Here is a 288,358-nt window from a genome sequence, read left to right as displayed (position 1 = left end):
GGATGTGTACCTGGCGTTACCAAGGCCACAGCAACGCAGCAGTCCAGATCTCTGGGCTCCGGCGGCGCATGCGCACTACTGGAGATGCAACATGAGCATGTAAAGGGGGAATTCTATATTTTCGTGCACAATATTTATGAAAAAAAGAGAGAGGGCCTTATTCAGCTATCGTTAAATGGCGGCTTAGTAGTTCTAGAGGCTTAGTTTAGTTGTAGTTTAAGAACCTTATGTTCTGATAGTTCCATAATTTCACACATATGTTTCTCTTTATGTGAAATGATTGGCATATGTATGCTCTGTCTTTTTCATCACCTGTAAATGTATCCATGCAGACCAATGACACGGACAAATATGTATGTTGTATTTTATTTTGTGATTGGAAAATAAACGAATTAAAAAAATAAAAAAAAAGAGAGGGCCGGAACATTATATGTGTATAAGCGAGAATACATCTACTTATCATTATCATGTGTAAACAAGAATGAAGAACGTGTCGTGTGACCGCACAGGATAATTCTTAATGTTGTCAAAGCAACAAAAAAAGCGGTTATTCTGATCATATGGGTCTGGCTGTGAATGCACAGTCCAGCTTATCTTTCTCATGTGCTATAGAAGAAGGAAGGACGTGAATGTGATTAAGCGCACAAGACAGTTTATGGTGTTAAAACAATGACAACGCGGTCATTCAGATCACAGGGATCTGGCTGCTTGTACGCTGGCACATGAAAATGCACTATAAGCAGGGAAAGGGTGGGGTGGGGGGGCAAAAATTATTATGTGCACTATACAAATAAAGAAAAGGCCGGATAATTACATATATATGAAAGGGAATTGTATAACCTTAATATTAATGGAAAGAAGTGCAAAAAAGAAGAAAGAAGGGGAAGGGGGCGTATCACGTGATCAAAGTAATAAAAACTCAGCCACTCAGATCACAAGACTCTGGCTGGGCGTGCGCATTAATAAGGATGCAGTATAAACAAAGAGTATGGCTCTATAAGTGAGTGCACAATATAATTGAAGTGAAAAAAGCTGAAATATTTTGCAAATACATAAAAAGAAAAAACTTTATAAACGGCTCAGTATTTGCGTGTTGAGACTACATATAAGTGATAAATAAAAGAAAACGGGGACATAAATGTATATAAAATATATATATATATATATATATATATATATATATATATATATATATATATAATATATATATGTATATATATATAATGTTTTCATCTACAACATGGGGTAGATAGTGTCCAAAAAAGAGGGGAAATGTGAAAAAATAATATATCACAATATAATTCAATCAGAACAATAACCGCATAACAATAAAGGGAAATTATTATGCAAAAATATATACTACTTTACTCAAAAGTGACAATTATAGTATAAAATTAAAATGCTAAATGTTGTCAATAGATACTTAAATGTCCAATTCCAAAGTTCAAGAAGAAAAGAGCCAATTTCTTTTTATCCGGATCAACACTTGACAGTATCCATGTAACCACATCCAGGCCAAAAAGTTCACGGTAATGTCCAAATTAAGCATATGTTGTCCATTCAGTCATTTCAGCACCAATGAAACACCAATGGATATGAATCCATGTAAAGAGACATCTTGACCGGCAATGGAGTCAGCAGCACAGAATTATTTACAGGGTAGGTATTATATGATAACCTATGGTAGTGCAGCGCCCCCACTGCCGCAGGGCCGAGGGGTACCCGGTACTGGGCCTCTGTGTCTTTGCTCTGGGGTTGTCACGGTGGCTAGGCCCCGGTCCGTGACCCTGCCGAGGGGCGCACAGTGAATCCTAGATGTAGATGGTGGTAGTGGTGCGATGTAGTGCCGGTCGCAATAAATAACGAGGACACCAGGTTGCAGTCTCTTCACCTCTTTACTGAAGGTCTCTGGGTCCTCAGTCCGGAATACAGTTCACCAGGCTGCGCAAGTCCGGCCGGTCCGATGGCACCTCCAGAGTTCTCCTTGCAGGTGGAAATCTGTGCCTACCTGCTAGCGCTATGTGTTGTGGTCCTTCCCTGCTGTGCTTACGGAAAGTCCCCACAACTGTTGTGTCCGTTTCTTAAGTTCCCTCACAACTCGATTAGATGATGTTCTGCTAATCCTCCGTCCCTCCCTGATGTTACGGTTAGGACGGCACCCGTATGACGGGTAGGCTCGGAGCTCTTCCGGGACCCTAGAGTCGCCCCTCTCCACAAGTTGCCCCCCAAGACTGCATAGGTGATTTAGATGAGACAGCCCGCCTGAGACTGACTGTCCTGCCGTTGGTTTGAAGTATTGCTTGGAGCTAGATATATAAATACTTCCTCGGCGTTCCGGCCACCGGTTATGCGCCTCAGTAGGATGTTGCCTCGGTCTTACAGCACGACTCCTACTGGTATTTCTCCTCTTGCTTTGATCTCGTTTCTCACTCAGCACAATATATCTCGCTTCTAATCCTTTCTTAGGGCACCGCCGCTATGCTGAGCAGGCACGGTCCCGTGACGTTCTTCCTTGTAGCCAGGCCTCTGTCAGGGTCCCAAACCTGACAGGGACCCTACCGAATCTTTCCCCCACAACACCCTCTGCCACAAGGTGTTGCCTGGTTCCAACCCAGTCAGCTTTCTCTCTAACTTCCTGCCTGACCCCCAGTTTTACCAGTATGTGAGGAGTGGCCTAATGAATAGTACCCTTAGCTCCTCCTGGAGGCCCGGCTGTGAAATGTATTGGTGTATGTGATACCTGGTCAGATGAACTCCTTCAGTGCCATCAGACGTACCATAGCTCCCCTTAGTGGCGGAGCCACAGTACTGCAACGAGCAGGACTCTGGGGCGCTTCACTAGCAAATAAAGATAATTAATACCTATATTTCCCAGATACAATATCCACTGAATATAAAAGATAAAATATTAATAATATTAAAAATATATATATTATAGTTAAAACCAATATAATAATTAAAAAACACATATAAATTACTCAATAAAATTTGCAAAATTTCAACTAAGGATGTGGCTCGTGAGCGAACAATATCTACAACATCGGAGATAACCAATGGTGATATTTCATGTACCTCCTCTTCCGTCTCAACGTCTGTCTCAATTAACTCTACTCCCAAACGAAAGCGGGAACCTCGCTATATGCCAGTAAAATGGAACTTCAGATATTCTCCTCAGAACTATAGAAACAACAGTAAGGTAATTAATCTAAGTTCCCATTGTTTCTCACAAACAGAAATTGATGTATTGAATAGAGGTCTGACGTTCTGCCCTATAGCTAACTTTGACAAGTTTACTGCTGTCAAGAATTTACATTTGTTTCTGAGAAAGCTGATCTTTAAACAGCATTTTCATAATGAGGATTTAACCAGACACTTCCCTACACAGACGGAACAGGAGGCACTGAATACCTTGGAGGAATTGGCGCGAGAACACCATGAATCTGAAGAAGGTAAGATTCCAAGTTCAATGCAGGTACGCTCACGTAAATTTCCACCATTATCTACTTGTCCCAACCTTGAGGTTTTTGTGCAAACTGTAAGCAAGGAGTTTGATAAAATCCCCTTGTATCCTAATATGGAGAATTTAAATTATAAAGAAAGGAAAAGTTTGATAAAGCTACAGGGGATGAGTGATATTTTAATTAGTTAGTGTAATGAGGGGCAGTGATAATTTTCTTTTTACTGACTTATACCGGAAACCTACATCAGTAAATTCATTTTTGCACGCTACATCCTCACACCCTAAAGCCATGATAAGGTCTATACCTATTGGCCAATTTTTATGCCTCAGGAGGATATGCTCGAATGAAGAGGACTTTGAAAAACAGTCAGTGGACCTCAAAGAGAGATTTCTTGAGCAGGGATATAGCCGCCGATCAATTAAAAAGGCCTTTAATAGGGTTAAACATACTACTCGACATCAAGCTCTATATTCAACGAAAAAAACATCAACAATACAGCCAATGAGGTATATTACCCAATTTCACGGTCAGTCTGAACTAATGCGCCAAATTCTGACCAAGTCGTGGCCGATTCTTCAGAGTGACCCAATATTGGCAAAGTATATCGGTGAACGTCCTAATATTACATTCAGGAGGTCACGTAACCTGGGTGACTCTCTAGTGAAAAGTCATTATGTAGGTGATCCTAGACCCTCTGCCTCCTTTCTAACCAAAATTAAACCTACATTGGGGTGCAGACCCTGCGGAAAATGCATGGCCTGCCCAAATATTATGAGATCCCAAATTTTTAATAATGCAAAGGGTACTGTTACGTATAAAATCAAATATTCCATTACGTCTACATCTAGAGCGGTAATTTACTATGCTCAGTGTCCCTGTTCCTATATATATATATATATATACTAGATGGCAGCCCGATTCTAAAGAATCGGGAGTCTAGAATCCATATATACTTTATTTATTCAAATGTAAGAATAATACAATTAATAAATAATAGTAAGAAAGAACAAAAAATGGCTGCACTCACCAGCTCTTGACAATTCTTGACAGTACGGCACATTTCTGATTGGTCGCTCGCGGCAGGCGGCAACCAATCAGAAAAGTGCCGCGCACCACGAAGGCATATATCTTTGTCCACCCTGAGCGGGTGTAGGACGCTGGTGACGTCACTTATCTCCGGACATTATCTCCGGACAAAGCCACGGAAGTTGGCACAAATTGCCGGAAGTAGTATTCTAGGCAATTATATATTAGATTTTAATGTTATCAGTGTTTACCTTTGAACGTTTATATTGTATTGTCCTGTCACCAGCCATGTGTACGATTATCGGCCGAAAGCCTCTCTGGAACCAATAATCACCCCATGTAAAGGTATCTTTATAAGTTAAAGATTCAGAATACTATGACTTTTATCATATCCTGAACAGTCAAGTTTTTTATGAACCGTTAAGGTTTTCTGGTTGAAGTAAAAAAAAATCTGAGTGTTTACAGTTTGAAACCATAAAATGTTGAAAAATTATGTCATTCTTGAGTATATCACTCAATGGTGCTCATAAACGTGTCAAATTTGATCTATAATATACTTTAATATACGTTACTTTAATCTTTAATATACTTAAGAACAGGGCCCCAGACATCACACAGGGGGTCTGAAACACTGCACAGTGGTCCAAAATATCGCTGTGCTCTGCCTGGGGCCCCATATGCTGCCTGGGGCCCCATATGCTGCCTGGGGCCCCTGTGCTCTGCCTGGGGCCCCATATGCTGCCTGGGGCCCCTGTGCTCTGCCTGGGGCCCCATGTTCTGCCTGGGGCCCCTGTGCTCTGCCTGGGGCCACTGTGCTCTGCCTGGGGCCCATATGCTGCCTGGGGCCCCTGTGCTCTGCCTGGGGCCCCATATGCTGCCTGGGGCCCCTGTGCTCTGCCTGGGGCCCCATAGGCTGCCTGGGGCCCCTGTGCTCTACCTGGGACCACTGTGCTCTGCCTGGGGCCCCATATGCTGCCTGGGGCCCCTGTGCTCTGCCTTGGGCCCCTGTGCTCTGCCTGGGGCCCCATGTTCTGCCTGGGGCCACTGTGCTCTGCCTGGGGCCCCATAGGCTGCCTGGGGCCCCTGTGCTCTGCCTGGGACCACTGTGCTCTGCCTGGGGCCCCATATGCTGCCTGGGGCCCCTGTGCTCTGCCTGGGGCCCCATATGCTGCCTGGGGCCCCTGTGCTCTGCCTGGGGCCCCATATGCTGCCTGGGGCCCCTGTGCTCTGCCTGGGGCCCCTGTGCTCTGCCTGGGGCCCCATGTTCTACCTGGGGCCCCTGTGCTCTGCCTGGGGCCACTGTGCTCTGCCTGGGGCCCCATGTTCTGCCTGGGGCCACTGTGCTCTGCCTGGGGCCCCATAAGCTGCCTGGGGCCCCTGTGCTCTGCCTGGGACCACTGTGCTCTGCCTGGGGCCCCATATGCTGCCTGGGGCCCCTGTGCTCTGCCTGGGGCCCCATATGCTGCCTGGGGCCCCTGTGCTCTGCCTGGGGCCCCTGTGCTCTGCCTGGGGCCCCTGTGCTCTGCCTGGGGCCACTGTGCTCTGCCTGGGGCCCCATATGCTGCCTGGGGCCCCTGTGCTCTGCCTGGGGCCCCATATGCTGCCTGGGGCCCCTGTGCTCTGCCTGGGGCCCCTGTGCTCTGCCTGGGGCCCCTGTGCTCTGCCTGGGCCCCCATATGCTGCCTGGGGCCCCTGTGCTCTGCCTGGGGCCCCTGTGCTCTGCCTGGGGCCCCATGTGCTGCCTGGGGCCCCTGTGCTCTGCCTGGGGCCACTGTGCTCTGCCTGGGGCCCCATAGGCTGCCTGGGGCCCCTGTGCTCTGCCTGGGACCACTGTGCTCTGCCTGGGGCCCCATATGCTGCCTGGGGCCCCATATGCTGCCTGGGGCCCCTGTGCTCTGCCTGGGTGTAGGACACTGGTGACGTCACTTATCTCCGGACATTAGCTCCGGACATTAGCTCCGGACATTAGCTCCGGACAAAGCCACGGAAGTTGGCACAAATTGCAGGAAGTAGTATTCTAGGCAATTATATATTAGATGGGCATTTCCTGAAGGAAATACATGGTGCTTGAACAGCGCTACCAGCTTTACAGCAGCACTTTTCACACACGGGACTGGGGGGCGCGCTTACTTTTGCACCCGGGGCCGAGGGCGCGCTTACTTTTGCACCCGGGGGCGCACTTACTTTTGCACCCGGGGGCGCACTTACTTTTGCACCCGGGGGCGCACTTACTTTTGCACCCGGGGGCGCACTTACTTTTGCACCCGGGGGCGCACTTACTTTTGCACCCGGGGGCGCACTTACTTTTGGGGCCGCACTTACTTTTGGTGGGCGGGGCTCCTCGGCCTCCGATTTGGTTGGTGGGGCCCCTCATCCTCCGATTTGGTGGGTGGGGACCCTCGGCCTCCGATTTGGTGGGCGGGGACCCTCGACCTCCGATTTGGTGGGCGGGGACCCTCGGCCTCCGCTTTGGTGGGCGGGGCCCCTCGGCCTCCGATTTGGTGGGCGGGGTCCCTCTGCCTCCGATTTGGTGGGCGAGGACCCTCGGCCTCCGCTTTGGTTGGCAGGGCCCCACGGCCTCCGATTTGGTGGGCGGGGTCCCTCTGCCTCCGATTTGGTGGGCGGGGCCCCTCGGCCTCCGATTTGGTTGGTGGGGACCCTCGGCCTCCGATTTGGTGGGCGGGGACCCTCGGCCTCCGATTTGGTGGGCGGGGACCCTCGGCCTCCGATTTGGTGTGTGCTCTGCCTGGGGCCACTGTGCTCTGCCTGGGGCCCCATATGCTGCCTGGGGCCCCTGTGCTCTGCCTGGGGCCCCATATGCTGCCTGGAGCCCCTGTGCTCTGCCTGGGGCCCCTGTGCTCTGCCTGGGGCACCATGTTCTGCCTGGGGTCCCTGTGCTCTGCCTGGGGCCACTGTGCTCTGCCTGGGTGTAGGACACTGGTGACGTCACTTATCTCCGGACATTAGCTCCGGACATTAGCTCCGGACAAAGCCACGGAAGTTGGCACAAATTGCAGGAAGTAGTATTCTAGGCAATTAGATATATATATATATATATATATATATATATATATATATATATATATATATATATATACTAGATGGCAGCCCGATTCTAAAGAATCGGGAGTCTAGAATCCATATATACTTTATTTATTCAAATGTAAGAATAATACAATTAATAAATAATAGTAAGAAAGAACAAAAAATGGCTGCACTCACCAGCTCTTGACAATTCTTGACAGTACGGCACATTTCTGATTGGTCGCTCGCGGCAGGCGGCAACCAATCAGAAAAGTGCCGCGCACCACGAAGGCATATATCTTTGTCCACCCTGAGCGGGTGTAGGACGCTGGTGACGTCACTTATCTCCGGACATTATCTCCGGACAAAGCCACGGAAGTTGGCACAAATTGCCGGAAGTAGTATTCTAGGCAATTATATATTAGATTTTAATGTTATCAGTGTTTACCTTTGAACGTTTATATTGTATTGTCCTGTCACCAGCCATGTGTACGATTATCGGCCGAAAGCCTCTCTGGAACCAATAATCACCCCATGTAAAGGTATCTTTATAAGTTAAAGATTCAGAATACTATGACTTTTATCATATCCTGAACAGTCAAGTTTTTTATGAACCGTTAAGGTTTTCTGGTTGAAGTAAAAAAAAATCTGAGTGTTTACAGTTTGAAACCATAAAATGTTGAAAAATTATGTCATTCTTGAGTATATCACTCAATGGTGCTCATAAACGTGTCAAATTTGATCTATAATATACTTTAATATACGTTACTTTAATCTTTAATATACTTAAGAACAGGGCCCCAGACATCACACAGGGGGTCTGAAACACCGCACAGTGGTCCAAAATATCGCTGTGCTCTGCCTGGGGCCCCATATGCTGCCTGGGGCCCCTGTGCTCTGCCTGGGGCCCCTGTGCTCTGCCTGGGGCCCCATGTTCTGCCTGGGGCCCCTGTGCTCTGCCTGGGGCCACTGTGCTCTGCCTGGGGCCCCATATGCTGCCTGGGGTCCCTGTGCTTTGCCTGGGGCCCCATATGCTGCCTGGGGCCCCTGTGCTCTGCCTGGGGCCCCTGTGCTCTACCTGGGACCACTGTGCTCTGCCTGGGGCCCCATATGCTGCCTGGGGCCCCTGTGCTCTGCCTGGGGCCCCTGTGCTCTGCCTGGGGCCCCATGTTCTGCCTGGGGCCACTGTGCTCTGCCTGGGGCCCCATAGGATGCCTGGGGCCCTTGTGCTCTGCCTGGGACCACTGTGCTCTGCCTGGGGCCCCATATGCTGCCTGGGGCCCCTGTGCTCTGCCTGGGGCCACTGTGCTCTGCCTGGGGCCCCATATGCTGCCTGGGGCCCCTGTGCTCTGCCTGGGGCCCCATATGCTGCCTGGGGCCCCTGTGCTCTGCCTGGGGCCCCTGTGCTCTGCCTGGGGCCCCATGTTCTGCCTGGGGCCCCTGTGCTCTGCCTGGGGCCACTGTGCTCTGCCTGGGGCCCCATGTTCTGCCTGGGGCCACTGTGCTCTGCCTGGGGCCCCATAAGCTGCCTGGGGCCCCTGTGCTCTGCCTGGGACCACTGTGCTCTGCCTGGGGCCCCATATGCTGCCTGGGGCCCCTGTGCTCTGCCTGGGGCCACTGTGCTCTGCCTTGGGCCCCATATGCTGCCTGGGGCCACTGTGCTCTGCCTGGGGCCCCATATGCTGCCTGGGGCCCCTGTGCTCTGCCTGGGGCCCCTGTGCTCTGCCTGGGGCCACTGTGCTCTGCCTTGGGCCCCATAGGCTGCCTGGGGCCCCTGTGCTCTGCCTGGGACCACTGTGCTCTGCCTGGGGCCCCATATGCTGCCTGGGGCCCCTGTGCTCTGCCTGGGGCCACTGTGCTCTGCCTGGGGCCCCATATGCTGCCTGGGGCCCCTGTGCTCTACCTGGGTGTAAGACACTGGTGACGTCACTTATCTCCGGACATTAGCTCCGGACAAAGCCACGGAAGTTGGCACAAATTGCAGGAAGTAGTATTCTAGGCAATTATATAATATATATATATATATATATATATATATATATATATATATATATATATATATATATATATATATATATATATATATATATATATATATATATATATATCTCAACCCGTCAATTAAAAGTTCGTACACGGGAACACGTTCTGGGGATCCAGGCAGCTAGGGACATTGAGGATGTCAATTTGTTGAAAACAATACCGAAGCACTTCAAAATATATCATAACTGTGATGCTTCCCTCCTAATGGTATTTGGTATTGATAAAATTGAACTTAATGAAAGGGGTGGAAAAACTAGTACACCCTTGGCCAAACTAGAAACCAAATGGATTTGGTTACTTGATACAGTTGCCCCTAAAGGCTTGAACGAGAATTTGAGTTTTGCTCAGTTTCTGTGATATCTGTAAGGCTAACTCCAGTTTTATATGCTTCTCTTTTGTACGTAATTATTTGAGTAATTTATATATGTGTTTTTTAATTATTATATTGGTTTTAACTATAATATATATATTTTTAATATTAATATTTTATCTTTTATATTCAGTGGATATTGCATCTGGGAAATATAGGTATTAATTATTTTATTTTTTACCATAGGTTATCATATAATACCTACCTTGTAAATAATTCTATGCTGCTGACTCCATTGCCGGTCCAGATGTCTCTTTACATGGATTCATATCCATTGGTGTTTCATTGGTGCTGAAATGACTGAATGGACAACATATGCTTAATTTGGACATTCCCGTGAACTTTTTGGCCTGGATGTGGTTACATGGATACTGTCAAGTGTTGATCCGGATAAAAAGAAATCGGCTCTTTTCTTCTTGAACTTTGCCTATAATGGAATTGGACATTTAAGTATCTATTGACAACATTTAGCATTTTAATTTTATACTATAATTGTCACTTTTGAGTAAAGTAGTATATATTTTTGCATAATAATTTCCCTATATATTTGCAAAATATTTCGGCTTTTTTCACTTCAATTATATTGTGCACTCACTTATAGAGCTATACTCTTTGTTTATACTGCATCCTTATTAATGCGCACGCCCAGCCAGAGTCTTGTGATCTGAGTGGCTGAGTTTTTATTACTTTGATCTCGTGATACGCCCCCTTCCCCTCCTTTCTTCTTTTTTGCACTTCTTTCCATTAATATTAAGGTTATACAATTCCCTTTCATATATATGTAATTATCCGGCCTTTTTCTTTATTTGTATAGTGCACATAATAATTTTTGCCCCCCCCCGCTTTCCCTGCTTATATTGCACTAGCTATTGAACCTGTTCTACGTCCGGGTGGCGAGCATTTATATTGGTATATGGTCTCCATCCTGGTATGTGCTGCTCCCATCCTGCTGCTCCATCCTGCACCCCCATCCTGTCATGTGCTCCTATACTGCGCCCCCATCTTGTCATGTGCTCCCATCCTGCACCCCCATCCTGTCATGTGTGCGCCCCCATTCTGTCATGTGCTGCTCCCATCCTGCACCCCCATCCTGTCATGTGCTGCTCCATCCTGCGTCCCCATCTTGTCATGTGCTCCCATCCTGCACCCCCATCCTGTCATGTGTGCGCCCCCATTCTGTCATGTGCTGTTCCCATCTTGCGCCCCCATGCTGAGTGCGGGCGGCTGTGCTGAGTGCGGGCGGCTGTGCTGAGTGCGGGCGGCTGTGCTGAGTGCGGGCGGCTGTGCTGAGTGCGGGCGGCTGTGCGTGGCTGTGCTGAGTGCGGGCGGCTGTGCGTGGCTATGCTGAGTGCGGGCGGCTGTGCGTGGCTGTGCTGAGTGCGGGCGGCTGTACTTACTGCCTGAGTACGGCACTGGCTATAATGGATACAGCACCCCTGCAGCCAGCACAGCGAGGTCTGACTCCGCCCACTCGCGTCACTGGTCACATGCTGGTGGTGACATCATCGAAGGTCCCTCTGCTGGGCTCTATAGCTACCCTGACTGGAGCTGCAGAGCACGGAGCCCCCAATGGCCGGTATATTAGGGGGATACGCGGGTGTGTGGAGCCCCCATGGCCGCTAAATTATGGGGGATATGCGGATGTGTGGAGCCCCCATGGTCGGTATATTGGGGGGATAAGTAAGTTCGGCTGCGTCACTCTGGTCCAGACTGCGCAGGCGCGGTGCATCCCGCTTGCGCAGTCTATAAAGGCTTCGGACAGAGTGACGCTCCCACCGTTATATTATAGATTTTCATGTGTAGCGTACAAGTAGCCAGATCCCTGTGATCTGAATGACCGCGTTGTCATTGTTTTACCAACACCATGAATTGTCTTGTGCGCTTAATCACATTCACGTCCTTCCTTCTTCTATAGCACATGAGAAAGATAAGCTGGACTGTGCATTCACAGCCAGACCCATATGATCAGAATAACCGCTTTTTTTGTTGCTTTGACAACATTAAGAATTATCCTGTGCGGTCACACGACACGTTCTTCATTCTTGTTTACACATGATAATGATAAGTAGATGTATTCTCGCTTATACACCTATAATGTTCCGGCCCTCTCTCTTTTTTTCATAAATATTGTGCACGAAAATATAGAATTCCCCCTTTACATGCTCATGTTGCATCTCCAGTAGTGCGCATGCGCCACCGGAGCCCTGAGATCTGGACTGTTGCGTTCCTGTGGCCTTGGTAACGCCAGGTACACATCCTGTGCGTCCGGTCACGTGACGCGGCAGTTTCCTGATTTCTGGGGGATCCAGGCTACGCATGCGCCGCACACACTGCAGCTGCAGGACATCGGCGCCATACATAATTAGTGCAATATATAAATCCTCTGGATACAGACCACACACTTACACCCCCTGACGAAGGAACAGTGCGTCCGAAACGCGCGTCGGGGTGCACCATACCGAACTGGCGGTCCATATAATAAATTCCCGTATAATTAAAAGTAAGTGACTTCATATATTATTCATCTATAAACACCTTAGTGATATACTGGTTTGTACTTAATGCACTTGTAATTTTTGCACTAAATGCACTTTATTTGCTATATATATATTTTGCTATATATAATTTTTTTGCTCTTTCTTTTATATGCACATTGTTGCACCTTTTTATAAAAAGAGTTTTTTTCGTTTTCTTGTTGTATCCCTAAACACGGTGTTGTCAAACCACACTGGGTGTTTTTAAGTCCTTACGGGTGTGTACATAGTTAGGTCCATATATATTTGGACAGAGACAACATTTTTCTCATTTTGGTTATAGACATTACCACAATTTAATTTTAAACAAAACAATTCAGATGCACTTGAAGTTCAGACTTTTAGCTTTCATTTGAGGGTATCCATATTAAAATTGGATGAAGAGTTTAGGAGTTTCAGCTCCTTAACCTGTGCCACCCTGTTTTTTAAAGGGACCAAAAGTAATTGGACAATTGACTCCAAGGCTATTTCATGGACAGGTGTGGGCAATCCCTTCATTATGTCATTCTCAACTAAGCAGATAAAAGGTCTGGAGTTGATTTGAGGTGTGGTGCTTGCATTTGGAAGGTTTTCCTATGAAGTAAACATGCGGTCAAAAGTGCTCTCCATGAAGGTGAAACAAGCCATTCTTAAGCTGTGAAAACAGAGAAAAAACCCATCCGAGAAATTGCTACAATATTAGGAGTGGCAAAATGTACAGTTTAGTACATCCTGAGAAGGAAAGAAAGCACTGGTGAACTCATCAATGCAAAAAGACCTGGGCGCCCACGGAAGACAACAGTGGTGGGTGATCGCAGAATAATCTCCATGGTGAAGAGAAACCCCTTCACAACAGCCAACCAAGTGACCAACACTCTCCCGGAGGTCGGCGTATCAATATCCAAATCTATCATAAAGAGAAGACTGCATGAAAGTAAATACAGAGGGTTCACTGCACGGTGCAAGCCACTCATAAGCATCAAGAATAAAAAGGCTAGACTGGACTTTGCTAAAAAACATCTAAAAAAGCCAGCACAGTTCAGGAAGAACATTCTTTGGACAGATGAAACCAAGATCAACCTCTACCAGAATGATGGAAAGAGAAAAGTATGGAGAAGGCTTGGTACAGCTCATGATCCAAAGCATACCACATCATCTGTAAAACACGGCGGAGGCAGTGTGATGGCTTGGGCATGCATGGCTGCCAGTGGCACTGGGTCACTAGTGTTTATTGATGATGTGACACAGGACAGAAGCAGCCAAATGAATTCTGAGGTATTCAGAGCCATACTGTGTGCTCAGATCCAGCCAAATGCAGCAAAACTGATTGGTCGTCGTTTCATACTACAGATGGACAATGACCCAAAACATGAAGCCAAAGCAACCCAGGAGTCTATTAAAGCAAAGAAGTGGAATATTCTTGAATGGCCAAGTCAGTCACCTGATCTCAACCCAATTGAGCATGCATTTCACTTGGTAAAGACTAAACTTCAGACAGAAAGGCCCACAAACAAACAGCAACTGAAAACCACCGCAGTGAAGGCCTGGCAGAGCATCAAAAAGGAGGAAACAGCGTCTGGTGATGTCCATGAGTTCAAGACTTCAGGCAGTCATTGCCAACAAAGGGTTTTCAACCAAGTACTAGAAATGAACATTTTATTTAAAATTATTAAATCTGTCCAATTACTTTTGGTCCCTTTAAAAACAGGGTGGCACATGTTAAGGAGCTGAAACTCCTAAACCCTTCATCCAATTTCAATGTGGATACCCTCAAATGAAAGCTGAAAGTCTGAACTTCAACTGCATCTGAATTGTTTTGTTTAAAATTCATTGTGGTAATGTCTATAACCAAAAGGAGAAAAATGTTGTCTCTGTCCAAATATATATGGACCTAACTGTATATAAAATATATATGATGGCAGCCAAGTAGGTATGGGCACTAGTATATTAAATATATTATATTGAATACATGTATATTGAATTATTCTTGGTTTTTAATTTTGGAAATTTTATAATTTGTATTAATACCATTTAATAAATATTGAATTATTCATATCCTCTGTTGTGATTGGTTTTTTGCCTTACTGTGTTATGAGCACGATTTCTTTTAACCCTTTGTAGTGTTATACTACACTATTGACACATTTGGTGACTCCGGGTATCTTGATTTTACCGTATATGGTTGATATTTTATATATTGTTTTTAGCTATGACCTATATGTTACCTCGGTATAACTATGTGTGTTTAATTAATGACTTCCTTACTGCAGAGGCCAAACCTCCTCTGGCATTAACATCAGAATATCTAGGGAAGGCGAAAAATGGTAATCAGCTCACCTTCCAAGGAGGACAATTATGTGTGAAAACCACTTGTACTCACATAGGAACAATGGAGGACATTGTTTGGTCAGGATGTGGTGCAGGTCAGAAATGGAAGAAGGGTCCATGAGGACTAGGTTCCAGAACCAATGGGAAAAATGCTACAACATAAGACAGTTATAACCCAGGGGCGCCGCTACCATGTGGCAAGTTGAGCCCTTTGCCTCAGGCGGCACTGCCGTCTCTGAAGTGAGGGGGCGGCAGATTCTGCCGCTGTAGTAACTGAATTTGCGTTGGAGACGCAGGTTCAGTTAGTACTCTATTATACAGGGCTCAAGGCCGGCGTCCGCACCCAGGCAAGTGCCGGGGACATAGCGAGAAGGATCACCAAAAAGAGCCGGATCTGTGTGTGACTGGCCGGGTTCTGCTCCTCCTGCTACATTAGCTCAGCTGCGACATTACTGAAACACGTGACTGATCACATGCTCGTGACATCATGAAAGGTCCTCTACCTCCCGGATGTAGTCTTGTCCAGTATGGTAAGTATGTGCTCCGGCCACTGCTGCTCTGTGCAGCTCCGCTGCTGAGGTACGGCGGCCGCATTGTTCTGTGCTCCTCCGCGCACACTATCGGGCGGCTGCAGTTACTGGCGGAGAGCTGGGTATGTCAGGGACCAGGTGCAGTTTGTGCCTGTTCACAGTTCTGTCTGTGCTGCGGATTCCCTGCAGATTTTACAAGTTCACATGTCCAGACCTTGCTGTGGATTCCGCACACGTCTGCAGCAATCTATAGTACTATACAGGTAGCGGGAGTTTCACCATCCCATTCACACACTGCAGAAAAATGCAGGATGTGAAACCTGCCACGGACTTCACCATAGCCTGAGTAGGGTGAACTCATCAATAACCTGCGGATTCACTCACAAAGCCGCAGCAGATATTTCCTGCAATGTGTGAACATGGCCCAGAGTTAAAGAATAAATATAAGCTGAGCTATATGCTACGTGGCTGTGCTATATGCTACGTGGGCTGTTATATGCTACCCGACTGCTATATGCTATGTGGGTTGTTATATACTACGTGGGCTGTGTTATATGCTACGTGGGCTGTGCAGTATACTACATGGCTGTGCTATATGCTACGTAAGCTGTGTTATATACTATGTGAGCTCTGTTATATGCTACGTGGCTGTGCTATATTTCTGTGCTGTATCTGTGCATCATAAATCGTGGTATGTGTTAAAGGGGGGCCCACGGGGGGGCGCCATTTTGCAGCTCGCCTCAGGCAGCAGAGAGGCTAGGTTCACCCCTGTATAACCCCCTGAGGAAACCCATGCAAAACTTGCGTTGAGGTTGTGGAAACGTTAACCAAATACAGAGAAAATGGGGAAAGCAGGATGAGTTTATTTAAATTTACAATGTGCCTTATGATCTTTAGATTGTTTTAGAGTATGTGCCCATGGTCAGTAATTGTCAGCGCTTTGAACGCAGCACATGTCCGCTCCGTTCAAAACGCTGCCGGCTTTTGAATGCAGGTGATTCCGCATGTGTTCCTTGAATCATGCGGAATCACCGCATCCAATAAATTGAATGGGTGACATTTATCTTGCCAGATACTAGTGTCTCAAGATAAATAGACATGCTGCGGTCTGCGGCGCATATCCGTCTCTGCTGCAGGTGATCCACAGGCGTCTCAGCATGCATAGTGGACATGGGATTTCTTGAAATCCCATCCACTATGCTGTAACATCTGGATGCTGCGGATGTACGCAGTATCCAACCTGCAGCGTTTACTGACCGTGGGAACGTACCTTTATTTTTGCCCACTGTTTGCTTGATCTGAGGTATTTTTTGTATTGATTGTTACCACCATCAGTATATGTATTTTATGTCCACCCTTGCTGACTCTCCCCTCACGTTATGTGTGGACCCTGTTTCGCTCTTGCTATTCCGGAGTCTTCATCTCTGATTTTATCATTAGAACTTGTTCATGACTATTTTTTTAATATTTAATAATGTATACAATTTTTTTTATTGGTGGATCTCTCGACTCCATAGCCCCTTTTGTAGGATACCGTGTATTACAGGAGTTTTGTCCTCCCTTTTATTTTGGAAGGGAATTTTTTTTTGTCTATATCCCTACTATTTTCAATTTGGTTAATTCCTTTTGCTCACATATTAATTTTAACATTAACACAGAAAACTGTTAAAAGACGGCTATTCTGCAGCTTCTGCTGACGTCACGTTGACAGAACAGAGGCTTCTCTTCTGCTCTGCTCTGTTAACAGGACCTGACTGCCGATTTCGTGCTGATTGACAGCGAGCTCCAGCAGCTATGCAACAGTATGAGGTCGGCAGTCACATCCTATTGATAGAGCAGACTGGAAGAGGATGTGGAGCGGTTGAATCGCCGTCAGGAGCGGGCAGTGACCGCTCTGAGCCGGATCCAGATAAAACATGCAAGTAATTGCTTAACTAGTTAGCAACTACCTGCCTGTTACATTTTTTGGCTCATAGTAAAAAAATTATTCAGTCTTGGATAAAACTAGATCAGTATATGGACACAAAGACTGAAAATGACTGTCTGAACGAGGCTATAGATTTCTGCTGAACAAGTGTTTGTCAAAGCCCCCAATACACTTTGGATAGTTGTCAGCCTAACGATGGTTTGTCTGGCAGCTATCGTGCTGGACTCTCTCATATATAAGGCTATGTGCACACTTTGCGGATTCCACTGCGGAATTTTCCGCAGCGGAATTCCAAAATCCGGAGTGAAAACCCGTTGCGGTTTTTACTGCGGATTTATCGCGTTTTTTACTGCGGTTTCTTCTGCGGATTTTCATCTGCAGTTTCCTATTGGAGCAGGTGAAAATCCGCAGAAAAGAAGTGACATGCTGCGGAATGTAATCCGCTGCGTTTCCGCGCGGTTTTTTCCGCAGCATGTGCACAGCGTTTTTTGTTTCCCATAGGTTTACATTGTCCTGTAAACTCATGGGAAACTGCTGCGGATCCGCAGCGGTCAAATCTGCTGCGGATCCGCAGCAAAATCCGCAAAGTGTGCACATGGCCTAAGGCCATGTTCACACATAGCGGTTTTTACCGCGGATCCGCGGCGATTTTGATGCTGCGGGTTCGCAGCAGTTTCCATAGCGTTTCCATTTACATGTAAACCCTATGGAAACCGCAAACCGCTGTGCACATGCTGCGGGAAAAACCACGCAGAAACGCAGCGGTTTACAACCCGCAGCATGTCACTTCTTTGTGCAGAATCGCAGCGATTCTGCACAGATAGAAATGCATTGAACCGCTTACTTCCCGCATGGGGCTGTGCCCACGTTGCGGGAAGTAAGCGGTTAATGTGCGGGTGGTACTCGGGGTGGAGGAGAGGAGACTCTCCTCCAGGCCCTGGGAACCATATTTGGGGTAAAAAAAAGAATAAAAATAAAAAATCATGTTATACTCACCTCTCAGCGCTGCCCGCGGCCGTCCGGTCAGAGTTGCTGTGCGAACAGGACCTGCGGTGACGTCGCGGTCACATGAGCGTGACGTCACGAAGGGTCCTTCTCGGCACAGCATCTTTGGAACCGGAGCGCCGGGTGCAGCGCCGAGGAGATCCGGACATCAGAGGGTGAGTATAACCAAATTTTATTATTTTTAATATTACTATTGATGCTGCATATTGCTGCATATGCAGCATCAATAGTATAAGAGTAATCCCGCAGCGGAAACCGCGGAACAAACCGCGATAAATCTGCAGGGATAACCGCAGCGGTTTTGCCCTGCAGATTTATCAATTCCGCTGCGGGAGAACCCGCAGAGGGACGCCGCAAAGTGTGAACATGGCCTAAAGGTACCTTCACACGAAACGACATTATAACGATATCGCTAGCAATCCGTGACGTTGCAGCGTCCTCGCTAGCGATATCGTTTCGTTTGACACGCAGCAGCGATCAGGATCCTGCTGTGATGTCGCTGGTCGCTGAATAAAGTCCAGAACTTTATTTGGTCGTCCGATCGCTGTGTATCGTTGTGTTTGAAAGCAAAAGCAACGATACCAGCGATATTTTACACTGGTAACCAGGGTAAACATCGGGTTACTAAGCGCAGGGCCGCGCTTAGTTACCCGATGTTTACCCTGGTTACTAGCGTAAAATGTAAAAAAAACAAACAGCACATACTCACATTGCGTCCCCTGCAGTCTGCTTCCTCCTCTGACTCAGCGCCGCAAAGTGAAAGTGAAAGCAGCACAGCGGTGACGTCACCGCTCTGCTCTCACTGTACGGCGCTCAGTCAGTCAGGAAGTGGACGCAGGGGGACGTGAATGTAAGTATGTGCTGTTTGTTTTTTTTAGATTTTACGCTGGTAACCAGGGTAAACATCGGGTTACTAAGCGCGGCCCTGCGCTTAGTTACCCGATGTTTACCCTGGTTACCAGGGGACCTCGGCATAGTTGATCGCTGGAGAGCGGTCTGTGTGACAGCTCTCCAGCGACCAAACAGCGACGCTGCAGCGATCGACATCGTTGTCGCTATCGCTGCAGCGTCGCTTCGTGTGAAGGTACCTTAAGAGTGCTCACCCTTCTGTGTTCTCTGAGAAAGCCAAAGCTAGACATCTCTGCTGCTGCTTATCTTTTAGAGAACAAAAGGATCAGCAATCCAAGCCTGGATATGCGGGATGCTTATCTGCCACAACAGTTATCAGTCAGGGCAGACGTGCATCTAGGAACCACCAACATTACAGAACAACTGCAGTTTCAGGTCAGCCCCATATGTATTTGTATTGCATGAACCTACAACTTCCAGTATGTCCTTAAAGGGAACCTGTCACCCCCAAAATCGAGGGTGAGCTAAGCCCACCAGCATCAGGGGCTTATCTACGGCATTCTGTAATGCTGTTGATAAGCCCGCGATGTATCCTAAAGGCCCCGTCACACATAGCGATTTACCAACGATCACGACCAGCGATACGACCTGGCCGTGATCGTTGGTAAGTCGCTGTGTGGTCGCTGGGGAGCTGTCACACAGACCGCTCTCTCCAGCGACCAACGATCAGGGGAACGACTTCGGCATCGTTGAAACTGTCTTCAACGATGCCGAAGTCCCCCTGCAGCACCCGGGTAACCAGGGTAAACATCAGGTTACTAAGCGCAGGGCCGCGCTTAGTAACCCGATGTTTACCCTGGTTACCAAAAAAAACAAACAGTACATACTCACCATCTGATGTCCGTCAGGTCCCTTGCCGTCTGCTTCCTGCTCTGACTGAGTGCCGCCGTACAGTGAGAGCAGAGCGCAGCGGTGACGTCACTGCTGCGCTCTGCTCTCACTGTACGGCGGCACTCAGTCAGAGCAGGAAGCGGACGGCAAGGGACCTGACGGACATCAGATGGTGAGTATGTACTGTTTTTTTTTTTTACATTTACGCTGGTAACCAGGGTAAACATCGGGTTACTAAGCGCGGCCCTGCGCTTAGTAACCCGATGTTTACCCTGGTTACCAGTGAAGACATCGCTGGATCGGTGTCAACGACCAAAAAAAGGTCCAGGCCATTCCGACACGACCAGCGATCTCGCAGCAGGGGCCTGGTCGCTGGTACGTGTCACACATAGCGAGATCGCTACTGAGGTCGCTGTTGCGTCACAAAACTTGTGACTCAGCAGCGATCTTGCTAGCGATCTCGCTATGTGTGACGGGGCCTTTAAAGATGAGAAAAACAGGTTAGATTATACTCACCCAGGGGCGGTCCCGGTCCGGTCCGGGGCCTCCCATCTTCATAGGATGATGTCCTCTTCTGGTCTTCACGCTGCGGCTCCTGCGCAGGCGTACTTTGTCTGCCCTGTTGAGGGCAGAGCAAAGTACTGCAGTGCGCAGGCGCTGGGCCTCTCTGACCTTTCCCTGGCGCCTGCATACTGCAGTACTTTGCTCTGCCCTCAACAGGGCAGACAAAGTATGCCTGCGCAGGAGCCGCAGCGTGAAGACCAGAAGAGGACGTCATCCTATGAAGATGGGAGGCGCTGGACCGGACCGCGACGCCCACCGGATCGGAGCGCCCGCCCAGGTGAGTATAATATAACCTCTTTTTCTCATCTTTTAGGATACATCGGGGGCTTATCTAGAGCATTCCAGAATGCTGTAGATAAGCCCCTGATGCCAGTGGGCTTAGCTCACCCCCAATTTTGGGCGTGACAGGTTCCCTTTAACAATAGTAAGGACATGCTGGGAGTTGATGTTACCAGCTATCATTAGAATGTGGACCATACAGGAACCACCGCACTGATGAGACTCAGGCAGTATCAGAAACATACATTTACATCCACGTACCTTATGGATTACATTTGTTCTGATTGTAGTTCTTTCTTTCATCTCCGTCTTGTCTAGATGCTATAACTTTGCACACCCACAGCTCATCTGTATGCAGACTTTCCTCTCCAGTCTTCGGCAACGCATCTCAACACGGTGCCCTTTAAAATAAGTGTCATTATAATACTTATGAATAAACAAATCTGCTCTACAGTGTGACCATGAAAAAATTGGCTTATCTCCTTTCCCCTCTGAATACTGTCCCTTCATTGCTGTGGCTTCTCAATGTACTCCCATCCTACCCTCGCTCTATACTGCCCTCCCTAAACTGTCCAGTCTCTATACTTTTCATCCCCATACTGTCCCCTCACACATTCTTTTTTTTTTTTCTGTCACCCATGACCCCATCAAGAGAGGGATTCTGCCATTTGAGGACAGGAAACCTTCAAGATAACAAGGTGGTGCAAATTTCCGCATCAGTGGTTTCCTATTCTCGGACGGGGGAGCCATATTGGATGGCAGCAGAAGCAGAAAGAAAGCTAAAACAGGCAGGTAATTGCTGGGCTGTCCGGATACCAGCAGGTCACAGTCTCTGCTGCTGCAGTCCCGGGAGGCTAGAAGCACAATATAGGGCCCAATGTGGTCTCATCTGTCAGACAGAGCATGTGTCTGCAGCGCTATCACCACATGGGGTCCGGCAGCCGGGCGTCCAGGATGCGCAGTCACAGGGCGCAAACAGGACGTCGCGCCCATGACGCTCGCCAGGACCTTTTCATCCGGAGTTTGGTCCATGGGCAGTACCGGAAGCTGCAAGAGCGCTACGGCCGGCAGATCCCCTTGATACTAGGTATTTAAGGGAGTACCGCCGGTCAGGCAGAGGCGCATGTTACATCATGGAACCACAGCAGTCCTCTCTTCAGCAAAAGGGAAAAGAAAAAAGTTCCAGCACCAAGCGTTTCTTCATAAAATCTTCAGTACTTTATTCTCATGTCAAGAAAAAAACATCATGAGGGAACGCAGACCCTAAACACCTGACGCGTTTCGAACAAAGTTCTTAGTCATAGGCACAGGGTCAGACTGGCCCACCGGAGAACCGGTGGCTGAGGCTAACACTGCCCGCTGTCACGCCGCCGCCACCTGCTTCTCCCTGCTATACTTACCTGTCCTCGGCGTCCCGGCACGGCTCTGCTGCTGCGGCGTCCTTCCTCCTGCGCTCGCTCCCGGCGTCAGCTGATTGTCGGGTGCGCGCGCACGCCGGCTTTCGTTCTGCGCGTGCGCACCTTTAGCCTCTTACTTACGCTGCCTGCCCTATCCACTCTATGGTCTTGGAGGATCCTCTCCACCTGGAAGTAAGCTCAAGCGCTACTATTTCTTCCTGTCTGCTCCTTGCCTCTGTGCCTGATGATCACTTGTGCTTCGCAAGTGCTCCTGGTCACACGTATTCTCTGTGCATCTTTTTGTGCTCTGATCTTGTGCTTTGTTATTGTTTCCCCAGTTCCTGCGTCAGTCCTTGGCGTCGGTTCCTGAAGTTCCTGACTCTTCGCTGTCCCTGTGTTTCCAGCTCTCCTTGTGTCTCTATTGGTACCGTGTTCCTTCTAGTTTCCGTCTCCCTACGGTCCTCCTGAGTCCTTTCCTCTCCCTCCGGGTCCAGGCTCTCTTCTCCAGCCCTTTGCTCCCATTTAACGTTTCTCTCTTGCTCCTTGGTCCTCCAGCTTCCGTGGCGATAGTCCCTCACGCTCCTGCCCCTAACACTCCCTGTATAGGGGGTGGTCCACCTGGTCAGCTCGTCCGTGAGGGGATCGTCGTCACGGTCTCAGAGGGTCCACCTATTTACCAGAGATTCCTCACAGTATCAGGCCATGGACCCCGCTAGTGTTTCAGCCACTCAGAAGGAATTACTCTTCTTGCGTGAAAATCAGACCAGGATCATGTCTTTCCTTAAGAGCATGGAGTCTTGTCTAACGGCCTTACAGTCTTCTGATCCTGGTAACGCCACTCAGCTGTCTGCTATTCAGAAGGAGCTTGGTCAACAACGGGATACTCAGTCCCATATTTTGAATTTTATGACCCCTGTGGATGATCGGCTTCGCTCTCTCCAAAATATCGCCTCTGTTCCTGTCCAGGCCTCCGCTCCCGAACCGTCGCCCCGTTTAGCCAGGCCTCCTCGGTAGTATGGAGGGGAACCTAAACTATGCCGCGGATTTCTTAATCAGTGCCAACTGCATTATGAATTATCTCCGCTACTCTACCCCACCGACCGAGCTAAAATAGCTTTTATTGTTTCTCATTTGGAGAGTGAGGCGCTGGCATGGGTTAATCCCCTCTGGGAATCCTTGATACCTTTCGTAAAGTCTTTGACGAACCTGGTCGCCTGGTCTCTACTACTGAGTCTCTTTTCAACCTTCTTCAGGGTACTTTTTCCGTAGCTCAGTACGCCATCTGTTTTTTAACTTTGTCCTCAGACGTAGGTTGGAACAACGAGGCTTTGGTTGGTGCATTCTGGCGTGGTTTGTCCTCTCTGATTAAGGATGAGTTGGCAGGACGAGATACTCCCACCTCCCTGGATGATCTAATCTCTTTGGCTATACGCATTGATTTGCGCTTTCAGGAGCGCTCTCGCGAGCTTGTCAGAGAGAAGAAACCCCTCCGTCTGTCTACCCCCTCTCGAGGGTCTTCTCTTCCTCTAGTCACTTCGGCTGCTTCCACTTCCTCTCCTGAACCCATGCAGGTAGATCGCCTCAAGCCTGCCGAGCAACGCCGCAAGGAGAGACTCGCACAGGGTCTTTGTTTTTATTGCGGCAGTGCCTCTCACCTAATACGTTCCTGCCCTCTGAAGCCTGGAAATGCCTCCACCTAGGACAGGTTTAGAGAGGTCTCCCTAGGCAGCTTTGATTCCTCTCCCCCCTGATTCTGTCCGTTATTTTACATTTGGGTCCCCGTCGTTTTTCTCTTGACGCCTATGTTGATTCAGGTGCTGCTGGTAACTTTGTAAATAGACTTGGGATACATGTAAGACCTCTGGAGACTCCTAGACATTTAGCTTCTGTTGATGGTCAGCTTTTGTGGGAGACCGTCAACTTGGTCACGGAGGAGGCTGAACTTCAGATTGGAGCCCTACACCGTGAGAAATTGTTTTTTTTTGGTTTTACCGTCTGTCTCATTCTTTTCTTTTAGGGCTTCCCTGGTTAAGAACTCAGGAGCCCACTCTGGATTGGCGTTCGGGGGATATTTTACATTGGGGACAGTCTTGTCAGAATAGATGCCTACTCTCTGTCATGCCAACTGGCTCCTCTCGAGCCTCTCCGGGATCTGTGAATATTCCTTCTGCCTATCACTCTTTTTCGGATGTGTTTAACAAGAAGGAGGCGGAGATCCTACCACCGCATCACCCTTATTACTGTCCAATTGATCTGGTTGCTGGTTCTACTCCTCCTAGAGGCTGTATTTATCCTCTGTCGCCTGCTGAGACTCAAGCCATGTCCGAATACGTCCAAGAAAATCTGGCTAGAGGCTTCATTCGGAAGTCTTCTTCACCTGCTGGAGCTGGCTTTTTCTTCGTAAAGAAGAAAGATGATTCCTTTCGGCCATGCATAGACTACCGGGGCCTCAATGCCATCACGATTAAGAACAAGTACCCACTTCCTCCTATTCCCGAACTTTTTGATCGTCTGCGAGGAGCACGAATATTCACCAAGTTGGACCTTCGAGGGGCCTATAATTTGGTCTGTATCCGTTCTGGTGACGAGTGGAAGACTGCGTTTAACACCAGGGATGGTCATTATGAATATCTGGTCATGCCCTTCGGGTTATGCAACGCACCCGCAGTCTTCCAGGAACTGGTGAACGACGTTTTTCGGGATCTTCTTTACACCTGTGTGGTAGCGTACTTGGACGATATTCTCGTGTTTTCTCCAGATCTGCCTTCCCATAGGAGAGATGTTTGGCAAGTGCTTCAGCGTTTGAGAGAGAACCAGCTTTACGCAAAATTGGAGAAGTGCGTTTTTGAACAATTATCTCTACCTTTTTTGGGTTTCATTATTTCTTATGCAGGTCTGTGCATGGATCCAGGAAAGGTTTTTGCGGTTCTCAACTGGCCACGTCCGATTGGTGTTAAAGCAATTCAGTGATTTCTTGGATTCGCCAACTATTATCGGCAAGTTTATCCCTCACTTTTCCTCTGTCGGCTCCCATCTCCTCCATGATTCGTAAGGGTGCCAACCCTCACCATTGGACTTCTGAGGCCGAGGAGGCCTTTCACTCTCTCAAGCAAGCCTTTGCATCCGCGCCAATACTTCAACGTCCTGTAGCCAGTAAACCTTTCGTCCTTGAGGTCGATGCCTCTGCTGTCAGTGCTGGAGCTGTGTTCTCCCAAAGGTCTTCTTATGGTCGTCTTTTGCCCTGTGGTTTTTTTTCCAAGACCTTCTCTTCTTCTGAAAATAATTATTCCATCGGAGATAAAGAACTATTGGCTATCAGATTGGCACTGTGAGGAATCTCTGGTAAATAAGTGGACCCTCTGAGACCGTGACGACTATCCCCTCACGGAGAGCTGACCAGGTGGACCACCAACCAAAACAGGGAATGTTAGGGGCAGGAGCGTGAGGGACTATCGCCACGGAAGCTGGAGGACCAAGGAGGAAGAGAGAAACGGAAAACGGGAGCAAAGGGCTGGAGAGGAGAGCCTGGACCCGGAGGGAGAGGAAAGGACTCAGAAGGACCGCAGGGAGACGGAAACTAGAAGGAACACGGTACCAATAGAGACACAAGGAGAGCTGGAAACATAGGGACAGCAAAGAGTCAGGAACTTCAGGAACAGACGCCAAGGACTGATGCAGGACCTGCGGAAACAATATCAAAGCACAAGATCAGAGCACAAAAAGATGCACAGAGAATACGTGCGACCAGGAGCACTTGCAAAGCACACGTGATCATCAGGCACAGAGGCAAGGAGCAGACAGGGAGAAATAGTAGCTCTTGAGCTTACTGCCGGGTGGAGAGGATCCTCCAAGACCATAGAGTGGACAGGGCAGGCAGCGTAAGTAAGAGGCTAAAGGTGCGCACGCGCAGAACGAAAGCCGGCGTGCGCGCGCACTCGACGATCAGCTGACGCCGGGAGCGAGCGCTGGAGGAAGGACGACGCAGCAGCAGAGCCGCGCCAGGACGCCGAGGACAGGTAAGTATAGCAGGGAGAAGCGGGTGGCGGCGGCGGTGTGACACCCGCCGCTGCTGCTGAATGGGGGGCCCCGGAGGTGGGCCCCTAAAGGGCGGCGATCCTTGATTGCGATCCCTGCAGCTTGGGACCAGAGCGGAGCTGCAGGGATCCACGCCGTCCTCCTTCCTGCCCAACACTTCCTGGAACATAGCTCCCAACCGTCCCTCATTGTGCGGGACTGTCCCGGTTTTCAGCCTTTGCCCCGCACTCCCGCACGGGACGCTGATCCCGTGGACAGCAGGACCGACACGCCCCCTTGTGTAGTTAAGCCATGCCCCGGGCCCTTACCCTTCTGTATGGCTGCCTGCTTTCTGCGCACAGGACCTGTGATGAGGTCACAGGAGGGGAGGAGTCGGGGGTCACATGCTCGGCAGATTGGGACCTCCGTGGATTGCATGACTCGGCTGTGCTGGTTGCTGCCACCTTGCCACATGGTCCTGCAGGAGGTAAGTAATGCCTTGTATGGGGTCAGGAGGTGTACAGTGTGGACGTAGCAGAGCCGCGTGTGTACGAGGTGTATGGAGCGGAGCCGCGTGTGTACGAGGTGTATGGATCGGAGCCGCGTGTGTGCGAGGTGTATGGAGCGGAGCCGCGTGTGTGCGAGGTGTATGGAGCGGAGCCGCGTGTGTGCGAGGTGTATGGAGCGGAGCCGCATGTGTGCGAGGTGTATGGAGCGGAGCCGCGTGTGTGCGAGGTGTATGGAGCGGAGCCGCGTGTGTGCGAGGTGTATGGAGCGGAGCCGCGTGTGTGCGAGGTGTATGGAGCGGAGCCGCGTGTGTGCGAGGTGTATGGAGCGGAGCCGCGTGTGTGCGAGGTGTATGGAGCGGAGCCGCGTGTGTGCGAGGTGTATGGAGCGGAGCCGCGTGTGTGCGAGGTGTATGGAGCGGAGCCGCGTGTGTGCAAAGTGTACGGAGCGCAGCCACATGTGTAGGAGTAGCTATGTGTGGCCATTATATGGTACGAAGTATCATCATGCGGCCAATATACAGTATGGAGCATCATGTGCGGTCATTATACGGTATGGAGCATCATGTGCGGTCTGTTATGACCTGGTGGTTAGGAGCACCTGGAATGACCTGATGGTTAAACTAGATGACAGGACAAGCTCTGGGGAGTGGGATCTCTGCTGACCGCAAACTTTAATCCTATCGCACACACTAGAAATAGCCGTGGAGCGTACCTAACTCTCCCTAGACGCCTCTTCACAGCCTAAGAGCTAACTACCCCTAAAGATAGAAAACAAAGCCTTACCTTGCCTCAGAGAAATTCCCCAAAGGAAAAGGCAGCCCCCCACAAATATTGACTGTGAGTTAAGAGGAAAGTCACAAACACAGGAATGAAACAGGTTTCAGCAAAGGAGGCCAGACTTACTAAATAGACTGAGGATAGGAAAGGGATCTATGCGGTCAGCACAAAAACTACAAAAAGCCACGCAGAGTGTGCAAAAAGACCCCCGCACCGACTCACGGTGCGGAGGTGCCACTCTGCACCCCAGAGCTTCCAGCTAGCAAGGAAATACCATATTAGCAAGCTGGACTAGAACTTAGCAAGTACTAATAAATATATTCAGTACAAAATGAACAACAAATGAACTAGCAGGGACTTAGCTTCTGCTGAAGTAGACAGGTCATCAGAAAGATCCGAGAGAGATCTGAACCAGTACCGATACATTGACAGCTGGCATGAAGTAACGATCTGAGTGGAGTTAAATAGAGAAACCAGCCTAGCCGCAAACGAGAGCAGCTGAGGAAGCAGCCTCAGAACCAGCAGTTCCACTCACAGCCACCACAGGGAGTCCACGGACAGAACTCGTCGAAGTACCATTCATGGCCACAGGAGGGAGTTCGAGAACGGAATTCACAACAGTACCCCCCCTTGAGGAGGGGTCACCGAACCCTCACCAGAGCACCCAGGCCGATCAGGACGAGCCAAATGAAAGGCACGAACCAAATCGGCAGCATGGACATCGGAGGCAACAACCCAGGAATTATCCTCCTGACCATAGCCCTTCCATTTGACCCGAAACACGAGAATCTAAAATCTTCTCCACCACATACTCCAACTCCCCCTCGACCAACACCAGAGCAGGAGGGTCAACGGAGGGAACCATAGGCGCCACATATCTCTGCAACAACGACCTATGGAACACATTATGAATGGCAAAAGAAGCTGGAAGGGCCAAACGAAACGACACAGGATTGAGAATTTCAGAAATCTTATAAGGACCAACGAGGTTTAAACTTAGGAGAAGAAACCTTCATAGGGACATAACGAGACGACAACCAAACCAAATCCCCAACACGAAGTCGGGGACCAACACGGCGACGGCGGTTGGCGAAACGTTGAGCCTTCTCCTGGGACAATGTCAAATTGTCCACTACATGAGTCCAAATTTGCTGCAACCTGTCCACCACAGAATCCACACCAGGACAGTCCGAAGGCTCAACCTGCCCCGAAGAAAAACGAGGATGAAAACCAGAATTACAAAAAAAAGGCGAAGCCAAAGTAGCCGAACTGGCCCGATTATTAAGGGCGAACTCAGCCAATGGCAAGAAGGTCACCCAATCATCCTGATCAGCAGAAACAAAGCATCTCAGATAGGTCTCCAAAGTCTGATTAGTTTGTTTGGTTTGGCCATTTGTCTGAGGATGGAAAGCCGAAGAAAAAGACAAATCAATGCCCATCTTAGCACAAAAGGACCGCCAAAACCTTGAAACAAACTGGGAACCTCTGTCCGACACGATGTTCTCCGGAATGCCATGCAAACGAACCACTTGCTGGAAAAATAATGGAACCAAATCAGAGGAGGAGGGCAATTTAGGCAAGGGTACCAAATGGACCATCTTAGAGAAGCGATCACAAACCACCCAGATGACCGACATCCTTTGAGAGACAGGGAGATCTGAAATAAAATCCATGGAAACATGCGTCCAAGGCCTTTTCGGGACTGGCAAAGGCAAAAGTAACCCACTGGCACGAGAACAGCAGGGCTTGGCCCGAGCACAAGTCCCACAGGACTGCACAAAAGAACGCACATCCCGTGACAAGGAAGGCCACCAAAAGGACCTAGCCACCAAATCTCTGGTACCAAAAATCCCAGTATGACCAGCCAACACCAAACAATGAACCTCAGAGATAACTCTACTAGTCCATCTATCAGGGACAAACAGTTTCTCCGCTGGACAACGGTCAGGTCTATCAGCCTGAAACTCCTGCAGCGCCTGCCGCAAATCAGGTGAGATGGCAGACAAAATTACCCCCTCTTTGAGAATACCAGCCGGCTCAGGAACTCCCGAAGAATCAGGCACAAAACTCCTTGAAAGGGCATCGGCCTTCACATTCTTAGAACCCGGAAGGTATGAAACCACAAAATTGAAATGGGAGAAAAACAGCGACCATTGAGCCTGTCTAGGATTCAACCGCTTGGCAGACTCGAGATAAGTCAGATTCTTGTGATCCGTTAAGACCACCACGCGATGCTTGGCTCCCTCAAGCCAATGTCGCCACTCCTCGAATGCCCACTTCATAGCTAGCAGCTCCCGATTGCCAACATCATAATTACGCTCAGCAGGCGAAAACTTTCTAGAAAAGAAAGCACATGGCTTCATCACAGAGCCATCAGAACTCCTTTGAGACAAAACAGCCCCTGCTCCAATCTCAGAAGCATCAACCTCGACCTGAAAAGGGAGCGAAACATCTGGCTGACACAACACAGGGGCCGAAGAAAAACGACGTTTCAACTCCCGAAAAGCCTCAACGGCCGCAGAGGACCAATTCACCACATCAGCACCTTTCTTGGTCAAATCAGTCAACGGTTTAACAACACTAGAAAAATTAGCGATGAAGCGACGGTAAAAATTAGCAAAGCCCAGGAATTTCTGAAGGCTTTTCACAGATGTAGGCTGAGTCCAATCAAAAATGGCCTGAACCTTAACAGGATCCATCTCGATAGTAGAAGGGGAAAAAATGAAGCCCAAAAAGGAAACCTTCTGAACTCCGAAGAGACATTTAGACCCCTTCACAAACAAAGAATTAGCACGAAGGACCTGGAACACCATTCTGACCTGCTTCACATGATACTCCCAATCATCCGAAAAGACCAAAATATCATCCAAATATACAATCATGAATCTATCCAAATACTTTCGGAAGATGTCATGCATAAAGGACTGAAACACAGATGGAGCATTAGAAAGCCCGAATGGCATCACCCGGTACTCAAAATGGCCCTCGGGCGTATTAAATGCTGTTTTCCATTCATCGCCCTGTTTAATACGCACAAGATTATACGCCCCTCGAAGATCTATCTTGGTGAACCAACTAGCCCCCTTAATCCGAGCAAACAAATCAGACAGTAGAGGTAAAGGGTACTGAAATTTGACCGTGATTTTATTAAGAAGGCGGTAATCTATACAAGGTCTCAGAGAACCATCCTTCTTGGCCACAAAAAAGAACCCTGCACCCAACGGTGACGACGACGGGCGAATATGCCCTTTCTCCAAGGACTCCTTTATATAACTCCACATAGCGGCGTGTTCCGGCACAGATAAATTGAAAAGTCGTCCCTTAGGAAATTTACTACCAGGGATCAAATTAATAGCACAATCGCAATCCCTATGAGGAGGTAGGGCACTGGATTTGGGCTCATCAAATACATCTCGGTAATCCGACAAAAACTCAGGGACTTCAGAAGGAGTAGAGGAAGAAATTGACAACAACGGAACATCACCATGTACCCCTTGACAACCCCAACTGGACACAGACATCGATTTCCAATCCAATACTGGATTATGGACCTGTAGCCATGGCAAACCCAACACGACCACATCATGCAAATTATGCAACACCAAAAAGCGAATATCTTCCTGATGTGCAGGAGCCATGCACATGGTCAACTGAGTCCAATACTGAGGTTCATTCTTGGCCAAAGGCGTAGCATCAATTCCCCTTAATGGAATAGGATACTGCAAGGACTCCAAGAAAAAACCACAGCGCCTGGCAAACTCCAAGTCCATCAAATTCAGGGCAGCGCCTGAATCCACAAATGCCATAACAGAGTAGGACGACAAAGAGCAAATCAGAGTAAGGGACAAAAGAAATTTAGGCTGTACAGTACCAATGGTGACAGACCTAGCGAACCGCTTAGTGCGCTTAGGACAATCAGAGATAGCATGAGTGGAGTCACCACAGTAAAAACACAGCCCATTCTGACGTCTGTGTTCTTGCCGTTCAGCTCTGGTCAAAGTCCTATCACATTGCATAGGCTCAGGCCTCTGCTCAGAGGATACCGCCAAATGGTGCACAACTTTGCGCTCACGCAAGCGCCGATCGATCTGAATGGCCAAGGACATTGACTCATTCAGACCAGCAGGCGTGGGGAACCCCACCATAACATCCTTAAGGGCTTCAGAAAGACCCTTTCTGAAAATTGCTGCAAGGGCGCACTCATTCCATTGAGTAAGCACAGACCACTTTCTAAACTTCTGGCAATATACCTCCGCTTCATCCTGACCCTGACACAAACCCAGCAAGACTTTCTCTGCCCGATCCACAGAGTTAGGTTCATCATAAAGCAATCCAAGTGCCAGAAAAAACGCATCTACATTAAGCAATGCAGGATCTCCTGGCGCAAGGGAGAATGCCCAGTCTTGAGGGTCGCCACGTAACAAAGAAATAATGATTTTCACTTGCTGAATGGGGTCACCAGAGGAGCGGGGTTTCAAAGCAATAAACAGTCTACAATTATTTTTGAAATTCAGAAATTTAGATCTATCCCCAGAAAACAAATCAGGAATTGGAATTCTAGGCTCTAACATCGGATTCTGAACTACATAATCTTGAATGCTTTGTACCCTTGCAGTGAGTTGATCAACACTAGAGAACAGACCTTTAATGTCCATCTCTACACCTGAGTCCTGAACCACCCAGAGGTTAAGGGGAAAAGAAAGACAAAACACACTGCAGAGAAAAAAATATGGTCTCAGAACTTCTCTTATCCCTCTATTGAGATGCATTAACACTTTGTTGGCCAGCTGTACTGTTATGACCTGGTGGTTAGGAGCACCTGGAATGACCTGATGGTTAAACTAGACGACAGGACAAGCTCTGGGGAGTGGGATCTCTGCTGACCGCAAACTCTAATCCTATCGCACACACTAGAAATAGCCGTGGAGCGTACCTAACTCTCCCTAGACGCCTCTTCACAGCCTAAGAGCTAACTACCCCTAAAGATAGAAAACAAAGCCTTACCTTGCCTCAGAGAAATTCCCCAAAGGAAAAGGCAGCCCCCCACAAATATTGACTGTGAGTTAAGAGGAAAGTCACAAACACAGGAATGAAACAGGTTTCAGCAAAGGAGGCCAGACTTACTAAATAGACTGAGGATAGGAAAGGGATCTATGCGGTCAGCACAAAAACTACAAAAAGCCACGCAGAGTGTGCAAAAAGACCCCCGCACCGACTCACAGTGCGGAGGTGCCACTCTGCACCCCAGAGCTTCCAGCTAGCAAGGAAATACCATGTTAGCAAGCTGGACTAGAACTTAGCAAGTACTAATAAATATATTCAGTACAAAATGAACAACAAATGAACTAGCAGGGACTTAGCTTCTGCTAAAGTAGACAGGTCATCAGAAAGATCCGAGAGAGATCTGAACCAGTACCGATACATTGACAGCTGGCATGAAGTAACGATCTGAGTGGAGTTAAATAGAGAAACCAGCCTAGCCGCAAACGAGAGCAGCTGAGGAAGCAGCCTCAGAACCAGCAGTTCCACTCACAGCCACCAGAGGGAGTCCACGGACAGAACTCGCCGAAGTACCATTCATGGCCACAGGAGGGAGTTCGAGAACGGAATTCACAACAGCGGTCATTATACGGTATGGAGCATCATGTGCGGTCATTATACGGTATGGAGCATCATGTGCGGTCATTATACAGTATGGAGCATCATGTGCGGTCATTATACAGTACTGAGCATCATGTGGGGTTTGTTATGATCTGGTGGCCTAAGAGCAGCATGGGACGTATTCTGGAGAAGGTGGTACCTGTACTGACCGCAGACCCTGAACTTAACACCGCAACTAGAAGTAGCCGTGGAATGTACCTAGCACTCCCTGGACATCTCGACACAGCCGGAGGACTAATTACCCCTAGAGATAGAAAAGGGAAAACTATCTTGCCTCAGAGAAAATCCCCAAGGACAGGCAGCCCCCCACAAATATTGACTGTGAGAGGAGAGGGAAAAAACATACACAGACTGAAATGAGAATTTAGCAAAGGAGGCCACTTCTAGCTAAATAGAAAGGATAGGACAGAGTACTATGCGGTCAGTATAAAAACACTAGAAAATATCCACCACATAAAATACAAAAACTCCACAGCTAACTAAAGATATGGAGGGTATATCTGCATCTCCAGAGATACCAGCTTGGCTAAAAAAAATCCTTATACAGACCAAGCTGGAACAGACAAAACATAGAAAAGAACTGAACAATAAGACCACAAGATGTGGACAGCAAAATCAAGGCCAGAACTTATCTTTGTTGAAAAGAACTGCAAGCAGAAGAGACCAGGCAGGGATGTGAATCCTCCAGGAACAATGGACAACTGGCACTGACTAAAGGGTGAAGCAAGACTAAATAGCCCCGTCCAAATTGCAAAAAGTGAAAACACCTGATAAATGCTGTGATTCAGAGACAGCAGCGCTACCACTTACAACCACCGGAGGGAGCCCAAGAGCAGAATTCACAACAGGGGTCATTATACAGTATGGAGCATCATGTGCGGTCATTATACAGTATGCAGCATCATGTGGGGTCATTATACAGTATGGAGCATCATGTGCGGCCAATATACAGTATGGAGCATCATGTGCGGTCATTAAACAGTACTGAGCATCATGTGGGGTCATTATCATTATACAATATGGAGCATCATGTGCGGTCATTATACAGTATGGAGCATCATGTGGGGTCATTATACAGTATGGAGCATCATGTGCAGCCAATATACAGTATGGAGCATCATGTGTGGTCATCATACAGTATGAAGCATCATGTGTGGCCATTATACAGTATGGAGCACTGTGTGGCCATATTTTTTTGTTTATAATTATTGTATATGAAACAGTGTGATCAGCAGTGCTAAATGGGTGTGGTTGGGACTTGGATATGGGTGTGACTAATTATGAATGGGTGTGGTCAGAGGCGTGGCCTAAAATTTGCCGCGGCGAGGCTTTGTCCCTCTTTCCTATCTTCAAAAGTTGGGAGGTATGCTTCCTGTCTGACTCAGCGCAGCTGGATGACGTCATCATTCAGTGTGGCTGTGTCAGAGAGAAAGTTGCTGGGATTATCGCCTCCTTGTCCACACAAAATAAGTTTGTGGGAGATATCCCTACTGACTCAATATAACAACTCTATGTATTAGCCTGTGTGTTGTAGATCACAGCTGAGCATCTGCTACAATAACATCCAATACAACCTGTATGTGATACAGTTAGGTCCATATATTTGGACAGAGACAACATTTTTCTGATTTTGGTTATAGACATTAACACAATGAATTTTAAACAAAACAATTCAGATGCAGCTGAAGTTCAGACTTTCAGCTTTCATTTGAGGGTATCCACACTAAAATTGGATGAAGGGTTTAGGAGTTTCAGCTCCTTAACATGTGCCACCCTGTTTTTAAAGAGACCAAAAGTAATTGGACAATTGACTCCAAGGCTATTTCATGGACAGGTGTGGGCAATCCCTTCGTTATGTCATTCTCAATTAAGCGGATAAAAGGCCTGGAGTTGATTTGAGGTGTGGTGCTTGCATTTGGAAGGTTTTGCTGTGAAGTAAACATGCGGTCAAAAGTGCTCTCCATGCACGTGAAACAAGCCATCCTTAAGCTGCGAAAACAGAAAAAACCCATCCAAGAAATTGCTACAATATTATGAGCGGCAAAATCTACAGTTTGGTACATCCTGAGAAAGAAAGAAAGCACTGGTGAACTCATCAATGCAAAAAGACCTGGGCGCCCAGGGAAGACAACAGTGGTGGATGATCGGAGAGTAATCTCCATGGTGATGAGAAACCCCTTCACAACAGCCAACCAAGTGAACAGCACTCTCCAGGAGGTAGGCATATCAATATCCAAATCTACCATAAAGAGAAGACTGCATAAAAGTAAATACAGAGGGTTCTCTGCACGGTGCAAGCAACTCATAAGCATCAAGAATAAAAAGGCTAGACTGGACTTTGCTAAAAACATCTAAAAATGGCAGCAAAGTTCTGGAAGAACATTCTTTGGACAGATGAAACCAAGATCAACCTCTACCAGAATGATGGAAAGAGAAAAGTATGGCGAAGGCTTGGTACAGCTCATGATCCAAAGCATACCACATCATCTGTAAAACATGGCGGAGGCAATATGATGGCTTGGGCATGCATGGCTGCCAGTGGCACTGGGTCACTAGTGTTTATTGATGATGTGACACAGGACAGAAGCAGCTGAATGAATTCTGAGGAATTCAGAGACATACTGTGTGCTCAGATCCAGCCAAATGCAGCAAACCTGATTGGTCGTCGTTTCATACTACAGATGGACAATGACCCAAAACTTAAAGCCAAAGCAACCCAGGAGTTTATTAAAAGCAAAGAAGTGGAATATTCTTGAATGGCTAAGTCAGTCACCTGATCTCAACCCAATTGAGCATGCATTTCACTTGTTAAAGACTAAACTTCAGACAGAAGGGCCCACAAACAAACAGCAACTGAAAACCACCGCAGTGAAGGCCTGGCAGAGCATCAAAAAGGAGGAAACACAGAGTCTGGTGATGTCCATGAGTTCAAGACTTCAGGCAGTCATTGCCAACAAAGGGTTTTCAACCAAGTACTAAAAATGAACATTTTATTTAAAATTATTGAATCTGTCCAATTACTTTTGGTCCCTTTAAAAACAGGGTGGCACATGTTAAGGAGCTGAAACTCCTAAACCCTTCATCCAATTTTAATATGGATACCCTCAAATGAAAGCTGAAAATCTGAACTTCAACTGCATCTGAATTGTTTTGTTTAAAATTCATTGTGGTAATGTCTATAACCAAAATTTAGAAAAATGTTGTTTCTGTCCAAATATATATGGACCTAATTGTATATGTCACGGCTGAGCATCTGGTACAATGACATCCATTGTAGTCTATTTGTGCTGTGTATCACAGCTGAGCATATACTACAATAACATCTAGTACAACCTGTGTATGTTATGTGTCACAGCTGAGCATCTGTTACAATATCGTCTATTGCAGCCAATGCACACTGTGTATCACAGCTGAGCATGCGCTACAATATCACCCAATGCAGCCCATATATGCTGTGTATCACAACTGAGCATCCGCCACAATAACATCCAATGTAACCTATGTATGCTGTGTATCACAGCTATACATCTACTACAATAATATCCAGCACAATCTGTATATGATGTGCTTGTGTGTGCTATGTGTCACAGCTGAGCATCCGCTGCAATGTGTCCGCTGCTAGTCACACAAAAAAAAAAAATGTATTATAATTATATACACTCGAACTGCCAACCGCTATTAATAAAAATAGCTAATGTCGCTGTGATAATTTAGCCCTGCAGGGAATCTCGCTCCCAACTCTATTATCCAATAGGCTTCCCTACACCACAAAGTACGCCCCCAGTCCCCACCAAGGGCTGGCTTCCCGACTCGCTCTCTGCCATCAGGCTTCGCAGCCGTAATATGTTCTCCAATTCTTTTCTTAAGGGGTCTCACTGTGCACCCTATGTAGTACTTATTGCACACCACGCACGTCACCATGTAAACAACATGTTTGGTGTATGCCTTAATCAAATATTTCTTGTTGGTCATATCATTACAAAATTCATTTGTTCTCTCTATATGACTACACAGGGTGCACTTTTTTAGACCACATTTATAACACCCTTTTTGTGTCAACCATATAGGTCTCTTTTCTGCACTGACAAAAAGACTTGGGGATAAAATATTACCTAATGTTCTGGCACGCCTGAGAACACAGCGATAGCCTTTTTTCAAGATATTGGCCAAAGCCGAATCCTGATAGAGAATGGGCAAAAACTTGTGCATCAGTGCGACAATGTTATTATAGTCCACACTATAGGTGGTGGAAAATGTAGGTATATTCTGTGCATTAGCTCTGTCTATATGGTTTTCATCACCAAGTAAGGACTCCCTAGTTCTCTCCTTTACCAAAGAATCCGCCCTTTGGAGCATCCATTCCTTATACCGCCTTACTTGGTGATGAAAACCATATAGACAGAGTTAATGCACAGAATATACCTACATTTTCCACCACCTATAGTGTGGACTATAATAACATTGTCGCACTGATTATATGTTTAGGGGCTGCGTCCCCGCATAATATTTTTTTCTTGACATGAGAATAAAATACTGAAGAGTTTATGAAGAGACGCCTGGTGCTGGAACTTTTTTCTTTTCCTTTTTGCTGTTGCTATTGAGATGTATCCAGCCACTTGTTCCTGGCACCTGTGTTCATTTGGATTCCGGTGAGGCACCACTAATCCCTTTCCCTGTTCCCTGTATGATCTGATGATCTCTTCAGCATACAATGCAGCAGCAGCGCGTACGTAGAGCAGGAGCTTCAGCCTCAGTGTCTCCAGCCTCAGCACCAAAAGTGTTCCCAGGGAGGTCAGCAGCCACGTCTGGACTGAAATGGTCGCTCCAGCGGAGTACGCAGGACCAAGGACTCCAGGGATTCCAGGTCTAGATGGCAGAGCTCCTGCAGGATTGACAATTCTGCTGTTTCCAAAGGAGAGATTTTGAATGACAGTCTGCCTCCATTTCGGGTACCCCTTTATGTGGTGAGTGATCTATGAGAAAGTTCAGCTTGTTTATAAGGTACTCTCCTTCTCTCTATCTCCTTCTATATCTTGTCTTCTATGGCTAGGATGTCCCTAGAAAATGTTCTGTAAAATCTAATAATAGAACCTGCCTGTGTTATGTGGCCAGGGGTTAGCCAGGACATGGCCAAAAAAAATTGTCAGGCCTGCATAGAGGAGACAGTTTCATAGGAATCCCCAAACTCCTTCGCTAGCTTGAGATCCCTCATTAAGACGGAGGTACCGAAAACTCCCTAAGAACTCTGTCCCATTCAGGAGAAACATCCCGTAGTCATAAGAGGTCTCCCGTGTTATCAGCAGACTCGGACGAAGGGGTTTTGCAAGTCTCTTCCTCAGATTCCTCCTTGTCAGAAAGTGACTCGGGGATGGGTCATTGGTTTCCGCTAGAGGAAGTGTACAACTTAGTGAAAGAAGGGCCACAATGAGGTTGGTTGATCAAAAAAACTAAAAAGTCTGGGACTCTAGATCAAAGAAAGCGTAAAACCTTCCCCATTAATAAGTGAAAACCTCAAGAAAATCCTCTCTGCCCCTTGAGGATACAGGATTGTTGAAAGATTCCTTAGACAGGAATATTGATACCTTTCTTAAAGGTACATGGGAGTTGTCAGCGGGGCTGTAAAACCAGCCATAGTGGTGACTTGTACAGTCAGATCACTCATGGTCTGGTTAAATAAGCTAAACCAATTTAAAAACGATGCTCCCCGAGACTCCATCTTAGCCACAATCCGGTAATGAAAGGAAAGGCAACTCGTATCCTATGCCTCAGCGAACTCTGAAAGATTGGCAACCAGGTCTGCGGCATTGTCCAACTCAGTTCGCAGAGCCGTCTGATTTAAATGCTGGCCAAGGGATATACAGGCGAAGGGGAAGTTGTGCTCTCTAGCATGCGAAGGAGGTTTTTTATTTGGCACAGCCCTGGATGACATCCCAAAAAAGCCCCCTTTTCATCTTTTAAGCAGCCCTTTCAGAGGAAGAAAATTTTCCGTAAAAGGGCATTCAGAGAGCAAGAAAGGCGGGATGCAAGATCCAAAATGATTAAGGATTTTCTGTTCGGTGGTCTCTCCCAGGAAAGCAAAAGACCCCCAAATGACTCTATTTCCCAGGCGGGTGTGGGGGCTGCTGGCTCTCTCTTTTCCTTCCAGCCTAAGAAAAAAATTTCCTCCAGTGTCTGAGTCCTCAGCATAAGGTCAGGATTGAGGCTGGTGTTCTTGACACATCTGCCAGAGAGATTTGTGATAACTGCCATACGAGCATCTCCGCCAGAACCGGCATTAGAGACTGAAATCATGAATCTGTTAAAGAAGAACGTCTTACTAGAAGTTCCACTAGAGCAGTTGAGGAAAGGTTTTTATTCACCTTTTCTCACCTTTTTTTCCCTGATAGAAAAAACAAAAAGCCGGACGACTCCTACAGGGTGATAATCAACCTAAAAAATGTGGACACATTTAAAAAAATCCCCACGTTCAAAATGGAGTCGACAAAATCCGCAGTAAAACTACTCTTCCCTGGATGTTCTATGGCAGTACTCGATTAAAGGGATGCATATTACCATGTGCCAATACATTCATATTTCCAAAAATTTCTCAGGGTAGCAGTGACAATAGAGGGGGTCACAAGACACTTTCAGTACAATGCCCTACCCTTTGGCCTAGCAGTAGCACAAGAGTGTTCACAAAATTAATCAGAGGTCACGGCCTACCTCAGGGAAGAGACTAATTGTCCCCTATCTAGACTATTTCCTCATAGTGGGAGATTCATACGATCATTGTCAGTATCAGGTGGGAGACATAGGATGCCTTTTGAATCTAGACAGATCAAAATTAGACCCTCAGAGGGCACAAGTCATCTTAGGGTATGTTTCCACGGTCAGGAAAACGCTGCAGTTTGGACGCTGCGTACAGCCGCAGTGTCCAATCTGCAGCAGCCAGATGTTACAGCATAGTGGAGGGGATTTTTTGAAATCCCATCTCCACTATGCATTCAAAGATGCAGGTGGCAGCCCTGCGTATACGCACATGCGGCACGTCTTTATAGACTGCAGCATGTCTATCTTGCTAAGATAAATTACACAGTCTATGTATAGGATGTGGTGATTACGCATGTGTTCAATGAGCACATGCGGAATCACCACACGTACAAAAGCCGGCAGCGCTTTGGGCATATACAGAATGTGGAAACATACCTTAAGGACTCATCCTAAGTCTGATGTCTATGGTAATACAAAGGCCAGTGATGACCCTCAGAAGAGCGATGTCCCTGCTAGGATCTCTCACCTCCTGTATCCCGGCAATGAAATGGGCCCAGGTTCACACAAGGGAGTTACAGTGGTACATTCTAGAGAACGAGAGAGCCTTATAAGAAAATCTAGGCTACCTTGCACTGTCTCAGCAGGTGATACTCTCTTGACTGGTGGACTGGGTTGGACTCAGTCCGAGAAGGATTGCCTTGGGTTTGCAACATCACCATGGTGGTCGCCACAAAAGCCAGTCCCAGGGGGTGGGGAGCCCATCTAGATGACCATTTAGTTCAGGGGAATTGCTCACTGGAAGAAAGGAAGGGTTCCTCGAATATCTGGGAACTTCTGGCAGTGGAAAAGGCACTTAAGTGTTTACTACCATTCGTGCGAGGCCCCATTAAAGAATACTCTCGGACAACCAGGTCACTGTGGCATACATGAATCATGAAGGAGGTATTCTCTTCAAGACCCTGATGCAAACTTCAAAGCATATTTTTGCAGTTATTGTCTGCCCTACAGATCAAAGGGAAGGACAACATCAAGGCAGATTTCCTGAGCCGCAGGCAACTTCATCAAGGAGAATGGTCCCTAAAAGAGTCCGTATTCCAACAACTTGTGGCCATATGGGGTCGTATAGAGATCGATCTCTTCGCTACCATGATAAACAGGAAGGTAGAAAGGCTTTGTTCTCGGAACCCGAAGGAGAGTCCTCACATAGTGGATGCTTTTCTGATCAACTGGGGCTTCAGAATGGCGTATGCTTTTCCACAAAACTATCTGATTCCAGCAGTATTAAGAAAGATCAGAGAAGAGGGAGCAAGAGTGGTCCTCATTGCTCCCTTCTGGCCCAAGAAAACTGGGTTCTTCTGGCTCAAAATAATGTCAGTCACAGTATGTTTACCTTTAACAACCTTCCCATGTTGATTGAATTTGGTCCAGATTTTAGACACAGCTGACTGTGAACAACCAACATCTTTTGCAACATTGCGTGATGATTTACCCTCTTTTAAGACTTTGATAATCCTCTCCTTTGTTTCACTCGACATCTCTTGTGTTGGAGCCATGATTCATCTCAGTCCACTCCAATGACTCCAAGGTGTGGTCACTCCTTTTTAGATGCAGACTAACAAGCAGATCTAATTTGATGTAGGTGTTAGTTTTGGGAATGAAATTTACAGGGCGATTCCATAATTATTCCCCTCATAATTGAGTGACTCCATAATTTTTACACTATGCTTGGTTAAAAAAAGTAACCATTACCGACTACCACATTTTTTGCTCTTGATTTCTTTTAGTGTTTCTTAAAGCCAGAAAGTTGCCATTTGAAATGACTTTAATTTTGTGCCATGTCTGTGATCTGCTTTTTTCTACAAAATTAAACAACTGAATGAACATCCTCCAAGGCCGGTGATTACATAATTTTTGCCAGGGGTTGTAGAATGTAGCTGGTTTTAAGTCTTGTTTCCACCCTGCTAGGTAGTAGGTAACCAATTAACCCAAAAATATATGGCAGAACCTGGAGGAAGTTCCTGTCATTTACAGGATCTGCTCTGGGAGGGAAGGTACCTCTAAAAGCGATCCTAGAATTCCTTGATAAGGGGCGGGAATTAAGGTTTTCAATCAGTATCCTAACGGTTCAGGTATCCGCCTTTGGGGTGCTGTTCATCTACAACTTGGCAGGGAACAGTTGGGTGGCTAGGTTCATAAAAGTGTATACTAGAGCCAAACCAGTCTGTCGAGAGTCACGCCTTGGGACTTAAATCTAGTGCTGGATGCCTTGACAGGACCCCCTTTTGAGCCCCTGAATTTGGTTTCTATAAAATTGATCACCCTAAGATCCATACTACTGCTAGCTTTAACGTCAGCCCATAGGGTGAGTGATTTACAGGCTCTGTCTGCGGATCCTCACTTCACCTTAGTTTTGGAGGATATAGAAATCTTGAAGCCTGACCCATCCTTTTTACATTGTCGTATCAAAATTCCATAGATCTCAAGTAATAACATTACGATCCTTCTGTCAGGTCCATAAAAATCCTAAGGAAGAAAGGTTTCATATCTTAGATGTCAGGAGATCCATTATGCAGTATTTAGCAGCTACGGAGTCATGGATGAAGATAGGGCACTATTCATCTCCTTCTAGGGGGCCAGAAAGGGGTCAACACTTTCAAAAAGTACCTCATTGAGGTGGATAAGAGAAGCCATCGAGAGATCCTACACAGAGGCAGGTAGAGCAGTGCCAGAAAACCTAAATGCACACTCTACAAGAGCGATGGAAACGTCCAGTGCAAAAAAATCTGACATGTCCTGTAATATGCATTAATTAAATCTTGTACCTTGTCTCTTTAAGAAAGATGAGATGTAGAGAATTGTGGGTAGTTACAGAGAGGAGGGGGAGAGGTTACTTTCACTTTGTCATGCATGCAGAGACAAGCTTATGCAACGTGCTAAAGAGAAATAAAGATAATGAAGATTTACTAGTGTGGATTACTCACAAAGTGTGGACACTACAACTGGCGACGAGGATGGGATGAAAATTTTCTGCTGCAGTGAGTACTAATCCCTATTTTACTGATCCACACGGCTGCACCACTGAAAAACTTCATCATGGCTGAATACTTACACAGTTTCCCACAGTTTGATATGACTGATGTCACTAATCTCTCTCATAACTGGAGAAAATGGTTGAGCAGATTTGAGAACTTTCTAGAAGCCATAGATATAAAAGAGGAGAAAAGAAAGAAAGCATTACTTTTACATTGTGCAGGCACAGGAGTCTATGATATCTACTGCACATTACCTGCATCTGAGACAGATACATACAGCGATTGCAGCAAAGCTCTCACTGATTACTTCAATCCCAAACAAAACATCAGATATGAGAGATACAAATTCAGAATTGCTAAGCAGCTTCCCGAAGAATCCATAGACACCTATGTCACACGACTGAGGGAGCTAGCACATGGATGTGCATTCACAGATATAGATGATGAAATCCTAACTCAGGTAATCGTCACCTGCTCATCTAACAAAATAAGGCGCAATGCTCTGCAGTAAGATCTCTCTTTACATGAATTACTCAAAATAGCCCGTGCTACGGAAATAGCAGATCATCAGGCTACTACAATGGAGAATGGGGAAAAGTCACAGGTACATAATCTCGTGCATAAAAATACACAAGACAAGCAAACCCCGAAACAAAAAAAATGCTATAGATGTGGACAGGAGTTCCCTCACCGCCTGGACAGATGTCCAGCTATAGGACAGACATGCAATAAGTGTGGAAAAGGGAACCATTTGGCAGCTGTCTGCAGATCAGCACAATACAAGCCTTCTCTGCCTATGACACGGCCTGCAGATGTAAAAATGGTAAATCAGGATACAGAAGAAGCATCTGGAGCAGAAAACTACGTGTTCACCACCTCTTCCACTGGCTCTGTACAGTCCCCCTGTATCACACTCCCAATCTGCGACACCAATATCACGTTTACAATAGATACGGGAGCGTCAGTGGACATCATAGACAGCACTACCTATGAGCAATTGAAGACAAAGCCAGTTTTGCAGCAAGTACATACTAAAATCTTCCCATATGGATCTAAAATACCTCTAACTACCAGAGGGCAGTTTGATGTTGAACTGAGCTATAAAGACAATAAGCAGAAAACTACCTTTCATGCGTTACAAGGATCAGGAGGCTGTCTTCTCAGCTATCACACTGCCTTGAAGCTAGGTCTCATCCAAATTATCCATACCATAACTGATCCTGCGGACATGGATATACAAACCATGGTGAATAATTTTCCCTCCCTATTTAGTGGCTTGGGGAAACTAAAAGACTCTCAAGTACATCTTCATGTGGACGATAGTGTTCGCCCAGAGGCCCAGTCACATAGGCGCATTCCATTTCACCTGAGAAGGAAAGTAGAAAAAGAACTCCAATTCCTCATGGACGAGGACGTTATCGAAACCGTTACTGGGCTCACTCCCTGGGTCTCACCACTGGTGGTAGTTCCTAAACCAAAGGCTCCTGACCAGGTGAGATTGTGTGTTGACATGCGCCTACCCAACACTGCCATTCAGAGAGAAAGACATATCTCACCTACAATTGATGACATCATTCATGTGTTAAATGGAGCGACCGTCTTTTCAAAACTCGATCTCAATAAGGGCTATCACCAGTTAGAGCTGAGTCCAGAATCCAGATATTTGACAACATTTTCCACACATGTGGGCCTCAGAAGATATAAAAGATTGACTTTTGGGGTCTGCTCTGCAGCGGAAATTTTTCAGGATGCAATAAGGGGCGTTATTCAGAACATTCCAAATGCCTTTAATTACAGTGATGACATACTGGTGTTTGGCAAAACTCAAGCTGAACACAATCGTGCTCTATATGCCGTCTTTGAATGCCTCCTCTCTGCTGGACTCACCTTAAACAAGGAAAAATGTGAATTTGATAAAAATTCATTAGAGTTTTACAGTCATATTTTTTCAGCAAAATGGGTACAACCTGATCCCAAGAAAGTGGAATCCATTAAATCAGCCTCAATTCCACAAGATGCCAGTGAAGTACGCTCGTTTCTTGGAATGGCCAGTTATTGTGCTAGATACATTCCAAACTTCTCAACAATTAACAGTCCATTAAGGGAACTTACAAAACAGAGTTGTGTTTTTCAATGGTCTCCAGACTGTCAAAATGCATTTGAAACAATTAAAACTGAACTTTGCTCAACAACCACCATGGCCTATTTTGATCCAGCTCTCCAAACTGAGCTAATTGTGGACGCCAGTCCCGTGGGGCTGGGTGCCATCTTAGCACAATATAAAGATAACAATCAAAATCCTCAGATTATTTCTTATGCAAGTAAAAGCTTAACAAGCACGGAACGGAAATATTCACAACCTGAAAAAGAAAGCTTGGCAGTCGTCTGGGGATGTGAACATTTTCACTTATTTCTGTATGGAGCTCCCTTCACTGTTGTCACAGATCATCAAGCACTCCTTACGATCTTTGGAAATCCCAGAGCTAAAATGCCTGCCCGCATAGAACGGTGGGGTCTACGTCTACAGGACTACAACTACAAAATTGTCCACAAGCCTGGAAAATTCAGCAATCCCGCTGACTATCTGTCAAGACATCCGATGACTGATGATCTACCTGAGCATTCCGCCATTGAAGAATACATATGCTTCATTACAGCCCATGCAGTACCAAAAGCTCTTTCCATTGATCACTTTGTGAACGCCACAACAAGTGACAAGACACTACGTGCTTTAATACAAATCATCCGAAATCGAAGGTGGCATGAAATTCAAAGAGAAAAATTTCCCGATCCTGAGATTGATCTGACAGAATTAAAACTATTCTCAAGTGTACGGTATGAACTATCTGTCACTGAGGAATGCCTCATCCTTCGAGGTACCAAATTGGTTGTACCTAAGACTCTGCGCAGCTTAGTAATACAGATAGCGCATGAAGGTCATCTGGGAATTGTTGGCACAAAGAAATTACTCAGAGAAAAAGTGTGGTTCCCAAACATGGATCAATTGGTGGAAGAGAAGGTTAAACACTGTTCCACCTGCCAAGTTATCACTCCATCATCACAGCTGGAGCCTTTACAAATGTCACCTCTACCCACTGCTGTCTGGGAGGAGGTGGCAGTCGATATATATGGACCATTACCAAATGGCCAATACATTCTAGTAACAATTGACGAATATTCCAGATACCCTGTCATTTCTTTTATCTCTTCAACATCTGCTACTAGTGTGATACCAGAACTGGATAACATATTTTCAGCATATGGCATTCCAAGAGTGGTCAAAACGGACAATGGACCTCCATTCAATGGACACGTGTTCACACAATTTGCTGAATACTTGGGGTTCAGTCACAGAAAAATCACACCGTGCTGGCCGCAAGCAAATGGAATAGTCGAACGCTTCATGCGCACCATGGGGAAACGAATCAAGGCAGCTAGCCTGGAGCACACCCCACTAAAACAGTCATTGTACAAATTCATGCGCAATTACCGCAATACGCCACATTCTACTACCAATGCTGCTCCAGCGCATCTAATGTTTGGCAGAACTCTGCATATACGAATCCCTGACATAGTCAGTCGTCCTGTACCAAGTGACTCCTCTGTGCGCTTAGCAGACTCTTCCAACAAACAAACCATGAAACACTATGCAGACAGAAGGCGAAGGGCACAGCCAAATGCTATCAAAAGAGGTGACGTCGTTGTGGTGCGTCAGAGACCAACCAACAAGACTTCAGCTGCATATTGTCCCGCAAAATATAACGTTATTGACAAGAAAGGCAGCATGGTCACGGCTGAGAGGGATGGACACTCCATAACTCGAAACTCTTCACATTTCAAAATTATTCCTCAAAATAATGACAATGGACATTCTCTGGGGGAAGATTCGGTACTCAACAGTGGAGAGAATCACCAGGAGGCAACAAGTTCTTCATTAATGGACACCATCGCTGAGCCCAGACGTTATCCATCAAGAGAGAGAAGGGCTCCATCCAGACTTATTGAAGAAGCGTGACTTCTTTTCTTTAACAGGGCAAAATGGACATATGTTTTCTTGGACATTTTTCTTGTTGCATCATTAGTTCATGTTATTTTATTTTAGTTTTATTCGTTTAAAAAAAAAAAAGGGGATGTTGTAATATGCATTAATTAAATCTTGTACCTTGTCTCTTTAAGAAAGATGAGATGTAGAGAATTGTGGGTAGTTACAGAGAGGAGGGGGAGAGGTTACTTTCACTTTGTCATGCATGCAGAGACAAGCTTATGCAACGTGCTAAAGAGAAATAAAGATAATGAAGATTTACTAGTGTGGATTACTCACAAAGTGAAAGTAACCTCTCCCCCTCCTCTCTGTAACTACCCACAATTCTCTACATCTGTCCATCAAGCAGATTTGTAAGGCTGCGTCTTGTGTTCTCCTACATTTAGGCACTATAGGCTAGATCTATCTGCCTCCTCTGACCTCAAGTTTGGGAGAAGGCTTCTTGAGGCTGTGGTCCCTCCTTAAGTGGCACCTGTTCTCTGTAATTCTCTCGTTGGTGCTGTAATGGGTGACAGAAAAATATGTATATTACTTACTGATAATGTGTTTTTTTCGGATCCCATGACAGCACCCTTATATTCCCTCCCTTTATGAAGTTATTCACCTTCTTTGGGTGTGGTTTAGGTTATTCATTTGTGGTGAAAGTAAAAAAAATATATATACAGTACAGACCAAAAGTTTGGACACACCTTCTCATTTAAAGATTTTTCTGTATTTTCTTGACTATGAAAATTGTAAATTCACACTGGACTCATCAAAACTATGAATTAACATATGTGAAATTATATACTTAACAAAAAAGTGTGAAACAACTGAAAATATGTCTTATATTCTAGGTTCTTAAAAGTAGCCACCTTTTGCTTTGATGACTGCTTTGCACACTCTTGGCATTCTCTTGATGAGCTTCAAGAGGTAGTCACCGGAAATTGTTTTCACTACACAGGTGTGCCCTGTCAGGTTTAATAAGTGGGATTTCTTGCCTTATAAATGGGGTTGGGACCCTCAGTTGTGTTGTGCAGAAGTCTGGTGGATACACAGCTGATAGTCCTACTGAATAGACTGTTAGAATTTGTATTATGGCAAGAAAAAAGCAGCTAAGTAAAGAAAAATGAGTGGCCATCATTAATTTAAGAATTGAAGGTCAGTGAGTCTGAAAAATTGGGAAAACTTTGAAAGTGTCCCCAAGTGCAGTTGAAAAAAACATCATGCGCTACAAGGAAACTGGCTCACATGAAGACCGCCCCAGGAAAGGAAGACCAAGAGTCACCTCTGCTTCTGAGGATAAGTTTATCTGACCAGCCTCAGAAATTGCAGGTTAACAGCAGCTCAGATTAGAGACCAGGTCAATGCCACACAGAGTTCTAGCAGCAGACACATCCCTACAAAAACTGTTAAGAGGAGACTTTGTGCAGCAGGCCTTCATGGTAAAATAGCTGCTAGGAAACCACTGCTAAGGACAGGCAACAAGTAGAAGAGACTTGTTTGGGCTAAAGAACACAAGGAATGGACATTAGACCAGTGGAAATCTGTGCTTTGGTCTGATGTGTCCAAATTTGAGATCTTTGGTCCCAACCACCGTGTCTTTGTGCGACGCAGAAAAGGTGAACAGATAGACTCTACATGCCTGGTTCCCACCATGAAGCATGGAGGAGGAGGTGTGATGGTGTGGGGATGCTTTGCTGGTGACACTGTTGGGGATTTATTCCAAATTGAAGGCATACTGAACCAGCATGGCTTCCACAGCATCTTGCAGCGGCATGCTATTCCATCCAGTTTGCGTTTAGTTGGACCATCATTTCTTTTTCAACAGGACAATAACCTCAAACACACCTCCAAGCTGTGTAAGGGCGATTTGACCAAGAAGAGTGATGGGGTGCTACGCCAGATGACCTGGCCTCAACAGTCACCAGATGTGAACCCAATCGAGATGGTTTGGGGTGAGCTGGACCGCAGAGTGAAGGCAAAAGGGCCAACAAGTGCTAAGCATCTCTGGGACCTTCTTCAAGATTGTTGGAAGACCATTTCCAGTGACTACCTCTTGAAGCTCATCAAGAGAATGCCAATAGTGTGCAAAGCAGTCATCAAAGCAAAAGGTGGCTACTTTGAAGAACCTAGAATATATGACATATTTTCAGTTGTTTCACACTTTTTTGTTAAGTATATAATTCCACATGTGCTAATTCATAGTTTTGATGCCTTCAGTGTGAATTTACAAATTCGTAGTCATGAAAATACAGAAAAATCTTTAAATGAGAAGGTGTGTCCAAACTTTTGGTCTGTTCTGTATATAGTTATAATATATAATGTGTGTACACAAATCCTGGAGGTCCTGTTGTGCTCTGTAAACCTAATGATGTGGAGAGATGCACTGCCCTTTTTATCTTGAAGGTTTCCTGTCCTTGAAGGGCAGATCCCCTCTCTCGTTGGTGCTGTCTTGGGTTCCGAAAAAAACACGTTACCGGTAAATAATATACGTGTTTTCCCCATACTGTCCCCTCACACATTTTTCTCCCAATACTTTCCATTTACACATTGTCCCTTCACACTATTCCCCATCCATGCTGTTTAATCACTTTTCCCTTTTATAATATCTCCTCACCTCCCCCCTGATTTCCCCTCACTCTTTTCTCCCTCATACAGTCTCATCACAATTTTCTCTCTACATACTGTCTTCACTTTTATCCCCATACTATATCCTCTTACACTTCCCCCTTATATTGTCGTCTCACATAACCCCCCATACAAGTCCCCCACACTTTCTCCTCACACTTTTCCCCACAATGTTGACTTACACTTTCCTCACTCCATGCTGTCCCTTCACACAATGTTACCTCACACTTTTCCTTTATACTGTTTTCCCTTCATACTTTTCTTCTCATACTGTCCCCTCACACATTAATCTCCCCTTATACCTCTTCCCATTCAGACTTTTCCCCACCTCATACTGTTACCTCAATATTCCCGCAATATAATGTCACTTACCCCCCATACTTTCACGTCACACTCCCTCCCATATGGTCACCAACATTTTTCTCCCTCATACTGTCCCCTCGCACTATTCCCCTTATTGTAAACTCACTTTTCTTCCCCCTAGTGTCCCTTCACACTTTCCTCCATACTATCCTCTCACATATCACCCCTCATACTGTCCCCTCACACTCCCCTCTCACATTCCTCACCTGCCCTGGGAAAAAAGTTTAAACAACTTCCTAAATGAACAGGAAAGTAGATTTCACATAGAAATAAATTGGAAAAGTTTTCCAAGAGTTTTTGAGGAGCATTTTAGAGGGGATCGGCTGAAAAACTCCTAAAAAAATAAATCTGTGCTCATACAGAGATTACATTGTAGCACAGTTATAGAAAAACATGTCAGTTCTGTACTCTACTGTGTAATAATATAAAATGGACATGTACAGTACTAGCTGAGGACCCCCTCTATATTTGATATACATTTCCTCAATGGGCATATGAAGGGGCATGCTAAAATAAACAACATTGCTAATTATGCTAAAATTTTGTAGACTTACTACATATGTACAGTGAAAAAATGCCACTTTCTTTTGACAGCTGTGTGGTGCCTTTCTCACATTCGGTCATATATGTGAAGAAGTTCCCCCACTGAAGCACTAGAGGCATCTGCACTCTATAAAGCTCAATTATTTATTTTACTTCTAACAGATGTGATCAGCATCTGGATGAAAGCCACCTCCACCCCTCGCATTGATTGGGTGGTGCAGTTACTCCCTAAACATCTGAGAGATTGCAGCCTCCATAGGTCACTCGCTGGCAGTCCTGTGATAGCAGATGACAGTGTTCTACCTGCTATTAGACAATGTGCACCCCAAATGATTCAGCCATCCTGCATGCCATATTTAATCCTAATGCTCCATTCGGTGATATTTGTGAGGATGAAGACCACGACACAGCAGAAGACAAGGATCTAGGTGAGATCTTTAATATACAACACATGCACATAAGTCAAAATATTTCATTGGATGTATGTTGTAGTGCAGGGCCGGACTGGGACTAAAATTCAGCCCTGGCATTTGAAGTTACACAGGCCCACTTGTCACATGGTGACTGTATAATATCTTTGTACACTTGTAGGCAGGGCCGGTTTTAGGCAAAGTGGGGCCCTAGGCAAAGTTTAAAATGGGGCCCCAAAAGCTAACATATTCCACATCACACAGAAGCCTTTCTGTTGTATTTACGTGCGCTGAGTTCAGGCCGCTAAATGAGTTTGATCGACAATACGGAAGTTGTTCAACGCTTGTTTCCCGGCCTCTTTCCACCAGCTGAGGAATAATGATGGGACAGAACGATCACTAATAGATCACTAACAGATCACCATACAGTATCATGTTTTCAGCAGCACATCTACAGTTTACACTGGCAATGTGCTGCTGACAACAAGGCTTTTTGTTCCAGCAAAAACAATCTGAATATGCAGCATTTTACTTGTTTAGTAAAATACACCCCATAGTCCTCCATATATTATAATGTGCTCCATAGTCCTCCATATAGTATAATACACTCCCTATAGTCCTCCATATATTAAAATACACTGCTCAGTCCTCAACATAGTATAATACACTCCTCATAGTCCTCCATATAGCATAATACACTCCTCATAGTGCTCCATATAGTATAATGCACCGCCACAGTCATCCATGTAGTACAATTCACTTCCCATAGTATAATGCACCCCATAGTTCTTCATATAGTATAACGTATTCCCCATAGTCCTCGATACAGTATCATGCAGCCCACATATAGTATAATGCAGCCACCCCAGAGTATAATACACCAACCACAGAGTATAATGCAGCCACCCCAGAGTATGTAACCCCCATAGAATATAATACAGCCCACCTCCCCATAATATATAATGTAGCCCCCCATAGAATATAATGCAGCCCCCATAGTATAGAATATAATATACTCCCCATAGTATATAGCAAAGCCCGCATATTATATAGCACAAACCGCATAGTATACAGCACAGCCTGCATACTATAGCACAGCCCGTGTAGTAGATAACACAGCCCACACAGCAGTATTCAGCACAGACCACACAGTAGTATACAGCACAGACCACACAGTAGTATACAGCACAGCCCACGTAGAAGTATACAGCACAGTCCACACAGTAGTATACAGCACAGCCCACAGAGTAATATATACAGCACAGCCCACAAAGTAATATATACAGCACAGCCCACAAAGTAATATATACAGCACAGCCCACAGAGTAATATATACAGCACAGCCCACAGAGTAATATATACAGCACAGCCCACAGAGTAATATATACAGCACAGCCCACAGAGAACTATATACAGCACAGCCCACAGAGAACTATATACAGCACAGCCCACAGAGAACTATATACAGCACAGCCCACAGAGAACTATATACAGCACAGCCCACAGAGTACTATATACAGCACAGCCCACAGAGTACTATATACAGCACAGCCCACAGAGTACTATATACAGCCCACAGTAGTATACAGCACAGAGCACAGCCCACAGAACTATATACAGCCCACAGTAGTATACAGCACAGAGCACAGCCACAGAGTACTATATATAGCACAGTAGTATACAGCACAGAGCACAGCCCACAGAGAACTATATACAGCCCACAGTAGTATACAGCACAGAGCACAGCCCACAGAGAACTATATACAGCCCACAGTAGTATACAGCACAGAGCACAGCCCACAGAGAACTATATACAGCCCACAGTAGTATACAGCACAGAGCACAGCCCACAGAGAACTATATACAGCCCACAGTGGTATACAGCACAGAGCACAGCCCACAGAGAACTATATACAGCCCACAGTAGTATACAGCACAGAGCACAGCCCACAGAGAACTGTATACAGCACAGAGCACAGCCCACAGAGAACTATATACAGCCCACAGTAGTATACAGCACAGAGCACAGCCACAGAGAACTATATACAGCCCACAGTGGTATACAGCACAGAGCACAGCCCACAGAGAATTATATACAGCACAGTAATATACAGCACAGAGCACAGCCCACAGAGAACTATATACAGCCCACAGTAGTATACAGCACAGAGCACAGCCCACAGAGAACTATATACAGCCCACAGTGGTATACAGCACAGAGCACAGCCACAGAGAACTATATATAGCACAGTAGTATACAGCACAGAGCACAGCCACAGAGTACTATATACAGCCCACAGTAGTATACAGCACAGAGCACAGCCCACAGAGAACTATATACAGCCCACAGTGGTATACAGCACAGAGCACAGCCCACAGAGAATTATATACAGCCCACAGTAGTATACAGCACAGAGCACAGCCCACAGAGAACTATATACAGCCCACAGTAGTATACAGCACAGAGCACAGCCCACAGAGAACTATATACAGCACAGTAGTATACAGCACAGAGCACAGCCCACAGAGAACTATATACAGCCCACAGTAGTATACAGCACAGAGCACAGCCCACAGAGAACTATATACAGCCCACAGTGGTATACAGCACAGAGCACAGCCCACAGAACTATATACAGCCCACAGTAGTATACAGCACAGAGCACAGCCCACAGAGAACTATATACAGCCCACAGTGGTATACAGCACAGAGCACAGCCCACAGAACTATATACAGCCCACAGTAGTATACAGCACAGAGCACAGCCCACATCTCTTCTCTTCCTCCACCCCCTCCCCTCCCCTCCTCCGAGAATGGCCCCACAGTCCAGAAAAAAAAAAACCTCTCCTCACCTCTCCTCTTGCCAGCGTTGCTTCCGCCTTCCTGCTCCTGTCTCTGTCTCAGCAGCGTGCAGTCTGCCCGGGACACAGCAGGTGCGCGATGATATGACGTCATCGCGCACCCGCAGTGTCAGAGGCAGAGCGGGGAATGATGGGAGAGGAGCGTCTGTAGACGCTCTCCTCCATCATTGAATTCAACTGTACCGGCGTCTATACGCCGGTATAGTTGAATGCGACGGCGGGGGCGGGGGGAGGCGGATCGAGCGGCCCACTACTGGCACCGGCCCTTCTGGCATTTGCCAGAAGTGCCCGATTGCCAGTCCGGCCCTGTTGTAGTGCAAAGGTAAGTGTGACATCAGCGTGATCTGGGTACTGTGGAGGAATTCACTGTGGGGTATTTTGCTGGGGGGCACTTCAAGGCCTCCAAATCAACCTGGCTAGGAGGATCCAGAAATGCTTCTAGGCTGCATGGATCTCCATCACCAGCTGTGACTTGTGCCCCGGACTGCACCTTTAACCTGGGATTAAAGTTAAAGAAAACTACAACCCTTGTTTCCTCTAGTTATTCCTGGACCCTCAGTCCTTCACCCCAACGTCCACAAGTCCCTTACAAAACTGCACTGGTAGACCTGGGGCCCCGCTCCACCTGTGGGGAGCTGAACCATCCCAGCTGCATCACCATCATCCCCAGCGGTCCCTTTAAGCATCCCTGGCCGAGTACCACAGATGGCGTCACGAATAATCCCCATTTCCTATATAAACTTTATTCCTTCCCATGATCCATCCCTTTTCATTGCGCGCCCAGGGCCACCGACCGGGTCACCGCTGCCGTGATCACCCCTTTAAGAGCCGTGGAACCCGGTTCCAAGTACCACACGGCCCTAGCAGCTGTCTCAACTGCCTTTTTATATGCTGCAGGTCTAATGCAACTTGCCAAATACAAAATAGCATTAGTGTAGAAAGACCACGGCTCCCGGCTCTTCCGCAGAGTTTATCTGTGCTGGCATGTGCTGTGCACACTAATCTCACTTCTATGTGCACAGAACAGTTGATAATATGGCTGTCCAAGGCATAAAAAGTATTCCTTTACTGTTAGCACATTACCTGTTTACACAGGATGCTGCCAATAGCGCTTATGGTATTTCTAAGGCAGCTTAGTAATCAGTTCACCTGATGAACGAGCTTCTGTCATGTTTGTGAGGTCTTTGCCAACCTATTTAGATGGGTGTATAGTCAAGAATGATCGTTGCTATGAATGTTCATTCCCCAATCATGGGTCAATCTAAATGGGTCATTAAACACTCCGAGTGGGCCTCACTGTTTTGGTGGGCCCGGGGAGACCACAACCATTGTTTTTCCCAATACCTTCTCTACTGGTGTGAAGCTTCAATTTCAGTAGATATACTGCATGCCTGATAAAATCGTTAATGGTTTTCTCATCTTAGGCATTTTTAACATATCCACTTAATAGTTTTTCTCTATATCAAATTATTATATAATAACTGGGGTAAGAATACATGCCTAAGATTGCAAATCATCAAAGCAAGCTATGTGCAGAGGTCAAGGAAAGCAAGTAATGTCATGAAACCTGTCATTTAATCAGTAACCGTGACGGCTCACAGACCAGTGCACACAATGATCACGACTGTGTAACCTGATAATGTAATTATAACGGTATAATTTAATGACGTTTCAATTAAAAACCACTTTACCAGATCAAACACGTTTTGAACCGTCCTGCGGTGCACAGCCGTTTCTTGTCTGGGGCCCCATTGTCATGCTGATCCACTACCAATAGCTGCAAAAAAACGCAAAGGCATTTGACATATTGAAAATCTATACCGCAAACGGCGGACAGGTACTGATCCTCTTCCAGAATGTTCATCATCAGGATTATGGGGGCACCTTGCTCCCCCAGCACTATATTAAACCCTTAACGATCGCCGATACGCCTTTTAACGGCGGTAGTTAAGGGTACTTAAACCACAGTGAGTCGCCCACCAGGGCCGTGGGGTACTCTGTACCGGGTCCTGCGGTTCACAGGAGAATGTCTTGGTGGCTGCGACCCGGTCCGTGGCCCCGGGCACCCATGTAAAAGGGAAAGGTCTTTTAAGGGAATAAAGTTTGTGTTCGTGACACCACCTGTGGTCAAGGTGACCCACGCTGCTTTAAGGGGTCCTCTGGGGTTATGGCAGCTAGAAGGTATAACTTCCCACAGGTGAAGTGTGTCCCCAGGGCTTCCCAGTGTGCACATGGTAGAATGGTGAGAGGTGCAGTAAGGAAAGAGGACACAGGTTTGCAGTCTCTTTACCTCGTTTACTGAAGACTTCAGCAGCCACATTCCAGGGCACTGGATCACAGGACAGGTAGTGTCCGGCCAGTTTGGAGGCAAGCCCAGAGTCCCCTTATCCAGGTGGAAAATAGAAGCCTTCCTTTGCGCTGTAGTGGTGTAGTCCCTTACTGCTAGAAGCTTCACATAAGGTCCTTATAGATGTTATCTCTTTCTGTCCCCCGGATAGGATAGGACATAACCCGTATAACTGGTGACTTGAGCCTGTTTATAGGGTCTCTTAGATGACCCGGCTCTGAAAGGTGTCACCGACACCGTGCCTCCTGGGTGTTGGGTCGGACAGGGAACTTGAAGTTCAGCTGTCCTGCCGGTCTCTAATGTAAGGCGTGAAGGTTCTTACAACCTCGGTGTTTCGGCTACCAGATTTCTGCGCCTCAGAAGGAGGCAGCCTACTCGGGGCTGGTCTCCCTCTTGTATCCTCTCCTGTGCTTCCTCTCCTGCACGCTCACTGCAATCAATTCTGCTTTCTAAATGTCTCTTTCCAGGAGCTGTAGCACTGTGGCATACACAGCTCCGTAAACCCTCTGTTCTCCTCAGACTGCTGTCTGGAACTCACTACTTTCCCTACAGACTACCATTTATATATATGGGGAGTCACCTAGTAAATAGGATCAAAAGCTCCCTCTGGTGGCCTGTAGTGTGAATGTGCTGCATGTTTGTGGTACCTGCTTACAGTTATCCTTTCTTGCCTCCAAACGTAGCATCACTCTCCCCGTGAGGAAAGCGACATTACTGTGACGACCAAGACCCTGGGGCGCCACACTCCCCCCCCCCCCGTTAAATCCAGTACTCCCGGACTGGGAAAAGAAGCACAGCAATACATGTTAATGCAAGGAGACATGCCGTTTTTAAAATGCTATAAAATACGTAAAGAAGTTAATGCAAACTGGTGCTTCCCTTTATGGGAGGTAAGGAAACTTGAACGTTGCAGAACTTATTTACATTTTGGGCCCATTTTGATAAGAATAGAAAACCATATAACAACTACTAAATGCAAGTACCCTCTAAGGGTACACTATCTTTTAAGTGCTACATAAACATTTTCTTTATCTTCTAAGTGCAAAACTTTCGACTAACCCCCACGGGTTTACTGCATCTTACTCATTTTATTCAAAAGTGGATCATCATGAGTTATCTTCCTATCTATCTGTATACAATACTATCTACCTTCGATTCTCAATTTTACTTTTATTTACTATATTAACTCTGTAATATATTAACCTTCTATCTTGCAACATACAATTCTAACTGGCAAAGTGCAACGATTCAACATTCCCTTTAAGGGCGCAAACAGCATTCAAGTCTCTTAATACTGAAGTAGTGCAATTAATATTCAAGTCAATTATTAGCTCTAAAACCGTAGCAACGATGTTAGGGACCCGTCATTAACCCCCAACGTTGGCCTTGTGCGGGCTACAAGGCGTGTATCCAGCCCTGGAGTCCTGCCGTGCCAGACGGGTTTTTCTTCAGGTCTCTGGAAAACAAAACCACTTTCAAAGCAATATTAGACCCAGTCTTTTTAAAAGCTTCTTTGTAAAACCAGTAGGAAGCATCTTTAAGAAGGTGCAAACTATTTACAAGTGAAAGTTGTTTTTGAGCCATTCACTGTCCATGACTCGAGTGTCTTTAAATGGACGAACTCTGCAACAGAGGATCCCTTTTAACCTGGGACCCCTTTAAGTGGAAACCCTGGTCGGGTTCAATAAACTTTTGGTAACAGCAAAGAGTTAAATTAACTATTTACAGTAATTTTCAGATTTATTTTGTTCTATTACAACAGTTGCCAAGGTACTAGTCGGTATCGAACATGTCCTGACCCGAAAAGATTGGTATCTGAATTTACATTTGGTGCCAGATCGACGTCATGGGTTTGTTCCTCATGTACAGTCAAGTCATTAGCTGCTATCAAAGTTTGCGCAGCTTGAGTGCATACGTCAGCTAGTGCAGTTGCCACTGCAGTTGTCTCAGTGGTGATGATTATGCGCACAGTAGTACTGGTAAGGGTCTGAGGGGTTGTTGGCTGTGCTGAGGAAGTAGTGGTGGTAGTTTCTTTGGCGCTAGGTTGTACTGCTGTGGGTATGCATTTCTTAACGTTCATGGCGTACCAGCCTTTTTCACACCAGTGACGGGTGTAGGTCACATGATCCCCTCGGCACAGATCCCGGTCAGGATGTCCCTCCCGGAGATGAGATTCCACAACATGGAGGGTGACATAGACCTCCATCAGCAGTCCCGGTTCCTTAATGAAACCCCAGCCTCTTTTTGGGTGGAAGCTCTTGTTACATCGTTTGGTTTTATGGGCCTGCACTTTGCGTTGGGCCCCACTCCCGCTCTCCTCCTTCCATTTTAGCGCCAGACATTGGTTATACTCCTCCCAGGTGAGGGCTTCAATATGGGACCCTTCTGGTTGGGCCTCCCCAGGGGACCCGATTGGTTCAGCTCTCGGATTGTCCTATTGGAAAACCACCCCCTCGGGGCTCACCTCCAGCCTATGGGTGTTGGAAGTGGGCCCGTCAACGTCTCCTCGGTGGTGGTAATAGTCGCTGGAGCGAGGTCAATGACTGGGGGAAGAGCGGTCGCTGGAGCAGGATCTGTCACCGGGGCAGGGTCATTTTCATTACCTGCATCTGATGTGGTTCCATCGATACCGGTCTGTTATGACCCCAATGGCAGAGGGTCTCTGCAATAAATACCAAGTCTGCAAACACAAAAAACCAGCTCATAGGGCAGTGGTAACTGGGCTGACCGTATATCTAATCCTAGCACCACAAATAGCAGCAGCCGGGGAACGTGCCTACGTTGGTTCTAGACGTCTCGCGCCAGCCGGAGAACTAACTGACCCTAGAAGGGAAAAGATAGACCTTTCTTGCCTCCAGAGAAAAGACCCCAAAAGTTGGATACAAGCCCCCAACAAATAATAACGGTGAGGTAAGAAGAAAAGACAAACGTAAGAATGAACTAGGTATTTAGCAAAGAGAGGCCCACTGACTAATAGCAGAATATAGTAAGATGACTTATACGGTCAGCAAAAACCCTATCAAAAATATCCACGCTGGATATTCAAGAACCCCCGAACCGTCTAACGGCCCGGGGGGAGAATACCAGCCCCCTAGAGCTTCCAGCAAAATCAGGAATCACATTTAGTAAAAGCTGGACAAAAAATAAGAGCAATACAAATAACCAAAAAACAAGGAAGCAGGACTTAGCTTAATTTTGCATGAACCAGGACCAGCAGACAGGAGCAAACAGAAAGGACTGATTACAACGATGCCAGGCACCAGACTAAGAATTCAGGAAGTTCATATAGCAACACCCCTGGACTAACGACCCAGGTGGGTGCCAAACTAGGGAAAGACAATCACAGAGTCATACCACTAGTGACCACAAGAGGGAGCCAAAAAAGTCTAATTCACAACAGTACCCCCCCTTTAAGGAGGGGTCACCGAACCCTCACCAAGACCACCAGGGCGATCAGGATGAGCAGCGTGAAAGGCACGAACTAAATCGGCCGCATGCACATCAGAGGCAACCACCCAGGAATTATCCTCCTGACCATAGCCCTTCCACTTGACCAGATACTGAAGCCTATGTCTGGAGAGACGAGAATCCAAGATTTTCTCCACCACGTACTCCAACTCGCCCTCAACCAACACCGGAGCAGGAGGCTCAACAGAAGGAACCACAGGTACAACGTACCGCCGCAACAAAGACCTATGGAACACGTTGTGAATGGCAAACGACACCGGAAGATCCAAGCGAAAGGACACAGGATTAAGGATTTCCAATATCTTGTAAGGACCGATGAAGCGAGGCTTGAATTTAGGAGAGGAGACCTTCATAGGAACAAATCGAGAAGACAGCCATACCAAATCCCCAACACGAAGTCGGGGACCTACACCGCGGCGGCGGTTGGCAAAACGCTGAGCCTTCTCCTGTGACAACTTCAAGTTGTCCACCACATGATTCCAAATCTGCTGCAACCTATCCACCACAGAATCTACCCCAGGACAGTCAGAAGGCTCCACATGTCCCGAGGAAAAACAAGGATGGAAACCAGAGTTGCAGAAAAATGGCGAGACCAAAGTAGCGGAACTAGCCCGATTATTAAGGGCAAACTCAGCCAACGGCAAGAAGGTCACCCAATCATCCTGATCCGCAGAAACAAAACACCTCAAATAAGCCTCCAAAGTTTGATTAGTTCGCTCCGTTTGTCCATTAGTCTGAGGATGAAAGGCAGACGAAAACGACAAATCAATGCCCATCTTAGCACAAAAGGATCGCCAGAACCTGGAAACAAACTGGGATCCTCTGTCAGACACGATATTCTCAGGAATGCCGTGTAAACGAACCACATTCTGAAAGAACAAAGGAACCAGATCGGAAGAGGAAGGCAGCTTAGGCAAAGATACCAAATGGACCATCTTGGAAAAGCGATCACATACCACCCAGATGACAGACATGCCCTGAGACACCGGAAGATCTGAAATGAAATCCATGGAAATGTGTGTCCAAGGCCTCTTCGGGACAGGCAAGGGCAAGAGCAACCCGCTGGCACGAGAACAGCAAGGCTTAGCTCGAGCACAAGTCCCACAGGACTGCACAAATGACCGCACATCCCGCGACAAGGAAGGCCACCAAAAGGACCTAGCCACCAAATCTCTGGTGCCAAAAATTCACGGATGCCCTGCCAACACCGAGGAATGAACCTCGGAAATGACTCTGCTGGTCCACTTAACAGGAACAAACAGTCTGTCAGGTGGACAAGAGTCAGGTCTACCAGCCTGAAATCTCTGCAACACACGTCGCAAATCCGGAGAAATGGCTGACAAGATTACTCCCTCTTTAAGAATACCAACTGGTTCTGCGACTCCAGGAGAGTCAGGCACAAAGCTCCTTGAAAGAGCATCAGCCTTCACATTCTTTGAACCTGGTAAATACGAGACCACAAAGTCAAAACGGGAGAAAAACAATGACCAACGGGCCTGTCTAGGATTCAGGCGTTTAGCAGACTCGAGATACATCAGATTTTTGTGATCAGTCAAGACCACCACACGATGCTTAGCACCCTCGAGCCAATGACGCCACTCCTCAAATGCCCACTTCATGGCCAGCAACTCCCGATTGCCAACATCATAATTCCGCTCAGCAGGCGAAAACTTCCTAGAGAAAAAAGCACATGGTCTCATTACAGAGCAACCAGGGCCTCTCTGCGACAAAACGGCCCCTGCCCCAATCTCAGAAGCATCCACTTCAACCTGAAAGGGAAGTGAGACATCAGGCTGGCACAAAACAGGCGCTGAAGTAAACCGGCGCTTCAACTCTTGGAAAGCCTCCACGGCTGCAGGAGCCCAGTTAGCAACATCAGAACCTTTCTTGGTCATATCCGTCAAAGGTTTAACAACGCTAGAAAAATTAGCGATAAAACGACGGTAGAAGTTAGCAAAGCCCAAGAACTTCTGAAGACTCTTAACTGACGTGGGTTGAGTCCAATCATGAATAGCTCGGACCTTGACTGCGTCCATCTCCACCGCAGAAGGGGAGAAAATAAAACCCAAAAAGGGAACCTTCTGTACTCCAAAGAGACACTTTGAGCCCTTAACAAACAAAGCATTCTCATGCAAAACCTGAAACACCATCCTGACCTGCTCTACATGCGAGTCCCAATCATCAGAAAAAAACAGAATATCATCCAGATAAACAATCATAAATTTATCCAGATACTTCCGGAAAATATCATGCATAAAGGACTGAAACACTGAAGGAGCATTAGAGAGCCCAAAAGGCATCACCAAGTACTCAAAATGACCTTCGGGCGTATTAAATGCAGTTTTCCATTCATCTCCTTGCTTAATGCGCACAAGGTTGTACGCACCACGAAGATCTATCTTGGTGAACCACTTGGCACCTTTAATCCGGGCAAACAAGTCCGACAACAGAGGCAAAGGATACTGAAATTTAACAGTGATTTTATTCAGAAGCCGATAGTCAATACAAGGTCTCAAAGATCCGTCCTTCTTGGCCACAAAAAAGAATCCCGCACCAAGAGGGGAAGAGGATGGACGGATATGCCCCTTCTCCAGAGATTCCTTGATATACGAACGCATTGCGGTATGCTCAGGTACAGACAGATTAAATAATCTTCCCTTAGGAAATTTACTACCCGGAATCAAATCTATAGCGCAGTCACAGTCCCTATGAGGAGGAAGAGCACTGGACCTGGACTCGCTGAATACATCCTGATAATCAGACAAATACTCAGGAACTTCCGAAGGAGTAGAGGAAGCAATAGACACCGGTGGGGAATCACCATGAATTCCCTGACAACCCCAACTTGACACAGACATTGCCTTCTAATCCAAGACTGGATTATGGGTCTGTAACCATGGCAGACCCAAAACGACCAAATCATGCATTTTATGCAGAACAAGAAAACGAATCACCTCCCGATGTTCAGGAGTCATGCACATGGTTACCTGTGTCCAAAACTGCGGTTTATTTTCCGCCAATGGCGTAGCATCAATACCTCTAAGAGGGATAGGATTTACCAATGGCTCAAGAACAAAACCACAGCGCTTGGCAAACGACAGATCCATAAGACTCAGGGCAGCACCTGAATCCACAAACGCCATAACAGAGTAGGAAGACAATGAGCAAATTAAAGTCACAGACAAAATAAATTTAGGTTGCAAATTACCAATGGCGACAGGGCTAACAACCCTTGTAAGGCGTTTAGAGCATGCTGATATAACATGTGTAGAATCACCACAATAAAAACACAACCCATTCTGCCGTCTATGATTTTTCCGTTCATTTCTAGTCTGAATTCTATCACATTGCATTAAATCAGGTGTTTGTTCAGACAACACCACCAGAGGATTAGCAGTTTTGCGCTCCCGCAAACGCCGGTCAATTTGAATAGCCAGCGCCATGGAATCATTCAGACTTGTAGGAATGGAGAAACCCACCATCACATTCTTAATGGCTTCAGAAAGGCCATTTCTGAAATTTGCGGCCAGAGCACACTCATTCCACTGAGTAAGCACGGACCATTTCCGAAATTTTTGGCAATACACTTCAGCTTCATCCTGGCCCTGAGAAATAGCCAGCAAGGCTTTTTCTGCCTGAATTTCAAGATTGGGTTCCTCGTAAAGCAATCCGAGCGCCAGAAAAAACGCATCAATATTCGCCAATGCCGGATCTCCTGGCGCTAGCGAGAAAGCCCAATCCTGAGGGTCGCCCTGCAAGAAAGAGATAACAATTTTAACTTGCTGAGCTGAGTCTCCAGACGAACGGGGTCTCAGAGAAAGAAACAATTTACAATTATTCCTGAAATTCCTAAACTTAAATCGATCTCCAGAGAACAGTTCAGGAATAGGTATTTTAGGTTCAGACATAGGACTACTGGTAACAAAATCTTGTATGCCCTGCACACGAGCAGCAAGCTGATCCACACTTGTAATCAGAGTCTGGACATTCATGTCTGCAGCAAGCTTAAGCCACTCAGAGGTAAAGGGGAGGAAGAAAGAAAAAAAAAAAAAAACTCAGAATTTCCTTTCTTATTATCCCACTTCTGCAATGCATTAAACATTCAACTTGGGCCTGGCATACTGTTATGACCCCAATGGCAGAGGGTCTCTGCAATAAATACCAAGTCTGCAAACACAAAAAACCAGCTCATAGGGCAGTGGTAACTGGGCTGACCGTATATCTAATCCTAGCACCACAAATAGCAGCAGCCGGGGAACGTGCCTACGTTGGTTCTAGATGTCTCGTGCCAGCCGGAGAACTAACTGACCCTAGAAGGGAAAAGATAGACCTTTCTTGCCTCCAGAGAAAAGACCCCAAAAGTTGGATACAAGCCCTCAACAAATAATAACGGTGAGGTAAGAAGAAAAGACAAACGTAAGAATGAACTAGGTATTTAGCAAAGAGAGGCCCACTGACTAATAGCAGAATATAGTAAGATGACTTATACGGTCAGCAAAAACCCTATCAAAAATATCCACGCTGGATATTCAAGAACCCCCGAACCGTCTAACGGCCCGGGGGGAGAATACCAGCCCCCTAGAGCTTCCAGCAAAATCAGGAATAACATTTAGTACAAGCTGGACAAAAAATAAGAGCAATACAAATAACCAAAAAACAAGGAAGCAGGACTTAGCTTAATTTTGCATGAACCAGGACCAGCAGACAGGAGCAAACAGAAAGGACTGATTACAACGATGCCAGGCACCAGACTAAGAATTCAGGAAGTTCATATAGCAACACCCCTGGACTAACGACCCAGGTGGGTGCCAAACTAGGGAAAGACAATCACAGAGTCATACCACTAGTGACCACAAGAGGGAGCCAAAAAAGTCTAATTCACAACACCGGTCCGCTCCGCTGACGAGGCTGCTAGAGTCGGCTGCTGCACAGACCGCGACTCCTCCAGTGCATTCTTCCTGCACATGGCCGACTTCCATTTGTTCACTGCTGTCAGCTTGGTGTCCAGGAACTGGCGGCTCAGCGCCTCCACCTGCGGTTCCAGGAAGTCCGGATCCTCCAGCAGCAGTGAGTTCGGGTCCTCCTCCGGTGGCTCTGGATGGTCCTGGGTTGCTTCGCAATCTTTCGGGTACCGGCTGGTCGCCATCTCTTCTTTCGGATCTGCGCCCACACACGCACGCTGCTCCTCCATCTCTTGGGGGCGGGGCTCCTTCTCTTCCTTGTTCCCACCATTGCAGACCAGGAGGCGGACTTCCTTGGCTGATGGGCACGTCCTCATCGTGTAATAGCATTCGTAGGGGGCGTTCATCACTGTTCGCGCCACTCCGATAGTCTCCTCCCATGATGGCACGCCCTTCTTTTCCGGTGCTCCTCGTGGCGCTGTAATGGTGGCAGTTTTGGCGGTATTTTACGATACAGTCTCTCAGCACAAAACAATTAGGCACAGTCTTTTAGGCGCACATGAACCGATTTGCTGGGTTAGTCCATCCTGTTCGTGATGCCAAGATCAGACGCCCGCCAGGGCCGTGGGGTACTCGGTACCAGGTCCTGTGGTTCACAGGGGGGATGTCACGGTGGCTGCGACCTGGTCCATGGCCCTGGGCGCCCATGTAAAAGGGAAAGGTCTTTTAAGGGGATAAAGTTTGTGCTCGTGACACCACCTGTGGTATTCGGTCAAGGTGACCAACGCTGCTTTAAGGGGTCCTCTGGGGTGATGTTATGGCCGGTAGATGGTATAACTTCCCACAGGTGAAGTATGTCCCCAGGGCTTCCCAGTGTGTACATGGTAGAGAGGTGCAGTAAGGAACGAGGACACAGGTTTGCAGTCTCTTTACCTCGTTTACTGAAGACTTCAGCAGCCACAGTCCAAGGCACTGGATCACAGCACAGGTAGGGTCTGGCCAGTTTGGAGGCAAGTCCTTAGTCCCCTTATCCAGGTGGAAAATAGAAGCCTTCCTTTGCGCTGTAGTAAAGTAGTCCCTTACTGCTAGAAGCTTCACATAAGGTCCTCACAGATGTTATCTCTTTCTCTTTGTCCCCCGGATAGGATAGAACATAACCCGTATGACTGGTGACTTGAGCCTGATTATAGGGTCTCTTAGATGACCCGGCTCTGAAGGGTGTCTGTTATGACCCCAGTGGACAGGGTCTCAGAGGAACGTGTAAGTCTGCAAGATACAAAAATCCAGCTCATAGGGCTGTGGTAACTGGGTTGACCAAATAGCTACTCCTAACGCCAACACTAGAAGTAGCCGGGGATCATGCCTACGGTGATCGCTAGATGACTCGCGCCAGCCGGAGAATCTAACTACCCCTAGGAGAAGAAAACAAAGACCTCTCTTGCCTCCAGAGAAAGGGACCCCAAAGCAAGATACAAGCCCCCCACAAATAATAACGGTGAGGTAAGAGGAAATGACAAACACAGAAATGAACCAGGTACAGCAAAGAGAGGCCAGCTTACTAATAGCAGAATAAAGCAAGATAACTTATCTGGTCAACAAAAACCCTATAAAAATCCACGCTGGAGATTCAAGAACCCCCGAACCGTCTAACGGTCCGGGGGGAGAACACCAGCCCCCTAGAGCTTCCAGCAAAGGTCAGGATACAGATAGGAACAAGCTGGACAAAAATACCAAACAAAGCAAAAGCAAAGAAGCAGACTTAGCTTGAAAAACAGGAACCAGGATCAGAGGACAAGAGCACAACAGATTAGCTCTGATTTCAACGATGCCAGGCATTGAACTGAAGGTCCAGGGAGCTTATATAGCAACGCCCCTGAACTAACGGCCCAGGTGAGGATATAGGAAAAGACAGACGCTCCAGAGTCAAATCACTAATGACCACTAGAGGGAGCAAAAAGCAAAATCACAACAGGTGTCACTGTGCCTCCTGGGTGTTGGGTCGGACAGGGAACTTGAAGTTCAGCTGTCCTGCCGGTCTCTGATGTAAGGCGTGGAGGTCCTTACAACCTCGGTGTTCCGGCTACCGGATTTCTGCGCCTCAGAAGGAGGCAGCCTGCTCGGGGCTGGTCTCCCTCTGGTATCCTCTCCTGTGCTTCCTCTCCTGCATGCTCACTGCAATCTATTCTGCTTTCAAAATGTCTCTTTCCAGGAGCTGTAGCACTGTGGCATACACAGCTCTGTAAACCCTCTGTCCTCCTCAGACTGCTGTCTGGAACTCACTTCTTTCCCTACAGACTACCAGTTATATATATATATATATATATATATATATATATATAGGGAGTCACGCAGTAAATAGGATCAAAAGCTCCCCCTGGTGGCCTGGAGTGTGAATGTGCTGCATGTTTGTGGTACCTGGTTACAGTTATCTTTTCTTGCCTCCAAACGTAGCATCATGGATCGCCCCGTCTAGGGCAGTGGGGTACTCGGTACCAGGTCCTTCGGTTCACAGGGGGGATGTCACAGTGGCTGACCCGGTCCATGGCACTAGGGATGTCCGTGTAAAGGAGGAAAGGTCTTTAAAGGGGAAATGTTCGTGACGCCACCTGTGGTATTCGGTCAGGGTGACCGACGCTGCTTTAAGGAGTCCGCTGGGGTGATGTTATTGCAGCTAGATCGTATACCTTCCCACAGGTGAAGTGTATCCCCAGGGCTTCCCAGTGTGTAGATGGTGAATGGTGAGAGGTGCAGTGAAGAATGAGGACACAAGGTTGCAGTCTCTTTACCTTTTACTGTAGACTTCAGCATCCACAGTCCAGGGCACCAGACCACAGGGTAGGCAGAGTCCGGCCGGTTTGGAGGCAAGTCCAGAGTCCCCTTATCCAGGTAGAAATCAGTAGCCTTCCTCTAGCGCTGTGGGGTTGTAGTACCTTACTGCTAAGCGTCTCATAAGGTCCTCACAACTGTTGCAGATGATACAGATGTTATGTCTCTCTCTCTGTCCCCCAGATGGATAGGACAAACCCATATGACGGGTGGCTTGAGGTGTTTTACAGGGACTCTATCATTCCCCTGCCTCTCGTGGGTGCCACCTTGCCTCCTGGGTATAGGGCGGGCAGGTAACGTGAAATTAGCTGTCCTGCCAGTCTCTGGAGCAAGGCATAAAGGACTGTTGCTCCCTCAGTGTTCCGGCTACCGGGATCCTGCGCCTCAGAAGGAGGCAGCCTGTGTAGGGCAGAACTCCTCTGATATCCACTCCTTTGCTATGACTTCTTCTCCCTCTCTACAATACAGTTCTCCTTCAGTGTCTCTTTCCAGAAGCTGCCGCACTCAGGGCAGGCACAGCTCCGTGTCCTTCTGTCTCGACCTCTGATAGGATCCCACCCCTGTCAGGGACCAACTACCTGAGCAAAGGTCAGCCAGCAACTAACTAACTTCCTATCCAGGCAACCAGTTTTATCTAAGTGTGAAGAGTGCCCTAATAAATAGGAGCATAGCTCCCCCTGGTGGCCTGGAGTATGAAATGTGTTGCATGTTTGTGATACCTGGTAAAGAGATCTCATTCTTCATTGCCTCCAAACCTAACATCACTCTCCCCTAGAGTAAAATGACATTACTGCAACGACCAGGACCCTGGGGAGCTGCACATCGCTCTCCCCGTGAGGAAAGCGACATTACTGTGAGGACCGAGACCCTGGGGTGCCACACTAGCGCCGTTAATTAACGGCTGTGGAAGAAGTGTATAGCGTCCCCCAGAGACAGATGATTCAGGTCGGTTTTTACCGACCCCGATTTTGCGATCACCGGTATTAACCGTTTACCAGCGATCGCAAAAAAAAAGTCAGATGTGCCATTTAATTTCTCTCTCCTCTGATGTGATCGTACATCAGAGGAGAGAGAAATATGGTCCCCGATCCCCCCCCCGGTGCTTCTCAGCCCTCCTGCCCCCCCCCTTGGGCACCGCCATCTTTTCCCAGAAAAAAATGGCAGGCGCATACGTAGTGCGCCTGCTGAGATCTGCCAGCTGGTACCCGGCAGATCTCGGGGTCTCGGCTGCCGGGGGTAGCCAAGACCCCAGAGAACATAATTGGGGTAGGTTTTTACCGGCCCCGGATTTGCGATCGCCGCTACTAACCATGTAGCGGCGGACGCAAAAAAAATAAAAGTCCTATGTGCCAGTTAATTTCTCTCTCCTCCCCATACTTACCAGTGTCTCCTGGTGCTCCTCGTCCCTCCTGCTTTCTCCGGTGGGCGCCGCCATCTTGATCAGGGAAAAAATGGCAGGAGCATGTGCAGTGCGCCCATCCAGATCTGCCGGCCGGCACCCGGCAACAATAGGAAGATTTTTCCTATTGGCTTATTTTGGTCACTGTGATAAACCCTATTACAGTGATCAAAATAAAAAATAGTAAATAAACCCCGCCTTTATCACCCCCCTAGTTAGGGAAAAATAATAAAATAAAGAAATTAAATGTATTTCCATTTTCTCATAAGGTTTAGAGTTGGGCTAAAGTTAAGGTTAGGGTTGGGGCTAAAATTATGGATAGTGTTGGGGCTAAAATTAGGGTTAGAGTTAGGATTAGGGTAAGGCTTCTTTTACACTTACCGTGGTTTTGTGTCCCGCTTTTGCCATCCCAATAAATTTCTATGGGGCCACAAAAAAGGGCCGCAATAATTCCACGGAGCGCCGTATGGCCGTATTTACGGCTGTGAAAAAATATCGAGCCTGCTCCATATTTTTCACGGCTTACGGACACAGCCCCCATTATAATTCAATGGGCCCGCAAAAACAATGGTAGGTTGTTTTTGCGGTGCACTGTGGCTTCCGGTTTTGCGGACCGCTGTTTTTTTTCCAATACTTTTGCCATAGTATTGCAAACCTGAAAAATGGCGATCCGCAAGTTTTTTGTGGTCCGTTATTGCGGCAGACCTTGAAAATTGCGGCAATACAGCCCGCAAAAAAAGCCCACAATAACGGGCCGCAAAAAAACCTGGTAAGTGTAAAAGAAGCCTTAAGTTTGGGATTAGGGTTAGTTTTGGGATGGGATTAGGGTTGGGGTTAGGATTAGGGTTGGGATTAGGGTTATGGGTGTGTTGGGATTAGGGTTAGGTTTGTGGTTAGGGTTATGGTTAGGGTTGGGATTAGGCTTAGGGGTGTGTTGGGGTTAGGGTTGTGGTTAGGTTTGGAATTAGGATTAGGGTTAAGGGTGTGTTTTGAGTTATGGTTAGGGTTGGGAATAGGGTTAGGGGTTTGTTGTGGTTAGGGTTGTGATTAGGATTATGGTTAGGGTTGGGATTAGGGTTAGGGGTGTGTTGGGGTTAGGGTTGGAGTTAGAATTGGGGGTTTTCACTGTTTAGGTACATCAGGGGGTCACCAAACACGACATGGCTCCACCATTGATTCCAGCCAATTTTGCGTTGAATAACTCAAATGTTGCTTCCTCCCTTCTGAGCTCTGCCGTGCACCCAAACAGTGGTTTACCCTCACATACAGTATCGGGCTTCAGCGTACTCAGGACAAATTGGACAACTTTTGGTGTCCAGTTTCTCCTGCTACCCTTGGGAAAATAAAAAAAAAAATTGGGGGCTAAAAACTTATTTTTGTGGAAAAAAAAAGATTTTTTATTTTCACGGCTCTGCGTTATAAACTTCTGTGAAGCACTTGGGAGTTCAAAGTGCTCACCACACATCTAGATAAGCTTCTTGGGGGGGTCTAATTTCCAAAATGGGGTCACTTGTGGGGGGTTTCTACTGTGTAGGCACATCAAGGGCTCTGCAAACAGAGCATGACGCACGCTGACTATTCCATCAAAGTCTACATTTCAAAACATCACTACTTCCCTTCCGAGCTCTGCCATGCGCCCAAACAGTGCACCCCACATATGGGGTATCAACATACTCAGGACAAATTGCACAACAACTTTCATGGTCCAATTTCTCCTGTTACCCTTGTGAAAGTAAAAATTTGGGGGTGAAAAGATAATTTTTGTGGAAAAAATATGATTTTTTATTTTCACGGCTCTACGTTATAAAGCACTTGGGGGTTCATAGTGCTCACCACACATCTAGATTTTTCATGCTTTTGACAACTTTATTAATGCAGACATGAGCAAATTATATGCATTTTTAGCATGTGTGCAGCACTCAAATGCATGTAATCCTCACATGACTGCATTAGTGACGAGCGAGTATATTTGTTGCTCGGGTTTTCCAGAGCACGCTCGGGTGATCTCCGAGTATTTGTCAGTGCTCGGAGATTTAGTTTTCGTTGCCTCAGCTGCATGATTTATGGCTGCTAGACAGCTTGATTACATGTGGGGATTCCCTAGCAACCAGGCAATCCCCACATGTACTCAGGCTGGCTAGCAGCTGTAAATCATGCAGCTGAGGCAACGAAAACTAAATCTCCGAGCAGTTACAAATACTCGGCGACCACTCGAGCGTGCTCGGGAAAACCCGAGCAACAAGTACCCTCGCTCATCACTAGACTGCATCAATAAGGTTTTGTCAAAGTCAAAGGCAAAGAAATACCGAAAACAAAGCAGTTAAATTTAAAGCAATATAAACCAAGATGAGACAAAAACCGCCACATCAAAAACGCCATAAAAACACAAGTAAGGCTATGTGCACACATCAGGATTCTTTGCAGAAATGTCCTGAACAAAACCGGACTTTTTCTGCAGGAAATCCACATGTGTTTTTCTCGCATTTTTTGTGTGCGTTCTCTTGTGTGGATTTTTCGCGCTTCCCAATGCATTAAATAGCGCGAAATCCGCGAAAAAGCCACAAAATCAATGAACATGCTGCGTTTTTTACCACGATGCGTTTTTTTAGCAGAAAAAAACGCAACATGTGCACAAAAGTTGCGGATTGCATTCTATTAATAGGATGCTTAATGGATGCGTTTTGTTTGTGGTTTTATTGCGTTTTTATAGCGAAAAACCTCGAAAAATCAGGAACATGTGCACACAGCCTAAAAACGCAATGAGATTGCAAGTAATATAATGTAACTAGCAGGTGCAGAAAATCTGCAACATGAAATACTCAGCAGAAGCTCATTGTGTGTACGGAAGACTGCTCATAGACTGCTCCAACATAAAGATTCTCCTGGTAGATCGGGGGCCCAGAGATGGCTACACAGTGCACCGTCAAGGTTGCCGACAGCACGGAAATTATGGGCTGTAAAAGTTTATCACTTTTCTCTGTGATTTTTTTGCTGAGCAGTCCAGCAAAAAAAATTCAAATTGGCAACTCTGTGCACCATTAGAACTGGTCAGTCCTTGCTCTGGAGCTGTGTGCAACTTCGCTTTTGACATGGAAATTACTTGTGACCAGCACCATGCTGACAAGCATGTGTGTCGAGGTGGTTGAGGGCCACACAATATAGCATTGCAGATACATTCTGCAACCGAACCATAGACTATAACCAGAAATGAACAAACTTTTTCTATAGCCGTATACACAGGATTTCACAAATTAGGAAAAAATTGAGCTGATCTTGCCATCATCCAGGCCGGTCTATCATTTTATTTCGGGTAAGACAGTCAGTCTGAAAGGAGGTGGCAAAGAATGTGAGCACTGTTACCATGCTTTGCCATTATTGGTGCAATAGTCTAAAACACCCTGCTATTGTCCCTCTTCTCCCTATGCTTTCCCTCCTTACTGTTGCGACCATGGTTGGCCAAAGCAAACTGTTAGGCCCAATGGTGGCAATGTGGATTTGTGGACCCACTATGCCACAGAGCCATGCCTGCCCAGGAAAGGTCGTAGCTAAGCGGCTACTTGGTGTTCACTGGAGCTTCTGATGATGGAGAGAGGCTGGGCTGCAGGTTGCCGCCACCTACCACTGCTAGGCAGAGCTCGGTGCTGCAGCTGCTGACCCAACGGGTCAGGTACGCTGACATTGATTAGGGCTAGGTCTCCATTCACACTAGTAAATTCTGGCAACTATCAAGAGAACAGTTACTGAAACGGATTCGGGCTCGGTTCAGATGCGCCGGTCTAGGATACTGGATCAGGGTTTGGCAGTACACGGACTGTGCGATAATGTTTAGGCATCGGCAGTTCAAGGACAAGGGCATGAGGTTCAGGCGCAGGTTGCTCCAGGACCGGAAGACTAAGGATACAGCCACACTGGGACCTGGGGATTTTGGATATAGGATAGACTGCATCGGGGCCAGGGATACAGGTTCAGGACACTGGCCGCACTGGGACCAGGGGACCTCACATCTCACTAGTAGCACTCACTAATAATTCTACACATCGCATGTATTATATTGTGTGGAGGACCATGGGGGGTGCATTTTATTGTGTGGAAGACCATGGGGTGCATTATATTCTGTGAAGGACCATGAGGTGCATTATATTCTGTGGAGAACCATGGGGTACATTATATTCTGTGGAGGACCATGGGGGGTGAATTATATTCTGTGGAGGACCATGGGGGGTGCATTATATTCTGTGGAGGACCATGGGGGGTGCATTATGTTCTGTGGAGGACTATGGGGGGTGCATTATTTTTCTGTGGAGGACCATTGGTGAGGGTGCATTATATTCTGTGGAGGACCATTGGTGGGGGTGCATTATATTCTGTGGAGGACCATTGGTGGGGGTGCATTATATTGTATGGAGGATGGGGATCTGGTGTGGGTGCTGACAGGAGGAGGCGCTGATACTGCCCCCCCAGCTCATGGGTCCAATAGCAGTCATGTGGCCTGCTGCCATCGGCGGTATGCCACTGACAGAAACACGTCACCACTTCTGCATTTATCACCCGCTCCTGGTTTTGGCTTACAAATACTGATGTAAAATACTGACCAAATACTGCTAGTGTGACGGCAGCCTAAGGGTATGTGCACACTTTCAGGATTTTTTGCACTTTTTTTGCATTTTTTTCGCTATAAAAATGCGATAAAAATGTATAAAAAACACATACATATGCATCCTATCATTTAGAATGCATTCTGCAATTCTTGTACACATGATGCGGTTTTTTTTTCGCGAAAAAAACGCATCATAGTAAAAAAAAGCAGCATGTTCATTAATTTTGTGGATTTTTTGCACTTTTCCCGCTATTTAATGCACTGGGAAAGCTCCAGAAAAAAGTGAAAAAAAAAAAAAAACACATAAATAACGACGCATGCGGATTTCTGGCAGAAATGTCTGGTTTTTGTCAGGAAATTTCTGCAAGAAATCCTGAACATGGCCTAATGCTTAGGAGTTTAACACTATGCTGGGCTTAGACAAGGCCGACCATGGCCGTAAAACAAACAGGCAATCCCCTCATATGTTGCGGCTGTTGAATAGCAGCGAGACATGCAATGGTGGGGACTCCAACATATTTTTCGAGCACGCCGTAGTCACTTGGGTAGCACCCGAGCATGCCAGATATCACCTTATCTGAGCACGCTCGCTCATCACTAGTGATCATCCGTACACTGAAACAAGACATAGGCCTACACCTTCAGCGTCTCATCATGACAATCTCTATCTGGATTGATCTGACTCCGGCTCAGTTTCAGAAATGTCCTAGGATTTTCTGTCACTTCCAGGGAAAGCTATAGAGAACTATACATAGCCCTTGCGGTGGTCGCTGCAGGGAAATTAGGCATTAAATTCTTAGAGTTAACATGAATATGAATCCAATATTAAGACCTTAGTGAATTATTGTAATTGTTCTAGCCTTTCTGTGATCCAGGTCGTCAAACAGCAGCCATGTTTTACCTTCTAGGTGGCCGGAGAAGCCATGGGATGATCCCATGCACGGTACCGAACACCTGTAATGCTCATTAGTCACATCCTGTAGTCATACCGTAGTCTAGGATTTTGCAGTACATAGATGGATGGGAGTTTGCATACAGCGTTAGACTACGCAGGGTTGGTTTATTGTTGGTTACCATGGATATGCATTGATCTGCATCAGAGCTGTAGACACAAACTTGTAGGACATTGTTGATGAAGACTATCTGCTTCAGGTTTAATGCAAAGAAATGTAAAATGTGTTGTAATGCATGGCAAACCGTTTTAGGTCGGGTGTTAATACTGTTTGAAAAGCTCATCTTTGCACCTTCTTGCAGACCGCAGATTCCCACCTGATCTTCTGGAAGAGGCTCTTAGACTCGAGCTGAGTGGTGTGACAGCGGCAGAATGTGGAGATGTGAAGACGGCAATACTAAAGTTCGGTGAAGCCATTTCACTTCTTCCTGATTGGCCATCGGCATACAACAACCGCGCTCAGGCTCTGCGGCTTCAGGGAGATGTGACAGGTGAAAAGTTACACTCACTATTGTGCTTTTTGGGTTAAATGTAGCATATCATGGGGGATCAGGACCCCCTATGTGCAGCCAGGATCAGGCAAGTGCCAGAACTCGAGCAAACACACTGTAGGCTTTGAGACAACCACATTGGGCCACCACCATCGGACTCTCATCGGTTATTTCATTATGTCAGGTTATTCTTCAAAACAATCATCTTTAAAGTTTAAATTATCTTAAGCTTTAAAGTAAATAACTAATAGGTCGCCCCGGCAGGGCCGTGGGGTACTAGGTACTGGGTCCGGTGTTTCACAGGGGGATGTCACGGTGGTGACCAATTCCGTGGCCCTGGGCGCCCATGTAAAAGGGAAAGGTCTTTAAAGGGAATAAAGTTTATGTTCGTGACGCCACCTGTGGTATTCGGTCAGTGGGGACCGATGCTGCTTTAAGGGGTCCTTTGGGGTGATGTTATGCAGCTAGATGGTATACCTTCCCACAAGTGAAGTATATTCCCAGGGCTCCCGGTGTGAAGATGGAAGATGGTGAGAGGTGCAATGAAGAACAGGTTTGCAGTCTCTTTACCTTGTTTACTGAAGACTTCAGGCAGCCACAGTCCAGGGCACAAGATCACAGGGCAGGCAGGGTCTGGCCGGCTTAGAGGCAAGTTAGGAGTCCCCTTACCCAGGTGGAAATCAAAGCCTTCCTCTAGTGCCGTGGTGTTGTAGTCCCTTACTGCCTTGGGCTTCAAGTAAAGTCCTCACAGGTGTTCTATTGTTCTCTCTGTCCCCCATATAGGATAGGACATGACCCATATGACTGGTGACTTGAAGTGGTTTATAGGGACTCTAGCACGCCCCAGCCTCTAAGGGTGTCACCGTGCCTCCTGGGTACTAAGGCAGACCGGGAACGTGGAATTCAGCTGTCCTGCCGGTCTCTGATGTAAGTCGTGGAGGGCCTTACAATCCTTGGTGTTCCGGCTACCGGTTTCTGTGCCTCAGAAGGAGGCAGCCTGCTCGGGGCTGGTCTCCCCCTGGTATCCTCTCCTGTACTTTGCTCTCCTGCACGTTCACTGCAATGTATTCGGCTTTCTGAATGTCTCTTTCCAGGAACTGCTGCACTGCGGCTACACAGCTCCGTAAACCCTCTTCTGCCTCAGACTGATCCAGTCTGTTTCCTGGCAAGAACTGACTAACTTTCCCTACAGACTAGTGCAGCGCCCCAGAGTCCTGGTCGTTGCAGTAATGTCGCTCTTCCACCAGGGTGAGTGATATTACATCTGATGGTACTAAAGGAGTTCACCTTGCCAGGTATCACAAGTCACACACTACACTTCACACTCCAGTCCACCAGGGGGAGCCTTGCTTCTATCTATTAGGGCACTCCTCACATACGGGTAAAACTGGTGGGTTGGATAGAAAGTTAGTCAGACGCTACCTGGGTTTTGACCCAGAGGGTTCCTGTCAGGAAGACAGGGGGAAAAGGAGGAACATCTGAGCTGCAGACAGAGGGTCCCTGTCAGGGGTGGGATCCTGACAGAGGTCTAGCACCAGATAGAAAGCTACGGAGCTGCGCCTGCCCCACGTGCGGCAGCATCCTAAGAAAGGACAAGAAAGGAATTGTATTGTGGAGAGTGAGAAACGAAGTCACAGCACAAGGAGATAATACCGGGAGGAGTTCTGCCCCAAGATCGGCAGCCTCCTTCTGAGGCGCGTAGCCGGTGGCCGGAACACCGAGGGAGTAATTGACTCTACGCATTACTTCAGAGACCGGCAGGACAGTCAATTCCAAGTTGGCTGCCCGACCTTAATACCTAATGGAGCGCCCCCACTGCTGCAGGGCCGAGGGGTACCCAGTACCGGGCCTCTGAGTCTCTGTTCTGGGGTTGTCACGGTGGCTAGACCCGGTCCGTGACCCTGCTGAGGGGAGTCCAATGAAAGGTGTGGATGGTGGTGATGTTGTGGTGGTGCGGTGCAGGTCGCAGTAAATAACGAGGACACCAGGTTGCAGTCTCTTTACCTCTTTACCGAAGGCTTCAGGATCCTCAGTCCAGAATACGGTTAACTGGGCTGCGCAAGTCCGGCCGGTCCGATGGCACCTCCAGAGTTCCCTTTGCAGGTGGAAATCTGTTGTGAATTTACCTTTTGGCTCCCTCTAGTGGCTACTAGTGTTTTTACTCTGGGTATGTCTATCATCCCTTGTATGCTCACCTGGGTCGTTAGGTCAGGGGTGTTGCTATATTAGCTCCCTGGACCTTCAGTTCAATGCCTGGCAACGTTGATATCAGAGCTAATCTGTAGTGCTCTTGTCTACTGATCCTGGTTCCTGCTTGATTAAGCTAAGTCTGCTTTCTTGCTTTTTGCTATTGTTTTTGTTTTGCATTTTTGTCCAGCTTGTACATAATCTGTATCCTATCCTTGCTGGAAGCTCTAGGGAGGCTGGAGTTCTCCCCCCGGGCCGTTAGACGGTTCGGGGGTTCTTGAATCTCCAGTGTGGATTTTTGTTAGGGTTTTTGTTGACCATATAAGTTATCTTACTACATTCTGCTATTAGTGAGTGGGCCTCTCTTTGCTAAACCTAGTTCATCTCTGTGTTTGTCATTTCCTCTTACCTCACCGTTATTATTTGTGGGGGGCTTGTATCCAACTTTTGGGGTCTATTCTCTGGAGGCAAGAGAGGTCTTTGTTTTCCTCTTCTAGGGGTAGTTAGTCCTCCGGCTGGCGCGAGACATCTAGCGACCAACGTAGGCATGTTCCCCGGCTACTTCTAGTGTTGGCGTTAGGAGTAGATATATGGTCAACCCAGTTACCACTGCCCTATGAGCTGGATTTTTGTACTTCGCAGACTTGCTGATATCTCTGAGACCCTCGCCATTGGGGTCATAACAGTTTGCCAGGCCAGTATTAAATGTTAAATGCATTGCAGAAGCGGGATTATAAGAAAGAAAGTTCTGAGTTTTTTTTTTCTCTCTCTCATTTTTTTTTCTTTTCCCCTTTACCTCTGAGTGGCTTGTGATTGCTGCAGACATGAATGTCCAGACCTTGATTACAAGTGTGGACCAGCTTGCTGCTCGTGTGCAGGGCATACAAGATTATGTTACCAGAAATCCTATGTCAGAACCTAAGATACCGATTCCTGAACTGTTTTCCGGAGACCGATTTAAGTTTAGAAATTTCAGGAATAATTGTAAATTGTTTTTGTCCCTGAGACCCTGTTCCTCTGGAGACTTCGCTCAGCAAGTGAAAATTGTTATTTCTTTTTTACGGGGCGACCCTCAGGATTGGGCTTTCTCGCTGGCGCCAGGAGATCCGGCATTGGCTGATATTGATGCGTTTTTTCTGGCACTCGGTTTGCTTTATGAGGAACCCAATCTTGAGATTCAGGCAGAAAAAGCCTTGCTGGCTATGTCTCAGGGCCAGGACGAGGCTGAAGGGTATTGCCAAAAATTTTGGAAATGGTCCGTGCTGACCCAGTGGAACGAGTGTGCATTGGCTGCAAATTTTAGAAATGGTCTTTCTGAAGCCATTAAGAATGTGATGGTGGGTTTTCCCATTCCCACAGGTCTGAATGATTCTATGGCCCTGGCTATTCAAATCGACCGGCGGTTGCGGGAGCGCAAAACCGCAAATTCCCTCATGGTGTTGTTTGAACAGGCACCTGAATTAATGCAATGTGATAGAATCCTGACTAGAAATGAGCGGAAAATTCATAGACGCCAGAATGGCTTGTGTTACTACTGTGGTGATTCTACACATGTTATCTCAGCATGCTCTAAACGTCTTACTAAGGTTGTTAGTCCGGTCGTCATTGGTAATTTGCAACCTAAATTTATTCTATCTGTAACTTTGATTTGCTCACTGTCATCGTATCCTGTCATGGCGTTTGTGGACTCAGGTGCGGCCCTGAGCCTTATGGATCTGTCATTTGCCAAGCGCTGCGGATTTGTTCTTGAGCCATTGGAAAATCCTATCCCTCTTAGGGGTATTGATTCTACGCCATTGGCAAAAAATAAACCGCAGTTTTGGACACAGGTTACCATGTGCATGACTCCCGAACATCGGGAGGTAATACGTTTTCTTGTTCTGCATAAAATGCATGATTTGGTTGTTTTGGGTTTGCCATGGTTACAGACCCATAATCCAGTCTTGGACTGGAAGGCTATGTCAGTGTCAAGTTGGGGCTGCCATGGAATTCATGGAGATTCCCTGCCCTTGTCTATTGCTTCTTCTACGCCTTCGGAAGTTCCGGCGTATTTGTCTGATTATCAGGATGTCTTCAGCGAGTCTAAGTCCAGTGCACTGCCTCCTCATAGGGAATGTGACTGTGCAATAGATTTGATCCCTGGCAGTAAGTTTCCTAAGGGGAGACTGTTTAATCTGTCGGTACCTGAACATACCGCGATGCGTTCATATATCAAGGAGTCTCTTGAGAAGGGGCATATCCGTCCTTCCTCTTCCCCTCTTGGTGCGGGATTCTTTTTTGTGGCCAAAAAGGACGGATCTTTGAGGCCTTGTATTGACTATCGGCTTTTAAATAAGATCGCTGTCAAATTTCAGTGTCCTTTGCCGTTGTTGTCAGATTTGTTTGCCCGGATTAAAGGTGCCAAGTGGTTCACCAAGATGGACCTTCGTGGTGCGTACAACCTTGTGCGCATTAGGCAGGGCGATGAATGGAAAACCGCATTCAATACGCCCGAAGGTCATTTTGAGTACTTGGTGATGCCATTTGGGCTCTCTAATGCACCTTCAGTTTTTCAGTCCTTCATGCATGACATTTTCCGGAAGTATCTGGATAAATTCTTGATTGTTTATCTGGATGATATTCTGTTTTTTTCTGATGATTGGGACTCGCATGTGGAGCAGGTCAGGATGGTTTTTGAGATTTTGCGTGAAAATTCTTTGTTTGTAAAAGGCTCAAAGTGTCTCTTTGGTGTACAGAAGGTTCCCTTTTTGGGGTTCATTTTTTCCCCTTCTGCTGTGGAGATGGATCCAGTCAAGGTCCGAGCTATTCATGATTGGACTCAACCCTCGTCAGTTAAGAGTCTTCAGAAGTTCTTGGGTTTTGCTAACTTCTACCGTCGTTTTATCGCAAATTTCTCTAGCGTTGTTAAACCGCTGACGGATATGACCAAGAAAGGCTCTGATGTAGCTAACTGGGCTCCTGCTGCCGTGGAGGCTTTCCAGGAGTTGAAACGCCGGTTTACTTCGGCGCCTGTTTTGTGCCAGCCTGACGTCTCACTTCCCTTTCAGGTTGAGGTGGATGCTTCGGAGATTGGGGCAGGGGCCGTTTTGTCGCAGAGAGGCCCTGGTTGCTCTACTATGAGACCTTGTGCCTTTTTCTCTAGGAAGTTTTCGCCGGCAGAGCGAAATTATGATGTGGGCAATCGGGAGTTATTGGCCATGAAGTGGGCATTTGAGGAGTGGCGTCATTGGCTCGAGGGTGCTAAGCATCGGGTGGTGGTCTTGACTGATCACAAAAATTTGATGTATCTCGAGTCTGCTAAACGCCTGAATCCTAGACAGGCCCGCTGGTCATTGTTTTTCTCCCGTTTTGACTTTGTGGTCTCGTATTTACCAGGTTCTAAGAATGTGAAGGCCGATGCTCTGTCTAGGAGCTTTGTGCCTGATGCTCCTGGAGTCGCTGAACCTGAGGGTATTCTTAAGGAAGGAGTTATCTTGTCAGCGATTTCTCCAGATCTGCGACGTGTGTTGCAGAGATTTCAGGCTGGTAGGCCTGACTCTTGTCCACCTGACAGATTGTTTGTGCCTGCTAAATGGACCAACAGAGTCATTTCCGAGGTTCATTCCTCAGTGTTGGCAGGGCACCCGGGAATTTTTGGCACCAGAGATCTGGTGGCCAGGTCCTTTTGGTGGCCTTCCTTGTCAAGGGATGTGCGGTCATTTGTGCAGTCCTGCGGTACTTGTGCTCGAGCTAAGCCTTGCTGTTCTCGTGCCAGCGGGTTGCTCTTGCCCTTGCCTGTCCCGAAGAGACCTTGGACACACATCTCTATGGATTTCATTTCGGATCTCCCGGTGTCTAAAGGCATGTCTGTCATCTGGGTGATATGTGATCGTTTCTCCAAGATGGTCCATCTGGTTCCTTTGCCTAAGCTGCCTTCCTCTGCTGATCTGGTTCCTGTGTTCTTCCAGAACGTGGTTCGTTTGCACGGCATTCCTGAGAATATTGTGTCGGACAGAGGATCCCAGTTTGTTTCCAGGTTCTGGCGATCCTTTTGTGGTAGGATGGGCATTGATTTGTCGTTTTCGTCCGCTTTTCATCCACAGACTAACGGACAAACGGAACGAACTAATCAGACTCTGGAGGCGTATTTGAGGTGTTTTGTCTCTTCTGATCAGGATGATTGGGTGACCTTCTTGCCGTTGGCTGAATTTGCCCTTAATAATCGGGCTAGTTCTGCCACCTTGGTTTCGCCATTTTTCTGCAACTCCGGTTTCCATCCTCGTTTTTCCTCGGGACATGTGGAGCCTTCTGACTGTCCTGGAGTGGATTCTGTGGTGGATAGGTTGCAGCGGATCTGGAATCATGTGGTGGACAACTTGAAGTTGTCACAGGAGAAGGCTCAGCATTTTGCCAATTGCCGCCGCGGTGTGGGTCCCCGACTTCGTGTTGGGGATTTGGTATGGCTGTCTTCTCGATTTGTTCCTATGAAGGTCTCCTCTCCCAAATTTAAGCCTCGATTCATTGGTCCTTACAAGATATTGGAGATCCTTAATCCTGTATCCTTTCGACTGGATCTTCCGGTGTCGTTTGCCATTCACAACGTATTTCATAGGTCCTTGTTGCGGCGGTACGTTGTGCCTGTGGTTCCTTCTGCTGAGCCTCCTGCTCCGGTGTTGGTTGAGGGCGAGTTGGAGTACGTGGTGGAGAAGATCTTAGATTCTCGTCTCTCCAGGCGGAGGCTTCAGTACTTGGTCAAGTGGAAGGGCTATGGTCAGGAGGATAATTCCTGGGTGGTCGCCTCTGATGTGCATGCGGCCGATTTAGTTCGCGCCTTTCACACCGCTCATCCTGATCGCCCTGGTGGTCTTGGTGAGGGTTCGGTGACCCCTCACTAAGGGGGGGGGTACTGTTGTGAATTTACCTTTTGGCTCCCTCTAGTGGCTACTAGTGTTTTTACTCTGGGTATGTCTATCATCCCTTGTATGCTCACCTGGGTCGTTAGGTCAGGGGTGTTGCTATATTAGCTCCCTGGACCTTCAGTTCAATGCCTGGCAACGTTGATATCAGAGCTAATCTGTAGTGCTCTTGTCTACTGATCCTGGTTCCTGCTTGATTAAGCTAAGTCTGCTTTCTTGCTTTTTGCTATTGTTTTTGTTTTGCATTTTTGTCCAGCTTGTACATAATCTGTATCCTATCCTTGCTGGAAGCTCTAGGGAGGCTGGAGTTCTCCCCCCGGGCCGTTAGACGGTTCGGGGGTTCTTGAATCTCCAGTGTGGATTTTTGTTAGGGTTTTTGTTGACCATATAAGTTATCTTACTACATTCTGCTATTAGTGAGTGGGCCTCTCTTTGCTAAACCTAGTTCATCTCTGTGTTTGTCATTTCCTCTTACCTCACCGTTATTATTTGTGGGGGGCTTGTATCCAACTTTTGGGGTCTATTCTCTGGAGGCAAGAGAGGTCTTTGTTTTCCTCTTCTAGGGGTAGTTAGTCCTCCGGCTGGCGCGAGACATCTAGCGACCAACGTAGGCATGTTCCCCGGCTACTTCTAGTGTTGGCGTTAGGAGTAGATATATGGTCAACCCAGTTACCACTGCCCTATGAGCTGGATTTTTGTACTTCGCAGACTTGCTGATATCTCTGAGACCCTCGCCATTGGGGTCATAACAGAAATCTGTGCCTACCTTCTAGCGCTTGTGTGTTGTGGTCCTCCCCTGCTGTGCTTACGGGATAGTCCCCACAACTGTTGTGTCTGTTTCTGAAGTTCCCTCACAACTCGATTATGATGTTCTGCTTCGTCCCCCAGATGATATGGCTAGGACGCACCCGTATGACGGGTAGGCTCGAAGTTCTTCCGGGACCCTAGAGTCGCCCCTCTCCAAATGTTGCCCCCTATGTCTTCTTAGGTGATTTGAGTGAGACAGCCCACCTATAACTGACTGTCCTGCCGTAGGTTTGAAGTAAGGCCTGGAGCTTAATACTTCCTCGGCGTTCCGGCCACCGGCTGCGCGCCTCAGTAGGATGTTGCCTCGACTTACAGCACGACTCCTACTGGTGTTTCTCCTTGTTGCGTTGATCTCGTTTCTCACTCAGCACAACAAACCTCGCTTCTTGTGCTTTCTTGGAGTACCGCCGCAACGAAGTGCAGGCGCGGTCCCGTAACGTTCTTTCTGTTCGCTAGGCCTCTGTCAGGATCCCACCCCTGACAGGGACCCCCCTGAATCTTGCAACACCCTCTGCCACAGGATGTTGCCTGGTTCCATCCCAGTCAGCTTCTCCCTAACTTCCTATCCAACCCCCAGTTTTACCAGATTGTGAGGAGTGGCCTAATACATAGCACCCTTAGCTCCCCCTGGAGGCCAGACTGTGAAGTGTATTGGTGTCTGTGATACCTGGTCAGGTGAACTCCTTCAGTGCCATCAAACGTACCATAGCCCCCCTTAGCGGCGGAGCATCAGTACTGCAACGACCAGGACTCTGGGGCGCTGCACTCCCCCCCGGTTAAATCCAGTACTCCTGGACTGGGAAGAAAACAACAATACATGTCAGCAAAAAGACATACAATTTTGAAATGCAATAACAATAAGTAAATTTGAACAGGGCTTCCCTTTATGGGAGGTGAGGACACTTGAACGTTACAAACATGGTTAAATACTTTAGATAACATACTATAAATAACTTTTCTTACCCAACCGGGTATTCTACTAAGTGCAAATTTTTGAACAATAATTTAACATTGCCTTTTTAAGGACGTACACACTGAATCCACTAAAGACCTTCTTATAAAACACTATAAGGCTAATCAAGTTTTCTTCATTTTCCATCTTTACATCTGCAGGACCGCCTGTCTATCTGCCCCAGGGCTACTGCCCCAGGGCTACTGCCTCTCGTTCTATTGCAGGACCGCCCCTTTCCGCCCGGGCCTACAGCCTTTCTGCTACTATACACAGTATAGAACTTATCAACCTTCTCTCAGTTCAAGATCACTGAGCCATCTAAGTATGGCTCCTAAGAGGACTCACCGACTAACCCCGTACAGGTTGTAGCAGCAAAACAGCAAAAAGACAAACAGTTAACTATTTACATGTTCAAAATATTAGGCCATTTACTTGAACCACTCAGGAGGCAGCACCGGCGGAGGCAACCCCTTTGGGTATTGCCCGCCGCCTGGTACCGCGTAAGGGGATTTGTTGTCCCATCTGGGGGTCTGCGTGCCCACTGTCTTCAGTTCTGGGGCAGCAGGGGCACCGACCACCTGGGGAGACGCCTCCTTGGCCACGACGGTGGTTGAGGTGACGATGCTGCAGGTCGTGGTTTTGACAATGGTGCACGTTGGAGTGACCACGGTGGTCTTGGTGATGATCGTGGGCTGACCACAAGGGGGCACCTTCGCTACGGGGGACAGCTTCACCGGCACCTTAGTCGGGGGTGTCACGGGGTTTCGCTTCTTATGGACATTCAGGGCGAACCACCCCTTTTCCCCAAAATGCCGGGTGTAAGTGACTTCGTCCCCTGGATAGAGATCCCGGTCTGGATGGCCTTCTCTGAGATGAGACTCCACATCCCGCCAGTTGACGAAGACTTCGGCGTACAGGCCCGGCTCTTTGATAAAGCCCCAGCCTCCGCGGAGCTTGAAGGCGATGACGGTGCCCTGCCTGCGCGGGGCCTGGTGAGCGGTGGGGTCCTTGCGGGCCCGGTCCTTGACCGCCAAGTCTTTTTGGTGGTGGGCCGCCAGCCCGGCCTGGTACGCCTTTTCCTTCTCCTCCCACTGCTGTTTCAGCTGGGCCTGGTATTCCTCCCAGCTCAGGGCCTGCACCATCTCCCCTTCCTGTGTCTTCACCCCGGGGAACCCCATGAGGTTGGATCCTGGGTTCACCCAGCGGCACACTGTGCGCTTCGCATGGACCTCACACAGCAGGGTCGTTGCTGGAATCGGGGCTTTCAGGAAGTGTTCCATACCCGTTGTCTCCTCCCATGGTAACAGGCGCTGGAGTCTATGGGTCCCAGGGAGAGGGAGTGCCGCGACGTGGCCTATCAACAGACCCTCAGCCAGCGGGACAGGGTCGGCGGACTCACCAGTCTGTGCAGGCCCCTCCTCCTTGGTCAGCTCCGCTGGCGGTATGGTTGATGGGAACGTCGGCTGGAGTTCCGGCAGCGATGTAGGGTCAGGCGTTGGAAGGTCCTCCGCCAGCGCCTCCATCCGCAGCTGGAGGAGTTGTTCGATCAGGCCTTCCATTTCAATCTGCAGGAGGCCGGTCCCAATCGCGGAGAGCTGACCACTGTGCTCGTCCGGGTGGCTGGGGGAGTCCTCGGCTCCGACCCCGCATTCCTGGTCTGAGCAACTGGTCATGACGTCCTCCACGTGGGTCACTTCCTGGTCTTTTTCCCGCTCTCTCCTTCGTGGGCGGTTTCGTTTTCTCTGCCTCCGCCCACCATTGAGAATCAGGAGGCGGATCTCGGCTGCTGACGGACACGTCCTCAAGGTACAGAAATACTTAGACTGGGCGGCCATTGTCTTTCGCGCTCTTCAGCTGGTCCACGCCTACTCCACGCCCCTCTTCTCCTCCTGCGCTCTCTTTAGCGCTGTAATAGCGGCTGGTTTTGGCGGCAGATGGCAATCCACAGTCTTTGCAATAAGTCACAGTCCAAGTATAATAAATCACAGTTCCAAGGCACACATGACCTGTTTCTTCAGGCTTAAGTAGATCCTGTTCGTGACGCCAAGTTGGAGCGCCCCCACTGCCGCAGGGCCGAGGGGTACCCGGTACCGGGCCTCTGAGTCTCTGTTCTGGGGTTGTCACGGTGGCTAGACCCGGTCCGTGACCCTGCTGAGGGGCGTCCAATGAAAGGTGTGGATGGTGGTGATGTTGTGGTGGTGCGGTGCAGGTCGCAGTAAATAACGAGGACACCAGGTTGCAGTCTCTTTACCGCTTTACCGAAGGCTTCAGGATCCTCAGTCCGGAATACGGTTAACCGGGCTGCGCAAGTCCGGCCGGTCCGATGGCACCTCCAGAGTTCCCTTTGCAGGTGGAAATCTGTGCCTACCTTCTAGCGCTTGTGTGTTGTGGTCCTCCCCTGCTGTGCTTACGGGATAGTCCCCACAACTGTTGTGTCTGTTTCTGAAGTTCCCTCACAACTCTATTATGATGTTCTGCTTCGTCCCCCAGATGATATGGCTAGGACGCACCCGTATGATGGGTAGGCTCGAAGTTCTTCCGGGACCCTAGAGTCGCCCCTCTCCAAATGTTGCCCCCTATGTCTTCTTAGGTGATTTGAGTGAGACAGCCCGCCTATAACTGACTGTCCTGCCGTAGGTTTGAAGTAAGGCCTGGAGCTTAATACTTCCTCGGCGTTCCGGCCACCGGCTGCGCGCCTCAGTAGGATGTTGCCTCGACTTACAGCACGACTCCTACTGGTGTTTCTCCTTGTTGCGTTGATCTCGTTTCTCACTCAGCACAATAAACCTCGCTTCTAGTCCTTTCTTGGGGTACCGCCGCAACGAAGTGCAGGCGCGGTCCCGTAACGTTCTCTCTGTTCGCTAGGCCTCTGTCAGGATCCCACCCCTGACAGGGACCCCCCTGAATCTTCCCCTGCAACACCCACTGCCACAGGATGTTGCCTGGTTCCAACCCAGTCAGCTTCTCCCTAACTTCCTATCCAACCCCCAGTTTTACCAGATTGTGAGGAGTGGCCTAATACATAGCACCCTTAGCTCCCCCTGGAGGCCAGACTGTGAAGTGTATTGGTGTCTGTGATACCTGGTCAGGTGAACTCCTTCAGTTCCATCAAACGTACCATAGCCCTCCTTAGCGGCGGAGCATCAGTACTGCAACGACCAGGACTCTGGGGCGCTGCACTAAGAAGACACGGTGGCAAATTGTGGGGGTCGGGGCGTCTCTAGGGTCCCTACAAATAAGCCCCAGGCTATCCCAGTCATACGGGTTGTCCTATCCATACCATCTGGGGGACAGAGAGAGAGAACATCAGAAACATCCACGAAAGTTGTAAGGACTATCCCGTGGTGCTCAGCAGGGAAGTACTACAACACACAGGCGCTAGTAGGAAGGCTACTGATTTCCACCTGATTAAGGGAACTCTGGATATGCCTTCGGACCAGCTGGACTCTGCCTGCCCTGTGAACAGTACTCTGGACTGTGGATGCTGAAGTCTTCAGTAAAAGGTAAAGAGACTGCAACCTTTGTGTCCTCGTTATTCATTGCGCCTTTCATCGTCCACCATCACCACCTATACATCTGGGAGGCCCTGGGGACATACTTCACCTGTGGGAAGGTATACCATCTAGCTGCTACTCCATCACCCCAGCGGACCCCTAGCAGCGTCGGTCACCCTGACCGAATACCACAGGTGGCGTCACGAACACCAGACAAACTTTACACCTTTGATTGGACGCCCCTCAGAAGGGCCACCGACCGGGTCGCAGTATAAGTATGGTCAATTAGAGTCTATTATCATGTATTCACCGCTGACCTCTAATATAAATATAAAATACAACTTTTATTAAATACCTCTAAAATCATATAAACAATTGCCCAATTGTGAATAAACACCAACACCAGATTATAAAAATATAACACAGAGGCACCCAGGGGAGGTGCCTGTCCCTATATATTGCCTATCTCACCCTGCCTGACAGCGGAGGTTGGCACCCTATGTCCTACGCTGTGGCGCCCCCACTCGACGGCGGCTCTCCCTGGCTGCCCTATTATGCCCAATCGTGGCAGGGGAGTGAAAAAGGATGCCTAAAAGGGTGAGAAAGATGGTTATAGGGAAATATGCCGTTTGCTTTTGGGTCCTGTGATAAAGCTAGCTAATACTGGTCTAGTAACTAGACTAGCTATACTCTGTTCTCTAGAACTCTACATATATTGGTAAGCTTCTGTATATTTGTTAATGTTGATGCTTGCCGTACTGAAGAGTCTTCTTGCATTAATCTCTAACTGCTTGGTAAACAATAAACAGAGGCTAAATGGGTATCATAACAAGAACCTATTGTCTATAAGTAGACGAAAAGTAGAGTAGAAAATAGTTAGAACAATATCTTATTATTTTATTCTTATTATACCAGATATAAATGCCAATGTAGATACAACATACCCCAACCTAACTATCCAATGGTATAGGTTGTCACAACACTTGACACTTGATAATATCAGCAGTTACCAATATAATTATAATGGCATATTGAATATTGCCATACAGTACACAAGCTGGAAAACCCCTAGGCATAATATACACAGAAAAACAGCATATTAACTCCTTTCCATATAGTAGTGCAATAACCTGCAAATACTGCAACCCACAGTAGTGCAACAAACCCACACTCAACGCGTTTCCCCTCTACTGAGGTTCATCAGGAGTAGATAGATAAAACATAGCCAAAAGGCTCCACTTTGTTGCAAAACATAGATGCAAAGTAACAAGCGATACTTAGCTTAGCAGCGATATTGGTAAGGCAGGCATGATGGCCGGACTTAACGAGACAATGCTCCCCTGTTCGTGATGCGACCGGGTCGGGCCACCGTGACATCCCCAGAACCGAGAGAGAGACCCGGTACCGAGTACCCCATTGCCCTTAACGTGGGGGCGCTCCACTACCATATATATGGGGAGTCACCTAGTAAATACGATCAAAAGCTCCCCCTGATGGCCTGGAGTATGAATGTGTTGCATGATGGTGTTACCTGGTTACAGTTATCCCTTCTTGCCTTCAAGCGTAACATCACTCTCCCCGTGAGGAAAGCAATGCTACTGTGATGACCAGGACCCTGGGGCGCCACACTAAAGCAGTAAGCTTTTTTGTATGCTGGTCCATCTAAAATAAAAATAATGGCATAGTCTCATACAGTAGTGTGCAGTGGAGTCTACGGTAAGGTCCAATAATGAGAATTTGGTCGGTTAATTCCACTGCACATGTCTGTGAGCAAAAACCTGCAGCAAAATGGAAGTATCTAAGAGATTAGTGCAGATTTGAAATTTGCCCCATATCATTATCTATTGAGGTAAATATGTGTTTTATTTGTGGATATTCCCCACAGACTTCAATGAGATGAGGAAAAACGGCAGTAAAAAAAAAAATTGTTTTTATTACATTTCCCCAGTAAAAACACATATAATCCGCACATGACTTCATCAATAATGTTTTATCAAAGCTCAGCAAATAGGAAGAACATAACATATTAAAAAGAGACAAGAATGCAGCAGAAAGCGTATGTATAAAAAACAATTAAAAAAAGTAACCTAATTTAACTGAGTTTTTGATATTGCAGACTTTCTATACCACAAAATACTCATTGTGTGAACTTAGCTCAAAGCTGTATTGCATCTAAAGACTTGTCTAAATACAGTGGAGAAAAAAAGTATTTATTCAGCCACCAATTGTGTAAGTTCTCCCACTTAAAAAGATGAGAGAAGCCTGTAATTGACATCATAGGTAGACCACAACTATGAGAGTCAAAATTAGAAAACAAATCCAAAAAATCACCTTGTCTGAATTGGAAAGACTTATTTTGCAAATTATGGTGGAAAATAAGTATTTGGTCATTAACAAAAGTTCATCTCAATATTTTGTTACATATCCTTTGTTGGCAATGACAGTGGGCAAACGTTTTCTGTAAGTCTTCACAAGGTCGGCACACACTGTTGGTGGTATGTTGGCCCATTCCTCCATGCAGATCTCCTCTAGATCAGTGACGTTTTGGGCCTGTCTCTGGGCAACACAGACTTTCAATTCCCTCCAAAGGTTTTCTATGGGGTTGAGATCTGGAGACGGGATTGGCCCCTGCAGGACCTTCACCTTCATATGCTTCTTACGAAGGCACTCCTTCATTGCCCTGGCGGTGTGCTTGGGATCATTATCATGCTGAAATCGCCAAGTACCTTTTTCCTCTGATACAAATCTAATAAACTTTTGGAATTATGCATTTGAAAACCATACGAGTGCAGTGATTTTTTGAATTTGATGACGTGTGGGATTCAATATCCCGTTCACTGGCACCGTGAACTTCATTGATTGAGTGCTAGCTTTTCACTACTTTCTACAGTTATTTTCCACCATAATATGCAACACAAATCTTGCCAAGTCAGACAAGGTGATTTTCTGGATTTGTTTTCTCATTTTGACTCTCATAGTTGTGGTTTACCTATGATGTCAATTACAGGCCTCTCTCATGTTTTTAAGTGGGAGAACTTGCACAATTGGTGGCTGACTAAATATTTTTCCCCACTGTAGGTTTATCTTAAAGGCAATCTGTCATTAGGATCATTAGGATCAACCCTCCCAGTGTGATAGGTAATGGCTGCTCTCCTGATCTAGATGTCACACACTGGTAATTCCCCTTTTCATTTAAAACAAGCTCTGGAAGCGGAGTCTCAGATCTATGTGTGGTGCCCCTGAGGGTTCAGTCGCCACAGAGGTACTGCACCTCAGCCATAGGTGTGGTACCCTGCTCTCAGGTGAGGAGGGGGGCACTATCCAGAACCAAGACACTTGCATCGGATCCAACACCAGACCTCTCAGGTGCAGGTAGAGACTAGGTAGAGGGTGTGGGTGGGTGAGTAGAGTTGTCATGGAAACAGGAGGGAGGAGTCAGGAAGGTTCTGAAAAGACTGTGAGGGGGAGTAGATGGAGTGAGACATGTAGAAAGGAGCTCCCAGAGACAGGGAGCTAGAGAAAGGTGAAGCTACAGAAAGAAGAGAAAGAAGGGGTCCTAGGGGCCCAGGTAGTGAGCAATCCACCCGTGGGGCTTGTATCCACTCCGACTGTAGTTGGGTGGAGGGACCAGGTTGCAGTGGGGGAACCGGCCTCCAAAGACTAGTTGAGAACTACAATGCTCAGCTAGCAAGCTGGAGGCTGTGGTATCTGTATGTGCCACAGCCACATCCACACATATTCGCTGACAAGGCAGCCACATAGGACCAAGGGGACCAGAAAGACATCGCCCGACAAGATCCGAGGCTGCTGGCTTGGGACACTCTGTGTGAAGGCGCAGAGCAGGAGAGGAGAGAGCCAGCGCAGAGAGACGGCCAGGGAAGGAACATAACCAGTAGCGTAGCTACCGAGGGGGCAGAGGGTGCTGGCGCCCCGGGCCCGGTGCTCTGAGGGGGCCCCCCAGAGCTACACTACTACAGTTACATTCTGCGTCATCGGAAGATCAGCTGTACCGGCATTTAGCCGATACAGCTGATCGCATTGATGGGAGAAGGAGCGCTGCGCTCCTTCTCTCATCATCCCCCTGTCAGTGTCGGCATCTGACGTCGCCGACACTGACAGCGGGCGCGATGACGTCACTGCCCGGTGCCCACTGTCATGAGATCCGCGGGAGCAGCGCAGGAACCAGGGAGAAGAGAGGTGAATATTTATTTATTTTTTAATGGGTGCTGCTGTCTTATTACAGGGTCTGCCTATGGGGGGCTGCCTTATTACAGGGTCTGACTGTGGGGGCTGCCTTATTTCAGGGTCTGCCTATGGAGGTGCTGCCTTATTACAGGGTCTGACTATAGGGGTGCTGCCTCTTTACAGGGTCTGACTATGGGGGTGCTGCCTTATTACAGAGTCTGCCTATAGGGGTGCTGCCTTATTACAGGGTCTGACTTTGGGGGCTGCCTTATTACAGAGTCTGACTATGGGGGTGCTGCCTTATTGCAGGGTCTGCCACCTTATTACAGGGTCTGCCTATGGGGGTGCTGCCTTATACTACAGAGTCTGCCTATGGGGGTACTGCCTTATTACAGGGTCTGCCTATATGGGGGCTGCCTTATTACAGTGTCTGCCTATGGGGGCTGCCGTATGCTATAGAGTCTGCCTATGGGGAGTGCATTATACTATATTGAGGACTATCTGGTGCATTATACTATATGGAGGCCTACAGGGAGTGCAGTATACTATATTGTGGACTATTTGGTGCATTATGCTACTGTATATGGAGGCTATCTAGGGGGCCATCATACAGTATGGAGATTACAGTGTGGGGGTCATTATACATTGTTGGAGCCATCAAACAGTTTGGGGGCTACTAAGGGGTCAGTATACTGTGTGGGTGCTACTATACAGTGAGGGGGCATTATACTGTGTATAAGAGAGCATCATACTGTGTATAGGGGAGCTGTACAGGGGGAGACTCGGGACTTTATTAAATGTAAAGTGGGCACTTATTGTTATAGGGGAACTCGGGTTACTGTGGCTATCAAAGGGGCACACAGGGCATTATTAGTTTCTAGGGGCAAAATAGGGGAACTATTTTCTAGGGCACTTGCACCTGGCATTACTATATTGTAGAGAGTTGCTTTAGAATTTAGAGGGCACAGAGAACCACCAGCAGGTGCAGTATTAGGGTCACATACGGCAGCAGCACCTCAGTATTGGGGTATCAGGTGCAGTAATACGGACACATATGGCGCCAGCGGCTCAGTATTGGGGTATCAGGTGCTGTAATAGGGACACATACGGCAGCAGCTGCTCAGTATTGGGGTATAAGGTGCAGTAATAGGGACACATACGGCAGCAGCTGCTCAGTATTGGGGTATAAGGTGCAGTAATAGGGACACATACGGCAGCAGCGGCTCAGTATTGGGGTATCAGGTGCAGTAATAGGGACCCATACAGCAGCAGTGGCTCAGTACTTGGGGTATCAGCAGGATGAGGAGTTTGTGCAGGTTGGGAATAGATGGTGATGGGGCTGGAATGTGAGAAGTGAAATATGTCTTTGTTGTATTCTCTGCAGCCAAGTCCTGGCTGGAAGAAGTTGTCATGTTGGTCTTGGCCAGATGGAAAAGATGGGAAAAATGAACGGTTCCATCAGAAAGGATGTCAGCAGTAAGTCATGATCAGTAACTGTGCAGTGATCTGTTACATGTTCAGTAGGACTGGTATCTACCACTGTCCATATGGTGGTAATATCAATGTTGGTCGTTATATAGAGATTATCTTCAGTAACAGCGCGGTCATCTGCTGAGGCTCTCCTCCAGTATTAGGGCTCGTCACCGAGTTGTAATCAAGGTTACCTGGTTAGGGACCACTCAGAAGTTTCGCCCCACCTGAACCAAAACCCTAGCTATGCCTCTGAACATAACAATGGGGTTCTGGTGGAGTTTATGTAAGGAGGTTGCTTTCCCTGCTCCTTGCCTTGAACCACTTAGTCAGACAGCTGGGTTGTTGGGGGGAAGACTTTCTGCCCTGGACAGGGGAGACGTGGTGGCTGCTGGGAAAAGAGAGGGGAGTGGTCAGAAAAGTGCGGGAGAGAGAGCGCGCCAGAGAGGGGACAGCGTGCCAGAGAGAAAGCAGGCTGCAGCGCCGCGCTCCCCATGACAGAGTGCTCCCCGTGAGGGCACTAAGGCTGGAGTGAGAGTGGGGACTTGGAAGCCTCCATAATCTGAGAAGACTCTTCCCCTGACAGTGCAGAGACAGTGACTCAGTGCAGCCCTGGTGACCGCAGTGACAAGCAAAGATCCCTGAGTGAGATAAGTAACTGCCCAGTGTGTGTGTGACAGCGTTACTACAGAGAAGCTGCCAGGCGAGACTCCTGCATCAGTGAGGAGAGACTGTGCTATTTCCTGGTTCCAGTTTAACTTTGAGAAGAACAGGCTGCAGAGGCTTAACCCCGGACTTTCCAGGAGACACAGAAGAGACTTCAGGATCTCAAGTCCTGCTGGTGACTGTATCCACATTGGGAAAAAGGACCCTCCAGTCGGGACCTCCCTGGGCTGATAAGTTACAAGAACACTCGTTAACCCTTTTGATTCCACTTAACTGTTTACTGTTTGACTCTATTAACCCCCTGTTTACTCCCTGCGAGGAGAATTTAACCCCTGTTAATAAATCCCCTCTAACAGTTGGTCTGTCTGTTCCGTGGTGACATATGCAACCCTGCACTCTATTACACTTACATACCTCCCAACTTTAGGGGAAGGGAAAGAGGGACAAAGTCAGCGGCGCGTGTAGCGCGCCGCGGCAAATTTTAGGCCACACCCATTTCACAACTAGCCACGCCCCAACCACACCCATTTAGCACTTCTGATCACAATGTTTCGTTAACAATAATTATGAACAAAAAAATATGGCCACACACGACGCTCCATACTGTACAATGGCCATTGGCCACATTATGCTCCATACTGTATAATGGCCCCACATGATGCTGCGTACAGTATACTTGCCCCACGTGATGGTCCATACAGTATAATGGCGCCACATGATGCTTTGTACAGTATAATGGCCCCACACGATGCTGGGTATAGTATAATGGCCACACAATGCTGGGTACAGTATAATGGCCCCACACAATGCTGGGTGCAGTATAATGGCCACACATGGTTACCCCACCCCCATCATTGCCTTCTCCATCAGTACACACAAACACCTTTCACCGCGCTCCCTCGCAGCAGCCGGCAGCTTCCACTCCCACGGCGCTGAATGGTGTCATCCAGCTGCGCCGCTGACTGCTGTATCCAGCATTACAGCTCAGTCCCCATAGAATGTAATACAGCACAGCCCCATAGAATATAATGCTGCACAGCCCCCATAGAATGTAACGCAGGCAGGTGGCAGCCCCCATAGAATGTAACGCAGGCAGGTGGCAGCCCCCATAGAATGTAACGCAGGCAGGTGGCAGCCCCCATAGAATGTAAGGGGTGCTGCACCAGGTTGGTGGAGAATCCGATGGATGGGTACCAGGGGGAGAGTGGGAGCGGGGTGCGCGCACCATGGGGAGACAAAGTTTAGTTTGTCAGTCCTCCTATGCTGTCAGAGTCTCTGCTGTAACCGCAGCAGGGCAGCGCTGCATGGAGAGGGGGAGAGACACATACATTCACTTACAGTCTGGAGATCCGCTCGCTGCTCCCGCGGTCACACAGACACGGAGTGTCTCACAACTCTGCCCCCGTGCCAGAAACCAGTCCGGGTGCTGCCGCTCTGTCCTCAGAGTCCGCCCACGTCTATAGTTGAGGAGGAAGCCGGAGGCGGGCGGTGAGGCAACTCAAGGGGGCGTGGCTACAACGCAGTCCCAGGGAACGGAATGAACAGCGGGTACTAATCGGGCTCTCTCTACGTCCCGGAAGTGGGCGGGGCTTCACCGGCGGCCGCAAATTCGGGATTTTAAATGCCCGAAGCGGGACAGCGGGACCCCGGTGCCAAAGCGGGACTGTCACGCTGAAATCGGGACGGTTGGGAGGTATGGGTGAAGAACAAAAACCCAACGATTAGAAACGCCACAGCTCGTCTGCTCACACCTCTGCCCCCGATATACTATGATCCCATCCCACCACCCATTATGTGCTGACTGCAGCCTGTATACAGGGGAGCACAATGGCTGCTGGAGTCACACACATCCCCCATTCATTCATTCCCATGATGTAATATAACAAGCCAGTGGCTGCTCACAGAGGACAATAGCTGCACACACGTGTTATTTAGAGGGATACCTGTCTCCTCCGCGCAGTAATATCCGGACACAGGCAGGGATTGAGGACTGTACAGCTCTGATGCCGGGTCCCCGCTCCACAGCGGCTGAGACAAGCTCTGCCCTCACTTCTGGTCCATCTCTTCCTGCTCCTCTGTATAAAGCAGCGCTGGTGACTCACAGTGACGCTCTGTACACGAGGTACCCGCTCTATGGTAAAACAAGACGCAGTGCAGGGTTGTCTGCTTACTGCGCAGGCGCAATGCTCTGTCCCTCAGTAGTTGTGCGCAGGCGCAGTGTCCTTATTAGCTCTGTCTTGTCAGTCCCAGGGAACGGAACGAACAGCGGGTACTAATCGGGCTCTCTCTACGTCCCGGAAGTGGGCGGGGCTTCACCGGCGGCCGCAAATTCGGGATTTTAAATGCCCGAAGCGGGACAGCGGGACCCCGGTGCCAAAGCGGGACTGTCACGCTGAAATCGGGACGGTTGGGAGGTATGCACTTACACCAAATTAACTTAGAGCTGGCTGGACCACAGACTCGGAGGACACAGCACCCGGCTGGGACTGCATTTAAGAACTGTGAGTAAAATTGTGGAAACTGCACCCTGCTGTGTCATCTGAATTATTACTGTGTCACCTGCCCTGCACTACAACATCCACCATCACATTTAACACCTTAATTGCCCTGGGACTAAGCTCTACCTGTGGAGTACTGTTACAACTCTGCTGCATAGTAATCAGCCCCAGCGTTTTCTTTAAGCAGCGTCGACAATCCCTAGCCGAGTACCACAGGTGGCATCACGAACTATCCCCCATAAACTTTATTTCCCCTTTAATTTGACCTTTTATTGGACGCCCAGGGCCACAGACTGGGACACTGCTGCCATGACCCATCCCCCTTAAGAACTGTCCGCCCCGGCCCGAGTACCCCCTGGCGGGCGCTCCATTTGTCCGACCCATAGATCTTAACAACATATAACAGCACATACATATAAGAAAAATCTGGATTTCTCTAGAATAAGACATCTGATCTCAGATATCATTATATTCAACTTCCTGTGACCTACAAGTCCATATAGACAGCTTAGGAGGGTGGATGCTATTGACAGATTCCCTTTAAATGATGACAATTGTTATAATTGTTCAGTAGATATAAGCTAATCAGACAGATTTAAAAAATTGTTTACAATTATGATTATTTATGCACAGAATGTATTAGTTTTCCCTCCTGATACTTCTGCTTTTAGTAACCATTTAACTTTCCTTGGAAAAAAAATGTGAAGCTTATTTTATTAGAAATGTATGTTGTGTTGTTCAAAGGTATCAAAATGTACAGGGGCACGATCCCGTCATCTTTATACAGGGGCAGGATCCCGTCATCCTTGTACAGGGGCAGGATCCTGTCATCTTTGTACAGGGCACGATCCCGTCATCTTTGTACAGGGGCACGATCCCGTCATCTTTGTACAGGGGCACGATCCCGTCATCTTTGTACAGGGGCAGGATTCCATTATCTTTGTACAGGGTCACGATCCCGTCATCTTTGTACAGGGGCAGGATCCCGTCATCTTTGTACAGGGGCAGGATCTTGTCATCTTTGTACAGGGCACGATCCCGTCATCTTTGTACAGGGGCACGATCCCGTCATCTTTGTACAACGGCAGGATCCTGTCATCTATGTACAAGGGCAGGATCCCTTCATCCTTGTACAGGGGCAGGATCCCGTCATCTTTGTACAGGGGCAGGATCCTGTCATCTTTGTACAGGGTCACGATCCCATTTTCTTTGTACAGGGGCAGGATTTCGTTATCTTTGTACAGGGGCACGATCCCATCATCTTTGTACAGGGGCACGATCCCGTCATCTTTGTACAGGGGCACGATCCCGTCATCTTTGTACAGGGGCACGATCCTGTCATCTTTGTACAGGGGCACGATCCCGTCATCTTTGTACAGGGGCACGATCCCATTATCTTTATATAGGGGCACGAGCCCGTCACCTTTGTACAGAGGCAGGATCCCGTGATCTTTGTACAGGGGCAGGATCCCATGATCTTTGTACAGGGGCACGATCCCATTATCTTTGTATAGGGGCACGATCCTATTATCTTTGTAAAAGGGAACGATCCCGTCACCTTGGTACAGGGGCAGGATCCCGTCATCTTTGTACAGGGTCACGATCCCGTCCCCTTGGTACAGGGGCAGGATCCCGTCATCTTTGTACAGGGTCACGATCCCGTTAACTTTGTACAGGGGCACGATCCCGTTAACTTTGTACAGGGGCACGATACCGTTATCTTTATATAGGGGTGGAGCGCCCCCGTAGGGCAGTGGGGTAGTTGGTACCAGGTCCTTTGGTTCTCAAAGGGGATGTCACGGTGGCTGACCTGGTAGTGGCCCTTGGGAGGTCCGTTGTAAAAGGGGAAAGGTCTTTAAAGGGGAAATGTTCGTGACGCCACCTGTGGTATTCGGTCAGGGTGACCGACGCTGCTTAGGGGTCCGCTGGGGTGATGTTATGGCAGCTAGATGGTATACCTTCCCACAGGTGAAGTATGTGCCCAGGGCTTCCCAATGTGTAGATGGTGGATGGTGTGAGGCGCAGTGAATAACGAGGACACAAGGTTGCAGTCTCTTTTACTGTAGACTTCAGCATCCACAGTCCAGAGCACCAGATCACAGGGTAGGCAGAGTCCGGCCGGTTTGGAGGCAAATCCAGAGTCCTCTTATCCAGGTGGAAATCAGTAGCCTTCCTCTAGCGCCTGGGTGTTGTAGTACCTTACTGCTGAGCCTCTCATAAGGTCCTCACAACTGTTGTAGAGGTTCTAGATGTTATGTGTCTCTCTGTCCCCCAGATGGATAGGAACAAAACCTGGAGCAAAACATAAAGGACTGTTGCTCCCTTGGTGTTCCAGCTACTGGATCCTGCGCCTCAGAAGGAGGCAGCCTGTGTAGGGCAGAAACTCCTTCTGGTTTCCGCTCCTTTTGCTAAGACTTCTTCTCACTCTCTACAATACAGTTCTCTGTTCGTGTCTTTTTCTTAGGATGCTGCCGCACGTGGGGCAGGCGCAGCTCCATGGCCTTCTGTCTAGACCTCTGACAGGATCCCACCCCTGTCAGGGACCAACTACCTACTTCCTATCCAGACCACCAGTTTTACCTAATTGTGAAGAGTGCCCTAATAAATAGGAGCATAGCTCCCCCTGGTGGACTGGAGTATGAAATGTGTTGTGTGTTGGTGTTACCTGGTAGTGAGATCTCCTTCATTGCCTTCAAACGTAACATCACTCCCCCCTAGAGGGAAATGACATTACTGCAACGACCAGGACCCTAGGGCGCTGCAGGGGCACGATCCCATCCTCTTTGTACAGGGGCATAATCCCGTTATCTTTGTACAGGAGCAGGATCCTGTGATCTTTGTACAGGAGCAGGATCCCGTGATCTTTGTATAGGGGCACGATCCCCTCATCTTTGTATAGGGGCACGATCCCGTCCTCTTTGTATAGGGACACGATCCCGTCACCTTTGTATAGGGGCACGATCCCATCATCTTTGTACAGAAATTGAATTTGTATAATGTTTTATCAGAAGTACAAAACATAATAATTCAATCGATTGTTTTTTCCCTCTAGGAGCACTGCAAGACCTGAACCAGGCAGTAGAATTGAGTAAAGGAATGGGGATCGCAGGACGTCAAGCTCTGGTCCAAAGAGGACTAATATTACGGCTAAAAGGAAAGGACGAAGCAGCTAGAGAGGACTTCCAGAAAGCTGCACAGCTAGGAAGTGACTTTGCCAGAGAGCAGTTAGTGCTACTAAACCCATATGCTGCTCTCTGTAACCGCATGTTAATGGATATGGTGCAGAAACTGCAGGAGCCGGACATCCAGGAGTGATAACAGTCAGACTGGGTTTAAAGGGAATCTGTCACCCCCGGACATATATGACCTATTAATATGGGCATACAGGTGATAGAAATGTTACACTAGTCCTACCTGCATGACTCATATTAATGGTCTTGTTGCTGAGAAATGTTATATTCTGTCTTTATATTAATGATTTTTTCCAGGCTCCGGGGCGTGCCCTGCTGTAAGAAATCCCTGCCTCCTGTCTTCATAATAATACTACCCCCCTCCCATGCACGTCAGTTATGGCCCGGAATCCTGCGCCCTGCGCTCCCTCAAGAATACATACCTTATCCTCTCTTCTATGGAGACTGTATTCAGGGATCTTCTGCGCAGGCGCTGGCGACTTCTGCTCCAGTGACCTCCGGCATGCGTGCCAAGAAGGTGCTCTCCCCACTTCCTCCCTGCATAGTCATCCCTATGTACACATGGTTCCTAACAATGACTATGCTATGAGGAAGTGCGCGCACTCTTTGTGCACGCCGGAGGTTACAGAGAAGATCCCTGAATACAGTTCCCATAGAAGGGAGGATGAGGTATGTATTTCTGAGGGAGTGCAGGGAGCAGGATTCAGGGCCATAACTGGAGAGCATATAAATTTGAAATATATGAAATATGAATAGCATTAATGCTCTAGATAATTAGAAAAAATTGAGATACTTAGCACATTATTTGGCCAATTCGTGCATGCCCAGCAGCCAGCAACAAGGCGATCTCCAGTTTGCTGGCAACCTGCCTAATGTGAATACTTGTCTGACAGGATGCCAGCAACAGGCAAAGAGAGAGAGAGCGGCCAGATGGCTGTGGGTGCAGGAACAAACCCCTTGCACTTGTGGCTCATTTGCAAGGACAGAGGCATAGACATGTAAAACAAAGCTATGGACATAATCAAAGTTATAGGTACTTTACAATGATGACGTTATTTTGGGGTGTAAAAACCTGCTAAAAAGAAAACCATTGTTATAATATTTATTTCATAGATCAATAGTACACGTGAAAATACGCAACTTTGTAATATTATAATAATAATAATACATTTTTAACATATTCCGCAACACTTTACATTATAGTGGGGATTTGTACAGACAATAGACATTACAGCATAACAATGAACACAGATCAAAACCGATACCATGAGTGAGGGCCCTGCTCACAAGCTTACAAACTATGAGGAAAAGGGCAGACACGAGAGGTGGACGGTAACAATTGCTTTCGTTGTTTGGACCAGCCATAGTATAAGGATCGGGTGTTCATGTACAGCTGCAGGAACTAGTTAACAGCCTAATTATGTAACAGTACAGACACAGAGGGCTAATTAACTGCATAAAGCTTATGAGAAACATGATGTGAGGAACCTGATTATGGTTTAAGTCATTTTGAATGGGCCACACAGGGATAGTTAAGTTAATGCGTTGAGGCGGTAGGCCAGTCTGAACAAATGCGTTTTTAGGGCATGCTTAAAACTGTGGGGATTAATCGTATTATCCTGGGAATTGGCGCAGCACGTGAAAAGTTTTGGAGATGGGAGTGGAAGGTTCTGATTATTGAGGATGTTAACCTCAGGTCATTAGCAGAACGGAGAGCACGGGTAGGGTGGTAGGCTGAGGCCATGGAGGAGATGTAGGGTGGTGCTGAACCATGGAGTGCTTTGTGAGTGAGGGTAATAGTTGTGTACTGGATTCTGGAGTGGATGGGTAACCAGTGTAATAACTGGCACAAGGTAGAGGCATCGGTATAACGATTGGCGAGGAATATGATCCTGGCTGCAGCATTCACGACAGATTGGAGAGGGGAGAGTTTGGTAAGAGGGAGGCCGATTAGTAGAGAGTTGCAATAGTCCTGACGGGAATGAATAAGAGAAACAGTGAGAGTTTTTGCAGAGTCGAAAGTAAGAAAAGGGCGACTTCTATTAATGTTTTTGAGGTGCAGATAACACGAGCAAGCCAGTGATCAGATGTGGGGGGGTGAATGAAAGCTTGGAATCAAGTATGACCCCAAGGCAGCGGGCATGTTGCTTGGGAGTAATATATCTTATCATAGAAATCTGCTTATTTCTCTGCCAGAATTGATCAGTCATTACCAAAATTCTCAATTCTGAGGTAAAATCTTTATTCAGTGTACCAAGATATATATCTTCCCTTATTCAGTGAAGACACTTTCCCATCATGGAGATCGGAGATGGCGGCTGATACTGATAAGATTCTATTTAGAAAGGAAGGAGAGGAGGAGCTCTGTCTCTAGTTTCTCCCTCCTCCCATCTCCTCAGAATTATATCCATATCAAATGCCAATTCCTATCTCAGTAATGGGAAAGTGTCTTCACTGAATACAGATTTTACCTCAGAATTGCAAATTTTGATAACGAATGATCCTAAATGAGCTGCACGCACACAACAGTGTACCAGTTCAATAGTCTATGGGTATGTACACAACTCTGTGAGCAGGGCCGTATTTAGAGTTTCTGCTGCCCTAGGCACTTTTAGTGCTGCCTCCCTCTTTGGTAAGTATGACACTATCGGCAGTGACTTTGTAAAAAATCGCTGATGTGAAAGTAGCCTTTTGCAGCAGATCCGGCAGTTTTTCCGCATCTGCCGCGTAACGGATCACTTACGGCAACACTGAGTTCCGCCTCATTCATTCCCTATCGGATTTGTGGACATTTGCAGCACTTGCCGCCATCTGGCAAATGCAGTATCATACCTCCCAACTTTTGAAGAAGGGAACGAGGGCCACACCTATTTAGTACTGCTGATCACACTGTTTCATAAACAATAATTATAAACAAAAAAAAATGGCCACACAGTGCTCCATACTGTATAATGACCCCACATGATGCTCAATACTGTATAATGGCCACACAGTGCTCCACACTGTATAATGGCCCCACATGATGCTCAATATTGTATAATGGCCACACAGTGCACCATAATGTATAATGACCACACAGTGCTCCATACTGTATAATGACCACACAGTGCTCTATACTGTATAATGGCCACACATGATGCTCCATACTGTATAATGGCCACACATGATTCTCAATACTGTATAATTGTCACGGGAGACCTAGGCAGGAAAGAGCTAATAACCCGGGCCCCTGCGATTTCCCTCAGACTAGGGAAACCCTGACTGACCCTCTCCCAGAGTTTACACTGATGGTGTGCATGTCTGGGCCTCCACCCTCGCCCTATCTCCTGTTTCAACCCTAGGCTGAAACCACAACCCACCACCCAGTGAAGAGTCCACACTCCAATACCCACAGTTAACACAGACAAGGATAACGGAAAAATAAGCACCACGCTGCAGTCACTCAGGAATACATTATAAATGCAAAGGGCAAAACAAATACAAATATAGGAAGGAGCAAATAAGACAAAGGGAAATACACCACCAGCAACGATACTCCAACTCCTAGCTCACCACTCCAGACCGATATAACATGCACAAGACAGAAGCTATAATCGGCGACGCCCAATGTTCAGGAGAACTATTTAAAGGCAGTGGGCATGGCCCAGCTTCCAATCCGAGCACCAGGTAATTTAACCCTGGACCAGCTAGATAAAATCTAGCCGACGCCAATGAGCGCATAGTGGTCAAAAGCGGAATTACCGCTGTCTGTCGAACGACCTGGTCTGAACAGCGTCCGACATGACAGTACCCCGCCTTCTACGAGGGACCCCAGGGCCCTCACGGCTTATAGGACCCGACTTGTCCGGATGGCGGCGGTGAAAAAACCTGACCAGCTGATCCGCATGAACGTCCGAGGCTGGTACCCAGGACCTCTCCTCAGGCCCATAACCACGCTAGTGTACCAAGTACTGTAAAGTGCGGCGCACTACACGAGAGTCAACCACCTTGGAGACTTCAAATTCCAAATTACCATCCACCAAGACTGGAGGTGGCATAGGCGCCGCGTCCACGGAACCTACCACCTTCTTTAAAAGAGACCTTTGGAACACGTTGTGTATCTTATACACCGTAGGAAGCTCCAACCGGTACGCTACTGGGTTAATGACGGCGGTGACCCTAAATGGACCAATATACCGTGGACCCAATTTAAGGGATGGTATCTTGAGTCTTATGTTTTTTGTGGATAATCACACCCAGTCATCCACACTCAGGTCCGGACCTGGCACACGCCTACTGTCAGCCACACGTTTGTACCTAGCACCCACACTCAACAGGAGCTGTTTAACTCTCCTCCAGACTGATGATAATTGTGCTCCTAACGTCTTCCTCCGGAACGCCGGAAGAGCCCCTCTGACTCAAAGTACAAAATTGAGGATGTAGCCCGTAAACACAAAAAAACGGAGACTCCCCAGAAGACTCCTGGCGGTGATTATTGATGGCAAACTCAGCCAAAGGAAGGAACGTCGACCACTCCTCCTGGTTATCTGAAACAAAGCAGCATAAGTACTGTTCCAAATTTTGATTCATACGCTCTGTCTGACCATTTGACTGAGGATGAAGAATGAGACAACTTGATCCCCAGCTGTGAACAAAATGCTTTCCAAAATTTTGCCACAAACTGAGACCCCCTATCAGAAACGATGTCAGACGGAACCCCATGAAGTCTGACCACTTCCTGCACAAATACCTGAGCCAGAGTCTTAGCGTTAGGCAACGAAGGCAAAGACACAAAGTGCGACATTTTTGAGAACCGATCAACAATCACCAAGATGACCGTGTTCCCAGCTGAGGAGGGCAAGTCAGTGATAAAATCCATGGAGATTTCCGTCCATGGCTTACTAGGTACCTCGAGAGGAAGTAGAGCGCACGTGGTGCAAGCTGACACGCATGAGACCACGTCCTGTCGAATCTTGGGCCACCAAAACCGACGTGACACCAACTCCAAGGTACCCCTAACCCCTGGATGGCCAGCCAGGACGGCATCATGATGCTCCGCCAAAACCTTTAAGCGGAGATGAAGCGGTACAAACGTTTTGTTGACGGGAAGCTCAGATGGTACCTCCTCCTGGGCCTCGGCAATCTCAGCCTCAACCTCGGTAGTGAGAGCCGAAACCACAACACCCTTTTGGAGGATGGGTACTGGATCTTCCCGAGGCTCTCCCCCTGGGAAACACCTGGACAAAGCATCCACCTTAGTGTTTTTAGAACCAGGTCTGTAAGTGACCACAAAGTTGAACCACGTGAAAAACAATGCCCAGCGAGCCTGCCTGGGAGACAGACGCTTGGCAGACTCCAAATAAAGCAAATTCTTATGGTCGGTAATAACAGTAACCTGATGAACCGACCCCTCCAAGAAGTGTCGCCATTCCTCAAAGGCCAATTTGATTGCCAACAACTCTCTGTTGCCGATATCGTAGTTACGTTCGGCGGGCGACAGTTTCTTGGACAAATAAGCGCACGGACGCAAACCGCTCAAGGAGGAGCCTTGTGACAACACCGCCCCCACACCAACCTCAGACGCATCAACTTCTACAACAAAAGGTTTCGATACATCTGGTTGCACCAGAATGGGAACCGAAACAAACCTGTTTTTAAGAGATTCAAATGCGCACACAGCAGCCTCAGGCCAAACGGAGAAATTGGTACCCTTTTTAGTCATGTCAGTTAGCGGTTTAGCAATGATAGAAAAATCCTTGATAAACTTCCTATAGTAGTTAGAAAACCCAAGGAACCGCTGAAGTGCTTTTAGGTTATCAGGCCGTTCCCAATGCAACACCGCTTGCACCTTGGCGGCGTCCATTTTAAAACCAGAAGTAGACACAATATAGCCCAAGAAAGGCAACTCCTGTACGGAAAATACACATTTCTCCAATTTTGCATACAGCTTATTCTCTCTGAGGAGCTGTAACACCTGCCTGACATGATCTAAATGAGTATCACGGTCGCAAGAATATATGAGGATGTCATCTAGGTACACAATAACGAATTTCCCCAAAACATGCGAAAACACATCATTTATGAAATGTTGAAACACTGCAGGTGCGTTTGTCAACCCAAATGGCATCACCAAATTTTCAAAATGACCCTCAGGGGTATTAAAAGCCGTCTTCCACTCATCACCTTGACGGACTCTTATGAGGTTGTACGCCCCCCTGAGGTCAAGCTTGGTAAACCACTTAGCACCTGTCACCTGGTTGAACAAATCCGGTATCAATGGCATGGGGTATGGATCGCGAACCGTAATCTGGTTCAACTCCCTGAAATCCAGACACGGCCGTAGTCCACCATCTTTCTTCTTAACGAAGAAGAACCCTGCTGCCACTGGTGAGGATGAAGGCCTGATGTGCCCTTTGCTCAAACTTTCATCAATGTAATCCTTTAGCGCTTGTCTCTCCGGACCGGAGTTGTTAAACATCCTTGCTTTAGGCAACTTGGCCCCTGGTTTAAACCTGATAGAACAGTCATAGGAGCGATATGGTGGCAACTCTGAACAACCCTTCTCAGAGAACACATCCACAAAATCCAAAAGTGACTCAGGAACGCTTGGAGTCACAGCAGAAACACATGTGGCCAAGCAATTCTCCTGACAGAAATCACTCCACTGAATTATGTCCTGAGTTTTCCAGTTAATAACCGGGTTGTGTGTAGACAACCATGGGAAACCCAGAACCAATAGTGTCGGAAGACGCTTGAGCACCTTACATGTAACCTGCTCGAAATGAAGAACCCCAATGTGAAGTTTAACCTCAGCCACAAACTCAGTAATCTCCCCCTGTGGGAGAGGAGCAGAATTGATGGTGACCACGCGGATAGGATGAGGCCGTTTTTCGATCCTAAAACCAGCAGTGCGCGCAAACTCCTCATCAATGAGATTTGTGACAGAACCACTATCCACAAAAACAGTGATTGGCAGCTCTCTGCCAGCGACAACAACTTTGGCAGGGAGCATGCACTGAGAAACCATCATGGAGGATATACATAAGCTCAGATTGGACTCCTCCACACCCTCTGAGCTTAAAAGTTTTTCCGCCGTTGCATCTTTCTTTGACAGCAGAGGATAGATATTAATAAAATGACCAGTTTTACCGCAGAAAAAACAGGCTCCCTGCTTCCTGAGTACAGGGGCTCGATTCTTAACATGTGATACCCCTGCGATTTGTATAGGTTCCATGGGCTCACCTGCAGCAACCTCACGTGAACCTAAACCTTCACCCACAGGCGGCGTCTTATGATCCCCCTGGCGCAAACGGCGATCAATGCGGACAACAAGACTCATAGCGGAATCTAGAGAAGCAGGAGTCTCGTACATCAGGAGGGCTGGCGAATAGTACGTATCTTAGATTCTGCTAGAGCCATTCTGTCAGGCTCATGGTAAAAAGTGTCCAATAGAGGAAAAAAAACTCTCCACAGAGTCAAATGCAGCAGAATCAGATGGCAAAGAAAACGGCCATGCTTGGGGATCCCCGCTTAATAATGACAACACCAGGCCCACACGCTGAGCCTCATTACCGGAGGAGATCGGGCGCATACGGAAATACAGTTTGCAAGCTTCACGAAAAGAAACAAATCTACTGCGTTCCCCAGCAAATTTTTCAGGCAAAGGAAACTTAGGCTCAGCAACTTTACCTGTAATTCCGGCTTGCACATTAGACACTGCTAGTCCCTGTTGCTGCACTGCCCCCCTTAACTCAGTGACCTGCAGGGACAGCGCCTCCAACTGGCGGGTTAAGGAAATCATGGGATCCATGGAAATAATGTTGGCCTATTATAATGTCACTGGAGACCTAGGCAGGAAAGAGCTAATAACCCGGGCCCCTGCGATTTCCCTCAGACTAGGGAAACCCTGACTGACCCTCTCCCAGAGTTTACACTGATGGTGTGCATATCTAGGGCGAGGGTGGAGGCCGATCTTCTGTTTCAACCCTAGGCTGAAACCACAACCCACCACCCAGTGAAGAGTCCACACTCCAATACCCACAGTTAGCACAGACAAGGATAACGGAAAAATAAGCACCACGCCGCAGTCACTCAGGAATACACTATAAATGCAAAGGGCAAAACAAATACAAATATAGGAAGGAGCAAATAAGACAAAGGGAAATACACCACCAGCAACGATACTCCAACTACTAGCTCACCACTCCAGACCGAGATAACCACGCACAAGACAGAAGCTATAATCGGCGACGCCCAATGTTCAGGAGAACTATTTAAAGGCAGTGGGCATGGCCCAGCTTCCAATCCGAGCACCAGGTAATTTAACCCTGGACCAGCTAGATAAAATCTAGCCGACGCCAATGAGCGCATAGTGGTCTAAAGCAGAATTACCGCTGTCTGTCGAACGACCTGGTCTGAACAGCGTCCGACATGACAATAATAGCCACTCAGTGTTCTATACTGTATAATGGCAACACATGATGCTCCATACTGTATAATGGCCACACATGATGTTCAATACTGTAAAATGGCCACACAGTGCTCTATACTGTATAATGGCCACACATGATGCTCCATACTGTATGACGACCCCACATGATGCTCAATACTGTATAATGACCCCGCATGATGCTCCATACTGTATAATGGCCACACATGATGCTCTATACTGTATAATGCCCCCCCTCCCATCTTGTATACATGGCTCATCTCCCCCCTCCCATCCTGTATGCATGGCTCATCTCCCCCATCCCATCCTGTATGCATGGCTCATCTCATCCTCCCTCCCATCCTTGTATGTGTGGCTCTGCTCCCCCTCCTCCCATCCTTGTATGTGTGGCTCTGCTCCCCCTCCTCCCATCCTTGTATGCATGGCTCTGCTCCCCTCTCTCCCATCCTTGTATGCGTGGCTTTCGTTCCCCCCTCCTCCCATCCTTGTATGCGTGGCTCCGCTCCCCCACTCCCATCCTTGTATGCGTGGCTCCATTCCCCCCACCTCCTCCCAATCTTGTATGCGTGGCTCAGTTCCCCCCTCCTCCCATCCTGGTATGCGTGGCTCCGTCCCCCCTCCTCCCATCCTTGTATACGTGGCTACGTTCCCCCACCTCCTCCCATCCTAGTATGTGTGGCTCCGTTCCCCCCACCTCCTCCCATCCTTGTATGCGTGGCTCGGTTCCCCCACCTCCTCCCATCCTTGTATGTGTGGCTCGGTTCCCCCACCTCCTCCCATCCTTGTATGCGTGGCTCCGTCCCCCCTCCTCCCATCCTTGTATGCGTGGCTCTGTTCTCCCCACCTCCTCCCATCCTTGTATGCGTGGCTCCGTTCCCCCACCTCCTCCCATCCTTGTATGCGTGGCTCCGTTCTCCCACCTCCTCCCATCCTTGTATGCGTGGCTCTGTCCCCCCCTCCTCCCATCCTTGTATGCGTGGCTCCGTTTCCCCTCCACCCATCCTTGTATGCGTGGCTCCATCCCCCCTCCTCCCATCCTTGTATGCATGGCTCCATTCCCCCAACCTCCTCCCATCCTTGTATGCGTGGCTCCGTTCCCCCACCTCCTCCCATCCTTGTATGCGTGGCTCCGTCCCCCCCTCCTCCCATCCTTGTATGCGTGGCTCCGTCCCCCCCTCCTCCCATCCTTGTATGCGTGGCTCCGTTCCCCCAACCTCCTCCCATCCTTGTATGCGTGGCTCCGTTCCCCCCACCTCCTCCCATCCTTGTATGCGTGGCTCCGCCCCCCTCCTCCCATCCTTGTATGCGTGGCTCAGTTCCCCCTTCCTCCCATCCTTGTATGCATGGCTCCATCCCCCCTCCTCCCATCCTTGTATGCGTGCCTCAGTTCCCCCTTTCTCCCATCCTTGTATGCGGGGCTTCGTTCCCCCCCTCCTCCCATCCTTATATGCATGGCTTCATTCCCCCTCCTCCCATCCTTGTATGCGAGGCTCTGTTCCCCCCACCTCCTCCCATCCTTGTATGCGTGGCTCCGTTCCCCCCACCTCCTCCCATCCTTGTATGCGTGGCTCCCCGTCTTCCTTCTCCTCCCCTGTCCTCCTTCTCTTCCCCCGCCCATCATACTCACCCTCCTCACAGCGCGCTGAACAGACTCTTCCTCCTGCACCTCTATCCCGACTCCAAAGCTTCTTCCTGTGTGAGCGGTCACATGGTACCGCTCATTAAGATCATGAATATGCATCCATATTCATCACCTTAATGAGCGGTACCACGTGACCGCTGTGAGCACAGAACTTGCTGCCGGCGCTGAGACCAGGCACCGCTGGAGGAGGGTGAGTATATCATCTTCAAGGAGGTGGGGAGGTGGTGGGTGGGCGGACCCCAGCCTTAAAAAAACCCCAAACCTTGCTCAGGTGCCGCATCCTGGCGCCCTAGTGGCAAATACGGCCCTGTCTGTGAGAGTGAAGACATGGACCCTTAGACTTACTTTTGATCCTGTACACAGCTCAGTGTGCGCAGCTTACTGCTTTGAATCAGAAACACTATGCAGCATCTGTAATATACAAACCTTTTTTTGCAATGCAAGTTACACTTTGTTTGAGATAATGTGCTTCATGGCTATGTTAGTAAAGTAGTGTGCCATCTGACAAGGATTACATCTGTACATGAAAAGAACCAATACCAGTACATGAATACATCACCAGAACCAGCAGCAGTACAGGAACACATCAGCAGGACTATCATCGGTACTTGCATACATCACCAGAAGTACTATCAGTATCTGATAACAGCACCAAAACCGTCATCAGTACATACATGACCAGAACATAGCACTAGATCCACCATCAGTACATGACTACATTACCAGAACCATCATTAGTACATGAATACATCACCAGAAACCTCATGAATACATGGATACAGCACCAGAGCTACACATCAGTACATAAATACGTAATCAGAACTATCATCAGTACAGGAATACATCTACAGAACTGCCATCAGTACATGAAAAGATCTGTACATACATCACCAAGAGCACCATCAGTATATGACAACAGCAGTAGAACCTACATTAGTACAGGACCAAAACCAGTATTAGTGTCTTACGTCTTAAGCGTAATGTCAGAAAGGGTATTCAGTGCAGCTGATGGCTTTATCACACCAAATCAGACCAGGTTATTTACTGAAAGCATGGAAAACGTTGTTTCTTAATATGAATAAGTCATAGATCATTGCCGTCTTTCATTCACTTACAGCTGATAAAATGATTAGATTGGCCATAATATCTGCCTGTGAATTTTCTTTACTGTGCACCTGTAGGGTATGTGATAGTTTGTTGCCTTGTTCCCCTCCCCCCTTAAGCCACTTCCCCTTTGTCAGGTGATACTGCTACATTATTCAATGTATTATCACTGTTATCCATGTGTGGTACTGCTACATATTTAAAGTGTATTACCATGGTTACGTACAGACACTGCTATACCCTAGGTGTATTACCTCTAAGAGCCTAATGTATAATATGTTGTCATGCCATTGTTCACATGTACTGTTTTCTTAGGGAAAGTGAAGGACCCCAGGCCAGTATAATGTTAGGGGAGTAGTACCCCAAGTTGGCCACTAGATGGAGGCTCTATAATAAATAGCATAGGAGGGGCATGGTGGGAATAAGATAGAGAGAGCTTCCTGCTTTAGTTCAGTTAGGGCAGGGCGCCCGTGTAGCTCACAGGGCTGGCTAGGCCAGGGCCCATCGTGCCTCGCAATGTTCACATTAGAAGAGTGGGCCCAGCAGAATGTATCAAGGGGCTGGAGAGTTACAGCACACACAGCAGCAGCATTGACGGTGCAGGATTAGTGGGTCTGCAGTTGTCATCAGAAGGAAGAGCTAAGCAGAACGGGAACAAGGGATCCAACATGTGGCAGATCTTTGCATGGGCCGCCATTCTCAGAAGCGGGGTGAAACTGCAAGGAATGCGCCCATGGAAAGCAGAGGTACTGGACATTGAGGGACCGTATAGTATGGACCGTCCGGGAGACAGGCTTAGCAACATTGAGAAGAGGCAAGGGAAAGCGTTGCCAATTGTAATGAATGACTGTGCTCTGGATAATGCTGTGATAAGTAAAGACGTTGAAGTTAAAGTGAAGCCGGACTGTGACTCTTTAATTGTGGAACTGTCTGTGGGGACGCACTCTTGTACCGGGAGAACCCAGATGACGTTGAGGAACAGCACCGAGGTACTCAGAGCAGAAAGCATGATCTTGTGCTGGGAGGGGGCCAGGGGATGATTTCAGGGTTACTGACGGCCATGACTACGGCTCTGGCCCCAGCCTCCCTAGAACCCTACACACCCTCCTGCTACGCCAGTGCAGATGGCCTACGCTCAGATGAGCATCGTCCATTATGTCATGTATAGTACTGGTGGTGCTGGAAACTTACCCTCTTGAGGGTGCACAAACGTGAAACCGCTCCCAAAATTGGAGTAATTTTTTGCACAGCATTTTCACAAGCCATTGCATTAATCTGTGGACAGCTTGAGAAAAAGACTTTCATTTTTTAGCCATTTGAAGAATAGTAGACTTCTTGCAAATTCCAACAAGGGGAAAATGGCTTCACTCCTAGTTGAGACACCATTACTTCTTCACTTTCAATACAGAACATACAATATTTAGCAAAGAGCGATACTCATGATACTCCCCCAAGGATAATTTTTGCACCAACACATTTCAAAGCCACAAGTTCTTCTATTGGCAATACATGTGAATAAACATCATAAAGGCAGGAATCTGATCCCTCAAAACTGATATCTTTTGGTATGTTTTTACAATGCAGGTAGCCCTAACAAGTCAGAATCTGCAATGTGCTGCTAAATAGCCTGTATTATACTACTGGTTACCATCCGTTTTCCCATAGTCAGACTTGTTGAGGTCACTTAAACATTACTAGGGCTGTGTTTGCATTAAAGAGTTCAGAAGGGTTCAATACAGATAGTGGGAATTAAAATAGACTCCTTCTCCAAAAACAATCCAAATGGAGTTTTAAGGGTGGCATCTATACATTCCAATGGGATTGATAAGAATTTGACTTATACTTCCTTTATATGATATCCTGTCTGTGGGTAGTAGCTACATTATTCGCCTTTTTCTGAGTTCTCTCCAGCCTCCATACATTATAAATCTCTGTTTCTTTGTACCTTCCCTCTCTCCTGACATTTTAAACCCTTTTGATGTAATTGGTGTTTATTTTCCCTCACTGAATGTGGACTGTACTGTTATATTTTGGTTCAGTGTTATGATAATAGTGGTTGGTAGCTGTTACCACGTGGCGCTATGTTGTTATGAATTTTCCCACTAGTTCAGAAACCTGATCAAGTATAAATTTTTTAATAGTTTTATGCTGTGACTGTTATTCCCATTGTTCCCTACTGGTGTCCCTTAGGATGGTCGTTATTGTATTCCATACTTATGTGTATGATGATTTGGATGTACATACATACACAGTGGGAGCCAGGAGCAGACACTGACAGCTTGTGGCCCCTGTCCAAGAAATGTGTCTGGGCCCCCATCCTTTTTTGGCGACAAAGCTACTGATATATATCTTGTGGTAGATCGGTTCACTCGTAAGATACAGACAGGGCCAGCGTTAGCGGAAGGCAGACCAGGGAGTTGCTTAAGGTCCCCACTCCCCCAGGGGCCCCTAGGCCAGTCGCCTGCTGCCAGCGCCGACTCCCCCCCCACCAGTGCCGCCTCATTCAACTATACCAGCATCTAAGACACCGGTACAGTTCAATGCAATGATGGAGGAGAGGAGAGAGCGTCAGCTGATGCTCCCTCTCCCATCATTCCCCTCTGCCTCTGACACTGCAGGTGCGTGATGACGTCACATCATAGCGTACCTGCTGTGTGCCGGGCAGACTGCAGCTGCTGAGACCGAAGCATAGAGCAGGGAGAAGCGCAGGGCACGAGGAGATGTGAGGATTGTGTTTTTGTTTAATATATGAATGAGGGGGGGAGGGGGGCTACATTATATTCTATGGGGGGTTGTATTATATTCTATGGGGGACTGTATTATATTCTGTGGGGGGCTGTATTAGATTCTATGGGGGGCTGTATTAGATTCTATGAGGGGGCTGTATTAGATTCTATGAGGGGGCTGTATTAGATTTTATTGGGGGCTGTATTAGATTTCATGGGGGGCTGTATTAGATTCTATGGGGTGCCTACATTATATTCTATGGGGGGCTGTATTAGATTCTATGGGGGCCTACATTATATCCTATGGGGGCTGTTTTATATTCTGTGGGGGGACTGTATTATATTCTATGGGGGGCTGTATTATATTCTATGGGGCCTACAGGGGTCCACTCAGAAGTTTCTCCTTCCAAACCAAAACCCTAGCTACTCCTCTGGGTACGAATAATAGCGGCACTCCAAGAACTGGTGCACAAGCAGGTCCCCAAACCATATAGTATTATGAAGGACTTGGCACTATGATAAGTAGAAATATAAAGGTTTATTTACCTTGTGACATTTCGGTCGGAGTGAATGCAGCGTTAATCGCGTGCACATGAACAAGAGGTGGACGCCGTGACCACACAGCCACATCGATGCTGAATTCATTAAGGACCCTTGAGGCCATACCACCAGACATCGTGTCTTTTCTACTCACAATTTACCAGTGTGTACTCTGATGAAGGTCCTTGCCGACCGAAACGTCACACTGTACTACTACACTGTAAATAAAGTGTAGGCGCAAGTTGATTCGTCCAGAGTACTGGGCGGAGCCCTGGATGAATCCCCGCCGCCAATGTATGAGATACGGCAAGTGAGGGATAGGGTATGCAAATGCGTGGACTATGCGCGTGCGCAGCATGTGTGTCCGGGGATGCAGGCATACGATGATTTTCTGGCGCTTGCGTTCCACCGAGCACACATCCGGTGAGTACGAGTGGTCCGGAAACCGGATATTGCGCGACATCTGAGCCGGGAACACGTGCACAGTAGAATGCAGGGCGCATATTTAGGGGCGTGCAGCGCTAGAGGATACACGCTCAATGACAGCGTCTCACTTATGGCATGATTGTACCGGCCCCAATGTTATCCCCTGATGAGGACAATGAAAGGTGTCGAGAACAGAAGGGGACAGGATCCACCATGATTCCTAGAATGGAGGGTGTTTATGGAAAAATAACATCCAGATGGGTGAGATCCTTCTGATTTGCCATGTGTATTTATAATATTGATGCTAGGAAATCCCATATGAGCCTGTTAAGGAGGTGGGTAAAAGTAATCAGAGTGCATTGACAAAACTGGCTTGACCCGGGAACTAACATTTTGAATACTTTATGACCCTATAATATGCTGTATAGTAGCCTTAATGGATATGTGACTACATAAAGGGTATAAGGTAAAAGACATGTGGACCTGACAAGCATCAATACAAGGTCTATTATGTATAACTGAGGTTGTAGAAGCTGTGACATGTGGAATAGAGACAATAGGGGCAACATAAGAATATTGCCCATAAAAGCCTAACTATATCACACCAATTGTTACTCATGGTGAACACTGGTTGTGTTTGATGGCTGATCTCGAGCATACAAGTAGTTAATGTGTAGAATACCCCATTATGCGTATGCTTTCCACTGTTTTTAGTATTTGAGTGTCGTATGTCCTATGCACCTTGCACTTTTTTTTTGGGGGGGGGGGCGGGTTTGCTTCCTTTAATTTTTATTTTGGTAAATTTACATTAAAGGTTATATTTTAGTCCAGCTCGCTGATATAAGTAAATTACTGATTGGATTATACCACAGGCTAAAATACACTGTAAATAAACCTTTATATTTCTACTTATCTGACTGACAAGTCCTTCGTAGTACTATGTGGATGCATAGTCGACATGGGATTTCTAAAAATCCCATCCATTATGCTGTAACATCTGTCCGCTGTGGGATTGACGCTGCATATATTAGCAGCGTCAAACCAGCAATTCCTGACCATGGGCACATACCCTTAGTCCCTGTCCTGTGTCCCCCATCATTCATTATAAAAGTCCTTGATAGCATCATAATGAATTTAGGGGTGTGAGAAGACGCTATCAGGTGCTGAGCATCCTCCGCCACCTCCCAATTCATTACAAGTTCCAGACAGCGTCTTCTCCCACTTTTCAATTCATTATAAAATGTCCTATTCACCTTACCCCCTCCTCTCCCTAGTAAATTTTAAGCCCCTGATAGTGTCATAATGAGTTGTGGGATGGAGGAGGACGCGATCAGGGATGTAGCACCTTCCTCTACCACTAAATTCATTTTACATCCATATCTAACATCCTCCTACCCCTCCCCAAAAGTCCATTATATGTCCCCTTTACTCCCATCTCAATACCTCATCTTCTCATTGTCCTCTCCCCAACATCCATCATTGTCATCTCCCCCACCTCTATCACTGCCCTCTCCCCAACATCCATCATTGTCATCTCCCCACCTCCATCACTGCCCTCTCCCCCACCCCCATCAGTGTCATTTCCCCCACATCCCATCATTGTCCTCCCACCTCCATCCCTGTCCTCTCCCCCACCTCCATCCCTGTCCTCTCCCCCACCTCCATCCCTGTCCTCACCCCCACCTCCATCATTGTCCTCTCTCCCACCTCCATCATTGTCCTCTCCCCCACATCCCATCATTGTCCTCTCCCCCACATCCCATCATCGTCCTCTCCACAACCTCCATCACTGTCATCTCCCCCACCTCCATCACTGTCATCTACCCCACATCCCATCATTGTCCTCTCCCCCACCTCCATCATTGTCCTCTCTCCCACCTCCATCATTGTCCTCGCCCCCACATCCCAACATTGTCCTCTCCACCACCTCCATCACTGTCATCTCCACCACCTCCATCAATGTCATCTACCCCACCTCCATCATTGTCCTCTCCCCCACCTCCATCATTGTCCTCTCCCCCACCTCCATCATTGTCCTCTCCCTCACCTCCATCATTGTCCTCTTCCCCAACTCCATCATTGTCCTCTCCCCACCTCCATCACTGTCATCTACCCCACATCCAATCATTGTCCTCTCTACCACCTCTATCACTGTTATCTACCCCACATCCCATCATTGTCATCTCTCCCACCTCCATCATTGTTCTCCCCAGTGTATTGGTATGAAAAACAAAAACCAAAACACCACTCACCTCTCCATCCATTTCCCTGCACCATCGTTGTTGCTGTAAATGTTTTATCTGACGCAGGTGTGCGCTGCATGCTGAAGTCACTAAGCCGCGGGCCCCTGTGTCAGACAGAAAGCACTGGGCAGGAAGCAGAGGATGGATTTTTGCAGCTCTGCTGACATTTTCTCCTGCAGGCAGTGGAGCTGCAGGGATCACTCTCTGCCCGCCGCACATGGGGGCAATCTGGCCATGGTCCCCACGGAGCCTCAGGGCATGTGCACACGCTGCGGATTTTGCTGCAGATCCGCAGCGTTTTCGCCGCTTCGGATTCGCAGCTGTTTTCCATGAGTTTACAGTACCATGTAAACCTATGGAAAACAAAATCTGCAGTGCACAAGCTGTGGAAAAAAATGCGCGGAAACGCTTTGTTTATTCCGCAGCATGTTCATTCTTTGTGTAGATTCCGCAGTGGTTTACACCTGCTCCATAATAGGAATCCGAGGTGTAAAACTGCAGGTGGAATCCGCACAAAAACAGCATAAAATCCGTGGTAAATCCGCAGTAAATCCGCAGGTAAAACGCAGTGCTTTTTACCTGCAGATTTCTCAAAACAGGTGCGGAAAAATCCACAGAGGCTCCAACTACGTGTGTGGAGCGCCCCCATGGGGCCGTGGGGTACCGGGTCCTGCGGTTCTCAGGGGGATGTCACGGTGGCTGACCCGGTATGTGTCCCTGGGACGTCCGTGTAAAAAGGGAAAGGACTTTAAAGGGATAAAGTTAGTGTTCGTGACGCCACCTGTGGTATTCGGTCAGGGTGACCGACGCTGCTTTAAGGGGTCCGCTGGGGTGATGCTTTGGCAGCTAGATGGTATACCTTCCCACAGGTGAAGTATGTCCCCAGGGCTTCCCGGTGTGTAGGTGGTGAATGATGAGACATGCAGAGAAGAACGAGTACACAAGGTTGCAGTCTCTTTACCTTTACTGAAGACTCCAGCATCCACAGTCCAGGGCACCAGATCACAGGGCAGGCAGAGTCCTGCCGGTTTGGAGGCAAGTCCAGAGTCCCCTTGTCCAGGTGGAAATCAGTAGCCTTCCCTTGCTCCTGGGTGTAGGGTGGACAGGTAACTTGCAATTAGCTGTCCTGCCGGTCTCTGGAGCAAAGCATAAAGGTCCTTACTCCCTCGCTGTTCCAGCTACCGGGCTTCTGTGCCTCAGAAGGAGGCAGCCTGTGTAGGGCTGGTCCCCTTCTGGTATCCTCTTGCAGCGCCCCAGAGTCCTGGTCGTTGCAGTACTGTGGCTCCGCCGCTAAGGGGGGCTATGGTACGTCTGATGGCACTGAAGGAGTTCATCTGACCAGGTATCACATACACCAATACATTTCACAGTCGGGCCTCCAGGGGGAGCTAAGGGTGCTATTTATTAGGCCACTCCTCACCACTGTGGGTAAAACTGGGGGTCAGGCAGGAAGTTAGACAGAAAGCTGACTGGGTTGGACCAGACAACACCTGGTGGCAGAGGGTGTTGTGGGGGAAGATTCGGTAGGGTCCCTGTCAGGTTTGGGACCCTGACAGAGGCCTGGCTACAAGAAAGAACGTCACGGGACCGTGCCTGCTCAGCATAGCGGCGGTGCCCTAAGAAAGGATTAGAAGCGAGATATATTGTGCTGAGTGAGAAACGAGATCAAAGCAAGAGGAGAAATACCAGTAGGAGTCGTGCTGTAAGACCGAGGCAACATCCTACTGAGGCGCACAACCGGCGGCCGGAACGCCGAGGAAGTATTACTATATTCAGCTTCAGGCAATACTTCAAACCAACGGCAGGACAGTCAGTCAAAGGCGGGCTGTCTCACCTAAATCACCTATGCAGTCTTGGGGGGCAACTTGTGGAGAGGGGCGACTCTAGGGTCCCGGAAGAGCTCCGAGCCTACCCGTCATACGGGTGCCGTCCTAACCGTAACATCAGGGAGGGACGGAGGATTAGCAGGACATCATCTAATCGAGTTGTGAGGGAACTTAAGAAACAGACACAACAGTTGTGGGGACTTTCCGTAAGCACAGCAGGGGAGGACCACAACACATAGCGCTAGTAGGAAGGCACCGATTTCCACCTGTGAAGAGAACTCTGGAGGTGCCATTGGACCGGCCGGACTTGCGCAGCCTGGGGATTCATATTCCGGACTGAGGACCCAGAGACCTTCAGTAAAGAGGTAAAGAGACTGCAACCTGGTGTCCTCGTTATTTACTGCACCGCACTACCACCACCTTCCACTTCTATTATTTAACTGTGCGCCCCTCGGCAGGGTCACGGGCCGGGGCCTAGCCACCGTGACAACCCCAGAGCAGAGACTCAGAGGCCCGGTACCGGGTACCCCTCGGCCCTGCGGCAGTGGGGGCGCTACAAACTTGGCGTCACGAACAGGATCTACTTAAGCCTGAAAAATCAGGTCATGTGTGCCTTGGAATTGTGAGTTACTGTGCTTGGACTGTACTTTATTGCAAATACTGTGCTGCGCCATTTACCGCCAAAATCCGCCACCATTGTAGCGCTGAGGAGAGCGCAGGAGAGAAGAGGGGCGTGGAGTAGGCGTGGACAAGCTGGAGAGCGCGAACGACAATGGCCGCCCAGTCTAAATATTTCTGTGTCCTGAGGACGTGTCCGTCAACAGCCGAGGTCCGCCTCCTGATCCTGTTTGGAGGGTGGAGACCATGGAGACGGGGCCGCCCACGAAAGAGACCGCGGGAAGAGGATACCAGAGAAGAAGCGAAAATGGCGACGCCGGAAGCCCCGCGTGCGAGTACCCCAACTCAGCACGAGGTTGTAGAACCCGACACAGCCCCGGACGCGCCATCGTTGCGGGAACTGACCCTGGCGGAGCTACCGATAGGCCGACCCCCATGGCCGATGTCCGAGGAGTGTGTGGCTGCAGCCGAGGCCCGGCAGATAGCCTGCCGCCTGGAAGCCGATGCTCGTGTGATCGCTCGGCTGGGCCAACCTACGGAGGTCCGCCTGTCTCCGGTGTCCCCCGCTTCTTTTATCCTGGCCGCGGCGGAGTGTGAGCTGCAGGCACAGGGCCTGAGGATCCTGCCGGGGGCGGAGCACCTGCAGCGCCTGATGACAGCGTGGCGGAACAGGCCCCAACCGGCAGCCCAGGTCGATCTGAGGAGCGTTGAGGAGGTTCCACCGTCACACTGGGGTGTAGTAATATCCTTTAACTCCCGGAAAGGAAGGGGAGTTATCCAGGAGATCGGGAAGCCACTGCAGGTCCGTGTGGATCGGGAAGAAGTGGAGCCCTGCAGGGGAAGGTACGATTTTGATCTGGAGCCTGGCGATGCAGTGACCTACACCCGGTGGAGGAGGGAAACTGGCGAGACTGGCTGGATAGCTCGAGGTGTCCAGCGGTGCGTCGCCCTCCAGGCTGCTGCCAGGACGCCGGAGGACGAGCCTTCTGCAGAGAAGGTGCCGGAGCCCGTCCCCGCAGAACCTCAGGAGGTCCGGGTCCACCGCGTGCCTCTGGGTCGCGCCCGCCCACAAGCAAGGAGGGCATCCTGAAGAGGGATCCTGTCACTGCTGGAGCCAGGACCCCGGTCCTTGCTGCACCAACGCGACCCGTTGGCCGGGTGAGGCCTGGAAGAAGACCACCCCCTACACTACAAGATTGAGTAAGCAAAAATGCTTTAAAAATTGTAAATAGTTACTGTTCTACTGTTTTGCTGCTAAACCCGTCCAGGGTTAACTTTTAAAGGGATCCCTTTGTTGACCCGGGATCCCTATTGTTTCTGCTTTTTGGTTTGTTTTTCTACCTTTTCGTTCCATCATCAAGAACTGCCGCAATCATGAACAGTGCATGATACAAACTGCTTGTAAATAGTTTGCACCTTCTTAAAGGTGCTCCCTACTGGTTTTACTTAAAGAAGGACTCTTTGTGAAGATACCGCACCGGAGCCTTTGCTGAGTATGGACTGGTAGCTTGAGAAGATGTGCTACCTCATAAAGACTTGGTCCCCTCTTAAAGGGGATGTTCACTTGTTGCACTTAAAGAATGGTATTGCTTTAAGACTGATAGATAGCGATAATGTCTTGACAAAAAGGAAAGTGATGATGATGCTTACATGTAAAAGTTATATGTATTCAACTAGTTGATTGTAAGAAATGTTTGATAATGTTGATAGAAGAATGAGGACAGAAAAGTGAACCCGTATGGGGTTAGTCAGTGAGTCCTCTTGGGAGCTATGTAAGGATGGCTCAGTGATTTCAAACTGAAAGTAAATGTTATGTTCTATACTGTGTATAGTAGTTGAAAAGGCAGTAGGCCCGGGCTGAAAGGGGCGGTCCTGTAAAGAAAGGAGAGGCAGTAGGTCTGGAGCCGTTAGGACAGGCGGTCCTGCAGATGTAAAGTAGGAGAATGTAGCACAGTTGCTCAAGCCTTATAATGTGTATAAGAAGGTCTTTAGTGGATTTAGAGTGTACATCCTTAAAGGCAATGTTGAACTAATGTTTAAAATTTTGCACTTAGTAGAATACCCGGTTGGGTAAGAAGAGTTATTTATAGAAAAGTTATTTAAAAGTATTTAACCATGTTTGTAACGTTCAAGTGTCCTCACCTCCCATAAAGGGAAGCTCTGTTCAAGTATGCTTATTGTTATTGCACTCACAAAAATTGTATGTCTTTTTGCTGACATGTATTGTTGTTTTCTTCCCAGTCCCGGAGTACTGTATTTAACGGGGGGGGAGTGCAGCGCCCCAGAGTCCTGGTCGTTGCAGTACTGTGGCTCCGCCGCTAAGGGGGGCTATGGTACGTCTGATGGCACTGAAGGAGTTCATCTGACCAGGTATCACATACACCAATACATTTCACAGTCGGGCCTCCAGGGGGAGCTAAGGGTGCTATTTATTAGGCCACTCCTCACCACTGTGGGTAAAACTGGGGGTCAGGCAGGAAGTTAGACAGAAAGCTGACTGGGTTAGACCAGACAACACCTGGTGGCAGAGGGTGTTGTGGAGGGAGATTCGGTAGGGTCCCTGTCAGGTTTGGGACCCTGACAGAGGCCTGGCTACAAGAAGGAACGTCACGGGACCGTGCCTGCTCAGCATAGCGGCGGTGCCCTAAGAAAGGATTAGAAGCGAGATATATTGTGCTGAGTGAGAAACGAGATCAAAGCAAGAGGAGAAATACCAGTAGGAGTCGTGCTGTAAGACCAAGGCAACATCCTACTGAGGCGCACAACCGGCGGCCGGAACGCCGAGGAAGTATTACTATATTCAGCTTCAGGCAATACTTCAAACCAACGGCAGGACAGTCAGTCAAAGGCGGGCTGTCTCACCTAAATCACCTATGCAGTCTTGGGGGGCAACTTGTGGAGAGGGGCGACTCTAGGGTCCCGGAAGAGCTCCGAGCCTACCCGTCATACGGGTGCCGTCCTAACCGTAACATCAGGGAGGGACGGAGGATTAGCAGGACATCATCTAATCGAGTTGTGAGGGAACTTAAAAAACAGACACAACAGTTGTGGGGACTTTCCGTAAGCACAGCAGGGGAGGACCACAACACATAGCGCTAGTAGGAAGGCACCGATTTCCACCTGTGAAGAGAACTCTGGAGGTGCCATTGGACCGGCCGGACTTGCGCAGCCTGGGGATTCATATTCCGGACTGAGGACCCAGAGACCTTCAGTAAAGAGGTAAAGAGACTGCAACCTGGTGTCCTCGTTATTTACTGCACCGCACTACCACCACCTTCCACTTCTATTATTTAACTGTGCGCCCCTTGGCAGGGTCACAGGCCGGGGCCTAGCCACCGTGACAACCCCAGAGCAGAGACTCAGAGGCCCGGTACCGGGTACCCCTCGGCCCTGCGGAAGTGGGGGCGCTACAAACTCCTTTGCTACGACTTTTTTTATGCTCTCGGCAATCTGTTCGGCTTTCTATCCGTCTGTTTCCTAGGAGCTGCAGCACTTTAGGCTACACGGCTCCTATGCTTCCTTTCCCTCTGTCTCCCTGACAGGAACTGAACCCTTTCCCTCCAGATCAGGATGTTCTTATAGGGGAGTTCACCTTAAACAGGCTTAGTGCTCCCCCTTCTGGTCTGGAGTGTGAACATGTTGCATGCATTGTGTTACCTGGATGAAGTTATCCTTCATTGCCTCCAAACGTAGCATCACTCTCCTCGAGAGGAAAGCAATACCACTGCGACGACCAGGACCCTGGGGTGCCGCATGTGCACATACCCTTAGGCTCTGACAAACAGGCCAGGCCATAATTAGCTGCCCTGTAAGGGCCTCCCTTCACCTCCGGGCCCCAATGAAGCTGCACCAGCGGTATGTCTGCCCTTGGTGGTTTAGACAAGTGCGCGAAGCAATAGTTTACAAATAAGAGGAACTTGATTCATGTGCAAAAACAGCCGGATCCGCACATCCAAGAATCTACTATATAATTGTCTAAGGGGTACTTCCATCTTTCTGTCTGTCCTTCTGTCTGTAGAGAAATAGAGGAAAAAAGCCAGCTCATCAAGCAACCACCGCAGGTGCACGGAACTCCACGCTGATCAACGAGGTCAAATCCAAGGGGAAAAAAAAAATTAAAAATTAAAGGTTCGCATTACTGAACATTTGTATGATATAGTAATTCAACCCGTAGTGCGTCGGCAGCATCTAAACATTTTATCACGCAGCATGGCCAGAGCACCAGGTTTTCTCAGGTTTATGGTATTGAACATGTGAACAGACCCTTGCGGGGTGGTGACGTCAATCGGCGTCTCCACACTCGAGAAGCTTTTTGGATATATTATTTAAATACACGATCTCCAATGGGATTGAACAAACGTAATGAACTGATGTATTACTATTAATGTTTAATTGTGTGGTTTATCATGTTTTTAAAGTTTTGAGTTTCTTTTTGTCTTGTTGTTATTCACATTTGTTTTTGATTTAGATATTCAGGACCTTTGATATATCATCTGACATGTCATGTGATTGCTTGGAGAAATTTAATTCGTTGTTAGTTTCTATATATTGTTAATGTGCATTCACATTTGTAGCTTGGATAAAGATCCGCTTGGATCGAAACGCGTCGCTTGTTGTCCTGTGTGCCCGTGGAGAGCTTTATGGCCATCGTTTTTAAACAGGATTCAATAAAGATATAACGCCTGAATTTTACCATGGAGCTGGAACATGGTTTTTTTTTGTCCTTCTGTCTGTCTGTCTGTAACGGAAATCCCGCGTCGCTGATTGGTCTCGCCAGCTGCCTGTCCTAGCTGCCGCGACCAATCAGCGATGGGCACAGTCAGGCTGAGAATTAGTCCCTCCCTACTTCCGTCCAGTCAGTGCCAGGTGCCCACTCCATACTCCCGTCCAGTCACCGCTCACACAGGGTTAATGCCAGCGTTAATGGACCGCGTTATGCCGCGGGTAATGCACTCCGTTAACGCTGCTAATAACCCTGTGTGTCCCCAACTTTTTACTATTGATGCTGCCTATGCAGCATCAATAGTAAAAAGATCTAATGTTAAAAATAATAAAAAAAACAAAAAACCTGCTATTCTCACCTTCCGTCGTCCGACGATGCGCTCGCGCCTGCCGCCAGCTTCCATTCCCAGAGATGCATTGTGAAATTACCCAGAAGACTTAGCGGTCTCGCGAGACCGCTAAGTCATCTGGGTAATTTCGCAATGCATCCTGGGAACGAAAGATGGCGGCAGCCGCACGCGCATCGGCACAGCTTTGCTGGACCCCGGCGGATGAGTATATAACTATTTTTTATTTTAATTACACGGTGAGTGGCCGGGCCCGGGCGTAGTGATCTATGTGTACGGTGGCCCCAGCTGTGCGGAGTAGTCGTGTATCATATGAAGCTGTATAGGACTATTTACTTCTATGGCCAGTGTTAGATACTATGTGGGCTGTGCTATATATTACGTGGGCTGTGTTATATATTACTTAGCCCGTGTTATATACTATGTGGCCTGTATATACTGCGTGGCTGCTAAATACTGCGTGGGCTGTGTTATATACTACGTGGGCTGTGTTATTTACTGTGTGGCCTGTATTAACGCATCGGGTATTCTACAATATGTATGTATGTATGTATATAGCAGCCACATAGTATATAGCACAGGCCACGTAGTACTCCTATATACTACGTGGCCTGTGCTATATACTATGTGGCTGCTATATACATACATACATACATACATATTCTAGAATACCCGATGCGTTAGAATCGGGCCACCATCTAGTTAATAATAATTTTTAAGGTTATTCCACGAAAATAAAAATATCCACATGCTGATGGTAAAAAAGGCAAACCCTGACGTGTTCCTGGCGATTTTAGGGCCCAGTCATACAGTATAAAATCTTAAGGATCACACCCAGTTGTTAACAAGACTAGATTTATATACAGAGAAGAGCAGGAATCTTTCCTAATCTCAGGAAAATAAAATAATAATCACCAAAAACAGGAAAAGGAAATCTGTGACATTTACACCAGGTATAAAACGACACATTTATTAACAGGTCAACTTTAAAAAGGTTTGTTCTTACCTGTTTCTTTAAACCATAACTAGTTACTAGTTTTTTTCTTTTAACTAAAGCTGAAGAAGTCCTGTAAATTGCCCTTGATAATGTAACAAGGAAGGAAGGACATTTACATGTGAGATCCCTTTAAATTCCCATCCATGTTCTGCACATACTATCCCAATGCAATGCTGGGGAGGTGGTGCCCTCTGCTGGCCACTTGGTGACAGTGCACGGTGTCTGCTGGATGTGTGCCACTTGGAATAATACTGCAGTGGTTGGACAGGCCAGGAAGCTGCTGATACTGCAGGTGCTCCGAGGGGCTGCAGATCCCCCATGGGTGAGGACTCCAGAGAATGAGGTAGTCTGTGTAATGTCTGCAGGCTGGGACGGACACCACATAGGTGAGTGGACCTGATGTGCTCCAGGATATAAGGATAAATAATTAATACCTAATGGGATTGCTTCACATGCCCAAGGTCAAGATGGAAATTGGTGGTTTTTTATCTTTTTAAATTGTTTTTCTTTTAAAAATAGTAAGGGAATAGCGTTCAATTTGTAACCGAGTAAAGCGACTTAGCAAAACTTCTAGCCAAAAATAAGGATCACTGGCCCAGAACTCCAGTGACTGTCAGCAGGGCGAACACCTGTACTGGGGCAGGAGAGTGCAGCGCCTGCGGAGAAAGCTGAGGTACGTCTCTGTGATCCTGGCCACCAAGGACTAGACGGATCTGACATGGAGCGGGGCTTATACCGCAGCAGTGTAGTGGTAGTATTTGATTTTCTTATTAACCCTATAGTGCCGTCCTCCCCTGCTGACAGACCACGATGGATTATCATTTATGGTACTCACGCCTCTGACTGGTGACACCTGTGTAAGTCACACGTTTCTTCATAAAGTCTACTTATTGGTAGCAACAAAATCTCACAAATTCCTCCTTGGGAGCTGTACATGTGCATCAGAAGAGCTGTCTGAGCAGCAGATTGGGTAGCCTGTCCCTTCACCTCCTGCCTTCAGGAAATGGAAAGTTCCTTTTGTTTCTCCCAACCAGATGTTGCCCCCCACCCCGTCAGGGTGCACCATACGCTGACTGGTTACTGCCGGACCCCTCATCCCTGTATCCAAAGTTTCTGGTCATTTGTTCCAGGAGGCAGAGAAAGTCCCTGCAGAAAACGAGGAATTTGCCCCTAGCCTGTCAGAAGACATATTATCAAGCTTTTCATAGATTTACAGTTTCGTCTCACAAAATTAGAATATAATCAAAAAGTCAATCTAGTACTTCAATACAAAAAGTGAAACTCATATATTATACAGAGTAATTACAAACAGAGTGATCTATTTCACGTGTTTATTTCTATTAATGCTGATGATTATGGCTTAAAGCCAATGAAAACCCAAAAGTCATTATCTCAGAAAATTAGGAGCCCCGACCAAGTATTGAGTGCATTTACTGAACACACATTTCAGTAAGCCAAAATTTCTGATTTTAAAATCATTTTTCAAGCTGGTGTTATAAAGTATTCTAATTTACTGAGATAATGACTTTCAGGTTTTCATTGGCTGTAAGCCATAATCATCAACATTAACAGAAATAAACACATGAAATAGATCAATCTGGGTCTAATGACTCTATATAATATAGGAGTTTCACTTTTTGCATGGAAGAACTGAAATAAATTAACTTTTTGATGATATTCTAATTTTGTGAGATGCACCTGTATATGGACTAATTGGCTACCACTTGACTAACCCCTTCAGATTTGGGCAATTTTTAATGTTTTACGCCTCTTCTATGAAAAGCGAATGTATGAGATCTTAATGACACCACATCATATGCTAAATAATGGGGAAAATTCCCAGTGCAGTAAAATGGTGAAAAGCATGCAGTTTTAACATTGTTTTTTAGGTTTTGTTTTTACAGCATTTACTGTGCCATAATAATTACATGAAAACCTTATGCTACAGGTCAGTACAATTACAGGGAGACCAAACTTTTATATTTTAGTTTTTCTTTATGTCGTAAAAAAATGTCTACAGTTTGCAAAAAAAAAATTAGATTGTGTCCCAATTTTCTAAGACCTGTGCCATTTTTATTTTTCCATTAATGGAACTGTGTTGAAGACATTTTCAATGACCTCATATTTGGGCCCATAAAATGCTTTTGGGTGGTGCTCCCCTGTGTCATACAGCCAGCATCAGCCGCACATGCAGGGAGTTCAGCTCCTGAGATCCCTCCACAATCGCTCAGTGTGGACGGACTGACAGTCATGCCTATATTTGTGTGAAGGGGTTGAACACTACAGTTTTAAATCAGAACCATTTTTAAGGGATCTAAAGGGCACGGTTTCTTCTTCTGGAGACTGACAAGCCAGAGCTGGCATGTCAGAGTGAGGAGACTTTTATGCCATGCATGCTCCTCTGGGAAATTAAATATGCTGTTTGTCTCTTCAGAGAGGAAGAGGACTAGAACTCTAGTGCCACCTATAGGAAGTAGTAATCCTACAAGTCACTATCGACCTTTAACGAGCCTTGTCACATGACTTAGGATAAAAGCCAATCCAGAATCTCAATATGCAGACAGTGTGTTTCGGGGTACTGCTCCTCGTCAGTGCAAAGTGTGAGATCTGATTTGGCTAGGTGAGTGGCTTAACACATGCCAGACCTGGATTGTCACTCTCCACAAGGAAAAACAATACTTCTTAGATCCCAGTCTTAGCCTCTCACGCAGCCCAATCAGATCTCACACTTTGCACTGACGAGGGGTAGTACCCCGAAACACACTGCAAATAGAGATTTTGGTTTGGCTTTTATCCTAAGTCATGTAGCAAGGCTCGTTGAAGGGTCGACATTGACTTCTAGGATTGCTATTTCCTACAGGTGGAACTAGAGTTCTAGTCCTCTTCCTCTCTGAGGAGACAATTTGCATAACCATTTAAAAAAATGTTCTTCTGCCTAAATCTGCCATGAAGTACTAGTTATGGTGCTCCATTGTGTTCATGTTCACCACCAATGGACATGTTCACCCAGTAGGTCAGTCCCAACGCTCAGGTCCTCTCTGGTGCTGGAGACGCAGTGACTTTTGGCTCTTGTACAGACCAGCTAATAAAAATCAGCCTGCAATCTGCAGCTTGTTAAAAGGGCTAAATAAAAACACCAGGAGGTGCCATAAGTACTGTGAGAGCAGACTGCATGTCATTCTTACTGGGGCCTCATACTGGATTTTTTTTATGTAAACTGAGGCTCTCCTCCTTTTGCCACAGCTCCACTGATTTCAGAACAGTTTTTCTACTGTGTCCCTGTGTTCCAAAGGTTTGCCCCTCCCAGGCACCGCTCGCTTTCAGTCATCAGGACGTGCAGGGACGACTACGGCTATATAGTCACTTCCCAGCACTTTGATGGATGGCCTCTTCTACAGCATGCGTGTGCAGAACAGGCTGTCAGTCAGTGTATTGGGGAGTGACTACAGCCACGCTCACAACATGGTTACTGGTCCCTGCATCGCCCTCTGTGACTAAAGGCGAGCAGCTACAGGGAGGATAATAAGTTAATTGCTCTTGTTAGCCGCGCTTTCTCTTTTTTACCTGCAGATCAGTCCTATATCTGCAGGTAAATAGCATTTTTTCTCATGACAGGGGCCCTTTAAATCTTCTGTGTAGATTGTGTAGTGTGTGTGCTGCACTAATATATATATATATAGTGTGTTATATGAGACACAGTGTCTTTATTTATATTCATTTTCTTTTGTTTTAGGGTAGGTTCACACGGCGTTTTTTATTCTAATTTTCAGCTGCTTTTTACAGTACCAGCAAAGCCTATGAGATTTCAGAAATCTCATGCACACACATTGGTTTTTGTTGTTTGATCAGTATTTTGTGCTTTGCTGCATTTTTTGGACATAGAGCATGTCACTTCTTTCAGCGTTTTTTTCAGCATTTTTCACCCATTGACTTGAATAGGTGTTGAAAAAAACGCAGCAAAAACGCAGGTATCATTATTTGCTGCTGAAAATTCAAGGACATTAGTATGGACAAAGAGAAAAAAAAACACACCAAAAACGCACCAAATACACACCAAATACGCAACTAAAAACGCACCTAAACCTGCGTTTTTGACGCAGCTTCTTTCCTGCCAAGAAGATCAGGTTTTGCTGTGAAAAAAAAGCAGCAAAAACGCCCTGTGTGAACTTACCCTTAACTCTGCAAAATAATTTGTAATCTCTGGTAGACAGCATATGAGTCCTGCAGACCTAATGGCAGCAGCACAGTATGAGATCTTGTGGGGGGACACCATGGACCCCATCCTGTATATTAGTGAGTAACCACCTCTCCTGACCTCTGAAGATCTTTTTATATCCTTGACCAGCAGCCTGAAGACTCATTAACCATTTACATACATCCCAACCGTCCCGGATCCAGCGGGACTGTCCCAATTTTGACAGTCAGCCCCGCGATCCCGGGCGGGACATTAGTTGTCCCGCAGTGGTTGGGAGGTGTGCTGCAATATCAGGCGGTCAGCCTCATCCCTGCACCCGCAGAGCTGCCTGAGCATAGCACACCACATATTGGCTGCTTCGTGGCCACAGGACCTGTGATGAGGTCACAGGGGGGAGGAGTCAGGGGTCACATGATCGGGACCTCCGTGGATTGCAGGACTCGGCTGTGCTGGTTGCCAACTTGCCATGATGCTGGATGAGGTAAGCTGCCGTGTGTGGGGTCAGGAGGTGTTTACAGTGTGGATGTAGCGGAGCCGTGTGTGTACGAGGTGTATGGAGCGGAGCCGTGTGTGTACGAGGTGTATGGAGCGGAGCCGTGTGTGTATGAGGTGTACGGAGTGGAGCCGTGTGTGTACGAGGTGTACGGAGCGGAGCCGTGTGTGTACGAGGTCAGGTGTATGGAGCGGAGCCGTGTGTGTATGAGGTGTATGGAGTGGAGCTGAATGTGTACAAGGTGTATGGAGCCGAGCGCGTGTGTGTGGATCGCCCCCAGGCGCAGGGCAGTGGGGTACTCGGTACCGGTCTCGGTTCTGGGGATGTCACGGTGGCCCGACCCGGTCCGTGGCCCTGCTAAGGGGCGCCCAATCAAAGGGTGAAGTTTGTCAAGTGTTCATGACGCCACCTGTGGTGTTCGGTCAGGGTGACCGACGCTGCTTAGGGGTCCGCTGGGGTGATGTTATGGCAGCTAGATGGGATACCTTCCCACAGGTGAAGTATGTCCCCAGGGCTTCCCAGTAAGGTAGATGATGATGGTGTAGGTCGCAGTAAATAACGAGGACACAGGGTTGCAGTCTCTTTACCTTTTACTGTAGACTTCAGCGTCCACAATCCAGAGCACTGCTAACAGGGCTGGCTGAATCCGGCCGGTACGAGGGCACATCCAGAGTTCACTTTGCAGGTGGAAATCAGTAGCCTTCCTACTTGCGCCTGTGTGTTGTAGTACCTCCCTGCTGAGCACCACGGGATAGTCCTCACAACTGTCGTGTATGTTTCTGATATTCTCTCTCTCCGTCCCCCAGATGGTATGGATAGGACGAACCGTATGACCGGGTAGGCCTGGAGCTATTTTATAGGGACCCTAGAGATGCCCCTCTCCCACAATTTGCCTCCGTTGTCTTCATTAGGTTAAAGGTTGAGCAGCCAACTTGGAATTAACTGTCCTGCCGTAGTTTGAAGTAATGCATAGAGCCTATTACTCCCTCGGTGTTCCGGCCACCGGCTACGCGCCTCAGAAGGATGTTGCCGATCTTAAGGCAGAACTCCTCCCGGTATTATCTCCTTGTGCTGTGATCTCGTTTCTCACTTCTCCACAATATACTCCGCTTCTTGTCCTTTCTTAGGATGCTGCCGCAATGGGGTGCAGGCGCAGCTCCGTAATGTTCTCTCTTGCTAAGTCTCTGCCAGGATCCCACCCCTGACAGGGACCTCTGTCTGCAGCTCAGATGTTCCTCCTTCTCCCCCTGTCTGCCTGACAGGTCCTTCCTGGGTCTCACCCAGCAGCTTTCTCCGACTAACTTCCTATCCAACCCCCAGTATTACCCGAGTGTGAGGAGTGGCCTAATAGATAGAACCCTTTGCTCCCCCTGGTGGTTGATGTGTGAAGTGTAGTGTGTGACTGTGATACCTGGTCAGGTGAACTCTTTTAGTGCCATCAGACATACCATCACTCCCCCTGGTGGAAGAGCGACAATACTGCAACGACCAGGACTCTGGGGTGCTGCATGTGTACGAGGTGTATGGAGCGGAGCGCGTGTGTGTACGAGGTGTATGGAGCAGAGCGTGTGTGTGTACGAGGTGTATGGAGCGGAGCTGAATGTGTACGAGGTGTATGGAGCGGAGCTGAATGTGTACGGAGCAGAGCCGTGTGTGTATGAGGTGTACGGAGCAGAGCCGTGTGTGTATGAGGTGTATGGAGCGGAGCTAAATGTGTACGAGGTGTATGGAGCGGAGCGCGTGTGTATGGAGCGCAGCCCGTTGTTTAGAAGTAGCTATGTGTGGCCATTATACGGTACGAAGTATCATGTGCGGCCAATATACAGTATGGAGCATCATGTGTGGTCATTATACAGTATGGAGCATCATGTGTGGTCATTATACAGTATGGAGCATCATGTGTAGCCATTATACAGTATGGAGCATCATGTGTGGCCATTATACAGTATGGAGCATCATGTGTGGCCATTATACAGTATGGAGCATCATGTGCGGCCATTATACAGTATGGAGCATCATGTGCGGCCATTATACAGTATGGAGCATCATGTGCGGCCATTATACAGTATGGAGCATCATGTGCGGCCATTATACAGTATGGAGCATCATGTGCGGCCATTATACAGTATGGAGCATCATGTGTGGCCATTATACAGTATGGAGCATCATGTGTGGCCATTATACATTATGGAGCATCATGTGCGGCCATTATACAGTATAGAGCATCATGTGTGGCCATTATACAGTATAGAGCATCATGTGTGGCCATTATACAGTATGGAGCATCATGTGTGGCCATTATACAGTATGGAGCACTGTGTGGCCATATTTTTTGTTTATAATTATTCTTTATGAAACAGTGTGATCAGCAGTGCTAAATGGGTGTGGTTGGGATGTGGATATGGGTATGGCTAGTTATTAATGGGTGTGGTCAGAGGCGTGGCCTAAAATTTGCCGCGGCGCGCGTTGCACGCTGCAAACTTTGTCCCTCTTTCCCATCTTCAAAAGTTGGGAGGTATGCATTTATAAGGTAGAATGAAGAACAGAACAGCCTCTGCCAGGGCTTCTAAGAACAAGCTCCTAATCATCAGTCAGACCAAGGAAAGCTTGGCCTCCATACATTTATTCTGCGTGATCTGAGCACTGTTTAATAATCATGCATTAGAAAGATCTTTGCAGATGTCTTAAATAAAGTCCAGGGGAGCAGATAGTTCAGACCTCATGGCTACTTCTTGTACAGCATGAAGCTCATCTTCTGCTGGTTACAGGGCACAGGGCTGAGCCGTACATGGCGGCAGCAGGTCCTCTGGCCGGCGGTGTGCAGACCTCATGGCTACTTCTTTTACAGCATGAAGCTCATCTTCTGCTGGTTACAGGGCACAGGGCTGAGCCGGACATGGCGGCAGCAGGTTCTCTGGCAGGAGGTGTACAGACCTCATGGCTAGTTCTTGTAGAGCATGAAGCTCATCTCTGCTGGTTACAGGGCACAGGGCTGAGCCGGACATGGTGGCAGCAGGTTCTCTGGCTGGAGGAGTACAGACACCAGGCTCTGTACTTACCTCCTTGGTCTGCAGGTCTACACACTTCACCTTGTCCCTCCACTCTCCAGGACAGCCCAGTGGGCCCCAGTGTGTCACATGTAGTGAAGTAGCACTCTTATCCTCTTCAAATCATGCTGCATCCACTCTGATGTCGGCTTCTCCCTATATTGAAGGAATACGTTTCACATTATTTCCAGACACCAAATGGCCACTAAGGCTACTTTCACACTTTTTGAATCAGTCACAATCCGTCGTTTTTTGTGAATGCAGAATCCTGCAAAAAAATGTGCAGGATCCTGCATTTTCCCCTAGACTTGTATTAGCGATGGATTGTGACGGATGGCCAGCCGACGTTACATTGAACTTTTTTTGTGACGATGGTCCACCAATTATCTACGCATCCAGTGCACAACGTATGGAACGTGTGTCCATACGTCGTGATGCGTCGGTAATACAAGTCTATGTGCAAACGACGCATCCTGTGGGCAACTTTGCAGGATGCGTTTTTTGCACAGAACGACGCATTGCAACGTCTTCAAAAAGACGGAAGTGTGAAAGTAGCCTGTAAACTGTTTCCATTTTATTAGGATTATTGTTATGTATCGGGCCTTCCTTGCTCCTTCCCTTCTCTTTTCTTTTCCTCCCTTACATCAATCATAAATGCAGAGATGGTAAGAATCTCTGCCTTCTGCATAAGTAATCCACCCGTCTGACAGCTGACTTCATGCTCCTGCAGCTGCAAGGTCTCAATGTTTAAGACATAGCATGACAAGTAGTTGAAAAGGATATGGAAGCCTTCAGGGGCATTTCTTTTTTTACTTAAATGCATATATGTTCAGCTAAAAATATTTTTTGCAGTCAAGCCTATGACTGGCTACAGAATGAGTTAACTGAAAATCCACCAGTGAGTTCATACTGATGAGAGAGTTTTTAAATTGTGCTCTCCCCTCATACTCACCATAAAATAATCAGAATCTAGTGGTCCTTACTGTTTTACTTCCATACGCAGGTGTTGTTAGATGTGCCCCCATACAGTGAGGCAGCCAGAGATTGCACTACCTAACGTGCACCCCTGTATGCAGTGCTCTACATAAAGATCTCACTTATTTCCTTTTCTCATTCCCTCATAGTCTAAGGGTGCGTATGAAGCGATGGCCGGGGGACCACCACGGTGCAGGAAGACTACTGTACACAAGATGAGGTGCATCAACAAAGGGTAGATTTATTGGGAGGCAAGGAATGAAGTGGGTGAGGAAGGCTACTTTCACACTAGCGTTAACTGCAATCCACCACAATGCGTCGTTTTGCCGAAAAAACGCATCCTGCAAAAGTGCTTGCAGGATGCGTTTTTCCCCATAGACTAACATTAAGCGACGTATTGCGACGGATTGACACACGTCGAAACCGTTGTGTGACGGTTGCGCCGTGTTGTGGTGGACCGTCGGGACCAAAAAACGCTGCACAATGGGGCAGCGGATGCGCTGGAAAAATGCATCCGCTGCCCCCGTTGTGCGGCGGAGACAACGCTAGCGTCGGGAACCTCGGCTGGACGCTAGTGTGAAAGTAGCCGAAGATGCAAACAGTTGTATGCAATGGCAGGAGACACTTTACAAGAGTTATAAACTTTATCTTGTCCGTAAAATAGCACGGTGCTCCAACTATTACAGACTCAAAATATGTGTCACAAGCAAATTTAATCAATAAACAAATAACGATGCTACTCTACATATAACCTCCCTGGCCTTTACTAAGCAGGCCACACGGCTCCCGTGTACTGACTACTGAAGCCTACACTAGGCCCTAACAGGCGCACCAAACAGGAACAGACTCACAGTGATGTTGGGGACTCAGGTCCAGTCCCAGGGGGGCCCGCAGCAGTCTAATATGGTGGTGCGCACGGCTTTCTGTCAGCTCTGTGAAACGTGGTCTTCTCCTTGCTTCTGGGTCCTAGGAATGCTCCTGGAAACTGTAAGGCTACGTTCACACTAGCGTTGTGCGCCGTTGCGTCGGCGACGCAACGCACAACGCATGCAAAAACGCGTCAAAACGCACGCAAAAACGCTGCGTTTTGCGACGCATGCGTCGGTTTTTGCCGAAAATCGGACGCAAGAAAAATGCAACTTGTTGCGTTTTCTTGGTCCGACGCTTGCGGCAAAAAAGACGCATGTGTCGCACAACGCAACAAAAAAAAACGCATGCGTCCCCCATGTTAAGTATAGGGGCGCATGACGCATGCGTCGCCGCTGCGTCGCCGACACAAACCCGACGCACATTAGCTTAACGCTAATGTGAACGTAGCCATAGTCCCTTTCTCAGTATCTTCGTGGCTTCACAAACTAGCACAGAACAGCCACCTTTGCTGTACCCGGAAAAGTCTTGCAAATTTCACAAGTACACTGCGTCCCAGGCTGTGGGAACTTTCTTGTAGCAAACAGCACACCGTTCTCTCTGTAGCAGCTTCAGCTCACACACACAGTTCAGGCTCAACTCCTCCCCTTATTCTAGGGCAGTACATCTTCACAGTCTATAGCAGGGGGAAGCAGAAGATTCCATCACACCAAACAAGGTGGTGCTGTCTCTTAAAGTGGCAGCGTGTTACTGTCCATAACAGCACCACCCTCTTACACGTAAGTGACGGACAAATGTAGCATCACTGTGACTGTAAACTTTATATGGCCATGGAGGTTGCAGATGAGGTGGCCCCGGCACAATTGGTAAAAAAGGTAAACATTAGTTGTTGGGTTAAATCAGATTTAGAATTGCTGTGGTGAACTAAATGTAGAACTAAATGTAAAGAGAACCAAGGAGTTGGTGGGGAGTTATAGAAGGAAAAAGGAGGATTACTTACCGATCAATATTGCTGGCAAGGAGGTTGAGATTGTTGAGAGCTACAAATATTTGGGGGTTCACCTTGACAGTAAACTCGATTGGAGGTGTTATACAGAAAAGGTTTACAAGAAGGGAATGAGCAGACTGCACTTTCTTCGGAAGCTCAGGTCGTTCAATGTGTGCAGTAAAATGCTGGAAATGTTCTACCAGTCCGTTGTGGCAAGCGCCATTTTTTTGCTATCATATGCTGGGGCAGTAGTGTGCGAGTATCTGACGCTAGTAAGCTCAACAAACTTATCAAGAAGGCACGCGGCTGTTGGCCTCCATCTGGACTCTTTTGAGGAGGTATTGGAGAATAGGATTCAGAAGAAGTGTAGGGCTATAATGCTCAATAATACACACCCACTATACGAGCTGTTCTTGTGGCAGAAGAGCATATTCAGCAGCCGTCTAATCATACTAAGGAGAAATTCAGGAAATCGTTTGTGCTCACTGCTATGGGGATCTACTATATAATTGTCTAAGGGTCACTTCCGTCTGTCTGTCTGTCACGGATATTCATTGGTCGCGGCCTCTGTCTGTCATGGAAAGCCAAGTCGCTGATTGGCCGTGGCAAAACGCCCACGACCAATCAGCGACGGGCACAGTCCGGCGGCAACATGGCCGCTCCTTCCTCCCCGCAGTCAGTGCCCGCTCCATAATCCCCTCCAGTCAGGGCGCACACAGGGTTAATGGCAACGGTAACGGACCGCGTTATGCCGCGGTGTAATTACCACTGCTATTAACCCTGTGTGACCAACTTTTAACTATTGATGCTGCCTATGCGGCATCAATAGTTAAAAGATCTAATGTTAAAAATACTAAAAAAAATAAAAAATCGTTATATACTCACCGTCCGTCGGCCCCCGGACAGGAACAGGCCTTCCCCGCTCCTCGCGACGCTCCGGTGACCGCTCCAAGCATTGCGGTCTTGCGAGATGATGACGTAGCGAGACCGCTACGTCATCATCTCGTGAGACCGCAATGCCTCGGTAACCGCTTCGCCTGGATGCGGGGCCAACGGAAGGTGAGTATATAACTATTTTTTATTTTAATTCTTTTTTTTAACAGGGATATGATGCCCACATTGCTATATACTGCGTGGGCTGTGCAATATACTACGTGGCTGTGCTATATACTGCGTGGCTGTGCAATATAATATGTGGGCTGTGCTATATACTACGTGGCTGGGCAATATACTGCGTGGGCTGGGCTATATACTACGTTGGCTGCGCAATATACTACGTGGGCTGTGCAATATACTACGTGGGCTGTGCAATATAATACGTGGGCTGTGCAATATACTACATGGCTGTGCAGTATAATACGTGGGCTGTGCAATATATTACGTGGGCTGTGCAATATAATACGTGGGCTGTGCAATATAATACGTGGGCTGTGCAATATACTGCGTGGGCTGTGCAATATACTGCGTGGGCTGTGCAATATACTGCATGAGCTGTGCTATATACTACGTGGGCTGGGCAATATACTACGTGGGCTGGGCAATATACTACGTGGGCTGTGCAATATACTACGTGGGCTGTGCAATATACTACGTGGGCTGTGCAATATAATACGTGGGCTGTGCAATATAATACGTGGGCTGTGCTATATACTGAGTGGGCTGTGCTATATACTACGTGGGCTGTGCAATATAATACGTGGCCTGTGCAATATAATACGTGGCCTGTGCAATATAATACGTGGCCTGTGCAATATAATATGTGGGCTGCTATATACAACATGGGCTGCTATATACTACGTGGGCTGTGCAATATACTACGTGGGCTGTGCAATGTACTGCGTGGGCTGTGCTATATACTATGTGGGCTGTGCAATATAATACGCGGGCTGTGCAAAATAATACATGGGCTGTGCAATATAATACGTGGGCTGCTATATACTACGTGGGCTGTGCAATATACTACGTGGGCTGTGCAATATACTACGTGTGCTGTGCAATATACTACGTGGGCTGTGCAATATACTACGTGGGCTGTGCTATACACTACGTGGCCTGTGCTATACACTACGTGGCCTGTTTTATACACTACATGGGCTGTGTTATACACTACGTGGCCTGTGTTATACACTATGTGGCCTGTGTTATACACTACATGGGCTGTGTTATACACTACGTGGGCTGTGTTATATACTGCGTGCGTGGGCTGTTATATACTACGTGAGCTGTGTTATATGCTATGTGGGCTGTTATACACTCCGTTGGCTGTGCTATATACTACGTGGCTGTGCTATATACTCCGTGGGCTGTGTTATATACTACGTGGCTGTGCTATATACTCCGTGGGCTGTGCTATATACTGCGTGGGCTGTGCAATATACTACGTGGCTGTGCTATATACTGCGTGGCTGTGCAATATAATATGTGGGCTGTGCTATATACTACGTGGCTGGGCAATATACTGCGTGGGCTGGGCTATATACTACGTTGGCTGCGCAATATACTACGTGGGCTGTGCAATATACTACGTGGGCTGTGCAATATAATACGTGGGCTGTGCAATATACTACATGGCTGTGCAGTATAATACGTGGGCTGTGCAATATATTACGTGGGCTGTGCAATATATTACGTGGGCTGTGCAATATAATACGTGGGCTGTGCAATATACTACGTGGGCTGTGCAATATAATACGTGGGCTGTGCAATATACTGCGTGGGCTGTGCAATATACTGCATGAGCTGTGCTATATACTACGTGGGCTGTGCAATATACTACGTGGGCTGTGCAATATACTACGTGGGCTGTGCAATATACTACGTGGGCTGTGCAATATACTACGTGGGCTGTGCAATATACTACGTGGGCTGTGCAATATACTACGTGGGCTGTGCAATATAATACGTGGGCTGTGCAATATAATACGTGGGCTGTGCAATATAATACGTGGGCTGTGCAATATAATACGTGGGCTGTGCTATATACTGAGTGGGCTGTGCTATATACTACGTGGGCTGTGCAATATAATACGTGGCCTGTGCAATATAATATGTGGGCTGCTATATACAACATGGGCTGTGCAATATACTACGTGGGCTGTGCAATGTACTGCGTGGGCTGTGCTATATACTATGTGGGCTGTGCAATATAATACGCGGGCTGTGCAAAATAATACATGGGCTGTGCAATATAATACGTGGGCTGCTATATACTACGTGGGCTGTGCAATATACTACGTGTGCTGTGCAATGTACTGCTTGGGCTGTGCAATATACTACGTGGGCTGTGCAATATACTACGTGGGCTGTGCTATACACTACGTGGCCTGTGCTATACACTACGTGGCCTGTGCTATACACTACGTGGCCTGTTTTATACACTACATGGGCTGTGTTATACACTACGTGGCCTGTGTTATACACTACGTGGCCTGTGTTATACACTACATGGGCTGTGTTATACACTACGTGGGCTGTGTTATATACTGCGTGCGTGGGCTGTTATATACTACGGGAGCTGTGTTATATGCTACGTGGGCTGTTATAAACTACGTGGCTGTGTTATATGCTATGTGGGCTGTTATACACTCCGTTGGCTGTGCTATATACTACGTGGCTGTGCTATATACTCCGTGGGCTGTGTTATATACTACGTGGCTGTGCTATATACTCCGTGGGCTGTGCTATATACTCCGTGGGCTGTGCTATATACTATGTGGCTGTGCTATATACTACGTGGCTGTGCAATATACTACGTGGGCTGTGTTATACACTACGCGGGCTGTGTTATATATTGCGTGCGTGGGCTGTGCTATATACTACGTGGCTGTGTTATATGCTATGTGGGCTGTCCTATATAATACGTGGGCTGTGTTATATACTTCGTGGGCTGTGCTATATACTCCGTGGGCTGTGCTATATACTACGTGGCTGTGCTATATACTACGTGGCTGTGCTATATACTACGTGGCTGTGCTATATACTACGTGGCTGTGCAATATACTACGTGGCTGTGCAATATACTACGTGGCCTGTTATATACTACATGGCCGGCCGCGAACAATCAGCGACAGGCGCAGTCCGGCTGCGAATTGGCGCAGGATTTGAACCACGCTTCGCTAATTGGTCGCGGCTGGCCGAATCCTGTGTATTCAATATATTATTCTAAAATCTTCATAAATAAACTTCATACATATTCTAGAATACCCGATGCGTTAGAATCGGGCTACCATCTAGTGTATAATAATTTCCTAAGGCCTCTTTCACACTTCCGTTTTTAGCCATACGTCGCAATCCGTCGTTTTGGCAAAAAAACGGATCCTGCAAATGTGCCTGCAGGATCCGTTTTTTTGCCATACACTTTTATTAACGACGGACTGCGACGAATGGGCACACGTCGCATCCGTCGTGCAACGGATGCGTCGTGATTTGGCGGCCCGTCGTGACAAAAAAAGTTCAATGCAACGTTTTTTCGTCCGTCGAAACCGCCATTTCCGACCGCGCATGCGCGGCCGGGACTCCGCCCCCTCCTCCCCGGAACTCACAATGGGCAGCGGATGCGTCTGAAAACTGCATCCGCTGCCCACGTTGTGCACAATTGTGCACAATGTCCGTCAGTACGTCGGGCCGACGGAAATGTGAAAGAGGCCTTAGGGTGGTAGCCAACAATGACTGATTGCTGGTGTACTAATGTCAATTAACAGTGATTTATATACCTGAACCCCCCACATTTATTTGTTATGTAATGTTGGTATACCTGTGCAAGATTTGTGTCCAAATATTTGATGTACTGATGCTTGTATTGCTGCTGTAATACCGTAATTTCCCCCCCGGGATCAATAAAGTGTATCGTATCGTATGTCCCAAATAGCTGGGAGCATTACATACAAGTGGGAGTTGTTTTTTTAGAAAGTAATCAATGATGGTGATGTATCTGCTATCCAGGGTTCCCATACACCACCATAACCCTGTTGCTGCCTGGGGTCTCTATACAATTTGCACCCTGAGGCCGGGGTCAGACCTAACGTTTCAAAATACGGTCCGTTTTTATGGCCAAGATACGCAGAAAATTTCCCGAACAGTGATCCGTATTTAATGCGTGGATGTGATTTTTTTTCTCCAAAAATTATCCATGTGTTATCCGTATGGCATCCATATGGTGAGATTTTCTCTCCGGCTTGCAAAATGGACATAGAATGGATCCATGGGCTCAAATATTCGTGAACACATATATACAGTATATATATATATATAGCAGCCCGAGTCTAGAATCCATATATACTTTATTTATTCAAATGTAAGAATAATACAATTAATAAATAATAGTAAGAAAGAACAAAAAATGGCTGCACTCACCAGCTCTTGACAATTCTTGTTATTTAAGGTACAGTTACACAGGATCCATGAACATGCTTATGAGGGGAGTGATGAAAGACATCAGACAACAACTTTGCGTGTTGTGGCAAATGCCACAACAACGGTTCTTTGCTTAAGAACAATAATGTAAATAATATGTATCAATAACTATGTATATTGGTATGTTCTATGACATTTTAAAATATTTCATTATTATGTGGAAAAGCTCTTAGTACCCATACTGGCGCATACTTGTGTGCCCATCAGGTATTTTCACAGTAAAATTTTCACAGGTGGGGCCCCTCGTCCTCCGATTTGGTGGGCGGGGACCCTCGGCCTCCGATTTGGTGGGCGGGGACCTTCAGCCTCCAATTTGGTGGGCGGGGACCCTCGGCCTCCGATTTGGTGGGCGGGGACCCTCGGCCTCCGATTTGGTGGGCGGGGCCCCTCGGCCTCCGATGTGGTGGGCGGAGCCCCTCGGCCTCCGCTTTGGTGGGCGGGGCCGGGCCCCTCGGCCTCCGCTTTGGTGGGCGGAGCCGCTCGGCCTTCGATTTGGTGGGCGGGGCTCCTCGGCCTCCGATTTGGTTGGCGGGGCCCCTTGGCCTCCGATTTGGTGGGCGGGGCCCCTCGGCCTCCGATTTGGTGGGCGGGGCCCCTCGGCCTCCGATTTGGTGGGCGGGGACCCTCGGCCTCCGATTTGGTGGGCGGGGACCCTCGGCCTCCGATTTGGTGGTCGGGGACCCTCGGCCTCCGCTTTGGTGGGCGGAGCCCCTCGGCCTCCGATTTGGTGGGCGGGGTCCCTCTGCCTCCGATTTGGTGGGCGGGGACCCTCGGCCTCCGATTTGGTGGGCGGGGACCCTCGGCCTCCGATTTGGTAGGCGGGGCCCCTCGGCCTCCGATTTGGTGGGCGGGGACCCTCGGCCTCCGATTTGGTGGGCGGGGACCCTCGGCCTCCGATTTGGTGGGCGGGGACCCTCGGCCTCCGATTTGGTGGGCGGGGACCCTCGGCCTCCGATGTGGTGGGCGGGGCCCCTCGGCCTCCGCTTTGGTGGGCGGGGCCGGGCCCCTCAGCCTCCGCTTTGGTGGGCGGGGCCGCTCGGCCTTCGATTTGGTGGGCGGGGCTCCTCGGCTCCGATTTGGTTGGCGGGGCCCCTCGGCCTCCGATTTGGTTGGCGGGGCCCCTCGGCCTCCGATTTGGTGTGTGCTCTGCCTGGGGCCACTGTGCTCTGCCTGGGGCTCCATATGCTGCCTGGGGCCCCTGTGCTCTGCCTGGGGCCCCATATGCTGCCTGGGGCCCCTGTGCTCTGCCTGGGGCCCCTGTTCTCTGCCTGGGGCCCCATGTTCTGCCTGGGGCCCCTGTGCTCTGCCTGGGGCCACTGTGCTCTGCCTGGGGCCCCATGTTCTGCCTGGGGCCACTGTGCTCTGCCTGGGGCCCCATAAGCTGCCTGGGGCCCCTGTGCTCTGCCTGGGACCACTGTGCTCTGCCTGGGGCCCCATATGCTGCCTGGGGCCCCTGTGCTCTGCCTGGGGCCACTGTGCTCTGCCTGGGGCCCCATATGCTGCCTGGGGCCCCTGTGCTCTGCCTGGGGCCCCATATGCTGCCTGGGGCCCCTGTGCTCTGCCTGGGGCCCCATATGCTGCCTGGGGCCCCTGTGCTCTGCCTGGGGCCCCTGTGCTCTGCCTGGGGCCCCATATGCTGCCTGGGGCCCCTGTGCTCTGCCTGGGGCCCCTGTGCTCTGCCTGGGGCCCCATATGCTGCCTGGGGCCCCTGTGCTCTGCCTGGGGCCCCATAGGCTGCCTGGGGCCCCTGTGCTTTGCCTGGGACCACTGTGCTCTGCCTGGGGCCCCATATGCTGCCTGGGGCCCCTGTGCTCTGCATGGGGCCCCATATGCTGCCTGGGGCCCCTGTGCTCTGCCTGGGTGTAGGACACTGGTGACGTCACTTATCTCCGGACATTAGCTCCGGACAAAGCCACGGAAGTTGGCACAAATTGCAGGAAGTAGTATTCTAGGCAATTATATATTAGATATATATATGTATATGTCAGTGAGACACACACACACATATATATATATATATATATATATATATATATATATATATACTCGAGTATAAGCCGACCCCCCTAATTTTGCGACAAAAAACTGGGAAAACTTAATGACTCGAGTATAATCCTAGAGTGGAAAATGCAGCAGCTACCGGTAAATGTCAAAAATAAAAATAGATACCAATAAAAGTAAAATTAATTGAGACATCAGTAGGTTAAGTGTTTTTGAATATCTATATTGAATCAGGAGCCCCATATAATGCTCCATACAGTTCATTATGGCCCCATAAGATGCTCCATATACAAATATGCCCCATATAATGTTCCATGCAGTTCTTTATGGCCCCATAAGATGCCCCATATAATGCTCCATGCAGCTATGGCCCCATATAATGCTCCATGCAATTATGGCCCCATAGATGCACCATATAATGCTCCATGCAGTTATGACCCCATATAATGCTCCATGCAATTATGGCCCCATAGATGCCCCATATAATGCTCCATGCAGTTATGGCCCCATATAATGCCCCATATAATGCTCCATGCAATTATGGCCCCATAGATGCCCCATATAATGCTCCATGCAGTTATGGTCCCATATAATGCTCCATATAATGCTCCATGCAGTTATGGCCCCATAGATGCTCCATATAATGCTCCATATATTGCTCCATGCAGATATGGCCCCATAGATGGCCCATATAATGCTCCATGCAGTTATGGCCCCATAGATGCCCCATATAATGCTCCATGCAGTTATGGCCCCATAGACTCTCCATACAGCATTGTGCCACATGTAATGTAATGCTGCTGCTGCACTAAAAAAAAAAATGACATACTCGCCTCGTGTCGCTGCCTGCTGCTCCTCAGCGTCCCATCTCTCCGCACTGACTGATCAGGCAGAGGGCGACGCGCACACTAATACGTCATCGCGACCTCTGACCTGAACCGTCACTGCAAGAGGACGCGGAAGACGGAGCTTCGGTGGAACGAGAGAAGGTAAATATACTCACCTACTCCCGGCGCTTCTGACGCGGTCCCTGCATGTTCCACGGTGTACGCAGCTTCTTCCTGTAGTGAGCGGTCAAATGGCACCGCTCATTACAGTAATGAATATGCGGCTATCACGGGAGACCTAGGTAGGAAAGAGCTAATAACCCGGGCCCCTTCGATTTTCCTCAGACTAGGGAAACCCTGACTGACCCTCTCCCAGAGTTTACACTGATGGTGTGCATGTCTGGGCCTCCACCCTCGCCCTATCTCCTGTTTCAACCCTAGGCTGAAACCACCCCCCCCCCACCAGTGAAGAGACCACACTCCAATACCCACAGTTAGCACAGACAAGGATAACGGAAAAAGATGCACCACGCCGCAGTCACTCAGGAATACACTATAAATGCAAAGGGCAAAACAAATACAAATATGGGAAGGAGAAAATAAGACAAAGGGAAATACACCACCAGCAATGATACTCCAACTACTTAGCTCACCACTCCAGACCGAGATAACCACGCACAAGACAGAAGCTATAATCGGCGATGCCCAATGTTCAGGAGAACTATTTAAAGGCAGTGGGCATGGCCCAGCTTCCAATCCGAGCACCAGGTAAATTAACCCTGGACCAGCTAGATAAAATCTAGCCAACGCCAATGAGCGCATAGTGGACAAAAGCGGAATTACCGCTGTCTGTCGGACGACCTGGTCTGAACAGCGTCCGACATGACAGTACCCCGCCTTCTACGAGGGACCCCAGGGCCCTCACGGCTTATAGGACCCGGCTTGTCCGGATGGCGGCGGTGAAACAACCTGACCATCCGATCCGCATGAACGTCCGAGGCTGGTACCCAGGACCTCTCCTCAGGCCCATAACCATGCCAGTGTACCAAGTACTGTAAAGTGCGGCGCACTACACGAGAGTCAACCACCTTGGAGACTTCAAATTCCAAATTACCATCCACCAAGACTGGAGGAGGCATAGGTGTCGCGTCCACAAGACCCACAACCTTCTTTAACAACGATCTGTGGAACACGTTGTGTATTTTATACACCGTAGGAAGCTCCAACCGGTACGCTACTGGGTTAATGACAGCGGCGACCCTAAATGGACCAATAAACCGTGGACCCAATTTAAGGGATGGTATTTTGAGTCTTATGTTTTTTGTGGATAACCACACCCAGTCATCCACACTCAGGTCCGGACCTGGCACACGCCTACTGTCAGCCACACGTTTGTACCTAGCACCCACACTCAACAGGCGCTGTTTAACTCTCCTCCAGACTGATGATAATTGTGCTCCTAACTGGTCTTCCTCCGGGACGCCGGAAGAGCCCCCCTGACTCAAAGTACAAAATTGAGAATGAAGCCCGTAAACACAAAAAAATGGAGACTCCCCAGACGACTCCTGGCGGTGATTATTGATGGCAAACTCAGCCAAAGGAAGGAACTTCGACCACTCCTCCTGGTTATCCGAAACAAAGCAGCGTAAGTACTGTTCCAAATTTTGGTTCATACGCTCGGTCTGACCATTTGACTGAGGATGAAACGCCGAAGAATGAGACAACTTGATCCCCAGCCGTGAACAAAATGCTTTCCAAAATTTTGCCACAAACTGAGACCCCCTATCAGAAACGATGTCAGACGGAACCCCATGAAGTCTGACCACCTCCTGCACAAATACCTGAGCCAGAGTCTTAGTGTTAGGCAACAAAGGCAAAGACACAAAGTGCGACATTTTTGAGAACCGATCAACAATCACCAAGATGACCGTGTTCCCAGCTGAGGAGGGCAAGTCAGTGATAAAATCCATGGAGATTTCCGTCCATGGCTTACTAGGTACCTCGAGAGGAAGTAGAGTGCCAACAGGACGGGAGCGGGGCGTCTTAGTCCTAGCGCACGTGGTGCAAGCTGACACGTATGAGACCACATCCAGTCGGATCTTGGGCCACCAAAATCGACGTGACACCAACTCCAATGTACCCCTAACCCCTGGATGGCCAGCCAGGACAGCATCATGATGCTCCGCCAAAACCTTTAAGCAGAGATGAAGCCGTACAAACGTTTTGTTGATGGGAAGCTCAGATGGTACCTCCTCCTGGGCCTCGGAAATCACAGCCTCATCCTCGGTAGTGAGAGCCGAAACCACAACACCCTTTTGGAGGATGGGTACTGGATCTTCCCGAGGCTCTCCCCCTGGAAAACACCTGGACAAAGCATCCGCCTTAGTGTTTTTAGAACCAGGTCTGTAAGTGACAACAAATTTGAACCGCGTGAAAAACAATGCCCAGCGAGCCTGCCTGGGAGACAGACGCTTGGCAGACTCCAAATAAAGCAAATTCTTATGGTCGGTAATAACAGTAACCTGATGAACCGACCCCTCCAAGAAGTGTCGCCATTCCTCAAAGGCCAATTTGATTGCCAACAACTCTCTGTTGCCGATATCGTAGTTACGTTCGGCGGGCGACAGTTTCTTGGAAAAATAGGCGCATCTACGCAAACCGCTCAAGGATGAGCCTTGTGACAACACCGCCCCCACACCAACCTCAGACGCATCAACTTCTACAACAAAAGGTTTCGATACATCTGGCTGCACAAGAATGGGAGCCGAAACAAACCTGTTCTTAAGAGATTCAAATGCGCACACAGCAGCCTCAGGCCAAACGGAGAAATTGGTACCCTTTTTAGTCATGTCAGTTAGCGGTTTAGCAATGATAGAAAAATCCTTGATAAACTTCCTATAGTAGTTAGAAAACCCAAGGAACCGCTGAAGTACTTTTAGGTTATCAGGCCGTTCCCAATGCAACACCGCTTGCACCTTGGCGGCGTCCATTTTAAAACCAGAAGCAGACACAATATAGCCCAAAAAAGGCAACTCCTGTACCGAAAATACACATTTCTCCAGTTTTGCACATAGCTTATTCTCTCTGAGAAGCTGTAACACCTGCCTGACATGATCTAAATGAGTATCACGGTCGCAAGAATATATGAGGATGTCATCTAGGTACACAATAACGAATTTCCCCAAAACATGCGAGAACACATCATTTATGAAATGTTGAAACACTGCAGGTGCGTTTGTCAACCCGAATGGCATCACCAAATTTTCAAAATGACCCTCAGGGGTATTAAAAGCCGTCTTCCACTCATCACCTTGACGGACTCTTATGAGGTTGTACGCCCCCCTGAGGTCGAGCTTGGTAAACCACTTAGCACCTGCCACCTGGTTGAACAAATCCGGTATCAATTGCATAGGATATGGATCACGAACCGTAATCTGGTTTAACTCCCTGAAATCCAGACACGGCCGTAGTCCACCATCTTTCTTCTTAACGAAGAAGAACCCTGCTGCCACTGGTGAGGATGAAGGCCTGATGTGCCCTTTGCTCAAACTTTCAGCAATGTAATCCTTTAGCGCTTGTCTCTCCGGACCGGAGATGTTAAACATCCTTGCTTTAGGCAATTTGACCCCTGGTTTAAACCTGATAGTACAGTCATAGGAGCGATGTGGTGGCAACTCTGAACAACCCTTCTCAGAGAACACATCCACAAAATCCAAAAGTGACTCAGGAACGCTTGAAGTCACAGCAGAAACACATGTGGCCAAGCAATTCTCCTGACAGAAATCACTCCACTGAGTTATGTCCTGAGTTTTCCAGTCAATAACCGGGTTGTGTGTAGACAACCATGGAAAACCCAGAACCAGTTGTGCCGGAAGACTCTTGAGCACCTTACATGTTACCTGCTCGAAATGAAGAACCCCAATGTAGAGTTTAACCTCAGCCACAAACTCAGTAATCTCCCCCTGTGGGAGAGGAGCAGAATTGATGGTGACCACGCGGATAGGATGAGGCAGTTTTTCGATCCTAAAACCAGCAGTGCGCGCAAACTCCTCATCAATGAGATTTGTAGCAGAACCACTATCCACAAAAACAGTGATTGGCAGCTCTCTGCCAGCGACAGCAACCCGACAGGATATGAGACATGGTTTACATACAGTAAACCATTCATATCCCTTAAATTTTTACATATTCCTCACTACTAATGTTAGAAGTGTCTGTGTGTAAAATTTGGGAGATCTAGGTGGTCAAATAAAGGGTTAAATCACGGAAAAAAATGGCATTGGCTCCCACGCAATTTTCTCTGCCAGAGTGGGAAAGCCAGTGACTGAGGGCAGATATTAATAGCCTAGAGAGAGACCATGGTTATTGCCCCCCCCCCGGCTAAAAACATCTGCCCCCAGCCACCCCAGAAAAGGCACATCTGTAAGATGCACCTATTCTGGCACTTAGCCTCTCTCTTCCCACTCCCGAGTAGCGGTGGGATGTGGGGTAATAAGGGGTTAATAAATATTTTTCTGAATATTTTCCCACGCTAGAGTTCATATGAGTGTATGCCACCAGGGGGCGCAGCTTCTATGACGGCACCGCAAGTCAACGAAGCTGCATTCCATTCATTCCCCAGTTTTTACAGCCAGGGGCGGCTGCATTAGCGGGCTCCTGGTTGTAAATGTATTTAACCCCTTCAGATGGATTTACATCGTGGGACATGACTGTACGGCGGACATGTATGGGATATTGTTGCTTTTTTATTTTCCTTTTTTTCAGAAGACGAGGGTCGTCCGTTGGATTGAGCGTACAATAAAGATATTAAAACCTCATGTGTTTATTTATTTCATTAAAATACTTTATTCATAATGTGTGTCTGTATTTTCAACCCTTTCTTACTATTGGATTAATAATGGATAGGTGTTTTATTGACATCTCTCCATTATTATTGCTGCATTAACTCACATTCACTGCCCTTGCATAAACTCTTTACACTCCATCCATATCGGCCCCTCTGTCCTTGCCTTTCCTATGTATAGCACTCATGCTCTGTTCACATTGCTTAACAGCGCAGATCCATTTAGTCCCACCATCCAACACAAGAAACGCTCTCACAAATCACTTAACCATCTACTCACTCTTTCTATCCTCCTTCTCCTAGTCGCTGGAGACATCTCTCCCAACTCCGGCCCCCCATGTTATAGCCAGTCAAACCTCCCAACTGCTACACCCAAAAACCCCTCTAACCTTATTAATATTCCCTACATGCTTTCTGTCTCTTTCAATTGTGCCCTTTGGAATTCTCGCTCTGTGTGTAATAAACTCTCCTTCATTCATGACTTTTTCCTTTCTAAAGGCCCCGTCTCACATAGCGATTTACCAACGATCACGACCAGCGATACGACCTGGCCGTGATCGTTGGTAAGTCGTTGTGTGGTCGCTGGGGAGCTGTCACACAGACAGCTCTCTCCAGCGACCAACGATCAGGGGAACGACTTCGGCATCGTTGAAACTGTCTTCAACGATGCCGAAGTCCCCCTGCAGCACCCGGGTAACCAGGGTAAACATCAGGTTACTAAGCGCAGGGCCGCGCTTAGTAACCCGATGTTTACCCTGGTTACAAAAAAAAAACAAACAGTACATACTCGCCTTCTGATGTCCGTCAGGTCCCTTGCCGTCTGCTTCCTGCTCTGACTGAGTGCCGCCGTACAGTGAGAGCAGAGCGCAGCGGTGACGTCACTGCTGTGCTGTGCTCTCACTGTACGGCGGCACTCAGTCAGAGCAGGAAGCAGACGGCAAGGGACCTGACGGACATCAGATGGTGTGTATGTACTGTTTTTTTTTTTTTACATTTACGCTGGTAACCAGGGTAAACATCGGGTTACTAAGCGCGGCCCTGCGCTTAGTAACCCGATGTTTACCCTGGTTACCAGTGAAGACATCGCTGGATCGGTGTCACACACACCGATTCAGCGATGTCAGCGGGACCTCAACGACCAAAAAAAGGTCCAGGCCATTCCGACACGACCAGCGATCTCACAGCAGGGGCCGGGTCGCTGGTACGTGTCACACATAGCGAGATCGCTACTGAGGTCGCTGTTGCGTCACAAAACTTGTGACTCAGCAGCGATCTCGCTAGCGATCTCGCTATGTGTGACGGGGCCTTAACTCTCTTAATCTCCTGGCTGTTACTGAAACCTGGATCCAGCAGTCAGACACCACCGCTGCTGCTGCTCTTTCATATGGTGGACTACACTTTTCTCATACCCCAAGATCAGACAACAGAGCAGGTGGAGCCGTTGGTCTGCTCCTTTCACCCAAATGTACCTTCCAAGTTATCCCCCAAGTACCCTCACTTGTATTCCTTTCCTTTGAGGTCCATGCTGTCAGACTCTACGTCCCCTTCTACATGCGAGTGGCGGTGGTGTATCGTCCTCCCGGCCCCTCTCATCAGCTCCTGGATCACTTTGCCACCTGGCTTCCACACTTTCTCTCCTGTGACACCCCCACCCTTATCATGGGTGATTTCTCCCCTCTCCCCATCTGCTTCTCACCTTTTATCTCTAACCTCCTCTTTCAGCATCTCGCAGCATACTAACTCTCCAACGCATGAAGATGGAAACTCCCTTGACGTGGTCTTCTCCCGGCTTTGCTCAGTGGATGATTTCACAAACTCCCCTCTCCCGCTCTCTGACCACAACCCTCTTTCATTCTCTATCAAGAACTGCCACCCCGCTCAGGTCACCCCCACTTTCCACACTTATAGAAACATACAGGCCATTAACACCCAGAAACTTATGAAGAACTTGCAGTCCTCATTGGCCCCAATCTTCTCCATCTCATGTCCTGATTCTGCCCTGAAGCATTACAATGAAACCCTGCAAAGCGCCCTGGATGAAGCTGCACCTCCTATACATAGAACAACTCGGCACAGACGGCGACAGCCGTGGCACACGCTGTAAACACGTTTCCTGCAGCGGTGCTCCAGGTGCGCCGAACGTCTGTGGAGAAAATCTAATCTACCCGAAGATTTCATCCATTATAAGTTCATGCTAAAAGCATACAACTCTGCCCTTCACCTCTCCAAACAAACCTATTTCAACACCCTCATCACCTCATTGTCTAATAACCCTAAACGTCTCTTTGACACTTTCCAGTCCCTACTCAACCCAAGAGAGCAGGCCCCAACCACAGATCTCCGCGCTGACAATCTGGCCAATTACTTCAAAGAAAAAATTGACCACATTCGACAGGAAATCATCTCCCAATCTCTTCATACCATGCACTGTCCTCCCTCCCCCACTGCATCTAGTTCACTCTCTGACTTTGAACCAGTTACAGAAGAAGAAGTAAGCAGGCTCCTTGCATCTTCTCGCCCGACCACTTGCACCAGTGACCCCATTCCATCACATCTCCTCCAGTCCCTTTCCCCGGCTGTCACCTCTCACCTAACAAAAATATTCAACCTTTCCCTCACTTCCGGTATTTTTCCCTCCTCATTTAAGCATGCCATCATACATCCATTACTTAAAAACCCTCCCTCGACCAAAATTGTGCCGCTAATTATAGACCTGTCTCTAATCTTCCCTTCATCTCTAAACTCCTCGAACGCCTGGTCCACTCCCGTCTTACCCGCTATCTCTCAGATAACTCTCTTCTCGACCCTCTTCAATCTGGCTTCCGCTCTTTACACTCTACTGAAACTGCCCTCACTAAAGTCTCTAATGACCTACTAACAGCTAAATCTAATGGTCACTACTCCATGCTAATTCTCTTGGATCTCTCTGCAGCATTCGATACTGTGGATCATCAGCTCCTCCTTACTATGCTCCGCTCCATCGGCCTCAAGGACACCGTTCTCTCTTGGTTCTCCTCCTATCTCTCTGACCGATCCTTCACTGTATGTTTTGCTGGTTCCTCCTCCTCTCACCTTCCCCTTACTGTTGGGGTTCCTCAAGGATCAGTCCTAGGCCCCCTCCTCTTCTCTTTGTATACTGCCCCTATTAGACAAACAATCAGTAGATTTGGTTTCCAGTACCATCTCTATGCTGACGACACCCAATTATACACCTCTTCTCCTGTTATCACGCCGACCTTTTTAGAAAACACCAGTGATTGTCTTACCGCTGTCTCTAACATCATGTCCTCCCTCTATCTGAAACTGAACCTGTCAAAAACTGAACTCCTCGTGTTCTCTCCCTCTACTAACCTACCTTTGCCTGACATTGTCATCTCCGTGTGTGGTTCCACCATTACTCCAAAGCAACATGCCCGCTGCCTTGGGGTCATCCTTGATTCCGAGCTTTCATTCACCCCCCCACATCCGATCACTGGCTCGCTCTTATCTGCATTCGCCCTTTTCTTACTTTCGACTCTGCAAAAACTCTTACTGTCTCACTTATTCATTCTCGTCTGGACTATTGTAAGGCTAGGTTCACATTGCGTTAGAGCAATCCGTTTAGCGCTAGCGCAATGTATTTGTAGGGGTCACGTTTAGGGGTTGCGGTAACGTCCCCGCTCTCGCAGATCCCCGATCTGCGAGAGCGGGGAACGGACCTCGGGCGCGCCGCGGATGCTGCAAGCAGCGTCCGAGGCGCGCCACAAAAGAACGGCACATCGCTAGCGCAAGCCGAAAAAGGCACGCGCTAGCAATGCGCTGCAGGCAAAATTTACATTGCTGTCAATGGGTGCGCTAACGGACCCGTTGCACAGCGTTAATTGCGACATTTTCACCATGCAACGCTGTCTGTTAGCGATCACCCAATAACGCAATGTGAACCTAGCCTAACTCTCTACTAATCGGCCTCCCTCTTACCAAACTCTCCCCGCTCCAATCTGTCCTGAATGCTGCTGCAAGAATCATATTCCTCACCAACCGTTACACCGATGCCTCTACCTTGTGCCAGTCATTACATTGGCTACCCATCCATTCCAGAATCCAGTACAAAACTGCTACCCTCATCCACAAAGCACTCCATGGCTCAGCACCACCCTACATCTCCTCTCTGGTCTTAGTCTACCACCCTACCCGTGCCCTCTGCTCCGCTAATGACCTCAGGTTAGCATCCTCAATAATCAGAACCTCCCACTCCCGTCTCCAAGACTTTACACGTGCTGCGCCGATTCTTTGGAATGCATTACCTAGGTTAATACGATTAATCCCCACAGTTTTAAGCGTGCCCTAAAAACTCATTTGTTCAGACTGGCCTACCGCCTCAATGCATTTGCAGCGCCCCAGAGTCCTGGTCGTTGCAGTAATGTCGCTCTGCCACTAAGGGGAGTGATGTTACGTCTAATTGCACTAAAGGAGTTTCTCTGACCAGGTAACACTCACACTACACTTCACACTCCGGCCACCAGGGGGGGTGGTTCTATCTAGTAGGCCACTCCTCACACTCTGGTAAAACTGGGGGTTGGACAGGAAGACAGAGAGAAGTAACTGGGAAGAGCTAGTGAGAGGACCTGTCAGGGATGGGATCCTGGCAGACTCCTAAGAGCAGAACTAACCAGTGAACAACGGGAATACAGTAAAGAGGAATTAGGACCAGAAGGAGTCGTGCTGTTAGACCGAGGCAACATCCTTCTGAGGCGCAAACAGTCGGTGGCCGGAACGCCGAGCAAGTAAGAGACTCTAAGTACTACTGCAAACCACGGCCGGACAGCCAATTATAGGTTGGCTGTCTCACACAAATCACCTAAGCAGACAACGGAGGCAGCTGTGGGAGAGGGGCGACTCTAGGGTCCCGGAAGAACTCCAGGCTTACCCCGTCATACGGGTGCGTCCTACCATATCACCTGGGGGACGGAGAGAACGAACATCAGAGACAGGCAGAATCAGTTGTGAGGACTATCCCGGGAGCTCAGCAGGGAAGAACTACAACACCCAGCGCTAGAAGGTAGACACTGATTCCCACCTGTAAAGGGAACTCCTGATGTGCCTTTGGACCGGCCGGTCTCTGACAGCCCTGTTGACAGCACTCTGGACTGAGGACTCTAAAACCTTCAGTAAAGAGGTAAAGAGACTGCAACCTGGTGTCCTCGTTATTTACTACGACCTACACTGCACCGCAACATTACCATCACATCTATCATTGTTCGCCCCTCAGCAGGGTCACGGACCGGGTCTAGCCACCGTGACAACCCCAGAGCAGAGACTCAGAGGCCCGGTAACGGGTACCCCTCGGCCCTGCGGCAGTGGGGGCGCTACAACTTGGCATCACGAACAGGATCTACTTAAGCCTGAAGAATCAGGTCATGTGTGCCTTGGAACTGTGATTTATTGTGCTTGGACTGTAACTTATTGCAAAGACTGTGCGTCGACAATTGCCGCCAAGAGTTCCCGCCACGATTCGCCATCGCAGTGTGCGGAGGGAGGAGCCACAGCTTCGTGGGCGGAACCGGCCAAAAGAAGCGCGGAACGAGAAAGCGCGGTAACGTGCCAATCCCGGAAGAGGAACCCCGATCTCCAGCAGGTTAGTGGAGGAAGGGCCAGCCATGTCCGAGTCGGGAGGAGCGGAGGAGGAGGCCGCAACCGGGGATGCAGGGGCACCTCCGGGCCCCGCAGCGGGTGAAGCCGCGGCCCTAATACCACCCCCGGCTGCCGCAGAACCCGCTGCCCCCAGCAGTCAGTCGGACACTGCCGCTACCACAAAGGCCATAATGCCCTTCTCTATGCCGTACCTGCCCGGAGCGGCCTGGCTCCCGCGATACTCCGGGGAGTCGCATACATTCACTGACTTTAAGGAAGGGCTCTGCAGCCTGCTCGAGTTCTATCCCCTGACAGAGCCTCAGAAGGTTCATATGATAACCGGCCAACTCTTTGGGGCGGCTCTGAGAGAATTGAAGTCCTGGCCCGCCGAGGATAAGGGAACTGCACAGCAGATTTTCGCAAAGCTTAAAGCCACCTTCGATACTCGCACTGCTACAGAAATTAAACTGACTTTCTATGGATGCAAACAGAGACCGCAGGATAGCTTACGGGACTATGCCCTTAATCTCCAGGAGGCGATGCGGGCCATTAAGCAGAGTGACCCCGGCAGCATGCAGGATGAGGATAAACTCCTGAAGGAGCGGTTCATTGAGGGGCTCTTGTGCAGTCACCAGCGGGGCCAATTGCACTTCTTGGCCATGCAAAATCCAGACTTGACTTTTGCGCAATTCAAAGATAGAGCTATCCAGGCATTGCAGGAGCGACAGCCCAGCCGTGCAGCACCTCCCCGGCGCCCCGCGCTCACATACCACCAGGAGGTGGCGTTGGATGCCCCAGTCGCCGCCGAGACCGATGCCCAGAGCCTAGAGGACGACTCCCCTGCAGGACTTCGCCTCCAGATGCAGGAGCTAACCAAGAGCGTTGCTGCCCTGGCCCGGACGGTGCAGTCCCTACAGGAGGCCCCCAAGGAGAAGATCCAGTTGGCCTCCAGACCAGAGGATGTCCCTTGGATGCGACAGAGGAGGACTCCGCCGACCAGAGGCCGGAACGACGATCGCTTCCACCAGGACGGACGACCCATCTGCCGCCGCTGTCACCAGGTGGGCCACCTTGCAAGGTACTGTCCTTTAAACGAGCAACCCCTGGGGCAAAGGGCCAACCCCCAGGAGTAGGACGGTCAGGCCCGCAGCATTGGAGAACCAAGTACATTGGAGGACGACCAGTTCTCCCTGTAGTGGTTGATGGAATCCCCTTGAACGCTTTGCTGGACACCGGTTCTCAGGTGACGACTATACCTTACGTGCTTTATAGACGGTATTGGGAGGACACCGATATTACTCGTGGCCCTGACGATGATTTCACCATAATAGCCAGTAATGGTCAGCTGTTGCCACAAGTGGGGTATAAGGAGGTCACCATCAAGGTGGGGCGGGTGGAATTGAAAGCCCAAGGGATTGTGATTGTTGATATTGACCGTCGAGAATGTAATCCCATGATGACTCTTGGTACTAATGTTATAGATAATTGTCTTGCAGAAGTTATTGTTTTATTGCAGCAGGTGGCAGAAACCGCTGGCCACAGTGAGCAATGTGCCCTGCAGAAGGAAATCAGAGCTCTGATGCAGAGACAGCAGGTAGAGCTGACTGGTGGTGAGATTGGTCGTGTCACTGTGAGTGATTCAAACCCCATCGCGATACCCCCCAGGAGTGAAATGTTAATATGGTGTCGGGCAGCCATAGGCCTCAGGGGAAAGGACTACCAGGCCTTGGTAGAACCTGTATATTCAGACAATAGGCCTACTATTCTGACAGCCCGGGGGGTGGTCGACGTTCACCAGGGGAGAGTGCCCGTACGTGTCCTCAATTGTGGGGAGGAAGAGGTTCACCTCACCAAGTATGCCACGCTTGCCAAATTGTTCACTGTTAATAATAGTGTGATACAGACAACTGAACCCTTGGTCCCGTCAAACGTGGCGGAGGACAACGGTTCTGCAGAGCACTCGAAAGACTGGTGTCGGGAATTGCATGTGGGCACTGACTCTACCCCATCCCATCAAAAACAGGGGGCCTACAGGGTGGTACACGAGTACGAGCAGGTATTCAGCAAACACCCCTTAGATTTTGGGCAGGTGAAAGGGATCCAACACCATATCCCCACGGGAGATCACCGACCCATAAAAGAGAGATATCGCCCTGTACCCCCAGCTCATTACCAGTGTGCCAAGGACATGTTGCGGGAAATGAAGGAGGCTGGGGTGGTGAGAGACAGCTGTAGCCCCTGGGCAGCTCCGTTAGTCCTTGTTAAAAAGAAAGATGGTACAATGAGAATGTGTGTTGATTACAGGCAGTTGAATCGCATTACACATAAGGACGCATACCCACTGCCCAGGATAGAGGAGTCTCTGGCTGCCTTAAAATCTGCTAACTACTTCTCTACCTTAGATCTCACCAGTGGGTACTGGCAGGTTCCTGTAGCGGAGGCGGACAAAGAGAAGACAGCCTTCACGACACCAATGGGTCTCTGCGAATTCAATTACATGCCCTTCAGATTGTGCAATGCTCCCGGGATGTTCCAGAGGATGATGGAGTGCTGCCTGGGACACATGAACTTCGAAACCGTGCTGCTGTATTTGGATGATGTCATTGTCTTCTCTAAGACCTACGAAGACCATCTGAAGCACCTGGCCGAGGTGTTTGAAGCCCTGTCCAACTTTGGCTTAAAGGTGAAACCGTCCAAGTGTCATCTGCCGAAACCTAAAGTGCAGTACCTGGGCCATGTGGTGAGCGCTGAAGGAGTGGCCCCAGACCCCGACAAGGTCACGGTGATCAAGGACTGGCCAAAGCCCAGTGACCTTCACGAAGTCCGGCAGTTCCTCGGGCTGGTAGGCTATTACTGGAGGTTCATTAAGGACTTTACCAAGAAGGCCGCACCCTTGCAAAACCTGTTGGTGGGCCAACCAAAGAGGACCAAGGGGAGGAACACCCCCTTTGATTGGAACGAGGAGCTGGAGGGATCCTTCACTTGTTTGAAGTCGGCACTGACGGGAGAAGAGGTACTGGCTTACCCCGAATACGACCAACCGTTTGTGCTGTACACAGATGCCAGCAATGTGGGATTAGGAGCCGTACTGTCCCAGGTCCAGAAAGGCAAAGAAAGGGTGATCGCTTACGCCAGCAGGAAACTCCGTCCCACGGAAAGAAACCCTGATAACTACAGTTCCTTTAAGCTGGAATTCCTTGCCATCGTCTGGGCAGTGACAGAGAGGTTCAAACACTACCTGGCCTCCGCGAAATTCACCGTCTTCACGGATAACAATCCGTTAACGCATCTGGATACTGCCAAACTCAGGGCCTTGGAACAGCGGTGGATGGCCCGGCTGTCCAACTACGATTTCACCATCAAGTACCGGGCAGGACACAAGAATGCCGATGCCTTGTCCCGAATGCCCAATTTGCCAGAAACGGGAGAAGACCCGGAGGCACTTGAAGAGGTGGAGCTGCCTGCATTCCATCGCCCCAAAGCCACTCAGAACTCTCATCATGTGAAGAACAGGCACAGGAACCAACCGGATGCCACGCTGAATCCCCTGCCCCATCACGGATGGGCGGAAACTCAGGATGGTGACCCCGCGGTCCGTCGGGTGAAAGAGCTCTTGACGCAGGCAGGGTTGCATCCCGGCCCAGATGATCCACAAGAAACCCAACAGCTGTGGAAGGGGAGAAGCAAACTGTTTATCCATGATGGCAAGCTGTGCAGGAGGAGCATCGACCCACGTACTCATGAATTGGTGTGGCAGATAGTGGTGCCAAGGCGAGATGCGCCCATGGTTCTGGGAGCCTACCACGATGGAGCCGGACACTTCGGATGGAGGAAGCTAGAGAGGCTACTCCGAGGGAGGTTCTATTGGATTGGTATGAAGAGAGCCATTGAGAAGTGGTGTCGGGAGTGCGGTCCATGTAGCCTGCGCAGGAAGGACCGTGGCAGCCAACGGGCTCCCCTGCAGCCTATCATCACCAAACGGCCGCTCGAACTGGTCGCGCTGGATCATGTGAAGTTGACACCTAGCTGGTCCGGCTATATCTACACTCTTACCATCGTAGATCACTACTCCAGATTTCTGGTGGTTGTACCTGTCAAGGATCTAACGGCCAGGACTGCCGCCAAGGCCTTCCAGCAGTACTTTTGTAGGCCCCATGGCTACCCGGAGAAGGTACTGACTGATCAGGGACCAGCATTCGAAGCAGAAGTGTTCCAAGAGTTCTGCCAACTGTACGGGTGTAAGAAGATCCGAACCACGCCGTACCATCCTCAAACCAATGGGATGTGCGAAAAGATGAACCAGGTGGTGATCGACTTATTGAAGACCTTGCCCGTAGAGGATCGGAACCTGTGGCCGACAAAGTTGCCTGACTTGGTGGATATCTACAATCACATCCCAGTAAATTCCACCAACTGTACTCCAGCGTACCTAATGAGGGGAAGGCCTAGCCAGCTACCCGTTGACTTGGACATGGGGGTCCTAGTCCCCGAAAATACCTCGCCGGATGCAGATTGGGATGCAGAAAGGCAGCGAAGGTACCGCAAAGTACAGGAGTGCGTGGAAAGAAGTCTCGCCCAGGCTAGGCAAAAACAAGAAAGGGACTACAACCAGCACGCTCCTGCGATTCCCCTGTTACCTGGTGAGCAAGTACTTAAACGAAAGAGGAGACTACACAAGCTCGATGACCAATGGGAAGCAGAACCGTATACCATCCTGCCATCCGATTTCGACAACACGAAGGTCTGTCTCATCAGCAAGGACAGAGGGGAGACCTCGACAGCGGTATCCAGGGATCACCTTAAGGTCTGCCCCGATAAGTTGAGAGAGAGGGACACGGCCCCAGGAATCTCCCCGCCGGTGGAAAAGGAGAAGATGATCCATACCGTCCTTGGTGACTTTCCCCAGTCCTGGACTCAGATAAATCAGGCCATCGTGGTACCTGTTCTAACGTTTCAACTGCCGGACCCACCAGAAACAATGGTGGTACCAGATCATCCGGCCCCGCAACCTCAACAAGCCCTACCTGAGGATGCCATGCCAACCGTTGAACCGGCAAATCCTCCCTCTGCTATCGGTGAGCCTGCCGTACCTACTGTTGCCAGCAGCAGCAGCCCTGAGAGCTTCAGCCTGCCAGTGCTACCCAGTCTCACTGAAAGTGTAGCTAGAAGGCAGTACACTACACCAGGGGTAGCAAGTAGAGTGGGCCCTGTTAGGCCAGTAGCAACCCCTGTGCTGCGAAGGTCCACACGCAGCACTCAGAATCAAATTCCCCTCCGCTACAAAACTTAGAGATACTAATAAGGGCTGTTATTTAGTTGAAAATGTTTGTGTATATATCTTTTGTTACAGGTTTTAAAATGGACAATAGAGTAATGGACGGTGAATTGCTCCAAAAACTTCTAAAAGGGGACCCCTTTGTTTACCCGGGGTCCCCGCTGTTTCAACCACTGAACTGAGAGTCATAAACTGTGCATGACCTAACTTTCGCAACGTTCAAGAGTCCTCACCTCCCATAAAGGGAAGCACTGCTATGTTTAATTGTTTAAGATATTTCAAAAATTTTGTGTGTTTTCTGTTAACATGTAATGTTGTTCTTGTTTTCCCAGTCCGGGAGTACTGGATTTAACCGGGGGGGAGTGCAGCGCCCCAGAGTCCTGGTCGTTGCAGTAATGTCGCTCTGCCACTAAGGGGAGTGATGTTACGTCTGATTGCACTAAAGGTTTCTCTGACCAGGTAACACTCACACTACACTTCACACTCCGGCCTTCAGGGGGGGTGGTTCTATCTAGTAGGCCACTCCTCACACTCTGGTAAAACTGGGGGTTGGACAGGAAGACAGAGAGAAGTAACTGGGAAGAGCTAGTGAGAGGACCTGTCAGGGATGGGATCCTGGCAGACTCCTAAGAGCAGAACTAACCAGTGAACAACGGGAATACAGTAAAGAGGAATTAGGACCAGAAGGAGTCGTGCTGTTAGACCGAGGCAACATCCTTCTGAGGCGCAAACAGTCGGTGGCCGGAACGCCGAGCAAGTAAGAGACTCTAAGTACTACTGCAAACCACGGCCGGACAGCCAATTATAGGTTGGCTGTCTCACACAAATCACCTAAGCAGACAACGGAGGCAGCTGTGGGAGAGGGGCGACTCTAGGGTCCCGGAAGAACTCCAGGCTTACCCCGTCATACGGGTGCGTCCTACCATATCACCTGGGGGACGGAGAGAATGAACATCAGAGACAGGCAGAATCAGTTGTGAGGACTATCCTGGGAGCTCAGCAGGGAAGAACTACAACACCCAGCGCTAGAAGGTAGACACTGATTCCCACCTGTAAAGGGAACTCCTGATGTGCCTTTGGACCGGCCGGTCTCTGACAGCCCTGTTGACAGCACTCTGGACTGAGGACTCTAAAACCTTCAGTAAAGAGGTAAAGAGACTGCAACCTGGTGTCCTCGTTATTTACTACGACCTACACTGCACCACAACATTACCATCACATCTATCATTGTGCGCCCCTCAGCAGGGTCACGGACCGGGTCTAGCCACCGTGACAACCCAAGAGCAGAGACTCAGAGGCCCGGTACCGGGTACCCCTCGGCCCTGAGGCAGTGGGGGCGCTACACATTAACCTAACCATCCCTGTGTGGCCCATTAAAAAAAAAAAAAAAACATAATCAGGTTCCTCTCATCATGTTCTCATACACTTTATGCAGTTAATAGCACTCTATGTCTGTACTGCTACATACTTAGGCAGTTAACTGGTTCATGCAGCTTTACATGAACACCCGAGCCTTACACTATGGCTGGTCCAAATAACTAAAGCAATTGTTACCATCCACCTCTCGTGTCTCCCCTTTTCCTCATAGTTTGTAAGCTTGCGAGCAGGGCCCTCATTCCTACTGGTATCTGTTTTGAACTGTGATTTCTGTTATGCTGTAATGTTTATTGTCTGTACAAGTCCCCTCTATAATTTGTAAAGCGCTGCGGAATGTGTTGGCGCTATATAAATAAAAATTATTATTATTAACCTGGCTTAATGTCACCTTTCATTAGCAAGGTGACATTAACCCCTCATTACCCAATATCCCACCACTAATCGGGAGTGGGAAGAGAGGGGCTAAGTGCCAGAATGGGCGCATCTTACAGATGTGCCTTTTTTGGGGTGGCTGGGGGCAGATGTTTTTAGCCGGGGGGGCAATAACCATGGTCCCTCTCTAGGCTATTAATATCTGCCCTCACTCACTGGCTTTCCCACTCTGGCGGAGAAAATTGTGCGGGAGCCCACAACAGTTTTTTCCGTGATTTAACCCTTTATTTTAACACCTACAGTAGAGCTCCCAAATTTTGCACACACTACTAACATTAGTGAGGAATATTTAAAAATATAAGGGATATGAAATGGTTTACTGTATGTAAACCATGTCTCATATCCTGTCGGGTTTGGTAAGGAGATAGCAAAAGCTAATTGAATTACCGGCTTTTCTGCTATCTAGCTCTCTATTAAATAAATATATATATGTGTGTCTCACTGACATATATATATATATATATATATATATATATATATATACCTATACTATGTCTAAACATTAATTTTATCTATTCTATTTTAACCTGTCAGTGTGGTTTTACTGTACACCGCACTGAATTACCTGCTATTATATAGAACACCGTTGCGTATTTCTTGCAAGTCACACGCATGGTCCGTGTGTAATTTGTATTTTTCTCGCCCCCATAGACTTTCATTGGCGGATTTTTTGCGCAATATGCTGACAAACGCAGCATGCTGTGTAAAATACGGCCGAGAAATATACGGCTGATGGAAGCTGCCACATAGAGAAACATTGGTCCTTGTGCAATGCGTTGTTTTTGCACCTCTCCCTCGTCTGTATTTCTCTCTAGTGTGACCCCGGGCTGACTTTTGGACACATTTTACACTTTTGACATGTACAAACAAAACCTACATTATAAAATAAAAAATATTAAACTGTCATTCCAATATATTTTCTGCAAATAGACCTGCAGAACACTCAATACCTCAGTACACACAGGAGTATACATGTAATTTTATATCAAAGTATCACTTTTTTTTTGCCCCAAAAATGTATACAAAATGATATTTGTTGCAAGGCTTGACCAAACAGAAAGCTAGACACCTAAGGCTACTTTCACACTAGCGTCGGGAGCAACCCGTCGCTGTGCGTCGGGCCGCCGTTCCCGACGCTAGCGTGGTCTCCGCCGCACAACGGGGGCAGCGGATGCATTTTTCCCACGCATCCGCTGCCCCATTGTGATGTGCGGGGAGGTGGGGGCGGAGTTCCGGCCGCGCATGCGCGGTCAGAAAAAGCGGACCGTCGGGAGCAAAAAACGTTACATGTAAGGTTTTTTTCTCCCGACGGTCCGCTACCACACGCCCAAGCATCGCAAAACGGACGCGACGTTTTGCAATGCGTCGCAAATGCGTCGCTAATGTTAGTCTATGACGAAAAAACGTATCCAGCAAGAACTTTTGCTGGATGCGTATTTTCGGCAAAACGACGCATTTGCGACGTATTGCAGTTAACGCTAGTGTGAAACTAGCCTTAGGCCGGGTGCCCACGATCCAGAACTAGCAGAGCGTGTCCACTGCGTCTAAAGCGCTGCTGTCCATTGAACGCAGGTGAATCTGCATGTGATCACTGAACCGTGCGGATTTACCAGGACTAATACCTTCTATGGGTGACATTTATCTTGCCGAGACTCGCATCTCCACAAGAGAAATTGACACGCTGCCGTCTGGAGAGACGCGGCATATGTCTGTCTCCGCGGGCGTCTGTGGATGCATGGTGGGCATGGGATTTTTTGACATCCCATCCACTAAGCTGTAACATCTGGCCGCTGCGGGTTTCATGCTGCATAAAGACACAGCATCAGACCCACAGCAATTCTTGATTGTGGGCACATAGCCTTAAACCTCATAAAACAAAAGTTGAAGATGTGCAAAGTTCAGGCCTACTGCTTATGTCTATATCCACATGCACATAGATCCACAAAATCACCAGAAGAGAAGAAACCAAAAAGCTGGAAATTTAAAAAGTGATTTATAAAATGCTGTAAATACACAACTTCATGTCTGAGCACAAGGTACCTCCAGAAAGTTAAAACTGTATGAAACGCTGTTGTGCTGAAGTGCTGCTGACAGCCATGCTCAATTCATGTAACTTCATGAGCAACAAAAATATAAAGAACCCATTGAATCTTACATTTGTAATTACAATACACGTACAACCAGAGATTTGCAGACAAAAACAAAGAAAAATAATAGATTGTATAGAAAAAATATGCAAAGCACAATCCTAACAGCTACTGTGCTAGCGACTTCTACATGAGAAAGTACACAGCATATTGTAAGTAAAAAATGCAACTTAAAGGGAATCTGTCACCTACTTTTTCGCATATAAGCTTCAGCAACCGCCATCAGGGGCTTATATACAGCATTCTGTAATGCCCCCGATATAACCTGAAAGATAAAAAAAACAGGTTATATTATACTCACCCAGGGGCGGTCCCGATGCGGTCCGGTCCGATGGGCGTTGCGGTCCGGGTCTTCTATCTTCATAAGATGACGTCCTCTTCCCTGCTTCTGTCGCGGCTTCGGCGCAGGTGTACTTTATCTTCCCTGTTGAGGGCAGTGCAAAGTACTGCAGTGCGCAGGCGCCGGGAAAGGTCAGAGAGGCTCAGCGCCTGCGCACTGCAGTACTTTGCTCTGCAAATCAGTACGCCTGCGCAGGAGCAAGGAAGATGACGTCATCGCATGAAGATGGGAGGCGCCGGACCCGGACCTGCGACGCTCATTGGACTGGACCGCACCAGACCGCTCCCCCAGGTGACTATAATCTAACTTCCCTTTCAGGATACATCGGGGGCTTATCTACAGAATTACAGAATGATAAGCCCCTGATGCCGGTGGCCGCTGCGTATATACGAAAAAATAGGTGACAGATTCCCTTTAAAGGAAGCCTGTAGGATCCCCCGTGGCCTCCACTCCAGCAGCATTCAGCCATGTGTGATTAATCTCCCCCTAACCAGCCCTGTATAACATCATTCAGATAAATCAATGCTTTAAAAAACACTTTATAACCTCCGCTTTCCCTATGCTAATGAGGGCTTTGACTAGTCAATGGGGCGTTAGTTCCCCAGAGTAGACAGCCCTCTTTCCATGTTATCAGGGCCCTGTGGGTGTGATAATATAATTTGTACAAGCGGCTTCGTCGCTGCTCATGTAAATCTGTGTAGACGCAGCTCATTCCGGCAGCGTCTCTCAGCCGGGTGTACACTTCCCAGCTTCAAAGGCGCGCACTGCGGAAGTTATCTTCTAAACTTCCGGACATGCACAGTGCATCTGTGAAGCTGGGAAGCGTACACCTGGCTTCAGAAACACAGTGACGCTGCCAGAATAACTACCCTGGGGAACTAACGCCCCATTGACTAGTCAAAGCCTTCATTAGCATAGGGAAAGCAGAGGTTATAAAGGATTTTTTACAGCATTTATTTATATGAATGATGTTATACAGGGCTGGTTAGGGGGAGATTAATCACACATGGCTGAGTGCTGCTGGAGTGGAGGGCACGGGGACCTGACAGGTTCACTTTAATTAATTGTCTCAACACCCTTGTGCAGTAGTGTGCACCGCTGCCCTGCCTACCAACTCCCCTGCATCGTTCCCCTCCCTACCAACTCCCTTGCACCTCTCCCCTGCCTACCGATTCCCCTACACCAATCCCCTGCCTATCAACTCCCCTGCACCGCTCCCCTGCCTACCCACTCCCCTACACCGATCCCCTGCCTACCAACTCCCCTACCTACTGACTCCACTACGACGTTCCCCTGCCTATCGACTCCCCTGCCTACCCACTCCCCTACACCTCTTCCCTGCCTACCGACTCTCCTACACCAATCCCCTGCCTACCAACTCCGCTGCACCGCTCCCCTGCCTACCCACTCCCCTGCACCCATCCCCTGTCTACTCACTCCCCTGCACCGCTCCCCTGTCTACCCACTCCCGTGCTTACCCACTCCCCTACACCGCTCCCCTGCCTACCCACTCCCCTGCACCCATCCCCTGTCTACTCACTCCCCTGCACCGCTCCCCTGTCTACCCACTCCCCTGCTTACCCACTCCCCTACACCGATCCCCTGCCTACCGATTTCCCTGCACCGCTCCTCTGCTTACAGACTCCCCTGCCTTTATTACATTAAATAGATAGGCATTTAGTTTTGGACAACCCCTTTAATCATTATCGTTGTAGCATATTATAGGTAGAGAGGGGAACAGTGGATTTATTTTCTAATATTTAGGTATGGACAGGATCTGAAGAAGTTAGGTAACTGCTCATCTTCTCACTCCTTTTATTAAAAACCGACCCACCCCCACCCTATGTGTGACAGAGAGTATGTACGCTCTATGACTAGGAGGACGGAGTGATAAGATGCACTAGCGTTTCTGTTTCTCATTTAATATTTTTCTTTTTACAGGAATGAAGGATCCTTAATTAATCTGTTTTTGCAAAATGTTGTTAAGCATTTCTCTTTTGCTGACCCAGCAATTCTCCCTGAGAGGTACGTGGTGATGGACCAACAAACTATATAGTGCTTATGTAACACTTGAAGGTGTGTGTTGTATAAGTTTTCTAGCAAGTAAACTCTGGCAAGGTATATGTCAGGATGACATAACTGTTTTATCTGTGTGGGTCTGCCCCGTAGAATTTGTAAGCTGTACCTGGTGGTCCTGCAGTTACGCCCCATTCACCTGCTCTGCAAAACCAGGCACAGCCAAGTACTATAGGGTATATGCACACATTGCGGATTTGGCTGTAGAATTTTCTGTGCTGATTCGGCATCTCTTGGCAGTAAAAACGCAGGTCAAAATCTGCGGTTTTTTTTGCTGATTTTGTGTTTTTTTTGTTGAGGATTTACTGCAGATTCTCTGCGTTTTTATCCCTGCAGATTTCTATTATGGAATGGGTGCAGAAGAATTGACATGGTCCTTCTTTTAATCCGCTGCGTTTTCCGTGCAGAATTTTCCACACCATTAGCACAGCATTTTTTTCTCCATTGATTTACATTGTACTGTATATCACCTGTGGATCTGCAGCGTTTCTGCGTGGAAAAAAATCCTGCGGATCCGCAGTAAATCTGCAATGTGTGCACATACTCTATGTGTTTACTATGTACAATGAGTGAAATAAGTGTTGAATAAGTCACCAATTTTCTACGTAAATATATTTCTAAAGATGCTATTGACATGAAATTCTCACCAGATGTTGGTAACAAGCCATCCAATCCACAAAGGTAAAGAAATCAAACCGTAGATATCCATAAATTAAGTTACCGTATGTGTAATAATGAGAAATGACAAGGGGAAAAAGTATTGAACATGCACTGAAATTTATTTAACACTTCGTTCAAAAGTCTTTGTTAGGGATAACAGCTTCAAGACACCTCCTGTATGGAAAAACTAGTCAGAGGCATTACTCAGGTGTAATTTTTGCTCATTCTTCCACACCAGCACTCTTCAAATCCCGAAGCTTCCGTGGACTTCGCCCATGAACTCTGAGCTTTAGTTCCTTCCAGAGGTGGAATTCAGGGGATTCGCTTGTTACAATAGCAGGCAGTTCCTTGAACCAGCAAGAAGCAGCGCCCCAATCCGGTTCCCTGGCCCACAGGTTTCAACTGAATGTGCGTCCGAGTACACACATTCAGTTGAAATATATTGCGGTACGGAAAGCCACCAGCTTCCTACACTGCAATGGTGAATATCCGCCAGCCAATCAGAGGCCGGCAGCTGATGCCAGAAAGCATGTTGCTCCCGTATGACATCACTGCCATGTGCCTGCCCATCCACGCAAATATGAAGCAGGAGGAGGATGCCACTGGACCATGGCCAGTGAAAAGCTGCAATATGGGTGACGGAGACATTATGGATGTGGGGCCAGGAGGATGGACACGTGATGAATGTGGGCCACTCTGTGTATCGCACTTATTAAATAATAAAAAAATGGGGACCCACTTAACTTTCCTAACCAGTTGAGGGAAAATAGACAGGTTTGGGCTGGTGTTAATATTCTGGGAAGGGGCCAATAACCCTAAAGGTTCCCAGCCTAATAATAACAGCTCAGCTTAGCTTTTACTGGTTAGTAAAAAGGGGACCCAAAATAAAAAAGACTTGAGTTCTCCCATCATTTACTAACCAGCAAAGGTTGATCGGACAGCTGAAGGCAGATTTTAATAGGCTGGGAAGGGACATGGATATTGGCCCCCTCCCAGACTAAGAATACCAGTGTGCGGCCTCCCCAGAAATGGCGCATCCATTAGATGCGCCAATTCTGGCACTTAGCCTCTGGTCTTCCCACTTGCCCTGGTGTGTTGGCAAGTGGGGTAATCGTTTTGGGGTTGATGTCAGCTGTTTCATGCCTAATGACATCAACCCCAGGGGTTAGTAATGGAGAGGTGTCTGAGACACCCCATTACTAGCCCTGTAGTCTAAATAATAAAGACTCAGAAAAGTCCTTCAAGTAATCCTCACCTGTCCGCTGTCAATCCATAATGATGAGGTCCCACGGCAATTACCAACTCTGCAACATCAGGAATGTGACATCTCACCATGCCAGCCAGAACACACTGAGCTTAGCATGAGAACATGGCTGCAGTGACTAGCTGTGACGTAATTAAGGCTACCGCAGGTCACAGTCAGCGGTTCTCACGGTAACCTCTGTGTGAGCCGGCCTATGAACTGCAGTAACCTTACTGACATCACCGCTTGTAGTAAGGTTAAAGCAGTTCACAGGCTAAATAGCAAAATATGAAACATACTAGACCAGGGTGTACACAAAAATAAAGCAGATAAAGCGGATCCATTGCAAAAGTCATTATTGGGGCCCTCCTCTCCCCCACAAAAAAATATGTTCAGCGGAGTATGTGTGGTCACATGGAGAGGGACATGTATTGCATTTACATAAAATTTATAAATTTTGCCCCTATTGCAGTGCCTTAGTGTAATTAAGCTCTACAATACCCCTTTCGTGACTGTCCCCCATAGTGTATGATGTTGCTACAATGCCCCCAGCACAGTATGATGCCCCCACACCTTCCCCTGCACACTCAGCATGATGCTGCAACATCAGCCCTTCCTCCCCATATTACAAGGTGCCACAGCCCTGATAAAATAAAAATAGAAGTACTTTTCATAATATAAGTATTGTTCAAAATAGCAGTTGAGCGCAGTATGTGAAATCTCTGATTGTAGTATCATTGTACATTTCTTTAGAGTCTTCTTCATTGTCCACTCTCACCTCTTCTTCCCAGATACTGCCAATAGCTCGGCAGGTCATCTAGCAGTCTCAGATGCTGCTAAGCTGTGATAGGCAGCATCTGGGAGAGAGGTGTGAAAGTGCACAACCACGGAGTAGACTCTGTAGAAATGTCCAGTTGGACTGCAAGTAAAGATTTCACATACTGCATTCCAAAAGCAACAAATGTACTGTATATATCGCCACAATTGAGTGATGCAGCACATTACTGAAAAGAGCGGCAGAATCAGAGGAGCTCTGCGATTTTTACAAGGTATTTAACACAATTTTGTTTGAGCAAACGACAAGTCCTCTTTGCGCTGTACCAGAAATGAAGACTTCAGGGACTGGAGAAGCTTTTCTGTCATACAAAATGCCGGAATTTTTGATGGGGGCATGGTCACATCCAGTCCCAGCTCCACCATTCAGGCGAAGCTGATTAGAACTGGCGTCAAAATGTTAAGTCACAACATTTTTGTGCAAATCCACCCTGCACAAATATTTTGTAAATTTTCAAAGCTTTTACTCCGCTTTTGTGGGGTAAAAGCTTTGAAGTATTGACCCCAATGTCATAAATACAGGAACATGATGGAAGGAGGCCAAAGGTACCTAAACTCTTCATGAGAGGCTGATAGTAAAAATTTTGCTGCCATTATTGGGTGCTCACAGTATATCTCTTAGAGTTGGAAAAGCCCTCAGATAACCCCTACAGCATCCCAAACAACAAGCCATTTTATTTGTCAATCTGAGTTATCAATAATTCTGAAAATCCCGATCAGTACAGGAGTAGGCAGCAATGTGCTCGGAAATCCAATTCATTCCCATGTTTTTCCCAGAAACCTATTGACCAAATAAAAGTACAAGACTAAATAAAAGGAGTAATGAGGAAACTTGTTCCTGTTCATAGAACTTCTTAGAAGGCCATGGATGAGATGATATCGATGGGGAAACTAATCGTACAGTCAACAGCTAACAGGGCAGACACAATACAGAACAGGATATTATAATCCTCCCCTGGGCCCTCGGCAGGATCAATATCTACTAGCAGTAATGTTACTGTGAGGACTCACATACCAGACTGCACTCATCCCTGATCCAATTATATGATCCATTACGTGATAAATCTCTAAAATGTCATACACATCATCATCCTGCTACTACTGATCTCATCTATTGATTTACGGCCAAAGGGTAACTGGGGATGTGCTGCTGCCAGGAAAACTTTCCTACATCAGCTATGTCCATGGTGCTATAAAGTAAGTATGGATCCTGTCTATACAGACACACAACGCTCGCTGCAGCCTCCAGCATGACGCATGGTGTGCTGTATATTTAGTCTTGTGGGTTGGGGGGGAGATGTTGGATGTTTGATTGGTGTCTGGGGGTAAGAATTTTAACATGGTGTCCAATGAGAAAAATCTGACATAATGAATTGATGTCTATCGGGCTAAAGCATCAATTATATAAAAATGGGAAATGCCTTTATATTTTAGAACCCATTTATTAGCACCTCTAAAAGCAAGATTTTTTTATTTTTTGTTTTGCAAATACAGCATTGTGACTGATGGCTTATCAGTCACAATGAACAATATTTTTATATGTTCAGATACTTTTGATGATTCCTACCACCTTTGTAACAGTTTTTTTCGCATTCATTAATGCATAACTTCATAAATTAGATTAACTAAAAGAAGAAGTTAATTATTGGAAATATGGTGAAAGTATTATCCAGTAGCCACCAATAAATCTATTTTAATATAAATATAATGTATAGAATTTGAAAAGAGGGAGTCACGAGCCCCACACAGCCTCCCTATATACTGCATGAGCCCCACACAGCCTCTCTATATATACTGCATGATCCCCACACAGCCTCCCTATATACTGCACGAGCCCCACACAGCCTCCCTATATATAAATATACCTGCATGAGCCCCACACAGCCTCCCTATATATACTGCATGAGCCCCACACAGCCTCCCTATATATACAGCATGAGCCCCACACAGCCTCCCTATATACTGCATGAGCCTCACACAGCCTCCCTATATACTGCATGAGCCCCACACAGCCTCCCTATATATACAGCATGAACCCCACACAGCCACCCTATATACTGCATGAGCCTCACACAGCCTCCCTATATACACTGCATGAGCCCCACACAACCTCCCTATTTACACTGCATGAGTCCCACACAGCCTCCCTATATACACTGCATAAGCCCCACACAGCCTCCCTATATACTGCATGAGCCCCACACAGCCTCCCTATATACAGTATATACTGCATGAGCCCCACACAGCCTCCCTATATACTGCATGAGGCCCACACAGCCTCCCTATATATACAGCATGAGCCCCACACAGCCTCCCTATATACTGCATGAGCCCCACACAGCCTCCCTATATATACTGCATGAGCCCCACACAGCCACCCTATATACAGCATGAGCCCCACACAGCCTCCCTATATACACTGCATGAGCCCCACACAGCCTCCCTATATACAGCATGAGCCCCACACAGCCTCCCTATATACACTGCATGAGCCCCACACAGCCTCCCTATATATACTGCATAAGCCCCACACAGCCTCCCTATATATATACTGCATGAGCCCCACACAGCCTCCCTATATATACTGCATGAGCCCCAAACAGCCTCCCTATATATACTGCATGAGCCCCACACAGCCTCACTATATATACTGCATGAGCCCCACACAGCCTCCCTATATATACTGCATGAGCCTCACACAGCCTCCCTATATACACTGCATGAGCCCCTCACAGCCTCCTTATATACACTGCATGAGCCCCTCACAGCCTCCCTATATACACTGCATGAGCCCCACACAGCCTCCCTATATATACTGCATAAGCCCCACACAGCCTCTCTATATATATACTGCATGAGCCCCACACAGCCTCCCTATATATACTGCATGAGCCCCAAACAGCCTCCCTATATATACTGCATGAGCCCCACACAGCCTCACTATATATACTGCATGAGCCCCACACAGCCTCCCTATATATACTGCATGAGCCTCACACAGCCTCCCTATATACACTGCATGAGCCCCTCACAGCCTCCTTATATACACTGCATGAGCCCCTCACAGCCTCCCTATATAAACTGCATGAGCCCCACACAGCCTCCCTATACTGTATATACTGCATGAGCCCCACACAGCCTCCCTATATAAACTGCATGAGCCCCACACAGCCTCTCTATATATGCTGCATGAGCCCCACACTGCCTCTCTATATATACTGCATGAGCCCCACACAGCCTCCCTATATACAGCATGAGCCCCACACAGCCTCCCTATATACACTGCATGAGCCCCACACAGCCTCCCTATATATACTGCATAAGCCCCACACAGCCTCCCTATATATATATTGCATGAGCCCCACACAGCCTCCCTATATATACTGCATGAGCCCCACACAGCCTCCCTATATATATACTGCATGAGCCCCACACAGCCTCCCTATATATATACTGCATGAGCCCCACACAGCCTCCTTATATGCACTGCATGAGCCCCTCACAGCCTCCCTATATACACTGCATGAGCCCCACACAGCCTCCCTATATATACTGCATAAGCCCCACACTGCCTCCCTATATATATACTGCATGAGCCCCACACTGCCTCCCTATATACACTGCATGAGCCCCACACAGCCTCCCTATATACAGCATGAGCCCCACACAGCCTCCCTATATACACTGCATGAGCCCCACACAGCCTCCCTATATACACTGCATAAGCCCCACACAGCCTCCCTATATATACTGCATGAGCCCCACACAGCCTCCCTATATATACTGAATGAGCCCCACACAGCCTCCCTATATACAGCAAGAGCCCCACACAGCCTCCCTATATATACTGCATGAGCCCCACACAGCCTCCCTATATATATACTGCAAGAGCTCCACACAGCCTCCCTATATACACTGCATGAGCCCCACACAGCCTCCGTATATACTGCATGAGCCCCACACAGCCTCCCTATATATACAGCATGAACCCCACACAGCCTCCCTATATACACTGCATGAGCCCCACACAGCCTCCCTATATATATATATATATATATATATACACTGCATGAGCCCCACACAGCCTCCCTATATACACTGCATGAGCCCAACACAGCCTCCCTATATATACAGCATGAGCCCCACACAGCCTCCCTATATACAGCATGAGCCCCACACAGCCTCCCTATATACAGCATGAGTCTCGCCCCACATAGCCTCCCTATATACAGCATGAGCCTCACACAGCCTCCCTATTTACACTGCATGAGCCCAACACAGCCTCCCTATATATACTGCATGAGCCCCACACAGCCTCCCTGTATACTGCATGAGCCCCACACAGCCTCCCTATATACTGCATGAGCCCCACACAGCCTCCCTATATATACTGCATGAGCCATACACAGCCTCCCTATATACACTGCATGAGCCCCACATAGCCTCCCTATATACTGCATGAGCCCCACACAGCCTCCCTATATACTGCATGAGCCCTACACAGCCTCCCTATATATACTGCATGAGCCCCACATAGCCTCCCTATATACACTGCATGAGCCCCACACAGCCTCCCTATATATACTGCATGAGCCCCACACAGCCTCCCTATATATACTGCATGAGCCCCACACAGCCTCCCTATATACACTGCATGAGCCCCACACAGCCTCCCTATATATACTACTTGAGCCCCACACAGCCTCCTTATATGAGCCCCACACAGCCGCCCTATATATACTGCATGAGCCCCACACAGACTTCCCATATACACCATGAGCCCCACACAGCCTCCCTATGTACTGCATGAGCCCCTCACAGCCTCCCTATATACAGTTCATTAGCCCCACACAGCCTCCCTATATATACTGCATGAGCCCCACACAGCCTCCCTATATATACTGCATGAGCCCCACACAGCCTCCCTATATACAGCATGAGCCCCACACAGCCTCCCTATATACACTGCATGAGCCCCACACAGCCTCCCTATATATACTGCATAAGCCCCACACAGCCTCCCTATATATATACTGCATGAGCCCCACACAGCCTCCCTATATATACTGCATGAGCCCCAAACAGCCTCCCTATATATACTGCATGAGCCCCACACAGCCTCACTATGTATACTGCATGAGCCCCACACAGCCTCCCTATATATACTGCATAAGCCCCACACAGCCTCCCTATATATACTGCATGAGCCCCACACAGCCTCCCTATATATACTGCATGAGCCCCACACAGCCTCCCTATATATACTGCATGAGCCCCACACAGCCCCCCTATATATACTGCATGAGCCCCACACAGCCTCCCCATATATACTGCACTAGATTGTGGCCCTATTCTAACGCACGCATCGGGTATTCTAGAATATGCATGCCCACGTAGTATATGGACAATGATGATTCCAGAATTCGCGGCAGACTGTGCCCGTCGCTGATTGGTCGAGGCAACCTTGATGACATCATCGTCGCCATGGCAACCATTATGACATCTACGTCGATACTGTGCCCGTCGCTGATTGGTCGAGGCAACCTTTATGACATCATCGTCGCCATGGCAACCATTATGACATCTACGTCGATACTGTGCCCGTCGCTGATTGGTCGAGGCGAATTCGCGGCAGACTGTGCCCGTCGCTGATTGGTCAAGGCAACCTTTATGACACCATCGTCGCCATGCTGTGCCCTGGCGGCCTCGACCAATCAGAGACGCGGGATTTCCAGGACAGACAGACAGACAGACAGACAGACAGACGGAAAAACCCTTAGACAATTATATATATAGACTAGATGGTGGCCCGATTCTAGCGCATCGGGTATTCTAGAATATGCATGTCCACGTAGCATATTGTCCAGCCATGTAGTATATTGCCCAGTCACGTAGTATATTGCCCAGCCACGTAGTATATTGCCCAGCCAAGTAGTATATTGCCCAGTGACGTAGTATATTGCCCAGCCACGTAGTATATTGCCCAGCCACGTAGTATATTGCCCAGCCACGTAGTATGTAGTATATTGGTCAGCCACGTAGTATATTGCCCAGCGACGTAGTATATTGCCCAGCCAAGTAGTATATTGCCCAGTGACGTAGTATATTACCCAGTCATGTAGTATATTGCCCAGTCACGTAGTATATTGCCCAGCCACGTAGTATATTGCCCAGCCACGTAGTATATTGCCCAGCCACGTAGTATATTGCCCAGCCACGTAGTATGTAGTATATTGGTCAGCCATGTAGTATATTGCCCAGCCACGTAGTATATTGCCCAGTGACGTAAAATAAAAAATAAACATGTACTCACCTTCCGAAGTGCCGTTGAAGTCCTGGCGCCTGTGTACGGTGCACGCAGCAGCTTCCGGTCCCAGGGTTGGTATGAGCGCAGCACCTATGATGACGTCGCGGTCACATGACCGTGAAGTCATGGCAGGTCCTTCTCGCGCAGGCGTGCAGGACCTGTGATGACGTCGCAGTCATATGACCGTGATGTCATGGCAGGTCCTTCTCGCGCAGGCGCGCAGGACCTGTGATGACGTCGCGGTCACAAGACCGTGATGTCATGGCAGGTCCTTCTCGTGCAGGCACGCAGGACCTGTGATGACGTTGTGGTCACATGACCGTGACGTCATGGCAGGTCCTTCTCGCATAGCATCCTTGGCACCGGAACCTGCCGCTTGCACTGCCGAGGACACCGCGCCACGTCGGAGGGTGAAAATAACCTTTTTTTTAGTATTATTTGTAACAGATCTTTTCACTATTGATGCTGCATAGGCAGCATCAATAGTATAAAGTTGGTCACACAGGGTTAATAGCTGCGTTAATGGAGTGCGTTACACCGCGGTCCATTAGCGCTGGCATTAACCCTGTGTGAGCGCTGACTGGAGGGGAGTATGGAGCGGGCACTGACTGCGGGGAGGAAGGAGCGGCCATGTTGCCGCCGGACTGTGCCCATCGCTGATTGGTCGTGGCAATGGTCGTGGGCATTTTGCCACGACCAATCAGCGACTTGGATTTCCATGACAGACAGAGGCCGCGACCAATGAATATCCGTGACAGACAGACAGACAGACACACAGACGGAAGTAACCCTTAGACAATTATATAGTAGATGAGCCCCACACAGCATCCCTATATACAGCATGAGCCCCACACAGCCTCCCTATATATACTGCATGAGCCACACACAGCCTTCCTATATACTGCATGAGCCCCACACAGCCTCCCTATATATACTGCATGAGCCCCACACAGCCTCCCCATATATACTGCATGAGCCCCACACAGCCTCCCTATATACAGCATGAGTGCCACACAGCCTCCCTATATATACTGCATGAGCCACACACAGACTTCCTATATATACTGCATGAACCCCACACAGCCTCCCTATATACACTGCATGAGCCCCACACAGCCTCCCCATATACTGCATGAGCTCCACACAGCCTCCCCATATACTGCATGAGCCCCACACAGCCTCCTATATACACTGCATGAGCCCCACACAGCCTCCCCATATAATGCATGAGCCCCCACACAGCCTCCCCATATACAGCATGAGCCCCACACAGCCTCCCTATATACTGCATGAGCCCCACACAGCCTCCCTATATATACTGCATGAGCCCCACACAGCCTCCCTATATATACTGCATGAGCCACACACAGCCTCCCTATATACTGCATGAGCCCCACACAGCCTCCCTATATATACTGCATGAGCCCCACACAGCCTCCCTATATACAGCATGATCCCCACACAGCCTCCCTATATATACTGCATGAGCCCCACACAGCCTCCCTATATATACTGCATGAGCCCCACACAGCCTTCCTATATACACAGCATGAGCCCCATACAGCCTCCCTATATACACTGCATGAGCCCCACACAGCCTCCCTATATACACTGCATAAGCCCCACACAGCCTCCCTATATACTGCATGAGCCCCACACAGCCTCCCTATATATATACACTGCATGAGCCCCACACAGCCTCCCTATATACAGTATGAGCCCCACACAGCCTCCCTATATACTGCATGAGCCCCACACAGCCTCCCCATGTACTGCATGAGCTCCACACAGCCTCCCCATATACAGCATGAGCCCCACACAGCCTCCCTATATACTGCATGAGCCCCACACAGCCTCCCTATATACTGCATGAGCCCCACACAGCCTCCCTATATACTGCATGAGCCCCACACAGCCTCCCTATATACACTGCATGTCGCCCCCATAGCCTCCCCATGTGCAGCATGTCGCCTCCATATGCAGCACCATGTCACCCCCATGTCGCTCCACGTGTGCAGCACCATGTCGCCCCATGTGTGCAGCACCACATTGCCCCACGTAAGCAGCACTTTGTCGCCTCACGTGTGAGGCACCATGTCACATGCCCATATCCTCCCCATGCCCACCCGAAGAGCCCATACACATGAAAAAAAAACCACACCACATACTCACCTCGTTCCCATTCCCTGGCGCTCTGCTTCTCTCCCTGCCTCCGCTCACACGCTGATTGGTGGAGGAAGTGGCCGGACGCCCCTCCTCCATCAAAGGAGTCAGCGGCGGCTCAGCTCAGAGCCGCACATGGAGACAGTGAACGGACAGGCACCGTGCGGCCTGAGGACCTCAAATTTCAAGCCCCATGGCTGTCTCGGTCCGCGGGCCGGACTGAGACAGCCAGAGGGCTGAAAGTGGCCCCCAGGCGGCACTTTGCCCAGGCCTGATTTACAGGAATATTGAGACAACCCTTCACAAAACAGCTTACAGTATATGTAAAGCAGAAATACAACCATTTACATAAGTCCTTACATGTTGTTAATAAGAATTGTGTATTTAAGACTTGCAGGTTAAACTTGTTTCCCAAAGTACATGTTCTCCTCATAGTTCCAGACATCTAGAAACCACCGGAGACTAGATGGAGGTGGACATGACTTGGGGATGGGTGGACCGAGAACTCCTGCAGCTTTTGTTTGTATTGCGGTGTAGATTTTAAACAAGAGTGTTGTTGCTTTAAGAGGAAGTTTAGATGTTTGTGCCTGGTGTATTACTGTGAGGAGGGTGGGACTTATATAGGGGAGGCAAGTCTGGCTCTCCCTCTTTCTCTCACAGGATGGACAGGAGGAAACATTACCCGCCCTCCCGCCCTGTTTATAATCTTTGTCCTTAAACTTTTTAATTATTGCTTGTATAATGATAAATGTTTTATTGTATTTTTGAATTTGTCATTGTATATCTTGTACCATGTTCAACTGTATATTGGCTATAAAGAGTTATTATTTGCGGTAACCTTCTAAGCCCAAGGGAAGGGCAATCCTTCAGCCATGGTTCCCTGGAGGTTTCCTCCACAGGGTTTTTTTCCTCTCCTGAGCGCTGTAGGATGACTCTTTGTGAGTCGGGGGTTTGCCGAGTTTAGTCCCATTAATGCTTTTGCAGGGACTTCTAGTTTTTAAGTTTACAAAAATGATTTAATTATTAAAAAAAAAAAAAGTGTCAAATGAGACTTGGAATTTATAACCCGTCACGGCTTTGCGGTTTAGGAGTCAGGTGGAAGTTGCAGACAAGTTAAGGTGGACTCATTTTAACTAATAGAGGATGTAAAACCTCATGGTGGTGAGCAGGCTCGGCTTTGGTGGCCAGCCTCAAGGACGTTGTAATGGTAACATCAATCAGGGGCGGGCACAGTGGTTAAGCCCAGAAGTGAGGATAATAGGGTCATTGGTGCCCTGAAAGTTTACTGGCTCTGCTTCAATGGCAAGCCAGTGCGTGCCGCCCCATTATGCCTGTCTGTCCTGGTGCTGTATGTCAGACAGCTGGGGATATCGCAGTACTTGTGAATCCCAATGTACTAGCACTCCACCTGACTCCTACTGTGATTATTTAATCCTGTGATTTTAATAAAAGCTGTGGCCATTTTGACAACCAAAATAATGTGTTTTGTGTATTTATTTTAGTACCTAGGTTTACAGTAGTTATGGTGGTTTTAAGAAGGAGTGGGGTCCATCCCATATCCAAAAGTCATGGCATTGGATATTATTCATTTTACTCATTTTATACACCACCATTATTTTCCACTGCACTTTACAGATATTATCTTTATCAAAATTAGAACTCACAATCTAAATATTATTATTACTACTGCACTCCTTAATACTGAAATAGCAACATCAAGTAGGCAAAGTGGTGGAGTTAGGGCTCATACCCATCAGCATAAATAAAATAAGCCCTCTATTGTTCATGAAAAGTTGGACGAGTGGCATGCGATTTTTATGCGAGTACAATGTGATTTTTCTCATCTAGCATCTGTCTGACATCTGAAAGACATGAGTGTGCGATCCATATGCAATGTGATTTTAACATTAGCTTTTACATAGAGTAATTCTCTGTCAATTAAAGATAGTTTTCAAAGTAAATATTCTTCAAAACGTAGATAGATAGATGATAGAAATGAGTGACATATATAATTAGTACATTTCATGGGTAGCTTACTGTAAATGTATTTAACTAATCTAATATGTAAAGCTGAATGTGTGTGTGTATGTCCGGGATTGGCATCTGCACCGTCGCAGCTACATCCACAAAATTTTGCACAGTCACACGTCTGGACCCCGAGAGCGTCATAGGCTATGTTGTGATGCAAAATTTTAACCCCGTGCATTCCAATTCACCAAACAATTTTGCCCCTATCTACATAATGGGGAAAAAGTGAAAGGAAAAGTGTTGGAGGCAAATTGCCAGCCAGGAGCAGATGGCATACAGGTATATACTATATACAGGGGAGATGATATACACATATATACTATATACAGAAGGAGATAACATACAGGTACATACTATATACAGGAGAGATGACATACACGTATATACTATATACAGGAGGAGATGACATACAGTTATATATTATATACAGGAGGAGATGACATACAGGAATAAACTATATACAGGGGAGATTACATACAGGTATATACTATATACAGGGGAGATGACATACAGGTATATACAGGGGAGATGACTTACAGGTATATACTATATACAGGGGAGATGACTTACAGGTATATACTATATACAGGAGGAGATGACATACAGCTATATATTATATATACAGGAGGAGATGACATACAGGTATATACTATATACAGGGGAGATGACACAGGTATATACTATATACAGGGGAGATGACATACAGGTATATACTATATACAGGATAGATGACTTACAGGTATATACTATATACAGGAGATGGCACACAGGTATATGCTATATACAGGATAGATGACATACAGGTATATACTATATACAGGAGGTGACATACAGGCATATACTATATACAGGAGATGACATACAGGTATATACTATATACAGGAAATGACATACAGGTATATACTATATACAGGGGAGATGACGTACAAGTATATACAGGAGATGACATACAGGTATATGCTATATACAGGATAGATGACATACAGGTATATACTATATACAGGGGATATGACATACAAGTATATACTATATACAGGAGGAGAACATACAGCTATATATTATATACAGGAGGAGGTGACATACAGGTATATACTATATACAGGGGAGATGACATACAGGTATATACTATATACAGGAGATGACATACAGGTATATACTATATACAGGAGATGACATACAGGTATATACAATATACAGGGAACATGACATACAGGTATATACTATATACAGGAGGAGATGACTTACAGTTATATACTATATACAGGGGAAATGACATACAGGTATATACTATATACAGGAGGAGATGACATACAGGTATATACTATATACAGGAGCAGATATACAGGTATATACTGAGGGGAAAATAAGAAGTGTGAGGTGAAAATGAAGATGTGTGAGTGCAAAAGGAGAGGAGTGAGGGGAAAATAGTGGAGTGATTGGAAAAAGACAGGTGTGAGGTCAAAATGACAGGTGTTGGGGGAAATGAGAGAAGTGAGGGGAGAAAATGAGAGGTGTGAGGGGGAAAATGAGGTGTGAGGGGAAAAATGAGGTATGGGGGAAAATGAGAGGAGTGAGGGGAAAATGAGAGACGTGAGGGGGAAAATGAGAGATGTGAGGGGGAAAATGAGAGATGTGAGGGGGAAAATGAGAGGCGTGATGGGAAAATGAGAGAAGTGAGGTGCTATAACTAACAGTTAGTTACTATGCCTGGGCAACGCCGGGCTCTTCAGCTAGTCTAATATATAAAGCTGAATGTGTGTGTGTGTGTGTGTGTGTGTGTGTGTGTGTGTGTGTGTGTGTGTGTGTGTGTGTGTGTGTGTGTGTGTGTATGTATGTATGTATGTATGTATGTGTGTATGTATGTATGTGTGTGTGTGTATGTCCGGGATTGGCATCTGCACCGTCTCAGCTACAGCCACAAAATTTTGCACAGTCACACGTCTGGACCCTGAGAGCATCATAGGCTATGTTGTGAGGCGAAATTTTAACCCCGCGCGTTCCAATTCACCAAACAATTTTGCCCCTATCTACATAATGGGGAAAAAGTGAAAGGAAAAGTGTTGGAGGCAAATTGACAGCTGCCAGATGTGAACAAGGGGGACTTAAAGAATGAGAGCGACGGCGCCAAAGAGTATATACTGTACAGTTGCTAAGGTGGGGCCCCGACATGGGATACTCACCACACACGGGGATATGAACACACACACAAAATGCGCCACACACTATCACGTGCTTGAACACATATACCACCCTCAGCACACATTTCACCACACACACACCAACCTCCCCACATAAAAGTCGAAACACAAAAGTCACCACTCAAAACTCACCACGCACAAGATTCGCCACAAGCAAAACTAGGCTCACGCAAAACTCACCACACGTGCAAAACTCACCTCATGGAAAACTCGCCACACGCAAAACGCTATTTTGCCACACGCTATTTTTCAACACATCTTCACTAGGTCACATGTTGCTTGTTATGCTGTGAGTAGCCTGTGTGGCTTAAATGTGCTACCGTGGCCTGCAGCGTCTCTTGACTTGTCTCCCATGAAGCACATTTGGGTTATCATTGGTAGGCAATTATAAAGGGAGCTCACAACAGCGGATCTTGATGATTTCTGTGCTCAATTGCATTAAGCGTGGCAGAATATTCCTCAGATGACTCTTATTAACCCCATTGATAGTTGCCATGGAGCTGAAGTGTGGGTATGTCATACTCTATACTGAATAATTTTTTGGTGTTGTAATTTCAATTTTGAGGAGTATTATTATTACAAATATCTAAATACTGCATTTATTAATTATAGGTATTCCAATAATATTTTCATGCTTATTTCAGCTCTTGGGAAACCAGTTTTAAAAAATGGAGTTCATGGAGTGTCGTGTGAGGCCAGTGGCTCTACCTTAAGTTGGTATTTAAATGGTGTAAAGCAAGAGGTAGGGCTTGGTAGAGAGCCCCCATTTATGCTACCAGTAACCCCTGGAAGTACAAGCAGCCTGTCCCTTGCAGAGATTATTGGAGAAAACTGTAATGGTACAAAAGGCAAAGATGAAGAATTGCTGAGCATTCATTGTAAGTACTGATGGTGTACCCGAGAAGTGACCTCAGCTTGCCTTGGCAGGTAGCTGGTACAGGAATTGTTTTTTAACACTTTCATTTAAGATAAAATCTTACATGTAACACTGGAAAGATATATAGAGTGCAATGTAATGTAAAAGCATTCACCAATACAAGGGGGAATCCATCCTATATACCGAGGCTTAGAGAGTGTCTAATGGTTGGGGCTGTAGTGGACTTCATTTTCGGTCTTGGGGCTTTGACATTGATGGATTCATCATCTATTCTGTAGACTTTGTGTTATAGTTTTTTAAAACAAGCTTTAGTTAAATACTGAAATCTTATCCTTAACAATATGCTTCTTCTGAATGTAAACATTAGACTTCACAAAAGACAAGAGATGATTGATGGATAAAACCTCAATTTCAGAGACATATTTAGTATTTCAAAATAGAGATGCTCGACCTCACTGAAATGGGAATCATTTACACTGCACAAAAAAATAAAGGGAACACTTAAACAACAGAATATAACTCCAAGTAAATCAAACTTCTGTGAAATCAAACTGTCCACTTAGGAAGCAACACTGTTTGACAATCAATTTCACATGCTATTGTGCAAATGGAATAGACAACAGATGGAAATTATTGGCAATTATCTAGACACACTCAATAAAGGAGTGGTTCTGCAAGTGGTGACCACAGACCACATCTCAATACCAATGCTTTCTGGCTGATGTTTTGGTCACTTTTGAATGTTGGTTGTGCTTTCACACTCGTAGCATGAGACGGACTCTACAACCCACATAAGTGGCTCAGGTAGTGCAGCTCATCCAGCATGGCACATCAATGCGAGCTGTGGCAAGAAGGTTTGCTGTGTCTGTCCGCGTAGTGTCCAGAGGCTGGAGGCGCTACCAGGAGACAGTCCAGTACACCAGGAGACGTGGAGGGGGCCATAGGAGGGCAACAACCCAGCAGCAGGGCTGCTACCTCAGCCTTTGTGCAAGGAGGAACACTGCCAGAGCCCTGTAAAATGACCTCCAGCAGGCCACAAATGTGCATGTGTCTGCACAAACGGTTAGAAATCGACTCCATGAGGATGGTCTGAGTGCCGAACGTCCACAGATGGGGGTTGTGCTCACAGCCCAACACCATGAAGGACGCTTGGCATTTGCCACAGAACACCAGGATTGGCAAATTCACCACTGGCGCTCTGTGCTCTTCACAGATGAAAGCAGCTTCACACTGAGCACATGCGACAGACGTGTCTGGAGACGCCGTGGAGAGCGATCTGCTGCCTGCAACATCCTTCAGCATGATCAGTTTGGCAGTGGGTCAGTAATGGTGTGAGATGGCATTTCTTGTGCTCTCCAGAGGCAGCCTGACTTCCATTAGGTACCGAGATGAGATCCTCAGACCCCTTGTGAGACTATATGCTGGTGCGGATGGCCCTGGGTTCCTCCTAATGCAGGACAATGCCAGACCTCATGTGGCTGGAGTGTGTCAGCAGTTCCTGCAAGATGAAGGCATTGAAGCTATGGACTGGCCCGCCTGTTCCCCAGACCTGAATCCGATACAACACATCTGGGACATCATGTCTCGCACCATCCACCAACATCATGTTGCACCACAGACTGTCCCTCAGGAAACCATCTGCCGCCTCACCAGGAGCATGCCCAGGCGTTGTAGGGAGGTCATACAGGTACGTGGAGGCCACACACACTACTGAGCATACTTTCCTTGTCTTGAGACATTTCCACTGAAGTTGGATCAGCCTGTAACTTCATTTTCCACTTTGATTTTGAGCATCATTCCAACTCCAGACCTCCATTGGATATTAGTTGTGATTTTCGTTGATCATTTTTAGGTTTTATTGTTCTCAACACATTCCACTATGTAATGAATAAAGATTTACAACAGGAATATTTCATTCAGTGATATCTAGGATGTGGGATTTTAGTGTTTCCTTTATTTTTTTGAGCAGTGTATTAGTAAATATTTTTTAGGTTAGATAAAGAGTTATTCCAGAAGGAGACACTTAGATCCTTGCAGTGTATAAAGTTAACAGATAATGTGCGGCCCAAAAAATATCTATATAGTGCATAATTATAATCTGTGATACATTTTCTACCTCTCAGTCCCACCAGACTCTCCAGTTAGTACACCCCATGTTTCTGGATTATCCCTCCTACTTCTGCTAGTGATCCAGAATCAGCCTCCATCTGGCTTCCCCCTTCGAGATCAAGATGGACGATTCTTCACCAATTCTTCTCGCTTTCTCCTGTTGGACACTCGCAGTATAGATGGCAATGGTAGCCTGAGGGTAAAAGTTAACACCAAACAAAGTGAAGTGAGTCATACGTCTGTTGCACCAGCAGGTGAGTTATCTGAACCTGTAGCAGTACATCTATGATACTAGTATGAGTCTGAAGAATAATCCAATTCTTTCTCCAAATCACAGACCTCCTGTCCGTCAAGGTGGAGCTCCCACTGGTGCTTCTGATTGGGGCAGGGTCTGCACTGATTGCTGGGATTCTTCTGGTTAATATCCTCGTCTGTTGTCTTGTGCTGAAAAAGAAAAGAATCCGATGTGAGTGGTGAAAAGAAATCATCCTAGTTGGATAAGGAAATTTAGGGGGTGGGATGTGGGTGAGGATCCAAATGCACCTCTTACAAAATTTACTGATAATCTTTCTTTTTTAGATCATATGGGAAACCAACTAACACTAAGGTGAGAAATGAGCTGATCATGTCTAGCTACACTTTATGCCAAGCCCGTGATGTCTGCTAATTAAAGGGGTTGTCCAGCAAATTAAAATGATTTTTGAAAGGGACTTAAAGTTAAAAAAAAAAAAATAGTAGAACTGAGGCGATGCTGCGGCCCCAGGCTGGTAGGAGGTGGTGTTCAGCTGAGTTAGGACTGAGGTGATGCTGCGGTCCCAGGCTGGTAGGAGGTGGTGTTCAGCTGAGGTAGGACTGAGGTGATGTTGCGGCCCCAGGCTGGTAGGAGGTGGTGTTCAGCTGAGGTAGGACTGCGGCGATGCTGCGGCCCCAGGCTGGTAGGAGGTGGTGTTCAGCTGAGGGTGGCCTGAGGTGATGTTGCGGCCCCAGGCTGGTAGGAGGTGGTGTTCAGCTGAGGTAGGACTGAGGTGATGTTGCGGCCCCAGGCTGGTAGGAGGTGGTGTTCAGCTGAGGTAGGACTGAGGAGATGCTGCGGCCCCAGGCTGGTAGGAGGTGGTGTTCAGCTGAGGTAGGACTGAGGTGATGCTGCTGCCCCAGGCTGGTTGGAGGTGGTGTTCACCTGAGGTAGGACTGAGGTGATGCTGCGGCCCCAGGTTGGTAGGAGGTGGTGTTCAGCTGAGGTACGACTGAGGCGATGCTGTGGCCCCAGGCTGGTAGGAGGTGGTGTTCAGCTGAGGTAGGACTGCGGCGATGCTGCGGCCCCAGGCTGGTAGGAGGTGGTGTTTAACTGAGGTAGGACTGAGGCGATGCTGTGGCCCCAGGCTGGTAGGAGGTGGTGTTCAACCGAGGTAGGATTGAGGCGATGCTGCGGCCCAAGGCTGGTAGGAGGTAGTGTTCAGCTGAGGTATGACTGAGGCGATGCTGTGGCCCCAGGCTGGTAGGAGTTGGTGATCAGCTGAGGTAGGGCTGAGGCGATGCTGTGGGCCCCAGTCTGGTAGGAGGTAGTGTTCAGCTGAGGTACGACTGAGGCGATGCTGCGGGACCCAGGCTGGTAGGTGGTGGTGTTCAGCTGAGGTAGGACTCAGGCGATGCTGCAGGCCCCAGGCTGGTAGGAGGTGGTATTCAGCTGATGTAGGACTCAGGCGATGCTGCAGGTCCTAGGCTGGAGGGGGTGGTGTTCAGCTAAAGGTAGGACTGAGGCGATGCTGTGTGGGACCCATGCTGGAAGGAGGTGATGTTCGGAGGTGTGGTCGCTTCACTGACATTTTGTAAAAGCCCAGAGCACTGCACTTTCCATACTTTTCAATGTGGTGTACCCCGGGAAAATGGCCACCAGTACCCCAAATTTGGGAGAAAAAAAAAGTGAAACTTTTAATCTGGAAAATACGGTAAACCTTCAGAGTCTTATTTTGATGCACACCTGGTTCTTAGCATCATGGTCTCTACAATCTGGAAATGGTTGTAAATGCCCATCAGGCAATCACTAGTTGAGATGAGCATCCAGTGATTGGATTAGAGGAAATTTCCGGTATATCGAGATGAGACCAAGGAAGTAGACACCTGCGGGAAAAGAGTAAATAAGATCTGGGACAAGAGCTTTTATTTAAAAAAAAAAAATCTGAGCCCTTTTAAAAATATTTTGTAATTGCTGAACAAACCTTGTATAGTACTTGCATTACATATGCATGACCAGGAGATGCAGGTCTTTCATTAACAAACAGGTTTTTTACTTGAAGCCACTTCAGCAGATGAAACCACACACAAACCTTATGGTGCTTTCACACTGTGTTTTGACACTCATCTGTAGTGCCTGATGAGGCTTACGTCTGAACTTCACCATAAAACAGGATTTGGGCGTATGCGCCAACTGGGCCATAATGGTGCTAACAGAGTGAACGTGCAATCTGTCATACATTATTTTTGGGCATATATGCCTACTAGGCGGACACTCAGACGTAGTAGACAGAGTCTGGGTGTCCGCATTCAGAGGAACACAGATTTCTTTTAGTTTCCTGATCATCTCTGTGATGCTGTGATTTCATACTTTATATGCAGCCACGATATCACTTTTGTGATTAGACATTGGGTATAGTGGGATCAAAACAATTTTTAACAATAAAAAAGGGTTTACTTCTAAACTCATAAGGGTTTTCAAGTAATCAGACACCTACTCTTATTAAACTTTTGCTTAAATCTGCATTAGAGGTCTCATTCAGGATTTCTGTTGCAAATTCTGTCATTCTTGTATGCAGCTCTTTATTTCACTCATCAAAATAAAGTGTTCCATCAAGGACCCCTGCTGTCCATTATACGATTTTTTGTAGTGACTTCTGTAATAAACAGATGTAATTGGAAATTGTGTATGAAGGCTATGGGTAGTGTAGGGATTTAGCTCATTGATAGTTTGCACCGTTCACTCAAGCTCGCAGTTTCTTGTCCAAGCAGGAAAGTTTATTAACTCCATAAACTTCCAGCAGAAAGTAATAACAAAACAAAGAGTCCAATATAGCCACAAAAAAAAAAAAAACCACGAGCGGCACAATCCCTTGTCCAACAGTGTGAACGAGACTCTATTCAGGGTATGCTACCAGATGTGACTCATCCATATACCGCTGACTTATGACTTCGGGTGCTCCTTCAGGAAAAAAGACTTCTATGTACATAATCCTTGTAAGAACAGCAATAAGGGCACTCACCAGTCTTCAAAAGTCACTTCTTTATTATCAATAACTCCAGATAAAATTCATGGCCGGGGGAGAGGGAGCCGAAGCTCGTGTGAGCAGGGGAGGACGACGGCCGTTTCGCGCTGTGCCTGCACTTCTACGGGTCGATTTGTGCTCAGGACAGACAGCGGATATAGTGCACCGGCCATGACACACCCAGCCACCAAATCCCTCCCACAAACCATAAAGATACAAAATATAAAAAGCACATTAAAAACAATATAAAGCTATAACAATGGTTACAAAATTAAACTGACCAATAAATTCCAAAAACTGTTACCGGTAATTAGATTTACAGCGTCCCAGCTCGCGACGCTACGCAAAGAGTCCATATAGAAGTAACAGAGCAGTTCAGCTGCTCAATATTCAAAGCCCAACACTCGGCTGTGACGCTGTCGCTAGTCACTTCTCACGGTCAAGCCATGAGTCAGAATGGTCAAGGAGTCCAAGGTCAGAAACCAGGAAGATACGTCATAAACAGGAAGAGACAAAAAGCGTAGTCAGGTAAAGTTCTGAGGTCGGGGTACCGGGAGGATAATGGATTGGAGCAGAAGGGTTAAACAGGCGGATGGTCAGAACGAAATCCAAGGTCAGGGAACAGATAAAGCATACAGAACTCAAGGCACAGGGAGCACAAACATCACTTGTTGAATGTACATCTGCCAGTGGTCTGAGAGAAGCTTCTCAGTTAAGTAGGCATGGCAATCACCCAGGATAGTGAACACTTAGAGACAGCCGACAACTCCCAGTCACAGATTGGCTAGTCGAGTTGTCAATCAACACACTGACAGCTCAACACGCCCCTGAACCAGATTGGAGGGCCATGCTGTCAATCAAAGTACTGACAGTTTTAGCACGCCCCTGTACCGCATTGGACGGCCGAGCTGTCAGAAACTGCATCCCAGACACCCTGAGGGGTGGAATCGTGACATCGGCCTCTTGCAGAGTTTAAACAACTTACACAGGTCCTCCACCTTGTATACATAGACCCAAATACAAGAGGTGTTTGCACCTGTTCTCCCAGACAAGGAATGAACACATCAGCTGCCCTTTCAAAATAGACCCATATCTTGTCTCTTTTAACTCTCTCAGCAGCTCCTATCCAGGATTCTGCCATCTGCTTCTTTACATCCCCTCCCCCTCTGCCCAAAACAAGGGACTTGGCATCTTCACACAACCAATTGTGAACTCCATCCCGCCAATACTTGACCAAGTGATAGGACATACCTTGTGGGGCTTTCTTTTCATTGGTTGGTAAACATTACAGTGGCCTTCTCCAACCTTTTCCAACACTTAATAGGGTCCTTGCCACTTGGTGATTAATTTGTTCCCCATGGAGGGCACCGATACCCACACCCGATCCACAGATTTAAATTGTTTCACCGTAGTCCACAGACTATACCCCCATGATCATGCCTTGAGGAAACGCTCTTTTGCATGGCCTGTTAATTTGGTCCCTTGGCATAACCGATCATTATGCTTAGTCAAACTTGCAACCCAAATACTGGTTCAACAACATTTAGCACCCTTACTTTTTCCAAAATATTTTTTTAATCAAAGTTCCTCAGTTGGGCGGTTTTAAAGTTTCCCCTGGGCAGCTCCAACTCAGGGATATTGTCTTCAGGAAATGCTTCCTCCTCCTTGTCGACAGCCATTATTGACAACGGAAGCTCGTCAGCAATGGCATATGACGAGGTTTCTTCAATTGTGACTCAGCTGAGCTACCATTTCATGGCCAAGTAATATAAGCTTTTTTTTTTTTTTTCTAATTTCTTATAATTACCTAGTCCAGGCTCCCGTCCACCATCTTCTCTTCTATGAAGTGCAGCATTGGGTGCTTGACAGTACAATGATGTCACTGCATCGTGCCATCCATGTTCCCTGCTTGCACCTTCTCCAACAAGAATTGGAGTTCCCAGCAGAGCAGGAGGCTCATTATTACAGCTCTTCTCCTCCTGTCCTGGCGCTGATATAAATTGTATTTGTGGTTTTCTAAGGGATTCAGGTCTGTACAAAGTGCAGGCCACTCCATTTGAGGTACCCCAGTCATCAGCAGCTGCTCCCTAATGATGCGACCTCGATGAGTTTGAGTATTGTCATCCATGAAGATGAGATTAGGCCTGTGTTGTTTGTGTGGAGGCACAAAGACTGGATTACTGATGTGTCATGAATCCCCAATGGCGAGGGATAGCACAGGACAAGCGAAGTATAACAAATATCGGACGAGCTCTAGGGTGATGGAACCTGGGCTGACCGCTGCCCTACGCCTGACAAACGCAACTAGAGATAGCCAGGGAGCGTGCCTACGTTGGTTCTAGACGCCACGCACCAGCCTAAGAGCTAACTAGTACTGCAGAGAAAACAAAGACCTCACTTGCCTCCAGAGGAATTAACCCCAAAGGTATAGTTGCCCCCCACATGTATTGACGGTGAAATGAGAGGAAGGCACACACATAGAGATGATATATATAGCTTTAGCAAATAGAGGCCCGCTGAAAACTAGAAAGCAGAATGATACAAAAGGGGACTGAGCGGTCAGCAAAAAACCCTAATCAAAAATACCATCCTGAGATTACAAGAACCCATGTGCCAACTCATGGCACATGGGGAGAACCTCAGTCCACTAGAGCAACCAGCTAGCATAGAGACATTCTAAGCAAGCTGGACCAAAAACCAAACAACTGAAAATCAGCACTTAGCTTATCCTGAAAGATCTGGGAGCAGGTAGCAGGAACCAAACAGAGCACATCTGAACACATTGATAGCCGGCAAGGGAAATGACAGAAAGGCCAGGTAAAATAGGAAACACCCAGCCACTGATGGACAGGTGGAAACCAAAGGCCGCAACCCACCAAAGTCACCCAGTACCAGCAGTAACCACCAGAGGGAGCCCACAAACAGAATCCACAACAGTACCCCCCCCTTGAGGAGGGGTCACCGAACCCTCACGAGAACCCCCAGGGCGATCAGGGTGAGCTCTATGGAAGGCGCGGACCAAATCAGTCGCATGAACATCGGAGGCGACCACCCAGGAATTATCCTCCTGACCATAACCCTTCCACTTAACCAAATACTGGAGTCTGCGTCTGGAAACACGAGAATCCAAGATCTTTTCAACAACATACTCCAATTCTCCCTCCACCAGCACCGGAGCAGGAGGCTCGACCGAAGGAACAACGGGCACCTCATACCTCCGCAACAACGACCGATGGAACACATTATGAATAGCGAACGATGCTGGGAGATCCAAACGGAAAGATACAGGGTTAAGAATCTCCGAGATCCTATAAGGACCGATGAACCGAGGCTTGAACTTAGGAGAAGAGACCTTCATAGGGACAAAACGAGAAGACAACCACACCAAGTCCCCAACAAGAAGTCGGGGACCCACGCGGCGACGGCGATTAGCAAACTGCTGAGTCTTCTCCTGAGATAACTTCAAATTGTCCACCACCTGATTCCAAATCTGATGTAGCCTGTCCACCACCACGTCCACTCCAGGACAATCCGAAGATTCCCCCTGACCAGAGGAAAAACGAGGATGAAACCCCGAATTACAAAAAAAAGGAGAGACCAACGTGGCAGAACTAGCCCGATTATTAAGAGCAAATTCGGCCAGTGGCAAAAAAGCAACCCAGTCATCCTGATCAGCCGAAACAAAACACCTCAAATAAGTTTCCAAGGTCTGATTAGTTCGCTCCGTCTGGCCATTCGTCTGAGGATGGAATGCAGACGAGAAAGACAAATCAATGCCCATCTTGGCACAAAACGTCCGCCAAAATCTAGACACAAACTGGGATCCCCTGTCAGAAACGATATTCTCCGGAATCCCATGCAAACGAACCACGTTCTGAAAAAACAAAGGAACCAACTCAGAGGAGGAGGGCAACTTAGGCAAGGGCACCAAATGAACCATCTTAGAAAAACGGTCACACACAACCCAGATAACGGACATTTTCTGTGAAACCGGGAGATCAGAAATAAAATCCATGGAAATGTGCGTCCAAGGCCTCTTCGGGATGGGCAATGATAACAACAACCCACTAGCCCGTGAACAGCAAGGCTTAGCTCGAGCACACACTTCACAAGACTGCACAAAGGTACGCACATCCCTAGACAAGGAAGGCCACCAAAAAGACCTGGCCACCAAGTCTCTTGTACCAAATATTCCAGGATGACCAGCCAACACAGAAGAATGGACCTCGGAGATGACTCTACTGGTCCAATCATCCGGAACAAACAGTCTTTCTGGTGGACATCGATCCGGTTTATCCACCTGAAACTCCTGCAATGCGCGTCGCAAGTCCGGGGATACGGCGGACAATATTACCCCATCCCTAAGGATACCAGCAGGCCCAGTGTCTCCAGGAGAGTCAGGCACAAAACTCCTGGAAAGAGCATCCGCCTTCACATTCTTTGAACCTGGCAGGTATGAAACCACGAAATTGAAACGAGAAAAAAATAACGACCAACGAGCCTGTCTAGGATTCAAACGCCTGGCAGACTCAAGGTAAATGAGATTCTTGTGATCAGTCAAGACCACCACGCGATGTTTAGCACCCTCAAGCCAATGACGCCACTCCTCAAATGCCCACTTCATGGCCAAAAGCTCCCGATTACCCACATCATAATTGCGCTCGGCGGGCGAGAATTTTCTAGAGAAGAAAGCACATGGCTTCATCACCGAGCCATTAGAACTTCTCTGTGACAAAACCGCCCCCGCTCCAATCTCGGAAGCATCAACCTCCACCTGAAAAGGAAGTGAAACATCAGGTTGGCACAACACAGGAGCAGAAGAAAACCGGCGCTTAAGTTCCCGAAAGGCCTCCACGGCCGCAGGAGACCAATCAGCAACATCAGCACCCTTTTTAGTCAAATCAGTCAAAGGTTTAACAATACTGGAAAAATTAGCAATGAACCGACGATAAAAATTAGCAAACCCCAAGAACTTCTGAAGGCTCTTAACAGATGTAGGCTGTGTCCAGTCACAAATAGCCTGAACTTTAACGGGATCCATCTCAATAGTAGAAGGAGAAAAAATGTACCCCAGAAAAGAAATCTTCTGGACTCCGAAGAGACACTTTGAGCCCTTCACAAACAGAGAATTGGCCCGCAAAACCTGAAACACCTTCCTGACCTGTAGAACATGAGACTCCCAGTCATCAGAAAACACCAAAATATCATCCAAATACACAATCATAAACTTATCCAGATATTCACGGAAAATATTGTGCATAAAGGACTGAAAGACTGACGGAGCATTGGAGAGTCCAAAAGGCATTACCAAATACTCAAAATGGCCCTCAGGCGTATTAAATGCGGTTTTCCACTCATCCCCCTGTTTTATCCGCACCAGATTATACGCACCACGAAGATCTATCTTAGTGAACCACCTAGCCCCCTTAATGCAAGCAAACAAATCAGTAAATAAAGGCAATGGATACTGGTATTTGACTGTAATCTTATTCAGAAGGCGATAATCTATACAAGGCCTCAGGGAACCATCTTTTTTTGCCACGAAAAAAAAACCTGCTCCCAGAGGGGACGAAGATGGACGAATATGTCCCTTTTCCAAGGACTCCTTAATATAATTCCGCATAGCAGTATGCTCTGGCAGTGACAGATTAAATAAACGACCCTTAGGGAACTTACTGCCAGGAATCAATTCTATCGCACAGTCACACTCTCTATGAGGAGGAAGCGAATTGAGCTTAGGCTCCTCAAAAACATCCCTATAATCCGACAAAAACACAGGGATCTCCGAAGGAGTAGATGAAGCGATAGAAATCGGAGGTGCATCATCATGAACCCCCTGACATCCCCAGCTTAGCACAGACATTGTTTTCCAGTCCAGGACAGGATTATGAGTTTGTAACCATGGCAGACCAAGCACTAGTACATCATGTAAATTATACAGTACAAGGAAGCGAATCACCTCCTGATGAACGGGAGTCATGCGCATGGTCACTTGTGTCCAATACTGCGGTTTATTCATAGCCAATGGTGTAGAATCAATTCCCTTCAGAGGAATAGGAACTTTCAGAGGCTCTAGACTAAAACCGCAGCGTTTAGCAAATGACCAATCCATAAGACTCAGGGCAGCGCCTGAATCCACATAGGCATCGACGGAAATGGAAGACAGTGAAAAAATCAGAGTCACAGACAAAATGAACTTAGACTGCAGAGTATCAATGGCAAAAGATTTATCAACCCTTTTTGTGCGTTTAGAGCATGCTGATATAACATGAGCTGAATCACCACAATAAAAACACAAACCATTTTTCCGCCTATAATTTTGCCGTTCACTTCTGGACTGAATTCTATCACATTGCATAGTCTCAGGTGCCTGTTCAGAAGACACCGCCAACTGGTGCACGGGTTTGCGCTCCCGTAAACGCCGATCAATCTGAATGGCCATAGCCATAGACTCATTCAGACCTGTAGGCGCAGGGAACCCCACCATAATATCCTTAATGGCCTCAGAAAGACCATTTCTGAATTTTGCAGCCAGGGCGCACTCATTCCACTGAGTAAGCACCGACCATTTCCGAAATTTCTGACAATATATTTCCGCTTCATCATGCCCCTGAGAGAGGGCTAATAAAGCCTTTTCAGCCTGAATCTCTAGGTTAGGTTCCTCATAGAGCAATCCCAATGCCAGAAAAAACGCATCCACACTGAGCAATGCAGGATCCCCTGGTGCCAATGCAAATGCCCAATTCTGAGGGTCGCCCCGTAGGAACGATATAACAATCTTGACCTGTTGAACAGGGTCTCCAGAGGAGCGAGATTTCAAAGAGAGAAACAATTTACAATTGTTCCTGAAATTCAGGAAGGTAGATCTATCTCCAGAAAAAAACTCTGGAATAGGAATTCTAGGTTCAGACATGGGAGTGTGAACCACGAAATCCTGTATGTTTTGAACCTTTGCTGCGAGATTACTCAGGCTGGAAGCCAAACTCTGGACATCCATGATAAACAGCTAAGATCAGAGCCATTCAAGGGTTAAGAGGAGGTAAGAAGCAGCTAGACAGCAATTAAGGGCTAGGCAGCAAAACTCTGAAGGAAAAAAAAAAAAAAATTTCCCTGAACACTTCTTTTTCTCCTGCTTCAGCCCAAACAATTAACACTTTGTGGGCCGGCTATACTGTCATGAATCCCCAATGGCGAGGGATAGCACAGGACAAGCGAAGTATAACAAATATCGGACGAGCTCTAGGGTGATGGAACCTGGGCTGACCGCTGCCCTACGCCTGACAAAAGCAACTAGAGATAGCCAGGGAGCGTGCCTACGTTGGTTCTAGACGCCACGCACCAGCCTAAGAGCTAACTAGTACTGCAGAGAAAACAAAGACCTCACTTGCCTCCAGAGGAATTAACCCCAAAGGTATAGTTGCCCCCCACATGTATTGACGGTGAAATGAGAGGAAGGCACACACATAGAGATGATATATATAGCTTTAGCAAATAGAGGCCCGCTGAAAACTAGAAAGCAGAATGATACAAAAGGGGACTGAGCGGTCAGCAAAAAACCCTAATCAAAAATACCATCCTGAGATTACAAGAACCCATGTGCCAACTCATGGCACATGGGGAGAACCTCAGTCCACTAGAGCAACCAGCTAGCATAGAGACATTCTAAGCAAGCTGGACCAAAAACCAAACAACTGAAAATCAGCACTTAGCTTATCCTGAAAGATCTGGGAGCAGGTAGCAGGAACCAAACAGAGCACATCTGAACACATTGATAGCCGGCAAGGGAAATGACAGAAAGGCCAGGTAAAATAGGAAACACCCAGCCACTGATGGACAGGTGGAAACCAAAGGCCGCAACCCACCAAAGTCACCCAGTACCAGCAGTAACCACCAGAGGGAGCCCACAAACAGAATCCACAACACTGATGTCATTCAAGTAGTAGGGGCTTGTGACAAAGTGTAGGGCAGTTCTGTATTGACTAGGCTCACTTGCCCACACTATCACCACCACCAAAGGCTCGTCTGGTGACAACAGTGGCTGATGCATAGCGGTCTGCTTGGCTTATTCAACATCGTTGGCGGCCATCATTTCTGGTCACTGTTAATCTACTTTCATGAGGGAACAGCACTGAGGCCCCTGGTCCCTCGTCCAACGTAGATGCATCCTGGCCCATGCAAGACGATGACTCCTGTTCCTGGTGGTGTGGTCAGGTACCCTTGCAGGTCGTCTAGCACGCAGATCACGCTGATGTAAACGGTTTATATATATATATATATATATTCAGGTGTCTGTATGAGGTATAGGTATATAATTACAGCACACGCATGTGGCTATAGACAGCTCTTCCTATGATGGGAATAATAATCACACAAAGCTTCATCTCTTCATTACTACTGTCAGTGGAGAGCACACTTTTAGATTATCAATGGTCTTTATGTATTTTACAGCACTTCTAATAACATGAAGCTCAATAACAGCTGCCTGCCCCGGGAGCACATGTCATTGCCATCCAACTTGCAACTCAATGACCTTCGACCTCAGACAAAAAGTAAGTACCCATGTCTAATTTCGTTCAATGATGCAATCCAGTAATTTGTCTTATAAATTCTATATTACAAGCATCTTCTAAACAGTTGGAAGAAAAAAGTCCCTATAATGAAGCAAACAATCATGTAAGTCAACCCTTAAAAGCCCTGCTCTATGACTCAGTAAAGGGTTGGAGGATTATTTATAGGGTACATGTAAAACCTATAAAAATATAAAAACAATAGTGTAGAGATATCCATTATTACAGTAGAGTGTGATGATGGGGTAGTAATAATCTTGCAGGCACAACACTATTCAAGGTGTATAATGATTAAAGTCTCAGTCGCTGCTGTCTGTGTAATCAGGATTGGTCGGCAATCCTCTAGTCAGATAATTTGTAGAAACTTAAAAAAAAGTGGGGTTTCAAGTACAACTGGTAACCAACTTATGATTTTACTGAAAAAATGCTTTGTCCCAATTAATTTGCACAGCACTGTATTTCCATCATTTGGGCTGATATTCACTGATATACACTGCTCAAAAAAATAAAGAGAACTCGAAGGCTATGTGCACACGTTCAGGATTTCTTGCAGAAATTTCCTGAGCAAAACCGGACATTTTCTGCAAGAAATCCGCATGCATTTTTTGCGCGTTTTTGACGTGTTTTTTTTTTTTGCTCGTTTTTGACGTGTTTTTTGCACGTTTCTAACGCGTTTTTTCCAGAGCTTCCCAATGCATTAACCCCTTAAGCCCCGAGGGTGGTTTGCACGTTAATGACCGGGCCAATTTTTACAATTCTGACCACTGTCCCTTTATGAGGTTATAACTCTGGAACGCTTCAACAGATCTTAGCGATTCTGACACTGTTTTCTCGTGACATATTGTACTTCATGATAGTGTTAAAATTTCTTCGATATATCTTGCGTTTATTTGTGAAAAAAACGGAAATTTGGCAAAAATTTTGAAAATTTTGCAATTTTCCAACTTTGAATTTTTATGCCCTTAAATCACAGAGTTATGTCACACAAAATACTTAATAAGTAACATTTCCCACATGTCTACTTTACATCAGCACAATTTTGTAACCAAAATTTTTTTTTGTTAGGGAGTTATAAGGGTTAAAAGTTGACCAGAAATTTCTCATTTTTACAACACCATTTTTTTTTAGGGACCACATCTCATTTGAAGTCATTTTGAAGGGTCTATATGATAGAAAATACCCCAAAATGACACCATTCTAAAAACTGCACCCCTCAAGGTGCTCAAAACCACATTCAAAAAGTTTATTAACCCTTCAGGTGTTTCACAGGAATTTTTGGAATGTTTAAATAAAAATGAACATTTAACTTTTTTTCACACAAAATTTATTTCAGCTCCAATTTGTTTTATTTTACCAAAGGTAACAGGAAAAATTGGACCCCAAAAGTTGTTGTACAATTTGGCCTGAGTACGCTGATACCCTATATGTAGGGGTAAACCACTGTTTGGGCGCATGGCAGAGCTCGGAAGGAAAGGAGCGCCATTTTACTTTTCAATGCAAAATTGACTGGAATTGAGATGGGACGCCATGTTGCGTTTGGAGAGCCCCTGATGTGCGTAAACATTGAAACCCCCCACAAGTCACAACATTTTGGAAAGTAGACCCCTTAAGGAACTTATCTAGATGTGTGGTGAGCACTTTGACCCAACAAGTGCTTCACAGAAGTTTATAATGCAGAGCCGTAAAAATAAAAAAATCATATTTTTTCACAAAAATGATCTTTTCGCCCCCAATTTTTTATTTTTCCAAGGGTAAGAGAAGAAATTCGACCACAAAAGTTGTTGTGCAATTTGTCCTGAGTACGACGATACCCCATATGTGGGGGTAAACCACTGTTTGGTCGCATAGCAGAGCTCGGAAGGGAAGGAGCGCCATTTTACTTTTCAATGCAAAATTGACTGGAATTAAGATGGGACGCCATGTTGTGTTTGGAGAGCCCCTGATGTGCCTAAACCTTGAAACCCCCCACAAGTGACACCATTTTGGAAAGTAGACCCCTTAAGGAACTTATATAGATGTGTGGTGAGCACTTTGACCCAACAAGTGCTTCACAGAAGTTTATAATGCAGAGCCGTAAAAATAAAAAAATCATATTTTTTCACAAAAATGATCTTTTCGCCCCCAATTTTTTATTTTCCCAAGGGTAAGAGAAGAAATTGGACCCTAATAGTTGTTGTGCAATTGGTCCTGAGTACGCTGATACCCCATATGTGGGGGTAAACGACTGTTTGGGCGCATGGCAGAGCTCGGAAGGAGCGCCGATTGACTTTTCAATGTAAAATTGACTGGAATTGAGATGAGACACCATGTCGCGTTTATAGAGCCCCTGATGTGCCTAAACATTAAATCCCCCCACAAGTGACACCATTTTGGAAAGTAGACCCCCTAAGGAACTTATCTAGATGTGTTTTGAGGGCTTTGAACCCCAAGTGTTTCACTACAGTTTATAACGCAGAGCCGTGAAAATAAAAATTATTTTTTTTTCCACAAAAATTATTTTTTAGCCCCCAGTTTTATATTTTCCCAAGGGTAACAGGAGAAATTGGACCCCAAAAGTTGTTGTCCAATTTGTCCTGAGTACGCTGATACCCCGTATGTGGGGGGAACTACTGTTTGAGCGCATGGCAGAGCTCGGAAGGGAAGGAGCGCCATTTGGAATGCAGACTTAGATGGATTGGTCTGCAGGCGTCACGTTGCATTTGCAGAGCCCCTGATGTACCCAAACAGTACAAACTCCCCACAATTGACCCCATATTGGAAACTAGACCTCCCAAGGAACTTATCTAGATGTGTTGTGAGAACTTTGAACCCCCAAGTGTTTCACTACAGTTTACAACGCAGAGCCGTGAAAATAAAAAATCCTTTTTTTCCCACAAAAATGATTTTTAGCCCCCCAAATTTTTATTTTCCCAAGGATAACAAGAGAACTTGGACCCGAAAAGTTGTTGTCCAATTTGTCTCGAGTACGCTGATACCCCATATGTTGGAGTAAACCCCTGTTTGGGCGCACGGGAGAGCTCGGAAGGGAAGGAGCACTGTTTTACTTTTTCAACGCAGAATTGGCTGGAATTGAGATCGGACGCCATGTCGCGTTTGGAGAGCCCCTGATGTGCCTGAACAGTGGAAACTCCCCAATTCTACCTGAAACCCTAATCCAAATACACCCCTAACCCTAATCTCAACGGTAACCCTAACCACACCCCTAACCCTGACACACCCCTAACTCTAATCCCAACCCTAATCCCAACCGTAAATGTAATCCAATCCCTAACCCTAACTTTAGCCCCAACCCTAACCCTAACTTTAGCCCCAACCCTAACCCTAACTTTAGCTCCAACCCTAGCCTCAACTCTAACCCTAGCCCTAACCCTAGCCCTAACCCTAACCCTAACCCTAATGGGAAGATAGAAATAAATACATTTTTTTATTTTTTTTATTTTTTGCTAACTAAGGGGGTGATGAAGGGGGGTTTGATTTACTTTTATAGCGGTTTTTTAGCGGATTTTTATGATTGGCAGCCGTCACACACTGAAAGACGCTTTTTATTGCAAAAAATATTTTTTTGCGTTACCACATTTTGAGAGCTATAATTTTTCCATATTTTGGTCCACAGAGTCATGTGAGGTCTTGTTTTTTGCGGGACGAGTTGACGTTTTTATTTGTAACATTTTCGGGCACGTGACATTTTTTGATTGCTTTTTATTCTGATTTTTGTGAGGCAGAATGACCAAAAACCAGCTATTCATGAATTTCCTTTGGGGGAGGCGTTAATACCGTTCCGCGTTTGGTAAAATGGATAAAGCAGTGTTATTCTTCGGGTCAGTACGATTACAGCGATACCTCATTTATATCATTTTTTTATGTTTTGGTGCTTTTATACAATAAAAACTATTTTATAGAAAAAATAATTATTTTTGCATCGCTTTATTCTGAGGACTATAACTTTTTTATTTTTTCTTTGATGACGCTGTATGGTGGCTCGTTTTTTGCGGGACAAGATGACGTTTTCAGCGGTACCATGGTTATTTATATCCGCCTTTTTGATCGCGTGTTATTCCACTTTTTATTTGGCGGTATGATAATAAAGCGTTTTTTGCCTCGTTTTTTTTTTTTTTTTTTTACGGTGTTCACTGAAGGGGTTAACTAGTGGGACAGTTTTATAGGTCGGGTCGCTACGGACGTGGCAATAGTAAATATGTGTACTTTTATTGTTTTTTTTTAAATTTTGATAAAAAAATGTATTTATAGGAACAATATATATATTTTTTTTTTGCATTTTTTTTTGGAATTTTTTTTTTTTTACACTATAACATTGCCCCGGGGGGGGGGGGGGGGGCTTGATGTTATGGTGTAAGATCGCCAATCTGACACTTTGCTGTGCACTGTGTCAGATCGGCGATCTGACGTGCACAGCTCCTGGAGGCTTCCCGGCGCCTGCTCTGAGCAGGCGCAGTGAAGCCACCTCCCTGCAGGACCCGGATGCCGCGGCCATCTTGGATCCGGGCCTGCTGCAGGGTGGAGGAGGTAAGAGACCCTCCGAGCAATGCGATTACATCGCGTTGCTCCGGGGGTCTCAGGGAAGCACGCAGGGAGCCCCCTCCCTGCGCGATGCTTCCCTATACCGCCGGAACACTGCGATCATGTTTGATCGCAGTGTGCCGGGAGTTAATGTGCCGGGGGCGGTCCGTGACCACTCCTGGCACATAGTGCCGAATGTCAGCTGCGATAATCAGCTGACACCCGGCCGCGATCGGCCGCGCTCCCCCCGTGAGTGCGGCCGATCGCATATAACGTACTATCCCGTCACTGGGAATTAAGTCCCAGGTCACCTTGACGGGACAGTACGTCATATGGGATTAAGGGGTTAAATAGCGGGAAAAACGCAAAAATCCGCAAAATTAATGAGCATGCTGCAATTTTTACCGTGATGCGTTTTCTATCGCGGAAAAAAAACGCATCATGTGCTGCATTCTAAATGATGGGATGCATAATGTATGCGTTTTAATGCATTTTTATAGCGAAAAAACGCGAAAATAACGCAACGTGTGCACACAGCCTTAAAGAACAGAATACAACTCCAAGTAAACCAAACTTCTGTGAAATCAAACTGTCCACTTAGGAAACAACACTGTTTCACAATCAATTTCACATGCTGTTGTGCAAATGGAATAGACAACAGATGGAAATTATTGGCAATTATCAAGGCACCCTCAATAAAGGAGTGGTTCTGCAGATGGTGACCACAGACCACATCTCAGTACCAATGCTTTCTGGCTGATGTTTTGGTCACTTTTGAATGTTGGTTGTGCTTTCACACTCGTGGTAGCATGAGATGGACTCTACAACCCACATAAGTGGCTCAGGTAGTGCAGCTCATCCAGGATGACACATTAATGCGAGCTGTGGCAAGAAGGTTGGCTGTGTCTGTCAGCGTAGTGTCCAGAGACTGCAGGCGCTACCAGGAGATAGGCCAGTACACCAGGAGACGTGGAGGGGGCCATAGGAGGGCAACAACCCAGCAGCAGGACCGCTACCTCAGCCTTTGTGCAGGGAGGAACAGGAGGAGCACTGCCAGAGCCCTGTAAAATGACCTCCAGCAGGCCACAAATGTGCATGTGTCTGCACAAATGGTTAGGTCTGAGAATGGTCTGAGTGCCCAATGTCCACAGATGGGGGTTGTGCTCACAGCCCAACACCGTGCAGGATGCTTGGCATTTGCCACAGAACACCAGGATTGGCAAATTCGCCACTGGCGCCTAGTGCTCTTCACAGATGAAAGCAGGTTCACACTGAGCACATGTGACAGACGTGACAGAGTCTGCAGACGCCGTGGAGAGCGATCTGCTGCCTGCAACATCCTTCAGCATGACTGGTTTGGCAGTGGGTCAGTAATGGTGTGGGGTAGCATTTCTTTGGAGGGCCGCACAGCCCTCCTTGTGCTCCCCAGAGGTAGCCTGACTGTCATTAGGTACTGAGATGAGATCTTCAGACCCCTTGTGAGACCATATGCTGGTGCGGTTGGCCCTGGGTTCCTCCTAATGCAGGACAATGCCAGTCCTCATGTGGCTGGAGTGTGTCAGCAGTTCCTGCAATATGAAGGCATTGAAGCTATGGACTGGCCCGCCCATTCCCCAGACCTGAATCCGATTGAACACTTCTGGGACATCATGTCTCGCACCATCCACCAATGTCACGTTGCACCACAGACTGTCCAGGAGTTGACAGATACTTTAGTCCAGATCTGGGAGGAGATCCCTCAGGAGACCATCCACCGCCTCATCAGGAGCATGCCCAGGAGTTGTAGAGAGGTCATACAGGCACATGGAGAAAACACACACAACTGTAATAATTATAGGGGATAAGTCAGGAGACTCTTTGCGTGGAACAAGACAACTACAGGACACAGTTTTATAAGTGGTAAAGTCTATATTATCACACGGTGATTCAAACAGATGCAGAGAGAAACTCAAGTCCACAACACTTGGTGTAAATATTAAACACAGCTTAGCAGTCTATAGGAAACTTCAGAGGAAAATGCAATCAAGCAGAAAGTCTATGAAGCACAGTTATTCTTGAGGATACTTGACACAAATAAATCCTTGGCTTAAGGTACCTTCACACTGACCAACTTTCCAACGATAACGATAGTGATCCGTGACGTTGCAACGTCCTGGATAGCGATATCGTTGTGTTTGACATGCAGCAGCGATCTGGATCCTGCTGTGATATCGTTGGTCGGAGCTTAAAGTCCAGAACTTTATTTGGTCATCAGATCGGCGTGTATCGTTGTGTTTGACAGCAAAAGCAACGATGCCAGCAATGTTTTACAATGGTAACCAGGGTAAATATCGGGTTACTAAGCGCAGGGTCGCGCTTAGTAACCCGATATTTACCCTGGTTACCATTGTAAAAGTAAAAAAAAAACACTACATACTCACCTTCTGATGTCTGTCACGTCCCCCGGCGTCCGCGCTACTGCTCAGAGCTTCCTGCACTGAATGTGTCAGTGCCAGCCGTAAAGCAAAGCACAGCGGTGACGTCACCGCTGTGCTTTAGGGCCAGCGCTTACACAGTGCAGGGAAGCGGATGCCGGGGGACGCGACAGGCACCGAAATGTAAGTATGTACTGTTTGGTTCTTTTTGCATTTACACTGGTAACCAGGGTAAACATCGGGTTACTAAGCGCGGCCCTGCGCTTAGTAACCCGATGTTTACCCTGGTTACCGGGGACTTCGGCATCGTTGGTCGCTGGAGAGCTGTCTGTGTGACAGCTCTCCAGCGACCACACAACGATGAAACAGCGACGCTGCAGCGATCGGCATTGTTGTCTATATGGCTGCAGCGTTGCTTAATGTGACGGTACCTTTAGTCCAAACACAGATAGATAAGCTTATAAGGCAGTTGAAATCATATCTTAGCTAAACCAGGGAGGCCTGGTTAATAGTCTCAGGTTTTTGCAGAGCAGAAACAGCTTACATGTCCAGCAAATGCAGATGGAAGTAAACACGAGCAGCAGATGAAGGAGGATTACTGGAAACTGGTGTATGCAGCAGGAACTCAGAGGAGAGTAGCAGGATCACCACACAGGTTCACAGCAGCAGGTATATAGCCAGGGAGTAATCAGAGGTCAGGAGCTGGATGCAAGGCAGAATACTCTAGCACAGACTGAAGGCTGGGGTGGAGTTTTATAGCAGGAAGACACAGTGCACATGAGACCAAAGACGCCATCTTGGAAAAGGGCAGTAATGCACAAAAGGTAAAAAATGTTCAGAGTCCTGACATTGCTCCTCCCTCCTCTCTTCTAAGCGGCCTCAGGACAATCCTGGACCTGGTTTCTCAGGGAATCTCTGATGAAAACGAGAAATCATCTGTTAGGCATTCATGTTTTCCACAGGTTCCCAGGAGTCTTCCTCAGGGGGATATCCCTGCCATCTTATCAGATATTGGAGCCGATTCCTGCGAATCCTGGAATCAATAATTTCCTCCACCACAAATTGTTCTTGCCCATCAATCACCACAGGCTGCGGAGGTGGCACAACACATCCCTGGAAGGTATTAGGAGATATAGGCTTTAGTAAAGATACATGAAAAACTGGGTGTACCTTCATAGTCCTAGGCAGCTTCAGCCGGCAGGCCACATAGCTCACAATACCGTTGATCTTGAAAGGGCCAATGAATTTCTGTCCAAGTTTTTGTGAAGGAACGTTTAACTTCAGATTCTTAGTTGCTAACCACACGGAATCTCCTACCTTGAACATGGGTGCAGGTTCACGGAATCTATCAGCCGATCTCTTATAACGTTCTTGAGCTGTGGTCAGGGATTCCTTCAGAACCTCCAGATTTTGTCTTATCGCAGTCAGCCTTTCCTCCACTGCCGGAACCGGAGAATTAATTGGAGACCTAGGTAAAATACACGGATGATAAACCAGATTGGCAAAGAAAGGTGTAAATTTAGTGGAGACGCTCTGAGAATTATTATATGAAAATTCAGCTAATGGCAGCAACTCCAACCAGTCATCCTGCAGATGGCTGACATAGCATCTTAGATATTGTTCCAGCGTTTGGTTGGTACGCTCAGTCTGACCATTTGTCTGGGGATGGTAAGCGGAAGAGAGACAGACATTAATATTGAGTGCAGAGCAAAACCCCTTCCAGAATCTTGAAGTGAACTGAACTCCACAGTCAGAGATGATCTCATCCGGAACCCCATGCAACCGAAAGACATTCTGTATAACCAAGTTCACTGTATCTTTAGCTGAGGGGAGGCCGGTGCATGGAACAAAATGAGCAGCTTTAATCAGGCGATCAACTACCACCATGATTGTATTCATGCCCCCCGATGTAGGCAGCTCCACAATAAAGTACATTGATATAGACCCCCAAGGGCGGGACGGAACAGGTAATGGTTGTAGAAGACCCGTAGGTGCCACATGAGGAGTCTTGTAACGGGCACATACCTTGCAAGAGAGAACATAGTCCTTGGTATCCTTCAGGCAAGTTGGCCACCAGAAGAATCGGCTCAGGAACTCTTGTGTCTTCTGTACCCCCCTGTGACCACCCAACTTGGAGTCATGTACCAACTTGAGGATCTGCAGACGGACGACCTCAGGGACGTAGATACGTCGATCTCTGAAACACATGCCACCCTTAAAGACAAGATTAATATCCACAGGTGGGTTGGCCAGAAATACATCACCTTCATAGGCCCCCCTCACTCCTTCCACAAGTCCTGATCGTGGATAACTCCGATGAAATTGGCATCAGATAGAATGGTGTTGGATGGGGATCCAGGTACGGAATCCGCAGCATGGATTCGGGATAAAGCATCAGACGGTACGAGATAACAAAGTTAAATTGATTTAAAAATAAGTTCCAACGAGCCTGACGAGGAGAAAGACATCTAGCGGATCTAAGGAACTCTAAATTGCGATGGTCAGTTAGCACTATGATCTGTTGTGCAGCTCCTTGCAGATGATGCCTCCATTCTTTGAAAGCCGCAATAATAGCCAGCAATTCCTTGTCTCCCACGTCGTAATTCTTCTCTGCTGAGGTTAGTCTACGGGAAAAGAAAGCACAAGGATGTAGCAGACCCTTCTCTCCAGTTCTTTGGGAGAGAATAGCCCCCAAAGCATTATTAGAAGCGTCCACCTCCACAATGAAAGAAAGTGTTGGATATGGGTGTATCAACAGCGTGTCAGGACTCTGAACATTTTTTACCTTTTGTGCATTACTGCCCTTTTCCAACATGGTGTCTTTGGTCTCATGTGCACTTGTCTTCCTGCTATAAAACTCCACCCCAGCCTTCAGTCTGTGCTAGATTATTCTGCTTTGCATCCAGCTCCTGATTACTCCCTGGCCTTGCACCTGCACCTGCTCCTGTGAACCTGTGTTGGAGATCCTGCCACTCTGCTCTGAGTTCCTGCTGCATACACCAGTGTTCAGTAATCCTCCTTCATCTGCTGCTCATGTTACTTTCATCTGCATTTGCTGGACATGTAAGCTGTTTCTGCTCTGCAAAACCTGAGACTATTAACCAGGCCTCCCTGGTTGAGCTAAGATATGATTTGAACGGCCTAATAGCATATCTATCTGTGTCTGGACTAAGTCAAGGATCTATTCGTGTCAAGTTTCCTCAAGTATAACTGTGCTTCATAGACTTTCTGTTTCTTTGCATCTACCTCTGAAGTTTCCTATAGACTGCTAAGCTGTGTTTATTATTTGCACCAAGTGTTGTGGACTTGAGTTTCTCTCTGCACCTGCTTGAATCACCGTGTGATAATATAAACTTTACCACTTATAAAACTGTGTCCTGTTGTCTTGTTCCACGCAAAGAGTCTCCTGAATTATCCCCTATAATTATTACAGGATAATCTAGCCCTAAAAAAAAAAGGAGACTGCTGGAACAATGACTGCAGAGAGCAGATTAGAGCAGGTGTTTTCCATAATTAGATCACTGCAGAAAGATGTGGAAGGTCTGCAAAAGAAGTTTGGAAGCTTTGAACACAATCAACAAGTGTTTGGACAAACTTTTCAGGACTTAAGCAATCGCATGGCAGCCCAGGAAAACAAACTTGCTGGCATGGAGTCCCAGTATTGACGGGCTTTTCAGGACATAAGCACGCAAATAGCTGCACAAGTGACTTTACCCTCTGGGCAACCGCCACCAGCTAGCCCACCTAAGTTGCCCCCATTCAGATTTAATGGTTATCGCGACAAATTTCGTGGCTTTGTGAATCAATGTATGCTATATTTTGATGTGCATGCTGACCGTTTTCCTACTGATAGATCCAAAGTATTGTGTGTAATAATGCTACTGACCTCACGAGCGCTCGCCTGGGCGAATCTGATTGAGTCTCGTGACCCACGTTTAAATGACTTGGATGATTTCTTGGCCGCTATGGCATTAATGTTTGATGACCCTAATCGCCGTGCAACCGCTGAATCTGCTTTGTTGTCTTTACGCCAGGCTAAATGTTCTGTTATTGAGTATGCCACTGAATTCAGGAGATTGGCGGTAGATACCAATTGGGACAGTTATGCACAATAGCCTATTTTTAAAAGGGGTCTGTCTAGTATTATAAAAGATTAACTAGCTCGCTCAGAGTCACCACAAGAACTAGAGACATTTATACAGCATTGTGTGCGCATAGACATTTGCCTTACTGAGCGTAGGCAGGAGAAATTTGCTGCATATAACCGTATTTCTAACTTTTCCCTTCCTTCCAAAGAGCCTGCAGGTAAAACATCTCGGGAAGTGGAGGAGGTGCCCATGCAAATTGATTCCATTCAGAGACGCGAGATCAATGAGCGCCGGGAGCATCTCCTTCGTGAAAGTCTATGTTTCTACTGCGGCCAGTCTGACCACTTCTTGATCAATTGTCCTAAGTGTCCTAGACGGCCTAACAAGGTGCTATCAGCAATAGGGGAGTATGACAACTGTGATGATGAATCCGACATCTCTGAATGTAGCCTGCCTTTAAACGCTGTATTCCATTCACTTTCTATGACTTCACCCCCCAAGGAGCTGAAGGAAAAGAACTCTCACTGTTCTCTCCCTATTAAGATCCTGTGTTCAGGAAAGTGGATTTCCAGTTCAGTACCAATATCAGCAGGTTTTTGAAATAATAGAAGCATTAAAACGTAACTTTTACTATGTTACTCGATAAAAATGGTGTGTACAAACAGAGTCACAAAGGTGCTAGTGCTACCATACACAAACAACACAAAACGAACGAACCACATATAAAAATCACTGCTTTAAATCATCCCTGGGGACCCATTCATGGCCACCATTGGATACAGAGATAAACTGCCCAACTACAGTTGAGTCCAACGTGCCACAGCCGAGGAAATCTCCCCTACCAATGTAATCTAGTGGACAATGGTGGTGACACTCGCCCCTGAGACGGGGACCACCCGCTTTGATACACTGGGTATGCCTGGGGACGCCTCTCACGGGGCTCCTTTGTGGGGGATGTGAAATACAGTACTAACAGCAGTATACATATGCAATATACCATATATGCAAATCAACATAGGACCCTAGATACCTTGGGTCCTAGATGGACTGAACATTTCCCAAACCGTGGCTAAACAGACAGTAACACCGTTTTCCACTACCGGAAACCACTCAGGGTGTGTGTCCGCAACGGCCGCCTAGTGGGATCTCATATTATGTCCACCTATTCAAAGTATACTCATCTGCTGCTACTGATAGTCATCATACTCCTCGTGCAGCGTTGAGTCTTTCACGACTCCCTGGCGGTTTTCACATACATCCGTCTCGGGGTCTCTTGTTTCAAATATGTCTCCCGACGCGTTTCTTCCTGAATAGATTCATCAGGGGATTATGGCATGGTGATGAGAAATCGCTGGTTTGCTTACTTGCTGCCCGCCCTTATAGCAGATAGTGACCGGCTTTCATGATAGCGTACTTCCGGACGCTGTGGTTCTAGCTTCCGGTCTGTGAGGGCGCGTTCACCTCTCGACGTCGCGCACTCATATAACCGGCCTAGTGTAGCCCATAGATCCTAGTATGTCAAGGCGCGTGCACCTAATAGTGATACGCACAATCTCCCTGGCAACCGGGACGCTCAAATGACATAGCGTCATTTCCGGTATTTCCCCAGTACAGCAAGCCACGTTCTGTGGAGACTTATGCGTACCCGATTATTTAAAGAGTGAAGGCACATTCATGGTTATTCATTCATATTGGACCGCTTACGTCGTGCTGTTTCTCTCTTCTCAAAGATGGGTAAATAAGAGATTACCCTAAAGCCAAAAGATAGGTATGTACGGGTAAATTACACTATCCTCCAAACACTGTTTATACCTCCATGGACCAAGGCCTATTTAGACACCTGAGTATCAGACATACACCCTGACCCGGAATAAAGAAGATACATCCCTACCTAAAGATAATGAGAAAATGGATATGTGGATATATGCTCTATATGGAGTGACACGGCAAACCCTCTAAGTTGGAAATGATAGGTATAGTATTCACTCTTTACCTATCATTTCCAACTTAGAGGGTTTGCCGTGTCACTCCATATAGAGCATATATCCACATATCCATTTTCTCATTATCTTTAGGTAGGGATGTATCTTCTTTATTCCGGGTCAGGGTGTATGTCTGATACTCAGGTGTCTAAATAGGCCTTGGTCCATGGAGGTATAAACAGTGTTTGGAGGATAGTGTAATTTACCCGTACATACCTATCTTTTGGCTTTAGGGTAATCTATTATTTACCCATCTTTGAGTAGAGAGAAACAGCACGACGTAAGCGGTCCAATATGAATGAATAACCGTGAATGTGCCTTCACTCTTTAAATAATCGGGTACGCATAAGTCTCCACAGAACGTGGCTTGCTGTACTGGGGAAATACCGGAAATGACGCTATGTCATTTGAGCGTCCCGGATGCCAGGGAGATTGTGCGTATCACTATTAGGTGCACGCGCCTTGACATACTAGGATCTATGGGCTACACTAGGCCGGTTATATGAGTGCGCGACGCCAAGAGGTGAACGCGCCCTCACAGACCGGAAGCTAGAACCACAGCGTCCGGAAGTACGCTATCATGAAAGCCGGTCACTATCTGCTATAAGGGCGGGCAGCATGTAAGCAAACAGCGATTGCTCATCACCATGCCATAATCCCCTGATGAATCTATTCAGGAAGAAACGCGTCGGGAGACATATTTGAAACAAGAGACCCCGAGACGGATGTATGTGAAAACCGCCAGGGAGTCGTGAAAGACTCAACGCTGCACGAGGAGTATGATGACTATCAGTAGCAGCAGATGAGTGTACTTTGAATAGGTGGACATAATATGAGATCCCACTAGGCGGCCGTTGGGGACACACACCCTGAGTGGTTTCCGGTAGTGGAAAACGGTGTTACTGTCTGTTTAGCCACGGTTTGGGAAATGTTCAGTCCATCTAGGACCCAAGGTATCTAGGGTCCTATGCTGATTTGCATATATGGTATATTGCATATGTATACTGCTATTAGTACTGTATTTCACATCCCCCACAAAGGAGCCCCGTGAGAGGTGTCCCCAGGCATACCCAGTGTATCAAAGCGGGTGGTCCCCGTCTCAGGGGCGAGTGTCACCACCATTGTCCACTAGATTACATTGGTAGGGGAGATTTCCTCGGCTGTGGCACGTTGGACTCAACTGTAGTTGGGCAGTTTATCTCTGTATCCAATGGTGGCCATGAATGGGTCCCCAGGGATGATTTAAAGCAGTGATTTTTATATATGGTTCGTTCGTTTTGTGTTGTCTGTGTATGGTAGCACTAGCACCTTTGTGACTCTGTTTGTACACACCATTTTTATCGAGTAACATAGTAAAAGTTACGTTTTAATGCTTCTATTATTTCAAAAACCTGCTGATATTGGTACTTTTTGATCATTGTTTTTTTGATTCATACAATTTATTTAAGCCAGGCTAGTACAGATTTCCAGTTCAGCTATGATTGACTCTGGTGCAGGTGGCAATTTCATGGATATCGCATTTGCCAAGGAACATGGTATTAAAATTCAGCAAAGAGCCTCTCCAATTACCATGGAAACAGTGGATGGGTCACCTTTAATCTCTGGGCCTGTGGATCAGGAGACCGTACCCCTTGAAATTTTGTTGGAGCCTAATCATCAGGAGCAACTTTCTTTCTTGCTAATTTCTTTTCCTCATTTTCCTGTGATTTTAGGCATTTCTTGGTTGCGTTCTCAGAACCCAATTATCAACTGGGAGACCAAGGAGATTATCTTTCCAACAAGGAGCAACTCAGCGTTAACAGAAGCTGTCCCTGAGTCCACGGCTACGGAACCACATGTACAGGTATCTTCTTCACCTCCAGCATATAAAGAGTTCTCTGACCTCTGTGACAAGAAGAATGCAGATCAACTTCCTCCACACAGGCAATATGACTGTTCCATTGAGTTGCTTCCTGGGGCAGATATTCCTTTTGGTCACGTATACCCTTTGGCGGCACCTGAGCTTCAAGCCTTAAAGGAGTATATTGATGAAAATCTGGCCAAAGGCTTCATACGTCCTTCTTCCTCACCAGCAGGGGCACCCATTTTTTTGTAAAGAAGAAGGATGGGACCCTGAGACCCTGTGTTGACTATCGGGAACTCAATAAGGTAACCGTACGAAACCGTTATCCTTTGCCTCTGATTCCCGAATTACTGGAAAGAGTCCGCCACGCTAAGGTGTTCTCTAAGATGGATCTTCGTGGGGCTTATAATTTGGTGCGTATTCGTCCAGGGGATGAGTGGAAGACAGCATTCAGATGCCGGTATGGACACTTTGAATCTCTTGTGATGCCCTTCGGGCTTTGTAATGCCCCTGCAACGTTTCAACACCTTGCTAATGACATTTTCAGAGATTTGTTGGACCAGTTTGTGGTGATCTATTTGGACGATATTCTAATCTTTTCTGACTCTCTACAGGAACATGAAGAACATGTCAAAGCTGTTTTAAGACATCTGAAAGAGAACCATCTGTATATCAAGCCGGAGAAATGCGAGTTCCATCGTTCTGAGATACAGTTCTTAGGTTATATCATCTCTCCCCAGGGGCTGAACATGGAATCTGGTAAGATTCAGGCTATCCTTGACTGGCCGGTACCCAAGAACGTTAAGGAGGTCCAACGTTTTATTGATTTTGCAAATTTCTACAGACGCTTTACTTGAAATTTCTCTGATATTGTCTGTCCCATTACTTCCTTGACAAAGAAGGAAAAGCCCTTTAAGTGGTCATCACAGGCTCAAGAAGCTTTTGATCGGCTTAAGACCTGTTTCACCTCAGCCCGCTGTGTAATAATTATAGGGGATAATTCAGGAAACTCTTTGCGTGGAACAAGACAACAGGACACAGTTTTATAAGGAATAGCTGCCCCAGGAAGCAGCTCAATGGGACAGTCATAATGCCTGTGTGGAGGAAGCTGATCTGCATTCTTCTTGTCACAGATGTCAGAACTATTTATATGCTGGAGGTAAAGAAAATACCTGTACATGTGGTTCCGTAGCCGTGGACTCAGGGACAGCTTCTGTTAATGCTGAGTTGCTCCTTGTTGGAAAGATAATCTCCTTGGTCTCCCAGTTGATAATTGGGTTCTGAGAACGCAACCAAGGAATGCCTAAAATCACAGGAAAATGAGGAGAAGAAATTAGCAAGAAAGAACGTTGCTCCTGATGATTAGGCTCCAACAAAATTTCAAGGGGTACGGTCTCCTGATCCACAGGCCCAGATATTAAAGGTGACCCATCCACTGTTTCCATGGTAATTGGAGAGGCTCTTTGCTGAATTTCAATACCATGTTCCTTGGCAAATGCGATATCCATGAAATTGCCACCTGCACCTGAGTCAAACATAGCTGCACTGGAAATCCACTGTCCTGAACACAGGATCTTAATAGGGAGAGAAGAGTGAGAGTTCTTCTCCTTCAGCTCCTTGGGGGGTGAAGTCATAGAAAGTGAATGAATGTAGCCTGCCTTTAAAAGCTGTATTCCAGAGATGTCAAATTCATCATCACAGTTGTCATACTCCCCTACTGCTGCTAGCACCTTGTTAGGCCGTCTAGGACACTTAGGACAATTGATCAAGAAGTGGTCAGACTGGCCGCAGAAGAAACATAGACTTTCACGAAGGCGATGCTCCCGGCGCTCATTGATCTCGCGCCTCTGAACGGAATCAATTTGCATGAGCACCTCCTCCACCTCCCGAGAGGTTTTACCTGCAGGCTCCTTGGAAGGAAGGGAAAAGTTAGAAATACGGTTATATGCAGCAAATTTCTCCTGCCTACGCTCAGTAAGGCGAATGTCTATGCGCACACAATGCTGTATAAATGTCTCTAGCTCTTGTGGTGACTCTGAGCGAGCTAGTTAATCTTTTATAATACTAGACAGACCACTTTTAAACATAGGCAATTGTGCATAACTGTCCCAATTGGTATCTACCGCTAATCTCCTGAATTCAGTGGCATACTCAATAACAGAACGTTTAGCCTGGAGTAAAGACAACAAAGCAGATTCAGCGGTAGCACGGCGATTAGGGTCATCAAACATTAATGCCATAGCGGCCAAGAAATCATCCAAGTTATTTAACCGTGGGTCACGAGACTCAATCATCGGATTCGCCCAAGCGAGCGCTAGTGAGGTCAGTAGCATTATTACACACAATACTTTGGATCTATCATTAGGAAAACGATCAGCATGCACATCAAAATATAGCATACATTGGTTCACAAAGCCACGAAATTTGTCGCGATCACCATTAAATCTGAATGAGGGCAACTTAGGTGGGCTAGCTGGTGGCGGTTGCCCAGAGGGTAAAGTCACTTGTGCAGCTATTTGCGTGCTTATGTCCTGAAAAGCCCGTCCATACTGGGACTCTATGCCAGCAAGTTTGTTTTCCTGGGCTGCCATGCGGTTGCTTAAGTCATGCAAAGTTTATCCAAACACTTTTTGATTGTGTTCAAAGCTTCCAAACTTCTTTTGCAGACCTTCCACATCTTTCTGCAGTGATCTAATTATGGAAAACACCTGCTCTAATCTGCTTTCTGCAGTCATTGTTCCAGCAGTCTCCTTTTTTTTATGGCTAGAGTATCCTGTTAATAATTATAGGGGATAACTCAGGAGACTCTTTGCGTGGAACAAGACAACTACAGGACACAGTTTTATAAGTGGTAAAGTCTATATTATAACACGGTGATTCAAACAGGTGCAGAGAGAAACTCAAGTCAACAACACTTGGTGTAAATATTAAACGCAGCTTAGCAGTCTATAGGAAACTTCAGAGTAAAATGCAATCAAGCAGAAAGTCTATGAAGCACAGTTATTCTTGAGGATACTTGACACGAATAAATCCTTGTCTTAGTCCAAACACAGATAGATAAGCTTATAAGGCAGTTCAAATCATATCTTAGCTCAACCAGGGAGGCCTGGTTAATAGTCTCAGGTTTTGCAGAGCAGAAACAGCTTACATGTCTAGCAAATGCAGATTGAAGTAAACACGAGCAGCAGATGAAGGAGGATTACTGGAAACTGGTGTATGCAGCAGGAACTCAGAGGAGAGTAGCAGGATCACCACACAGGTTCACAGGAGCAGGTATATAGCCAGGGAGTAATCAGAGGTCAGGAGCTGGATGCAAGGCAGAATACTCTAGCACAGACTGAAGGCTGGGGTGGAGTTTTATAGCAGGAAGACACAGTGTACATGAGACCAAAGACGCCATCTTGGAAAAGGGCAGTAATGCACAAAAGGTATAAAATGTTCAGAGTCCTGACAAGAACTTAACATAATTTCCTTGTCTTGAGGCATTTCCACTGAAGTTGGATCAGCCTGTAATTTGTTTTCCTCTTTGATTTTGAGTATCATTCCGAATCCAGACCTCCGTGGATATTCATTTTGATTTACATTGATCATTTTTATGTTTTATTGTTCTCAACACATTCCGCTATGTAATGAATAAAGATTTGCAACTGAAATATTTCATTCAGTAATATCTAGGATGTGGTATTTTAGTGTTCCCTTTATTTTTTTGAGCAGTGTATATCATGCATAGTTTTGACATCTGATTAGTGTAGAAATGGCATGGCAAATATTGCATTTCCATTTGTGCGACGTGAGGTCTGAATGGTAGATGTTGGGTCTAGTTTAGGGGAAATTCTCTCCCCTTACATTTATTAGCACCTCTTTGCTACCGAGGATGCACCCAGTCACAGTTTGCCCTTCCAGAAACTGTGAGATGCTTCCAGGTGTCCGGGGATAACAGATTTTGATTGATCTAATCCATGACACCTCCCTTCCTTTTAGAGATTGATTCCCATATCGTCTCACAAGCTTATCTCACCAGCTTCTCTGTTGTGAATTCCGCTCTTGGGCTCCCTCCGGTGGTTGTAAGTGGCATTTTTGTGAATTCTGTTCTTGGGCTCCCTCCTGTGGTTTTAAGTGGTATGGCTGCTTCTGGGATTTAGCATCAGCAGCTGTTTTCACTGATCGTCTTTCTGGCTCGGCTATATTAGTCTGGCCTGTTCTCTCATTCAATGCCAGTTGTCAATTGTTCCAGCCTGGAGTAACAGCTCTTTGGATTTCTGTTATGACCTGGTGGTTACGGAGCGGTACTGAGATGACCTGGTGGGTAAAACCAATCATGGACAAACTTAGAGGAGGTAGCAGCTCCACAGACAGTAATCACTGATATGACCTAGTGAATACGGAGCAGCACTGAAATGACCTGGTGGGTAAAACAAATAATGTACTAGCTCTGAGGAGGTGGTAACTCTACTGACCGCAATCCCTACTCCTAACACCAACACTAGAAATAGCCGTGGAGCGTACCTAACTCTGCCTAGACGCCTCTTCACAGCCTAAGAACTAGCTACCCCTGAAGATGGAAACGGAAAACTATCTCGCCTCAGAGAAACCCCCAAAGGAAGACAGCCCCCCACAAATATTGACGGTGAGTGGAGAGGGAAATGACAAACTCAGAAACTAGATTTTTTAGCAAAGGAGGCCAATACTATCTAAATAGACAGAGATAGGAAAGGCTACTGTGCGGTCAGTATAAAAACTAAAAAGTCCACGCAGAGTTTACAAAAAATAACCACCACACCGACTCACGGTGTGGAGGGGCAAATCTGCGACCACAGAGCTTCCAACTAGCCGGAATATTTCATAATGACAAGCTGGACAAAAGAGACAAAATTAAACTGAACAGAAGGTCATAAGCAGGGAAACACCCAAAAACTAGCAGACTTATCTTAAGCTGAAAATGGACTGGCCAACAGAGAACTTCCAGGAAAGAACTGAATCCACAGGAAATACATTGACAGCTGGCATCCACTACAGCCAAAAGCCCAGTTAAATAACAAAGGCCAGGGAACCGATTAGTGAACGCAGCTGCTAAGTTCCACTTGAAACCACCAGAGGGAGCCTGTTATGATCCTAGTGGCAAGGATCGCAGGTCGGACTAGCTAAGTAACTGAACAGACTACTATCTCTGGGGAAGTGGTAACTAGATTGACCGCAACCTGATCCTATCCGCAAACAACTATAGGCAGTCGTGGAACGTTACCTAAAAATCCTAGACGTCTCGTCACGGCCTGAGAAACTGACTATTCCTGGAGGGAAAGTAAGTCCTCACTTGCCTCAGTGGAATGACCCCAAAGATATAGAATAGCCCTTCACAAATATTAACGGTGAGTTAAGGGGAAAGCACAAACGCAGAGATGAAATCAGATTTAGCAAATGAGGCCCGCTAATACTAGATAGCAGAAAATAGGAAGGAAACTGTGCGGTCAATAAAAAACCCTATTCAAAATATCCACGCAGAGATTGCTCGAGCCCCCGCACCAACTAACGGTGCGGGGGAAGCAACTCCGTACCCCAGAGCTTACCAGCAAAAAGAAATCACATGTTAGCAAGCTGGACTAGACTCATCATACACAGAAATCATATTGCAGGCAGATGAGCAAAAAATATTCAAACAGAACTTAGCTTATCCTGAAGAGGCAGAAAACGAGATAATCAGGAATAATCAGAATAGCACTGAATACATTGACAGCCGGCAACAAGTGGAAGTGAAGCAGAGATAAATAGGAGCCTCCCTGGTGAATAACGAGGCAGCTGATCCAGCAGACCCGCAGGATAATAAACCAAACCACCAGGGGGAGCCAAAAAACCAAAGTCACACAATACCATCTGTGACCACAAGAGGGAGCCTGAAAACGGAGTTCACAACAGTACCCCACCTTGAGGAGGGGTCACCGAACCCTCATCAAAACCCCCAGGGCGATCAGGGTGAGCCACATGGAAGGCACGAACCAAATCGGCCGCATGAACATCAGAGGCGACAACCCAGGAATTATCCTCCTGACCATAGCCTTTCCACTTAACCAAATACTGAAGCCTTCCGTCTAGAAATACAAGAATCCAAGATCTTCTCCACCACATATTCCAATTCTCCCTCAACCAGCACAGGGGCAGGAGGCTCAACCGAAGGAACCACAGGCACCACATACCTCCGCAACAACGACCAATGGAACACATTATGAATAGCAAACGATGCCGGGAGGTCCAAACGAAATGACACAGGGTTAAGGACTTCCAAAATCTTATAAGGACCGATAAACCGAGGCTTAAACTTAGGAGAGGAGACCTTCATAGGAATAAAGCGAGAAGACAACCACACCAAATCCCCAACGCGAAGTCGGGGACCCACACAGCGACGGCGGTTGGCAAAGCGCTGAGCCTTCTCTTGTGACAGCTTCAAATTGTCCACCACATGATTCCAAATCTGATGCAACCTATCCACCACAACATCCACTCCAGGACAGTCAGAAGACTCCACCTGACCCGAGGAAAAACGAGGATGAAACCCTGAATTACAAAAAAAAGGCGAAACCAAAGTAGCAGAACTAGCCCGATTATTAAGGGCAAACTCGGCCAATGGCAAAAAAGTCACCCAGTCGTCCTGATCAGCAGAAACAAAACATCTTAAATAGGTTTCCAAAGTCTGATTAGTGTGCTCGGTTTGGCCATTCGTCTGAGGATGGAAGGCCGACGAAAAAGACAAATTAATGCCCATCTTAGCACAAAAGGTCCGCCAAAATCTAGACACAAACTGGGATCCTCTGTCGGAAACAATATTTTCAGGGATCCCGTGCAAACGAACCACATTTTGAAAAAACAGAGGAACCAACTCGGAGGAGGAAGGCAACTTAGGCAAGGGCACCAAATGGACCATTTTAGAAAAACGATCACACACCACCCAAATGACCGACATTCTCTGAGAGACAGGGAGATCTGAAATAAAATCCATGGAAATGTGCGTCCAAAGCCTCTTCGGGACAGGCAAAGGCAACAACAAGCCACTGGCACGAGAACAGCAAGGCTTAGCCCGAGCACAAATTCCACAAGACTGCACAAAGGAACGCACATCCCGCGACAAGGAAGGCCACCAGAAGGACCTAGCCACCAAATCTCTGGTACCAAAAATCCCAGGATGGCCTGCCAACACCGAAGAATGAACCTCGGAAATAACTCTGCTGGTCCATCTATCCGGGACAAACAATCTTTCCGGTGGACAACGGTCAGGTCTATCCGCCTGAAACTCCTGCAGCACTCGTCGCAAATCTGGGGAGATGGCAGACAAAATCACCCCTTCTCTGAGGATACCAGCTGGCTCTGAATCACCAGGAGAGTCAGGCACAAAACTCCTAGAACGAGCATCAGCCTTCACATTCTTCGAACCAGGCAGGTATGAGACCACGAAATCAAAACGAGAGAAAAACAACGACCAACGAGCCTGTCTAGGATTCAGCCGCTTGGCCGACTCGAGATAAATCAAATTCTTGTGATCAGTCAAGACCACCACACGATGCTTAGCTCCCTCGAGCCAATGTCGCCACTCCTCAAATGCCCACTTCATAGCCAACAACTCCCGATTACCAACATCATAATTCCGCTCGGCAGGCGAAAACTTTCTTGAAAAGAAAGCACATGGCTTCATCACAGAGCCATCAGAGCTTCTCTGCGACAAAACAGCCCCCGCTCCAATCTCAGAAGCATCAACCTCGACCTGGAAAGGAAGGGAGACGTCTGGCTGACATAAGACCGGAGCCGAAGAAAACCGGCGCTTCAGCTCCCGAAAGGCCTCCACAGCCGCAGGAGACCAATTAGTAACATCAGAACCCTTCTTGGTCAAATCCGTCAATGGCTTAACAACACCAGAAAAATTTGCGATGAAGCCACGGTAAAAATTAGCAAAACCCAAGAACTTCTGATGACTCTTAACAGATGTAGGCTGAGTCCAGTCATGAATAGCCTGAACCTTGACTGGGTCCATCTCAATAGCAAAAGGAGAAAAAATGAAACCCAAAAAAGAGACCTTCTGGACTCCAAAAAGACATTTTGAGCCCTTCACAAATAAAGCATTGGCACGCAGGACCTGAAACACCATCCTGACCTGCTTAACATGGGACTACCAATCATCCGAAAAAAACAGAATATCATCCAGATACACAATCATAAATTTATCCAGATATTCGCGGAAGATGTCGTGCATTAAGGACTGAAAGACAGAAGGAGCGTTAGAAAGTCCAAAAGGCATCACCAAGTACTCAAAATGGCCTTCGGGCATATTAAATGCAGTTTTCCATTCATCACCCTGCTTAATACGCACAAGGTTATACGCACCACGAAGATCTATCTTGGTGAACCAACTAGACCCCCTAATGCGAGCAAACAGATCAGATAACAATGGCAAAGGATACTGAAATTTGACCGTGATTTTGTTTAGAAGGCGATAATCAATCCAAGGTCTCAAGGAACCATCCTTCTTAGCCACAAAAAAGAACCCCGCACCAAGAGGGGAGGAGGAGGGGCGAATAAGTCCTTTCTCCAAAGACTCCTTTATATAACTCCGCATAGCAGCATGCTCCGGCACTGACAAATTGAAAAGTCGTCCCTTAGGAAACTTACTACCAGGAATCAAATTTATAGCACAATCACAATCCCTATGAGGAGGTAGAGAACTGAGTTTGGGCTCATCAAATACATCCTGGTAATCTGACAAAAACGCAGGGACCTCAGAAGGAGTGGATGAAGCAATTGACACCACAGGAGCGTCGCCATGAATTCCCTGACAACCCCAACTTGACACAGACATTGCTTTCCAATCCAGGACTGGATTATGAGTCTGCAACCATGGCAGGCCCAACACGACAACATCATGCAAATTATGCAATACAAGAAAGCGAATCACCTCCTGATGAACAGGAGTCATGCACATGGTCACTTGTGTCCAGTACTGAGGTTTATTCGTAGCCAATGGTGTAGCATCAATTCCCCTTAGTGGAATAGGGAATTTTAAAGGCTCCAAAACAAAACCACAGCGCCTGGCAAATGACAAATCCATCAGACTCAGGGCAGCACCTGAATCCACAAAAGCCATAACGGGGTAAGATGACAGGGAACAAATCAGGGTAACAGACAAAATAAACTTAGGCTGTAAAGTACCGATGGTGACAGATTTATCAATCTTTTTTGTGCGCTTAGAGCATGCTGAGATAACATGAGCTGAGTCACCACAGTAAAAGCACAACCCATTTTGCCGTCTATAATTTTGCCATTCACTTCTGGTCAGAATTCTATCACATTGCATAGACTCAGGTGTCTGTTCAGAAGACACCGCCAAATGGTGCGCAGGTTTGCGCTCCCGCAAACGCCGATCAATCTGAATGGCCAGAGTCATTGACTCATTCAGACCTGCAGGCGTAGGGAACCCCACCATGACATTCTTAATGGCTTCAGAAAGACCTTTTCTGAAATTTGCAGCCAGGGCACACTCATTCCATTGAGTAAGCACCGACCATTTCCGAAATTTCTGGCAGTACACCTCTGCATCATCTTGCCCCTGAGAGAGGGCCAACAACGCTTTTTCAGCCTGGTTCTCAAGATTAGGTTCCTCAGAAAAAACGCATCCACACTGAGCAATGCAGGATCCCCTGGAGCCAATGAGAAAGCCCAATCTTGAGGATCGCCACGCAAGAAAGAAATGATAATCTTAACTTGCTGAACAGAATCCCCAGAGGAACGAGGTTTCAAAGAAAGAAACAACTTGCAATTGTTCTTAAAATTCAAGAACCTAGATCTATCTCCAGAAAACAACTCCGGAATAGGTATTCTAGGCTCTGACATAGGACTGTGCACAACAAAATCCTGAATACTTTGTACCCTTGCAGCAAGATGATCTACACTGGAGGCTAAACTCTGGATATCCATATCAGCAGCTGAACTCAGAGCCACACCAAGATTAAGAGGAGGAGAGAAGCCAGACACACAGCAGCTAGACACACGGCAGCAAAAAAAAAAAAAAAATATCTCCAAGCTTCTTTTCTCCTGCTTCTGCCATGCAATTAACACTTTATAGGCCGGCTGTACTGTTATGATCCTAGTGGCAAGGATCGCAGGTCGGACTAGCTAAGTAACTGAACAGACTACTAGCTCTGGGGAAGTGGTAACTAGATTGACCGCAACCTGATCCTATCCGCAAACAACTATAGGCAGCCGTGGAACGTTACCTAAAAATCCTAGACGTCTCGTCACGGCCTGAGAAACTGACTATTCCTGGAGGGAAAGTAAGTCCTCACTTGCCTCAGTGGAATGACCCCAAAGATATAGAATAGCCCCCCACAAATATTAACGGTGAGTTAAGGGGAAAGCACAAACGCGGAGATGAAATCAGATTTAGCAAATGAGGCCTGCTAATACTAGATAGCAGAAAATAGGAAGGAAACTGTGCGGTCAATAAAAAATCCTATTCAAAATATCCACGCAGAGATTGCTCGAGCCCCCGCACCAACTAACGCACCGGGGGAAGCAACTCCGTACCCCAGAGCTTACCAGCAAAAAGAAATCACATGTTAGCAAGCTGGACTAGACTTATCATACACAGAAATCATATTGCAGGCAGATGAGCAAAAAATATTCAAACAGAACTTAGCTTATCCTGAAGAGGCAGAAAACGAGATAATCAGGAATAATCAGAATAGCACTGAATACATTGACAGCTGGCAACAAGTGGAAGTGAAGCAGAGCTAAATAGGAGCCTCCCTGGTGAATAACGAGGCAGCTGATCCAGCAGACCCGCAGGATAATAAACCAAACCACCAGGGGGAGCCAAAAAACCAAAGTCACACAATACCATCTGTGACCACAAGAGGGAGCCTGAAAACGGAGTTCACAACAGGAGCCCAAGAGCAGAACTCCCAAAAATACCATTCACAACCACAGGATGGAGCCCAAAAACGGAATTCACCACAGTACCCCCCCCTTGAGGAGGGGTCACCGAACCCTCACCAGAGCCCCCAGGCCGATCGGGACGAGCCAAATGAAAAGCACGTACCAAATCGGCAGCATGGACATCGGAGGCAAAAACCCAAGAGTTATCCTCCTGGCCATAACCCTTCCACTTGACCAGATACTGAAGTTTCCGCCTTGAATGACGAGAATCCAAAATCTTCTCCACCACATATTCCAGCTTCCCCTCAACCAACACCGGAGCAGGAGGGTCAACGGAGGGAACCATGGGCACCACATATCTCCGCAACAAAGATCTATGGAACACATTATGAATGGAAAACGAAGCTGGAAGGGCCAAACGAAAAGACACCGGATTGATAATTTCCGAAATCCTATAAGGACCAATAAAACGAGGTTTGAACTTAGGGGAAGAGACCTTCATAGGAACATGACGAGAAGACAACCAGACCAAATCCCCAACCCGAAGCCGGGGACCAACGCACCGACGGCGGTTAGCAAAACGTTGAGCCTTTTCCTGAGACAATGTTAAATTGTCCACCACGAGTCCAAATCTGCTGCAACCTGTCCACCACAGAATCTACCCCAGGACAGTCCGAAGGCTCAACCTGCCCTGAAGAAAAACGAGGATGAAAACCGAAATTACAAAAAAAGGCGAAACCAAAGTAGCCGAACTAGCCCGATTATTAAGGGCAAACTCGGCCAACGGCAAGAAGGTAACCCAATCATCCTGATCAGCAGACACAAAGCATCTCAAATAGGTTTCCAAGGTCTGATTGGTTCGCTCCGTATGTCCATTTGTCTGAGGGTGAAACGCCGAAGAAAAAGACAAATTAATGCCCATTCTACCACAAAAGGACCGCCAAAACCTAGAAACAAACTGGGTACCTCTGTCAGACACAATATTCTCCGGAATACCATGCAAACGAACTACATGCTGGAAAAACAAAGGAACCAAATCAGAGGAGGAAGGCAACTTAGGCAAAGGTACCAAGTGGACCATTTTAAAAAACCGGTCACAAACCACCCAGATGACAGACATCTTCTGAGAAACAGGAAGATCAGAAATAAAATCTATGGAAATATGCATCCAGGGCCTCTCAGGGATAGGCAAAGGCAAAAGCAACCCACTAGCACGAGAACAGCAGGTCTTAGCCCGGGCACAAATCCCACAGGACTGCACGAAGGAGCGCACATCCCGTGACAAAGAAGGCCACCAAAAGGACCTGGCAACCAAATCTCTGGTTCCAAAGATCCCAGGATGACCAGTCAACACTGAACAGTGAATCTCAGAAATCACCTTACTAGTCCATCTATCAGGAACAAACAATTTCCCCACAGGACAGCGGTCGGGTCTATCAGCCTGAAACTCCTGAAGCACCCGCCGCAAATCAGGGGAGATAGCAGAAAGAATCACCCCCTCCTTGAGAATACCAGCCGGCTCACGGACTCCAGGAGAATCAGGCAAAAAACTCCTAGACAAGGCATCAGCCTTCACATTCTTAGATCCTGGAAGATACGAGACCACAAAATCAAAAAGGGAGAAAAACAAAGACCACCGAGCCTGTCTAGGATTCAACCGCTTGGCCGACTCAAGGTAAATCAGATTCTTATGGTCGGTCAAGACCACAACACGATGCTTGGCTCCCTCAAGCCAATGTCGCCACTCCTCGAATGCCCACTTCATAGCCAACAACTCCCGATTGCCGACATCATAATTACGCTCAGCAGGCGAAAACCTTCTGGAGAAGAAAGCACACGGCTTCAACACAAAGCCATCAGAACCTCTCTGAGACAGAACAGCTCCTGCCCCAATCTCAGAAGCGTCAACCTCAACCTGAAAAGGGAGAGAAACATCTGGCTGACACAACACAGGGGCAGAAGTAAAACGACGCTTAAGTTCCTGAAAGGCCTCCACAGCCACAGAGGACCAATTCACCACATCTGCACCTTTCTTGGTCAAATCAGTCAAAGGTTTAACCACAGTAGAAAAATTAGCAATGAAGCGGCGATAAAAATTAGCAAAGCCCAAAAATTTCTGAAGGCTCTTCACAGATGTGGGCTGAGTCCAATCATAAATAGCCTGGACCTTAACAGGGTCCATTTCAATAGCCGAGGGAGAAAAAATGAACCCCAGAAAAGAAACCTTCTGAACTCCAAAAAGGCACTTAGACCCCTTCACAAACAGTGTATTAGCACGAAGAATCTGAAATACCATCCTGACCTGCTTCACATGAGACTCCCAATCATCGGAAAAAAACAAAATATCATCCAAATATACAATCATAAATTTATCCAAATACTCCCGGAAAATATCATGCATAAAGGACTGAAACACAGATGGAGCATTAGAGAGCCCGAAAGGCATCACAAGATATTCAAAATGGCCTTCGGGCGTATTAAATGCTGTTTTCCATTCATCACCCTGTTTGATGCGGACCAGATTATACGCCCCTCGAAGGTCAATCTTGGTAAACCAGCTAGCCCCTTTAATCCGTGCAAATAAATCAGAGAGCAAAGGCAAAGGGTACTGGAATTTGACCGTGATCTTATTGAGAAGGCGATAATCTCTACAGGGCCTCAAGGAGCCATCCTTCTTGGCAACAAAAAAGAACCCCGCTCCCAACGGTGACGAAGACGGGCGAATATGCCCCTTCTCCAAGGACTCCTTTACATAAGTCCGCATAGCGGCATGCTCTGGCACAGACAAATTGAAAAGTCGACCCTTAGGGAACTTACAGCCAGGAATCAAATTAATAGCGCAATCACAGTCCCTATGAGGAGGCAGAGGACTGGATTTAGGCTCCTCAAATATATCCTGGAAATCCGACAAAAACTCAGGAACTTCAGAAGAAGGGGACGAGGAAATTGACATCAGAGGAATGTCACTATGTATCCCCTGACAACCCCAACTAGTCACGGACATAGATTTCCAATCCAGCACTGGATTATGTACCTGTAACCATGGAAACCCCAGCACAACCACATCATGCAAATTATGCAACACCAAAAAGCGAATATTTTCCTGATGTGCTGGAGCCATGTTCATGGCTAACTGTGTCCAGTACTGAGGTTTATTCTTGGCCAATGGCGTAGCGTCAATCTCCCTCAAGGGAATAGGACTCTGCAAAGGCTCCAAGCAACCCTCTTAGTTCGCTTCGGGCAGTCAGAGATAGCATGAGTAGCGTCACCACAGTAAAAACACAGCCCATTCTGACGTCTGAACTCCTGCCGTTCTGCTCTCGTCAAAACTCTTATCACATTGCATAGGCTCAGAACTCTGCCCAGAGGACACCGCCATATGGTGCATCACCTTCCGTTCACGTAGGCGCCGATCAATCTGAATGGCCAGAGACATTGATTCGTTCAAACCAGCAGGCGTGGGAAACCCCACCATAACATCTTTAAGAGCTTCAGAAAGACCCTTTCTGAAAATAGCCGCCAGGGCATCCTCATTCCATTTTGTAAGCACAGACCACTTTCTAAATTTCTGACAATATATCTCTGCCGCTTCCTGACCCTGACACAGAGCCAGCAAAATTTTTTCTGCCTGATCCACAGAATTGGGTATGTCATAAAGCAGACCAAGTGCTTGAAAAAATGAATCTACATTGAGCAATGCAGGATTCCCTGGCTCAAGGGAGAATGCCCAGTCCTGCGGGTCGCCACGCAGCCGAGAAATAACAATCTTCACCTGCTGAATGGGGTCACCAGAGGAATGGGGTCTCAGAGCAAAAAATAATCTGCAATTATTTTTGAAGTTCAAAAACCTAGATCTATCCCCAGAAAACAAATCAGGAATAGGAATTCTAGGCTCAGAAACAGGAGTTTGGACAACATAGTCTTGGATACTCTGTACCCTAGCAGCGAGATGATCAACACGCGCAGACAGACCCTGAACCTCCATATCAGTACCAAGCTCCTGCACCATCCAAAAATCAAGGGGAAAAGAAAGGACGAAACAAGCAACAAGAAAAAAAAAAACAATGACTCAGAACTTTCTCTTCCCTCTTTTGAGATGCATTTAACACATTGTGGGCCAGCTGTACTGTTATGACCTGGTGGTTACGTTGCGGTACTGAGATGACCTGGTGGGTAAAACCAATCATGGACAAACTTAGAGGAGGTAGCAGCTCCACAGACAGTAATCACTGATATGACCTAGTGAATACGGAGCAGCACTGAAATGACCTGGTGGGTAAAACAAATAATGTACTAGCTCTGAGGAGGTGGTAACTCTACTGACCGCAATCCCTACTCCTAACACCAACACTAGAAATAGCCGTGGACCGTACCTAACTCTGCCTAGACGCCTCTTCACAGCCTAAGAACTAGCTACCCCTGAAGATGGAAACGGAAAACTATCTCGCCTCAGAGAAACCCCCAAAGGAAGACAGCCCCCCACAAATATTGACGGTGAGTGGAGAGGGAAATGACAAACTCAGAAATGAAACTAGATTTTTTAGCAAAGGAGGCCAATACTATCTAAATAGACAGAGATAGGAAAGGCTACTGTGCGGTCAGTATAAAAACTAAAAAGTCCACGCAGAGTTTACAAAAAATAACCACCACACCGACTCACGGTGTGGAGGAGCAAATCTGCGACCCCAGAGCTTCCAACTAGCCGGAATATTTCATAATGACAAGCTGGACAAAAGAGACAAAATTAAACTGAACAGAAGGTCATAAGCAGGGAAACACCCAAAAACTAGCAGACTTATCTTAAGCTGAAAATGGACTGGCCAACAGAGAACTTCCAGGAAAGAACTGAATCCACAGGAAATACATTGACAGCTGGCATCCACTACAGCCAAAAGCCCAGTTAAATAACAAAGGCCAGGGAACCGATTAGTGAACGCAGCTGCTAAGTTCCACTTGAAACCACCAGAGGGAGCCCAAGAGCAGAACTCCCAAAAATACCATTCGCAACCACAGGATGGAGCCCAAGAACGGAATTCACAACAGATTTCCCTGACACTCTGACCAGTTCAGCAAAGCTAAGTCCTTGCTTGTCCTTTTGCAGTTCACTTGTTGTGGACTTTGTTGTTCAGCACTTTCTATGTTTTGCTCATTTGTCCAGCTTATCAGTATGAACCTATTCCGCTAAGCTGGAAGCTCTGGGCAGCAGAGTTGGCCCTCCACACCTTTAGTCAGGTGTGGAGATTTTTGCATTTCTCTGCGGTGGACTTTTTCTAGTTTTTATTACTGACCGCACAGTTCTGTCCTGTACTAATTCTATCTAGCTAGAAGTGGCCTCCTTTGCTAAATCTTGTTTCATACTACGTATGTCATTTCCTTCTCCTCTCACAGTCATTGTTTGTGGGGGGCTGTCCTTTCCTTTGGGGATTTTCTCTGAGGCAAGATTGCTTTCCTGTTTCTACCTTTAGGGGTAGCTAGTTCTCCGGCTGTGACGAGGTGTCCAGGGAGTGACAGGAACATCCCACGGCTACTGCTAGTGTCTGTGTTAAGATCAGGAACTGCGGTCTGTATAGTTACCACCTGTTCAGAGCTAGTCGCATGTCGCTCCTACATCACCAGACCATAACAGTATAACTGGCCAAAAATGAGCTGAATGCATCTCAAAAGAAGGAAAAGAAAAAGAGTTCTGAGCCATTTTTTTTCTTTAGTCTGTTTTGTCTTTTTCCTTCCTCTTAATCTCTGGGTGATTCAGGATTTGGATGCGGGCATGGATGTTCAGGGGTTGTTTTCTCGTGTGGATCAGCTTGCTGCAAGAGTACAGAGTATCCAAGATTATGTTGTTCAGACTCCGGCCTTAGAGCCTAGAATTCCTACTCCGGATTTGTTTTACGGGGATAGATCTAAGTTTTTGAACTTTAAAAATAACTGCAAATTGTTTTTTGCTCTGAAACCCCGTTCCTCTGGTGACCCCATTCAGCAAGTTAAAATAGTTATTTCTCTGCTGCGTGGTGACCCTCAGGACTGGGCATTCTCCCTTGAGTCAGGGGATCCGGCATTGCTTAATGTAGATGCATTTTTTCAATCGCTCGGATTATTGTATGACGAACCTAACTCTGTAGAGCATGCTGAGAAAACACTTTTGGCCCTGTGTCAGGGTCAGGAAGCGGCAGAATTATACTGCCAGAAATTTAGAAAATGGTCTGTGCTCACTAAATGGAATGAGGACGCTCTGGCAGCAATTTCCAGAAAGGGTCTTTCTGAAGCCCTTAAGGATGTTATGGTGGGGCTCCCCACGCCTGTTGGTTTGAGCGAATCTATGTCTCTGGCCATTCAGATTGATCGGCGCCTGCGCGAACGCAAAGTGGTGCACCATATGGCAGCGTCCTCTGAGCAGAGACCTGAGCCTATGCAATGTGATAGGATTTTGACTAGAGCGGAACAGAGGGGATACAGACGTCAGAATGGGCTGTGTTTTTACTGTGGTGATTCTGCTCATTCTGATTGCCCTAAGCGTATTAAGAGGGTCGCTAGATCTGTTACCATTAGTACTGTACAGCCTACGTTTCTCCTGTCTGTGACCCTGATTTGCTCATTGTCATCTTTTTCTGTCATGGCATTTGTGGATTCAGGCGCTGCTCTGAATTTAATGGACTTAGAATTCGCCAGGTGCTGTGTCTTTTCTTTGCAGCCTTTGCAGAGTCCTATTCCCTTGAGGGGTATTGATGCTACACCGTTGGCCAAGAATAAACCTCAGTATTGGACTCAGCTGACTATGTGCATGGCTCCAGCACATCAGGAAGATTGCCGTTTTCTGGTGTTGCATAATCTACATGATGTTGTTGTACTGGGTTTTCCATGGTTACAGGTGCACAATCCTTTGCTGGATTGGAAATCAATGTCTGTGACTAGTTGGGGTTGTCAAGGGGTACATAGTGACGTTCCTTTGATGTCAATTTCCTCTTCCCCCTCTTCTGATGTTCCTGAATTTTTGTCAGATTTCCAGGATGTATTCGATGAGCCCAAGTCCAGTTCCCTTCCTCCACATAGGGACTGTGATTGTGCTATTGATTTGATTCCAGGCTCTAAGTTCCCTAAGGGCCGACTTTTCAATCTGTCTGTGCCAGAGCATGCCGCTATGCGGAGCTATGTCAAGGAGTCTTTAGAGAAGGGGCATATTCGGCCGTCTTCGTCACCATTGGGAGCGGGATTTTTTTTTGTTGCCAAGAAGGATGGCTCCTTGAGACCCTGTATTGATTATCGCCTTCTTAATAAAATCACGGTCAAATTCCAATACCCTTTACCTTTGCTCTCTGATTTGTTTGCTAGGATTAAGGGGGCTAGTTGGTTTACCAAGATTGACCTTCGTGGGGCATATAATCTTGTTCGTATTAAACAGGGTGACGAATGGAAAACTGCATTTAATACGCCCGAAGGCCATTTTGAATACCTGGTGATGCCTTTCGGGCTTTCTAATGCTCCTTCTGTATTTCAGTCCTTTATGCATGATATTTTCCGCAATTATCTTGATAAATTCTTGATTGTGTATTTGGATGATATTTTGATTTTTTCCAATGATTGGGAGTCTCATGTGAAGCAGGTCAGGATGGTATTCCAGATCCTTCGTGATAATGCTCTATTTGTGAAGGGGTCTAAGTGCCTATTTGGAGTTCAGAGGGTCTCTTTTTTGGGGTTTATTTTTTCTCCTTCATCTATGGAGATGGATCCTGTTAAGGTCCAGGCCATTCATGACTGGATTCAACCCACATCTGTGAAGAGCCTTCAGAAATTTTTGGGCTTTGCTAATTTTTATCGCCGTTTCATTGCCAACTTCTCTAGTGTGGTTAAACCCCTGACCGATTTGACAAAGAAAGGCGCTGATGTGACAAATTGGTCCTCTGAGGCTGTTGAGGCCTTTCAGGAGCTTAAGCGCCGATTTACTTCTGCCCCTGTCTTGCGTCAGCCTGATGTGTCTCTTCCTTTTCAGGTTGAGGTTGACGCTTCTGAGATTGGGGCAGGGGCCGTTTTGTCACAGAGGAATTCTGATGGTTCCTTGATGAAACCATGTGTCGGCAATCGGGAGTTGTTGGCTATGAAGTGGGCATTTGAGGAGTTGCGACATTGGCTTGAGGGAGCCAAGCACAGCATTGTGGTCTTGACCGATCATAAGAATCTGATTTACCTCGAGTCGGCCAAGCGGCTGAACCCTAGACAGGCTCGGTGGTCCCTGTTTTTCTCCCGTTTTGACTTTGTGGTCTCATATCTTCCGGGATCTAAGAATGTTAAGGCGGATGCCCTCTCTAGGAGTTTTTTGCCTGATTCTCCTGGAGTCCTTGAGCCAGTTGGCATTCTTAGGGAAGGGGTGATTCTGTCTGCCATCTCCCCTGATTTGCGGCAGGTGCTTCAGGAATTTCATAAACCTGACCGCTGTCCTGTGGGAAAGCTGTTTGTTCCTGATGGATGGACAAGTAAGGTAATTTCTGAGGTCCATTGTTCTGTGTTGGCCGGTCATCCTGGGATTTTTGGTACCAGAGATTTGGTTGCTAGGTCCTTTTGGTGGCCTTCCTTGTCGCGGGATGTGCGTTCTTTTGTGCAGTCCTGTGGGACTTGTGCCCGGGCTAAGCCTTGCTGTTCCCGCGCTAGTGGGTTACTTTTGCATTTGCCTGTCCCGGAGAGGCCTTGGACGCATATTTCCATGGATTTTATTTCGGACCTTCCTGTGTCCCAGAGGATGTCTGTTATCTGGGTGGTTTGTGACCGGTTCTCTAAAATGGTCCATTTGGTACCTTTGCCTAAATTGCCTTCCTCCTCTGATTTGGTTCCATTGTTTTTTCAGCATGTGGTTCGTTTGCATGGCATTCCGGAGAATATTGTGTCTGATAGAGGTTCCCAGTTTGTTTCCAGGTTTTGGCGGGCCTTTTGTGCTAAGATGGGCATTAATTTGTCTTTTTCTTCGGCGTTCCATCCTCAGACAAATGGCCAAACTGAGCGAACTAATCAAACCTTGGAAACCTATTTGAGATGCTTTGTGTCTGCTGATCAGGATGATTGGGTGGCTTTCTTGCCGTTGGCCGAGTTTGCCCTTAATAATCGGGCCAGTTCGGCTACTTTGGTTTTGCCTTTTTTTTGTAATTTTGGTTTCCATCCTCGTTTTTCTTCAGGGCAGGTTGAGCCTTCTGATTGTCCTGGTGTAGATTCTGTGATGGACAGGTTACAGCAGATTTGGACTCATGTGATAGACAATTTGACGTTGTCTCAGGAAAAGGCTCAGCGTTTTGCTAACCGCCGTCGGTGTGTTGGTCCTCGGCTTCGTGTGGGGGATTTAGTCTGGTTATCTTCTCGTCATGTTCCTATGAAGGTTTCTTCCCCTAAGTTCAAGCCTCGGTTTATTGGTCCTTATAAGATTTCTGAGATTATCAATCCAGTGTCTTTTCGTTTGGCCCTTCCAGCCTCTTTTGCCATCCACAATGTTTTCCATAGATCTTTGTTGCGGAGATATGTGGTACCCGTTATTCCATCTGTTGATCCTCCTGCCCCGGTGTTGGTTGAGGGGGAGTTGGAATATGTGGTTGAGAAAATTTTGGATTCTCGTTTTTCAAGGCGGAGGCTTCAGTATCTTGTCAAGTGGAAGGGTTATGGCCAAGAGGATAATTCTTGGGTGGTTGCCTCCGATGTCCATGCCGCCGATTTGGTTCGTGCTTTTCATTTGGCTCGTCCTGATCGGCCTGGGGGCTCTGGTGAGGGTTCGGTGACCCTTCCTCAAGGGGGGGTTGTTGTGAATTCCGTTCTCGGACTCCCTCCTGTGGTCATGAATGGTACTTTGGTTAGTTCTGCTCTTGGACTCCCTCTGGTGGCTTTGAGCGGAACTGCTGGTCACTGAGGTTGGATTTCTCAGCTGCCCTCGTTTATTGCTATGTTGGCTTCCCTATTTAACTCCACTCAGATCGTTACTTCATGCCAGCTGTCAATGTCTCAGTATTGGTTCAGATCTCTCTTGGACTTCTCTGAGGACCTGTCTACTCCAGCAGAAGCTAAGTCTTTGCTAGTTCTTTTGTTGTTACTGCTTTTTGAATCTATTTCTTAGTACTGCTAAATTCTAGTCCAGCTTGCTATCATGATATTCCCTTGCTAGCTGGAAGCTCTGGGGTGCAGAGTTGCACCTCCACACCGTGAGTCGGTGTGGGGGTCTTTTTGCATACTCTGCGTGGTTTTTGTAGTTTTTTATGCTGACCGCATAGTTCCCTTTTCTATCCTCTGGCCATTTAGTGAAGTCTGGCCTCCTTTGCTAAAACCTGTTTCATTCCTGTGTTTGTGACTTTCCTCTTGACTCACAGTCAATATATGTGGGGGGCTGCCTTTACCTTTGGGGAATTTCTCTGAGGCAAGGTAAGGCTTCTATTTCTGTCTTTAGAGGTAGTTAGCTCTTAGGCTGTGAAGAGGCGTCTAGGGAGAGTTAGGTACGCTCCACGGCTATTTCTAGTGTGTGTGATAGGAGTAGGGTTTGCGGTCAGCAGAGTTCCCACTTCCCAGAGCTTGTCCCGATTTCTAGTTTACTCATCAGGTCATTCCGGGTGCTCCTAACCACCAGGTCCATAACAGTACAGCTGGCCCACAAAGTGTTAATGCATCTCAAAAGAGGGATAAGAGAAGTTCTGAACCAATTTTTTTTTCTTTGCAGTGTGTTTTGTCTCTCTTTTCCCCTTAACCTCTGGGTGGTTCAGGACTCAGGTGTAGATATGGATATTCAAGGTCTGTCCTCTTGTGTGGATCAACTCGCTGCAAGGGTGCAAAATATTCAAGATTATGTAGTTCAGAATCCGATGTTAGAGCCTAGAATTCCAATTCCTGATTTGTTTTCTGGGGATAGATCTAAGTTTCTGAATTTCAAAAATAATTGTAGACTGTTTCTTGCTTTGAAACCCCGCTCCTCTGGTGACCCCATTCAGCAAGTAAAAATTGTTATTTCTTTGTTGCGTGGCGACCCTCAAGACTGGGCATTCTCCCTTGCGCCAGGAGATCCTGCATTGCTTAATGTAGATGCGTTTTTTCTGGCGCTTGGATTGCTTTATGACGAACCGAATTCAGTGGATCAGGCAGAGAAAATCTTGCTGGCTTTGTGTCAGGGTCAGGATGAAGCGGAGGTATATTGTCAGAAGTTTAGAAAATGGTCTGTGCTTACTCAATGGAATGAGTATGCCCTGGCAGCAATTTTTAGAAAGGGTCTTTCTGAAGCCCTTAAGGATGTTATGGTGGGGTTCTCCACGCCTGCTGGTCTGAATGAATCAATGTCCTTGGCCATCCAAATTGATCGGCGTTTGCGCGAGCGCAAAGTTGTGCACCATTTGGCGGTGTCCTCTGAGCAGAGGCCTGAGCTTATGCAATGTGATAGAACTTTGACCAGAACTGAACGGCAAGAACACAGACGTCAGAACGGGCTGTGTTTTTACTGTGGTGACCCCACTCATGCAATCTCTGATTGTCCTAAGCGCACTAAGCGGTTCGCTAGGTCTGTCACCATTGGTACTGTACAGCCTAAATTTCTTTTGTCTGTTACTCTGATTTGCTCTTTGTCGTCCTACTTGGTTATGGCATTTGTGGATTCAGGCGCTGCCTTGAATTTGATGGATTTGGAATTTGCCAGGCGCTGTGGTTTTTTCTTGGAGCCTTTGCAGTATCCTATTCCATTAAGGGGAATTGATGCTACGCCTTTGGCCATGAATAAGCCTTAGTACTGGACTCAGTTGACCATGTGCATGGCTCCTGCACATCAGGAAGATATTCGCTTTTTGGTGTTGCATAATTTGTATGATGTGGTCGTGTTGGGTTTGCCATGGCTACAGGTTCATAATCCAGTATTGGATTGGAAATCAATGTCTGTGTCTAGTTGGGGTTGTCAAGGGGTACATGGTGATGTTCCGTTGGTGTCAATTTCTTCTTCTACTCCCTCTGAAGTCCCTGAGTTTCTGTCGGATTACCAGGATGTATTTGATGAGCCCAAATCCAGTGTCCTACCCCCTCATAGGGATTGTGATTGTGCTATAAATTTAATTCCTGGGCTTTGCTAATTTTTACCGTCGCTTCATCGCTAATTTTTCTAGTGTGGTTAAACCTTTGACTGACTTGACAAAGAAAGGTGCTGATGTGGTGAATTGGTCCTCTGCGGCCGTTGAGGCTTTTCAGGAGCTGAAACGTCGTTTTTCTTCGGCCCCTGTGTTGCGTCAGCCAGATGTTTCGCTCCCTTTTCAGGTCGAGGTTGATGCTTCTGAGATTGGAGCAGGGGCTGTTTTGTCTCAAAGAAGTTCTGATGGCTCTGTGATGAAGCCATGTGCCTTCTTTTCTAGAAAGTTTTCGCCTGCTGAGCGTAATTATGATGTTGGCAATCGGGAACTGCTGGCTATGAAGTGGGCATTCGAGGAGTGGCGACATTGGCTTGAGGGAGCCAAGAACCGCGTGGTGGTGTTGACGGATCACAAGAATCTGACTTATCTCGAGTCTGCCAAGCGGTTGAATCCTAGACAGGCTCGATGGTCGCTGTTTTTCTCCCGTTTTGATTTTGTGGTCTCATACCTTCCAGGTTCTAAGAATGTGAAGGCGGATGCCCTTTCTAGGAGTTTTGTGCCTGATTCTCCGGGAGTCCCTGAGCCGGCTGGTATTCTCAAAGAGGGGGTAATTTTGTCTGCCATCTCCCCTGATTTGCGGCGGGTGCTGTAGGAGTTTCAGGCTGATAGACCTGACCGTTGTCCAGCGGAGAAACTGTTTGTCCCTGATAAATGGACTAGCAGAGTTATTTCTGAGGTTCATTGCTCGGTGTTGGCTGGTCATCCTGGGATTTTTGGTACCAGAGATTTGGTGGCTAGGTCCTTTTGGTGGCCTTCCTTGTCACGGGATGTGCGTTCTTTTGTGCAGTCCTGTGGGACTTGTGCTCGGGCTAAGCCCTGCTGTTCTCGTGCCAGTGGGTTGCTTTTGCCCTTGCCGGTCCCGAAAAGGCCTTGGACGCATGTTTCCATGGATTTTATTTCAGATCTTCCTGTCTCTCAAAGGATGTCTGTCATCTGGGTGGTTTGTGATCGCTTTTCTAAGATGGTCCATTTGGTACCCTTGCCTAAATTACCTTCCTCCTCTGATTTGGTGCCATTATTCTTTCAGCATGTGGTTCTTTTGCATGGCATTCCGGAGAACATTGTTTCGGACAGAGGTTCCCAGTTTGTCACTAGGTTTTGGCGGTCCTTTTGTGCTAAGATGGGCATTGATTTGTCTTTTTCTTCGGCTTTCCATCCTCAGACAAATGGCCAAACCGAACGAACCAACCAGACTTTGGAAACCTATCTGAGATGCTTTGTTTCTGCTGATCAGGATGATTGGGTGACCTTCTTGCCATTGGCTGAGTTCGCCCTTAATAATCGGGCTAGTTCGGCTACTTTGGTTTCGCCTTTTTTTTGCAATTCTGGTTTTCATCCTCGTTTTTCTTCAGGGCAGGTTGAGCCTTCTGACTGTCCTGGTGTGGATTCTGTGGTGGACAGGTTGCAGCAAATTTGGACACACCTAGTGGACAATCTGACGTTGTCCCAGGAGAAGGCTCAACGTTTCGCTAACCGCCGTCGTTGTGTTGGTCCCCGACTTCGTGTTGGGGATTTGGTTTGGTTGTCTTCTCGTTATATTCCTATGAAGGTTTCTTCTCCTAAGTTTAAGCCTCGTTTCATTGGTCCTTATAAGATTTCTGAAATTCTCAACCCTGTGTCATTTCGTTTGGTCCTTCCAGCTTCTTTTGCCATCCATAATGTGTTCCATAGGTCGCTGTTGCGGAGGTACGTGGCGCCTATGGTTCCCTCCGTTGATCCTCCTGCTCCGGTGTTGGTTGAGGGGGAGTTGGAGTATGTGGTGGAAAAAATTTTGGATTCTCGTATTTCGAGACGGAAGCTTCGGTACCTGGTTAAGTGGAAGGGCTATGGTCAGGAGGATAATTCCTGGGTTGTTGCCTCCGATGTCCATGCTGCCGATTTAGTTCGTGCCTTTCATTTGGCTCGTCCTGATCGGCCTGGGGGCCCTGGTGAGGGTTCGGTGACCCCTCCTCAAGGAGGGGGTACTGTTGTGAATTCCGTTCTCGGACTCCCTCCTGTGGTCATGAATGGTACTTTGGTTAGTTCTGCTCTTGGACTCCCTCTGGTGGCTTTGAGCGGAACTGCTGGTCACTGAGGTTGGATTTCTCAGCTGCCCTCGTTTATTGCTATGTTGGCTTCCTTATTTAACTCCACTCAGATCGTTACTTCATGCCAGCTGTCAATGTCTCAGTATTGGTTCAGATCTCTCTTGGACTTCTCTGAGGACCTGTCTACTCCAGCAGAAGCTAAGTCTTTGCTAGTTCATTTGTTGTTACTGCTTTTTGAATCTATTTCTTAGTACTGCTAAATTCTAGTCCAGCTTGCTATCATGATATTCCCTTGCTAGCTGGAAGCTCTGGGGTGCAGAGTTGCACCTCCACACCGTGAGTCGGTGTGGGGGTCTTTTTGCATACTCTGCGTGGTTTTTGTAGTTTTTTATGCTGACCGCATAGTTCCCTTTTCTATCCTCTGGCTATTTAGTGAAGTCTGGCCTCCTTTGCTAAAACCTGTTTCATTCCTGTGTTTGTGACTTTCCTCTTGACTCACAGTCAATATATGTGGGGGGCTGCCTTTACCTTTGGGGAATTTCTCTGAGGCAAGGTTAGGCTTCTATTTCTATCTTTAGGGGTAGTTAGCTCTTAGGCTGTGAAGAGGCATCTAGGGAGAGTTAGGTACGCTCCACGGCTATTTCTAGTGTGTGTGATAGGAGTAGGGTTTGCGGTCAGCAGAGTTCCCACTTCCCAGAGCTTGTCCCGATTTCTAGTTTACTCATCAGGTCATTCCGGGTGCTCCTAACCACCAGGTCCATAACAGGGGGTACTGTTGTGAATTCCGCTCTTGGGCTCCCTCCGGTGGTTATAAGTGGCATTTTTGTGAATTCTGTTCTTGGGCTCCCTCCTGTGGTTTTGAGTGGTATGGCTGCTTCTGGGATTTAGCATCAGCAGCTGTTTTCACTGATCGTCTTTGTGGCTCGGCTATATTAGTCTGGCCTGTTCTCTCATTCAATGCCAGTTGTCAATTGTTCCAGCCTGGAGTCACGGCTCTTTGGATTTCCCTGACACTCTGACCAGTTCAGCAAAGCTAAGTCCTTGCTTGTCCTTTTGCAGTTCACTTGTTGTAGACTTTGTTGTTCAGCACTTTCTATGTTTTTCTCATTTGTCCAGCTTATCAGTATGAACCTATTCCGCTAAGCTGGAAGCTCTGGGCAGCAGAGTTTGCCCTCCACACCTTTAGTCAGGTGTGGAGATTTTTGCATTTCTCTGCGGTGGACTTTTTCTAGTTTTTATTACTGACCGCACTGTGTTCTGTCCTGTACTAATTCTATCTAGCTAGAAGTGGCCTCCTTTGCTAAATCTTGTTTCATACTACGTATGTCATTTCCTTCTCCTCTCACAGTCATTATTTGTGGGGGGCTGTCCTTTCCTTTGGGGATTTTCTCTGAGGCAAGATAGCTTTCCTGTTTCTACCTTTAGGGGTAGCTAGTTCTCCGGCTGTGATGAGGTGTCCAGGGAGTGACAGGAACATCCCACGGCTACTGCTAGTGTCTGTGTTAAGATCAGGAACTGCTATCTGTATAGTTACCACCTGTTCAGAGCTAGTCGCATGTCGCTCCTACATCACCAGACCATAACACTTCTCCCGGATAGCCCATCTGCGTTCCCATGATCACTTCCCTTCTTGTTCTGCACAGTGAATTGATACTGCTGTAAGGCTAGACTCCATCGCAGCAGTTTACACTGGTCGCTGACCACCTGATGTAACCGGCTAAGATGGCTGTGAGCGGTCACTATTGTAAAATTACATATAGAGAGAGATGGCTATTTTAGAGTGTTTTGCGTCCACTTTTCTGAAAATTATTTTTTTTTTTAAGCAGGAGTTGTCCAGTAGTGGACAATTCCTTTAATTTATTTTGTACCTTATCCTATTTTGCCTGGGCTGTACCTTTATGATTCCCCGCATTTTTTATTTCTTACAGCTTTCAAGGATGGTTTTCTTTTACTATGGACACGAACAAAGACTGTAGTAGAATTGTTTAACTCTTCTGTTATATCTAATATTGTCTGTGCCTCAGGGTCTGGAAATTCTGTCTGTGACACACAGGAGGACGTGTCGGCGCCCAGCGGGACAGCTACTGAGTCATGTAAGTAAGAAAGTCAGTGTGTATTGGAAGGGATCTTTTCACCATGCGCACACCACACTGATACAGCAGATGTAAGGAAGTCCAGCTGTATTAGGCCCTGGGGTTTGGATATGTGAGCAGCCAGTCCCATCCATCTCTCGGACTGCTCGTATACCCGGCCCTGGACACACCCTATTAACTTTCTCATCACTATATGTGCTGGGGTCTGCTTTTCAGTTTTACATCACTGAGGCTACTAACCTCGATGATGCATATCTCTGCTCAAGGACCTGTCCGGCGGCTATTTTACAAAATGTAAGCAATAAAGTTCAACACCTAAAGTAAAAATCAACTGTTTTCTTACTGTTTTATTGTGTATATGCAGCCGATTTTCATCTAAGCATATGTTGCCTTCTGTTAGGCTAGCTTCACACTCAAGTTCCACCGTTAAAATGAATAACAATGGAACAAAGGCCAAATGGACTCCATTATAGTCTGCAGGGTCCACCTGATGCAGTTTCTATAATGAAACAGAAAAACAGAAGTCTAAATCCCAATGTGAACATAGCCTTACTATATTTGTGTCTCACATTTATAGTCGTCACCCCGTTGCGATAAGTTATAGAGGGGCATGCAGGTAGCCGTGGTTGGAGACAAAGAGGCACAAATATAGTTCAAAATGCAACAAAATTCTGGTGCCCATGTCATGTCACATTTATTAAGTGTTTTAGACAGTGCTATGCTTTAACAGACCCAACTTATCTTAAAGGGGATGTCCTGTCTCAGAAGAAAAGGCTGCAATCAAAATAGAAGAATATTGAGAGGAGGGCGAGATTAGATGGCATGTGACCGCAAGTATGCAAATCATGTATGTGGTCATGTGACTGCCCATCCACATGGGCAATACAAGGGAATGGTCACAATAAGCACACCGCATGCTGCCACAATTTGGCAGTCTGTGGTCAAATAGAATGATTGCAAAATATTCTTCTGAGGCTGGACAATCCCTTTAGAATCAATCAAATTGTACCAAACATTGGTCTAACATAAGTCAACCAGGAGGTGATGTAAAGTTAAAAGGCCTGATTTATCAAGAAGAGAATTGTGATGTGTGCTGGAGTCATGGAAATGATGTGATCTGTAAGTAACATTGGTCCTGGTGTAATAACAGATAAACCAGAAGGTTCCCCTAACAACAGCGTGAAGTTGGTTTTCGCAAGTGTTCCCAGCTCAGTGGTACTCACTGAGTTTGTTGCTCTGCTCCTCCCCATGTCAGTTACCTCATGCAGTACTTCCAACTCTGCTGGATTTCCCTGCTTTCTCCATCTGGCTATAGGGAGGCACAGCGAGATCTTGCAGGAATTTAAACCTGCTGTGTCCTGCATGGTTTGACTTGCCCAGCCTATCCCCTGCCAGCAGGAGATATATTGGTCTGCCCATCCTCCCGTTCCCTGCCTGAACTTAGGTTTCTGTTCATCTCCAGCGTTCAGTCTGTGTGTTATTTGACCTCGTCTCCCTTGTTACTGACCCGGATCATTAACATACCTCTACTCCTGACCTCAGCTTGTATTGTGAACACAATCTCTATCTGACTACACTTCTGTCTTTGCCACTCTGTGCTCAGCTTTCCTGCTTTGACTCGTGGATCAGCTGCTGCAGTTCTGGGGATTGCTTTGGAGGCCAAGCCTATCCTCACCATCAGATGCTCTAGTGAAAACCAGGTAGTCTTTTACTTACGCCCCTCCAGGGTAAGACTGACCCATGGCACAGTGGGTCCACACCCACCACCATCATGGTAAGTTCAGGCCATGGACCACGCTGACCAATCAGGTCCCAGAGACTCCAAATCTAATGTACAAGTCTTGTATAATGCTGTTCTTAACGTGAGCGTCAAAAACAGCTGATGCAAGCAATTTCAGTAGTGGCAACTCAGCTGCAGGTTTTGTCCCCCACCATTTCCACTGTTGTGTATCCGCTTTTTGGGCTTCCCTGGTGGTTCCTGGTGGTACTGGTGACTTGTTTGCACTTTGCTTCTTCTGTTCACCTGCTTCCATCAGTGTTTGGGAGTTTCCTATTTAGCCTTGCTCTCCAGTCATTTCCTTGCCGGTCATCATTGTAACCAGAGCCTTCGGTTGCATGTTCCTGCTACTAGTCTGCTGATCAGCTAAGTGGACTTTGTCCTTTTGTTTTGTACCTTTTGTCCAGTTTGCAGTTTTTGTATTTCTCTGTAGCTGGAAGCTCTTGCGGGCTGAAATTGCCACTCCTGTGTCATGAGTTGACACAGGAGTCTTAAAGTAATTTCAGGATGGTTTTTGAAAGGGTTTTCAGTTGACCGTGAAGTCCTCTTTTGTATCCTTCTGCTATCTAGTAAGTGGACCTCTCTTTGCTAAATCTACTTTCATACTGTGTATGTCTTTTCCTCTTAATTCACCGTTATTACATGTGGGGGGCTGCTATCTCTTTTGGGGTATTTCCCTAGAGGTAAGCCAGGTCTGTTTCTTCCTCTACCAGGCGTAGTTAGTCCTCCGGCTGGCGCGTGGCATATAGGAAGCCGTAGGTATGCTCCCTGGCTACTGTTAGTTGTGTGGTAGATTTAGCTCACGGTCAACTCGAGTTTCCATCACCCGAGAGCTCGTTCGTTACTTATGTGTTTTTTACGTTCCCTTGCCATTGGGAACCATGACAGTATGACCGGCCTACAAAGTGTTAATTGTTTGGGCTGAAGCAGGAGAAAAAGAAGTGTTGAAGGGAAATTTTTTTTTTTTTTCTTTCCCTCAGAGTTTTGCTGCCTAGCCCTTAATTGCTGTCTAGCTGCTTCTTACCTCCTCTTAACCCTTGAATGGCTCTGACCTTAGCTGTTTAACATGGATGTCCAGAGTTTGGCTGCAGGTTTAAATAATCTTGCTACGAAGGTTCAAAATTTACAAGATTTTGTTATACATGCTCCTATTTCTGAACCTAAAATCCCTACACCAGAGGTGTTTTCCGGAGATAGATCTCGGTTTTTGAATTTCAAATATAATTGTAAATTATTCCTTTCTCTCAGACCTCACTCCTCAGGAGATCCTGTCCAGCAGGTTAAGATTGTAATCTCTTTGCTGCGAGGTGACCCTCAAAATTGGGCATTTTCATTGGCACCAGGGGATCCTGCGTTGCTCAATGTGGATGCGTTTTTCCTGGCTTTAGGGTTGCTTTATGAGGAACCTAATTTGGAGTCTGCCAGGCGCCTGAATCCTAGACAGGCACGTTGGTCGTTGTTCTTTTCCCGGTTTAATTTTGTGGTCTCGTACTTACCGGGTTCTAGGAATGTGAAAGCAGATGCTCTTTCTAGGAGTTTTGAGCCTGACTCTCCTGGGAATTCTGAACCTGCTGGTGTCCTTAAGGATGGAGTGGTTTTGTCTGCTGTCTCTCCAGATTTGCGACGTGCTTTGCAAGAATTTCAGGCGGATAGACCTGATCGTTGTCCGTCTGGTAGACTGTTTGTTCCTGACGAGTGGACCACTAGAGTCATCTCGGAAGTTCATTCTTCTACTCTGGCAGGTCATCCGGGAATTTTTGGCACCAGAGATTTGGTGGCTAGATCCTTCTGGTGGCCTTCCCTGTCTCGAGATGTGCGTGTTTTTGTGCAGTCTTGCGATGTGTGTGCTCGGGCCAAGCCTTGTTGTTCTAGGGCTAGTGGGTTGTTGTTGCCCTTGCCTATTCCGAAGAGGCCTTGGACGCACATCTCTATGGACTTTATCTCGGATCTCCCTGTTTCTCAGAAGATGTCTGTCATCTGGGTAGTGTGTGACCGTTTTTCTAAAATGGTTCATTTGGTGCCATTGCCTAAGTTGCCTTCCTCATCTGAGTTGGTCCCTCTGTTTTTTCAAAATGTGGTTCGCTTGCATGGTATTCCGGAAAACATTGTTTCTGACAGGGGTACCCAGTTCGTGTCTAGATTTTGGCGGGCAGTCTGTGCCAGGTTGGGCATTGATTTGTCCTTTTCGTCTGCATTCCATCCTCAGACCAATGGCCAGACGGAGCGAACTAATCAAACTTTGGAGACTTATTTGAGGTGTTTTGTGTCTGCGGATCAGGATGATTGGGTTGCCTTTCTGCCGTTGGCGGAGTTTGCTCTTAATAATCGGGCTAGTTCTGCCACTTTGGTTTCTCCTTTCTTTTGCAATTCAGGGTTTCATCCGCGTTTTTCATCTGGTCAGGTTGAATCTTCGGATTGTCCTGGAGTGGATGCGGTGGTGGATCGGTTGCATCGGATTTGGGGACAAGTGGTGGATAATTTGGAATTGTCCCAGGAGAGGACTCAGCAGTTTGCTAACCGTCGTCGTCGTGTTGGTCCCCACCTTCGCGTTGGGGACTTGGTGTGGTTGTCTTCCCGTTTTGTCCGTATGAGAGTTTCTTCTCCCAAATTTAAGCCTCGGTTCATCGGTCCTTATAGGATTTTGGAGATTCTTAACCCTGTTTCCTTTCGTTTGGACCTCCCGGCATCTTTCGCTATCCATAATGTGTTCCATCGGTCGTTGTTGCGGAGATATGAGGTACCGGTGGTTCCTTCTACTGAACCTCCTGCTCCTGTGCTGGTGGAGGGTGAATTGGAGTACGTCGTGGAGAAGATCTTGGACTCCCGTATTTCCAGACGGAGACTTCAATATCTGGTTAAATGGAAAGGCTATGGTCAGGAAGATAATTCTTGGGTAACTGCCTCTGATGTTCATGCCTCGGATTTGGTTCGTGCCTTTCATAGGGCTCATCCAGATCGCCCTGGCGGTTCTTGTGAGGGTTCGGTGCCCCCTCCTTAAGGGGAGGGTACTGTCGTGTATCCGCTTTTTGGGCTCCCCTGGTGGTTGCTGGTGGTACTGGTGACTTGTTTGCACTTTGCTTCTTCTGTTCACCTGCTTCCATCAGTGTTTGGGAGTTTCTTATTTAGCCTTGCTCTCCAGTCATTTCCTTGCCGGTCATCATTGTAACCAGAGCCTTCGGTTGCATGTTCCTGCTACTAGTCTGCTGATCAGCTAAGTGGACTTTGTCCTTTTGTTTTGTACCTTTTGTCCAGTTTGCAGTTTTTGTATTTCTCTGTAGCTGGAAGCTCTTGCGGGCTGAAATTGCCACTCCTGTGTCATGAGTTGACACAGGAGTCTTAAAGTAATTTCAGGATGGTTTTTGAAAGGGTTTTCAGTTGACCGTGAAGTCCTCTTTTGTATCCTTCTGCTATCTAGTAAGTGGACCTCTCTTTGCTAAATCTACTTTCATACTGTGTATGTCTTTTCCTCTTAATTCACCGTTATTACATGTGGGGGGCTGCTATCTCTTTTGGGGTATTTCCCTAGAGGTAAGCCAGGTCTGTTTCTTCCTCTACCAGGCGTAGTTAGTCCTCCGGCTGGCGCGTGGCATATAGGAAGCCGTAGGTATGCTCCCTGGCTACTGTTAGTTGTGTGGTAGATTTAGCTCACGGTCAACTCGAGTTTCCATCACCCGAGAGCTCGTTCGTTACTTATGTGTTTTTTACGTTCCCTTGCCATTGGGAACCATGACATTCCACCTTGTCCCATTCCCCGACTGTGACAGGCCATCCATCCTCAGGGTCAACTTCTTCTCCTCAGGAGCCCCTTAAGGCTCCAGATTCTGGTGAAGCAACTGAGCTTCGGCTTCCGTTCCAGTTCTGCTATGACAGAGACTACACAGAGAGCCACTGCTTCATAAACTAGTGCCAGACCCACGTCATTCTCCATGCTCATCTTTTCCCTTTGTACTAGACCAAAATTGCCTTTATAGTCTCTCTCCTGTCCGAGAGAAGAAGCCAGTGGCGAAACGCGCGTCAGTGAGAGGGGACGCCACCATGATTCTATATAAGGTAACCTGGCCTCTGCATATTTAATTACTCCCTATATATATGCTGATTTTTGCACATATATCCCTCCACACTGTTTGGTTTGGGACAGCTATGCTACTGGGCTATGTAAAACCATTGTTGATCTTATTGGGTATTCAGGTCCTTCAACCTTTTTTCTTCCTTTTGGTGAACTCCTTTAAGGATATGGCTACACATTGATTTCTATGTGCACAGTGCTATTTCTGTTTTTTGAAGCACTTTTAATGAACCTTTGTGACTTTACAATATATATTTTTGAGATATCTAATGCTAGGGCTCTCTTATGCCCTGTGATAAACACTTGATTGAATCTACTTGAATAGCACTGTGCACTTTAATATTGAATGGATACATAGGTTACACATATCCCTATGATAATGAGTAAATCCCATTAATTAATGGCTATTGGAAACAGTAAATAATCTTTGTAATATTTGTGGATTGAGGATTTAGCCGTATAATGGTAACTATGGATATTGGCATCCCCCTTAAGGATTATTTTGTATTGGTGGCGTTTCCCCAATCTTTGAGACATCTTGATTTTTGGCAACTTCTGCCAGATCTGGAAACAAATGCTGGCCTCCTTCCTTAAAGGGAACCTGTCAGCAGGATTGTTACAGTAACCTATACTGATTAAAATGATACCTTGTTTGGTGAAACCCATCTTGTGGTTGTTATTTAATCTTTATTTTCAGTTTTCAGTTAATGATATGCTCGTCCTCCGTGGTGGCCTGTGGGGGAATATTCACCTGAAGGTGCCTTCTTACAAGTTTGCCCCCTGGTACCTCGATCTGTACAGGCAACTAAATACGGTGACCTACTGTCTTCAACTCACAGCGAATCTGCAGATCCCAAACTGCTTTCACGTATCGCTCCTAAAACCGGTGGTCCTGAATCACTTCTCAAAGCCGCATTCTTCTTCCACTTCCTCTGTTCCTGAGGGCCCTTCAGACATCTTCGAGGTCAGGGACATCCTGGTTTCTAAGAAGTTTTGGGGGACCACCTTCAATTTGGTAGACTGAAAGGGCTTTGGCAAGGTTTCTCCATAGATCTGGCGAAGTAAGGGAGGTACTGTCATGACGCGTTCCCAGTGCTGTGCTACTCTCTGCGTTCGCCGCTCTGCTCCTCCCCATGTCAGGCAGCCGTGATCTGTTACCTCATGCAGTATTTCCAACTTTGCTGCATTTCCCTGTTGTCTCAATCTGGCTATAGGAAGGCACGGCCAGATCCTGCAGGAATTTAACCCTGCTTTGTCCTGCAGGGTTTGGCTTCCCCAGCATATCCCGTGCCAGCAGGGGATATATTAGGCTGCTCCTCCTCCTGTTCCCTGCCTGAACTTAGGTTCTTGTCTTTCTCCAGCATTCAGTCTGTGTGTTATATTGTTTAGTCTCCCCTGTTACTGGCCCAGCTCATTAACCCATTCTGACAGACCGCTCCATTCCTGACCTCGGCTTGTACTATGAACCTGTGCTGCCTTCACTGCCCTTGGACCATGTGACTACGCTTCTGTTTTCGCCCCTCTGCTCCACTTTCCTGCTTTGACCCATAGGTCAGCTGCTGCAGGTCCGGGGTCTGGCCAGGAGTGACACCTGGCACCTACCTGCTGCCAAACCTATCCTCACCATCAGAGGCTCTAGCGAAAACCGGGTAGTTCCTTAGCCACCCCCCTCCAGAGTAAGTCGGGCCTGTGGTTTAGTAGGTCCACACCTACTGCCGTCACAAATAGACTCTACAAGAATCTATATATAGCAAGTACTGCATAGTCCGGTTCTACATGAAGGGTCTGATACAATTCTCTTCTGCTTTCAACAGTGCTATTGTGCAGTCCAGCCAGGGGCATATTAAAAGAGGATTTAAAGTGAACCTGACAGCAATATTTTGCCAAATAAACTACAGACACTGTCAGGTTGTTGCTGTTAAACTGATTACAATGATACCTTGCTTCATGAAATCCGTCTTGTGGTTGTTGATTAATCTTTATTTCTAGTTTTCAGTTAATGAGATTCTGGGGCGGCCTGTGGGCAGGGCTGTGGGTGGGGCTGGGGGCAGGGCTTATGTGGTGCTCTGCTTACATATTCATCTGTATGGCTTACGACAGGTCACTTATCCCTCACTGACCTGTCTCGTATTTTACATAATGCATATAATATTGTTGGCTTAGAACATTTTTTACATCTCTCTTGCCGATAGATGCTACTGCGCAAGCACCGCTGTTGTTTTGCTGCAGCCAATTTTTTTTTCCTCTAGCAAAATGGTGCTGGTGCATGTGCAGTAGCATCTATGGCTTGACAATAGATGCTACTGTGCAAGCGGCGTTGCCACTTTGCTGGAGGGAAAAAAAAATTGCCGCTGCGCCTGTGCAGTAGCATATATAGACAAGTGATAGATGCTACTGCCCCCTCGGAGCAATAGAATCTCATTAACTGAAAATAAAGATTACACAACAACCACAGGATGGATTTCATCACCAGGTCTCAGTAATCAGTATAACGGCGCCAACCTGACACTGTCTGTGGGTTACTGTGCACAATGCTGCTGACAGGTTCCCTTTAAAGGTATTTCAGTAGTTTTCATACAGATAAGGGCGGCTTCAGACGTCTGTATAAATGGGTCCGAGCATAGACTACAACTGATTGTTGCTCTCCTGGTCTGAACATTGCAGCGTTCTACACATATATGAAGCGGTCACACTGGGAGACTCTCAGCCAGTCTGGGCATTGTGGTCCAGGCTCGGGCCCATTTGCACAAACGTAACAACCATTTAACAACCGTAACCCATTTAATCTTTATTAAAATTTGGTAAAACCTCTTAATCCTTTATAATAAGCTGCATTTTTTGTTTTCTCTCTCGTCTCTGCAGGGTTTGATCGGTTTCCACTTGTTGGTTACATCTATAAAGCATCAAGTGTAAGCAGTGATGAGATCTGGCTGTAATTACCTGTTCTATGAACAGACTTTCTTCCAAGTGTTAGAGAAACTTTCTTATGTGGGATGTTTCACCAAACATTGGACAGTACATTGTATCAAACATTCAGCCTAAAATCTATTCCTAGGCACTTTGATAATGCATTTCCCAATCTGGCCCCCAACTGTGTACGTCAATGAAACCTAGCCCATAGTAATATAAGGCTTACTACATAGAACATGCTGGCTTTGTGTACAGCTATTGCTGCTATAGGTGCCTCTTCGCCTCATTTTGGTTTTTATACTCAGTTTTCAGTACTCCAAATACTAAATGGACGTATACTATACAGTATCCATAGATGTCTATAGGGAAGACCTTTGCCAAGACGGTCTCCTTTAGGGTATGCACGCTTGACTTCATTTTCTGGCGTCCGAACCGGACGAGTTTTTCAAGAGGGAGAACACTGACAAGATGCTCAGAAAGACTCCTGGGTGTCTTTCGAACCTTCCTAAACGTATGAAGAATAGTCAGCTCACTTCTTTTAACCGCTTGGCACCTGTGGAAACTTTAAAAGGCTGAACATATGAGCAGCAAGTCGTTATTACTTAGAAATACATATGTATATTCTATTGAACATTTAGGAATCGCTTTTTCAGGACATTTTCAAAGTAGAATCCGCCAGAAAAAAAAAAGTGTGCACATATCCTTAGGCTTACAGAATATTAGCAGAATTATGTGAACTGCAGACTATTCCAAGGGAACATGATCTGATCGACATTACAGGGTCAGTCCCTTCGGACTAAGTCATCTTCTACCCATAGGGGACGATGGTAAGCCATCTATGATAGAAAGCTATTTAATCACACAAGGTATTTGCAATTCACTGAATAACCAAAGACCAATCCGACCAGTGCGCCCACGCTGCTCCCTGTCCATGATGAAAGCATCTTTAACAGGCCCATGAGCTCCAGAACTGGATCCGGAAGCAATAAAAAATACTTGGCCTGGTCTGATCACATTTCTTAATTACATTTTCGTCTGCATCATGTCTGGGTGCAGTTATTTTACTTGGGGACTAGACGGCACCAGGATGCAATATGGGATACAAGAAAGAGACACCGTGATGTTCTGGGCAATGTTCTCCTTGACATACAGTACAGACCAAAAGTTTGGACACACCTTCTCATTTAAAGATTTTTCTCGATTTTCATGACTATGAAAATTGTACATTCACACTGAAGGCATCAAAACTATGAATTAACACATGTGGAATTATATACTTATATACAAAAAAGTGTGAAACAACTGAAATTATGTCTTATATTCTAGGTTCTTCAAAGTAGCCACCTTTTGCTTTGACTGCTTTGCACACTCTTGGCATTTTCTTGATGAGCTTCAAGAGGTAGTCACCGGGAATGGTCTTCACTTCACAGGTGTGCCCTGTCAGGTTTAATAAGTGGGATTTCTTGCCTTATAAATGGTGTTGGGACCATCAGATGTGTTGTGCAGAAGTCTGGTGGATACACAGCTGATAGTCCTACTGAATAGACTGTCAGCTGCTTTTTCTTGCCATAATACAAATTCTAAGTAAAGAAAAACGAGTGGCCATCATTACTTTAAGAAATGAAGGTCAGTCAGTCTGAAAAATTGGGAAAACTTTGAAAGTGTCCCCAAGTGCAGTTGCAAAAACCATCAAGCGCTACAAAGAAACTGGCTCACATGAGAACCGCACCAGGAAAGGAAGACCAAGAGTCACCTCTGCTTCTGAGGATAAGTTTATCCGAGTCACCAGCCTCAGAAATCGCAGGTTAACAGCAGCTCAGATTAGAGACCAGGTCAATGCCACACAGAGTTCTAGCAGCAGACACATCTCTACAACAACTGTTAAGAGGAGACTTTGTGCAGCAGGCTTTCATGGTAAACTAGCTGCTAGGAAACCACTGCTAAGGACAGGCAACAAGCAGAAAAGACTTGTTTGGGCTAAAGAACACAAGGAATGGACATTAGACCTGTGGAAAATCTGTGCTTTGGTCTGATGAGTCCAAATTTGAGATCTTTGGTTCCAACCACGGTGTCTTTGTGCGAAGCAGAAAAGGTGAATGGATGGACTCTTACATGCCTGGTTCCCACCGTGAAGCATGGAGGAGGAATTGTGATGGTGTGGGGGTGCTTTGCTGGTGACACTGTTGGGGATTTATTCAAAATTGAAGGCATACTGAACCAGCATGGCTACCACAGCATCTTGCAGGGGCATGCTATTCCATCCAGTTTGCATTTAGTTGGGCCATCATTTATTTTTCAACAGGAAAATGACCCCAAACACACCTCCAGGCTGTGTAAGGGCTATTTGACCAAGAAGGAGAGTGATGGGGTGCTACACCAGATGACCTGACCTCCACAGTCACCCGACCTGATCCCAATCGAGCTGTACCGCAGAGTGAAGGCAAAAGGGCAACAAGTGCTAAACATCTCTAGGAACTCCTTCAAGATTGTTGGAAGACCATTCCTGGTGACTACCTCTTGAAGCTCATCAAGAGAATGCCAAGAGTGCAAAGCAGTCAAGCAAAAGGTGGCTACTTTGAAGAACCTAGAATATACAGTTAGGTCCATATATATTTGGACAGAGACAACATTTTTGTAATTTTGGTTATTGACATTACCACAATGAATTTTAAACAAAACAATGCAGATGCAGTTGAAGTTCAGACGTTCAGCTTTCATTTGAGGGTATCCACATTAAAATTGGATGAAGGGTTTAGGAGTTTCAGCTCCTTAACATGTGCCACCCTGTTTTTAAAGGGACCAAAAGTAATTGGATAGATTCAATAATTTTAAATAAAATGTTAATTTATAGTACTTGGTTGAAAACCCTTTGTTGGCAATGACTGCCAGAAGTCTTGAACTCATGGACATCACCAGACGCTGTGTTTCCTCCTTTTTGATGCTCTGCCAGGCCTTCACTACTGTGGTTTTCAGTTACTGTTGTTTGTGGGCCTTTCTGTCTGAAGTTTAGTCTTTAACAAGTGAAATGCATGCTCAATTGGGTTGAGATCAGGTGACTGACTTGGCCATTCAAGAATATTCCACTTCTTTGCTTTAATAAACTCCTGGGTTGCTTTGTCTTTATGTTTTGGGTCATTGTCCATCTGTGGTATGAAACGACGACCAATCGGTTTTGCTGCATTTGGCTGGATCTGAGCACACAGTATAGCTCTGAATACCTCAGAATTCATTCGGCTGCTTCTGTCCTGTGTCACATCATCAATAAACACTAGTGACCCAGCCATCACACTGCCTCCGCCGTGTTTTACAGTTGATGTGGTATGCTTTTAGATCATGAGCTGTACCACGCCTTCGCCATACTTTTTTCTTTCCATCATTCTGGTAAAGGTTGATCTTGGTTTCATCTGTCCAAAGAATGTTCTTCCAGAACTGTGCTGGCTTTTTTAGATGTTTTTTAGCAAAGTCCAGTCTAGCCTTATTATTCTTGATGCTTATGAGTGGCTTGCACCGTGCAGTGAACCCTCTGAATTTACTTTCATGCAGTCTTCTCTTTATGGTAGATTTGGATATTGATACGTCGACCTCCTGGAGAGTGTTGTTCACTTGGTTGGCTGTTGTGAAGGGGTTTCTCTTCACCATGGAGTTTATTCTGCGATCATCCACCACTGTTGTCTTCCGTGGGCTCCCAGGTCTTTTTGCATTGATGAGTTCACCAGTGCTTTCTTTCTTTCTCAGGATGTACCAAACTGTAGATTTTGCCACTCATAATATTGTAGCAATTTCTCGGATGGGTTTTTTCTGTTTTCGCAGCTTAAAGATGGCTTGTTTCACCTGCATGGAGAGCTCCTTTGACCACGTTTACTTCACAGCAAAACCTTCCAAATGCAAGAACCACACCTCAAATCAACTCCAGGCCTTTTATCCGCTTAATTGAGAATGACATAATGAAGGGATTGCCCACACCTGTCCATGAAATAGCCTTCGAATCAATTGTCCAATTACTTTTGGTCCCTTTAAAAGCAGGGTGGCACCTGAAACCAAGGTGCAGAGCCCGACCTCAACTGAGTACAATCATTTTAATCCAGCTTTAGTTTCACTGTCTGCTCGTCTGCCTTCTTCTTGCTTCTAATTACCCCCTGTGTTTTTACTGACTCATTCTTACAGGTCTCCGAGAGATACGGTTCCGATTTTGCGAGAATCGCCATGTCTACTCGTTTTCACTACCTGAAAATTTGTTCTTCCCCTTTGTTTATGTAGTCATTTGGTCTACACCCGGCCGTTCACATGAAGCTTGATCCGATTGTTCTTTATCTTTGTTATAAAGTTGCTCTTATCCTCTTATGGATCAATTGTGTAATGCAATTTCTCAATGTTTATATTGTGACTGACCGATGTGGGTCACATTCCTTGACCCGGTTTTGTTGTGTTATGATAAAACTTTTTCTTAAAGAATTTAAAAAAAAACAGGGTGGCACATGTTAAGGAGCTGAGACTCCTAAACCCTTCATCCAATTTTAATGTGGATACCCTCAAATGAAAGCTGAAAGTCTGAACTTCAGCTGCATCTGAATTGTTTTGTTTAAAATTCATTGTGGTAATGTCTATAACCAAAATTAGAAAAATGTCTCTGTCCAAATACATATGGACCTAACTGTAAGACATAATTTCAGTTGTTTCACACTTTTTTGTTAAGTATATAATTCCAAATGTGTTAATTCATAGTTTTGATGCCTTCAGTGTGAATGTACAATTTTCATAGTCATGAAAATACAGAAAAATGTTTAAATGAGAAGGTGTGTCCAAACTTTTGGTTTGCACTGTTTAGGTCCAAAGGAAGACCTTGCAATGTATTCCACTGTGTGGTGGGATATGTCACCCATTCATCCCCTTCTCCCTGTCACAACATACACGGCCTAGAGAAGTCCTGTCACCTAAGTGATCAAGCATGGTAATGCTCCATATAGGAACAATTATGTCCCCTAGAGCTATCCCGACCGGTGACATACTGTGGCATCCATCACCATTTGTGCCCCACTGTAAAAAATGAAATTGACAAACATTTTTTTCGGGATACTATTGTACAGTGGGGGAATTAAGTATTTGATCCCTTGCTGATTTTGTAAGTTTGCCCACTGACAAAGACATGAACAGTCTATAATTTTAAGGGTAGGTTAATTTTAATATTGAGAGATAGAATATCAAAAATAAAATTCAGAAAATCACATTGTATAAATTGTATAAATTTATTTGCATTTTGCAGTGAGAAATAAGTATTTGATCCCTCTGTCAAATAAGATTTAATACTTGGTGGCAAAACCCTTGTTGGCAAGCACAGTAGTCAGACGTTTTTTGTAGCTGATGATGAGGTTTGCGCACATGTCAGGAGTAGAGTTGAGTGACTTTTACTTTTTAGGATCGAGTCGGGTTTCGCGAAACCCGACTTTGTCAAAAGTCGGGTCGGGTGAAATCGGCCGTTATTGCAAAAAGTCGGTGATCCGACTGAAACACGAAACCCAATGCAAGTCAATGGGGAAGCAAAGTTGGCAGTGAGTGGAAGACAGGAAAACACCTACAGTGCCCATTTTAATGCCCAAAACATCCATTCTTGTTACTTAAGCTTGTCAATCTTAATTTACCTTATAATAATAGTTAGGCATTGAAAATTGGGGGTCATTTGGCTAAAGTTGTGGGGGGGGGGGTAGGGCTGGCTCAAGTTTTTCGTGGGCCCAGGAAACGCGGACTACGTCACGGTGGTGGAGCAGGGAGAGGTAAGTATTTCAACTTTGCAAGTGCTGTGATCCTGAGCAAGCAGGGGGGGCACACTCGTTCGCACTGGCACAGGGCCCCTCAAAGTACGGCGGTGTGTTTGACGGCGGGGGCGCCTCCCACCTGCAGAGACACTTTTGCGTACTATGAGGGGCCCTGTGCCAGTGACGTCGCCAATGAGTATGCCCCCCCACCTGATGAAGGAACCTGCACTTTCATCTGCACCTTCCTCTTTGTCCCCGTGTAAGGTGGTATAGTATGCGGGAAGGGGAACCTGACTTTCAGCAGGGTCAGATTCTGGCTGTGTAGAGTGCAAGGGGAATGTAGTGGTCTGGGTCAATGTACCAGCAGACTCATCTAGCAGTGGCTGGGCAATGGGCAGGATGAGGAGGAAAGACAGATATAGGCCCCAATAATAAAGTGTGCTAAATGCAGTTCAAAATTGGTAACAGGACTAACCAGGTGGCATTGCTTTGTTCAGTGGAGGACAACTGTAATGAGAGGCTGACACAGTGAGTAGACCCAAATAAGTAACTAGGCTAAATGCAGTTCAAAATTGGTAACAGGACTAACCAGGCGGCATTGCTTTGTTCAGTGGAGGACAACTGTAATGAGTGGCAGACACAGTTAGTAGGCCCAAATAATAAAGTGGGCCAAATGAAGTTCAAAATTGGTAACAGGAATAAACAGGCGGCACTGCTTTATTCAGTGGAGGAGAAAAGCAAGGAGCGGCAGACACCTTTAGTAGGCCCAACCAAACAAGTAGGCCAAATGCAGTTTAATATCTGATATATGCTGAAAATTGAAGCTCATCTTTATTCAGTGGAGGAGAAAAGAAAGCAGCGGCAGACACCGTTAGTAGGGTCCAACCAAACTAGTAGGCCAAATGCATTTTCATATTCTAAATATAGGCCGAAAGCCTGAAGATTGAAGCTCAGCTTTGTTCAGTGGAGGAGAACACCAAGGAGTGGCAGACACCGTTAGTAGGGCCCAACCAAACTAGTAGGCCAAATGCATTTTCATATTCTAAATATAGGCCAAAAGCCTGAAGATTGAAGATCAGCTTTGTTCAGTGGAGGAGAACACCAAGGAGCGGCAGACACCGTTAGTAGGCCCAACCAAACAAGTAGGCCAAATGCATTTTCATATTCTAAATATAGGCCGAAAGCCTGAAGATTGAAGATCAGCTTTGTTCAGTGGAGGACAGCTGTATTGAGTGGCGCAGGCAGACACAGGTAGTAGGCCTAAAATAAAAAAGTAGGCTCAATGCAGTTTAAAATAGGTTACAGGGTACACAGGCAGCATTGGTTTGGTCAGCGGAGGACAATTGCAAGGAGTGGCGCAGACTTTCTAGGCCTAAAATAAAAAAGTAGGCTCAATGCAGTTTAAAATGGGTTACAGGGGTACACAGGCAGCATTTGTTTGGTCAGTGGAGTACATAGTTACATAGTTACATAGTTATTAAGGTTGAAGGAAGACTGTAAGTCCATCTAGTTCAACCCATAGCCTAACCTAACATGCCCTAACATGTACGATTGCATGGAGTGGCGCAGACAGACTTACTAGGCCTAAAATAAAAAAGTAGGCTCAATGCAGTTTAAAATGGGTTACAGGGGTACACAGGCAGCATTGATTTGGTCAGCGGAGGATGATTGCAAGGAGTGGCGCAGACTTACTAGGCCTAAAATAAAAAAGTAGGCTCTATGCAGTTTAAAATGGGTTACAGGGGTACACAGGCAGCATTGGTTTGGTCAGCGGAGGACGATTGCAAGGAGTGGCGCAGACTTACTAGGCCTAAAATAAAAAAGTAGGCTCTATGCAGTTTAAAATGGGTTACAGGGGTACACAGGCAGCATTGGTTTGGTCAGCGGAGGATGATTGCAAGGAGTGGCCATCATACAGGTAATTTATTTCTTTTATTCTCACAGATGGATGTGACTCCTTATATCTAAGACACTACTATGATCGCTATTGGTGTTATTTTTTTTCTCCCTTCCCCTTCTTCCTCTCTCTCTCTTGGGACCAGGATACTTAGAGCTATCTTTATAGTATATGCATATCTCATCATTCATGTGGAATGTTGTTATTTCTGTTGTTATTTCTTTTATTTCTTTTATTTAGGACATGTCTTTACCCCTATGTTTCTGTGCGGAACCTATGTGATTTAAATATGTTCATTTGGCTACAGATTCCTTTCCGCTGACTACCTTCATTCTGAGCGGGTGCACCAACTTAACGGGACATTTGGTAGTTAGTCCAGGCTTGCAAGTTCATGCTGGTTAAATGTCTACGCATGCACGTTGTATTTAAATTTAGGGGATTCTTCCCTCTGCTAAAGGTCTTTGAGCATTTCTTACAGATAAGTTTGCACTGATCATTCGGATCTTGGTTAAAAAATTGCCACACTGCACTCTTCCTACTATCGAATACCTTTTCAGGCATTGCACGCTGTGCTACTTTCACCGGATGGCCACGCTGTCCTAAAACTGGTTTTGTTTTTGACACATATTTTTGGCCTGATACAGGCCTGCCAGATGAAAGCTGTTGCGATGTTGATGCCTGCTGCGGCTCATCCTCCTCCGCTTCTGAGCTACTGCCAGCGGCACCCTGTTCCCCCAATGGCTGCCAATCTGGGTCAACAAATGGGTCATCTATCACCTCCTCTTCAATGTCCCTTGCACCTTCCTCTGTGTCACCGTGTAAGGTGCTATAGCGTTCGGGACGGGGCACCATAGTCTCATCAGGGTCAGGTTCTGGCTCAGTACACTGCGAGGTCAATGTTGTGATCTGAGTCAATGGAACAGCATAATAATCTAGCTGTGGCTGCGCATCTGTGCACTCCATGTCCGATTCATCTTGTAAAGGGCTGTAAACTATTTCCCTTTCTCACCCTGGCACGGTATGTGTAAAGAGCTCCATGGAGTAAACTGTAGTTTCGCCTGCCGCATCCTTCACTTTTGGTTTGGGTGAAGGACACAAGGAAGCGACTTGTTCCTGCCCGGGAGCACCCACTGACGACTCGCTGCTTTTAAATTTGGAACTTTCGGAAGAGGAGGCGAAAGAGCTAGAGGCTGAGTCAGCCAGGAAAGCCAAAACTTTTTCCTGCTGCTCCGGCTTTAAAAGCGGTTTTCCTACTCCAAGATAAGGGAGCCTTCGAGGCCTTGTGTAGCCAGACGATGACGCTGGCTCAACAACTCGAGCCTTAGGTGCTATTTTGCTTTTCCCACTACCACCAGATGCTCCACCACCACCACCACCATCATTACCAGCTGGCAATGACCGCCCACGGCCTCTTCCACCAGACTTCCTCATTTTTGGGAAAATGTAACCAAATTAACAACCGTTATATGGTACTGTAAAACATGGTAGAAGGTGTATAAAAAATTGTTGAGAATTTAAATCTCCCTTTTTTTGTGTGGGAGACTGCTGCAAAAAAAAACAGGCCCAGTGTATTACACTACACAGTATAAGTGGCCGAAAGTGGCTGGCAGATATACCACAAGCAGGACTGACGCAGATGTACTTAGTAGCAATATAAATCTCCCTTTTTATGTGTGGGAGACTGCTGGAAAAATCAGGCCCACTGTATTACACTACACAGTTTCAGTGGCAGAAAGTGGCTGGCAGATATACCACAAACAGGACTGACGCAGATGCACTTAGTGGCAATATAAATCTCCCTTTTTATGTGTGGGAGACTGCTGCAAAAAACAGGCCCACTGTATTACACTACACAGCTTCAGTGACAGAAAGTGGCTGGCAGATATACCACAAACAGGACTGACGCAGATGCACTTAGTGGCAATATAAATCTCCCTTTTTATGTGTGGGAGACTGCTGGAAAAATCAGGCCTACTCTATTACACTACACAGCTTCAGTGACAGAAAGTGGCTGGCAGATATACCACAAACAGGACTGACGCAGATGCACTTAGTGGCAATATAAATCTCCCTTTTTATGTGTGGGAAACTGCTGGAAAAATCAGGCCCACTGTATTACACTACACAGCTTCAGTGGCAGAAAGTGGCTGGCAGATATACCACAAACAGGACTGACGCAGATGCACTTAGTGGCAATATAAATCTCCCTTTTTATGTGTGGGAAACTGCTGGAAAAATCAGGCCCACTGTATTACACTACACAGCTTCAGTGGCAGAAAGTGGCTGGCAGATATACCACAAACAGGACTGACGCAGATGCACTTAGTGGCAATATAAATCTCCCTTTTTATGTGTGGGAGACTGCTGGAAAAATCAGGCCCACTGTATTACACTACACAGTTTTAGTGGCAGAAAATGGCTGGAAGATATATATATATATATATATATATATATATATATATATATATATATATATATATATATATATATATATATATATATATAAAAAAAGGGACTGTACTACAATAACAATCTCCCTACAATTATCTCAGGAAAAGTATGGCAGCCAGCAATAAAAAGGACTGCTGCACACAAAATTGTGGACAAATAAACAATAGAACGGTGCAGAAAGGAGCGACAGGACTTTTGCTTTTAAAAAAGCAGTTGGTTTGCACAGCGGCGTATAAACAGCAATGCAGCTATCAGGGAGCCTTATAAGCTACAGAGCTGATGCACAGAAATCTAGCCTCCACTGTCCCTGCAAAGAAAAGGTGGTGTTGGACAGTGGAAATCGCTACAGCACAAGCGGTTTGGGGGTTAATATTTCCTCCCCAACAATATCCCTGCTTCTGACGAAGCTGCAGCAACCTCTCCCTATGCTCAGATCAGCAGAAGTAAGATGGCGATCGGCGTGCACGCCCCTTTATAGCCCCTATGACACCACAGAAAGCAAGCCAATCACTGTCATGCCCTTCTCTAAGATGGTGGGGACCGAGACCTATGTCATCACGCTGCCCACACTCTGCGTCCACCTTCATTGGCTGAGAAATGGCGCTGAAAGCGTCATTCGAAACGCGACTTTGGCGCGAAGATCACCGACAGCATGGCCGATCCCACGCTGGGATCGGGTCGGGTTTCACGAAACCCGACTTTGCCGAAAGTCTGCGATTTTTTTAAAATGTCCGATCCGTTTCGCTCAACCCTAGTCAGGAGGAATTTTGGTCCCCTCCTCTTTGAAGATCATCTCTAAATCATTAAGATTTTGAGGCTGTGCAGTGGTTTATTCAATGCATTTCGGGGTTCTCATGTCCGAATATGATATGTGGTATTTCCTGATGAAGGGGACATGAGAACCCCCGAAGCACATTGAATAAACCACTTTGAATCCTTAAGAATTTCCTGGAATTTATCCCCATGGCAGCGCAGAGCTACCCCTCTGATTCCTACTGAACATATGACGCTATCAGGTCTTGGATCGACTTGTGGATCTGCAGCAGCCACCATTCTTACATGCTTGTATCTCATCCTCAACAGGTAAACAAATTTCATGGTGTATCTACTTTAGTAACGTGGATAAGACTATTGCGCCTTTTTGTTTCCCTTTTTTCTTTCATTTTGTTAGCATTTTAGGAGGTTTAAAAGTGTAGCAGTAGTTTTATATTTTTTCAAGGAAATTTATGAAATTTATTTTTTTAGGGACTTATCCATGTTTGAAGTGCCTTTAGGGGTCCCATATATTGGCAGCAAAGCTTGGCTGGGAACGGAGCTTAATGACCAGAGGTTACCTCTATGATGTCACCCCCCGGCAGGGGTGGATTAAGGGTAGCCAGGGCCCCGGGCTGTTCAGACACTGTGGGCCCCCCCGGTCATGTGACGGGGGGTCATGTGACGGGGGGGTCATGTGACGGGGGGGGGGGGTGGTCATGTGACGGGGAGGTCATATTATACCCGAACCAGATTATTCCAGAAAAATGGCCGGGCCCTACTCTACTGTAACCTATTAAATATTTGTTAAAATCTGCAATATAATTTAGGTATATTTTGACCAATAATATCACATACAAGGAACAAATACCACCGCGCCATGACCAGACCACAAATTACAAACACAGTGATCGAATAATATCACATACAAGGAACAAATACCACTGCACCATGTCAAGACCACATATTACCACCACTTGGTGACCAAATAGCACATTCAAGGGACAAATACCACAACACCATTTCCAGACCACATATTACCACCACATAGTGACTGAATACTACAATACTGATCAGTAATAATAAAAAAAACAAAACACAATACTATCACCATAAGTGCCAGTATTCACAGGAGATCTATACTTAGTATGCAGTGTCTGTGTAGAGGTAATACAGAGATCACTGGTGACATTATACACAGGAGCTCTGTATATAGTATAGTGTATAGTGTCAATGTGTAGGTAACACTGACTCACCAATGACGTCTCTAGGTGAAGTCCTTCATCTTTCATCCAGCACAGACCGCCATCATTTCTTCCAGCCAGGACTCGTTTCTGCAGGAAATAACACAGTTATCTCGAGCTCTGCTTGCAGAACACATTACTTAATTTTTCACAACTTCTACATTACACATGTAGAAAAAAAGGCGACATAGACATAGTATCACTCTGCACAGTAACAGGACCTCCCCCCCCATTTAAAACAGTATACTCAAAAAATAAAATAAATACATCACTGCAGTAATAATATCCCTTAATTAGCCCCTATGGTAATAATATTCCCCACCCTGGCCCCGTGTGTCTCATTCCTGGCTCCAGCCATATGTTCTCCCATCCTGCACTCATGAGTATCCATTCTACACCATATGATCTCCCCATCCTGCCCCATCTGTCTCCATCGTATTCTCCTGCCCCATGATCCAATCCTGCCCCATGTCTTTCATTCTGCCCCATCTCTACATTCTGCCCATGCCTCCAGTCCTGCCACCAGTGTGTCCAGCAATCTGCCCCAGTGTGTCCAGCATATTACCCCCAGTGTGTCCAGCAATCTGCCCCAGTATGTCCAGCATATTGCCCCAGTAACCAGCAATCTGCCCCAGTGTCTCCAGCAATCTGCCCCAGTGTCTGACTCCAGCATATTGCCCCCATACAGTGTGTTCAACAATCTGCCCCAGTATGTCCAGCATATTGCCCCAGTGTGTCCAGCATATTACCACCAGTGTGTCCTGCAATCTGCCCCAGTATGTCCAATTGTCCAGCATTGCCCCCAGTGTGTCCAGCAATCTGCCCCATTGTCTCCAGCATATTACCCCCAGTGTGTCCAGCAATCTGCCCCAGTATGTCCAGCAATCTGCCCCAGTGTCTCTAGCATTGCCCCAGTGTCTCTAGCATTGCCCCAGTGTCTCAAGCAATCTGCCCCAGTGTCTCCAGCAATCTGCCCCAGTGTGTCCTCCAGCATTGCCCCAGTGTCTCCAGCAATCTGCCCCAGTGTGTCCTCCAGCATTGCCCCAGTGTGTCCAGCAATCTGCCCCAGTGTGTCCTCAAGCATTGCCCCAGTGTGTCCTCGAGCATTGCCCCAGTGTGTCCAGCAATCTGCCGCAGTGTCTCCAGCATTGCCCCAGTGTCTCCAGCATTGCCCCAGTGTCTCCAGCAATCTGCCCCAGTGTCTCCAGCAATCTGCCCCAGTGTCTCCAGCAATCTGCCCCAGTGTCTCCAGCAATCTGCCCCAGTGTCTCCAGTGTGTCCAGCAATCTGCCCGTGTCTACAGCATTGCCCCAGTGTCTCCAGCATTGCCCCAGTGTCTCCAGCAATCTGTCCCAGTGTCTCCAGCAATCTGCCCCAGTGTCTCCAGCAATCTGCCCCAGTGTCTCCAGCAATCTGCCCCAGTGTCTCCAGCATAGCCCCCAGTGTGTCCAGCAATCTGCCCCAGTGTCTCCAGCATTGCCCCAGTGTCTACAGCAATCTGCCCCAGTGTCTCCAGCAATCTGCCCCAGTGTCTCCAGCAATCTGCCCCAGTGTCTCCAGCAATCTGCCCCAGTGTCTCCAGCAATCTGTCCCAGTGTCTCCAGCAATCTGCCCCAGTGTCTCCAGCATTGCCCCCAGTGTGTCCAGCAATCTGCCCCAGTGTCTCCAGCAATCTGCCCCAGTGTCTCCAGCAATCTGCCCCAGTGTCTCCAGCAATCTGCCCCAGTGTCTCCAGCATTGCCCCCAGTGTGTCCAGCAATCTGCCCCAGTGTCTCCAGCATTGCCCCAGTGTCTCCAGCAATCTGCCCCAGTGTCTCCAGCAATCTGCCCCAGTGTCTCCAGCAATCTGCCCCAGTGTCTCCAGCAATCTGCCCCAGTGTCTCCAGCAATCTGTCCCAGTGTCTCCAGCATTGCCCCCAATGTGTCCACAGTCCACCGTTAGCTTATAAAAAAAAAAAAGAAAAAACAAAAACAAACAGTCTCCTCACCTTACCAGCGCTCCATGCGGCGAGCTCCCTCCAGCCGCGCACACGTCGCCGGCGACTGACAATGACGTCAGACGCCGGCGACGCGTGAGCTGCGGCCGACTTCAGCTGCCAGCCTCCAATTGGCTGGCTGGCGGCTGTTGTTAACTATTGAGGTGCGGGCGAGCGCCCGCACCTCAATAGGAAAGCGCCGCAGCGCCGGAAGGGGCCCGGTGAGCAGATGAGAAGGGGCCCGATGCGGACCCCCTCTCTCTGCCCACCGGGTCCGGGGGGCGGGCCGGGCAATCAGTCACACTCCGGCGGATTATCAGAGGGTCAATCTGCGGTGGCCCAGGGCCCCCCCAAGCCACTGGGCCCTGGGCTACCGCCCATATTGACCCTCTGATAATCCGCCCCTGCCCCCTGATCATTGACGGTGCATTCCCAGCAGCTCATTCACCAGCATTCTGTAATGCTGTAGATAAGCCGCCAATGTTACCTGAAAGAGGAGAAAAAGACGTTTGATTATACTCACCCAGGGGCGGTCCCGCTGCGGTCCGGTCGGATGGGTGTCTCCGGTCCGCTCCGGCGCCTCCCATCTTCGTTCCATGACGTCCTCTTCGGGTCTTTACGCCGCGGCTCCGGCGCAGGCGTACTTTGTCTGCCCTGTTGAGGGCTGAGCAAAGTACTGCAGTGCGCAGGCGCCGGGCCTCTCTGACCTTTCCGGCGCCTGCGCACTGCAGTACTTTGCCCTCAACAGGGCAGACAAAGTACACCTGCGCCGGAGCCGCAGCGTAAATACCCGAAGAGGACGTCATGGAACGAAGATAGGAGGCGCCGGACCGGACCTGAGACACCCATCGGACCGGACCGCAGCGGGACCGCCCCTGGGTGAGTATAATCTAACGTCTTTTTCTCCTCTTTCAGGTATCATCGGCGGCTTATCTATAGCATTACAGAATGCTGTAGATAAGCCCCTGATGCCGGTGAGCTTACCTCACCAGCGATTTTGGGGGTGACAGGTTCCCTTTAATTAAGATTATTAAAGATGTCTGTGTCATCTTTTTCAAATAAAGGACTTTATTCTGGCTGTGTCTTTATTTACTATGCAACTATAGGATTAGCAATGGATAGGTGTCTTATAGACGCTTCTCCATTACTAAGCCGTGGGCTTGATGTCACCGGTGACATCAACCCCACAACTATTACCAATCTTGCCACCGCTACAGAGCAAGTGGGAAGAGCCGGATGAAGTGCCAGAACTGGCGCGTCTAATAGATGTGCCTTTTTTGGGCAGCTGCGGGCTGCTATTTTTAGGCTGGGGGGGTCAATATCCATGGCCTCTTACCAGCCTGAGAATACTAGCCATCAGCTGTGAGCTTTAGCAAGGCTGGTTGTCAAAAATGGGGGGTCCCCATGCCGTTTTTAAAATTATTTATTTAAATATTTAAAAAATATGGCGTGGGGACCCCTCTATTCTTGATATCCAACCTTGCGGAAGCTGACAGATGTGGGTTGCAGCCCCCATCTGTGAGTTTTTTCTGGCTGGTTATCAAAAATAGTGGGAAACCACAACATTTTTTTTCAATTACTGTATTTATTTACAGCACAGGAGCGGCAGATGAATACTCCAAACCGCCACTCCTGCTGTCATTGTTATTAGCAGCAGCAAGGTAGGCTGATGGGAGTAATTGTCCCATCAGCCACCGGCTGCTGTCTCTTTTATTACTTAAATGTAACTCTCACCGTTCAATCCTGCTCGCACCAATCGTCGGCAAAGCAGGAGAGAATGATGAGAGCCGTGTTCAGCACCCGCCGCCGGGGAACAGCTCTTACTGTAATGCTTCTTCCCTTGCGTCCGTCCTTGTGGTACTGATGCAGCACACACATGCCAGACGTGTGCAGCAAGTATTACACACAAGGGACACTGACATCTCTGGTACTGGCTGTAAATATCAGGACGTGTGAAAGAGGCCTTATAGAGGGTTTTTATGTTTGGCACCTGTCACACACTAAAAGACGGTTTTTATTGCAAAAAATAGTTTTTGCATCACCATATTTTGAGAGCTATAATTTTTCCATATTTTGGCCCACAGAGTCATGAGGTCTTGTTTTTTGCAGGACGAGATGACGTTTTTATTGGTACCATTTTTGAGCACATGACATTTTTTGATCGCTTTCTATTACGATTTTTGGGAGGCAGAATGAACAAAAAACCAGCAATTCATGAATTTCTTTTGTGGGGAACGTTTATACCGTTCAATGTGTGGTAAAATTGATAAAGCAGTTTTATTCTTCGGGTCAGTACGATTACAGCAATACCTCATTTATATTTTTTTATGTCTTGGTGCTTTTATACAATAAAAACTATTTTATATAAAATAATTATTTTTGCATCCCTTTATTCTGAGAGCTATAGCTTTTTATTTTTCCACTGATGGAGCTGTATGGCAGCTCGTTTTTTGCAGGACAAGATGATATTTTCAGCGGTACCATGTTTATATCCGTCTTTTTGATCGCGTTATTCCACTTTTTGATCGGCAGTATGATGATAAAGCATTGTTTTTTCCCTTGGTTTTTATTTTTATTTTTTATGGTGTTCACTACAGGAGTTAACTAGTGGGACAGTTTTATAGGTCAGGTTGTTGCTGACACTGTGATACCGAATATGTGTACTTTTATTGTTTAGATTTTTTTTCAGTAAAATATTTATTTAGAGATAGAATAAATATTGTTTTTTTAGTATTATTTTTTATTTTTTAAAAATATTTTTACAATTATTTACTTCTTTTTTTTAAAAACTTTTTTCTAGCTTTTTTTCTTTCTCATCGCTTCTATAGTTTGCAAGCCATAGAAGCTGTCAGCGCTGCACTGAGAGGGAGACTTGATGATCATGCACTGTGCATGATCACCAAGTTTCCTAGCTCTGGTGACCCAGATGTCATCATGACGACATTGGGTCAGCATGGCAACGATGGGGAACCAACATCACGACGCGGGGTCTCTGATGCAAAGGCAGAAGTGCTGTCAGCCCCTGTGCCAGCTTCCGGAATGCAGCGATCATGTTCGATCGCAGTATTTCAGGGGTTAAAGTGGCGGGAGCGGTCTGTGACCGCTCTTGGCACCTAGTGCCGGGTGCCAGCTGTCAGAATCAGCTGACACCCGGCGGCAATTGGCCGCGCTCCCCTGAAATCGCAGCCGACCACTCAGATGTACTATTCCGTCCATGGTCACATTGGCCGGGGTCACATTGGCGGAATAGTATGTCAGATGGCAGAAAGGGGTTAAAGCATCTCCAGCCAGAAAACTCTGTAAACTAGGTACTGTCCAATCAGAAAGCTGCAAATTCCTCAAAAACTCTTCAAAACTACTCCAGAATATGTAAAACTCCCTGAAAAAACATTTCCTGAAGCGGTTTCCACTAGAAAACTCGTCATACTTAAGAGCCAAAAAAAAAAGTCTGGCCCCAATTTACCAGTTGTGATTTTAGTAAATCACTTTTCTTTTTTGATTTCTGCTTTTCTCTTATGTTTTGTGTCCAATTCATCAAAGTGTAAGACAAAGAACATGGAAGAGCGCAGCTTGAAAATCACCTGGTGGTTCAATGTTGATATTACAATAAGAGGTGGGGATTAGCCTCTCACCTGAGAGGATTGTGCTCCCCTGCAAAACCTCAGTAGTGGGCGTCTCCGTGTGCTTCTGCTGTGTTGCTCCTGGACCGCTCCTGTGCTTCCTGATCTGGTCACGTGGGCACAAGATCCGGTCACGTGATACCAGTTCACAGGATGTGACGTCACTTCAGGTCCTGTTGCCTGGAGATGTTCTCTATGGCTCCAAGTTGCTCCAGCCACAATCCCTCAAGGGGAATGTAAACGGTTTTTGGAAAAAATGTATATGTGGTCAATTTAATGAGTGCTATGGCTATTGAGCACACTGCAATGAGTTGTTCACCAACTTATTGTAGTGTTTCTATAGCCATAGCGCTCCTTAAATTGACCACATAAATATTTTTTCCAAAAAACAATCAAAATGACATGTAAATCATGAATCTAGAGCAAAATCCCAAATTGTTTTTTAGCGCCAAAAGTTGTTGTTCTTAGAAATGACACAAAAAATGTAGTAAAATAACTGGCATACATAAAATGACTCCAGTGGGGGACTGGAATACAGGGGAGATACATTTGGAGACTTTTTGGGAAATTTGCATTTTATAAATCTGTCTACAACAGGTGAAAAAGCCGCATTGACGTTAAAGTCAGGGAATGAGCTAAACCACAAAGATAACTTGAAAAACTGTGTAAAACGTTTGATGAATTTGTCGCAAAACTCAATTGAGAATAACACCAAAAGTAACATAAATGCAACGATGAATCGGCCCCCTGTGCTCACACAACCTTAAACGGGTCACAATCACTGGTCCTCGTCTCCACTTTTGTTCTGGGTTTTAAGGGATAATGGAAGACATGGAACCGACATTTTGAATATCATTGATATGCCGTAAATGTTAGTAATATTCTATTAAATGCGAAGAAACATTACATATACAACTTTATTTTTTTAATAAGAATTGCATGGAAGAATGAATAGATGTTCTTGGAGGGGCCATTGTCTTCTGCAGTTGTTTCTCTCTGGTCAGAGGGCCACGGGTAGATGGCACAAGTCCTCCCACACAGGTACAGCCATGATGGGGGAGTTGCTGTACTTCCTTCAGGGCGCTACATGTGGAGGTTTTCTTCCTATGAGATGTTTCTTGCGCCACAACGGCAGCCTGCAAAAATGCAGCATCGTCCAATGGTGCGAGCAGCCCTGGAAAATCCACGCTGGCAAGATGATATGACCCGGCGGAAGAAGGAACCTACAAGGGAACATATAAAACTGATGTAAGTAATGGGACTCCATATTGGAGGATACTGGTCTGGGACAGGGCAGTACAGGGATCTTATCCATACAGAGGTACGGGATCATTGTCAGCCATCATACATGTGACAATCCCACCACTGACAGATAACATCTGCTTCACATGAATTCTGCTCACTGACCTCATCCAACATGGAGCCCATTGTCACACTTACCTCTTCTACTTTCCACCTCTTCTACTTTCTCAGTTTTTGGTTTCTTCCTCAGTTTTAATACAGATTTTCTGCTCTTATCTGGAAATTTTTATAAGAAAGTAAGAAAAACATGTTAATTATAAAGTCCTAATACATTAGCTTTCTATCTATATGTAGTAGAACTATCTTATTCTTATCCCTGTAGTCCGGGCTTTCTGGCATTTCACCAGCACAGACTATGGCATATGTACATGACACCACCTGAGGGTTTGGGCATCAGATTGCCCTGTGACCTGATTAATATGAACTCTCCTTGTGCAGAGTGAGATGCCTGATACAGCAAGAAGGAAAGTGAAAATGTTACAGGTCTTCAGGATAAAATCATCTAATTTACTCCAATATTAGACTAAAACTCCATCATTAGAAGGAGTCCACCGACAGGATAAAATCCACCAGGTAGATGTACTTCTGGCATTAAATATCACGTTGGTTGCACAACAAGAAAGGTGTGATATGTCAGATAACAGCAGGACCGGACACATCTCATCTGCTGGGAATCTTCCTGACTGCACACTGCACACCTACATCTACTGGCACTGCATGCGTCATAGAAAGAATGAATGGTCAGCCCCGTGGTGGGAACATCAAGGCATTTACTGGAGAGAGATGCTTTCTGGATGTTCACACTAGATACCATTTTTCCCAATGGAATGAACTTACAAAGGGAACTAATGTTTAATTCCTGGCTCCACAATGTTCCCTTCCATATAATTATCTGATATTCACTGTTACAATAGATGTGCCTTGTTACTGGTTTTGGTTTTGCCTTTTCCCCTCTTGCTATGGATTACACATCATCACTGTGGGTTGCGTTGAGCTGGCTGCGGCTTACATCCGCATGGCATGGCTGACATGTCAGTGTAAGACGTCACAGGCCAGAGGAGCATTGCATGGCCTTTCAGACTCCTCATGCTGGCATGTCACTCTCCACAAGGAGACACGTTACCCCTTAGATCTCTTATTCCTATGGTATTATTTGTAGCATGCCACAGTGATCTCATATAATCAATTACATAAAACCTGAATGTAACTTTAAAAGCATAAAGAGGTTTCATGTGGGCCCATATCAACCAAAGTATTCTGGATCAGTTTGACTCAGGACTGTGTGATCCCTTTTAACGGACACCAAAAAAGAGTGAGAATTTCTACACACTGAAGTACAAAAACGTAGTGAACTTCTGAGGCTCCTCGTAAATATTCACATTGCACTGTTTGGCCATAGGCTATAACAGGATGTGCTATAGACCTGCACATACCTGACTGTGTAGGAGGATGAACGGCTGTCTCTAGCAGTGACATGCTGATTGTCTCCATTAGTCCCAGTAGCAGAAGATTCTTTCTGTCTATTTGGTAGAAGAAAAACAAATAAATTGCATGTAAAAATAATATAAAATGGAAAGACACCAGTCTATGTGGTCAATTATCATAACATGGAGGGGATACCCTGCTCAGGACCCTCTTCTATTAACGGGAATGGAGAACCACTAAATATTATGGCCCACAGTGACTGGAAATAAATAACTGGTCATCAGAGTAATCACAAGCCAGAACCACAGTGATCAGCAATTATGGGGGTGGTGGCTGCTGGATTTGGTGTTGTGTGGTCTTGTGTTTTGTATTTGGTGCTCTGATCACATCATTATTGTGAGGGTTAGTTCTGAAATAATCTACTCACATTTCTGAGTGTTGTGCTCTGTTCTCTATGGGAGAATGCACTGGAGACTCCTTGACATCCTCATTATTCATCACCCTAGTATTGGGGGTACATAGCTAAAACACAGATAAAGATAAAATGTAAAATAATTATCTTTTTGAACAATTTTTTTCATTATAGGTTTTACAGACTTATTGGGTCTCATACTTACATTAACAAGCCTTTGAGAAGATGATACAAAGTTGTGGCTCTCTAGCCAGCCATTTTCCTCACTTGTGTCCCCATCACTTGAGTCCGTATGTTTGTGCCTCTTATTTAAAGCGAGCTACAAAGTGCAAGTAATATCAGAGATTATTAGTATTAAAAAAAAATCACTTACAGTCACCATGTTACCACTAATAATGATGGGAAATTATTATAACATAAAATGAAAGATAAGACAAACAGAAGCTTCCTCCAGATGACGTCTTACTCTACTTACTCTCAAAGTGGCTGGTGTCCACATCTGAAACCAGATGAGGAATATACAGTGGCTTCTGGCTTAGATGGTTGGCAAAGTCTAAGTTACACAGAAGACAATGAGGAAAAGCTGAGAATCTCAGTGCTGATCCACATGAACGTGATCTATAATAACTTATTATTAATAATATTATATTCATTACTTGTCCCAAATCTTTGTGCTGGACTTTTTCTGAGCAGCCCATTTATTATGTTCTGAGCATTGAGTGAAGGAATGATATCGTACAATTGCCAAAATATATTATCTATTAAGAAAGAAAATTTTTTTTTACAGAAAATAAAATCTCTTCATTTATTGTAATATACTTTTGCTTAATACAAGTAACTAAACTAAAGAACCAATCAAAGCAGCTGAAACAAATAGCAAGGACCTGCCATAGAATTCTGTTTACTTTACTTACCCCTGAGAATTCTCTCATTGACTTCAAATATAGAATTCCCACGAAATGGTACAAATCCTAAAATAAATTCATGCAGGATGATTCCTACTGACCACCAGTCAACTGGTCTTCCATAGCCTTTCATACGTAGGACTTCTGGGGCTTTGTAATAAGCGGTGCCAAACATCTGGAAGCCAACAGAAGATGGAGATGAGGATTAATAATTATAATTGTGGCAAATAGCATTAGTGGAAATGTTTTATAGATGAGAAAATATCAGAAGCTGAAATAAAAGAGATCTCTAAAGAATAAGGTCCTGTTAGTAATGCTGACCTCGTCATCACAGAACTCTATGGTGATGTCCTTCATTAGAGCCGTGTAGATGTCAGATGTAGGTCTCATGAGGCCTATTCTTGAAAGCCCAAAATCAGTGACTTTAATATGTCCAGTTGATGTTATCAGCAGACTGTGAAAGAAGAGACGGCGTTAGCCCCAAGTAATAACTCATAGACTGTATAATAAACTCTAAATCTCTCCCCCTGTATTATACTACAGGGGTCACTTACTTCTCAGGCTTCAGGTCTCTGTGCAGCACACCATAGCTATGCAGGTATTCCACTGCGAGAACCGTTTCTGCAATGTACATACGGGCCAAGTTTACAGGTAAAGGACCATTGAGCTTCAAAAGCCGGGCACAGTCTCCTCCTACAGGAGGAAGAAAACATGACAGGTGAGGGTTTGTTACACTGTAAATCACTCGGGATAAATGAATAATAAGACATTGAGATAGGATGTAAAACATAGAGATATACTATATAAAGAGGAGTGTATATTATGAAAACTAATAGTGGACATGGAAGCATGGTCCATGCGGACACATTCTGATTTTCAATAAGGTGCTAGGAGTTCAGCAGATATGGGCTGGATATAGATGCGATGTATATGTCCTACCTGCTACATACTCCATGACTATACACAGATGAGACTTAGTTGGAAAGGAGCAGAACATGGAGACCACAAAGGGACAATCAGCGAATGATAGGATGTCCCTCTCTTGAAAGGCCCGGGCTTGCTGTGGCTTCTTCAGGTTCTGCTTGTCCAAGTTTCTTCATAGCAAATACCTGGTTGGTGTCTTTATGTCGCACTAAATGGATGGCCCTGGAGAAGAGGAACATCCATGATATATAATGAATCCTTATTAACAGGCTGTTTATACACTACATCAAAAAATCTTTTGTACTATTGGTTAACAGGTTGATATTAGAAATCCATTTAGCATTACATAAGATAACACTATATAAATGATCACCTATGGGAGGTTCTCATCCATGTCATATCCTAGCTGACTATATAGTGACAGTAATGTGGGTAATGTATATAATGTCAACATAAAACTCACCCATATGCTCCACTGCTGATCAGTTTGATTGATTTATAGTCGTTTTTACACGGCTTTCTCTCCGGGTTCAATGATCTGGTCATGGCCTTTGAAAAGAATAAGAAATGTCTTTATTTTAAACATAAAAGCTGCAGAAAAATCAGAGCTTCAGATACATAAACCTGTTCCTTGTATATTATGCCCCCACTGATTATAATGCAGCAAATACAGAGGACATAATACAGGCGGATATAGAGGACCTCATACAAGCAGATGTAGAGGACATGATACAAGTAGATGTAGAGAACCTGATACAAGTAGATGTAGAGTACCTGATACAAGCTGAGTTAGGGTGTGTGTCCACGGTCAGTAAACGCTGCTTGTTTGAGGCTGCGCAGAGCTGCAGCGTCAAACACGCAGCGTCCAGATGTTCCAGCATAGTGGAGGGGATTTTTTGAAATCCCGTGTCCACTATGCGTGGAAAACCGCACGCGGCGGGCCTGCGACTCCGGACATGCTGCGCGTCTTTTCAGATCGCAGCATGTCCGTTCACCTTGCGGGGACGCAGCGTCCCGCAAGGCATAACATAGGGCCCTATGGGAGGGGTGCGATGATCCCAGATGTGTACAGTTAACACATCCGGCATCATCGCGTCCCAGAAGGGGGCGGGGCTTAGCGCCGAGCGGCTTCGCCGCTCCGGCGATACCGCCGGCCATCCTGACCGTGGACACATACCCTTAGAGGACCTGATACAAGTAGATGTAGAGGACCTCATACAAGCAGATGTAGAGAACCTGACACTAGCAGATGTAGAGGACCTCATACAAGCAGATGTAGAGGACTTCATACAAGCAAGTGTAGAGGACCTGATACAAGCAGATGTAGAGGACCTCATACAAGCAGCTGTAGAGAACCTGATACACGCAGATGTAGAGAACCTGATACAAGCAGATGTAGAGGACCTCATACAAGCAGATGTAGAGGACCTGATACTAGCAGATGTAGAGGACCTCATACAAGCAGATGTAGAGGACCTCATACAAGCAAATGTAGAGGACCTGATACAAGCAGATGTAGAGGACCTCATACAAGCAGATGTAGAGGACCTGATACTAGCAGATGTTGAGGACCTCATACAAGCAGATGTAGAGGACCGCATACAAGCAAATGTAGAGAACCTGATACAAGCAGATGTAGAGAACCCAATACAAGGAGATGTAGAGAACTTGATACAAGCAGCTGTAGAGGACCTGATACAAGCAGCTGTAGAGGAGCTTGTACAAGAAGATGTAGAGGACCTGATACAAGCAGCTGTAGAGAACCTGATATAAGCAGCTGTAGAGAACCTGATATAAGCAGCTGTAGAGAACCTGATATAAGCTGATATAGAAGACCTGATACAAGTAGATGAAGATAACCTGATACAAGCAGCTGTAGAGAACCCGATACAAGCTGATATAAAGGACCTGATACAAGGAGATGTAGAGAACCTGATACAAGCACCTGTAGAGAACCTGATACAAGCAGATATAGAGGACCTGATACAAGCAGATGTAGAGAATATGATACAAACAGATTTAGAGGACCTCATAAAACAGCTGTAGAGAACCTGATACAAGCATATTTAGAGGACTTCATAAAAGCAGCTGTAGAGAACCTGATACAAGCAGATATAGAGGACCTGATACAAGCAGATGTAGAGAATATGATACAAGCAGATTTAGAGGACCTCATAAAAGCAGATGTAGAGAACCTGATACAAGCAGATTTAGAGGACCTCATAACAGCAGCTGTAGAGAACCAGATATAAGCAGATGTAGAGAACCTGATACAAGCAGATGTAGAGGACGTCATACAAGCAGATGTAGAGAACCTGACACTAGCAGATGTAGAGGACCTCATACAAGCAAATGTAGAGGACCTGATACAAGCAGATGTAGAGGACCTCATACAAGCAGATGTAGAGGACCTGATACTAGCAGATGTAGAGGACCTCATAAAAGAAGCTGTAGAGAACCTGATACAAGCAGATTTAGAGTAACTTATAAAAGCAGCTGTAGAGAACCTGATATAAGCAGATGTAGAGAACCTGACAAAAGCAGATGTAGAGGACATCATACAAGCAGATGTAGAGAACCTGACACTAGCAGATGTAGAGGACCTGATACAAGCAGATGTAGAGGACCTCATACAAGCAAATGTAGAGGACCTGATACAAGCAGATGTAGAGGACCTCATACAAGCAGATGTAGAGAACCTGACACTAGCAGATGTAGAGGACCTCATACAAGCAGATGTAGAGGACTTCATACAAGCAAATGTAGAGGACCTGATACAAGCAGATGTAGAGGACCTCATACAAGCAGCTGTAGAGAACCTGATACACGCAGATGTAGAGAACCTGATACAAGCAGATGTAGAGGACCTCATACAAGCAGATGTAGAGGACCTGATACTAGCAGATGTAGAGGACCTCATACAAGCAGATGTAGAGGACCTCATACAAGCAAATGTAGAGGACCTGATACAAGCAGATATAGAGGACCTCATACAAGCAGATGTAGAGGACCTGATACTAGCAGATGTTGAGGACCTCATACAAGCAGATGTAGAGGACCTCATACAAGCAGATGTAGAGAACCTGATACAAGCAGATGTAGAGTACCCGATACAAGGAGATGTAGAGAACCTGATACAAGAAGATGTAGAGGACATGATACAAGGAGAAGTAGAGAACATGATACAAGCAGATGTAGAGGACCTAATAAAAGCAGCTGTAGAGAACCTGATATAAGCAGATGTAGAGAACCTGACAAAAGCAGATGTAGAGGACATCATACAAGCAGATGTAGAGAACCTGACACTAGCAGATATAGAGGACCTCATACAAGCAGATGTAGAGGACCTCATACAAGCAAATGTAGAGGACCTGATACAAGCAGATGTAGAGGACCTCATACAAGCAGATGTAGAGGACCTGATACTAGCAGATGTAGAGGACCTGATACAAGCAGATGTAGAGGACCTCATACAAGCAGATGTAGAGAACTTGATACAAGCAGATGTAGAGAACCTGACACTAGCAGATGTAGAGGACCTCATACAAGCAAATGTAGAGGACCTAATACAAGCAGATGTAGAGGACCTCATACAAGCAAATGAAGAGGACCTGATACAAGCAGATTTAGAGGACCTCATAAAAGCAGCTGTAGAGAACCTGATACAAGCAGATTTAGAGGACCTTATAAAAGCAGCTGTAGAGAACCTGATATGAGCAGATGTAGAGGACATCAAACAAGCAGATGTAGAGAACCTGACACTAGCAGATGTAGAGGACCTCATACAAGCAGATGTAGAGCTCCTGATACAAGCAGCTCTAGAAGAGCTTATACAAGATGTAGAGGACCTGATACAAGCACCTGTAGAGAACCTGATACAAGCAGATATAGAGGACCTGATACAAGCAGATGTAGAGAATATGATACAAGCAGATTTAGAGGACCTCATAAAAGCAGCTGTAGAGAACCTGATACAAGCAGATTTAGAGGACTTCATAAAAGCAGCTGTAGAGAACTTGATACAAGCAGATGTAGAGAACCTAATACCAGCAGACGTAGAGGACCTCATACAAGCAGATGTAGAGGATATGATACAAGCAGATTTAGAGGACCTCATAAAAGCAGCTGTAGAGAACCTGATACAAGCAGATTTAGAGGACCTTATAAAAGCAGCTGTAGAGAATCTGATATAAGCAGATGTAGAGAACCTGATACAAGCAGATGTAGAGGACCTCATACAAGCAGATGTAGAGGACATGATACAAGTAGATGTAGAGAACCTGATACAAGTAGATGTAGAGTACCTGATACAAGCTGAGTTAGGGTGTGTGTCCACGGTCAGTAAACGCTGCTTGTTTGAGGCTGCGCAGAGCTGCAGCGTCAAACACGCAGCGTCCAGATGTTCCAGCATAGTGGAGGGGATTTTTTGAAATCCCGTGTCCACTATGCGTGGAAAACCGCACGCGGCGGGCCTGCGACTCCGGACATGCTGCGCGTCTTTTCAGATCGCAGCATGTCCGTTCACCTTGCGGGGACGCAGCGTCCCGCAAGGCATAACATAGGGCCCTATGGGAGGGGTGCGATGATCCCAGATGTGTACAGTTAACACATCCGGCATCATCGCGTCCCAGAAGGGGGCGGGGCTTAGCGCCGAGCGGCTTCGCCGCTCCGGCGATACCGCCGGCCATCCTGACCGTGGACACATACCCTTAGAGGACCTGATACAAGTAGATGTAGAGGACCTCATACAAGCAGATGTAGAGAACCTGACACTAGCAGATGTAGAGGACCTCATACAAGCAGATGTAGAGGACTTCATACAAGCAAGTGTAGAGGACCTGATACAAGCAGATGTAGAGGACCTCATACAAGTGCAGCGCCCCAGAGTCCTGGTCGTTGCAGTAGCATGGTTCAGCCACTAAGGGGGGCCATGCTGCGTTCGATGGCACTGAAGGAGTTCTCTGAGCAGGTATCACAGTCACCAATACATTTCACAGCTGGGCCTCCGGGGGGAGCTAAGGGTGCTATTCATTAGGCCACTCCCCACCATAGTGGGTAAACTGGGGGTCAGGCAGGAAGTTAGAGAGAACGCTGACGGGATTGAACGGAGCAACACCCTGTGGCAGGGGGTGTTGTGAAGGGAGAGACTGTAGGGTCTCTGCCAGGGGTGGGATCCTGGCAGAGGCTTGGCATTGAAAGAACGTAACGGGTCCGCGCAGGCTCCTGGAAGCGGCGGGACTCAAGAAAGGACTAGAAGCGAGATAGATTGTGCTGAGTGAGAAACGAAGTCAAGCGAAAGGAGATACCAGTGAGGGTTGTGCTGAAAGAGGCAGCACCTTACTGAGGCGCACTACCGGTGGCCGGAACGCCGAGGAGGTAAAGAGTTTCAAGCCATACCTCAGACCTACGGCAGGGCAGTTAGCTTTAGGCGGACTGTCTCACGCATCACCCAGGAAGGCAAAGGGGGGTACCAACAGGAGAGGGGCGCAGACAGAGTCCCGGAAGATCTCCGAGCCTCCCCGTCATACGGGTGCGTTCCTACCATAGTATCTGGAGGGACGAGGAAGATCATTGCGAATTAAGTTGTTGTGAGGGAACACGAGAAACAGACACAACAGTTGTGGGGTACTTTCCGTAAGCACAGCAGGGAAGGACTGCAACACATAGCGCTGGAAGGAAGGCACCGATTTCCACCTGCAAGGAGAGCTCTGGAAGTGCCATTGGACCGGCCGGACTTGCGCAGCCTGGTGAGCCGTATTCTGGACTGAGGACCCAGAGAGCTTCAGTAAAGAGGTAAAGAGACTGCAACCTGGTGTCCTCGTTATTTACCGCGACCTGCACCCCACAACTGCACCGCTACAACATCACTTATTGCACCGGACGTCCCCCACTGACAGACAGGGCCACGGACCGGGTCTAGCCACCGTGACAACCCCAGGACTGAGACCTAGAGGCCCGGCTCCGGGTACCCCTCGGCCCTGCGGCGGTGTGGGGGCGCTCCAACTTGGCGTCACGAACAGGATCTACTTAAGCCTGAAGAATCAGGTCATGTGTGCCTAGAGACTGTGATTTACTGTGCTTGGACTGTACTTTATTGCAAGACTGTGTGCTGTGCCATTTGCCGCCAAAATCCGCCGCCATTGCAGCGCTGAGGAGAGCGCAGGAAGAGAAGAGGGGCGTGGAGTGGGCGTAGCCGAGCTGGAGAGCGCGAACAGTAATGGCCGCCCAGTCTAAATATTTCTGTGCAGTGAGGACGTGTCCGTCAGCAGCAGAGATCCGCCTCCTAATCCTTAATGGGGGGCGGAGGCAGAGAAAACGAAACTGCTCACGCAGGAGAGAGCGGGAAAAAGACCAGGAAGCGACCCACGTGGAAGACGCTATGGCTAGCAGCTCCGAACCCGACAGCGGGGTTGAAGTGGAAGTCTCCCCTGACTACCCGGCTGAGCCCAGCAGCTTGTCCTCCGTGGATAACACCAAATTCCTGAGAGCCGAGATGGAGGATTTATATAACCAGCTCCTCCAACTGCATGTGAGAGTCCAGGCCCCGCATCAGGTAGGACCGGCAGTGGATTCCCGGGCATTGGAAGAACCAACGGGACCTGTCGCAGAAGGTGGAATCGTACCAGTGGGTGAGTCCGCCGATCCTACCCCACTAGCAGAGGGTGTGTTAGTGGGTCCCGTAGCAGCACCACCTCTCCCGGGGACCCATAGACTTCAGCGCCTGTTACCATGGGAGGAAGCCACGGGCATGGAACACCGTATGCGAGCCCCAATCACCCCTACTCCCTTGCCGTGTGAGGTCAGCGCGGAGCGCACGGTGTGCCGCTGGGTGAACCCTGGATCCAATCTCATGGGGTTCCCCGGGGTGGAGACCCAGAAGGGAGAAATGGTACAGGCCCTAAGCTGGGAGGAATACCAGATCCAGCTAGAACAGCGGTGGCGAGAGGAAGAGAAAGCACATCAGGCTAAACGGGAGGCCTACCATCAAAAAGATTTGGCGGTCAAGGACCGGGCCCGTAAGGACCCCACCACTCACCAGGCCCCGCGTAGGCAGGGTATCGTCACTGTCTTTAAACTCCAAGGAGGCTGGGGCTTCATTAAAGAACCGGGGCTATACGCGGAGGTCTTTGTTAATCGACGGGATGTTGAGTCACACCTTAGAGAGGGACACCCCGATCGAGACCTCTATCCGGGAGACAGTGTTACTTACACCCGGCATTTTGGGGAAAAGGGGTGGTTCGCCCTGAACGTCTACAAGAAAGAGAAACCAGCCCCTGTAGCCAAAGTGCCGCCGTGTGACCGACCTGTAACCACCCTGGTCGCCTCCACCTGCCCAACCACCGAACCAGCGATCTGCCGCCCGATCGCCGCAACCACCGTAGTGGCTAAAGAAGTTCCTCTGCGGGCGATCAATGTCCCTGATGTGCCAGCACAGAGAGAAATGGGAACACAGACCTTGATCGCCGCGCACGACCTGGTCGTGCAACAGACCCGAACCCATGGGGTGTATCTGGCAGCGGGAGTGGACCTGAAACCTGGATTGCAGGGGTCCGCCCGCCAGGAGGCGCCTCATGGAAACTTCTGAGAGAAGAGTCACTTTATGAAAATGTAAATAGTTACTGTTTGTCTTTTATTCCTTTAAGTTGCTGCTAAACCCGCCCAGGGTTAATGGATCCCTCTGTTTACCCGGGATCCTCTTTGTTTGTTTTCCTTTCCTAAAATTTTTGCACAAGTTTAAAGAACTGCAGAAATCATGGACTGTGCATGATTCGAACTTCCCTTGTAAATAGTTTGCACCTTCTTAAAGGTGCTCCCTACTGGTTTTAGCCAAAGACACTTTGCGAAGATACCTTTCCTACCGGTTTTAGTTAAAGACACTTTGCGAAGATACCATGCCGGAACCTTTGCATGGGCCGGTAGGCTGAGGAGACGAGCTACCTTAGAAAGACTTGGTCTCCTCTTAAAGGGGATGTGAGAAACTGAACTTGAGAGAGATACTGTTGCAGAACAGTAATGCCATAATGATGCCTTGAAAAGAAATGTAACTGTTTTACATGCTAAGTTATATGTGTTGAAGTTGTTGAAATGTGAAATCTGAATAATGTTTTGTAGAAAGGAAAGATGCAGAGAGCCCGTAGGGGTAGATGTAGAAGCTTGCATAGTTGAAAGTAAGAGAAGTAATAATGAGGGTGAGGATAGAAGGTAAACCCTGCGTCCCCATTGAAAAGTTACTTTATTGCTAAGGACAGAGAGTGAACCCGTAGGGGTTAGAGAGTGAGTCCTTAAAGGAGCCGAGTAGAGCGGGCTCAGAGTTCTTTAAATGAAAGGAATGTTATGTCTATACTGTGTATAGTAGCGAAAGGCAGTAGGCCCTGGCTGAACAGGGCGGTCCTGTAAAAGAAAGGAGAGGCAGTAGGCCTGGTGCCGTAGGGACAGGCGGTCCTGCAGGTTCACAAGAAGGAGAATGTAAAGTTGAAATGCCTTATAATGTGATTATAGGAAGGCCTTTGGTAGACTAAGAGTGTGAGTTTCTTAAAGGCAATGTTAAGTTACTGTTCTAAAAGTTGCACTAAGTAGAATACCCGGTTGGGTAACAGAAGTTATTTATACTCTGTAAATTATAAGGTTAATTATGTTTGTAACGTTACAAGTGTCCTCACCTCCCATAAAGGGAAGCCTACTTAAGTATACTTATTGTTATTTGCACTCAACAAAATTGTATGTCTTTTTGCTAACCTGTATTGTTGTTTTTCTTCCCAGTCCCGGAGTACTGTGTTTAACCAGGGGGGAGTGCAGCGCCCCAGAGTCCTGGTCGTTGCAGTAGCATGGTTCAGCCACTAAGGGGGGCCATGCTGCGTTCGATGGCACTGAAGGAGTTCTCTGAGCAGGTATCACAGTCACCAATACATTTCACAGCTGGGCCTCCGGGGGGAGCTAAGGGTGCTATTCATTAGGCCACTCCCCACCATAGTGGGTAAACTGGGGGTCAGGCAGGAAGTTAGAGAGAACGCTGACGGGATTGAACGGAGCAACACCCTGTGGCAGGGGGTGTTGTGAAGGGAGAGACTGTAGGGTCTCTGCCAGGGGTGGGATCCTGGCAGAGGCTTGGCATTGAAAGAACGTAACGGGTCCGCGCAGGCTCCTGGAAGCGGCGGGACTCAAGAAAGGACTAGAAGCGAGATAGATTGTGCTGAGTGAGAAACGAAGTCAAGCGAAAGGAGATACCAGTGAGGGTTGTGCTGAAAGAGGCAGCACCTTACTGAGGCGCACTACCGGTGGCCGGAACGCCGAGGAGGTAAAGAGTTTCAAGCCATACCTCAGACCTACGGCAGGGCAGTTAGCTTTAGGCGGACTGTCTCACGCATCACCCAGGAAGGCAAAGGGGGGTACCAACAGGAGAGGGGCGCAGACAGAGTCCCGGAAGATCTCCGAGCCTCCCCGTCATACGGGTGCGTTCCTACCATAGTATCTGGAGGGACGAGGAAGATCATTGCGAATTAAGTTGTTGTGAGGGAACACGAGAAACAGACACAACAGTTGTGGGGTACTTTCCGTAAGCACAGCAGGGAAGGACTGCAACACATAGCGCTAGAAGGAAGGCACCGATTTCCACCTGCAAGGAGAGCTCTGGAAGTGCCATTGGACCGGCCGGACTTGCGCAGCCTGGTGAGCCGTATTCTGGACTGAGGACCCAGAGAGCTTCAGTAAAGAGGTAAAGAGACTGCAACCTGGTGTCCTCGTTATTTACCGCGACCTGCACCCCACAACTGCACCGCTACAACATCACTTATTGCACCGGACGTCCCCCACTGACAGACAGGGCCACGGACCGGGTCTAGCCACCGTGACAACCCCAGGACTGAGACCTAGAGGCCCGGCTCCGGGTACCCCTCGGCCCTGCGGCGGTGTGGGGGCGCTCCACAAGCAGCTGTAGAGAACCTGATACACGCAGATGTAGAGAACCTGATACAAGCAGATGTAGAGGACCTCATACAAGCAGATGTAGAGGACCTGATACTAGCAGATGTAGAGGACCTCATACAAGCAGATGTAGAGGACCTCATACAAGCAAATGTAGAGGACCTGATACAAGCAGATGTAGAGGACCTCATACAAGCAGATGTAGAGGACCTGATACTAGCAGATGTTGAGGACCTCATACAAGCAGATGTAGAGGACCGCATACAAGCAAATGTAGAGAACCTGATACAAGCAGATGTAGAGAACCCAATACAAGGAGATGTAGAGAACTTGATACAAGCAGCTGTAGAGGACCTGATACAAGCAGCTGTAGAGGAGCTTGTACAAGAAGATGTAGAGGACCTGATACAAGCAGCTGTAGAGAACCTGATATAAGCAGCTGTAGAGAACCTGATATAAGCAGCTGTAGAGAACCTGATATAAGCTGATATAGAAGACCTGATACAAGTAGATGAAGATAACCTGATACAAGCAGCTGTAGAGAACCCGATACAAGCTGATATAAAGGACCTGATACAAGGAGATGTAGAGAACCTGATACAAGCAGCTGTAGAGAACCTGATACAAGCAGCTGTAGAGGACCTGATACAAGAAGCTCTAGAAGAGCTTATACAAGAAGATGTAGAGGACCTGATACAAGCACCTGTAGAGAACCTGATACAAGCAGATATAGAGGACCTGATACAAGCAGATGTAGAGAATATGATACAAACAGATTTAGAGGACCTCATAAAACAGCTGTAGAGAACCTGATACAAGCATATTTAGAGGACTTCATAAAAGCAGCTGTAGAGAACCTGATACAAGCAGATATAGAGGACCTGATACAAGCAGATGTAGAGAATATGATACAAGCAGATTTAGAGGACCTCATAAAAGCAGATGTAGAGAACCTGATACAAGCAGATTTAGAGGACCTCATAACAGCAGCTGTAGAGAACCAGATATAAGCAGATGTAGAGAACCTGATACAAGCAGATGTAGAGGACGTCATACAAGCAGATGTAGAGAACCTGACACTAGCAGATGTAGAGGACCTCATACAAGCAAATGTAGAGGACCTGATACAAGCAGATGTAGAGGACCTCATACAAGCAGATGTAGAGGACCTGATACTAGCAGATGTAGAGGACCTCATAAAAGAAGCTGTAGAGAACCTGATACAAGCAGATTTAGAGTAACTTATAAAAGCAGCTGTAGAGAACCTGATATAAGCAGATGTAGAGAACCTGACAAAAGCAGATGTAGAGGACATCATACAAGCAGATGTAGAGAACCTGACACTAGCAGATGTAGAGGACCTGATACAAGCAGATGTAGAGGACCTCATACAAGCAAATGTAGAGGACCTGATACAAGCAGATGTAGAGGACCTCATACAAGCAGATGTAGAGAACCTGACACTAGCAGATGTAGAGGACCTCATACAAGCAGATGTAGAGGACTTCATACAAGCAAATGTAGAGGACCTGATACAAGCAGATGTAGAGGACCTCATACAAGCAGCTGTAGAGAACCTGATACACGCAGATGTAGAGAACCTGATACAAGCAGATGTAGAGGACCTCATACAAGCAGATGTAGAGGACCTGATACTAGCAGATGTAGAGGACCTCATACAAGCAGATGTAGAGGACCTCATACAAGCAAATGTAGAGGACCTGATACAAGCAGATATAGAGGACCTCATACAAGCAGATGTAGAGGACCTGATACTAGCAGATGTTGAGGACCTCATACAAGCAGATGTAGAGGACCTCATACAAGCAGATGTAGAGAACCTGATACAAGCAGATGTAGAGTACCCGATACAAGGAGATGTAGAGAACCTGATACAAGAAGATGTAGAGGACATGATACAAGGAGAAGTAGAGAACATGATACAAGCAGATGTAGAGGACCTAATAAAAGCAGCTGTAGAGAACCTGATATAAGCAGATGTAGAGAACCTGACAAAAGCAGATGTAGAGGACATCATACAAGCAGATGTAGAGAACCTGACACTAGCAGATATAGAGGACCTCATACAAGCAGATGTAGAGGACCTCATACAAGCAAATGTAGAGGACCTGATACTAGCAGATGTAGAGGACCTGATACAAGCAGATGTAGAGGACCTCATACAAGCAGATGTAGAGAACTTGATACAAGCAGATGTAGAGAACCTGACACTAGCAGATGTAGAGGACCTCATACAAGCAAATGTAGAGGACCTAATACAAGCAGATGTAGAGGACCTCATACAAGCAAATGAAGAGGACCTGATACAAGCAGATTTAGAGGACCTCATAAAAGCAGCTGTAGAGAACCTGATACAAGCAGATTTAGAGGACCTTATAAAAGCAGCTGTAGAGAACCTGATATGAGCAGATGTAGAGGACATCAAACAAGCAGATGTAGAGAACCTGACACTAGCAGATGTAGAGGACCTCATACAAGCAGATGTAGAGCTCCTGATACAAGCAGCTCTAGAAGAGCTTATACAAGATGTAGAGGACCTGATACAAGCACCTGTAGAGAACCTGATACAAGCAGATATAGAGGACCTGATACAAGCAGATGTAGAGAATATGATACAAGCAGATTTAGAGGACCTCATAAAAGCAGCTGTAGAGAACCTGATACAAGCAGATTTAGAGGACTTCATAAAAGCAGCTGTAGAGAACTTGATACAAGCAGATGTAGAGAACCTAATACCAGCAGACGTAGAGGACCTCATACAAGCAGATGTAGAGGATATGATACAAGCAGATTTAGAGGACCTCATAAAAGCAGCTGTAGAGAACCTGATACAAGCAGATTTAGAGGACCTTATAAAAGCAGCTGTAGAGAATCTGATATAAGCAGATGTAGAGAACCTGATACAAGCAGATGTAGAGGACCTCATACAAGCAGATGTAGAGAACCTGACACTAGCAGATGTAGAGGACCACATTCAAGCAGATGTAGAGTACCTCATACACGCAGATGTAGAGGACCTGATATAAGCAGATGTAGAGGACCTCATATAAGCAGCTGTAGAGAACCTGATACAAGCAGATGTAGAGGACCTCATACAAGCAGATGTAGAGGACCTGATACTAGCAGATGTAGAGGACCTGATACAAGCAGATGTAGAGGACCTCATACAAGCAAATGTAGAGGACCTGATACAAGCAAATGTAGAGGACCTCATACAAGCAGATGTAGAGGACCTGATACTAGCAGATGTAGAGGACCTGATACAAGCAGATGTAGAGGACCTCATACAAGCAAATGTAGAGGACCTTATACAAGCAGATGTAGAGGACCTCATACAAGCAGATGTAGAGGACCTGATACTAGCAGATGTAGAGGACCTCATACAAGCAGATGTAGAGGACCTCATACAAGCAAATGTAGAGGACCTGATACAAGCAGATGTAGAGGACCTCATACAAACAGATGTAGAGGACCTGATACTAGCAAGTGTAGAGAACCTGATACAAGCAGCTGTAGAGAACCTGATACAAGCAGCTGTAGAGAACCTGATACAAGCAGCTGTAGAGGACCTCATACAAGCAGATGTAGAGAACCTAATACAAGCACCTGTAGAGAACCTGATACAAGCAGATATAGAGGACCTGATACAAGCAGATGTAGAGAATATGATACAAGCAGATTTAGAGGACCTCATAAAAGCAGCTGTGGAGAACCTGATACTAGCAGATGTAGAGGACCTCATACAAGCAGATGTAGAGGACCTCATACAAGCAAATGTAGAGGACCTGATACAAGCAGATGTAGAGGACCTCATACAAACAGATGTAGAGGACCTGATACTAGCAGATGTAGAGAACCTGATACAAGCAGCTGTAGAGAACCTGATACAAGCAGCTGTAGAGAACCTGATACAAGCAGCTGCAGAGGACCTCATACGAGCAGATGTAGAGAACCTAATACAAGCACCTGTAGAGAACCTGATACAAGCAGATATAGAGGACCTGATACAAGCAGATGTAGAGAATATGATACAAGCAGATTTAGAGGACCTCATAAAAGCAGCTGTGGAGAACCTGATACAAGCAGATTTAGAGGACTTCATAAAAGCAGCTGTAGAGAACTTGATACAAGCAGATGTAGAGAACCTAATACCAGCAGACGTAGAGGACCTCATACAAGCAGATGTAGAGGATATGATACAAGCAGATTTAGAAGACCTCATAAAAGCAGCTGTAGAGAACCTGATACAAGCAGATTTAGAGGACCTTATAAAAGCAGCTGTAGAGAATCTGATATAAGCAGATGTAGAGAACCTGATACAAGCAGATGTAGAGGACCTCATACAAGCAGATGTAGAGAACCTGACACTAGCAGATGTAGAGGACCACATACAAGCAGATGTAGAGGACCTCATACAAGCAGATATAGAGGACCTGATATAAGCAGCTCTAGAAGAGCTTATACAAGAAGATGTAGAGGACCTGATACAAGCACCTGTAGAGAACCTGATACAAGCAGATATAGAGGACCTGATACAAGCAGATGTAGAGAATATGATACAAGCAGATTTAGAGGACCTCATAAAAGCAGCTGTAGAGAACCTGATACAAGCAGATTTAGAGGACTTCATAAAAGCAGCTGTAGAGAACTGGATACAAGCAGATGTAGAGAACCTAATACCAGCAGACTTAGAGGACCTCATACAAGCAGATGTAGAGGATATGATACAAGCAGATTTAGAGGACCTCATAAAAGCAGCTGTAGAGAACCTGATACAAGCAGATTTAGAGGACCTTATAAAAGCAGCTGTAGAGAATCTGATATAAGCAGATGTAGAGAACCTGATACAAGCAGATGTAGAGGACCTCATACAAGCAGATGTAGAGAACCTGACACTAGCAGATGTAGTGGACCACATACAAGCAGATGTAGAGGACCTCATACAAGCAGATGTAGAGGACCTGATACAAGCAGATGTAGAGGACCTCATATAAGCAGATGTAGAGAACCTGATACAAGCAGATGTAGAGAACCTGATACAAGCAGATGTAGAGGACCTCATACAAGCAGATGTAGAGGACCTGATACTAGCAGATGTAGAGGACCTCATACAAGCAGATGTAGAGGACCTCATACAAGCAAATGTAGAGGACCTGATACAAGCAGATGTAGAGGACCTCATACAAGCAGATGTAGAGGACCTGATACTAGCAGATGTAGAGGACCTGATACAAGCAGATGTAGAGGACCTCATACAAACAGATGTAGAGAACCTGATACAAGCAGATATAGAGAACCCGATACAAGGAGATGTAGAGAACTTGACACAAGAAGATGTAGAGGACCTGATACAAGGAGAAGTAGAGAACCTGATACAAGCAGATGTAGGGGACCTGATACAAGCAGCTGTAGAGGAGCTTGTACAAGAAGATGTAGATGACCTGATACAAGCAGCTGTAGAGAACCTGATACAAGCAGCTGTACAGAACCTGATATAAGCTGATATAGAAGACCTGATACAAGTAGATGTAGAGAACCTGATACAAGCAGCTGTAGAGAACCCGATACAAGCTGATATAAAGGACCTGATACAAGGAGATGTAGAGAACCTGATACAAGCAGGTGTAGAGAACCTGATACAAGCAGCTGTAGAGGACCTTATACAAGCAGATGTAGAGAATCTTATACAAGCAGCTGTAGAGAACCTGATACAAGCAGCTGTAGAGCACCTGATACAAGCAGCTGTAGAAGAGCTTATACAAGAAGATGTAGAGGACCTGATACAAGCACCTGTAGAGAACCTGATACAAGCAGATATAGAGGATATGATACAAGCAGATTTAGAGGACTTCATAAAAGCAGCTGTAGAGAACTTGATACAAGCAGATTTAGAGAACCTAATACCAGCAGACGTAGAGGACCTCATACAAGTAGATGTAGAGGACCTCATACAAGCAGATGTAGAGGATATGATACAAGCAGATTTAGAGGACCTCATAAAAGCAGCTGTAGAGAACCTGATACAAGCAGATTTAGAGGACCTTATAAAAGCAGCTGTAGAGAACCTGACATAAGCAGATGTAGAGAACCTGATACAAGCAGATGTAGAGGCCCTCATACAAGCAGATGTAGAGGACCTCATACAAGCAGATGTAGAGGATCTGATACTAGCAGATGTAGAGGACCTCATACAAGCAGATGTAGAGGACCTCATACAAGCAGATGCAGAGGATCTGATACTAGCAGATGTAGAGGACCTGATACAAGCAAATGTAGAGGACCTCATACAAGCAGCTGTAGAGGACCTCATACAAGCAGATGTAGAGGACCTCATACAAGCGGATGTAGAGGACCTTATATAAGCAGATGTAGTGGACCTGCCTGATGCAGGACCCTCCACAGACATTGTGGAATTATAGGGGAAATCCTCCATACACATATATGATTGCACAGCAGGAGGTATAAGGGATATCACACAGATGAGACAGTAATAAACCTGCTATCATCACACACAATAGGTATGATCTACTCAAGAATAGAGACATCCCATCATCTTAGGCCGGTTTCACACGTCAGTGGCTCCGGTACGTGAGGTGACAGTTTCCTCCCGTACCGGAGACACTGACACACGTAGACCCATAAAAATCAATGCATCTGTTCAGATGTCATTGATTTTGTGCGGACCGTGTGCGGACCGTGTCTCCGTGTGCCAAACACGGAGACATGTCAGTGTTCGTGGGAGCGCACGGATTACACGGACCCAATAGAGTCAATGGGTCCGTGTAAAACACGCACCTCACACGGACATTCTCCGTCTGGGGTCCGTGTGGCGTGCCGGAGACAGCGCTACAGTAAGCGCTGTCCCCCCCACATGGTGCTGAAGCCGCCATTCATATGTTCCCTGTAGCACCGTTTGCTACAGAGAAAATATGAATGATAGTGTTTAAACTAAAGATCCATGTGTCCGCCGCCCCCCCACCCCCTGTGCGCCCCCCCCCCGCTGGTCAGAAAATACTTATCCGGATCCCCCGTCGGCTGTCGCTCCTTCCTGGTCTGGCCGCGCCTCCTACTGTATGCGGCCGATTACACTCATGAATATGTGGCTCCACCTCCAATAGGGGCGGAGCCGCCTATTCATGAGTGTAAATGAGCGGCCCCACGTGACCGCATACAGTAAGCCGCGGCCAGACCAGGAAGGAGCGACTGCCGACGGGGGATCCGGGTGAGTATTTTCTGACCAGCGGGGGGGGGCGCACAGGGGGTGGGGGGGCGGCGGACACATGGATCTTTATTTTAAACACTATTCTTCATATTTTCCCTGCAGCAAACGTTGCTGCAGGGATGATATGAATCGCAGCTTCAGCACCATGCAGAGTGGGTACCACACGCTCCGTGTGGTACCCACTCGCCATACGGGCGGCACACGTGTGCCGCAGGTATGGCCTCCGTGAGTTCCCAGGCACACGGACACGGATAACTCCGGTACCGATTTATTCCGGTACCGGAATTATCTGGACGTGTGGGACAGCCCTTATGGTGTATAATAGTGCATGTATTTCACACCCCGTTATCTGATGATATACAGACGTCTCCCCCTGATACTTACACTGGCAGATTCGTGGATCTTTGGTGTCTCATATTTTCCATGATCAGTATTTCCCAACACAGTTATTTCTAAAATAATGAAGAGACATTGTGTATTAGACTACACCAATACTTAATACATTACACATAAAATATAACAAATCAATATAAAAAGTCCACAAGACTGCACCACTGTATTAACCCTGAGTATATATATATTCTGCTCTTACTGTATATATTTACGGCACATCCACAGACCGCAGTCACAGCCTTATATACAGGGTAAAGGGTAAGGGTACGTTCACACAGGACTTTTTTGCTGCTTTTTTTTGCTGCTTTTTTTATGCTAATTTTCAGCTGCTTTTTACAGTACCAGTAAAGCCTATGAGATTTCAGAAATCTCATGCACACACGTTGGTTTTTTGTTTGATCAGTATTTTCTGCTTTGCTGCTTTTTTTGGACATAGGGCATGTCACTTCTTTCAGCGTTTTTGCTGCGTTTTTAGAGCGTTTTTTCACCCATTGACTTGAATGGGTGATGAAAAAAACGCTGCAAAAACGCTGAAAAACGCATGTAGCATTATTTGCTGCGTTTTTTGTGCAGAAAATCATGGCCAGCAGGAAGGGATCTCACAGCCAAGAGCTTAGGGGTGTGGTTAGTGAGGTGTGAAGAGCCATTGTGAGCCATTGTGAGGTGTGAAGAGCCATTGTGAGGTGTCCTAGCAGCTGAAAATTGGCATAAAAAAAGCAGCAAATCTGCAGCAAAAATCTGCAGCAAAAATCTGCAGCAAAAAAGTCCTGTGTGAACGTACCCAAAAAACGCACCAAAAACGCACCAAAAAAACGCACCTAAATTAGCATAAAAAAAAGCAGCAAAAAAAAGCAGCAAAAAAGTCCTGTGTGAACGTACCCTAAGGCGTCATTCAGTCGTCAGTTTGGTCAAAGATTCATCAGGTTTTATCACAGATGAGAAACAAAATGACGGTTTCTCCCCCTTTATTTGACAGTTAAAAGCACACAGCACAGGGATAGGATCCGAAAACTGAAGAATTTTTCACTGAAATATTCAAAGACAAATTTTTGGAAAGGTGATATATATTAGAGTTACGGACCTAAGTGCAAACATGGATCCTCCCTATCCATAAAACGTAGCAAACAGCAAAAAATGCACTCCAAACAGCATTAATATGCTATAAAACACTTTATACTGTATGCAATTTCTTTTAGTACAATTTCAATAATGTAATATTTTGTATATTATCATATACCTATGAAATGTCCTTAATCCTTGTTTGGCAATTGTGAACATTCTCTTTTGGCACAAAGCACATGGATGACATCCGGGACCTATCAGATTTATTCACTGAGCATATGAAGCGCCCCCACCGCCGCAGGGCCGAGGGGTACCCGGTACCGGGCCTGTGAGTCTCTGCTCTGGGGTTGTCACGGCGGCTAGGCCCCGGTCCGTGACCCTGCCGTGGGGCGCACAGTGAAAGATGGATATGGATGTTGGTGGTGACGCTGTAGTGGTGCAGTGCAGTAATTAACGAGGACACCA

The 288,358-nt window shown here is 47.0% G+C and overlaps 3 protein-coding genes and 1 long non-coding RNA gene across 7 annotated transcripts; 2 read left to right on the top strand and 2 right to left on the bottom strand.

The window, feature by feature from the left end:
* The first annotated feature begins 50,763 nt into the window (after nucleotides 1–50,763).
* TTC36 (tetratricopeptide repeat domain 36) lies at nucleotides 50,764–100,327 on the top strand. The gene is made up of 3 exons (XM_077250593.1): nucleotides 50,764–50,936; nucleotides 74,573–74,761; nucleotides 98,968–100,327. Exons 1-3 carry the CDS (start codon nucleotides 50,825–50,827, stop codon nucleotides 99,228–99,230), a joined length of 564 nt encoding a protein of 187 aa, XP_077106708.1. The 5' UTR covers nucleotides 50,764–50,824; the 3' UTR covers nucleotides 99,231–100,327.
* Nucleotides 100,328–124,949: 24,622 nt separating this feature from the next.
* On the top strand, nucleotides 124,950–247,622 carry TMEM25 (transmembrane protein 25). Of its 3 annotated transcripts, XM_077250592.1 has the most exons (9): nucleotides 124,959–125,111; nucleotides 165,496–165,579; nucleotides 181,708–181,941; nucleotides 184,064–184,303; nucleotides 184,387–184,515; nucleotides 184,629–184,656; nucleotides 195,755–195,855; nucleotides 237,794–237,862; nucleotides 246,568–247,622. In XM_077250592.1, the coding sequence occupies exons 2-9, from the start codon at nucleotides 165,531–165,533 to the stop codon at nucleotides 246,639–246,641; spliced, it is 924 nt and encodes a 307-aa protein (XP_077106707.1). In that variant the 5' UTR covers nucleotides 124,959–125,111; nucleotides 165,496–165,530; the 3' UTR covers nucleotides 246,642–247,622. The 3 variants fall into 3 exon arrangements, with proteins under 3 accessions (XP_077106706.1, XP_077106705.1, XP_077106707.1); XM_077250591.1 differs by lacking the exon at nucleotides 165,496–165,579 and having other exon boundaries at nucleotides 124,950–125,111; nucleotides 184,127–184,303; nucleotides 246,568–246,774; XM_077250590.1 differs by lacking the exon at nucleotides 165,496–165,579 and having other exon boundaries at nucleotides 124,952–125,111; nucleotides 246,568–246,774.
* Nucleotides 247,623–265,267: 17,645 nt separating this feature from the next.
* On the bottom strand, nucleotides 265,268–269,004 carry LOC143768905 (microtubule-associated serine/threonine-protein kinase 3-like). Of its 2 annotated transcripts, XM_077257516.1 has the most exons (8): nucleotides 268,905–269,004; nucleotides 268,672–268,804; nucleotides 268,360–268,525; nucleotides 267,651–267,764; nucleotides 267,461–267,555; nucleotides 267,042–267,128; nucleotides 265,747–265,824; nucleotides 265,268–265,529 (listed from the first exon to the last, which is right to left on the bottom strand). In XM_077257516.1, exons 1-4 carry the CDS (start codon nucleotides 268,982–268,984, stop codon nucleotides 267,751–267,753), a joined length of 393 nt encoding a protein of 130 aa, XP_077113631.1. In that variant the 5' UTR covers nucleotides 268,985–269,004; the 3' UTR covers nucleotides 265,268–265,529; nucleotides 265,747–265,824; nucleotides 267,042–267,128; nucleotides 267,461–267,555; nucleotides 267,651–267,750. The 2 variants fall into 2 exon arrangements, with proteins under 2 accessions (XP_077113631.1, XP_077113632.1); XM_077257517.1 differs by lacking the exon at nucleotides 267,461–267,555.
* A 290-nt stretch (nucleotides 269,005–269,294) lies between these two features.
* LOC143768904 (uncharacterized) lies at nucleotides 269,295–286,945 on the bottom strand. Its single transcript, XR_013214112.1, has 3 exons — nucleotides 286,823–286,945; nucleotides 269,738–269,823; nucleotides 269,295–269,496 (listed from the first exon to the last, which is right to left on the bottom strand). It is a non-coding gene; the product is annotated as an uncharacterized LOC143768904 (long non-coding RNA).
* Between the last annotated feature and the right edge of the window lie 1,413 nt (nucleotides 286,946–288,358).

This window comes from Ranitomeya variabilis, chromosome 4 (genome assembly GCF_051348905.1).
Source record: "Ranitomeya variabilis isolate aRanVar5 chromosome 4, aRanVar5.hap1, whole genome shotgun sequence".
NCBI lineage: Eukaryota > Metazoa > Chordata > Amphibia > Anura > Dendrobatidae > Ranitomeya > Ranitomeya variabilis.
Note: the sequence above shows the minus strand (reverse complement) of the source record. Positions and strands in the feature narration are given on the sequence as shown.

Excerpts from the sequence above, each read along its gene's own strand:
- LOC143768905 (XM_077257516.1), bottom strand. The coding sequence starts at position 268,984 with ATGTACATTGCAGAAACGGTTCTCGCAGTGGAATACCTGCATAGCTAT. Across the intron at positions 268,805-268,904 it reads AGAGACCTGAAGCCTGAGAA|TCTGCTGATAACATCAACTG; the intron begins GTAAGTGACCCC and ends CTTCTTTCACAG. Across the intron at positions 268,526-268,671 it reads TAGAGTTCTGTGATGACGAG|ATGTTTGGCACCGCTTATTA; the intron begins GTCAGCATTACT and ends GTTGGCTTCCAG.
- TMEM25 (XM_077250590.1), top strand. The coding sequence starts at position 124,955 with ATGTGTGCCACTTGGAATAATACTGCAGTGGTTGGACAGGCCAGGAAG. Across the intron at positions 184,657-195,754 it reads GGAAACCAACTAACACTAAG|CACTTCTAATAACATGAAGC; the intron begins GTGAGAAATGAG and ends TGTATTTTACAG. Across the intron at positions 195,856-237,793 it reads CCTTCGACCTCAGACAAAAA|GGTCTGGAAATTCTGTCTGT; the intron begins GTAAGTACCCAT and ends TCTGTGCCTCAG.
- TTC36 (XM_077250593.1), top strand. The coding sequence starts at position 50,825 with ATGTGCACCCCAAATGATTCAGCCATCCTGCATGCCATATTTAATCCT. Across the intron at positions 50,937-74,572 it reads AGCAGAAGACAAGGATCTAG|ACCGCAGATTCCCACCTGAT; the intron begins GTGAGATCTTTA and ends ACCTTCTTGCAG. Across the intron at positions 74,762-98,967 it reads GCTTCAGGGAGATGTGACAG|GAGCACTGCAAGACCTGAAC; the intron begins GTGAAAAGTTAC and ends TTTTCCCTCTAG.